The sequence below is a fragment of the Heterocephalus glaber genome, unplaced genomic scaffold, assembly GCF_053883595.1.
Source record: "Heterocephalus glaber isolate CG9 unplaced genomic scaffold, H.glaber_assembly_v1.0 deba00001460, whole genome shotgun sequence".
Taxonomy (NCBI): domain Eukaryota; kingdom Metazoa; phylum Chordata; class Mammalia; order Rodentia; family Bathyergidae; genus Heterocephalus; species Heterocephalus glaber.
The window spans coordinates 550,297-833,854 of NW_028258307.1; the positions used below are offsets into that span (position 1 = coordinate 550,297).

General features: G+C 49.8%; 7 protein-coding genes, 2 long non-coding RNA genes and 3 pseudogenes across 14 annotated transcripts; 3 read left to right on the forward strand and 9 right to left on the reverse strand.

Moving 5' to 3' along the window:
* Nucleotides 1-15,172: 15,172 nt before the first annotated feature.
* Nucleotides 15,173-17,506, reverse strand: LOC101710560 (cysteine protease ATG4A pseudogene; annotated as a pseudogene).
* Nucleotides 17,507-17,661: 155 nt separating this feature from the next.
* Defb135 (defensin beta 135) lies at nucleotides 17,662-34,360 on the reverse strand. Its single transcript, XM_087216738.1, has 2 exons — nucleotides 30,826-34,360; nucleotides 17,662-29,187 (listed from the first exon to the last, which is right to left on the reverse strand). Exons 1-2 carry the CDS (start codon nucleotides 30,881-30,883, stop codon nucleotides 29,021-29,023), a joined length of 225 nt encoding a protein of 74 aa, XP_087072864.1. The 5' UTR covers nucleotides 30,884-34,360; the 3' UTR covers nucleotides 17,662-29,020.
* A 16,671-nt stretch (nucleotides 34,361-51,031) lies between these two features.
* Nucleotides 51,032-53,749, reverse strand: LOC101709727 (large ribosomal subunit protein uL4 pseudogene; annotated as a pseudogene).
* Nucleotides 53,750-54,944: 1,195 nt separating this feature from the next.
* On the forward strand, nucleotides 54,945-55,525 carry Defb136 (defensin beta 136). The gene is made up of 2 exons (XM_004848484.1): nucleotides 54,945-54,999; nucleotides 55,353-55,525. The coding sequence occupies exons 1-2, from the start codon at nucleotides 54,945-54,947 to the stop codon at nucleotides 55,523-55,525; spliced, it is 228 nt and encodes a 75-aa protein (XP_004848541.1).
* Nucleotides 55,526-69,981: 14,456 nt separating this feature from the next.
* On the reverse strand, nucleotides 69,982-88,271 carry LOC147826859 (transgelin-2 pseudogene; annotated as a pseudogene). The gene has a single exon (XR_015453339.1). The product of XR_015453339.1 is annotated as a transgelin-2 pseudogene (transcript).
* A 22,735-nt stretch (nucleotides 88,272-111,006) lies between these two features.
* Ctsb (cathepsin B) lies at nucleotides 111,007-129,395 on the forward strand. 2 transcript variants are annotated; one of them, XM_087216737.1, is made up of 10 exons: nucleotides 111,007-117,935; nucleotides 121,556-121,703; nucleotides 122,211-122,296; nucleotides 122,787-122,901; nucleotides 123,860-123,978; nucleotides 125,686-125,771; nucleotides 125,947-126,093; nucleotides 126,369-126,485; nucleotides 127,952-128,080; nucleotides 128,581-129,395. In XM_087216737.1, the coding sequence occupies exons 2-10, from the start codon at nucleotides 121,578-121,580 to the stop codon at nucleotides 128,676-128,678; spliced, it is 1,023 nt and encodes a 340-aa protein (XP_087072863.1). In that variant the 5' UTR covers nucleotides 111,007-117,935; nucleotides 121,556-121,577; the 3' UTR covers nucleotides 128,679-129,395. The 2 variants fall into 2 exon arrangements, with proteins under 2 accessions (XP_087072863.1, XP_004848516.2); XM_004848459.4 differs by having other exon boundaries at nucleotides 111,007-111,064.
* Nucleotides 129,396-131,845: 2,450 nt separating this feature from the next.
* On the reverse strand, nucleotides 131,846-155,420 carry Fdft1 (farnesyl-diphosphate farnesyltransferase 1). 3 transcript variants are annotated; one of them, XM_004848461.3, is made up of 8 exons: nucleotides 155,159-155,389; nucleotides 148,481-148,578; nucleotides 147,610-147,793; nucleotides 144,386-144,514; nucleotides 140,663-140,854; nucleotides 138,178-138,354; nucleotides 136,669-136,821; nucleotides 131,846-132,373 (listed from the first exon to the last, which is right to left on the reverse strand). In XM_004848461.3, the coding sequence occupies exons 1-8, from the start codon at nucleotides 155,255-155,257 to the stop codon at nucleotides 132,152-132,154; spliced, it is 1,254 nt and encodes a 417-aa protein (XP_004848518.1). In that variant the 5' UTR covers nucleotides 155,258-155,389; the 3' UTR covers nucleotides 131,846-132,151. The 3 variants fall into 3 exon arrangements, with proteins under 3 accessions (XP_004848518.1, XP_012928861.1, XP_004848517.1); XM_013073407.3 differs by lacking the exon at nucleotides 136,669-136,821 and having other exon boundaries at nucleotides 155,159-155,420; XM_004848460.4 differs by lacking the exon at nucleotides 155,159-155,389 and having other exon boundaries at nucleotides 148,481-148,908.
* A 248-nt stretch (nucleotides 155,421-155,668) lies between these two features.
* On the forward strand, nucleotides 155,669-166,424 carry LOC147826860 (uncharacterized). Its single transcript, XR_015453340.1, has 2 exons — nucleotides 155,669-156,273; nucleotides 156,526-166,424. It is a non-coding gene; the product is annotated as an uncharacterized LOC147826860 (long non-coding RNA).
* Neil2 (nei like DNA glycosylase 2) lies at nucleotides 161,451-171,364 on the reverse strand. Its single transcript, XM_004848458.3, has 5 exons — nucleotides 170,965-171,364; nucleotides 169,841-169,980; nucleotides 167,865-168,223; nucleotides 164,614-164,810; nucleotides 161,451-162,537 (listed from the first exon to the last, which is right to left on the reverse strand). The coding sequence occupies exons 2-5, from the start codon at nucleotides 169,976-169,978 to the stop codon at nucleotides 162,227-162,229; spliced, it is 1,005 nt and encodes a 334-aa protein (XP_004848515.2). The 5' UTR covers nucleotides 169,979-169,980; nucleotides 170,965-171,364; the 3' UTR covers nucleotides 161,451-162,226.
* Nucleotides 171,365-176,139: 4,775 nt separating this feature from the next.
* On the reverse strand, nucleotides 176,140-216,577 carry Gata4 (GATA binding protein 4). 2 transcript variants are annotated; one of them, XM_013073460.3, is made up of 6 exons: nucleotides 215,965-216,577; nucleotides 184,248-184,414; nucleotides 183,662-183,787; nucleotides 179,682-179,769; nucleotides 178,342-178,490; nucleotides 176,140-177,558 (listed from the first exon to the last, which is right to left on the reverse strand). In XM_013073460.3, exons 1-6 carry the CDS (start codon nucleotides 216,575-216,577, stop codon nucleotides 177,376-177,378), a joined length of 1,326 nt encoding a protein of 441 aa, XP_012928914.2. In that variant the 3' UTR covers nucleotides 176,140-177,375. The 2 variants fall into 2 exon arrangements, with proteins under 2 accessions (XP_012928914.2, XP_012928913.2); XM_013073459.3 differs by having other exon boundaries at nucleotides 184,248-184,417.
* A 70-nt stretch (nucleotides 216,578-216,647) lies between these two features.
* LOC106009706 (uncharacterized) lies at nucleotides 216,648-226,371 on the reverse strand. The gene is made up of 7 exons (XM_021261117.2): nucleotides 226,331-226,371; nucleotides 226,065-226,140; nucleotides 225,957-225,961; nucleotides 221,721-221,903; nucleotides 220,966-221,080; nucleotides 220,245-220,490; nucleotides 216,648-216,947 (listed from the first exon to the last, which is right to left on the reverse strand). The coding sequence occupies exons 1-7, from the start codon at nucleotides 226,369-226,371 to the stop codon at nucleotides 216,648-216,650; spliced, it is 966 nt and encodes a 321-aa protein (XP_021116776.2).
* A 49,319-nt stretch (nucleotides 226,372-275,690) lies between these two features.
* Nucleotides 275,691-279,329, reverse strand: LOC147826861 (uncharacterized). The gene is made up of 2 exons (XR_015453341.1): nucleotides 278,891-279,329; nucleotides 275,691-276,030 (listed from the first exon to the last, which is right to left on the reverse strand). It is a non-coding gene; the product is annotated as an uncharacterized LOC147826861 (long non-coding RNA).
* Between the last annotated feature and the right edge of the window lie 4,229 nt (nucleotides 279,330-283,558).

Below are 283,558 nucleotides of genomic sequence, written 5' to 3' on the forward strand. Positions count from 1 at the left end.
AGGCTGTACTGTTCAGAGCTGGGGAAGAAATTGCCTGATCATTTATTCTCAAATCTTCCTTTCAAGTGGAAGATTGCCAGACAGTGAAATGCCACTGTGCATGGAGGCAAGGGGTCTGAAACTGAGTTGTAAGCCTCTAGATCTGCTGCTAACTGGAATTATGGGCACAGGCAGGCAGCCTGTTTTTCTTTCTTTTTCTTAAATATTCTTTTATTAATACATAATTGCAGTGCATGCATTTTACGATCATCTTAGGGAGTTGGTCCATGTATATGACACAGCTTGGTGTTTTTTAATCCCTCCATTCCCTCCTCTAATTCTCCTTTCCCTCTTTTCATTCTTCTTGATATTGTTCATCTTAGTTCATATTTATGGCACCTAATGTCCACTTTCAGTGAGGTTATTAGGACATTGTACCCAGCATATCTTCACTCTACTTATTTCCATCCCCACCCTCACCCTTCCCCCCGGTCCCCTGGATCCCTTCTTGTTTGCAAGAGAGCCATTCTCTTGGTTTGACCTATCCTTCCTTTATTTTTCTCTTAGTTTGTACTTTGCCTTATATTAGAGATATCATATGGTATTTAAGGCTGTCTGATTTATTTCACCCAACATTACATTTTCTAGATGTATCCATTTTCTACAAATGTCTTAAATTTATCCTTTAGAGCCAGCTAGTACTCCATTATACATAGATACCACCCCTTCTTTATCCAATCTTCGGTTGATTGATATAGAGGCTGTTACCAGGATTTAGCTACTATGAGTTGTGCTGCTATACACATTGGTAAGTAGGTACACTGTAGTCTGATGTCTAAAGTGCTTTGGGGTAGATATGTAGAAGAGGGATAACTGGGTTATAAGGAATTTCTAATTTTAGTGTTTTGAGAAATCTCCATTCTGATCTCCATAATGGTTGTACTAGTTTACATTCCAACAAACTAAGAGGGCTCCTTTTTCACCACAGCCATATTTTATTTTTTGATTTCTTGATGACTGTCATTCATTATGGAGTAAAATGAAATCTGACCATCATTTTAATTTGCATCTCCGTAATGGCCAGATATGTTGAACATTTTATCATATATTTGCTCGCAATTTGTACTTCTTCCTCTGTGAATTTGTTCATTTCACTTGCCCATTTCTTGACTGGGTCTTTAATTTTAGATGGTCAACTTTTTTTGGTGTTCTTTATATATTTTAGATATTAGTTCTCTGTCGGAGGAGTAGCTGGCAAAAGTATTCCCCATTCTGTAGGTTGTCTCTTCACTGTACTTATTTATTCTTTTGCTGTACAGAGGTTTTTAGGTGATATAATCTCATGTGTTGATCCTTGCTATTATTTCTTGTGCAATTGAGGTTCTGTTTAGAAAACCCTTTCCTACACCTATGTCTTCAAGTATTTTAGCTATTTTATCTTCCAGTAAATTAATGTTTTTGATTCTGCCTATTCAGGAGCAGGGGACATCTTTCCATTTTCTGAGGTCCTCCTCAATCTCCTTTGGTTAGGTTAATTCCTAGGTATAGTAAGGCCCTGACTTATGAACATTTGAGTTGTGAACTTTCACATATATGAGTGGACCTGCATTGCAAACATTTGTAGATGTGAACAAATTGTGGAAGTAGCTCATGTGTCTGCTGTGTATAGTTATGGTATTATTTTTGTGTTTTTTATGCTTTAAATTGTATATCTGTGTCAAAGGTGTATGAGACGCATGTTGAACTTATGAATGAATCTAACTTATGAACATTCTCCTGGAACAGAACTTGTTTGTAAATAAGGGACTTACTGTATTTCTTTTTTTTTTAAGGTACCATGAATGATATTGTTTTCATGATTTTCTTCTCATCGAGTTCATTATTGATGTACACAATGCTAATGATTTTTGTATATTGATCTTATATCTTGCTATATTGCTGAAGTTGGTTATTAATTCTAATAATTTTTTCTAATTATCAAATATAAAATGGTTAATACCTAAGAAGTAACAAGAGTGACGTAGGACAAGAATGATCATGAGTATTTTTGGTATGTTTTTGAAAGTTCTCAAAAGTTCAAATATATTTGGTCCAATCTTGAGTAGTTTAAAATGAAAACAAGGAGCCAGTTTTTCATGCTTTGTGTTTACTATCCTTTTGCTTTCTCTTAACAGGGCACAGGCCTTTTACGAAAACCTGTGACTCAGGTTTGATTGAATTTACTTGCTGAATGATCTTTTCAAACGTGTCTATTCATTTCAATGGCCAACTTTTGATTGGGCCTTTTAATTTGGTGGCCTAATTTTTTGAGTTTTTATATTTTAGATATTAGTCCAATAAGTAGCTAGCAAAAGGCCCTCCTATTCTGTAAGTGGTCTCTTTATTCTGTTTGTTGTTTCCTTTGTTGTGCAGAAGCTTTAAAATTTGTTATAGTAAAAATGATTGGTTTTTAGTATTATATCTTCTGCAGCTGGAGTTGTGTCCACATGGTCTTTGTTCATTCTTATGTCCTTAAGAATTTTAATAACTTCTTCCAGCAGATCAATACCTCTGTTCTCATATCTAGGTCTGTGCTGCTTTTTGATTTGATTTTAGTACAGGTGAGAGATGTGGTTGTAGATTCATGCCTGTGCACCTGGAGAAGCAGATGTCTGGGGAACATTTGGTAAAGAGGCAATATTTTCTGGTGCATATATTTTTGCCGTTTTGTCAAAAATCAGATGGCTCAAGGTCCTTGGGTTGTTTCTTAATCATCTATTCTATTTAGTTCATCAATATGTCTTTTTCTGTACCAGAACTATGCTGATTTTTCTGTAGTTTTCTGGTATAATTTGAACTCTAGGATTGTGATGCCTACTGCTTGCTCTTGTTGCCCAGGATTTTGGATTTTTTTTTCTAGTTCTGTGCAATATACTATTGATAACTGAATTGGAATTTCATTACATTTATTTATCACATTTAGCATATTGGCCAATTTGACCATATTGGTTTGCCAGTCTTAATGTCTTCTTCAATCCCTTTTTTCAGGTCACTATATTTTTTGTTATAGAAGTCCATTACATTTTTATTAGGTTTCTTCCTAGGTGTCTATTTTTTGAAGCTATTTTGAATGAGATTGTTTTCCTAATTTCTTCCTCTGCAGATTCACTGTTGGTGTACAGATGTGGTATTGAGTTTTGTTAATTGCTCATGTATCCTGCCACTTTGCTGATTTCATTTGTTCTAGGCATCTTTGGTGGATGTTTTTGTGTCTTCTACGTAAGGCATCTTTCATCTGGGAGTAAGAATGACTTCTTCCTTTCCTATTTGAATGGATTTTATTTCTTTCTCTTGCCTTAGGGCTCTGGTTAAAATTTGAGAATTCTGTTGAACAAGGTTGGTAAGAGTATCTCATCCCTGATGTCAGAAGGGATTCTTTCAGTTTTCTCACATTTCATGAGTTGGCAGTGCATTTGTCATAAATGGCTTCATAGGCTTGAGATAAGGACCCTCTATACCTTTTTTTTTTGTCAGAACCAGGGATCAAACTCAGGACCTTGCACTTGACAGGCAGGTGCAGCACCACTGAGCCACATCCGTAGCCCTCTCTATACCTATTTTTATCAAGGTTTTCATCATGAGTATATGTTGAGGTTTGTCAAATCCTTTTTTATCTACTAAAATGATCATGTGATTTTTATCATTACTTCTGTTAGATAAGGATATTTTACACCTATTTCTATCAAGATTTTCATCATGTTTGTTTGTTGAAGTTTGGCAAAGGTTTTATTTCATCTATTAAGCCAATCATTTGATTCTTATCCTTACTTTTATTTGTGTGATATTTTACATTTACTGAATTACATATGTTAGACCATTGTACATTCCTGGGATGAAATCACGTTGCCCATGCTGTAAGATTATTTTAATGACTTATTGTGTTCTATTTGCAATTATATTGTTGAAGGGTTTTTTTTTGGTTTTGGAATTAGTATACACTTTATTAACACAAGAAACTAACATCTGTGGTTCTTCCTTAAGCTTTTTGTTCAACTTAAAAATCTTGCTCTACTTGCGAATGTAACACAGTTTTGCAGTCACCTATGAGGATGCTTTGATTAATGTTTGGCCTCACTTAGTCCTTAATTCTTTTTCAACATCTTAAACAGTATTTAGAAATGTAATATATTGTTTTATGTTTAAATGTTTTAGTGCTCTAATTAACAAACAAATCCTTCACCAGTACTTAAGTAATTCTTGTAAATCTAATAAGTTTAGAGATAAATACAGTAAATCTTAAATTCTCCTAAGTGCTCTAATATTGTTTATAAGCTTTGTGCGACTTCAGTTTAAAATTGCAAGTCTAGATCAACGACCTAGTTTAAATTAGAATAACAGGTTGACCTATTGGAGATTCTAATACATCAAATTCTCTTCAGCATTATGCATTCCTTAAAAATGAACAAATTTTCTTTTCATAAATACGTCAGTACAGAGCTGACTGACTTCGTGGTCTCTTTTAAAATCTCCACAGATAAGATACATTTCCCCACTCCAAACTCCCATTGTGTCATTACCGAGAATTTCAGCGCTGCCCTCCAAGTGCATTTTTTTGGTATTTTGAGACAGGGTCTCGCTATGTATTCCAAATTGGCCTTGAACTCTTGGTGATCCACCTGCCTCAGCCTCCTGAGTGCTGGGATTACAGGCGTGCATCACCGCGCCCAGCCCATGTCAATTCTTAGTCTCTTTCTCGGATCTACCTCATTCATTTTTGAAGGCAGCATAGTTGTTCACTATATGGCTATGCCATAATCTTTTTTTTTTTAAGAACTACAATCCTTTAGGAATAGTAATTTATCTATTTTTTTCTCCCCATTAAGTTTATTGGTACATTTTCGGTATAAAATACAGTTACATTCATCATTGGGATCTTGTACCATTACATGAGTCTCTTGGTTCTTTTTTTTTTTTCCCCTTCCCTTGCCCTCCCTTCACCCCCCTCCACCCTTCCCTATTTGCAAAGACCTTGTTTCCATTTTTTTCCTCTTCTCATATTTTTTCCTTTCCCTTTTTTCCCTTCCCCTACCCCTCCCAATTCCCTTCCTGCTCTTTTAGACCTTTTCTTCCTGTTACACAGTATCAGTTATACATTTTTCAATTACAATATTAAGATCTAGGAGATATTACCACAGCTTTTACAGAATTTAAAAGGATATAGAAAGCATATTACAAAAATCTTTTTTGAAATAAATTTGACAACTTCTAAGAAGTACCTTGGAAGACAAATTAATAAAACTGACTCTGGAGGAAATATAAAAGTTGAATAGCTCCTATTAAAGAAAGTATATTCCTAGCTTGAAAACCTACCTATATGACAACAGCAGGCTCATAAACATTTTAACTGATAAATTATATCAAACAATTAAAGCAGAAAAAAGAAGGAAGACTTCTCCCCTCATTTTAGGAACTCAACCTTGTGCTAATCCTAAAACTGGATAAAGATAATAGAAGAAAAAAGTATGAACATAGATAGAAATTTGTTTAACAAAACAAACTATTAGAAGTCAGATCTGGCAGGATGTAGAAAGTGGTTTTATTATAGGGATGGCATTGTTGGTTCAGCACTGGAAGATCCACCCCCAAAAGTCATCATTTTAACAGAGGAAAGGAAAAAGCCATATGATCCAGTCACTAGTTAGAGAAAAAGTATTGGACTAAATTCTCCAGCTGTTCATGGTAAAAGCTATCAGGATCCTCGAAGTAGAACAGAAACTTCTCAACAGATTAAAGACATGTACTCCATACTTCCATCGAGAATGCCTTATATAAATGGAGAAGATACAATGCTTTCTCCTTAAAGTGGGGAACAGGGGCAGATATGCTTACTCTTTATCTGTCCATTAAACTTTGAAACCTAGTCCTCACCAAAAGAGTCTGGCAATAAAATGACACAACTAGGATAGGATTGGCAAGGCAGAAGCAAAATCTTTATATGTAGATGAAATGATCATCTACAGAGAAAATACTACGAAATCTCTAGGAGCCCCAAGAACTTGTACTTGAATTTATCAGGATTAGAAAACACAAAGTATATATAAAAATTCAGGTCTGTGTATACATGCTATAAATGAAGAATTGGATATTTAAATTTAAAAGTTATGTAGGAGTACAAAGGACCTAGAAAAGTTAAAAACAAAAACAAAAACAGTGTTGGAAGATGTTTAGTACCTAATTGTAAGACTTCTTCTAAAGCTACAGTAATCAAGGCAGTGTTGGTGTGAGGAAAGACATATAGATCATTGGAATAAAACAGAGAATCTAGAAATAGAACCACACATATATGGTCCACTGAGTTTTGAAAGATTATTTAACATTAGCATTTTATAGAATATAAACTCAATTCAAGAGCCGAGGAAGAGATAGTGTCTTCAGCAAATGGCACTAGAACACCTGGTATCTGTATATAAAAAATTAACCTCAATCCTTTTTTCCATACATGAAAATAACTTGAAGGGATCTATGAACCTAAATAAGAAAGCCTAAAAGTGTAAAACTTTAAGAAGAAATTATAAGGGAAAATATTTATGAATTCAGGGTAGGCAAGAACTACCTAGGATACAAAAAAACATGATGTATAAAAGAAAAAAATTGATAAATGAGATTCCATCAAAATTTAGAACTTTAAATGACATCATTAAAATGAAAAGTAGTCCTTAAACAGACCACATTTACAATGCATATAAGCTATGACCAGAATATATAAAGAATTCTTAGAGCTCATTAATAGACAACCCAGTTAAAATGTAGACATAAGAAGATGATAAATAGCCAACATAGCACAAGGAATGGTATGCAATTCTAGAATCAGAAAGATACTAATCAGTACAATAAAAAGATTGAATTATGCACTCATTAGGGAGATGAAATCAAAAGTTTTAAAAGCCTTGTCATGACTTTTTCTTTTTGTTGGATTCTCCCCCTTTGCGTTTAATTTGTCACACCCAATGGATTCATTCTGCTGGGTTTCCTGGGGTTGTGATCCTCATTGTCTTTTCCTAGGGTATTGTCTAAAATTGTTTGGAGTGCCAGTTTGGTATTCATGAAGTATCTGAGGTGCTCTTTATCATGAAAGTATCTTATTTTTCCATCCATTTTGAAAGATAGTTTTGCAGGTTACATCAATCTGGGTTGGAGGCTGTTTTCCTTTAGGGCTTGAAATACATCACTCCGAGCTCTTCTTGCCTTGAGGGTTTGCATTGACAAGTCTGGTGTGATTCTGATGGGCTTTCCTTTGTATGTGATCTGTTTCTTTTCTCTGACTGCTTGTAGAATTTTATTCTTCTGTTGGATTTCTGGAATCCTAACTATTATATACCTATGTGTAGATTTTTTTTGATTAAGGCTAGTTGGAGTCCTATATGCCTCACTTATCTGTATGTCAAGTTCTTTTCCCCTCCTTGGGAAGTTTTCTGCCATCACTTCTGTGAACAGTTTTTTTATGTCATCTGCACTCTCTCCTCTTTCTTCATTGACTCCAATCAGTCTTATGTTATTCTTCTTTGCATCATCGAGCAGCTGCTGGATTGATTTCTCGTGTTCTCTTACAATTTTAAAGCAATTTTTCTTTTCCTCCTCACTAATTGCAATCTTATCTTCTATATGTGAAATTCTATCCTCACATTGGTTCATTCTGCTGCGCAGACTTTCGATGGAGTTTTTAATCTCTTGGAAATCTGTTTGTATCTGTTTAATGGATTCCATTTGTTTCCTATGTTGGGATTCCATCATGTTCTTCAGATCCTCTATTTTTTTTTATCTGTGTCCTCTCTATATTTATTAATCATGTCTTGCACCATGAGCAAAATCTTTGCTGTTATCTGAGTAATTATTTCTGATTTCATTTTTCCTAGATCCTCTTTTGTTGCCAGTTCAGAGAGTCTAGGTGGTGGAGTATCAGATTGTTCCATCTCGTTTCCCTTTGGGGTTGCTGTAGGTGATCTGGAACTCTGTTTTTGAGGTTTGTTTATATGTTTTCTCATTTCCACGGGGCGGGGGGGGAAGTGCTTCTGACACCCACATGGCTCACCTTCTCTGTCCTAGGAGCTTGGGATAGCAGTAGGGGAGCTTCCTTCCGGGTTCTGGGACCGGCTCAGCTTCTCTGCCCTAGGAGCCTGGGATGGAGGCAGGGAGCTTCCTTCCCGGTGCTGGGACCGGCTCACCTTCTTGGCCCTAGAAGCCTGGGATGGAGGCAGGGGAGCTTCCTTCCCGGTGCTGGGACCAGCTGAGCTTCTCTGCCCTAGGAGCCTGGGAAGGAGGCGGGGAGCTTCCTTCCAGGTTCTGCCATAATCTTTTTAAAATAATTCTTGATATTAATGGGAATTTGTGTCTCCCCCGTGTATTTTCACCTATCTTTGTTTAACGTTAGCGCGTTTCTCTAGGCAAAGCTGTTCAGGGAGAGAGCTGCCCACCGGGCATGCGCATTTACACTCGTCCTCACTGTGCGCGAAGGCTGTGCCCGGTCACCTTTCCCAGGTTTGCATCCTTTGTGTGCCTCAGAGTGCCGGGCAGAGAATCCGAGCAGTGGGAGCGGCCCTGCAGCCCATCTGCCCCACTGCCCTGAGCACGGCCCCCTGTGAGTCACAGAAAGGGGCCTTGCCGTGCACCAGTGGCCAGTTCTCAGGCAGCCCGCGCACTCCAAGCTCCCCGGAGAGCACGGTTTCCAGGAGAGTCAGGTCACCCCTGAGACTCTGGCCTAAAGTCACCTGAGGAGTTCACAGTGGTGCATGCTTTCGAGAAACTCTCCCCTCTCCGGGCCTCGCTTATCTTTGCTAGTAACAGCTAATGAGTTTCAAGCACTTCAGATGCACCAGATTCTGCTGAATTCTTTCATTACCTTGTCTCACATAATCCACGCAGCCATGCTGGCGAGGAGATACTGACACATGTGGTCTGCTCCCCTGAATTATTAAATGACCTGGCTAGAGTCTCCCAGCCGGTTGCCTTTCTTATTCTAGAAACGCTCTAACATGCTGCTTTGAACCCTGGCCCCTTGTTGAGGAATTTTGCATGTGTGTTCTTTTTTTCTTTTTTTTTTTTTTTTTTTTTGCTTAAATTCTTTTATTGGTACATTTCAGGTATACAATATGTTTACATTTATCATTGGGTGCTTGTACCTGTACATGATGGATCTTGGTTCTTATTTTTTCCCCATTATCTGTGCACCCTTCATCCCTAAACCCTCCCCTATTTACATAGACTTCATTTCCATTTTTTTTCTTTTCTCATAATTTTTCCTTTCCATTCTTTCCTTTCCCCATCTCCTCCCACCACCATTACCACTTTGGACCTTTTCCTCTTTCAAAGTATCAATTATTAGTTATTAATCCTTTTAATCCTTATCTACACTCTCAGTTTCTCACACTAGAGAAACTATTCAGTATTTACACATGTGTGTCCTATTTATTTTACTTAAGAGTATGGCCTCAGTATTGCATGTGTGTTCTTTAAAGAGACTATCCTGTTTTCTTTTTTTGTTAAGTCTTTGTGTAGTTTTGGTATCACGGTAGTTCTAGCTTCAAGAAATGACTTTGGCCATGTTTGTTCCATTTCAGTTTCATGTCAGAATTTGAAAAGGGTGTGTTTATTTCTTCCTGGATACTCTGGCAAAATTCTGTGATGAAGTCATTGGATCCTGATCTTATTTGGTGGAGGGTGTTGTTGTTGTTGTTGTTGTTGTTACTCTATTATGTTGCCTGATATTGATCTATTCAGGGTTCTTGTATCCTGTTCTACTTTGGTAATTCATATGTGTTTAATAATTTATCTATTCTATATTCTCTATTTTATTGAAATGTACATATTTGAAATAGTTTCTTATAAAATTTTGGATTTTAGTGGTTCCCATTGTGATTTTGCCTTTTTCATTTGTAATTGCATTGTTATGAGTCCTTTATTTGCTTCTTTTCATAAGTTTGGCTAAAATTTGTAAGGGATAGAAAGCCCACAGGTTTCTGAGGCAGGTTCCACAGGCAACCAGTGAGATGCTCTTCTCTCAAAGCGGTGAACACTTCACTTTGGAGTTCTCTGGAAAGTGCATCCTCTGCTTGACCTCCCTTTAGATGAAGAAAAACACAGAGTAAACCTAACTTTGGGCACATTCCTGGGATAACCCCTGATACCACAGAGGCTGGCCCCAGTCAGGACTCTCTTGTGGGGATAAACTGTTCCTTTTGATTGGGCACCCAGACAACTATAGCTCCAGCCTTAATACAAAGTTGGAGGGCAAACAGGAAGGGCCATAATGCAGGGAAATTAGATTCAATCAGCCTGGTGCTCATTTAGGAAGCCTCTGGAGGGCTTCCTGTGTTCCAGGAAACCTTCTGTGTTCTGAGGTTATAGCAGAGAAGCATACATCTATGGAATACATAGGATTTTAAATAAAATTATGCCATGGATTTGGACCAGGAATCTGTGTCAGGTCTGCCAATCCAAAAGAGAAACAAACAAAAGAGCCCCCCAAAATAACCCCTAAACAAAACAAAAAACAAGGTTTAATTACAAACCTCAACAAAACCTTCATGCAGATGAAATTGTGATTGACGGTGAGAACTGTGGCTGATTAATTCATTAGTAAATTAATGTGAAATTAAATAATGTGAAAGTCATTAACTAGTTTCACTGTAGAAGTTGGCAGGTTGATTGACAAAGACTTAGCAAATTAAGTTGTTTTTTATGCTTTACTTTTGTTCTATAGGTGCAGTAGGAAGACATCCTTGGTTGGCAGTCTCAGAGACAGATTTTGTAATAGAAGATGCCCAATTACCATAAATGCATTCTAAGGGACAGTGAGATAACCCATGTGCTTGGCACCTGCCCAGTCCTTACTTCTAAACAGGCTGAACTGGGGAACCAGGCCTGCATGAATGAGTGCCTATTTGGGCACAGGGCAGGGGTCAAATTATTAAACAACAGATCACTTTCATCTGAGAAATTTTAGTGAGGACAGAAGGCAAGCTCAGGTCTTAAGAAAATTAAAAGAGCCTGTCAGGATCCAGGACCTATGCAACCAATACCAGCTTTGTGCTTTATGATCCAGCAGTCTGTTCATCACTGCGGCAGACACCCCTAGATAGGCAAAGGGCAGACTGGCCCTCATTAGTGAACTGGATTTTCCAGTGACAGTGACACAAAGGCCCCCAGAACACATGTCCTTCCATTCTCATAAAGTCTGAATTGGTGAAGGCTGGGGAAGCAACTCCTCCACAAGCAACCTGATGTACACGTTGCCCAGATAATGTAGTGGGCAGAGGATGAGGGAAAGGGCCTTCCACATCCCAGGTTTGAGTTTTGAAGGAGAAGAAGCTCCACCAAGAGCTAGGAGGGGGCCTGCAGGGACCCCAGGTCTGGGTTGGGGGTACCCAACAAGTATAGGCAGCCCAGGAGGGAAGAGGATCTTCCAATGCTGAACCAACACTGCCAACCCTATAACAAAACCACTTTCTACATCCTGCCAGATCTGACTTCTAATAGTTTGTTTTGTTAAACAAATTTCTATCTATGTTCATACTTTTTTCTTCTATTATCTTTATCCACTTTTAGAATTAGCACAATGCTTATTTCCTAAAATGAGGGGAGAATTGTTCCATCTTTCTTCTGCTTTAAATGTTTGATATAATTCATCAGTTAAAATGTATATGAGCCTGTTGTTGTCATATGGGTAGGTTTTCAAGCTAGGACTATACTTTCTTTAATAGGAGCTATTCAACTTTTATATTTCCTCCAGAGTCAGTTTCATTAATTTGTCTTCCAAGTTACTTCTTAGAAGTTGTCAAATTTATTTCAAAACAGATTTTTGTAATATGCTTTCTCTATCCTTTTAAATTCTGTAAAATCTGTGTAATAGGAAGAAAAGGTCTAAAGGAGTAGGGGAAGTGGGAGGGGTAGGAGAAAGGAAAGAAGAGAAAAGAAAAAATATAAGAAAAGGGAAAAAATGGAAACAAAGTCTTTGCAAATAGGGAAGGGTGGAGGAGGTGAAAGGAGGGCAGGGGAAGGGGAAAAAATAAGAACCAAGATACATCGTGTAAAGGTACAAGATCCCAATGCTGAAGGTAACTGTATTTTATACCTAAAATGGACCAATAAACTTGACGGGAGGAAAAATCTGATAGATGCAATAGTGTGGCAAACAAGCCACACAGGACAGACGAGATATAGGGCCCGCATCACCTCTTTTGCCTTCCTCCACAGAGGACGTTGCAGCCTGGCAGCAGATATCGCCAGCCCATGGGGACAAGCGACCAGGAAGCCGCTCCCTCCCAGATGGGCCGCCATGGCTAACTGGGACCTCCAGCACCAACAAGGTTAGAGGCCTCAGCATGGGTGGAGCAGGTAGTGAGCAGAACAGCATGACCCGTCCTGCCTTGTGACTAGCGAAGTGAGAGATGTTGACACACAAGATTTAAGCAGCCTGGGGCAGCAGCGGGACAGTGAGTGAGAAGTCAGTACACGTACACACACACACACACACACACACACACACACACGCAGAGTCACCAACAGCACTCCACCCACCCCATAATGAGGCCAATGGAGGCTGTGCAAGGACAGGGAGGATCCAACCGTACACGGGACTGGCAGCAGCCTAGAGCTGTCCCAGCCGAGGGTACCACAGCAACTGGGAGAGCAACGCAAAGACAAACAGGGTAAGGACACAAGGGCAAGTGGCGAGGGACACAGAGAGAGCTGCTGGTCCCTCTATGAAGCCTGGTCCCAGCCCCCACACCCAGAGGCCAAGATCAACCCATTCCCAGCTCTCATCCTGCTGCGGACTCGGAGCAGTCACCTAGTGCAGGGTGGGCTCTGATTCCGACACTGCCGCAGAACTGTGGACACCAGAGGCATTTTATTGTTTTCCTTTGTTTTGTCTTGTTTTCCTTTTCTGTCTGGTTTTTTTTTTTCGTTGTGATCATTTAGGTTTTCACTTTTGTTTTATCCGTCTTGCGTCTCTATTTCAACTGTCTTTCCTGATTTTTTTTTATATTTTCATGAAACTGAGCATACTCTCTAGTCTCTCTAGTTCACTTCATACTCCTTTGCTTCCTCCTTCACGCTTTCTCTCCTCCCGTGCTCTCCAGTTTGTCAAATTCATCCTTTACCCTTCAACCTTGCTTCTACTGTATTTCTCTTCATTTATCTCTCTGCTTTGTCCCCTTTCCCCCTTAAATTCCGCACACACGTGCAAGGTAAAATCACTCTACCAAGGGGAAACTCACTGCATACAAGTTCCTAGTTGATGTTGGATTTTGCTATATAACTGTAGATCATGCTCCTATGGTTAAAGGTATCAAATTAATAGTTACCACAGTTTGTCAGTTTCTTGGCTGTGCTTGATGCTATTGTTGCTAATGATACTACTTTAACCAGGATCTCACACCTGTTTTAAACCTCTTTTTTTTTGGTACCAGGGGATCATGGGGATTGAACTCGGGTCTTTCCATTTGTGAGGCAGGCAACAGAACCACTGAGCTAAATCCCCAGCCCTGTCACACCTGTTTTAATAAGTTGCTCTCCCTCATATGACAACGCTGTGATTTTCTGGGGTCAAAATCATCACCATAGTCCAGTACCAAAGGCCTGGGTGCTAAGCCAAATAGCAACTTCTCATCCATGAAGAAGTACAAACAGCAAATAAATATATTTTAAAATGTTCACCTCTGGTCCTTCGAGAGATGCAAATGAAAACAATGCTGAGATTCCATCTCTATCCAGAAAGAATGGCTGCTATCATGAAATCAACCAATAACAAATGCTGGTGGGGCTGTGGGGAAAGAGGAACCCTACTCCACTGCTGGTGGGAGTGTAGACTGGTGCAACCACTGTGGAAATCAGTGTGGAGATTCCTCAGAAAACCAGCACTATCCATTTCACCCAGCTATTCCCATTCTTCATATATTCCTGAAAGAATTAAAGAATTAAAAGCATCATACCACCACAATATATGCACATCCACATTCATAGCAGCAGTTTGTAATAGCTAAATCTTGGAAACAGCCCAAATGCCCATCAACTGATAAATGGGTGAGGATGATATATAGATATATGGATATATATAAAATGGCATACTACTCAGCTATAAAGAAGGATAAACTGGAGACATTTCTAGGTAAATGGATGCACCTTGAGACCATAATCTTAAGTGAAATAAATTGAAAACACATGTGTAAATACAACACAGTTTCTCTGGTGTGAGAAACCAAAATTGTAAATAAGGACCAAAATGTATACTAGATATTTGAATTAGGAAGACAATGCTCAAATGGGAGGGAGAACTAGGGAATGGGGAGGGAGAAAGGAAGGAAGGGGAAAGAAAAAAAGACAAAAGAAGGGAAAATGGAAACAAAGCTTTTGTAAATAAGGAGGGGAAGGGGCTGAAGGGAGGACAGGGGAATGGAAAAAAAGAGAAATTAAGATGTATCATGCACAGGTACAAATTCCCTATGATGAATGTCATCATTGCATGTATCTAAAATGTACTAATAACCTTAATTTAAAAGCTAAATGTCAAAAAATAAATATCAAGTAAAACAGTTGGGTTGTTGTTGTGAGACTTCGATAAATGCCCAGGCCTCAGCTGTCAGCTCCGTTACACAGAAAGAGGGGCCCTGTGGCAACATGTTTCCCAACCCTTCTGTGGGCTCCATCCTTTCTGATGTAGAAAGGCAGAGAAATGACCTAGCAGCTTATGTGGTGATTCGTTCATTTCATCCTACTTTCTCCTATCATTTTCACCCTACTTCTCTTTTTGCTTATTTGTGCTAGGTGGATAATGTTACTTTTCATTTTTTAATCTCCTCTTATTTAAAAATAATCTTTACTAAGATTCTCCTTTCAACGAAGGACACATGGGGCCAAAGGTTTTCCTCACTCTACATAGTTCAGCATATTTGCAACTCCAGTCATCACATGCCTGGGAAACAGCCAGAAATTGATTTCTGAATAGTAGAGAATACCATGAAACAACTTCAGAGCACATAATAGTAAAAGAATAAGCACAGAACAAGGCCAAAAATACAAAAATGATTACGTATATTGTGGAAAATTCATAAAATAGAATATTGATGTGGTAATTAAAATTACCATTTTTAGAATATTCTAAAATGACATGGGAAAATATTTGGAATAAAGTAGTTTAACCCATAAAATGAAAGGTACAGATAAATTATGAAAGGGACATTTGATGACCAATAAATAAACCGAAATGAATGATTTTAAGTGGTAGAGTAACATATTATATTTATTATTATTTTGACAATCTTCCACATTTTTCCTTGTGAATAAGAAGCCATGCACTCATAGATACATGAAAAAAATCACAAAATCTCGATTCATGATCAAAGGTGGTAAAAATCCCAGAGCAGTTTGGTTCAGTGAGTGGAACAGTAGGCAGTACTAGCACATGCCTCTGATTGCCCTTTCAGTAGCCAGGTGTTGGTGAGAACTGTACCCTGGTGCTGCTGTCCCAGCAACAAGAAAAGAGGAAGACGCTGAACCCAGGCTCACAGCCAGTCCTCCCCAGAGCCTTCACCCCAGTTCAGTGCATTATGTTACTTCCATAGTCTCAATCCTCAGGGAGGACCTGCCTAAGTATGGTGACTTCATGTTCCAGTCCTTGAAACTCGAAAGCGGAAGAAACACACAGAAGACACTGTGGTAGGAATGGAGCCTCCTTCCTGGTGTGAGAACGCTGCTTAACCTGGAATGAGACTATCTAGAAAGTCATAACAATCCGGTAAATGCAGGAATTTGAGTGCACTTTCTTCGGTTTCTAAAGTTGTATACTCATTTGTGCCTTCTTTAAGCATTCCCTAGGCCTAGGCCATCAAAACTACAGTACTCTGCTATCCCACTATGTTCATTTCCTTAGAGTCAAAGATGGGCCACTCTGTCAGAAATATGCTTATGTTGCATTGCCATTTTTTTATTTTCCATTTACCTTTTTAGCTGCTTTATAAGTTCCCTAAGATTCTCTCTTCTTTATTTTTTTCTCCCTGATTTACTTTATTATTTGAGCAAGAGAACAGATTGCTTCTTAGTATTTAGCCCCAAAGAAGTCACACCTGAAAGGGTGAAGAACGATGTAACCATCTCTCATCTGCCAGTGCGTGAAACAAATGGGAGCTGCCGTCTGTCTTCCAAATGTCCTCATTTCAGCTGCTGAAGGTTTACTGTAGCTATGTAAGATAAGTCAGGGAGCAATGGGTTCCTCCTAATCTTTCTGCTCTTAAGAGTTTGTGGCTGTTCTATTTCTTCCTTGGGAAGGGTTGTTGTCAGTCCTTTCTTTGTCTTTTGCTTTTTGTTAAGACATGGTGATTGACTCCATTATGATTGTTATCAGGTTTGTATGCTGTTGGCATATCAGGCACTTGCTGACTAGAAAAGTTTTGCGTAACAAGTTCATGTTTCTGCATTGCCATATGGAAGACAGAGGTCCAAATTGAGTTCCCACTATACTACACACTCAGAATCTCAAAATCTTCGTCCAGGTCCAAGTCCTCCAGTTGTTCAGTAGAGCCAATGAATTCTGCCCCAGTGGTTGTCACCTCTGGCTTGGTTGGAGGTACAGAAGGAGGCCAGTGTGGTGGATGTTTCTGAACTAATTCAAACATCTTTAAATTCTCCTTCAGAATTTGCTTCTGAACAAGGCTACACCAGTTATCAGTCTTTTTCTTCTTTGCAGAAAAATCCCAATGCTACAGAAGGATCCAAGTTCGGGATGTTCATCTGCTGTGGGGACTGCAGGCAATGGAAAGTCTGGTCATCAACAGTTCCATTCTCTTCAGTGTCAACAAAGGTCTGGGTTGTGTGAGGATCCAAGAAGATGAGCTCATCACCTAAGAATCCTATGACATAATGGGTGTTATTTGGTTTTCCTCCTGATGCCCCTAAAGACTGTGGGATCTTAAAACACTCTTTGAATGCATCAACATACACAGGATCGATTTGGTGTATGCCCAAGCAAAGGGGCACAATGAGGAGCAGGGGTTTCTAGGCTGGGCAGAAGGCAGAGGTGCCTTTACTCTGGTTCAAAGTGATAAAAGAACCAGGGGCTTTCGTCAGCTGTGTCAGCATGAAAGGGAAGGACTCGGCACATTTTCTTGATATCCTCAATGACCACTGTGTTATCCATTGAAACATAAACAGCCAAGGAATTCCATTCATCAAATAAAGCAAGTTTTTTTAATACCTGTGCAACTGTATTTGGTCCAAACCATTCGCCAACTGATTTCCCCTCTCCTACACCCATTTGTGCCATTTGATGGATAGAATAGCAACAGTCTTTTCTATCTAAGAATCACTGTAGGATCCGTTGGTATTCTTTGGGTTGTTCTTTTTGTTTCTCCCAGTTTCAGTCCCTTCCCAAGTGTCTACAGATAAAGGCTTGAGCCAGCATCATCTGTCCACAACGCAGTATACATCCCCAGCCCGCGTCTGATGAAGGGCCAGTTCCCCCAATTGGTGAAAATTTCCTTCTGTATGTAAACCAGAGATGAGCACTTATATCAGACAACAGCTTAGATTTTTCTCTTTTAAGGAAATCTGCTTCCCCAGGATCCATACCAGTTCATCTGTATCTGGAAATTCTTCTAGGTAGTCAGCAAAAATAGTAATCTGGTTTTCATACTTGGATAAAACTGACTCCATTCTCCAGCTGTCATCATAGGCCCTCTTCTTTATTTTTTTAATTAAGTTTATTAGTACATTTTAAACATATAATGATCATATTCATCATAGGGAATTTGTACCTATACATGATATATCTTGATTCTTCTTTTTTTTCCATTCTCCTACCATCCTTTAAATCCCTTTTCCCTCCTTGTTTACAAAATCTTTGTTTCCATTTTTTCCATCTTTTTTCATTTTTTTCCCTTGCTTCATTTCCCCTTCCACCCTCCCGAGTTCCCCTTCCCATTTGAACATTTTCTTCCTATTTCACAATGCCTATTATCAATTTTGGTCCTTATTTATACTTTTGTTTTCTCACACCAGAGAAACAATGTGATATTTACACATTGTATGGTCTCAAGGTACATTCATTTACCTAGAAATGTCTCCAGTTTATCCTTCTTTATGGCTGAGTAGTATGCCACTGTATAAAAAAACACATCTTCTTTATCTATGCATCAGTTGATGGGCATTTGGGCTGTTTCCAAGGTTTAGCTATTACAAGCTCTGCTGCTATAAACATGGGTTTGCGTATATTGTGGGGGTATGATATTTTTAATTCTTTTGGGAAGATACAAAGAAGGTGAATACCTGGGTCAAATGGAACCCCTACTGCTAGTTTTCTGAAGAATCTCCACACTATTTTCCACAGTGGTCACACCAGTCTGCATTCCCACCAACAGTGGAGAAGGGTTCCTTTTCTCCCACAGCCCTGCTACCGTTTGTTATTGGTTGACTTCTTGATAATTGCCATTCTTTCTGGAGTGTGGTAGAATCTCAGTATTGCTTTAATTTACATGTCTTGAATGACCAGTCATGCTGAATGTTTTTTCATGTATTTATTTGCTGTTTGTACATCTTCATCTGAGAATTGTCTATTCATTTCAGATGCCACTTTTTGAATTGAGTGTTTAAATCGGGGGAATTTGAGTTTTTTTTAGTTTTTTATGTGTTCTAGATATTAGTCCTTTGTCTAAGGAACAGCTGGCCAAAGCTTTTTCCCATTCTGTGGGTTATCTCTTCATGCTGTTGATGATTTCTTTTGCTATGCAAAAGCTTTTTAATACAAAGAGATCCCAGTTGTTGATTCTTTGTAATGATTCCCATCCAATTAGGGTTTTGTTCATAAAGTCTTTGCCTACACCCATGTCTTCAAGTGTTCTACCATTCTCTCTTCCAGCAGATTTAGTGTTTCTGTTTTAATATCTAGATCTTTGATGCATTTCAATTTTAGTTTAGTCCCCAGTGAGAGACATGGATCCAGTTTTAGTCTTTGGTGTGTGGAAAGCCAGTTTTTCCAGCACCATTTATTAAAAAAGCTATCTTTCTTCCAGTGAAGGTGTTTGGCCCCTTTGTCAAAGATAAGGTAGCTGAGTGTGTTTGGAGTTGTTCCTCCATCTTCTAATCTGTTCCACTGATCCTTGGGTCCATTATGGGTTATTTTGCAAGTACCATGCTGTTTTGATCACACTAAGTTTGTAATAATTTAAAGTCAAGTATTGTGATGCCTCCTGCCTTGCCTTTGTTGCCTAGAATTGTTTTTGCTATTCTAGGTCTCTTCTGGTTCCAAATAAATTTTAGGATTATCTTCTCTAATTCTGTGAGGAATGCTATTGGTATTTTGATCAGGATGGCATTAAATCTGTACAACAGTTTTGAAGCATGGCTATTTTTACTATGTTGGTTCTTCCTATTCAGAGCAAGGGATATCTTTGATTTACTTTTTCAGAGTACTGTGATTTTCAATGTAAAGATCTTTTACTTCATATGTTAGATTGATTCCTAAGTTGTGTTTTTTTGTGGATGCTATTGTGAAAGGTGTGGTGTCCCTAATTTCTAATTCGGTGAGTTTGTTATTCATGTACAGGAATGCTGTTTATTTTTGAGTGTTGACTTTGTATCCAGCTGTGCTACTGAATGCTGTTATTAAATCTAGAAGTCGTTTAGTGGAGTTTTGGGGATGTTCTGTACACAATCATGTTATCTGGAAATAGTTTAACTTCTTCCTTTCCTATCTTTTTTCTTTTATTTATTTTTCTTCTCTAATTGCTCTATTTCCAGAACTATATTGAGTAGGAGTGGTGACAGTGGACATCCTTGTCTTGCTTCTGATATTAGAGTGAAAACTTTCAGTTCTTGACCATTTAGTGTTATGTTGACTGTTGGTTTGTCATAGATGACTTTTTATCAGATTGAGATAAAGACTATTCCAATTTTCTGTAGGGTTTTTATCATAAATGGGTGTTGGACTTTGTCAAATGCTTTTTCTGCATCTATTGAAATGATCATGTGATTTTTGTCTTTGGCTCTGTTAATATGGTGTATTGAATTTATTGCTTCCTGTGTGTTGAACCATCCTTGCATCCCTGATGAATCCTACTTGGTTATGATTATAATCTTCTTGATGATTTGCTCCATTCTGTTTGCCAGTATCTTATTGAGGATTTTTATATCCATGTTCATTAAGGAGATTGGCCTGTAGTTTTCTTTTTTGGTTGGATTCTTCTCTGCTTTGGGTATCAAGGTAATGCTTGCTTCCAGGAATGACTTTGGGAATATTGCTTCCATTTCAATTTCATCAATGAGTTGAGGACTAGTGCCATTAGATCTTCTCTAAATTTCTTATAGAGTTTAGCAGTGAATCCATCAGGACCTACATTTTTCTCTGTTGTTAAGTTTTTAATTACATCTTCGATTTCATTGACTGATATTGGGTTATTCAGAATTTTTATTTCTTCTTGATTCAGCTTTGATAATTCAGCCACTTTTTTTTTCTGGTACTGGAGATTGAGCTCAGGACCTTGTGCTTGCAAGGCAGGCATGGTGCCACTGAGCTAAATCCCTGGCCCAGCTTTGGTAATTCATATGTATGTAGGAATCTGTCCATTCCTTCTGTGTTTTTCATCTTGTTAGAATAAAGATTCTCAAAGTAGATATTGAAGTTCTTCTGGATTTCTGCAAGATCCATTGTGATTTCACCATTTCCATTCCTAAATGCATGGATTTGAGATTGTTGTTTTTGTTGTTGTTGTTCTTGTTGTTGTTGTTGTTGTCAAGAAAGAGTCTTGCTTTGTAGTTCAAGTGGACTCTGAACTCACTATTTAGCTCAGGCTGACCTCAAACTCGAAGCGATCCCCCTGCCTCAGCCTTCTGAGTGCTGGGATTACGGGCATGCACCACCATGCCCAGCTTATGGATTTGAGTTTTTTCTTTCCTTTTTTTGATAAAGTTGGCTAAGGTTTTATCAATTTTATTTAGCCTTTCATTGAACCAGCTCTTTGATTCATTCTTTGTATTGTTCTCTTAGTCTCAATTACATTACTTTCTGCTCTGTTCTTTATAATTTCCTCCCTCATATAAGCTTTGGGCTTGACTTGCTATTTTTCTAGTAGTTTGAGGTGCAACATTAGGTTGTTTGTAAGTAGACCTTAAGAATGCACCAATGGTGCTTTAGAGAAAGAATAGGAAAGATGTTTCTACTCATTCCATAAAGCTAGCATCAACTTCACAGCAAACCCTGAAGCACAGTATGGAAAGGAAATTTCAGTCCCACTTTACTCATAAACGCACATGGAAATTTTTCATTTAAAAAAAAACAGCAAGGAGCCGAGTGAGGCCAAGCAGTTGCAGCCTAACTGGAACCTGCTTCCTCCAGCTTGCTCCACCAACTTGCAAACAAGACAGGCTTGCAACCAAGACAGGGTGAGGAGGACTCCCCTGGGCATGCCCAACAGCCCCAGCTTGGCCATGCAGGCACCTCCAACAACAGGCCCCACCCCACCCCCTCCTCTGGCTTTCTGGCTGTGCAGCTGCTTGGTTCCACACTATAGAGGCACAGGGGGACATAAAAGCCATTGTCCTGAGCTGTAGAAGTGAACAACAGAGAGAGGGCCTCTCTCAGGCTCCCTGATGAAAACAAGCCCACTGGAAAAGTGAAGAGAATCTCTGCAATAAAGGCGCACCAGACCACCGTGCTTGGTAAGTTGGAGGGATCATCAGTTCCAATCGGAACCTGGACTTTCTTCAGGGGAAAGGCAGCTGAAAACTGCAATAGAACCTTGCAGAGTGCAACCCTGCAGGAGGACAGGGAGCTCAACTTGGGACTTGCAGCCAGAAATCTGCCTGAATCTCACGGGTCTGGGACTAGCTTACTGAGACTCATTGACTTATAGCTACACACTGCTGCCCATGTTGTCTATTGTGACAGCAGAGACATACCCTGAAGGAGGCCCTTCATTTTTAAAGGTGATAGATTAATAACTACCACAAATTGTTATTCTCTAATGATGTATTTGATGCTATGATGTTGCTGATTGTATCACTTGGGCTAAGGTGTTGTGATTGATCTAATCAGTTGTCCTTCCTGGTATAATAAAAATGAAATAGCTTCAGAGCCATTAGAGACTCAAAACCAAAAGACCAACTATATCTGGAAGACACCTCTGAGAAGCAATCATTCCATAAGGGTTCTAAATGCATCAACAAAGATACTTACAATAAGCAACTTCAAAATATTGATCCAAGAACAAAACCAAGGACAGCACCAAAAACAAAAATGAGAAGACATTTAAGCAAGGCACAAACCCAGTCTTCCACCCCCCCAAAAGGCAAATTCTGGGGAAAATGAGATGGAAAAGTCTGATAATCAACTACCTGGACACCCTGAACTGATAGCACAGGAAGTAACAAAACAGATGTATGAGGCTCTAGAAAAATTCAAAGCAGAAATAATCTCCCAGATAACTACAGAGATGGTGAGCAGAGTGAAAGACATGATTAGAGGCTAAAGAACAGAAACTGCTCAGAATCATGCTGGAAGCCACGAATGCCCAGCATAAGAAAGAAATGGAAACTATAATTACTCAACATGAGAAGGAAATGGAATCCATGAAACAGATTCAAACAGATATTCAGGATATTAAAAACTCCACTGAAAGCATGCAGAGCAGATTAAGAGAATCTGAAGATAGAATATCAGATATAGAAGACAGGATTGCGGTGAAGGACCATGAAAACAGAGATCTCTTAAAAATAGTAAGGGACCATGAGAAATCAATTCAGCAGCTGCTAGATGATCCAAAGAAGAATAACATAAGACTGATAGGAGTCCACGAAAAAACAGGAGAAAGTACAATTGACATAAAAAAAAAAACTGTTCAAAGAAGTAATAGTAGAAAACTTCCCAGACAGAGGTGGAGAATTGGACATACAGATGAGTGAGGCATATAGAACTCCACCTAGCCATGATCAAAAAAATCTACACCTAGACATATAATACTCAGGATCCTGGAAACCCAACAGAAGAACAAAATCCTACAAGCAGTTAGAGAAAAGAAACAAATCACCTATAAAGGAAAGCCCATCAGAATCACAGCAGACTTCTCAACACAAACCCTCAACTCAAGGAGAGCCTGGAGTCAAGTATTTCGAGCCCTAAAAGAAAATAACTTCCAACCTGGACTGTTGTATCCTGCAAAATTATCTTTCAAAATTTATTGGGAAATTAGATATTTCCATGACAAAGAACACCTGAGAAATTTCATGAACACCAAACCAGCACTCCAAACAATTCTAAGCAATATCCTAGAAAAAGGCAAGAAGGTCACAACTCCATGAGGCTCACCAGAGGGAAGCCACCAGGCAAGGTAAGAAACTAAAGATAAAGGGGGAAAAAAGACATAAGAGCCAACAACAGTAAAACATCATGACAAAAGGGTGGGGGATTTAGCTCAGTGGTTTCAAATCCTGCTGCACAAGCACAAGGACCTCAGTTTGATCCCTGGTACCAAAAAAAAAAAAAAAAAAAAAAGACCAGAATCTCCTAAACTGTGAGCCAAAATAAAAAAAAACTTTGGGCCAGGGATTTAGCTCAGTGGTTTCGCCACCTGCTATGCAAGAGCAAGGACCCAAGTTCAATATCCGACACCAAAAAAAAAAAAAAAAAAAAAAAAAATCATGACAAGGATGAGTCAATATCTGTCAGTTATAACTATCAATGTTAATGGCCTCAATTCACCAATCAAAAGAAGTAGACAGATAGAATGGATTAAGAAGCAAAATCCAGGCAGTGAAGCTCAGCCAGCCCCAGCACCCGGAAGGAAGCTCCCCGCCTCCGTCCCAGGCTCCTAGGGCAGTGAAGCTCAGCCCATTCCAGCACCTGAAAGGAAGCTCCCCCACCGCCATCCCAAGCTCCTAGGACAGAGAAGCTGAGCCAGTCTCAGAACCCGGAAGGAAGCTCCCCCGCTGCCATCCCAAGCTCCTAGGGCAGAGAAGCTGAGCCTCGTGGGTGCCAGAAGCACCCCACCCCCAGGGAAATGAGAACACATATAAACAAGCCTCAAAAACAGACTTCTGGATCACCTACAGCAACCCCAAAGGGAAACGAGATGGAACACTCTGATACTCAACCACCTGGACTCTCTGAACTGGTAACGAAAGAGGATCTGGGAAAAATGAAATCAGAAATAATTACTCAGATAACAGCAAAGATTTTGCTCATGGTGCAAGACATGATTAATAAATCTAGAGAGGACACAGATAAAAAAAATAGAGGATCTGAGGAACATGATGGAATCCCAACATAGGAAACAAATGGAATCCATTAAACAGATACAAACAGATTTCCAAGAGATTAAAAACTCCATCGAAAGTCTGCGCAGCAGAATGAACCAATATGAGGATAGAATTTCACATATAGAAGATAAGATTGCAATTAGTGAGGAGGAAAAGAAAAATTGCTTTAAAATTGTAAGGGAACATGAGAAATCAATCCAGAAGCTGCTAGATGATGCAAAGAAGAATAACATAAGACTGACTGGAGTCAATGAAGAAAGAAGAGAGAGTGCAGATGACATAAAAAAAACTGTTCACAGAAGTGATGGCAGAAAACTTCCCAAGCAGGGGAAAAGAACTTGACATACAGATAAGTGAGGCATATAGGACTCCAACTAGCCTTAATCAAAAAACATCTACACATAGGCATATAATAGTTAGGATTCCAGAAATCCAACAGAAGAATAAAATTCTACAAGCAGTCAGAGAAAAGAAACAAATCACATACAAAGGAAAGCCCATCAGAATCACACCAGACTTGTCAATGCAAACCATCAAGGCAAGAAGAGCTTGGAGTGACATATTCCAAGCCCTAAAAGAAAACAGCCTCCAACCCAGATTGATGTACCCTGCAAAACTATCTTTCAAATGGATGGAGAAATAAGATACTTTCATGATAAAGAGCACCTTAGGAACTTCATGAATACCAAACCGGCACTCCAAAAATTTTAGACAATACCCTAGGAAAAGACAATGAGGATCACAACCCCAGGAAACCCAGCAGAATGAATCCATTGGGTGTGACAAATTAAACACAAAGGGGGAGAATCCAACATAAAGAAAAAGTCATGACAAGGCTTTTAAAACTTTTGATTTCATCTCCCTAATGAGTGCATAATTCAATCTTTTTATTGTACTGATTAGTATCTTTCTGATTCTAGAATTGCACACCATTCCTTGTGCTATGTTGGCTATTTATCATCTTCTTATGTCTACATTTTAACTGGGTTGTCTATTAATGAGCTCTAAGAATTCTTTATATATTCTGGTCATAGGTTATATCCATTGGAAATATGGTCTGTTTAAGGACTACTTTTCATTTTAATGATGTCATTTAAAGTTCTAAATTTTGATGCAATCTCATTTATCAATTTTTTTCTTTTATACATCAGGTTTTTTGTATCCTAGGTAATTCTTGCCTACCCTGAATTCATAAATATTTTCCCTTATAAAAAAATAGATACAGTAATAAAAAAATTATGATCAAAAAATAAAAACCAGAATCTGATGGATTCACCACTGAATTTTACCAGTGTTAGGGAAGAAATAAGGTCAATAATCCTCCAACTCTCCATGATATTGGAAGGGAAGAATACTACCAAACCCGTTACTTCAAGATAGCATGACCATGATTCTAAAACTGGAAAAGGGCTCAACCAAAAAGAAAACTAGAGCCAATTTTCTTAATGAACTTAGACATAAAAACTCCTCAGCAAGATGCTTGCAAATAGAATGAAACAAATCATTAAAAAGATCACACAGCATGACCAATAGGTTTCATCCCAAGGATGCAAGAATGGCTCAATATATGCAATCCAACAAATATATCCCACCATATGAACAGAGGCAAGGACAGAAATCATTTAATCATCTAAATAGATGGAGAAAAGGCTTTGACAAAGTTCAACATCCATTTATGATAAAAAAAAATATTCTGAATAAAAACCATTGGTGACAAACCCATAACAACATCATATTAAATAGGACAAACATAAAGCATTATCTCAAGAAAATCACCAAAAGGGGCCGGGGATTTAGCTCAGTGGTTCCGCTGCCTGCCTTGCAAATGGAAGGTCCCGAGTTTGATCCCTGGTACCGAAAAAAAATCACCAAAGGACATAGGTCCTCATTCTCACAATTCCTGTTCAATATAGTACTGGAAACTTTAGCCAGAACAATCAAGCAAGTGAAAAAAATAAAAGGGATTCAAACACTAAATGAAGAAGTCAAACTGTTCTTATTTGCAGATGACATGATCTTTTACCAGGAAAGACCCCAAAAATTCCAACAGAAGACTCATAGAACTAATAAATTCAGCAAAATGGCAGGATACAAAATCAACACACAACAATCAATAGTGTTCCTGTACACCAACAATATACACACTAAGGAAGAAATCGGTAAAACAATTTCACATATAATAGTTTTTAAAACTTAAATAGATAGAAAATAACTTAGCCAAGGAAGTGAAATGCCTCTATACTAAAAGTGATGCTGCTCATAAAAAAAGAGACTGAATAAGACATTAAAAAATGGAAAAAAAATCCCCTGTTCTTGGATAGGTAGAACCTATATTGTCAAAATGGGCATATTACTGAAATGATATATACATTTGATGCAATTTCAATTGAAGTATTAACAGCATTTTTTCACAAAACTAGAATAAACAATTCTAAAATTTGTATGGAACCAGAAGAGACCCAGAACACTCAATGCAATCCTAACAACAAAAGCAAAGCAAGAAGCACCATGAAACTGACAAAAAAAAAAGGAATGTTGGCCAACAGGATAGAATCGAGGATCAAGAAATAACCTCAAACACCTTCAGAATTTTTACAAAGGGGCCAGCCAGTAACTTGTATTAGAGGAAAAATAACCTCTATAACAAATGATGCAGGGAAAACTGGCTATCCACATGCAGAAGAATGAGTCTAGCTCCATACCTTTCATCTTGTACTAAAATCAAATCAAAATAAATCAAAGACCTGGATATAAAAACAGAAACCCTGAATCTTCTCAAAGAAAAATTGGTGAAACTCTTGAAAACAAAGGCATGGGCAAGAAATTCTTGAACTGAAACCCAGTTGCACAAGATATAATACCAAGAGTAAACAAAAGGACTACATCAAGTTTAAAAGCTTCTGCACAGCAATGAAAACAACCAAGAGTGAAGAGACAACCTACAGAATGGGGAAAAAAATGGCAGCTACTCCTTGCACAGAGGACTAACATCTGGAATATATAAAGACCTCAAAAAATCAAACTGCTCCCAAAAATAAAGACCCACTCAAAAAATAGACAACTGGAATGAATAGACACTTCTCAGAAGAAGAAGTACAAATGGTGAATAAACACATGAAAAAATGTTCAACATTACTGGGCATCAGAGAAATGCAAATTAAAACACCACTCAGTTTCCACCTTACTCCAAAACGAGTGGCTGCCATCAATGAATCAAATAATAACAAACACTAGTGAAGCTGTAGGGGGAAAGGAATTCTACATTGTTGGCAGGAATGTGAACTAGTATATCTGCTATTGAAATCAGAATGGAGATTCCTCAAAAAAATAAAACTAGAAATTTTATTCAACCCAGCTATTTCCCTTCTAGGTATCTTCCTGAAAGATTCAAAGATATCATATTACACTGATACATGTCCACCCACATTTATAGCAGCACAATTCCTCATATATAAATGTTAGAAGCTGCCTATACATCCATCAACAGATGAATGGATAAAGAAGGTGTGGTATTTATACGTGATGGAGTACTACTCTACCATAAAGAAAAATTTGAGTCATTTGTAGGGAGATGGATGCACCTTGATACTATAATATTAACAGAAATAAATCAGACATGTGGCTTAATATCACATAACTTCTCTTATATGAGAAACTCAAAGTATAAATAATTTAAAGAGCTGAAGAAAAGACCAACAATAGGAAATAGGGACATAGATCTTTTGTAAGTGAAAAGGAAATCTATATTTGGAGGGAAGGGGAGAAAGAAGAGGGGAAATGAGTTAAAAAGAATTAAATTATGTATATATATACCTACTCCCCACAACATTATAGTCTTATGTACTACAAACATGTACTAATAAAAAAATTTTAAGACAGTTTTATTTGAATGCAGAATAGATTTGTAAATTGCAATACACAAATTCAGTTTATGATTTGGAGCCTCTAAAGATTGGTTTTATTTGTGTAGGAGAAGTTTTGTGGCTTTGTTTTATTCTAAATGCTGTAGATCGTAATGGTTACTCTATATGTGGACTTTTCTATAGCCTATTTAGAAGACAGACAGTATCTACCTACCAAAACTGAGTATATGCATAGCCTGTGACCTGGAAATTCCACTCCTGGTATCTGCCCTCAGATGCCAGTATATCTGCCACACACACACAAAAAAAAAAAAAAAAATGTATGGGAATGTAGACCAACAGAGCTATTTGTGAGGGCCAAAACGTGGAAATTATAAATATCTTCATCTATAAATGAAGTCAAAGATATATTTGCATTGTAATAGTATGTACAACTGAGAGTGGTAAATTACACTCAATATAAAGTTGAATTGATATAAAGTTGAAAACAGGTGCTAAGACTTTGCTTTTAGATGTGCAGCCAGAGAATATCCTTTCTGGGACAGTGACTGGTAGTGCCTGGAGTGTTATTGTGTTCTTTTCTTGACCAAGGTGTTTGTTACACAGGTGTGTGAAATATATAAAATCCTCAAGATGTTTACTCAATATTTGTACTTTTTTCTACCTATACCCTATACTTCAAAAAATATTCTTAAGATACTTTTGATAATTAACAAATTAATAAAAAGAAAAAAATGGAAAATGAGTTTAATTAAGAAAGTATTTCTGTAGCAAAGACAATAAAGAGAACACAGTGGACACAGAAACACTGAAAGACTGAAAGCATCATTTTAATGGGATGATACTCCTGAAAGGGTCTGAGGTCCCAGAGGAAATCAGCAGGAGTTTTCAGATACTCACAACTACCCAACCAGGATAGGCATCTCTTCTTCGGTTATGCAGCACACATCTGCGTTATCACAGACAATATGATCTATTTCATTTTTTCCACACTTTTTCCTACAAACGTCTTTCATTAGCCAGCATTTGTCAAAGGCTTCTTTTATGTAAGGATTCATTCCACTTCTAATTGTCAACAGAAACAAAGGTTAATTCACAGTGAGTGTCCCATAATGTCACAGTGCCAAGGATAAATCAAACCTGGGGCTACATTTTATAACTTTTTAAAGATGAGCTCAACATAATCACAGATATCCCCCAAAAAATATCTAAAATGCCTTATGACTAGATGCCCCCTTTATAGTTGTTCCTACCTTATTTTCCCCGCCCCCTACTGTTAGCTCCCCCAGACCACCATTGCTGATCAGTTATATGCAGAGAGCAAATCTGAGCAGGCTGCACTTGGGACTGCTTGCTATGGAAAGCATGCAGAGGTTGCAGGAGTCTGAGGAGTCTGAGGGCTTCCCCTAGCAGGAGATGTCACAGAGAGTGCATTTTGGATGTCCAAGGAAGTTTGTCCATGTAAAGAAAGAAAGATCACTGCATTCAAATTTCAGAAGGCCATTGTTCTAGCCCTGTATTCCTCTAATATGCTGTATGATTTTTTTCTAAATGCCTCCCTATCTGTCATGGCTTAATCATAGGGTGCTCATGAGCATCCTAACAGATAATGACTATGAAATTTGTTTGAAATATCTGGAATGCATATTTAAATCTCTTGTTGGTAATTTTCTGAGACGTTAAAACCTAGGTGCCTCTGGAAACCAGAGGTAATGGAGAGGGGAGAAGGCAGTTTGTGAGGTTGAGGGTGGCCCTGAGTCACCTCCTCTTTTATGCTAACCGTTATCACTCTCCACCACCTGCCCCCATGGGACCACAGACTGACTCTTTGTTTCAATTGAGTGATCAATCTGTGAAAATCACCAAAGTGATGTGACCCAAGGCCGATGGCAAATAAACTTGCAACTGTGCTTTCACTAGCTCTGGGACCTCTGTAGAAACAGAGGAACCCAGTGCAGTCACAATCCGAAGTACCCAGAGGCCCTGCTCCCCAGAACAGCAGCAACAGTCTCAACATGATCCTCCCCTGTGCCTGCTTTACTCCATACTTGGTCATTAAATGATACCTTTTGAATATGAAGGTTTGAGGCATGAGGTAGGAGCTTTCTGCAGTACCTAGAAACCACAAATTTGAGAACCTTCACTTTAGTGATGTACGTGGTCTCTCCCCACTATCATCAAGTTACTTGCTTCTGTCCAGAGAACAGAAATCCTGACTCTTCAAACTGATGTGAAGTAAGATTCCACTGTGTTATGTTCATATTTTAACAATCAGCTCTGTCTGCAGATTTGCCTTGGCTTCTGAATGAGTGAATATTTTCATGGACAGCTGACTTGGAAACCTAAGTTCCAAGCGTTCTCAAGGAACAGGCCCCCCAACACCCCCAAGTCCTACCTTTCCTCTAAGGCTTTATCTGCGTGCTCTCCCCCATTTCTGCAAACACCAGTCCAAACTTGCCTGCAAACTTCACAGAATTTTAAGACCCAAACCAAGAAATAGCTTCTTATCTGAAGAGAACCGCCTCCTGGGATATGTTCTTAGCATCTTCTTTCCATTCCCAGGAACCACCAAGAGCATCCCTCTCCGTTCATGTTGTTCTATTCAGCTTCCTTCGTCTCAGTCTTTCTTTTGTTGCACTTTTATAGAACTTCACAGCCCTGTCCCTTTGCTATTCCTAACTCCACAGGGAAGAGAACCCATTTTTACCTGGTGGAACATAGGACAGCAAGAAAAGGACCATGAAGACCAAACGTAGACTCCTCATGGCCAAATCAATCAGCAAACATGCATCTGAGATGCAAGGGAGAGTTACTCTATATGTAGCTTTTGAGAAATGGGGAGGTGCATGGCTAGTGAACCTTTCAGAACAAGCACATCGCCTTGCTCCACTGAGCAGTCCAATAAATGAACGGTCTGGTTTTGAACATAACGTCTTGCCATTAAACACACTTGCTGGGTGTCACTTGCATGCTAGCAACCAATTTGCATTGTATAGACAGCCCTTTTCTAGGCCCAGTGGGATGTTGGGTAGATGTCTTTGCATCTTCTTTGAGCACTCATACAGCCATTGAACAGATGCCTATCACAGTAGATTACCAAAGGCACTTCATGTAGCTGACATAGTATTTATGATAGTTGTTTTTATCTAACATGCAAAAAAAGTCAGGCAGGTATTTTTCTTTCTATTTTAAAAGCAAGGCATGTGAGTCTGAGGTGAAACAAATGACTTTACTAAGTTCACATTAACCCTAAATAGCAGCATCACAACTTACTCACAGGTTTCCCTGACTCCTACATACACAAGAGTGTGCTCTTTAGACTCACGGTGCTGGGGTTATGGGGACTTGTCCATGCTCTCTGGGGAGCTCTTATTTCCCTAAAGAGATTGTGGCTACACTAGAATGGAGCAAGGATTGCACTCAGTCCATGGTCTCCTACCAGGCACTGGCATGTGCTACATAGCTAACTGGAATTTCCAGAAGCCCAATTCCACTGTAAACAACATACCCCCTCCTTGTGTCTTCTCCCGAGAACACCTTTCCACCTCTGTGACTCAGTGGAATGCTGTGTTCTTCACTAGAGACACAGACTCTTGGCCGCCTAGGTGATTGAACACTTTTTGTGACACCTGGGACAAGCAAGCAGCATTCACACTCTCCTAACAGGCCTGTGCCACTTCCAGAACAACACCTGACATGATCCTGATGCCTCCTTTCCTTCATGCCACCTACAGCACATTGGTCATCACACCTTATCAGTTCTGCCTCCCACACCCAGTTCTTACCCATTTGTCTCTCTCCATCTCCGCTACTGCGACTGAATCCCAGGCATCACCATCGGTCACTAAACTAAGTAAATGGCCTCCTCAGTTGTCTCACACACCATGTTTAGATGTTTGCCATTCATCCTCCACTCAGCAACCAAAAGGACCTTTATAACATTGAAATTGGATCACTCATTTTGCCCTATGCAAAGCCTTCCCATCACTCCTTTTTGAGTTAAAGTACAAACTGTTTAATGTGAATGCTGGCCTTGTCCCTTGTCTCTTCTCCCAACCAAATTCCTCTAATTCACTATTCTTCTCAGTGTATTACAAACTACTGACCTTTACTATTCTCAACTATGTATTGTCTCACTTATTCAAGATAGAAGTTCCAAATCAAGATAACAGGAGGACAGCTATCACAGAAAGATCTATTCCTGCCCTCTCTCCTACCTTCAGGTAGCCTCAGGCTTTCCTTGACTTGTGGTCAGTGTTCTTACATCATCTTCACAGTATCTTCCTTCTGTACATGTCTATGTTTGTGTATCGTTTCGCTCTTCTGATAAGGATATGGTCATATTGGGCTAGGGCCCATACTAATGACTTCATTTAACTTAATCATCGATGAAGACACTATTTTCAAATAAGGTCATATTTATAGTAGAGGAGGATAGGACTTCAACATCTTTTAGTGGATGAAATTCAACCCAAAATATCAATCTTTAATCTTCCTGAGTGATATCAATGACTCAAAGGACATCACATCAATCGATTATTTTCCTAGAACACTAATTATTCTGGTTTTTTTCCATCGTATCTACCCAGAAGAAAAGCAATCTATGGGACTGCTTCTACTCCTGGGCTTTTGAAAGTCACTGGCAAACGTCACAGAAGCCTCCAAAGAGGTTGATTTTAGAAAATAAGCCATTCCTTCCTCTTACATGTTCTAGTCAACCTCAGATGCCATTTGTCCCATCTCCAGCCAAGTTCAGCCCACTCTCACCATATGTCATGGCTTCCTATCTCACAAAGAAAATTTGGGTCAGAAGCTACAAATTCACTTAACTTTTTACACCATTTGCCCTCTACTCACCCAACCAACAATCACACTCACAGAAGGATATATGTTAATTCTCATCTTCAAACCTTATCCCTACATCCATGCTCAAAGCATTTTCCTACCCATCTTGTCAGTTCCACAGCTTTGTCAGCAATCCCTTCTTTAAAAAAATAAATAAAAGCAGGCCGGGGATTTAGCTCAGTGGTTCTGCCACCTGCCTTGCAAGTACAAGGTCCCAAGTTTGATCCCCAGTACCAAAAATAAAAAAATAAATGGTTTTCATAGTAAAATATATGCAAAAAACCCACAAATGGACCAATAAAAGAAGTTAAGAAAAAAAAGAATTAAAGACATCATACTACATTGCAGCATGCATACTCATGTTTAGAGAAGCATAATTCGTAATAGCTAAATTTTGGAAGCAACCTATATGTCCATCAGCAGATGAATGGAAAAGAAAATATGATGTTTACACACAATGAAGTATTACTCTTACTCTGCCATAAAGAAAGATAAACTTGAGTCATTTGTAGGAAAATCGATTCACCTTGAGACCGTGATGCAAAGTGAAATAAATCAGACACACAAACTTAAATATCACAAAGTTTCTCTTATATGAGAAGCCAAAAGTATAAATAAAGATCAAAATAAGACGCCGAATCACCCCACTGCAGACAGGCAGGTCTGTCCATGCCCTACCTAGGTCCTGAGTCGCACAGAACACGCCGAATCAGCCCGCTGCAGACAGGCACGTCTGTGCACGCCCTACCAAGGTCCTGAGTCGCGCAGAAGACGCTTAATCACCCCACCGCAGGCAGGCAGGTCTGCCCATGCCCTACCGAGGTGCTGAGTCGCACAGAACACGCCGAATCAGCCCTCTGCAGACAGACAGGTCTGTGCACGCCCTACCGAGGTCCTGAGTCACCCGGAAGACATCGAATCACCCCGCTGCAGACAGGCAGCCACCTGATTCCACACTACAAAGACGCAGAGGACACCAGCCCACCAGACCAAGGTACTGAGTCCCACTGTTCCCGGCCCAGAGGTTGGGGCTTCTGAGCCGTCGTCCCACTGCTCCTGGTCCAGAGGAAGGGGCTTCCGGGCCACCATCCCTCCTGCTGCTCCCAGCCCACAGGAAAGGGCTTTTGGGCCACCTTCTGTCCCGCTGCTCCTGGCCCAGAGGAAGGGGCTTCCGGGTCACCATCCCTCCCACCGCTCCCGGACCAGAGAGAGGGGCTTCTGAGCCACCATCTCACTGCTCCTGGTCCAGAGGAAGGGGTTTCCCAGCCACCATCCGTCCGGCTGCTCTCAGCCCACAGGAAAGGGCTTTTGGGTCACCATCCCTACCGCTGCTCCCAGCCCCTGTCCCACCTCACCCAGCTCAGAGGAGGTAATCTGTGCAGGCACTAACAGCCCCCCGCCCCAGTCAAAATGAGAAAACATGTAAATAAGTCTCAAAACCAGACTTCCAGATCACCTACAGCAACCCCAAAGGGAAATGAGATGGAACACTCTGATACTCAACCACCTGGACCCACTGAACTGGTAACAAAAGGGGATCTGGAAAAAATGAAATCAGAAATAATTTCTCAGATAACAGGAGAAATTGTGCCCCTAGTGCAAGACATGATTAATAAATCTAGAGAGGAGCTGAGGAACATGATAGAATCCCAACATAAGAAACAAATGGAATCCATAAAACAGATGCAAATAGATTTCCAGGGCATGAAAAACTCCATTGAAAGTCTACACAGCAGAATGAGCCAATGTGAGGACAGAATTTCAGATATAGAAGATAAGATTGCAATTAGCGACCAGGAAAAGAAAAATTGCTTCAAAATTATAAGGGAACATGAGAAATCAATCCAGCAGCTGCTAGTTGATGCAAAAAAGAATAACATAAGACAGATTGGGCTCAATGAAGAAACAGGAGAGAGAGTGCAGATGACATAAAAAAATCTCTTCACAGAAATAATGGCAGAAAACTGCCCAAGCAGGCGAAAAGAGCTTGACATACAGATAAGTGAGGCATATAGGACTCCAAATAGCCTTGATCAAAAAAAATCTACACATAGGCATATAATTGTTAAGATTCCAGAAACACAACAGAAGAACAAAGTTCTCCAAGCAGTCAGAGAAAAGAAACAAATCACATACAAAGGAAAGCCCATCAGAATCACAGCAGACTTCTCAATACAAACCATCAAGGCAAGAAGAGCTTGGAGTGACATATTCCAAGCCCTAAAAGAAAACAGCCTCCAACCCAGATTGATGTACCCTGCAAAACTGTCTTTCAAAATGGATGGAGAAATAAGATACTTTCATGACAAAGAGCACCTTAGGAACTTCGTGAATACCAAACCAGCACTCCAAAGAATTTTACACAATAGCCTAGGAACAGACATTGAGGATCACAACCCCAGAAAGCAAAGCAGAATGAACCCATCTGGCATGACAAGAAATTAAATGTAAAGGGGGAGAATCCAACAAAAAGAAAAAGTCATGGCAATGACAAGTCAATACGTTTCAGTTATAACCATCAACGTTAATGGTCTCAATTCACCAATCAAAAGAAAGAGACTGGCAGAATGGGTCAAGAAGCAAAATCCAACAATATGCTGCATACAAGAAACACACTTAATTCAAAAGAAAACTCATAGACTGAGAGTTAAAGAGTGGAAAACAATACTCCATGAAACAGGGACACAAAGAAAAGCAGGAGTAACTATCCTCTTTGCAGATCAAGTAGATTTCAAACCAACACTGATTAAGAGAGACGAAGAAGGACACTACATCCTTGTCAAGGGAAGAATCCAAGAGGAAGAGATGACAATCATAAATATCTATGCACCAAACACTACTGCACCCAACTATATAAAACAAATACTAACGGACATGAAAAGTCATATATGCACTAATACAATTGTAGTGGGGGACCTCAACACCCTACTGTCACAAATAGATAGATCAACTAGACTAAAAATAAGTAATGAAATACTAGAACTCAATCGAACTCTTGAACAAATGAACTTAACAGAGGTTTACAGAGTCTTCCAACCCACAAAATCAGAATACACATTCTTCTCAGCTGCACATGGGTCATTCTCCAAAATAGACCACATACTCACACATAGAACATGTTTAAGTAAATGCAAAGGAATTGAAGTTATCCCCTGTATATTATCAGACCATAGTGCGATGAAATTGGAGATCCATAGCAAAAGAAACTCAAAAAATATCATAAACACATGGAAATTGAACAACACACTTCTGAATAACCAATGGGTCACAGAGGAAATGAAAGAAGAAATCAGACAGTTCCTTCAATTAAATGACAATGACAATGCAACATATCGGAATCTATGGGACACAATGAAAGCAGTCTTATGAGGGAAATTCACAGCAGTGAATATGCATATTAGGAAAACAGAACGAGCCCAATTAAACAAGCTGATGATGAACCTCAAGCTTCTAGAAAAAGAAGAGCAGGACAACCCCAAAGCTCATACAAGGGAGGAAATTATAAAGATCAGAGGAGAAATCAATGCAATGGAGACTAAGAGAATGATACAAACAATCAATGAAGCCAAGAGTTGGTTCTTTGAAAGAATCAACAAAATTGACAAACCTTTAGCCAACCTTGTCAGAAAAAGGAAAGAAAAGGCCCAAATCCATGCAATTAGGAATGAAAAGGGTGAAATGACCACAGACCCAGCAGAAATCCAGAGGATCATCAATACCTACTTCCACAACCTATACGCCAATAAGATGGACAACACAGAAGAAATGGACAGATTCCTAGATACATGTGAATTACCAAAGTTGAACGAAGAACATCTAAAAATTCTGAACAACCCAATATCAACCAATGAAATTGAAAATGTAATTAAAAACGTATCAACTAAGAAAAGCCCGGGCCCTGATGGCTTCACTGCTGAATTCTACAAGACATTTAGAGAGGAACTGCTGCCACTACTGTTTAAACTCTTCAGTGAAATTGAAAGGGAAGCAATACTCCCAATTCATTCCTTGATCCCCAAAGCAGAGAAAGACCCAACTGAAAAAGAGAACTATAGGCCAATCTCACTAATGAACATAGATGCAAAAATCCTTAATAAGATAATGGCAAACAGAATGCAGAAGATCATCAAGAAGATCATACACCCTGATCAAGTGGGATTCATCCCAGGGATGCAGGGATGGTTCAATATATGAAAATCAATCAATGTAATACACTATATCAATAGAGCCAAGGACAAAAACCATATGATTATCTCCATAGATGCAGAAAAAGCAGTTGAGAAAATCCAACATCCATTTATGATAAAAACCCTACAAAAAATTGGAATAGATGGTCTCTACCTCAAACTGATAGAAACCATCTACGAAAACCCAACAGCCAATATCATACTAAATGGTCAAAAACTGATATCCTTCACACTAAAATCAGAAACAAGACAAGGATGTCCACTATCACCACCCTTGTTCAATATAGTTCTGGAAACATTAGCCACAGCAATTAGACAAGAGAAAGAAATAAAAGGAATAAAGATAGGTAATGAAGAAGTCAAATTGTCATTATTTGCAGATGACATGATACTCTATATAGAAGACCCCAAGAACTCCACCAAAAGTCTTCTAGACTTAATAACCAAATTCAGTCAAGTAGCTGGTTACAAGGTTAACACACAAAAATCAATTGCTTTCCTCTGCACGAATGACAGACTCATTGAGAGTGAAATAGGGCAAATAACTCCTTTCACAATAGCATCCAAAAAACTGAAATACCTAGAATCATCCTAACGAAAGAAATCAAAGACCTCTTCTCTGAAAACTATGGCACTCTGAAAAGAGAGATTGAAGGTGATATCAGAAAATGGACAGACATCCCCTGCTCCTGGGTAGGAAGGATCAATATAGTGAAAATGGCCATACTTCCAAAACTGCTATATAGATTTAATGCAATTCCAATTGAGATCCCAGCAGCATACTTCATAGACCTCGAGAAAACAATCCAAAAATTCATTTGGAGCAAGAAGAGACCCAGAATAGCAAAAGCAATTCTAGGTAACAGAGACATAGCGGGCGGCATCACAATCCCCAATGTGCAACTCTCCTACAATCTACTGTGATAAAAACAGCATGGTACTGGCAAAGAAACAGACCTGAGGACCAGTGGAACAGATTAGAAGATGCAGAAACAATGCGAGACACACTCAGCCATCTCATCTTCGAGAACAGAGCCAAACACCCTCACCGGAGGAAAGATAGCCTCTTTAATAAATGGTGCTGGAAAAATTGGGCTTCAACTTGCCAAAGATTAAAACTAGACCTATATGTCTCACCATGCACTAAACTAAAATCAAAATGGATTAAAGATCTAAATATTAAAATAGAAACTCTGAACAAGTTGGAACAGAGGTTAGGTAGAACCCTTGAAGACATCGGTGTAGGAAAAGATTTTATGAACAAAACCTCAGTTGCCCGTGAACTAGCACAAACAATCAACAAGTGGGATCTCTTCTTATTAAAAGCTTCTGCACAACAAGAGAAACCACCAGCAGTGTGAAGAGACAACCCACAATGTGGGAAAAAATCTTCACCTGCTCTTCCTCAGACAAAGGTCTACCATCTCGAATCTATAAAGAACTTAAAAAGATCAGACCTCCCAAATTTAAAGACCCAATCCAAAAATGGGCATCTGAAATGAACAGACATTTCTCAGACAAAGAAGTAGAAATAGCAAATAAATACATGAAAAAATGTTCAACATCACTGGTCATTCAAGAGATGCAAAGGAAAACAACACTGAGATTCCTCTTCCCTCCAGAAAGAATGGCTGCTATCATGAAATCAACCAATAACAAATGCTGGCGGGGCTGTGGGGAAAGAGGAACCCTGCTCCACTGCTGGTGGGAGTGTAGACTGGTGCAAGCACTGTGGAAATCAGTATGGAGATACCTCAAAGAACTAGGACTGGAAGTCCCATTTGACCCCGCTATTCCACTTTTTTTTTTTTTTTTGGTGCCAAGGATCGAACTTGGGACCTTGGGCTTGTGAGGCAGTTGCCAGAACCACTGAGCTAAATCCCCGGGCCTTGACCCCGCTATTCCACTGCCGGGGATCTTCCCCAAAGAATTAAAAGAATCATACCACAGTGATATATGTGCGCCCATGTTCATAGAAGCACAGTTTGTAATAGCTAAAATTTGGAAACAGCCCAAATGCCCATCAACTGGAGACTGGATAAAGAAAATGTGGTTTGTTTATAAAGTGGAGTACTACTCAGCCATAAAAAATGAGAAATTAGAGACATTTATAGCTAAGTGGATGCATATTGAGGCGATACTCTTAAGTGAAATAAATAGGACACACATGTGTAAATACCAAATAGTTTCTCTGGTGTGAGAAACTGAAAGTGTAAATAAGGACTAAATGTATAATAGGTAATGTGAAATAGGAAGAAAAGGGGCAAAGCGGAAGGAAGTGGGAGGGCTAGGGGAAAGGATAGAAGGGAATGGGATTAATATGAGAAAATGGAAAAATAGGAACAAAATCTTTGTAAATAGGGAGGACTGGAGGGGTTGAAGGGAGGGCTGGGCAAGGGTGAAAAATAAGAACCAAGAGAGACTATGTAAAGGTGCAAATTTTCAATGGCGAATGTCATTATATTGTATACTAAAATGTACCAATAATTAGAATGAGTAATTGATAATGTAAAATAGGAAGAAAAGGTCCAAAGGGGTAGGGGTAGTGGGAGGGGCAGGGGAAAGGAAAGAAGGGAAAGGAAAAATGCTGAGAAATGGAAAAAATGGAAATAAAGTCTTTGTAAATAGGGAAGGGTGGAGGGGGTGAAGGGAGGGCTAGGCTTGGGGAAAAAATAAGAACCAAGATGCATTATGTAAAGGTACAATTCCCAATGAGAAATGTAATTGTGTTGTATACCTACAATGTACCAATAAAAGAATTTAATACAAAAATTTAAAAAATAAAAACAAAGATCAAAATAAAAGATAGATAATAGGAAGTAGAGAAATAGATATTTCCCACAGAAAGGGGATAAAGAGGAGAGTGGGAGAGAGTAGGGAGAAAGAAGAAATTAAAATGTGTTGTGTACATGTACCAACTCCATGCAAGGAACGTAAATATTATGTACTGCAAACATGTACTAATAAATGTTGTGAAAGATCACAATCTGGACACTAGGATGCTCACCACTGGGCTGGTCCTTGTTTCCCTTTGCAAGGACAGAACCAGAAGACACATAAGTATTTGAATTTGAACTATTACAATGAAGTGAGCTCACTAAAGGGATTTGCTACCACATTAGGCAAAGTTCTTCCCTTTTTAGAGGCTAAATTTGCAAATTGACTACTGTCTCACTCACTTTCTCATCACTCGAACAAAATATCCAACACCCCCCGGTTAAAGGATAAAAGGTTTATTTTGGCTCATGTGTTTTAGAGGTTTCAGTCCCTGGTTGGTGGGCTCTAACATAGAAGTGGCATGGTGGAAGGGCCTGACATGAAGGAAAGTTGTTTACATTATGGCATTGCGGAAGCAGAAAGAGAAGGGAAGAGCCAGGGAGGGAAATGCAGCCTTCCGGGTTAGGCCTCCAGTGACACTCCTCTTCTGACCAGACCCCACCTCCAATGTGCAAGCTATCAATATTGCCCCCGTGATCCAATCACCTTCCAAACACCCTGTCTATTCACACATGAGGATTTGAGAGGACATCCTTGATCTGAACCAAAACTCTTGGCCCTGGTCCCAAAAAAACCTCATGAGCATCTCTTTAAGCAAAATGCATTTAGTCCATCTCTTAAAGTTGCCAAGTTTTTAACAGTTTCAGCATTGCTGAAAAATCCATGTCTAGAGTCTCCTCTGAGACTCTAGGAAAACTCTTAACTGTAAACCCCTGTAAAAATCAAAAGAATGTTAAATACTGCTAACATACCATGGCACAGGGTAAACATTCCCATTCCAAAATGAAAGAATGGGGGGGAAAGGGAGTGAGACCAAAGCAAGACCAAAACCCAGCCGGGCAAACATCAAATCTTGTAGTTCCATGTCCAGTACCCAGGGCAAGTTGTGGCAATGACATGTGGACTCCAAAGGACTTGGGTCGTCCTCCCTCTGCCACATTTCCAGTTGCAGCCCTCATTTCCTCTCTCTTGAGGTGGACTGCATGTAGCTTTCCTCAGACAATCCACATTCCTTGCTTCTCCAACTTCCTAGGGTCTCCAGGACACTTTCAGCTTCACACACCACGCTCTCAGGGATACACTGTCTGCCCTCTCAGCGCTTCCTCTGAAATCTGGGTAGGAGCCTCTATGACCCCTTAACTCTCACATTCTGCTTGTATACCTGTAAAATCAACACCATTTGGATGATGCCAGGGACTGCCACCAACTTGAGCAATAACCAGGCCCTCCTGGATGACAGCTGCAAAGGGTTCTGAGTGCTGGATCACTGAGCACAGTGAAACAAATTGCAAGGAACCAGTTCTCTAGGTGCTGCTCTCAAGTAGGCCACTGTGGGATTCTCTTCTCAAAGCAAAGTCTTTCACTGTTGCATCCTTGAACCTGTAAAGGGTGAGGTTTTGCTGATTCCTTGAGGCATCTTTCCTATTATCCTGATGTAAAGTACTTGGCTTTATTTTTTAATGCTAATCTTTTCAGCAACCAAGTTCTTTGTGGCCAAAACTACAGGTCCCAACTTTATAAGCCCTACTTACATAGGCAATAATTTTACAAGTGCTTCCTTTCTGGCCACCAGCAAAATTTTTCCAATTATGCAGCTCTGCTTTTTGGTCCTGCTTCTCATGGTAGATACAGCTAAAAGCCACGGGCCATATCCATGCCACAGGCTCAACATTGGAGTGCCTTGAAATTTCCTCTTCAAGTCTAATTACTTGGACACATTTACTCTCGGTCTTCTGCAAAGTCTCAGAACATGAGCAAAACAGGGGCACCATTTCTGCCAGAGCATAACACACGTGGCTGAGAGGGCAACTGCCCATGGAGCCTGTGTTCCCCACGGACGCTTCTTGAGCCTGGCCTTTGATGTCTGCATTTCCCTCCGCATTCTGATCTTCTAAGTTCCAACTAGAGGCTCCTATCAAGCTTGGCTTTCAGCGTTCTAGAGCCTCTTTAGAAAGTATCCCCCAATCTTTCCAAACTCCTCCCACAAACCAGTTCCAAAGGCTTCTGAACCACATGGTCGAGTATATTCACTACAACCATCCCACTTCTCTGGTACCAAAATCTGTCTTAGTCCTTTTCTCATCACTAGGACAAAATACCCAACACCCACAACTTAAAGAGTAAAAGTTTGAGCAACCTTCCTTGAGGCGGGAGTCACGTGTCATCCGGGTCCTACTGTCTACCTGCTCGGGGAGTCTGTCCCGCGACATCCCCAGCAAACTTTCCTCCATTGACTACCTTAGCCTCTCTCTACTGAATTGCTCTCTGAATTCCCAAAATATAATCACACCGAACAGCAAGGTCATACTGCTCACCCAGTAACTCCCACTCCGGATCGGCTTCTCTGAAAGTGACTCTGTCAACCACGGCCCAGCAAGTGCACTCTCCTCAAGACAAAATTTGGATCCGGAGCTTCTCTCCGCGGGTCGGCCAAGCAGCCTGAGGCTTCTCGGCTGTGTTCCGGTTCCTGTCTACGGCACGGTGAGGTCCCGGGAGCGGCTTGGAGCCCTGTCTTCATCCGTTGCTCCGCTTAGCAGTCCGGGTGCCTGCAAGGCCCAATTCCATCCCTGCCCGCCTTACGGCTCTCCTGTTACCTGGTCCCTCACTACAGAAGCACAGGGGATTATACTGCACATAGTTAAATGTGATAGATTAATAACTACCACAAATTGTCATTTTCTAAGCTGTGCTTGATGCTATGGTATTGCTGATTGTAACATTTGGCCTAACATGTTGTGATTGATCTAATCAGTTTTCCTTCCTGGTATAAGGAAAATAAAATAGCCTCAGAGTCATTAGAGCCTCAAAACCTAAACACAAGCCATATCTGGAAGACACTTCTGAAAAGCAATCATTCCACAAGGGTTTTAAACACAAGCAACAAAGATACCTGCACTAAGAAATTTTGAAATATCAACCCAGGAATTAAACCAAGGACAGTACCAAAAACAAAAATGAGAAGACATTTAAGCAAGGCACAAACGCAGGCTTCCACACCACAAAAAGGAAATTCTGGGGGAAATGTGGTGGAAAAGTCGGATAATTAAAGAGTAAAAGTTTTATCTCAGCTCATGTTTCTAGAGGGTTCAGTCCATGATTGGCAGGCTTGATCATAGAAATGGCAAGACAAAAGAGCCTGCCATGGAGGAATGCAGCTCACATTAGAGTGGCTAGGAAGCAGAGAGAGAAGGGAGGAGTCATGCCCCTCTTCTGAAAAGACCTCGCCTCCCAACAGGTCAGCTATATTACCCCCATCACTCAGTCTCCTTCCAAAGGCCTGGCCTGTGACTGCAGAGGCCTTTGGGGAGCACTTTTGATATAAACCATAATGACCACCCTACTCTTCCCAATATGCAGGGTCACTACTTGGAAGTCCTCTTGTTCTTAAACCAGTAAAACACTCTTGGCTTCTCTCCACATTCCTTCCACAAACGGGCTGCTACCCTGCAGGTCTTGTGATTGTTGGTGTTTTGTTCCTGCCTGCTTGTAGTTGGCTTCTGTGGACACATCTAGTCAAGTATTACCGAAGTTTTACCCATCCCTTCACATACTCTCTTCCCACTTTGCCAAACCATTAATATCTAGTTGTTATTAGGCTGGGGATTTAGCTCAGAGGTGCCGCCAGCTGCCTCACAACTGCAAGGTCCTGAGTTCGATTCCCCGTACCAAAAGAAAAAAAAACAAAACAAAAAAATATCTAGTTGTTATATACATCTTGGGGGGGCATTTTGAAAATTGCTTAGAGAGTAGATTTAAGTATTCTTACCAGGTAAATTGATAACAAGTATATAAAGTAATACATATATCAGTTATGTCAATATAGCCATTTATCAATATATTCATGTTTCTCAACCACATATTATACATATATATAGTACATATACACACATTTGTATTATAAATTTTAAAAATTCATTTGTTAAATTGTATAAAACATTAGCATTCCCCAACAATCTTGAGTTTGCCAGTTTTACTAAACTTTTCAAAGAATTAACTTCTCATTTCATTTGATTGTTCTCTATTGTTTCTCTTTTCTACTCCATTGAGTTAGTTATACTGTTACATTTGTAATTTCCTTCTCTCATAATTGCCCCTCTTTTTCCACTTTCATAAGATGGAAAGTCATTGAACTTTCTCCTTAAGCACCTAAAGTTATAAATTTCCCTCTAAGTTTTAGCTGCCTCCCAGAAATTTTAAAACTGTGTCTAAGTATATTCTTATGTCTTTTCCTTTCTTTTTTTTTTGGTACTGGGGATAGAACTCGGGACCTTGTGCTTCAAGGCAGGTGGCGTATATTCTTATTTCTTATGAGGGTTTTTATCTATTGAATGTGGGCTTGTAAGTATATTATTTAATTTCCAAATGTTTGCAGATTTTTAAGATGTCTTCTGTTGCTATTTTTAACTTAATGTTGTGGTGGTCAGTGAGCCTACTCTGTATTATTTCAAACCTTTGAAATTTAGTGCGACTTGTTTGTATATGGTGTATCATGGTAAATGTTCTATTTGAATTTGAATATGTTTTCTGTAATAATTGAGTAAAAGATTCTACAAATATCAATTAGGGCATGTTCATTGACAGCATTCAACTTTTCTGTATCTACTGATTTTTGTCTACTTATTCAATAAGTAGCTAAAAGAGAAATGCCAAAAACTCCACATATAATTTAGGATTTCTTTGTCTTGCGGTACTGGGGTTTTTTCCATGAGACAGCATCTTGCTAACTTGGTAAGTGTCCCAGGCTGGGCTTGAATCTGTGATCCTGCTATCACAGAGCGATAGCCTTACAGAGTGCTAGGATTACAAGTATGGGCCACCATACCCAGCTATAATGTCTGTTAATATTTGATAATGTAATGACTTTATATTAATTTATTCTTCTAACTTTATTGTTTCCCTTTACATGTAGTTATATGGTGATATTTTCTGCTTATCCTACGAAGGTCTGTTTTGTCTAATACTATATTAGTCAAAACAAATGACTCCTGCTTCATTATACCATAAAGATTACATGACACATTTTTCCATCATTTTAATTATAACATCTCAGGGCTTATAGTAAAAGTGTATCTTTAGAAAATAATGTCTAGAGTTTTTAACTACTGAGAAAATTTCTGCTTTTTAATTGAAGCATTTATCCACTATATGTGAGAAAATTGTTGACATGCATATGCATTTAAGTCTATCATTTTACTCCTTTTTTTATTTGTCCTGTCTTTTTTATTGCTCTTTTTCTCCTTTTCTGTGCTTTTTATATTAAGCAAATATTATTATTTATTTTTTATTTAATTTTTATCTATTTATTATTTAATTTTATTTCTTTATTGCCTTTTTAGATTTACATCTTTCTAGGTTTTTGCTTTTGATTTTTGGTTTTATGATTAGTTTTGTGATTACATTATACTATGTATTTTTAAGCTATTAGTCTTTCTTAGATTAATATCATACCATTCTGTGTAAAATGTAACAACAGTATATAGGAATGGTATAAACAGTCTGAAAGTAAGAACAATATATGGGATATAATAGTATCCCATATATTCCTCCTTCATCCTTTGTGCTATGATTGTCCTATTTTTTATTTCTTCATTTTATAAGCCCCAACACATTGATATTCTTTGTTTTGTATAATTTATTTTAATGAAGCTAAGTAAAAAAGAAAAATTGTTTGTGATTTACCTACATTATTACCATTTCTGGAATTCTTTGACTTGTTCAAAGATTCAGCTTTCGTTTGGTATCCTTACTTTTAGCTAAGTAAACTTCCTTTAAAATTTCTTATACAAATTCTCTGATTTCATTTACCAGAAAATGTCATTATTTTGTCTTCAACTTTGAAGCATAATATCCCTTCATGTAGAATCTCAGACTGACAGGGATCTGTTTGGGTAATTTAAAGATATTTTTCAAATATTTCCTTTCACTTACACTATGTTAAAAGTATGAGTATAGTTTCTGGTAGTTTTTTGTTTGGTTTGGTTTGGTTTGGTTTTGGTTTGGTGTGCTTTGTTTCGTGATACTGTGGTTTGAAGTCAGGACTTCCTGCTTGCCAAACAAGCACTAAGGCTCACTGAGCTACATTCACAGCAGCCCCTCCCCCCTTGAGTCTCAGGCTGACTCAATTTGTAATCCTCAAATGACTCAATTGTCCAGGCTGGACTCAATTTGTAATCCTCAACCTTCCATGTAGTTGGGATTACAGGCATGTGCCACCATGCCCAGCTAAATATTAACCAATAATGCTTACTGTTGTTCACAAAATGTTGTTATCTATCACTGGATGATTTTGAAATTTCCTTTTTGTATTTGATTTTCAGCAACTTGGCTCATGTGTCTAAGAATACAGGGCAGGTATTCTGCTTGCAACAACTTAAACAGGTTTGAGATCCCTGGATGGATCTGTTGTCTGATAGTTTAAATCAAATTTGGAAAAGTTTTGGCCGGTATTGAATTCCTCAGTCGATTGATTTGATGCTTGTAATCTGAAGATGTCAATCCATAGCTGTTTGGAGGCTCTTCATCAAAACCAAATATCACAGAGCTAGAGGATGACAAGGTCTAAAAGAATGTGATCACACACTTGCTGATCCTAAGCAAGCTCAGGAGATAGCACTGGGAGATAAAGCTATCCAGGCAGAATTGCTGAAAATCAAAAAAAAGATAAAGGCACAGAAAAATAAGAGAAAGTGGTCCAGTATTTGCAAAACTGTTTGCTTAATAAGAATTAATGTTACTTGACTATTATGCATTGATTATATAAGGCAATAAGACAGCATAAGAGTTACTGTCTGTGTATGACTCCTAATGCTTTCCTTTAACACTTCAGTTCCTCACTGATTATAGTTTAGAAATACTGAGTGTCCCTCTTAACAAGAAGTATTACCCAAAAAAGGGAGGCTGAGTATTTTTCACATGGCAGATTCACATCCAGAGCTGCCCTTCTCCACAGCCCCTCATCGTTCCCAGGAATCCATAAAGATGAAGATGTCCTTGTTGCTACAACTGGACTAGGAAAGTCATAGAGGGGTAAGAAAATTGTGCTCTGCAGAATACCTAGCAGAAGCTAAGGAAGAATGAAAAAGTCCAGAGGACTTCTGGGCACTGGGCCAGGAGTCACAGAGCATTTGATCTTGAAAGCAGGTTCTGAGGGCTTTCTTCCCTGCACAGGGCCAGGAATCTGTTCCAGGCTGATCACTCCTCACAGAATGTTCTCAGACCTCAAGCGTAGTCAAATATTACCACAGGTGACAAACTGACTCACCTGGTTACACAGCCCCTTCCCGGCAGCGTGCTTCCTGATCAGTTGGGACATCCAGATCTCACTGGCCTCTCTGAACTTCCCAGGTACAGAGAGGCTCTTTTTATCTTTGTGCCTAAGTAGGTGTTCTGTGTAAACAGCTGGATTCTACTTCTTGGGTTTGTACTTGGGTTTGGTCAGAAGTTCTTCCTCAGTATCTGTAGCGTCTCAGAGACTGAAACGTCATCGTCCCAACCTTCATTCTAAATCCTACCCTAATATACACATGTGAGAGGAACATATTTAATGAGTGAAAAGCTTGGAAAAAGCCTCAGAAGAACCAGGATTTACATCCAGCTTCACCATACCCAGAGGCTAGATAGTGCTCAGGCCTTTATTCCTCTGGGTTGAAGTGCTCAGGTGGTTAGGAAGCAGGAATCAGAACAGGGAGTGAATTTTATTTTCACTCTCTAGCTTCCCTGGGTTTTCTCATGAGTTCTGTAGTAAAGAATGAAGCCAACCTGCAGCTCCAGTGATCCACCAGCTTGAGGACAGGGGTACCCCACCTCCTAGAAACCTTAGGCTCCAGTATCTCCACATCAGACACAAGAAGCTGCCAACCTGCATGACTCTACTGCTTTGCCAAGTGCATTCCAGCTAAGGGGCTGGGTCTAAGTCAAGTGGGGCCATGCAGATGTATCCCGGACCTTCCTCACACCTGACACCTTCCAGATTCTCGAGGAATGGACTGGGGGTGGGATTGTACAAAGGGGAGTCGGGGGCGAATGCAGTGAATCTTTTTTAACTGATACATAAAAACAAAAATTGTACACATTAATGGGGTACATGTGATGTTTTAATAATGTATACTTTGTGTCTAAATCATGTTAAATATTTTCTCTAACATTTTTTCTTAATGATAAAAAATTTGGGGCTGGGGATTTAGCTCAGTGGTTTCGTTGCCTGCTGAGCAAGTGCAAGGACATGAGTTTGATCCCCGGTACCAAAAAAAAAAAAAAAGATAAAAACTTTCAAATCTCTTCTTCTAGCTTTTTGAAAGGTACAGTACATTATTGTCATCAGTAGTCTGGGCTACTGGGCAGCAGCACATCAGGACATCTTGCTCCTACCCAACCATAACGTAGTACCCATTGGTCAACATTTTCCCCACCCGTACTCTCCCTGGCCTCTGGTAACCACCATTCCACTCTCAACTTCTATGACATCGAAGTTTTTAGATTCCACGTATGAATGAAATCATGAGGAACTTGTCTTTCAGTGCTCTCCAGTTCCATCCATGTGGCCGTAAGTGACAGGACTGCATTCCTTTTATCACTGAATAATGTTTTTCTGTGTGTATGCACCACACTTGCTTCATCCAATCATCAGTCAATGGACATAGGTTACCTCTATTTCTCGGCTGTTGTGAATAGTGCTGCATGAACATGGGAGTGGAGATATTGGTTTAACACACTGGCTTTGTTTCCTTTGGGCTCAGCCATCCAGGAATGGGGTTGCTGAATCATAAGGTAGTTCTATTTTTAATTTTTTGAGGCACCTTCATACGGTCTTCTGTCGTGGCTGGACTTTATATCCCATCAACAGTGTGCAAGGATGTGCTTTCCCACGTCTTTACCAGCACTTGCTATCTGTAGTCTGTTTACAATAGCCATCCTTATGGGATGAGGCAAAGTCTAATTGTGATTCTGGGTTTTGGTGGTTAGCGGTGTTTGACATCCTCTCATATTCTTATCAGACACTTGTATGTCTTCTTTTGAGAAATGTCTACTTTGGTCTATGCCTGCTTGTTAATCGGGTTGTTTGTTGTTTTCTGGTTGAGTTTTTGGAGCTCCTTATATATATTCTGGATCTCAAATTCTTGTCAGATGTGTAGTTAGCAAATATTTTCTCCCACTCTGTATGTTGTCTCTTCACTCTGATAATTATTTCTCTTTCTGTGCAAAAGCTTTTTTGTTTTATAAAATCTCATTTATGTGTTTTTGCTTTTGTGTTCTATGCTTTTGGAGTCATCCAAAAATCTTTATCTATTCCAGGGTCCCAAAGCTGTCCCTATTTTCTTCTAGTCGTTTAACAATTTATACATATATATATATTTATATCTTTAGTCCATTTGAGTTGATTTGTGTAACTGGTAGGAGACAGGAATCCAGCTTCATTCTTCTCCAGGTGAATATCCAATTGTTCCACCACCGTTTATTGAAAAGACTGCTCTTTCTCCAATACATGAGCACCTTTGTTGAAAATCCATTGTCTCTAGATGGATTGGTTTACTTCAGGCTCTCTTTTCTGTTCCTTTGGCCCATGTGTCTCTTCATGCCAATACCATGTTGTTTTAATTATGATCACTTTTAACTATATTTTCATAATGCCTCCTGCTTTGTACTTTTTTCTCAGAATGACAGCTATTTAGGAATCTTTTTGGTTCCACATAAATTTGAGGTTGTTTTTTCTATTTCTGTGAAGAATGTCATTGGTATTCAACAAGGATTACATTGAATCTGGATATCGCCTTGGGTGAGATGGACATTTTAGCAATAGTGTTGGTAAAGGCAGTCCCTTGGCCGCCAAGGCTGCTGCTAAGCTGGGTCACAGCTGAGTCTCTCAGCCACAGCCTTGGAGACTGTGCTGCAGCTGGCAATGATGAAGGCTGAAACAGGAGCCCACACCCCTAGAGTTCAGGTCTCTGCCCAGTACCAGAGTACCTGTGACCACTGACCTGGCAATAGCTGTGCTGCCCAAAGTTGTGGAGTGAATGGTAGGGACAGTTCCCCAGCCACCAAGTCTGACATTCAGCTGTGTCACATCTGAGTCTCAAAGCTGCAAAGATCTGCGTAGCCTGGGGGACAAGGGTGAGCCTCAGGCCACTCCAGGGCTGGCAGTGATGCAGGCTGAAACCTGAGTTGGTCTCACTGGAGCACAAGTCTCTGCCTGATGCTGACGCTGGTCTGCAGCCTCCAGCTTAAGCTCTGACCAGCATATGGGGCTTTCAGGTACTGTAGGTGCTGGGTCTCATCCTGGCACTGGGCCCCAAGACAAAGCCCTGCCCTAGCATCCATACCCTGTTCCCCAGCAAATGGAGTCTTGCTCCCCACCTGGTATTGTAGGGATGGTGGTGGCAGGCAGCCACCGGCCCAGCACACTTCTGACTCTCCAGTCCACAGGCAGTGGGGTCTGTGGGGCTCTCCCCAGTGACAGCTTCACTGCAGCAACCCTGGTGCTGGCTCTCCAGGCTACCTACGGTTGAGACTGAATTCTCCTTCCCTCCCCCAAGGAGGGGGACTACCCCAGCTCCTTCCTGCCTTCTTTTTATTATACCAAAGCAGGCACTGTGACCTCACCTGCTTCTCTTAGCTCTTGACAAGGTGGCTTGGTGCCTGAATGACCATTCAGCTCAGTGTGCCTGTGGGGGAACAAAAGCTGTAGGGTCTCACTCAGCCACCACCTGCTCCACTTCCTCCAAATAAATATTAAGAGCTAGATGAGACCCATTATTACGTATATGTTGTATCATCTGTTTGCAATACATGATAATCACATTCATCTTGGTGAGCTGGTGCATCTACAATCACATCCTTATCATCTTTACTTCCCCTTCCCACCCCTTCCTCCAACATTGCTGTGGGTATATAAATCAGTAAAGCCACTTGTAAGCAATATGGCATTCAGACTAGCTGAAGTTATGTTTGCCGTGTTACAGAAATTTCACTGCAAGATGCATGGATGATGAGTACAGCAATGTGCATGCAGCACTCTGAGGCCTCCAGGATAAAACCCCAACTACTTGTCAGCAGTAATAAACATCTGAGGCAGTCGATGCACTGCAAGGACGATTTTACATTACATTAGCAAACGCTACACACTAAAGTCAGATAAATCTTAAAAACAGTAAAGAATGAAGGAAGCAAGCCTCAACACATTTACACTGCCATTTTTAAGCAGGTAAGAAACAAGAAAATGACACTGCATTGTGTGGCAATGCACATTGCCAAAGGAAAATTGCAGAGTGAAGGTGTGGTGGGGGGACTCACAGCCAGCTGTGCTCCTGTGCTCCTTTTTTTGACTGCCTCTTTGACCAGGTCTTTATTCAAAATAAGCTGTCCAATTTTATGTCACTTGTATGGGATAGAGATTTTGATTTTAGGAGTTTATGCAGCAGGCTGCTTTTCTTCAGCAGGTTTCTTTTCAGCTGCTGGTTTCTTAGTAGCTGCTGGCTTCTTGGCAGCTGCAGGCTTTTTCCCTAAAGGCTTCTTCAAGGGCTTCTTGGTACCAGCAACCTTTTTTCCTTTCTTCTCTTCCATGGGCTTCTTGCCTTCAACCTTCTCTTCCAATTTGGCTGCCCGTGCTGCTGCTTTATCCAGATGGATTTTGTGATTACTGGCCTGGTATTCCAGTGCATGGTCTTTGCATATGGGTTCAGCTTCAACATGATCCTCAGGTTCTTCAGAGGATTCTTCTTCAGGACTCTATGATGAATCTTCTTGCGTGGTGCCCAGAGGGCTCTTTAGATCTCTGGACTCCCGGATTCTGCTCAGGTCTGTATTGGTCATTTTGTGCATAGGCAGGTTGTAGTTACTCTTGAGGGAAGCAGCTTTACGCCAAGTGCCATACAACTCATCTAACTTCCAGAAAGCACTTTCAGTCCAAATGCAGAAGTGCCCCACATGCTCACCAGGAGCAAGTTTCAAAATATTCAGTTTGCTTACATCAAGCAGAGTAATGCCAGGGATATTTCTGACGGCCTTGATGATACCATTGTCTTCATTATAGATGATGCAAGGTCCCCTGCACTGGATGCGATGGCGGTTTCTCATCTTGCCCTTGCCAGCTCTCATTCACTGAGAGGCATAGACCTTTTTGATATCATTCCAGGCCTTTGGTTTCTTCAGAAGCAAAACGGCCTCCTTAGTCTTCTTGTAACCTTCAACTTTATCTTCTACAACCAAAGGAAGTTCAGGAACTTCCTCAATTCGATGACCTTTTGACATGACCAGTGCTGGCAAAGCTGAGGCAGCCAGGGCAGAGCAGATGGCATATTGTTTCTGAGTTGTGTTCACTCTGTGGTGCCAACGTCGCCAGGTTTTGGTTGGTGCAAACATGCGGCCTCCTCGACACATATTTCCAAAAGCACCCTGGCCAGAACGGTGGGTCCCACCTCCTCAAACCCTTGGAATTCGAGCCACAGCTCTGCCCGTCCCCCAAGACTCAGCATTGGTCTGGTGACCTGCCAATTTGCTGACAGCATAGGGCTGCCTGTTGTTTTTATGCAAGTTGGTGTGAACAAAGTGCCTTCTGCCGCTGGAAGGGTCCTGTGATCTTGATCCCAGGGACATTTGTGCCCTGTTTGCTCTACGTGAAGTCACCATGCCAGGGATGAGATCTGCTTGCTTTATTAAACTCCACCTTTTATCAAGGATTTATTTTAAAAGTTTAAAAGCAAAAGCCATGGGAAAATAAATGTGCACATGAAGGAGAACAGACGATGAAATCCCTGCACTCAGGAGCTGTTCAGCTGGGGCATGGTGAAGGGGGTGTGGGATTCGGGCTTCTCCTCCAACATGGCCACTCACGCCTCTGTGCAAGGCACGACCTGGGTGCTTTCTCTCGGAGGCAGACAGAAAGGAGGGTGAGAAATCACGGGCCCTGATGGTAAAGGGAGAAACCAACAGAGCAACGCTAAAGGGAAGAAAATGACAGCTTGTCCCATGACCTCAGGCGGGAGGCAGGAATACTCAGCCCAGGCGGAGCAGCATCTGCTAAGGCAAGGACAGTGGGTATAAAGGCAAGGCCCCGTCCTGGCTGCCTCCAGGGCTCCACTTTGGTTCTGCTTTTCCAGAATTCATCTAGCAGGGGGCTCAGATGCATTTGGAAAACACTAGGTTCAGGCTCCTCCTAGTCCCCAACATAGTTGAACAACTTAAGATACAGAAAAGCCAGGCACAGTGGTGCACCTGTATAATCCTTGCTACTGGGGAAGCTGAGGCAGGAGGATGACAAGTTCAAAGACAGCCTAGGTAACTCAGTGACACCCAGTTCAAAAATGAAATAAAAAGAGCTGGGGATGCAGCTCAGTGGTAGAATGCCCTTGAGTTCAGTCCTCAGTATGGGAGAGAGAGAGAGACCAACTTCTGAACCAAGTGTCAAGAGGCCCAGCACGGCTCACAGAGCACTCTCCTTGGCTGTCCCCTCCCCTTCTCCTCTCTGGGCCTTGATTTCTCCATCTCTGAAAGAGCAAACTGAGTCTAGGCCCGTGGGCGGTAGCCGGGGCCACACCTGAGCTCCGCAGCACTGCAGATGCAGCACAGGTGTCCGGGTGCCTCCGTGGAAAGGACACTTGCCTGTGACCCCTGGCTGCTCCAACTGCACAGCCCCCTCTCCCTCCCCAGCCCCGTCCAGTCCCCATGCTCTCAGCTCTGCAGGCACTGCTGGACTCAGAAGCAAATTCTCGGGAATGTGGTGTCTGCCTGTTTGGAGGGCATCTGTGAAGGAGAAAGGGCCACCGCCACAGCGATGCAATTTAATAACAATAGAATGACGACTGCCTGAGGTAGAGCAGCATGAGGCGCCAGGGCTATATCAGCTCTATCTCGTTTCATCCTCCAAAACTTCCTCTTACAGTGCACTATTTAAAAAGAGGAACCTGGCTAGATAAATGTCTCAGGCTACACTCTAGTGCCTTGTTCAAGACTCCAGCTCCTACACTCCTGGCCCACATGGGTACAACCCTGGCTCCAGGGGCACTAGACAGTCAAAGCGAGTGTCTTCTTCCTGTGGGCTGCTGCCACTGCCCTGAGGGGAACAGGCCCAATGACCCTTCCCAGGAGCTGGAAATACCATCCAGTGCTGCCCCAGACGTGGAGCACGGCACATGGCCATCAAGTGTTTCAACCCATCAGCTCCAGTGAGAGCCTCTCCCAGGCCCCTCAAAGTCCCCAAATCCCAGCCAGCATTTCACACCAGCATCTGGAAAATGCAGCTGGTCCAGCTACTTCTCTGCGGAGGTTTTTGCAAAATCTCCCTTTCTCCTGGTGAATAAAGACGGCACAGGAGGAGGAAGTGTCCCTTCTCCATCTTCTGAGCACCTGCCCACTGTTGCTTGGGTGCAACTGATGCCTTCTCGGGACCCTACAGGAAGTTGACAGCTGCATCCTGTCTAGTCTTGAACTAAGCCTGTGCTTTACGATAGCATTTCCCTGGGGTCCTGGGCCCTCAGCGGCACTCCAGAGGAAAGGGCAAGCTGGACACTGTCCCTGCACTTTCAAGAAGTGCGAGGGACCACGTTCCAGCCTGGGCCTGAGGAGCCTGGCCCTCAGTCCAGCTGCTGATGGGCAACGCCACCCTTGCTGAGTGCCTTCCTAGCAAGTGGTCTGCAGAAAAGCAGGCCGTGCGAATGGCACAGGGGCTCTTCTTCCTGCAGAAGCTGTGTCCTCCCTGTCTGTCCTCATAAGAAGAGGAGGCAAGTGTTCAGCTCCACCCACCTAGCTGTATAAAGGAGCCTCCAGGACAGACCCAGGAAGGGCCAGCTGTGTGCTGCCCACAGCCATGAGCCTGCGTCTTTCTGGTCTACTCCTCTTCCTGGTGGTCGCATTACCTTCAGGTGAGCCAGCAGGGGTGAGAGTGTAAGGGAGGGGGTCTCGCAGGTGCCGAGGTGGGCAAGAGCCCAGGTTAGAGGTTGGGGTGGGATGCGGCCGCCTGGCCTGCACCCACTCCCCTGCTGGGCATCCACTCCATCCTGAAGACCTAATCGGTCTCGTGAGAGGGGGGAAGCAGTTGCCCTGTTCAGCCACCCAAATTCCTGTTTCACCCTCAAATTCGTGTGGGTAGCCTGGGACTCAGCCTCTCTAGGAAATGTGGTAGGAAGCGTGAAGGACTCCAGAAAGAATCACAGAGTGAGACAAGCCCAGATGTGCCGGCCTCGGGAGACGACTTCTCTCCTTTTTCTCCCCGCAGGGAGTGGCTTGTATGGGAACCAAGGCGTGAAAGTTCGCACCTGCACGAAGCTCGAGGGCGTGTGCTTCTTCGGCTTTAAACCAGGATGGACCTGGGTCGCGTACTGTCACAACATAATGTCCTGTTGCACACAGAATAAAATATTTCTACCTCCCCAGAGCAAACAACCATGACCTACACCTCATGAGGCCCATTAAAGGAATCTGAGAACGGCTAGCAGGACTGAGCTCTGAGTCCGGGGGACGGGAAGTGTGGGACAGGACTGGGCCCGGCCCGAAGAGTGTTGGAAAGGAGGCGCTGCAGCAGAAACGCATCTCCCGTTCTTTTTTCTGCCTCTCCATCTCCAAACACTACCAACTTTCAAATTCAGATTCAGCTGATGACTGCAAGTCCGAAGGCCCAAGGGCACGACACATCCTGGGCACAAAAGCAACAGCTCCGCGGTGCCAGCTCTCTTCGAAGTAGTTCCGGGTCACATCACTTCATCCTCCCAGCTCCGACTATCCCTTGTTTTTTCACACTCACAATTTTATGATTTTTGTGTACTTTTTATATTAATAAGTTTCCAGTACATAGTAATTACGTTTGTTACGGGGAGTTTGTACGCATACATACCACATCTTAACTCCTTTTTGTCCCCTTCCCTCCATCCCTCCTGCTCCCTCCAACGCTTAATCCCCCACCCGTTTGAGAAAGCTCTATTTCCATTTTTTTGATTCTCTTTTTTTAATCCTTTTTCCCTTCCTTCCCTCCCCCTTCCATCTCCTATTGCTCTTCCCACTTGAAAAGGATCTGCCTACTTCCTATGTTCTATCCTGTATTTTCCTTTTTATTTATATTTTGGGTTTCTCATACAGGGAGGAATCTTTTCCAAGGCAATCTTTTACCAGTAGTGAAAGTGGAAAAGAGGGGAAGCGGGGGGGGGGGGGGGGGGGAATTATCTATCTCCTCCCTATTATCGCTTTTATTTGACTCCTTATTTATACTTTGCTCATATAAGAGAAATCATGCGATATTTAAGCTTGTGTGTCTGATTCATTTCACTTAACATTAGGGTCTCAGGGTGCATCCATTTCCCTACAAATGACTCCCATTGATTCTTCTTTATGGCACAGTAGTACTCCAAAGGTGTATAAATGCCACCTTTTCTTTATCCGTTCATGTGATGGTTAATTGTGCTGTCAACCTAACTTGGGCAAGCACCACGTAGCAGATCAGTGACGCTTTGGGCGTGTCTGTGGATGACTGACAGGCAAGCCACAAACTGAGGCGGGAAGGCCCGCCCAGGATGTGGGTGGCACCAACCAATGGGCTTGCAGCCTGGGTGAAATTTAAAAAAAAAAAAAAAAAAAAAAGAGAAGGAAGGAGGACACCTCCAGTTCTCTCCATTGCCTCCCGAAGGTTGTCTCCAGTTCCTTCAGTCTTCCAGGGGGCCCCTCGGACCCTCGGCCTTCCAACAGGAACCCGCACCGGCCTGGGCCGTGAGCTCCGGCCTCCGACCCTGCCTGGCCCTGTGGTCACCGCAAGTGGGTGTCGCCACGCATGGTGGACTTGCTCAGCAAATCCCTTATATAATCCTATATATTTTATTCCAGATCTGTTCCTCTCATGAACCCTAACTGACACAGAGCCTAAGGGAGAAGTTCTGTTGACAAGACCAGCCACCCCTACCCCTGGCGCTCAGAGCACCCCCTCGCCTGGCCTGGGCAGGGGCGCCGCCCATCCGCACAAAGGCACCACTTTGACTCGGAGACCGGGCGGATGTGGCCGGGCCTGCAGTTCAGGAGGACCTGAAGTTCATGCCTGGCCCACTGGGAAGCGGTGGGCAGCAGCAGGGCAGGGGCTGAAGCCCCTGCCGTCCTCCTACTCATCTGTGTGGCCCAGCCACCCAGGCAGAAGCCCCTGCGGCTTAGGTGGTTTTTCCAGCCCTGGACCAAGAGGCCCTGGCCCGGAGACACGGGAAGGACCGGATCCCACTTGCTGAGACAGTGTTCTTTCTATGTGTGGGTTTGGATTCAGGGGCACAGGCAGTTTTTTCCCAAATTACTAAAACCCCAGCTCATCTCCCAGAGCTCACACGTCTGCTTCGTGGCACAGGAGCAGCTGCGTCTCAGAGCCCGTGGGAATCACAGCTCCTTGGGCGCCTGCAGGATGGACCCGAGCGCTGCGTGTTCACAGATGAGCGCCCCAGACCTGAGCTGCCCCCAACTCAGCCAGGCCCGGGGCCCTGGTGAGACACACAGCCCAGCCCTGATCCTGATATCCAAGATTCCTTTGCAGGAATCTTCCCAGGTTTTGGTTTTGGTTTTATTTTAAGGCAGAGGCTCACTGTGTAGCCCAGACTGGCTTCCAACTCGTGATCCTCCTGCTTTGGCCTCCCAAGTGCCGGGATTACAGATGTGTATCACTACATTGGGCTGGGATCTTCCAATTTTGACCTCTAAAATTAGAGCCGGCTGCTCAAGTAATGGCCAGTCTATCAAGTGACCTGTGACCCTAAGATTTCTCATAGCCTAAAATGCAGAAAAACTAACATTCAGAGCAGGTTAGACACTTTCCCTCCAGGCACTCAAACAAGGGGCAGGCCACCCCTTTGCTGCTTTTGGTCTGTAAAACGAAGCCCCTGCAAGTGTAGAGACTAAACTAAAGCTTCCAGGGATGGGGTCGGTTTGGGAAAACATGAATAAGGAATTCAGAAGAAACTGCACCCGCACACACACACATACACACACACCCATCCCAGGGCATACTTCCTCCCTCAGCCGGAAGGAGTGTGAGCTGTGCAGATGTGAGCCCTGGGAGGCCTTGGAGCCCGGGTTACTTCCCATAAAGAAAGGAATGAACCACAGATGACAGACAGCTACAACGCAGGTATGGGCATCACATCATCTCTCTGTACCCCGCTCCCCCCCATTCCTTCCTAGAAAAGACCCTTGCCCACCCACAAATGGTGAAATGGTGATTTGAGGCTTAATAGAGGCCTCCATCTCCTCAGAGCCAGCTTTGAATAAATCCTTTTTCCTTTTTACCCGAATATCTGGCTCCCTTTGATTTGATCAGCAGTGAGCAAAAGAACCTAAACATATGCGCCTAAGTGGCCAGTAACACTTTCAACGCAGTGTTCATGACATTCATCTACAGTGCCTTGTACAGCACTACTCTGTGTGTGTGTGTGTGTGTGTGTGTGTGTGTGTGCACTGACACACGTGGGAGGGGGTACCAGGGACTGAACCCAGGGCCCTCACTGCTTCCACTTCTGATTAAAAATTGAGCTTACTGGGCCAGGAATTTAGCTCAGCGGTTCCAGTGCCTGCCTCACAAGCGCAAGGCCCCAAGTTCAATCCCTGGTACAAAAAAAAAAAAAAAAAATGAGCTTACTGTGTACATTCTTGTATATATATATATATATATATATTTTTTTTTTTTTTTTTAACCACAAAAACAAATGCTGAGTTTCCAAATTGGTGGGAGAAATTTCACTCCCACCAGCGACAAAGGCGAGCCCCGTTGTCCTGGCTTTCAGCACTGTCACTATATTGAGCCTGCATATGTGTGGCGACATCTCATTGTCATTTCAGATTCACTTCCCTAACAACCACCATGTCGTGCATTCACTGCCCACCTGGGTCTGCAGCTGTGACATGCCTGCTCACCTATCTCGCCAGTTTGTATGGGGTCCTTGTCCTTTTGTCATTGATTTGTAGGAATTTTACATTGGCATTTACAGCACATTTACAGAAATGGAGTGAACTCTGTCCAGGGCCCATGTCCATGGCCCTGGTGGGCGGCTAAGCCAAAGCCTGTGGGGAAGTCAAGGAAGGGGTCCAGCTCAAACCCCAGGTCCCCGGCCTTCCCAGCCCGCCGTTTTCCCTCCTCCCCAGCAGGCCCTGATGTTTGCACTTGACACACAGGGAATAAGAGAGCAGATGGGGAAAAGAGTACCACAAGATGGGTTCAGTTGTCAATTTCTTTTTATTTTATGAAAAAGTAAAACATTTTCATAACCAGATAATATGAGAATAACAGTAGTTACTACACTGTGTATCATTATCGTCAAGGTAGCTACTGCATACAAAACAAACCAAAAAGATCCTTACAAAAACTCTGTCCCAGTCCCCGAGGGAGAAAAGCTTATAACACTGATCTCACTTGATTATTACGCAAACAAGAGAATAACTGTGACCTGCCATAAAGACCAGACTAAATATACAGTGAAGGTGACAAAAATCATCCCAGATAATGGCCAAAACAGCTGCTATCTGTGGGGAAGTCCGGCTGTTCTGGGTGCCCCACGCCAAGGGCCAAGCGTTTTCTGGTTCGGGGCTGGGGGTTATGACTCTTTCCTGCCACCAGGTGGCAGACGTTGCCCGCCGGGTCCTGGGGGACAGGCAAGGCGCCATCAGCCTCTTTTCTGAAATCTTGCTTCCTTCCTGAGCTCCCGAAGCTGAACTCAACAACAGCAAAGTGAAGCTCCCGTTCTGTAGGACAAGCTCTAGAAATCTGCTGTATATAACTAACACTACCGACTGCACACTTAGAAGTTAGGGTGGAAAATCTTGTGTTTTTTCCACCACTTTTTTTTTAAATGTCAACTCTCGAGCCTTTCTTTACCCAAATCCCAACCCAAGCTATCACTCACCACCTCCACATGCCTCCTCCAGAGTCCTTCTATCAGAAATAATAATAATAATAATAATAATAATAATAATACATTTTAAAGCAAAGTAGGCTAATAAGGGCCATGCTTCGCTGTATCACGATTTCCCCGAAAGACCGACTGCTGTCCAGAATGGTACGCCGCCTGCGTTTACTGAGTGTGACGTACACACACACACACCCCTGGACACCCACTCTGAGGCCGCTGGAAATCAGGGCTGCAGGTGGGACAGTCAAGGCCTAGCAAGGGGTCAGGAGGGCCAAACCCCTCATTCCTGTCCCCACCACCAGGGGGCTCAGTCAGCTTCTTCCGGGCTTGGGCGGGGAGGGAAACTGTCCCCCGCCTTGAGGTCTTTCCCAGGCCGAGTGCGCAGGAAGCAACTTTGAGCAAAATATTCAAAAGTGATGCAGAGACATGGAGAAGTGCAAACTTGGATATAAACCTGACATCAGACAGGGAGCCAGAATTGGCATTCCACACTCCTGTCGCCCTCCCCGCGGGTCTCCCTCTGGGTGCCCCAAGGCTCCGCAGTCCCGGGTGGGGATCTGGGGAGGTGCCTGGCTCCTGTTTGGGCTTGCTGTTGGGAGGAGACAGGTCGCGGAGGGCGAGGCCTGGGAAGGGTGCCTCCCCCCAGCTTGCTTCTCCCTCTGCTTCCCCCACACTGAGGTGAGCGGCTTCTCCTCTGCCGGGACGCCCTGCCTTGGAGCCCCTGGATTGTGGACTGAAACCTCTGAAACATGTGAGCCGAGATAAACCTCTCCCCCTGAAGTAGTGGGTGTCGGGTATTTTGTCCCAGCGTCGAGGGGAGTGGCCGAGACACACACAAGGCCCCGCCAGGGAAGCCCTGAGGGCTTTGTCCGTGTCCAGCCTTGGCCAGTCCCTTCACGGGCAGGCGCTGAGTTGCCTTTAAACTGCACAGCGCGGCCTTCAGCAGCCTGGTTCCCCCGAGAGCGTCTCCCTTCCCACCCCTCCCGGCCCAGGTGCTGGGGGCCCCGGGGCTGCCCTCGGGGTGCTGGTGAGGAAAGCGCAGGTCCAGACTGTCTCTTCCTTCCTCCTCAGAGGTCTTAGCGCCTTCTGTAAATGCTGCCCTAGGAAGAGCCAGACTTCCGGGTTAAAAGGGACTGCTCTCCCGTCACTATAATCAGTGCTTTTGTAAAGTCTGATGTCCAAAGGGATTTCCAGAAGCACCGCGATTTAACAGTGCCACTGAGAAATGAGAAGGCCAGGTGGCCAATACCGCCCCAAGGGCACTCGGCTTCACTCGTCACCAGGGAAACACAACCAACCCTCAGAGCGAGGCCCGTGCGCTCCGCCAAAGTGAAAGCCAGAGGTCGGCAGTGTCAGGCGTGCGGTGAGGACTCGAGGCCACCGGGATCCTCGCGTGGGTGGAGGAAATGCGAACGAGTAAACACACGCGAAAACTGGCGGCTCTGCTGAAGTTAAATCTCCGCTTACCCTGGGGCCCCCCTCGGGCAAGAATCCAGCAGCAAGCCACGCGTGCGCCCCTGGACCATGGTCCCCGACAGCCCAGCAGCAGCTGAGCAGATGAAACTGGCACTGCCCGACAGCCCTACACACAACACGGCACAGAGGGCGACTCCGGCCAGGCAGGAGGGGGAGACAGCCGGACACTAACAGCAGTGCTGCGCCAGGCCACGCACGTGGACTTGGGAACCCACGGAACAAGACGCGCAAAGGGGGCCTCTCCGCCCCGGGGTGCGTTTGTAAAAGTGTATCAGTCCGCACGGAAAGGTGGAACAGTCCAGCGGCCCAGGGAGCCTGGATCTGAACCCAAGCTCAGCTGGGCGCTGACAGAAAGCACACTGAGTCCCCGGGGCCCTCAAAACCCGGGACTAGCAGCAGGCGTGCTGCGGGGCCGGGCGGGACGCACCCTTTCGGCTGTGGAAGCACAGGGCGCAGGGAGAGAGCCCACCCCGGGAGTCTGACGGAATCGCCCGGTCCCACAGGAGCGAGACCTGCAGACTCCCGACCGACCGACAGGCGGCGGGCGTCAGCAGAACTATTTTCTCTCCGGTTTCCTGACAGTGCACAGGCCCCGCCGGCCTCTCCCTGCCCCCGGGGCCAGCCCACATGCCCCCCAGCATCGGGCACCTTTCAGACGAGACCCAGCCTGTCCCCCCTGTGGCGCCAGCCTGGGGACAGCAGACAGAGCACGGCCCTGTGGCCCGCCTGCACCCACCAGGCCTTCCTTCCCTGGCACCAAAACAGATGACTTCATGGTGGGACGGGCTCCTATCTCCGGCCAGGCCCGGGAGCGCAGGAGGGAGCCAAGGAGGAGCGGCCAGGGCCCACCAGGCTCTGGTTACTTTGGCACAGGCCGGGGTTCTGGGGAGCGTCAGCCGCAGCCTCCAAGTCCAGGCAGCCATAGCGAGCCCTGGGGTCCCGGGGCGCACGGTCAGCTCCGCCCCTGCACGCGGCCACCTCCCCGCTGGGGCCACAGCAGCTGCAGGTCAGTTTCAATCCAGCGCAGGGCAGAATGTCTCCCTCACAAATTTGTTTCAGTGTCCGCCCTCTAGGCTCTGTCCACATCCCACAGGGAGCATGAGGACCCCCAACCTCGCAGGCAACAGCCCCAGGGAAGTGAGTGTCCTGCTTCATTGTGTCCCCACGCTGGTGACTTTGCCGCTGCTTTGTGTTTCCACTCTGGTCCGACACTTTGGGGACGCTGCCCAGCCAGGGTGGGCTCGTGCTGCCTGCCACCTCCACAAGGACCCTAAGTGTGTGACTCTCTGCAAAGCGAGTTACTAGCCTTTCTAGACCTCAGTCCTATGGCCTGCAGAATGGGGCAGGACTGCCCAGTCTGACAGCGCTGTTCTGACAGTCAGTTAATGAACTGCTACTTTGTGCCCAGCATGAATGAAGCTGGAAAATGTGAGTTACTTGTATCACCTGCCCCACCTGGCGGAGGGGTCCCCTGTGACAGGGTGCAGTGTGACTGTCCCACCCCTTGGGCATATGAACGGGCTCTGCGGGTCCTGCGTGCTGGGCCACAGCATTCATGGGGCCTCTCTGCCATCACTGGGGACAGGATATGCCCTAACACCTGTGTCCGGCACTGGACCCCCCTCCTCCCTCCACAAATGGCTAGATGAGAAGGGGGCTTTGTGCGGTGCCAGGAGAGAGCTGCATTGTTCCCCTTCTGCAGCCAGCAGGGTTGATGCCGGTGGCCGGGGGCTGTGCTATCCCAGAGGATCCATCCCCACTCCCCAGCAGTCCACTTCCCATGCCTCTGGGGGCAGCAGACCAGGTCGCCTGGTCCAGTGACTCCTTCCATCTCTTCTCCCCCACATGCCTCCAGGTCGACCCTGCACGGCGCCCTCTCTCGGGGGCGGGGGGGCGGGGAGCAGGGCAGGTGGTCAGGGCCTAACTGTGGCAGCAGAAGAGTTGTGGACGCTGATTCTCATCAGATTCCAGGGTCTCGCCCATCTTCGCAATTCCTCAGCGCTGCCAGCGCCTTCATCACATCCCGCTGCAGCTCTTGTTTCCTCCCCACTGCACCCAGGGGTCAGAGGGCTGCTCTCCAGGTCCCCAGTTTGTGCATGGGGACACTGAGAAAGGAGAGACAACAACCAAGCAAGGAACACGGCTGGCTCCAGAAAGGCATCTGACCGCTGGCGCTGGCTCAGTTCTGCAGAGCAGCCCCGCTGTCCAGCCGGCTGGTCGGAGAGACAAAAATCACGCTCTCTGGGAGACCGCCCACCAGCGAACCACCAGGGCAGCACTCCAAGCCCCAAGAGCCGTGTCTGGGTGACAGCCACACAGAGCCCCCTATGGGGGCCACTGGATGGCGGCCACGGGCACCACAAAGCTCTGCCTCCCTTTCACACAGCTAGGCTCAAAGGAGGTCACGGGTGGGGTGACCTCCACAGAAGTGGACAAGGCCCCCAGGTTTCAGCAGACTCTCCTGGACTCCAGCCTCCCACCCCATCCCTGGGACCAGGAGGGGGCTGTGCCACGGCCTCAGGTCAGGATGGAACAGCCCGCCAGCTGGAGAAGAGGAGCCGGGCACTGCTGGCCCAGCGCCACCTTCCCACGCCTCCAGCGGACCCAAGGGAAGGCCTGGCCGGAAGTGGACCTCAGGAAGCATCTGGAGCGGCTGACCAGGTCATGAGCATCACACGTGGCAGAGAGGAACACAGAGGAGAGGCGGAGAGTAGAATGGCAATGCCAGGAAAGGACAGAAGCTGTGCCGCACGTGAGGTCCCTGAACACTCGAAGGAGGCTCAGCAGAAAGCAGTGGGGCGGAGGAGCACAGGTGTGGGGAGAGGAAAGTCTTGTTTTCAGGGGCAGCCCACACAGGTGCCTTGGCAGGAAGGGAGGAAGGACCCTCGCAGACCTGCTGTGCATCCCGCCACCTGGCGTAATGCTCGGGCCCCCAAGCTTTTGCTGGTGACTCAGCTCCAGGTCTCCGGGGCCCCAGTCTGGAGGGTTCAGCCCTCCTCTAGGTCCCGCTTACCCCTCCTGTACCCCATCAGCACAGCCCTGCTCCCTGAGGTCCAGGGAGGGGCCGCAGAGGCTGTCAGCCTGGGTAGCACTGTCCAGGCCCTGAGGCCACTTATCTGGGCCGCCCACACAGGAAACCAGACAGCCCGCAGCACTTTTCCCACTAATCTCCTTATCTGCCCTGGAAAGAAGGCTGTGTGTGTAACGTGTGGGCGCAGTGCTCCAAAGGCCGGGCTGTCCTGGGAGTGTTTTTCATTCCCTGACTTCTGACCGTGCAGACCTACATTTGTGTCATTTGGTAGCTGGAACAGGACACCCACAGGAGGCATGAGTTACGGCCCGTGTGAGTCGGAAGAAGTCGAAGGCGAGAAGCAGGGCAAGAGGCGGAGGCGCTAACAGACAAACAGTAACCAGAGGGGAAGCCAAAGTCCAGAAGGGATGAAGAAACGGGGCCACGTAATGACCCGGTCCTTTTGCAGAGCATCTCTTAATGCCAAAGACAAAGGGCCGCCTGAGCCTTCTTGTCGCCAGTCAGCCTGCCTTCCCTGTCCACCCACGAGAAGTTCTCCTGGGGACACGAAGAGCTGCAGGAGGACGCTCACTATGGAATCCCTTCCAGCAGCAAAAACTGTAGATAGCCAAAGTGTTACCTGACAAAGCAGTGTCTAAATCCATCACACTGTGGCACATCAGTGCTCCAGAAGCCAGCCTCAGCCAGAAAGAATGAGAAACGTCTTCACACCAGACTGGAAAGATCCCCAAATATGTGTAGTTTTTTAAACTCCATAGTGTGTATGGGTTATTCCACATAAGCAACAAAACAGGTATGTTATTGATATAAGGCACCAAGTGATCCAAATAAGCAAAATAATCCAAACAAGGGAAATATTATAACTCCCAACCTGCTAGGTATCGGACACTAGAGTTCATGTTCTCTAAAATGGAAGAATGAATTCTAGGAACACTGGAGGTTAAGCGTAGGAAAAATTTATAAAGAGAAACACGGCTTCTGTCTAAGAGAGACAGGAGGGGGCCTGGAAAGTGGGGTGCCCATCCATCCCGCTTCTCAAAGGTGCTTTATGGGGCAAAGCCATGAGGTGACGTGGGAAAAAGTGGACAAAACTATAAGACCCAATGGAAAATCACAAGGTGGGCCTGAGGTGGGACAACCATGATCTACCAGTAAGATCAGGACTACCGTCACCCAGGTGACATTGATGAAATGGAGATCAAACAGGCAAGCTAGTCGCATAGCAAGCTACAGGGATTTCCCAGAAGGAAGGGGTAGCTAGGGATGGCTGGGTCCCCAGTTACGGTGAGGAGGTCTATTTAGAATATCAGTCACTGCTCCTCATGCCCAGGGGAAGCATGTGGGTGCAGGAGTTTCTCTCTTTTTAATGTTGACCTTCAGAGAAGGTGCCTCAGCTGTTTTCATGCTGAGGGCACAGCCCTGTCTACCTGCCTTGTCATTTCTAGCTAACTCAGCCGCCTGCAATATTAGGGCTTATGTCTAGATGTCCTCCCAAAGCCTCATGCCTTCTCAGAGGTGGCTGAGTGTGTGATTAATTCATGGTGGGGCTGGGCCCAAGGGCACTAGGATTAAGGGTGTGAGTGATACCCACCCTAAGTAGTCTGAATAAGATAAAAGGGGGCAGAACACCGATGTAAAGGTTCCTTTATGCTTTTGCTGCATCTGCCACCATGAGCTGTTTCTCCTCTGTGACGCCCCTCTGCCAGGTGCCACCCTGCCTTGGAGCCAGCTGGTTATGCACTGAAACCTCCACCCACTGTGAGATAAATAAACCTTTCCTCCTTTAACTTTGAGTGTTGGGTATTTTGTCTCAGCGACAAGAGAAAAGTAACTAAGACACGGTAAAAACAGAGAAGGGCCTGGGAGGTACACACCAAAATGATGGTGGTGCCCAAAGAGAGAGCTGTAATTAAAAATGAGAAATTATATTTTGATTCATGTACCTGAGCTAAACTGCTCTATGATGGAACCAAGTTTCTGTATTACTTTGGAATTAAAATACTTGTTTAAAGAAATCAACAACATTAAAATCCATTCAGTAAACAGAGCATGACATTGCAAACCTATACACCCAGCAATCGGGAGGCTGAGGCAGGAGGATCTAGAGTATAAGGCCAACAGAGGCTGCATGCCACGACCCTATCTCAAAAAAATTTTTGTTAATGCCGGGGATTTAGCTCAGTGGTTTTGCTGCCTGCTGCACAAGCGCAAGGACCCGAGTTCGATCCTGGTACCAAAAAAAAAAAAAAAATTTGTTAAGCTACTCACTACAGACTTGGTGATGTAAACACAAGATGCTTCTTCCATCAGAAACCTGTGATGCAGCCTGACTCATCCTCGTGGTGAGGTGGCAGAGTAGGGATGGGCAGAGGAAGCTGGGGAGGATGCCACACAAATGACCCTGCCCACGTGGAGTGCAGGGGAGAGCAGGGGTTTATCTTACCCACGTGTTGCTCTGGAAAGTAGATGCCACTGCAGAGTGGCTAAAGGTTTTCCCAGAGAATGAAATCCAGAAAAAGGTTTCATTTGAGCCAATCTTTGCTTTCCTCTCTGTCACTTTCCTCATTGCTGAGACACAATAGCCGACACTCACAACTTAAAGGAGGAGAGGTTTAATTTGGCTCACGGTTTCGGGAGTTTCAGTCCATGGTCAGCAGGCTCCAAGGCAGGAACAGGATGGCAGGGGACAGAGCAGAAGAAAGCTGCTTAGGGCAGGGTAAGCAGGAAGCAGAGAGAGGAAGGAGGAGCCGGAAGGGAGAGCATTTCCTGGCCACACCCCCAAGGACCCCCTCCTCCAACCAGGCCCCACTTCCCGGGCACCTTGAGCTCTGGACCTACGTGGAAAAATCCACCGATGAACACAGTGGCCCCATGATCCAGCCACCTTCCAAAAGCCCCACTTCCTAACACATGATGCTTTGGGGGACACCCAGACCTAAATCCTAAGCCTGTAGGGGAAGGGGTCTGTAAACAGGAAATCGAATAGGGACCTCATTAGGTCTTCTGGCTAATCCTAACTAGAAGGACTTAAAACTTTAAGAATTACCCTGGGAATAATTTCAAGGAGGGAGTTAGAGAAAGAGAAAAACGAGATAAGAAAGACACGAGACAGCCCAGGTAGCATTAGGGATGAACCAGAGAGAGGGAGCTGAGGCAGAGCCCACAGAGAGCCAAGTGCATGAGGGGTGGGCCAGCCCCACCTCCAGCTGGATGCAGGGAAACCAAAGGGGACGGGGAGAAAGCTGACTAACTTTCAGGAAAGCTCTAATTCAGTGTGCACTCAAGCTATATACTCACTGTAGGCTCATATATCACCCATTCTAGGGTCACGACGCATCATGTAATTAGAGTACAGTACACATCCACACGCCCCTGACTAACTCTGAGTAACCATGAATAAGGCACCCCTCACCAACGCCCTGCCTACCCCAAAGATAAGGCCCTGCAGAGTAGGCCAGGGCCAAGTAAACAGGCACACAGAAGCTGCACGTAGGCCACCGGAAGAGATGACATAGGCGGAGGTACCCGGAAGCCAGTGGAGTTAGGGCAAGTGGGGGGGGGGGGGGGAACGGGTCCTTGACCCTCTATAAAAGCAGCCAGGATCAAAAGGCCCACAGGTCCTCCGTCTACCCCTACCCTGGTTCTTACTCTATCTACTCCTCCTTTCCAACGAAGCCTTCCTTTCTAAGCTTGGCTCCTTTCACCCTTCCTGGGACTGAGTTTGCGAATCCCGGTGAGCTGCTCGCCCGAGCAGAGCAGCAGTGCTCGGCCCCGGATGCCACACACCTTTATCGCGTCAGCTGAGAAACTCGGCCGGGAAGCGCAGCACCACGCAGGCAGTCACAATGCGCTCCTGCACGCCTGCCGTCGCTCCTCTCTCTTTGGACAGCGGGGGAGAAGGAAATCCGCCTGCAGGCAGCTGTGACGCCTTCACTCTGCCACCCAGGACGACTCTGGCAAGGGTCCCGAGGGAGCAGCCCCCAGGCAGGCGCCACGGACCAGACCCGAGTTCACCAGGGCACAGGGTGACCAGGGGCCAGAGCACAAGATCGAGACCAAAACACTCCCGTTCTCCCGCCCCTCCCACTCCCACACCGCCAGGGCGCCCAGGACAGGCAGCGCTGTGCAGACACCGGCCTGCAGCCCTCAGCTCAAGAGCGCCCTCCCGGAAATGACCCCGGCTTTGCTCCTCCCGCGCAAGGACACGCAGCCTCACAGCTCCCTCAACAGGTGTGAACAGGCGAACGGCCTTCATCTGCGCTTGTCTTCAGTCCACCCTTCCCAACACTGCACCACCTACCTGAGGGCAAAGTTCCGATTCAGAGACGAGGGAGGAGCAAGCACAAAGGACTTGGATGTGACACACGAGTGCCAGCTCCGCACGGTGAGTTAAGTACCACAGACGCGTACTAATAAAAACACATTTAAAAAGAAAATAAAAGTCCAGTTGGCCGAACTTTTCCTTTAGTGCTTTATTCCATTGTCTCTGGCTTTGTAGCTGTTAAAAGTCTGTTGTCAGGCCTGGCAGGGAGGTGCACACCTACACTCCCACCACTCTTAACCCTGACCCTTCTGCCTCGGCTTCCCGAGAGGCACTGATGCCATGTCCGGTATCACGATTCTTCTCTGCCCATTCCTGACTCTTTGGTTGCTGTTCAGTTATTCAGGTTAATTCCAGAAAGCGTATTAATGATAATAAAAGCAGCCAACAAGTATGAAGATTTTATTTCTTGCAGTACTACGGACTGAACCCAAGGAGTGCTGAAGCACATCTCCAGCCCTTTTTTATTTTATTTTCATAGACTTTCATTAAGTTGCCCAGGCTGGCCTCAAATTTGTGACCCTCCTGCCTCAGCCTCCCATGCCTGAAATTACAGGCATGCACCAAGCTAAAAATTCTTGCTATAAACAGCCCCGCTGCCATCAGGGCCAAAAACCTGGACCACAAATTTTCCATTTTTGTTTGTATACATAACCATATAACATACGATAAACACAAAACTTGAGCAACATGATAAATGCGCGGTATAATAAATATAAACTTTATAATACAACCATTACTACTACTATTACAGACTATTTCAAACAGAGCAAAGTACAGAAAACAGACCCCAGGAGGACCACCTGCAAAATCTAACGGATGCTCCCTGTCTGCCGCTGGCCTCCATCTCGATAGGAAGCAAATCACTGCAGGCACCGCCAACTCTCGCCCAGCCCCGTCCTTCCGCAGAGGCAGCTTCCACCTGCAGGCTGTGTCCGGTCGCGGGCAGACCGCGGGCCGCCTCTCCCGCGCGTGTTTCTAAGCCGCACGGGGCACTGCGCGCTCACACCTTGCACAACTGGACGCACGGGACCGAGAACCGCAGGTCGGCGGCGCTGCAATACCCGCACGCCCCGGCAGGCGGCACCCAAGCCCGCAGCGAGGGGGTCCCAGGTCCGCGGCGAGGCGCGGTGCCGCCACCCCCCCCCGCCCCCCGACCTGCCCGCCCCGGGCCTGGGCCGCGGGAGCCCCCTACCCTACCGCGCTGGTGGGCTAGCCGGCCGCAGGAGGGGCGCCGAGGTCGCCTTCTCCGGAGCCCGCTGTCTCGGCGGCCCGGGCCTGGCGGGACCCGGCCGCCAGCTCACGCGAGCGCGGGAAGCCGCTCCCGTGACGGGCTGGGCCGGAGAGGAATGGAGCGGGAAGCAGGCCTGGGAGGCTGAGTGCCTCGGGTCCGCCCAGTCTTAAATACTAAGAGGAGCGGCTGGCGCTGTTAAGGTTCAGATCAAAAATGTACCCCCAACGCTCCTGGTTTAGAGACCTGCAAGGCGATCAGGTGCTGTGGGTTCCAGCCCCAAGACTGACCCGCGCAGAGTCCAAGGCTGGGGCTCTTAGGGGGCCTGGCCGCGACCCCGAAGGGTGAATGCTTGTGCCGGCCCCACCTGTCCGCCACCGAACCGCTGAGAACTTTTCACTTAACTCAGAAGTTGCTTTCCCTCGGGAAATGTGGACGGAATCATAATGGTCCCTCACTCCACTGTCTACCTCAGAGGAGAATTTAAAGACAGAAAACTGACTGCAGTTTTGAAATGACAGGTCTGTGACTTCTACCGAGATGTTTAAAACTAAAACTGTTGCTGGGAAGCGTGGCGCAGGCCTGGAATCCCAGCACTCTGGGAGCCTGAGGTAAGAGGATTGCAAGTTCCAACCCAGCCTCAATGGTGACTGATGAAAAAATTTTAAAACGGTCGGGGATATAGCTCAGTGCAAAGGTCCTGGGTTCAATCCCCAGTACTGCACAATTTTCTTTAAAAATTGAGCCTAACTCTTCAATTTACCCAGATACTATAAACCCAGTTGTTTATCATGCTACTTGATGAACATCTATATTCCCTCTGCCCCTATGGCTGTGTGACAGACTACCCAAACCCAGAGGCTACAAATAACATTACTCACTCTCTCAAGGGTCTGCGGGTTGGGAATCCAGCAGCGCCCAGCTGTGACCCTCTGCTCGGGGTCTCCCTCAGGCTGCAACCCAGCTGCCACCCGGGGCCGGGCTCATCCAAAGACCCAGCTGGGGAAGGAGCCACCTCCAGGCTCACTAACGTGGGGCGTGCAGGGCTCTTCCTTAGGGGGCTCCAGGATGAGGCCTCAGCTCCCAGCCACCCTGGGTCTTTGCCACGGGGTCCCCCAGACTGGTCTCATCAAAGCCAGCAAGAATCTGCCAGCCGGCCAGGTTGTCAAACTCTTCTGGACTCTCATCACAGGACTGACACCCTCACGTGTTGAGGTCTTCAGCTCCTCATGAGCACCCCTCGAGTGAGGGGGTTCACAGGTTTCGAAAACCAGAAGCTGAAGGTCTTCAGGTGGTGCCTTATCCACACCAGGGTCGTGTGAGAGTCCTGGCCAGGTACACACAGCTGAGTGGTCTTGAACAGACTCGGCTTTGCTGGACTTCGCTCTTCTATCTGTAACCTGGAATCATCAGCATCCTCTGAGAGCCTGTGCACCAATACAGGCTGGCCGGTCCTCAGACACTGAAGTACTTCCCCACACAGTTGCTAAAACCCGTGTTTCCCAGCCTCCTGGCTGTCCCTTGGCCACTCATGCTCCTGATCAGTCCCTTGGGATCCCCTTGAGCTCTGCACATCCTGCCGGCTGAGGAATAAAGTCGAGCACAGCAGTGGGCCCTGGGCACCTGCTCCCGGGCCTTGCGTGGCTCATCCTGAAAGTACAGTGCTTTTAAAGTCATCCTGGTCAGTCGCATTGTGTGTCAAGAGAGCACTCAATGTGCAAGATGCAGCCTCGGCCTGAAGATTTTTGAGGAAGAAAATAACAAGCCTGAGTTCGTGGCTCTGAGTCTCCTCCCCAAGTGGGCTGTTATAGAGCCCTGAAGCAGGTGGCCCCAATGGCTCATCCCAGCCCTCAGCACCCCAGCGACATGAGGGACTGCAGGGCTCTTGCTTCTCGAGACCTTGCAGGAAAACTGCCGGGATTTTCACTTGCATCTGGAGGACAACCTCTGCATCTGCCTCTGCCTCAGGAAGCCCTAGGTCCAACACTGGGTTCACATCAAGTCCACCAGAAACTAACCCTGTGGCTTTCACAGGCTTCTGATCTCTCTGCACAAAGCTCTTCATCTTAGTGCAAGGACTCCGAGTATGGGCCTGGTGGGAAACTCACCTCTGCCCGCCCTGCTCTGCCCTGGAGTGAGTGGTGGCTGACCCTCAGCCCCGTGTCCTCATGGACGCTGCCTCTTAGGGCTTCTGTGAAGATCACCTGAGAACTCAGCAGCTGCCACATGCATTCAATAAATGGAGATCATTATCATTAAGTCAGCAACCCTAACACAGTGGTTGGCACCTCACAGGCAGCCAATCATGGTTATTAATCATCCTGCAGCTTACTCACCTGCAAAGTAGGAAAGTGTACCTGCCCCAATATGGAGGAGAAAACACTCAGTGAAACGCCACCAAGTTAGGCCGTTGTATTAAATGTCTCCTTGTACATCTTTTTATCCCTCTCCTGAGGGATGTGAAGGCTAGGATGATGAGGGCAGTTACAAAACTGCAGGGCCATCAGGACCAGGGTACAGGGGTACGGCTTGTGTCCCGATGTCCCCCCCAAAGCCTCATTCGGTCATAGGTGGGACTTTGTCAAAGGTGGCTGGATCTAGGGAGTGTGACGCTGGGATTGATTCTTGGTGCAATGCTAGGACCAAGGGTGCTAGGATTAAAGGAGTGAGTGCTGCCCGCTCTAAGTAGCCTGGAGAAGACAAAAGGGACAGAAGGAGCTGTGGTCGTCCCTTGTTACTTTGCTGCCTTCTGCCCACCATGAACTGTTTCTCTGCTGCCAACCACCCTGCCTTGGAGCCAGGCAATGATGGACTGAAACCTCTACAAACTGTGAGCTAAATAAACCTTTCCTCCTTTAACTTCGGGTGTATTAACTTCAGGGTATTTTGTCCCAGCAAGGAGAAAAGTAACTAAGACAGCCGGTGATGGGGACAGGACAGGACAGGACCCGGTGCCAGGTCCTTGCAGTGCCCAGCCAGCTGTCCCGCTGACCCCTCCCACAGAGCCCTTTTAAGAACTGATCTTTTTTTTTTTTTCCAAAACGACCATGATTATTTATTTAAATCAGCAAACTCATATTCCTCAAGCCCCAGATCACAGTGGGAAGCCCTCCTTCTTCTGTTCCCTCAACCCCATCCCTGAGCCAGTGAGGGGAATGGAAAATGAGAAACCAGGAGGGCCTCTGCCCGGGAAGGCTGCCCCAGATGTGTGGTGAGCACAGCGCAGCAGCTGTGGCTGGAGCGGCAGTCGCCACAGGCCCCGCCCTATAAATTAAATCCCTGCAGCCACAGCTTCGGGGCAGGCATACTGGTGGAAGGAAGGCCAGTCCAATCCCAGGCCGGAAGGCAGCATCCCTGACTCTGAGCCGAGGACCGCTGAGAGCACAGAGCTCAAGGGTCAGGAGAGGCCAGAGAAAGAGGACAGGAATGGTGGGGAGCGGAAGGCTAAGACCTCCCAAATTTTGGTCCCAGGGGAAAAGTTGGTCCAGTTTTGATGGGTGCAGGGGAGGAATGTATTAGTAAGCACAGGGGGAGAGGCTCCATCAGGCACCCCCACAGGTGACAGGAAAGACTGGGTCTCCGCCCTGGCAGAGGGGAGCTTGAGAGCTCCAGGGGCTCTCAGGGAATGTCACTGCTAAAACGTATACACATATATTAACCATTCATGGGAGGGCGGCAGGGCGGGGCAGGATCAGAGGATCTGGCGTGGCATCCCATAGCCAGTCATGCCTGCCTGAGATGCCCCTCGGTTGGTGCCCATCTGTAACCCGATCACATTCTTGCCCCTTGCAGCTGGTTGTCTGAGAAGTCCCGAGGGTTCTCCTTGGATTTCTTAGGAAACCAGTTGGGATCCCCAGAGAAGAGCCCGTCATCCTGGGCCACAGCCAGCCCACACAGGTTCATCAGTGTCCACTGTACACAGTCCATGTTCTTTCCTTCCCAGAAATCCACACTTTGAAAGATGTCAGTGGTGTTGATGCCGTAGCGCTCAGCTGCCTGCAGGAACTGAGAGATCTGCTCTATCTGCTTGAAGGCCATGGTGGAAGCCTGGATCTTCTTCACTGGGGTCTGCCCCTCAGGGTACAGCCCATCGATGAGCTCACACAGCACCGTGCCATCTTTGAGCCAGTTCTGGAAGTTCTCACGCCCAGGCTGGGGCTGGCCCACATCCTCTCGGCACTGCGTGGTGATCCACTGGATCAGGATCTGCTCCAGGTCAGCGTCATACTGTTTCTCAATCTTCTGTTGTACCTCCGGGCTCAGGCCATATGCAGGTCCCCTGTTGGCCATTCTGAACGCCTGTGGTATCTGTGGAGAGCGTCAGGGCAGGCTGGATACTGCGCTTGCACCACAGGGGCTGCAGCTGGCGTGTTGCCAAGAACTGATCTTTAAAAGAGACCTTGAAAAGCTGGAGACCATGGCTTCAGAGCTGCAGGAAGCCAGGAGAGCTCTCCACCCAAATCTCAAAGTACCCACCTGCAGGGAGGGGAGTGGCTTGTTTGCGCCACAGAAGCCAGGCCCATTTGGGAGGGACCAAGGGACTCTCACCACAGATGGCAAATTAGAAATTCTCGATCTCAGGGCATTTTAAAAACAAGGGTCAAGTGCACTCCAGCTCCGCAGCTCCTCGCCCACCACAGCAGCAGGCGCGACACCCTCCTGGCTCCTAGGGTTGTCTGCAAAATGCCGCCAAACCCACCTTCTACCCCCATTTCACCCCAACAAGCATCCCCTCCGCCATCGGACAGCTCCTGGGACACACTGAGTTGTCAAGAGCGTATTTTTCACCTCACTGCCCTGCTAACCGCCTTCCTCCTACTGTGTGTCCACCCTGTGCTGAGCTCGGGGACAGGGCCACTGCCACCAAGGGAAGGAAAGCAGCTCCGGGGCCAGGAGTGACCAGCGCATCAACAGGGCCACGGCACGGTAGGAGCAGGGACTGGACAGGCTTTCCGGGTCCTGCAGGGTGCTCTGGGACTGAGTCCTAAAGATGCACGGGTAACGGTGCGGTGGCACACGCCTGTGGTCCCAGTGACCGAGAAGTGCTACACAGTAAGACGGGCCCTGGCTTTGCCTCCATGTTTTTTCCCACAGGATGTTTTGGAAATGTAAGTTTGTGCTGCTCGGCTCCCACCCAATGTACTAAATGGTTTGTGACTGTTTGAACTGTGTGACCTTTCAGGAATGTTCTGCAACTCCGCCCCCTGCTTCAGTGAGCATGCTCACAAGGCAGGTGTTTCAGGAATGTTCTGTAACTCCACCCCTTTGCTTCAATGAGCATGCTCACCTACCCTGTAGATCCCTATATAAGGAGGCTCTCATGGGGCGGGCTCACCAGTGTGAGAAAGGCTTTTCTCCACCTCTTCAACTGATCCTCAAGTCTTCAAATTACCAGAGCTGTGTTCCAGAACCGCCACCTTGAGCTGTAAAGCTCAGCTATGCCTCAGGGCTGTGGCACTTGGCCGCAACAGGGAGCTGTAACACTTGGCTATAGAACAGAGCTGCTCTGTTCTGCCATAACACCAGCACTCCAGAAGCTAAGACAAGCGGATCACTGTGAGTTCGAAGCCAGCCTGGGATGCATAATGAGACCCTGTCTCAAAAACAAACAAACAAGATGCACAGGTAAAGCCCAGCCCACAGAGGGTAGATCTAGAGCTGCCTGCAGGTCAGAGGAAGCTCGTGACCTTCCAGGCTTCTCAGGGCTCTCTGCTGAAGGCCTTGTCCTCTTATCTCTGAAAACCCAACTCGCGTCCTGGCGGAGCCCTCTCGGGGCAGCCTCTGGCCTCTGGGTCTTTCCTTCCTCAGGCCAGGCTTGCTCCCATCCTTCCATGTCTCCACGACGCCAAGCCCCTCTCGGCTGGGTGTCTGCAGCCACATCCGGTCCCAAGGAGCTCCCGGGCCAGGGCGCCAGCTGCCTCGTGGGCCCTGGGGAAGTGGGGGTGCTGCGGACAGGGAGCTGAAAACAGGAAGGTGGCAGTGATAAGGGAGAGGTCCCGGGGAACTGGGGTCTATTTTTACAAACAGCAAGGTTGGGGAAATCCTGGCCTGAAGAACGCAGTCCCTGGTCAGGAGGCGGCAGAGCTGGCCCCGAGCTCCCTCCAGCACGGGGCCAGGAGGAAGCCCTTCCACGTGCTGCTGTGAGCAGCCCCTTGAGGAGGCCATTTTCATGTCAGATGCCACCTTCTCTATGACGCGGTCCCCAACCCTCGCTCAAACCTCCAGCGGCCCTGCGCCACACTCAGAATCCCTGTCCCTCTCTTCCCAGGCTTCTGTAGAGCATGGAGGAAGAGAAAATCTGATGACCCCTAAAACAAGACGTGCCCATGTTCTCCTCCCACCCCCTTTCCATCCTGTGCCTCAGACACATGTGGAACATTGTCTGTGCCCAGCCAAGGCACCGGTGGGCCCCGCTGGCTCTCTGTCCCGCTCTGCAGGGGCTCAGTGCCAGCGGACAGGAGGTTTGAGGCCCTGGGCAACCGAAACAGGGTCAGGAAGGGGCTCAGCCTCTGGCCCAGCTGACTCCCCACAAGCGTGGGGGCCCACATTCTGGCTGGCCTGGGCTGCACTGAAGAAAGAAGAATCGTCTCGGGCTGTGTATGAAATAATATAAATAAATAATGTACTTAACATATGTAAGTAACACAACTTCCTTTTTATATTTTTATTAGAACATTAAAAGTAGGGCAACATAAGCATAAAACTAGAGGAATATTTGATCTTGTTTTCAGTTAACACTCACACCTGGGTGGGCACCCTTAATCCTAGCACAGCACCCTGAATCCCAGGATCGCCTCCTTAATCCCAGCAGCACACGCTCTACATCCAGCCACCTCTGAAAACCCCTGCCTATGACTGCCTGAGGCCTTGGGGGAACACCCAGACAGCCATAACACAGCAGAAGCAAAACCTTCTTACATTATAAAATGGTCAACATACATGATCCCATGTAAAATGCACGTGTCTTTGCACAGAAATAAATTTAAATTTAGAGGGATATTTGATTCAAATTAATGGTGGTCTGGGTGGGGGGTGAAAGTCGGCAGTAGAGAGCTTGCTTAGTGTGCACAAAGCCCTGGATTCAATATCCCCACATTGCCAGAACAAGTTAATAGTACTCACAGAGCCGCCCGGGACACACACCTGTAACCCCAGCTCTCAGGAGGCTGAGGCAGGAGGATCGATGTGAGTTCCAGGCCAGCTTGTGCTACATAGAGAATTCAAGCTGAGCCTGAACTACGTAGTGAGACCCTGTCTCCAAAAAACAAAAAGAAAGTAGTGATCAGGATAGTGAGATAATGGGTAATTGTTACTTTTTCTATAAGCTGTTTGTATGGAAGAATACATGCATTATCATTTCAATTAGGGAACATTAAGGTAATCAGTGGGTCACCCCCAGGATTCCTGGTGGGAAGCACAGGGCAAGATCAGCAGGGGAGAGGGAGGAAGGGGAGCGGGAGTAGTCATGGCTGGAAGCGAAGTGGAGGCCAGACCGTGAGCCGCGAGCCGCAGGGGGAGATTTCCCCGTCCAATCCACAGCTCGAGGCTCTGCAGCAGGGCTTGGAGCAAGGGGGCGCTATCTCAGAGTGAAAGCCGCTGTGCACCCCATTTCTCAGATGACAAGATGCTCACGTTTGGAACAGCTGAGTCTGTTCCCCAAGTCTCTTGACTACCTGCCCGGGCAGGCAGCGGCTGGAGAGGGCAGAGGGAGGCGGAGCTGAGGGTGCAGGTGTCGGGAGTGGATGCGAACCAGGTGCTCTCCCTGTGATGTGCTGTGAGGACAGCAGTGTCCCAAGGCGACCTCAGGGCAGGGATTTCCGGCCCTTTCCGCAAAACCCACTCCCACAGGAGCAGAAATAAAGAAACGCCTGTGTTCCGCGTGAGTCCCCGCCGGTCCCGCCCGGACGGCTTCCCCCGGCAGACGCCCTGCCCGTTCGCGGGCCGCCGCTTGGTGGCGCTGCGGGCGCTGCGGCGGCAGAGTCTGGGTCGACGCGGCCCGCGGGACTCCACGCGAGGCCGGACGGGGTCACCGGAGCCCCGGGCCCGAGTCCGGGAAATCACGGGCTGCTCTCCGTGTTTTGCAAACCGAACCGTGGATATCTGAGCTTAGTTAATCTGAGTGGGCAAAGGGCAGGGCCAGCTGTCGGCGCGGGACTGAGGCAGAAGACGGGCGGATGGACACGAGGGCCACTCAGAGCGCGGGCACAGAGGGACCGGGACCCCGGGCAGTGGGCGGCCGGGCCTGCTCGGCCTCTGGGAACCGCGTGACTGTCGAGGACACGGGCTGCAGGGTGACTGCAGGTGACAGTGACCTGCTCTGGGCCGCAGGGAGCAGCTCTGCTGACCCTGTAAAGAATGAGTGTTCGAGAAGCCAGGAATATTAGCCTGATTCACTTTGTCGTTACTGCTGTGCTGTTTTTATTCTTTATCAGTATGTGTTGGTGACGCGTACCAAATGCATTCATTGTGGGGCGGTGTGCTGTACACACCACATCTTAATCCCTCCTACCTCCTCCTCCCACCCCTCCCTCTGTTCCCTCCATCCCTAGATCCCCTTTCTGTCTGCAGAAGGTCTGCCTTCCTGTTTCCTATCACCTATCTTTTATTTTGCTCTTTAAATTATTTATACTTTAAGTTTCTCATATAAGAGAAACCGTATGGTATCTAAGCTTGTATTTCACTTAGCATTGTGGACTCAGGGTGCATCCATTTTCCTACAAATGACTCAGTTATCCTTCTTTATGGCTGAGTACTACTCCATTGTATACATGTGCTACATTTTCTTTATCCTTTCATAGCTTCCAAGACTGAGCTATTATGAGTTGTGCTGCTATAAACATGAGTATGCACACATCACTGGAATATGATATTTTTAACTCTGTTGGAAAGATCCCTACAAAGGGAGTACCCGGGTCAAAAGAAGTTTCTAGTTTTAGTTTTTTGAGGAATCTTGTATTGATTTTCATAGTGGTTATACTAGTTTACATTCCCACCAACAACATAGGAGGGTTTCTTTTCCCACCACCTCACCAGCATTTGTTGTTTTTTGAGTTCTTGAGGACAGATGTTTTCCTACAGAAGGATAGACTCTCAGTGTTGTTTTGATTTGCATTTTCTCTAATGGCCAGAGATGTTAAATGTTTTTTTCTTGTTCTTATTAGTTGTTTGTACTTCTGAGACATGTCTATTCATTTCAGTTCCCCATTTTTTGATTTGGTCTTTTATTTGGGGGGGGGCTCTAATTTTTTTGAGTTCTTTATATATTCCAGATATTAGTCCTCTGTCCAAGGAGTAGCTGGCAAATTTTTTTCCCATTCTATGGGTTATCTCTTCAATCTGTTCGTCATTTTCTTCGCCTATGTCTTCAAGTGTTTTATCTGTTTTATCTTCAAATGGATTCAGTGTTTCTGCTTTAATATTAGACTTTCAATCCATTTTTATTTTATTTTAGTGCAGGGTGAGAGATATGGGTCTAGATTCATTCTTCTGTATGTGGATAACCAGTTTCACCAGCACCATTTGTTAAAGAGGTCATCTTTCATATATGTGTGTGTAGGGATTGAACTTGAATTCAGGACCTTGCGTTTGGGAGGCAGGTGAGATGCCACTGAGCTAAATGCCAGGCCCTCCTATATATATATTTTTTTGGCTCCTTTGTCAAAGATCAGATGGCTGAAGGTATCTGGGATTGTTTCTGTATCTTCAGTTGTTACATTAATCTACAAGTCTGTTTTTGTGCTGGTATGCTGTTTTAATCCCTGTAGCTTTGTAATATAATTTGAAATCAGGGATTGTGATGCTTTCTGCTTTGTTCTTGTTGCCTAAGATTCCTTTGGCTATTCTGGATCTCTCTGGTTCCATGTAAATTTTAGGACTGTTTTTTCTTGTTATGTGAAGAATGCTTCTTGCATTTTGATTGGGATTACATTGAATCTATGTACCATTTTCAGTAATGTGGCCATTTTGACAATATTGGTTTTGTCTATCCACAATGGGACATCGTTCCATTTTCAGATGTCTGCTTTAATCTCCTTTTTCAGAATGCTGCAGTTTTCATTATAGAGGTCGTTCACTTCCTTGATTAATTCCTAAGTATTCAAATTTTTTGAAGCTATCATGAATAGAATTGTTTTCCCAATTTCTCTCTAGTGGGTTCATTGTTGGTATACAGAAACATTGGTGATTCTTGTGTGTTTATTTTGTATCCCATTAACCTGGTTTTCTTTTTTTGGTACTAGTAATTGAGCTAAGGGGTTCATGTTTGCCAGGCAGACGCTGTGCCACTGAGCTACATCCCTGGCCCTACCTGATTTAAACATTGCACAATGTGCGAATGTATCAAAACATCACATTACCCCACTAGTGTGGCCAACTTTCAAGTTTTTATATATCAGCTAAGAAATATTTTTTTAAAAACAGGCACTGGCCAAGCCTCTCCCAGCTGAGAGGGAAAAACCACAGCAGGCAAGGAAACACTTCCAAATTTGCAGAGCTCGCTCTCTCTTCCCTATCTGTGCAGAGCTCTTCACTTCATCGCCTTGTCTTTGGCAGAGTCCTCTCGGCTGGTGCCTCCCTGGGGCCAAAGAGCAGAGACCTTCAACCCCATGTTCCTGTCACACTGTCCCCAGGCAGAGTCCCAAGACCAGGCTCACGTACCGTGCTGCTACCACATAGCCAAGGTCCCAGGGGCTTCCAAGCTAAGAGCCTGAAGGCCGCTCAGCCTGGCACCACTGGGGCACCGGGGCCAGCGAGTGGACAGGACACCGAACACAGTGCCCTCCCCTCAGCGCGGCTCCTCTCAGGGTTGTGCTGCTGAGCTCTCGGCTCGCTCTCTCCTCCCTCACCTCCTGCTGCCGGGGGCTCCCTGCACCCACCCCAGGCCCTCACAGCCACTTTCACCACCTCTGACACCTGATTTCCAGCCCGATGAGGGCAGTCAGTTCCAGGGATCAGAAGGAACACTGGACTGGGACCCCTGTCCTTGCAGATCGCATCCCGTTTAGAGCACTGTGGCATGCAGCAGTTCCCTCACTCGGGAGACCGACAGTCCCTCTCCAGCGTTGTCAAATGCTTGAACAAACAGCTCACAAAGTAAGATACGTGAATGAGAAATCAGTGCAAGCAGAGATGCTCAACATCATTAATCACTAGGGAAATTGGGATGGGAAAGCTTTATTAGCTTGGGACCCACCCAGCCTGAGAAAAGCACACTTCTGGGTAAGTCCAGGTGGCTCCTGGAATCGAAACCTTAGCACTGTATCTGGCCCCTGGCCCCTTCTCTCTGGCTCTGTCTCCCTGCTCTGCTTCCCAGCCACCATGAACTGAGCAGCTCTGTGATGCCACTTCCTCCCCGCAGGATGTCCCTGCCTCAGAGCCAGCTGCCCGTGGATTGAACCCTCCGAACAACCATGAGCCAAATAAACCACTCCTCCCGTAAACTGTGAGCGTCGGGTTTTGTGTCTCGGTGATGAAAAGCTGACTAATACAGAGATGAAAACTAAAACCACAATGAGAAACCCTCATACACTCACTCTAGCAATGACATTTAAAACCCGGACCACACCAAGTGTCACTGGGGATGTAGAACTACAAGGACTTTCATACACCGCTGGTGGAAAGGTTAACTGGTACAACCACTTCAAGACCAGTTTGATGGCCAGGTGTGATGGTGCAGGCCTCTAGTCCCAGTGCTCTGGAGGCTGAGGCAGGAGGATTGCTGTGAGTTCGGGGCCAGTCTGAACTACGTAGTGAAACCCTGTCTCAAAAGAAACAAGTTTGATGGTTTCTTTAATAGTTAAGCATTCACCTACATATTCACCTACATGGTTTCACTTTTAGGCGACATTCTCTATAGTAGCCAAGAAATAGAGCCCCAAAATGACTGGAAAAGCCAATTGCAGTCCATCTCTCCACTGAAAAAGTACTCAGTGACTTAAAAAAGGAAGGAAATTGATAGAAGCAACTATGTGGATGAATCTCCAAATAAGCCACACAAAACACAATACATGCTATAGGATCCCATTTCTATAAAATTCTAGAAAATGCGAACCAATCTATAGTGAGAAAAAGATCAATGTTTCCCTGGAGAGAGAGGCAAGAGGGAAGGAGTCCAAAGGGTATGAGGAAATTCTGGCTGTGTCAAGGCATTTTCACTGCCTCCGTGATAACGGCTTCTCAGTGCATGTACATAGGTCAGAACTGAACAAAGCAAGCCAGGCACCATGGCACATGACTGTGAGCTCAGCTCTCTGGGAGGCTGAGACAGGAGGAAAGCAAACTCAACCCCAGCTTAGGTGACTCAGTGACTTAAAGAGATCCCGTCTCAAAATAAAAGGGACTAGGATGTAGCTCAGTGCAAAGACCCTGGGTTCAATCCCCAGTACTATTTTTTTAAATGTCTGCTAGGATCTGGTGTTGATAATTGTCTTAGTCACTTTGCTCATAGCTGAGACAAAATACCTGACACCCACAAGTTAAAGGAGGAAAGGTTTATTTAGCTCATAGTTTGTAGAGGTTTCAGTCCATAGTCATCTGGCTGCAAGGCAGGGTGGCACAGCAGAGGGACATCGAAGAGGAGAAACTGTCCATGGCAGGCAGAAGGCAGTGAAGCAGTGAGCAGCCAGCAGCGAGACTACCTTCCCTCTCTCCCTTTATTTCCATCCAGGCTACCCACATTTTGGGTGGTGCCACCCACACGCTGGGTGGGGCTTCCCATTATCCACACCCAGAATCTGCTAAACCAATCAGTGCACTAATTTAGTATCACACACCCTTCATCCACATTCATACACCCTGGATCCAGCCAGCTCCGGAAAACCCCACCTCTGAGCACATGAGGCTTTGGGGGTCATCTAGATACACTAAAAGCCATCACAGTGACTATGAAGGGATTGACCTCACCAACCTGAGAGGGGCAGAAGCTGATGTGGGCACAGGGGAGGGCACCTCCTCAACACCCAGCAAAGCAGGGCCTCCGCCTTAGGACCCCGCAAGGGCTTCTGCTTCTAATTCTTCTCCTGCCCAGGAGAAACCCTTTTGAGAGCCTGGGAGCTGCAAAGCTATTTACTGCAGCACTGTAAGAAGAGGAGGCGAATGGAGGAAGAAATAGCCTCACTGTCCCTCAGGAGATCAACTCAGAGCACTTAAAATGAATGAACTAAACTGGACAGGGTGTGCACGCCTATAATCCCAGAATTAGGAAGGCTGAGTCAGGAAGATCACAAGTTTGAGCTCCGCCTGGGCAACTCAGTGACTTAGGGAGACCCTGTCTCAAAATAAAAAGGGCTGAGGATGGAAGTGTAGCTCAGAGCAAAGGCCCTGGGTTCAATCCCCAGTATCCCTCACCATACACACACACATGTACCACACACACATACAAAAGAAAGTGAAATGAGGAAATGGAATTTTTAAAAAAGGAACTTATTAAAGAGTACACTTCAAATATTTGCAGTTTATTGTGTGTCTATTTTGCCTTTAAAAAAGTTGTTATTTTTGAAAATTTTTTGTTTTGTTTTGTTTTTTGGTACTGGGGATCAAACTCAGGACCTTAGGCTTGTGAGGCAGGTGCTTTTTTAAATTTTTGAAAAAGAACAAACTAGTGATACATGTAACAACATGGTTTAGAGTTAAAAAATCATTACAGTGAACACAAGAAGACAGAAAAAAAGAAAATATATTGAAGCCAGGTGAGGTGGTGCACACCTATTACAGGAGCTACTTGGGAGGCTGAGGGAGGCGGGTTGAAAGTCAGAGACCAGCCTGAGCAACTTAGTGAGACTGTGTCCAAAAATAAAAAATAAAAATGGCTTGGGATGTAGCTCAGTGGAAGAGTGCTTGCCTAGCAGGCATAAACCCCTGGGTTCAATCCCTAAAACCACAAAAGCAAAGAAAGGAAAGGGAGAAAGGAAGGGGGGGGGAGAAGGAGAGAGGGAGAGAGAGAGAGAGAACTGTATGGTTTCATTGCTATGAAATTCTTGACAATGAAAACAAGTAGTAACCACATCAGTGGCTGCCAGCAGACAAGCACGCGATTGGGGTGGATGACAAAGGGGCACAAAGACTGGGGGGAGGGGGTTGTGGAAGCATCTGTGGTCTCTGTGATGTGATAGTTTCGGGTTTTGTTTGTGTCAAACTCACCAACTTTAGCCTGTGTATATTAGGGTTGTGTTAAATTGTACAGATACAGCCATAGACAGAGACCTCCATGTTGGGAGCAATGTTACATAGTTCTAGGGAAAAGTTATTTGGTTGGCCTGGTTCTCTTGCCTACAGCCCAGCTACAGAATGACTCCGGTTTGGCCTCCGCTCACAGCTGAGACTTCGGTGATCCAGTGGTGCTGTGATTCTCCAGGGCAAGAAACATCCTGGGAGAACAAACATCTGCTCAGTTCTTCATTGTTCTTGGACCGTTAACATCTTGTTTACCCAAGATGTACTGAACTCTCTGCAAGCCTTTTGTTACACCTTGTTTATCCCAATGTGAACTACTGAACTCTCTGTAAGTCATTTGTTGCATTTGTTTCTCCAGATGTACTGAATTCTCTGCAAATCATTTGTTACGAGGTAATGAATAAAAGGTGTGGTGGGCTGGGGGCTTTGGTCTTTGCTGCCCAGAGAGAGCAGCACTGATCAGACCCAAAGCTCAGCTTCTTCTCAGTCTCATTTGTCTACCTTTTCTGTAATTCGCCGTGTGCTGCCATGGCTCGCAGGAGACCAGAACTCACTGCAGAAGTTCTGGTAACATCCCCTTCCCCTGTTCTCTACACCTCCACGTCTGGGGACGCAGCTCAGTGATACAGCGCCTGCACAGCATGCTCGAAGCCCTAGGTTCCATGCCCAACACCACAAAAAAAACACATATTTTAAAATTTATTTTAAATATTTACATCAGAGCATCAAAAAATTAGGACTACAGTTCCTTTGAAGCACACTGAACCAATAAAAATCAATAAATTCATAATGATACTCAAAGAAGAGAAATTCAAGGCAATAAGAAAAAGCTCATGTGTTGCTAGTTGAGGGGATGGGAAAACAAACCTCTCCTTTAAAAATTAGTGACCTGCCAGGCATGGTGGTACACGCCTGTAATCCCAGCACTTGGGAAGCTGAGGCAGGAGGATCGCCGTGAATTGCAGGCCAGCCTGGGCTACATAGTCAGTTCAAGGCCAGCCTGAATTATAGAACGAGACCCTGTCTCAAAAGACCAAAAATAAAAAATTTTAAAAATAAAAATCAGTGACTTACCACGCAAGCGCAAGGACCCAAGTTCGATCCCCGGTACTAAAAAAAAAAATTAAAAATTAAAAAATCAGTGACTTAAAGACAAAGAATTCAAATTTACAGTATTCTGCCTTTCCAACAACTGCATGTCAATAAACACAAAGGGATTAATAAAGAGAGAGATTGCTATTTTCCCATCCTCAGTAAACGGACTGAGTCTACCGAGGATCACCTCTCAATGCATCATTCTCAGTGGATTGGGAATGGAGAGCTGCAGGTTCCTACAGTGCCAAGGGGGCTCGCAGAGGTCACTTCCTGGGCAAAAGCAGAAGGACAGCCACGCAGAGGGACCTCGCGGTGTCACCCCCAGACCAGCAGTGCTCCTGTGGAGGAGCAGCCGCACTGTAAGAGCCTCTTAGTGGGTGGGAAAACTAGCTGGGTTGTGCTTTATACCTAGGTGTCCTCCAAAGCCTCCTGGGCTCAAAGGCGGGGCTTACGGAAGGGGAGAGGCTCATGGGGCTCAAAGCTGTTAGGAGGTGGGGTCTGATTGGAGGCGGGGTCACTGGGGCATGGCCTGGGGGGGTTTCTGTCCCTTCCCGGCTCCTCCCTTCTCGCTCTGCTTCCTGTCCGCCACACTGTGAGCCACTGTCCTCAACCAGGCCCTCGCCGTGCCTTCCTGATTGGGACAACTTCCAGCCATGGGAGGACTGAAACTTCTTTTTCCTTTTGAAGCAAAGCATTTATTTGGTACATCTTCGATATACGTAGTGAAAACACTCATCACAGGGAATCTGTACCTGTACATGGTATATCTTGCTTGTTTTCCCCATCCCCCCTTGACCCCTCTTCCCTTCCTTATTCACAAAAGCTTTGTTTCCATGTTTTTCCTTCTAGTATCTTTTTTCTTGTCCCTTTTTTCCTTTCCCCTCTTCCCACCCTTGTTCCCTTTCCCATTTGAACACTTTCTTCCCATTTCCCAAAGTCTATTATACATTTTGGTCCTTGTTTCTACTTTCAGTTTTTCACACCAGAGAAACCATGCAATATTTAAACATATGTGACTAGCACTGAAACTTCTAAACCACAAGCTGAAATAAACCTCACCTCTGCTCCTTTAAGCCATGGGTGTCAGGTTTCATGTCCCAGCCACCAGGAAAGTAACTGGGACAAGCCACACCCTATGATGTATTCTTGCTGAGTTAACTTAGAGCTCTGAAGCCTTTAGCTTTAACTTTCAATTATAGGGATTTGGGGGGATGAAGAAACAGGCTTACCCCCACAACAAGAAAGCAGTTACAGAGTGGGCACTCTGCAGAAAAATGGGCCCAGGATGGTGCCGAAGGCTTGCTTTAGAGTCAAGGAACATAGAAGACCTAACAACCAGGTGCAATGTGTGGTTCTGTAGAAAGCTCTGATGGACATCATTTGGAGGGCTGCTTCGACTGGGTATTGGGTAATACTAAGGAATTTTTAAGGAATTCCTAATACTTAGGAATTTTGGCTACATTAGAAAATAGTTTCTGGGCCAGGGATTTAGCTCAGTGGCACCTCACCTGCCTCGTAAGCTCAAGGTCCTGAGTTCAATCCCCAGTACCAAAAATAAAATAAAATAAAATAGTTTTTAACATATAATGAACGCTAAAACTTGTAATTCACCAAATATCCCAAAGCCCCTACCCGTGTTTATGTGAATCCTTTCCAATGTTCACATGATTGGTGGCAAAAAGTCTGTAAGTCTAATTTTTATTATAAAATCAGAGAGCCATAGCTCAGTGGCGAGTGCTTGCCTAGCATCCATGAGGTCCCGGGTTTGATCCCACCACTGCGGCAAAAATGAATCGAACTTTATCAGGGGGACCAAAAGGCTCGGTGCTGTCGGACTCTAGAACATGGATAACACTACGGCAACACTGTCTCTGTACTAAGTGCTTTGCAGCCACCAACACTGACATCCCGCGGTGCGAGCCGCCGTGGCAGGATTATACTGTGTCCAAGGTGGCCCGCAGTGACGCTGCCTCTGGTGTCCCTGCCACAACCCCTGTGTGTGACCAGCAGGGTGTTGCCGAAAAGCTGTGTGCGGCTTCAGAGCCCTGGTCAGAAAGGGGAGTCTACAGCCAGAAAGACCCTGAATGCACCCGATCTCATCCCATCTCCCAAGGTCAGGAGGTCACTTATGGACTCTGGCTTGGGCTTCTCTGGGGGCTCCAGCTCCCATGTGTGGGTACACTCGATCACCCTAGTAGTCTGCGGCTCCTGCCCACAGCAGAACCTCCCTGCCAGTGCGTGTGTGAGCCACCACGGAGCAGGTCCCCCCCACCCCGCCTCACTCAGCCCCAAGGGAAGCCCAGCTGCAGTGCACCAGAAACCCAGAGCCAGGCCAGGTGGGCAGCACAGCTCAGACTACAGCTTTCTGGGGAAGAGCATTCCTCAGCAAAAGACAGTGACAGAGAGGCGACACAAGAGCTCTAGACACCAGGGCTGAGTTTCAGTTCCTGCTCCTCCACCGACTGCTGTGGCATTTTCTTTCTGGTAACCTCAGTTACTTTATCTTTAAAGAAAAATGTGGGGCCAGGGATTTAGCTCAGTGGTTCCGCTGCCTGCCTGGAAAGCACAAGATCCCGAGTTGAATCCCCGGTACCAAAACACATGTGTTAGGCACCTGCACCCTCTTCCCATGATGATTGTGATTGTTATGTACTACAAACACACACTAATAAAAACAAACTAAAGTTAAAATGGCATGAGGATATCACCTACTCACAAGCATCAAAGGTCTATAAAGCCCCTGGCACAGCGTGGGGCCCACTTAACAAAGGCTGGGTGCAGGATAAACACCGTGCTCCTCTGTAACCACACTCTGCCCAGCCCAGCCTCCCAAACACAGATCTCCCCCCGTGGAAAATGGATCAGAAATGCCTGCAGGGCTGAGGGCCAAAGCAATTCCTATCTTTAGAAGCTTTGCAGACGCTGAAGGACTAGCAAGCGCTGTCCCGTGATGGAGGGCCTGCCTGTCATGACGTCCTCCGAGGGAGGCTGAAATCGGGTTCTGCCAGTGTTCTGCTTTGACAACCACAGGCCCAAGAGGAGAGGCTGAGAGGCTGCTCCCCATGGCAGTCCTCAGGCCGCACAGCATCCACAGGGAGAGCTGAGCCATCAGGAGCTCAAACTCCAAAGCAGATAAGGGCATGTGACTGCCCGGGCGGTCAGGAGACCCAGAGAGGAAGCAAAAATGCAAACACCAGGGTCCTTCCTCATGACTTCGGAAGAAACGCGTGGAGTCCTGGGCCGAGAAGCTAGTGTCCCGGGCCGGACTCGCAAGGACGCTGTCCAAGGTCACGGGTCAGCGGCTCCCCGCCCCACCTCCCCTCTGCAAGCAGCCCCGTAGGGCACAGCTGGACAGGCAGGGCCCCAGCAGCTGGGTGCAGAAACAGGAAGACAACGACCCAACTTTGTCAGGTGATCCCCGAAAGTCGCCTTCCCGCCATCCCCGACAGTCCTGGCTTCGATACCCTAAATCCTCACGCCGAGCCACCTCCCACTCCTTCACGAATGCGCATGTGCAACCTCCCCGCAGAGCAGACGCTATGCCCTTTGCCTGGCAGACAAACTCCCGGCCCAGCACGCTGCTTTCTCCCACTGCAGGGCCATGACACGCACGTGATGTCCCCATCGCGGGAAACTTGCTTCTCTGGCTACTCCTCCATGCTCCTTATCTCCCTGCAGACCGAGGCTTGGGTACTGGGTACTGCTTTGTGCGTGTTTTGCCTCTTTCCACGCTTGTCTCCTCCGCTATCCTGCAGCCTCTTGTTCCGACCCCACTCCCATGGAGGTGCGGAGCGCGTGGTAGGGTTCAGCAAGTTTCTCGACTCAATGAACATGGAACGAGCACTTGGCTGAGGAATTGAAATCCTGAGCTGGCATTTTCTCTGCCTTGCACCTTTCACAGACAAGGGTCGGTGGTGAAGCTCAGGCTCACACTTTCCAAAGAAACTTCCGGAGGACCGCGGGAGGGAGTGCGCACTCGGCCCGATGTGTTATTTCTTCTTCAGCTTACTCATATCACTGCGCAGTGATCGCTGCTTGAAGGCACCAAAGGAGCTTGTACCATGAAGTAAACATTCAGTTACTGCCATAGGTCACTGTGGCTTGGGTCCTTTCCTGAGGAAAGCAGATGACGGAGAAAGGAACTAAGCCAAAACTTTACTCTTTATGTTCCAGTACATTTCCTTTTTAATAGGTACCCGAAAATCTTGCTTTGCTGCAAAAAGCCACAAAATATGCTGTGGAAAAATACTTATGATTCATAAAATACTTCTATTTCTGTGCATTGTGGTTAATGAAAATATTTGGATACTTTGCTTTTCAGTGTAATGTTTTGTGATAGCATCTTCATAAATTAAGCTGTGAGGACACGTTTGCCTGATGTTTTAGATGGATAAAAAGTTGCACTGGCACTAACTCTATCAGGCTGACAGCTCTGTACACAGTGGATAACTCTGTCACTAGATCTGACTCTTTTTACACATCTGTAATCACAGTTTTATTTTTGTTTTTATATATCAGTATTTGTATGTATGACCAAGAGATTTTTTTCCTTGGAATCTCAAAATCCAACAGGTCTAAAATATTCTTAAATTAATTTTATTGGTACATTTTAGGTATACAATATAATGACATTCATCACTGGATATTTGTACCTTTACATAATCTCCATTGGTTCTTATGTTTTCCCCATTCCCTGCCCTCCCTTCAACCAGGTCTAAAATATTAATATAGGTAAATCATTATTTTCTGAAATGCCTCATTACCATAAAATGCTGCATAGCTAACAAATGAAAAATTCTTGTATGAAAATTTTGTTTTAAAAATTTAAAAACAGGGAGCTTGGAGCGTAGCTCAGTGGTAGAGCACATGCTTAGGATCCCTGGTTTCATACTCGGCACTGAAAAAAAAGAATAGGGTGTCTTACTAGACTTTCAGTGTAGACAGTAAATAAAGGCACACACAGAGTCAGCAAGCCCAGCTGGAAGGGTAACTCGAAATGACAGCACCTGGATGGCATCTCATGCCATGAGCCGAGGGTCACCAATGCACAAGTCCTGGAGTGAGCTCTCCAAGGTTAAAGGTCAGACACAGGAGGAATGGGGGGGGTGAGAAGCAGCTGAGGGGGTGCTGGGGGATGGGGTAGAGGGGCCAGGAGCTACACAGCCCATGCTGGGCCCTGATTGATATTTCTGAACCTGTGTTTCCTGAACTGCAATTCCTAAGACCTCAAAAAAGTCCTTTTTCTGAAATGAACAGACATTTCTCAGACAAAGAAGTAAAAGCATCAAATAAACATATGAAAAAATGTTCAACATCACTGGTCATTCAAGAGATTCAAATGAAAACAACACTGAGATTCCACCTCACCCCAGAAAGAATGGCTGCTATCATGAAATCAACCAATAACAAATGCTGGCGGGGCTGTGGGGAAAGAGGAACCCTGCTCCACTGCTGGTGGGAGTGTAGACTGGTGCAAGCACTGTGGAAATCAGTATGGAGATACCTCAAAGAACTAGGACTGGAAGTCCCATTTGACCCAGCTGTTCCCCTGCTGGGTATCTTCTCCCCCAAAATTAAAAGAATCATACCACAGTGATATATGTGCACCCATTTTTTGTTTGTTTGTTTGTTTATTTTTTGGTACCGGGGATCAAACTTGGGTCCTTGCCTTTGTGGGGCAGGCAGCAGAACCACTGAGCTAAATCCCCAGCCCTAAAACTTTATTTTGGCTCACAGTTTTTTTGTTTTTTGGTTTTTTGGTACTGGGGATCGAACTCCAGACCTTGCTTGGACTTGTGAGGCAGGCAGCAGAACCACTGAACTAAATCCCCAGTCCCATTGTGCACCCATGTTTATAAGGGCACAGTTTGTAATAGCGAAAGCTTGGAAATAACCCAAGTTCCCATCAACTGGAGACTGGATAAAGAAGGTGTGGTTTTTTTATAAAATGGACTACTACTCAGCCATAAAGAACCAGAAACTAGAGACATTTATAGCTAAGTGGATGCATATTGAGGCCATCCTCTTAAGTGAAATAAATAGGACACACATGTGTAAATACCAAATAGTTTCTCTGGTGTGAGAAACTGAAAGTGTAATTGAGGATGCACACAGATGAAATTGCCTAATAACATATTTCTCGGATTGTGTTTCCATTGTGTGTCATATGACTGTATCGAAATTTAAATTAGGGAGAAGCTTGGCTTATGTGGAGTCTGCTAGCTAACTGGAGTTTTTTTCCAGACCACTATTTATTCAATGTTGGTTTTGGGGACCTTTCTGAAACAAATCACATCCTCTGGTGTCTTGTTGGTACTTGAGATGTTTTTTTAAGTTATATGGAAAAATGTTTAAATGCTTTTCAGTTTTGTTTTGGTTGAGTTCTACTGTATTTGAATATTACTGTAGGTTTTTTTCCCTTGCATTGTTCTTCTTTGAATGGTTTTAATTTCTGTATGTGTGTGTTTGATAATAGTTATTTTTTTTTAAAAAAAGTCTTTTTGCCTTTATATCCTCTTCTTTCTTCTTGTCAGTTTTTATTTCTTATAGTACGTGCTCACAGTGTGTAATGATTGCATTCCCTGTGCAGAGCTGTGATGTGCCTAACACATATTAATTCTTTTTATATCCCCTTTCCCTCACCTCTCCCCCTTTCTCTCCAAGATGGGAAGAGGATCAAGAGATCTTCTCTTCCTTTCCCTCCCTTCTCTTCTCCTCTTCCCTCCCTCCCCCTGCTTCCCTTCCCTTCCCTTGCAGTGCTGGGGACCAAACCCAGCCCCCCCCCCCCCCCGTGCACGCTGGGCAAAGGCCCCATCACAAAGCAACTTCCCCAGCTTGTACAGCTTCCAAGATTGACTTGATGGACAGAGGCTTGGGGAGGAGGCTTAGGAGAACCATTGTAAGGAAGTCAGGCCACACAATTGCTCTAGGGCCTCCAGGGCCTACTGGAAATTACCAGTAGGGATGTGCTGCAATTCCTCAGCAGTCCCCGGGATTTCCCTCCAGCCCTGGGTCACAGGTGATGGGTGACTCCCATCTCTTGCTTTCTGCACAAAGCAAATCCAGTGAAAACTTCAAATTGTCATGCACTCATTCATTTACTCATTCAATTAACGGATGTTCATAGATGGGGAGTGTAGCTCAGTGGCGGCTTAACCCAGGCTTAGCATGGAAGAAGCCCTGGGTTTAAACCTCTGCACTGACAAACAAAAACCAAAAAACCCAAAGACCAGATATTTCTTGAGAACTTCCTGTAAAAGGTACTATGAAAGTTGATGCACACATCTGTAAATACCAAATTGTCTCTCTGGTGTGAGAAACTGAAAGTGTAAATGAGAACCAAAATCTATAATAGATAATGTGAAATAGGAAGAAAATGTTCAAAGGGGAAGGAGAACTATGGAGGGGGGCAGGGGAAAGGAAAGAAGGGAAAGAAAAAAATGAAAAAAGGAAAATACAGAAACAAAGCTTTTGTAAATAGGAAGGGGTAGAGAGGTTGAAGGGAGGGAAAGGGAATGAGAAAAATAAGAACCAAGATATACCATGTACAGGTACAAAGCCCTAAGGATGAATGTGATCAGAATGTATACCCAAAATGTACCAATAAGCTTAGTGAATTTTAAAAAAAGCCACAGGCAAGCAGATGCAATCATGTCTATATCAGAGTGAGATACTGACAAATTATGGGGCAATAAAATAGTTTGCTAACCTGCACAGGAAATGAAGCTTCTATAATTCCAGCACTTGAGAGACAAGAGGAATACTGTGAGTTCAAGAGCTACACACTGAGCTCAAGGCCAGCCTGAACTACGCGTGGGACCCTGTCTCAAAAAAACCAGAACAAAAAAAGAAATAAAACAAATGAAGCTTTTAGTGACATACACAAGCAAAATGACAACATACACAAATTCCAAATTTCAGGAAAGAATCCACGAAAAGGGTGGAATTTCTAGCCCCACAAGTTACTAAATGGGATCGGAAGTTAGCTAATTCCATCTTCCACTGAAAATAAGGAAATCCTGGGCCAGCCGCAGCTCCCGTATTGTCTGGCTCAGAAGCGCCCTCGGGGGACACAGGACCCCCCCAGAGGCCACCACAGCTGGCTGCCCTCCTTCCGGGGCAGAAAGAGCCAAACGGGGCTCAGGGCCCTTGTGGAGGACAGATCGCATGACAGTCCCCATGACCCTCTCCCGGTGTTCACAGGGCAAAGGAGGGGGTGTCACCTGCTGGCTCCTTTCACGAAGCAAGTTTCCGTGCTGCTGGGGCCACAGTGCGGGCAGCGGGGTGACTTCTGTCCCGAGCTACCTAGGAACTGAGGTCCTGGGCCCAGCTGCTCCTGAGGAACTGGATCCTGCAGCAGCCACACAAGCAAGCCAGGAAGAGTATTCTCCCTGGGTTGAGCTGTGGGATCAGACTTCTGCCTTGGGCGCCGCCTTCAGTGAGGTCTTGGGGGGACCATGAAGCAGGGGGCCCGTGCTGACCTCATCCAGACCACTGACCCCTGACCCACAGGAACTGAGGTCGTAGGTGTGCGTTGTTTCAGGATGCTATGTTGAGGCTAATTTGTGGCTCCGCGGTAGATAAACCATTGAGGTCCGGGGAAAGGTGTCTGAGACATACAGTGAAGATTCTCTTGGGCCCAATCAGCGCTGGCCCCAGTGGACAACTTGAGTGAAACAGAAGTACTGTACACAGGAAAAACAAAACAAGGAAACGAAGAGCGCTGTGGATGGAGCTCGGTGGTAGACTGCTTGCCTAGCACGCATGAAGCCCTGGGTTCGTCCCCAGCACCAACAACACAAAGAGTCAGCACACAGCTGCTGCGCAGCTGATGATCACAGGCTGTCAGGAAAAGAGCAGCGGTCGAGTTGAGCATCACTGGGCAGGAGGTTGGGGCAGTGGGGAGGTGACCCCGACTCCCTCTACTCAAGAACAGAGATGTCTGGTGTGAGACCAGGGTACACCCAAGAAATGCCCCCTCATGCCCCTCCCCTTATAAAATTGATGTTTTTGTAACTGCTTGTTCTGCTTCTGTAAACTTGCTTCAAGGCTTCTCAGAAAGAGACAGTGCCTGGTGCCTCCCTTTACTGTAAATTGCCCCAACCTGATAAGACAGCAAGACAGCTGAGTTGTGAAAAATACTTTTGCAACTAGTCAAAAACATGTTAATCTACCCTTGAACTTCTCTTTTTAAAATAACACCTATAAAAGCTATGCTGCTATGACACCCTATATAAACTGTGCTGTTCCTGGACTCAGGGCTTCACTTCGCTTAAGGAGTGGAGTCCACGCATGTGAATAAACTCCTTTCAGTTTAACTTTGTCGTTGGTCCCAGTGTTTGGTGATTTATCGGCTCGCTTGGCACAACAACTGGACACTGCAGGGATGAGGGACCAATTGGCACCTGGAGGCTTCCTGAGGTGGGTGCAGACTCCACTCTGGGCCCCAGGGAGGGCACAGAAGATGGGAAGGACCTGGAGGCACAGAAGGTACTCAGCCCCCCAAGCTGACTGTAATGCTGCACAGCAAGCTCTGTCTCTGTAGGGACAAAGACGCCCGAGTGCACCCAGGAATCAGTCACCTGGCGGGCAGGGAGGAGCCCAGCAGAGAGCACTTGTCTGGCACTCGTGAGCTCCTGGGTGTAATCCTCAGCACTGCAGTAAAGAGGAAGAAGAAAGGGAAGGAGGGAAGTCAACACACGCAAATCAGTAAATGCGATAATACACCACATGCACAGAAACACGGCAGAAATCACAGCCTCTCACTTGACGCAGAAAAAGCCTTGGCAAACTCCAACACTCACTCATGATAAAAAGAAAAGGACCTGAGGAAAACAGATATCGAGGATCTTGTCTCAATCTGATAAATGCCAAGGGCCAACACTGCATTAAATGGCCTGGAGCTGAACGCTTGCCCTCTAAAATTAGGAACAAGGATGTCCGCTATCACCACTCCTGCTCAACAGTCCTCAAAACATTAGCAAGAGCAATCAGGCAAGAAAAAGAAATAAAAGGGATACGGTATCGGAAAGGAAGGAGTCACAGTGTCATTATTTGTAGATGTCATGATGCGCTGCGTAGAAGATCCAAAGAATCCACCAAAAGTCTCCTATAATTAACAACCAAATTCAGTAGTGTAGCAGGATACAAAGTCAGCACGCAAAAGTCAACAGTGTTCCTGTACCCCAATAATAAAGTCCCCAAGGAAGAAATTAGGGAAGCAATGCCTTTCACAATAGCATCAAGAAAAGTTAAATACTTAGGAATTAACCTAACTGATGAAGCGAGACCTCTACAGCCAAAATTACGGCACTACAAAAAAGATTGACGAGGACCTCAGAAAATGGAAAGGTGTCCCCTGCTCCTGGGTAGGCAGAACCAACGTTGCTTCCAAAACTGAAGTACAGACTTAATCCAATTCCAACCAAAATACCAGTAGCACTCCTCACAGAACCAGAGAAAACAATCCTAAAATTCGTGTGGAACCAGAAGAGACCCAGGAGAGCAAAAGCAACCCTGGGCAAGAAGAGTAAAGCAGGAGGCATCACAATCCCAGACCTCGACTCATACTACAGATGACACTTTAGTGATACACACAGCATGGTATTGACATGGGGGAACAGATGCAACTGTCAAACCTGCTAGATATCTGAAACTCGAGCTCCTGTTCTCTACAATTGAAGAATGAATTCTAGGAACAACGGAGGTTAAGAGTAGGAAAAATTTATTGAGAGACAGCTTCGGTCTAACAGAGACAACTGCCCAGGGACCCTGTTTCCCAGGGGGTTTTTTGTTTTTTAATTTTTTTTTTTTTGGTACCAGGGATCAAACGCAGGTCCTTCTGCTTATGAGGCAGGCGGCAGAACCACTGAGCTAAATCCCTGGCACCCAGGGGATTTATATGCAGCAAAGCCATGAGGTGAGGCAGGTACAAAGTGGGACAAAACTATAGTCAACTAGTAAGATTACAAGTACAGTTGCTTAGGTAATATTGGTCCAATGAGAATTCACAAGGTGGACATGAGGTGGGACAAAACTATGATCAACCAATAAGATTACAAGTATAGTTGCTTAGGTAATATTGATTAAATGGGGATCCAATAGGGAAGCAAGTCACATAGCAAGCGTACAACAACTGAACAAGAATTTTTGAGGGATGCGTCAGGGATCTTCCCTGGAAGGGGTGTGTAAGATCTTGGTCCCCCACCCAGGTGATTGATGGCTACTTGGAATATTAGTCACTGCTATTCATCCCTAGGGGAAGCACCGGGGTGCAGTAGCTTCTCTCCTTTTACAATGCTGGCCTTCAGTGAATGTGTCTTCACTGTCCTCCATGGTGGTTCCTCAAGGGCCAGCCCTGTCTAACTGCCTACAAGATATCTAATTAACTGACTTATCCACAATAGCATTGGGGGAAAAACCTCAGACGTATGGATCAATGGAATAGAACACAGAGTGCAGAAACAACCCCAGGTACATTCAGCTACCTGATCTTTGACAAAGGGGCCAAAAACTCACACTGGAGGAAAGATGGCCTCTTTAGCCAATGGAGCTGGGGAAACAGGCTGTCCACGTGCAGAAGACCGAGTCTAGACCTGTATCTTTCACCACGTACTAAACCAAAATCAAAATGGATCAAAAGTCTAAGTATTAAAACAGAAACACTTGGGCCGGGGATTTAGCTCAGTGGTTTGGGCGCCTGCCTCCCAAGCGCAAGGTCCCAAGTTCGATCCCCGGTACCAAAAAAAAAAAAAAAGAATAAAAAAAACACCCAGAAACACTTAATCTACTGAAAGATAAAACAGATAAAACCCTTGAAGATGTAGACAGGTCTTTCTGAACAGAAACCCAGCGGCACAAGAAATAACACTAAGAATCAACAAATGGATCACATCAAATTAAAAAGCTCTGCACAGCAAAGAAAACAACCGATGGAGTGGAGAGACAGCCTACAGAATGGGAAAAGTTGTGCCAGCTATTCCTCAAACAGGAGACTAATATCTAGAATACATAAGAACTCAAAAAAAATTATACCCCCTAAAAGCAAAAGACCCAATTGAAAAAAGGGCAACTGAAATGAATAGACACTTCTCAGAAGAAGTAAAAGTAACCAATAATTACATGGAAAAATATTCGACCCACTAGCTAGTAAAGAAAGGCAAATTAAAACAACACTGAGATTCTATCTCAAAAGAATGGTCATCATCCAGAAATCAGATAACAACACACAAAGGGGGGCGGGACCCTTCTGCATTGTTGATGAGAGAGTGAGCTGGTGCAGCCACTGTGGAAATCAGCATGGAGATTCCTCAAAAATACTGAAACTAGAAATTCATCTGACCCAGCTACTCCACTTGTAGTTTCTTCCCAAAAGATACATATAACAGTGTATCCCATTATGGTGATCCGTGCATACCCATGTTTATAGCAGCACATTCACAATTACTAAATCTTGAAATAGGCCTATAAGTCCATCAACAACTGAATGGATAAAGAAAGTGTGTATTTATAGACCATAGAGTACTACTCTGTCATAAAGAACGATAAACTTGAGTCATTTGTAGGAAAGTGGATGCACCTGGAGAGCATAATGTTACATGAAATAAATCAGACCCACGAGCTTAAATATGGCATGGTTTCTCTTAGGTGAGAAATCCAAAGTATAAATAAAGAGCAACATAAAAGATAGAAAATAAGGAGACAGATCATTTGCAAAAGGGCAGGCGACGAAGAGATGGAAGGAAAGGGGACAGACGGGAGGGGAAGAGGATTTAAAAGAATTAAACGCCCCACGAGGACTGATCACCACACACAGCAAATATGGGCTGATAAAGATCAACAGCGAAGGGGCCAGGGATTTAGCTCAGTGGTACCACGCCTGCCTCGCAAGTGCAAGATCCTGAGTTAGATCTCTGGTACTGAAAATAATAACAACAACAACAATAATAATAATAATAATAATAATAAGTGGCGAAGGAGGGAGAGGAAGACGGAGAGAAGCGGAGGCCGAGAGCAGCCCAGGGAACCCAGTGGGCCCCTTCAGGGACAGAGGGGAGGCCAGTGCCCGCAGCTGCAGGACGCACCCTGGCTGTCCCCAGGAGTGTCCTCACTCTGTGACAGTCCACCAGGGACGTAGGGCAGAGAGTGCCCTGCAGCCAGGAGGGCGGAAGCAGCAGGCAGCTGTGCCTGACTCAGCCTGGTGTGTGCTTGTCCTCTGTTTTCACCTTAGCTAATATTTAAAAAGCAGACAGAGTCAGCTACAAATAGAGATTTCCACCTCGTCCCCAGGGCAGGGACAGCGCGGTGCTCCTGCGCTTATTTGCTGGTCGGCTGGAGTCCCCAGGGCTGGATGCTCCCGGGCCTGACCTCACTCCGGCTAGCTGCACCCTCCTCGTCTCTCTGCCTGCTCCTCACACCAGTCACAGCCCCTGAGCCTCTTGGCTTTTCTTACAGAAATATCTCTAGACACTCTCAAAAACAGAAGATGGAGCCAGGCTTGGTGGCACACACCTCCCAAGGAGGCTGAGCCAGGAGGATCACAAGTTGGAGGTCAGCCCGAGCAATTTTTTTTTTTTTTTTGGTACCGGGGATCAAACTCGGGTCCTTGCGCTTGTGCAGCACGCAGTGAAACCACTGAGCTGAATCCCCGGCCCTTCATCCCGAGCAATTTAAGGAGATAGTGTCTCAAAAAAAAAAAGGGCTGGGCATAATGGTGCACATCTGTAATCTCGGTATTCAAGAGGCTGAGGCAGGAGGATCACTTGAATTCAAGGCCAACCCGGGCTGCACAATGAGTTCAAGGCCAGCCTGAACTACATGGTGAAACTCTGTCTCAAAAAAACACCAAAACTAATAATAATTTGTAGACCTCTTCTGCAGGGAGCAGCTCTCTCCTCTCTCTGCCCAGAAGTTTCTGGGACAGGGAAACAAACCTAGTGCGATATCTTAGGACTACACAACAGTCACACTCGAGCCCCACCCGCCTACCAGAGAACACCAACCCTGTGACATGACAGGTGTGCCAGGGCGTCTCGAGGGACTGGCAGGGGCTCCCCTGAGAAGTCCACTCTGACAGGAGGGAGCTGGGGACAGCAGGAGGGAAAAAGGAGGCCCTCTGAGCATCAGGGTGCACACTGAGCCCCATGTGGAGGTGCAGGCCTGTAATCCCAGCCCTCCGGGAGGCTGAGGCAGGAAGACCACAATTTCAAGCCGAGCCTGGGCAACTTACATGGTGAGACCCATCTCACAATTAATAATAATGATGACAAATGGTCTGGGGATACAGCCCAATGCAAAGGCCCTAGGTTCAATACCCAGTACCGGGGTAGGGAGGGAGATCTTGCAGCTGCAGGGCCAGGATCAGGTTGGAGAGGGGACAAAGATGCACAGGGCCCTGTCTCTCCCTGCCGATGCTCCTCGGAGTAGCAGCACTTACGTCAACTACCTGCGAGGCAAGTGATGCCCAGGACCAACCCCAGCTGGCCAGGAAGATGGAACTCCCTTCCCATGAGGTCGCCTGCCCTCATGAGCAAGGGCCAGGAGAGCACAGTTCAAAAGCTTGGCCCCCAAAAAGGCCTGTGAAGCTCTTCCAATAAGAGCACCATCCTAGTGAGGTGTGGTGGTGCACATCTGCAGTCTCCACACTCTGGGAGGCTGAAGCAGGAGGATCAGAAGCTTGAGCCCAGCCTGGACAATTTAGGAATTTAACAAGATCCTCTCTCAAAATAGAAAACAGGGCTGGGGGTCAAGCTCAGTGTGGAGGAGCTGGGTTCAAACCCTAGCACAAGAATAAGAAATAGAATTTTTTTTTTTAAAGACCAACTGGGGCTGGGGATTTAGCTCAGTGGTTTCGCTGCCTGCTGCGCAAGCACAAGGACCCAAGTTCGATCCCCAGTACCAAAAAAAAAATAAAAGAAGATCAACTAGGGCCCAGGGATTTAGCTCAGTGGTTCCACTGCCTGTCCCACAAGTGCAAGAACCCGAGTTCGATTCCTGATACACACACACAAAAAAAAAGATCAACAAGATTAGAGCAGTATAACAAACGGATGGCTGTTTTGAAATCCGCCTTTCAAAATTCCAAAGTCCTTTTCACTTTGCACCCAGAGGAAAGCATCTGCTTCTAGGATCTCGGGGAAAGACATCCGTTCTGGGCTCACAGAGACTGGGCTGCCCTGGAAAAAGCCAGGGGGTGGATCTTGCAGTCTTCTCTGAAGCTCAAATCACAGGTCAGGCTTTTAGAAGCTCATAAAATATTTAGGACAAGAGCTTTGCTCCGTCAGACTTGCCACAGCCGGCCAAGAACACACTAAGAACTGATGTTATTTATTCTTCATTGCAACCCAGGACAGAGGGGCGCAGGAGAGTCCAGTGCCAGCGAAATCGACTCCACCACCAGCCTGAAGGCCGGATGTTGGAAAGCAGACCCTGCCCTTCCCAACCTGAGCCCCTGGCTTCCCAGGAAGCGGCCCAGGTCTTGATGGGGGCCCTGCTGCCCTCCCCCACCTGCTTGTGCTCATAATGGTCCAGGTGTGTGCTGGAGGCAGAGCTCTACGAGGACGGGAACCCTCGTGAGCAGCCCAATGATCCACATTCTGGGCACACACCCAAAACACCAGCAGTGGCCTGATCTGGCACCAGCATAGGACGTGGCAGCCTCACAGGGCGGGCAGACAGTGACATCAGAACCTGGGGAAGGGGTGGGGCCGAGGACAAGACTGGTCCCTTTAAGGAAATGCAGGGCTGAACGGCCTAGGGAGGAGCAAGGGCGCCCACACCTGCTGCCGAGGGCCAGGTCTGCATGAGACAATTCTGCTGCGCTGCTGCCTTTCACCCACACTGTGGACAGGCGTTGGGGCTGGAGTCCTCAGGAGCTGAGACCCACCAGTCTCTGTGTCCCCACATCCTGCATGGCATGGCACATCAGCAACCCACAGCCGTGCTGGCGGCGCCTTCAACTCTAAAACTGTCTGACTCTTTCGGACTGTGACAAATTAATAATGGAGAAAGCTGCCTTCTCACTGAGGGGCTCTGCTCATCGGGAAACGTGGTGTTGTGACCTGCAGAAGGGACTTACATCCGTGCACTGCAGACTGACATTTCTGACATTTCTGTTCGTGATGGACCCACAAGCCACGTGGTCCCATGAGATTATGGGGGAGGAACAGGGAGGAGCAGGAGCCAGTGAAAATCTTAAACTAAATGAGGCTGGGCCTGGTGGCACTCTGTAATCCCGGCACTCAGGGGGGCCCGAAGAAGGAGGATCCCCCAAGGGTGGGGCCAGCCTGGGATACACAGTGAGTTCAAGGCCAGGCTGAACTGCATAACGAGACCCTGTCAAAAAAAATTAAACTAAACTGAATGTTATCTTTTGTTGTTGTTTTTTGAGACAGGGTCTCCCTATATAGTTCAGGCTGGCCTTGAACTTGTGGCAATCCTCCTGCTTCAGCCTCCTGAGTGTTGGGATTACATCATTTTTGTTGTTGTTGTTGTTGTTGTTGTTATTGTTAATACGAGTGAATGAACGTCCTATGGAACACTCTGGGACCCAGCCAGTACTGGCCAATGAAGGGCGGCTACTCCCAGAGCAGACACTTCTTCCCAATCCCAGGGAGAGGCCAGGCCACACTCACTCAAGGGCCTGGCTTGTTTGACCACCCACCTAGCGTCAGGAGGCCCTGGAGCCCGAGGGGAGGGGAACCCATGAGTCTGAGGGCTGGAGTCACCTGCAGTTCAAGTCCTAGAGCCAGAGAGCACCAGGTGGAACCGAAGGAAGCCATGGCCGATGGGGACATCCTGTGCCCTCCCTGGAGCTGTGACCTTGAAGCTGTCCTATACCCAATGAGTTACACAAGGCTGAGCTCAGTCAGGTCCTCATGGGCACCAGAGTGGGGGCCCTGCCCTGACAACGGTCACCATGACGATGGCCAGGACCTGAAGGTTGACAGGGCCCAGAAGCCCTCACTGACGTTATTTCAACCTTTAAAGCACCGTTCCACAAGGTGACTGCTGTCCCCATGCCACACAGGATGTGACCAAGGCCCGGAGACGCTGAGCAACTTCCACAGAACGTGGCCTCTGGAAGGCGCGGACCCTGGGTCCGGCCCCTGGGCCACCCAGCCCTGTCCTCTGTCCTCTGCTGCCCACCCCTCTCGGAGAGGATGCAGCAGTCCCCAGGCTGCTCTGGAGACCCCGGAAGCCTCGGAGCCCCTCCAGAGCAGCTCCGCTGCAGGGATGCACACTAGGCAGCGCCTCATTAGGCCCAGTGCCTGCCAGGAACACAACCAGGGTGACACAGCCAGCTCGGGCCTGCCAGGTCACCCCAGCCCCAGGCTCGCTCTCCATGCCTGGCCCACACCCCGCAGGCAGCCTGGGGCCAGGGAGTCTCGGGTGTTGGCACTGTGACTTTGGCCGGGTCAACTGGGGCCCAGGTGACACAGCCAATGATCCCTATCAGGTAAACACCTGAAGTGTGTTGGCATCAGCTTGGGGTGGGGTCCGGCGCGGGTGAGTCTCAAAGCACAGGCAGCAAGGATGAGGCTGGGGCTTCAGGGCCACCGCACCTGCTCCCCGCCCTGGGGTCTGCCTGCCTCTGGGTTACTGCCCCGGGCCAGACAGCTGCAGCCCCTCCTACAGGTTGAGTCTGACAGCTCTGAAGACAGCTCCAGCACTGCATGGTCAGAGTCCAGGACCCAGATTCCAGCTCCAACACGAGTGGCGGCACCAAGCCCCAAACCCAAAGTACAATCCACACCTTTATCCTCCCACACACCGTTCAGTCAGGGCGTACTCAGTCCTGCTTCAAGCCACATGCTGGAATACCTGCATGTGGTCCTTTCCCTTCTTCCAGTACCGGGGATTGAACCCAGGACCTTCGTACTGAGATACACTCTCGCCCTTATTTATTTATTTTTTTTAAATTTTGGGACAGGGACTTCCTAAATCACTGTTGCTCAGGCTGGGCTTGAACTTGTGGCAATCCTCCTGTCTCAGCCTCCCAGAGTGCTGGGATTACAGGCATGCACCACAATGGGAAGCAGAAGATCCTTGAAAGAGTAAGAAAGCTCTTGATGGCCCGATTTGCCTGACCAGAAGGTCTGCAGCCCAGGGATAAATGCCACTGTGCCCAGCTGGGCTGATGGATATGCATCTATCCCCCCGCCCAGGTCACAAGTTCCAATCCAGCCCAGTACTGTGCCTGGAACACGGCAGGCAAGACAAACACACACACTGCAAGCCTGGGGAAGGTGTTACCATTAGCACGGACACAGACTCAGAGTCCCAGAGGGGAGCACATGTGACAGCATCTTAACCAGGTGGTATGAATGTAGCACGGGGTCTCCTAGGATTATAGGCTTCAGGGACATACACCGGGTCACAGTGCCGCAAGGAGCGGCTCTAAGCATTCTTGGGGGTCAGGGAGCATCATGTTGGATCTCAGGTGTGCATGCCCCAGCGTCAGCCCTGCCCAGCCATCTCTGAGTTGAGCAAGGCTGGAACTTCCAAGAGGAACTTTCCCAGAGAAGTAAAAATAGAAAAGCAAGCTCTGTGACCCCAGGGTTTTTTGTTTGTTTGTTTTTTCGGAGAGACAAGGTCTTCCAATGTATGCAGTTCAGGCTGGGCTCAAACTTGGGGCAATCCTCCTGCCTTAGCTTCCTGAGTGCTAGCACTACAGGGATGTACCACCAGACCTGGCTCCAGAATGCCGACCGGTGCAGGACCTCGCTGCAGCCTGGTCAGACCAGGCCGGGGCAGAGGAGGCCTCACGAGATGAAAGTCCACAGGCAGGGAAGGAAAGGGGTGTGGCCACTGAAGGGGAGCTGGGGGAGATGGCCAAGAAACGCAGAGGTGGGGACTGAGTGGAACCCAAAGAGCATTGCCAGGGTCGGGGTGTAGCACAAGAGTCAGGCCTGAATTCCATGTCCAGCTCCAGGGAAAAAAATTCAAAACGGAGGAGCTTTGCGTGATGAACACCCCACCCCCCACCCCCCGCCGCAGACCCCGAGGCTCCAGAGTCTGCTGAACTCACCAGGGTCCAGGTGTGCGTGGGAGTCCACAGGGGGTTGTTCTCAGCTGGATCAAAGCACGCCCAAGAGACGAAGGAGGAGCGGCGGTGACCTGCGGACCCTGCAGCCTCCTGTCCCGGGCGCCTCCCCTTCACCTGGAGGCCTGCAGACTCTGAGGGCCTCGGCTGGAAGCACCAGAGGGCGGGCGGTGCACGCTGCAATCCCAGAATTCAGGGGCCGAGCCCCTGCATGGTCTGGCCAGCAACTCACACTGCCGCAGGCTGGGCACCCTGCGCCCACACCTGGCCTTTTTGCAGGAGACCCTGAGGGGCACTGCCGGCAGGGCACTTCCGGTTGGCGGGAAGGCAGGAAGCCCGGGCTGGGAGGAAAGATGCTCCTGGGCCCGGGAGCCAGCTCCTGTCGTGCGATCTGCCAGCTCCCACGTGGTGCCGATGACTGGTCCCCGAGTCCCCACACACTCGCAGCCGAGCTGGCTAAGGGCAGAAAAATGCCGCACAGGTGCAGTCCGGGTGCAGGGCAATCGGTGGAAGTCGTGTTGCCCACGCGGAGCCCTAGACAAACAAACAGGGAGAGCGCTGCTGGCAAACGCTGGCAGCCAGATGACTTCATGTCTCAACGTGGGCTTCTCATGCCCAAGCAGAATGCATGAGTAACAAACATGCTGCAAAGACCAGGGAATTTATTTTCCTGCGTGCTGGGGATAAAGGCCAGGGCCTTGATATTTCTAAGCAATTGCTCTGCCACTGGGCCACACACCCAGCCCGCTAAGTTGGGTTTTGGGGGGTGTGTGTTACTGGCTATTGAACCCTGGGCCTTCACACTGAGCAACATCACAATTAATTAGTGCTAGGTCATTAAATTGCCCAAGCTGGGCTCTAACTTTCAATCTTCCTGCTTTAGCCTCCCAGAGTGCTGAGGATTATAGGCTTATGCCACCACGCCCGGCCAAGATCAATACTTTGGTTTTTGTTTGCTTTTTTTTTTAGACAGAGGACCTCACTGTGTAGTTCAGGCTGGCCTGAAATTCAGGTTGACCCTCCTGGTTCAGCCTCCCGAGTGCTGGGATTACAGATGTTGCCACCACGCCCAGCCCAAGATCAACACATTTTTGAGAATTATTTATTAGCCATCCGCAGCACGCCTGTCAGGGTTTCTAAACTTCACAAGCTCTCAGGCTGTTCTCCGTAGCACGTATCACTGGTACCGAGGTGAGTTCGAGCAGCCACGGTGCCCTGAAGTGGTGACAGTTTACCCTTTTCCTCCCCAACCCTGCTGGCCAGGCCGGGAAACCCCTCTCCCACTTGCACTGTGGGTTGGGCCAAAATATCTGAGAGCTTGGAGTAGGAGGCCCCCGTTCTCAGGTTTCCAGGCCCCAAGCTGATGCCGGCACAGCGCTGTCTTTCGGGGAGAGCACAGTCACCGGAGCTGTCCCCACGGGACAGAAGCAGCAGCTGGGCCAGTCCGAGCCCCACGGAGGACCCAGCTCTGCCACCGACCGCCCTCGCTGGTCCCCAGCGGGGGGGGGGGGGGGGGGGGCAGAGGTGCAGGGGCGGTGCCGATGACGTCAGCAAGATGGGAAGCGCGCCTGGCCCAGTCCGGCTGCCCTGTGGCGCGTGACTGGCGCATGACGTTGGTAGTGCCCCAGCCTCCCTTCCTCTCTCTCCGGCGGCTGCCAGTTCTGCGGAGTAAGGAAATGGGGAGAGTGACCCTTCTTAAACACGGCTCTCAGGACCTCCAGGCCACAGGTTCCGAGAGCAGATTCAGCCAACCACGGAACGAAAATATTTTCGAAAATTATACCCATCCTGAACATGTACAGTCCTGTGTGAGAGTGTGTGTGTGTGTGGCACTAGGTGTTGAACCCAGGGTCTTTGTCCTGAGCTACATCCCTAGCTCTTTTTTAAAATGACCTTTTTATTTTGAGACAGAGTCTTGCTAAGAGTCCTTCTTACCCGGGCTGCTGAGCCTCTCTTGACTACAGGCAGTCGGTAGGTCCCGCCCTCTGGGGCAGCTGACAGCATAAAGTCTGCTCTAGACTCAGGTGGCAGGCAGGCAGCTACACAGCGCTCCATGTAAGACCGATAAAGATGTTTGCTTACAGGATAAAAACCTGAGCGAACAGTGGCTCCACTTACAGACCGAGAAATACCGCAGAGACGTTTTTAAATGACCAGAGGAAAGATCATTCGCTGTTGCAGTTGTCTTTGAGGAAATTTCCTTTCATTACTGATGGATCTCACATTCGATGTGGCAGAGTTCAACTCCCAGCACCGGGCGGCACCTGTCACAGGATTGAGTCTTGTTGACATCCGTGGAGGGAACGCCGGCCTTTGCCCGCTTTTCCCGGCTCCCTGCTTGATCGGGACACATCCAGTCAGGAATGTCCCGTTTCCTCTCTGGGTCTCCAAGGTCCGAAGCACTGCACCGTGACCCCTCCCGAGTCAAATCCGGAGCCCCAGCACTGGGAGTGTGTGGAGACTGTGAGGGGCCGCTAAAGAGGCACCTCAGACAAACCGGGAGCTTTCGGGGTGACACTCGGGGTCTTTGCTCTGTCCTTGAGCAGCCGTCACACGTCCCCCTGGGAGCTCCTCCCTGGGCCCTGCACAGAGGCTCGCCGTGTGGGAGGACCCCCACCTGGAGTCCCGGGAAGCAGGTCCTCGGCCCCTCTGCCTCTGCCCAGCTCAGCTCCCCATGGTGCGACGCACGCCTGACCTTCCAAACTCGGGTGTGATTTACAGAAGAGAAATCGGAGACGATTTTCAGCCCTGGGAACGGGAGCTACTTCTCTTCCTCCCTTCCCTGGCAGTATTTTGATTCGCATGGTTTCCGGCGAAGGGATTTGGAAAGCCCAGCTCTGGTCACACCAGTGAATCCCAGGTGCAGCCGAGCGCAGAGAGGCTGCCTGGCTGTTTGGAGTCAAGTCCCCGTCACAGCCGTCAGCAGCCACGGGGGTAATGGAGGTGCCACCTGTCACCCACGCGTCCTCCAGAAACAGAGCGGAGCCCCAAGCCTTCCTGGGTGGCCCTGTCTCACTGTTTTTCTTGCTAAGTCACCCTGGCCTACTCAGCTCCCGTCTGCTTCAGGGCGCCCCGGGAGGGACTCCCAGCCTTGGCTGCCGTCCAGGTCACCCAGGCTGACTGTCCAGGCCAGGCAGCCTCAGCTGGCACAAACGGGCACCACCAGCCTCTCCCCTCGGCAGGTGCGGGCCCGCTGCAGCCCTGCTGCAGCCTCCGGAGACCCTTGCAAAATGAAGCCTGAACCCCTCAGATGTGGTCACGTGTCACTGCCCAACAGCAGGCCCTGAGAACACCCAAAGGGGCCCCTGAGGAGGCCCGAGTCCTTTTGCTTTTCCCTCAGTCCATGTTTGCAGTCCCCATGGGGGTCGGTGCAGGTACACAGCACCTCTTAATTCTTCTTATGTCCCCTCCCGTTTTTAAAAACTCTTCAGTCTAAATGTCAAAGGTTGTGAAGTTGGGGAATACAGGGTTGGACGGCTCATTGGAAAGCCCAGCGTGAGGATCTACTCCTGCCACAGCGCAGGTGGAGAGCAGTGGAGACCGGGCTGAAGGAAGTCGGACCAAGGGACCAGGATGCTGTCCGGGTGGATAAAGCGGCCATGGCGGGGCCTCAGGCTGCAGGCTTCCGCTCAGCCCCAGTGACCAAAGGGCTCACAGGACTGCGAGGCCCTGCCTTGGGTCCTGCAGGCTAAAGAGAGGACCCCCAGATCCGGAGTCACTCCTCAAAGGCCACACCTGGGAAGAGGACTGACCAGGCATCTGTCAGCCCTGCAGAGCCTGTGGGTACCAAGACCCTCAGTCGGAAGCTGCCCCACCAGGGTCTCCTCCGGGGGACAGAGACGGTCACCAAGAGGGCTGAGGAAATGAGATTAATAGGACTTGCCGGTGAAGAACAACTCAGGTATTTCTTCAGACAAGAGACCTCCAAATTGACAGAAAACAAAAAGAACGGTTCCTATTTTCCAGGACTTCCCAATCAACTTTTTCATAACATCAGTACTGAAATCTAACTGACATGCCACAAATTTTTTTTTTTTGGTACCGGGGATCAAACTCAGGTCCTTGCGCTTGGACAGCAGGTGGTGAAAACACTGAGATAAATCCCTGGCCCTTTGCCACGCTTTTTACCCATGTAGAATGTGCAACTCCAGCCTGGCGTGGTGGCGCACACCTGTCATCCCAGCACTCAGAAAGCTGAGGCAGGAGGATTGCCACAAGTTCAAGGCCAGCCTGGGCTATATACTGAGACCCCATCTCAAAAAGCAGACAAAAAACACAATAAATAAATTGTACAATTCTTCCCGGGTATAATGAAACTTTCACGAACCCTTCTTTTGAGGGGAAACATACTTTCAGGACTAAACATAATAATCGACTTACGTGACACAAAATAAAAGTACAATTCAAGAATCTTGTGTATTCCCAGCAACATGCAGCCACCCCTGCATCCAGCTGAGAGCAATCTTACTACCACATGCCTTTTAGTATCACTTCCCAAATTGCCACCTCCCCTCCACTGAGGCAATCACTACTGTACTTTATATCCCTAGACTGGCTTCTTCTGGACATTTCCCATGGGCCCTTTTTCCTTTCTTTTAGCATAATATGTACAAGGTTTACCCATGCTGCAGCACGCAGCAATACCTCATCCCTTTTTACAGCTGAGTAATAGTCCATTTTGTGATTATATGACATTTTGTTTATCCACTCATTAGCTGACGAACAGATGCCTTCCACCTTTGAGCTATAGTGAATAATGCTGCTATGGTCACTTGGTGCGAGTTTATGTTTTTATTTCCACACGGTGTATACCTTGGCCTCCTTCCTGCATGTGCAGCAGGCAGCCCGTTTTACACACATAGGTCAAGGCCCCTCTCTAACGCTGTGGGGTTCAAACCCTGGGGAAGAGAAGGAGGGAAGGAAGGAGGGAAGGAAGGAGGGAGGGAGGAAGGGAGAAAGAAAGGAAGGAAGGAAACAGAGCGAACCATGAAGGGAGGGAGAGGAGAATAAAGAAAAAAGGGTGGCAGCAGGGAAAAGATTGCACGGCATTACCTTCCCCCCAAAGCTTCCAGGACGCCCAGCACGCCCAGGAAGCGCCAACCTCTGCTCTGTAGAATTTACTTAGGATTCTGTGTGTTTGATTTCTCCCTCTCCACCAACACAGTGTGGTGAAGCAAGCAGAGCATCTCTCTCATCCTGCTGTCACCACGACAGCGCCTTGCCACGGGTCCACGTGTCCTCCTGCCTGTGCCACCTTGGGACCCCTTAAGGGGCGACAGGGATCCAACACCTCGTGGAAGGCGACGCGTGGACGCAGTGACGTTTCGGGCCAGGCTGGGATAAACAGGCTGGGGCCCCTGAGCTAGAGCTTCCTTCTCTGCTATCCTGCGCCCCAGCTCTCCCCACCCACTGGGGCTCAGCTTGGCCTCTGGCATCTCCTCCTCCTTCTCCTACCCCAGGTGGGCACCTGTGCCCAGAGCTCTCTGATGTCTCCACAGGCTCAGGGACTGTGTGACTGCTGGTGGCCAGGCACCTGCTGCAGAAACCCAGCCCCGGGTGTGGTGGCCCACGGGTGTGACCCCAAAACTCGGGGGTGCTGAGGCAGGAGGATCATCGGGAGTTCGAGGCCAGCCTGGGGTTCATAGTGAGACCAAGTCTCAAAAAGCAAAGCAACAGGGGCCGAGGATTTAGCTCAGTGGTTTCGGCGCCTGCCTTGCAAGCACAAGGTCCTGAGTTTGATCCCCGGTACCGAAAAAGAAAAAAAAAAAACAACAAAGCAACAAAAGAAGAGAGAGAGACACACACACACACAGACTGTTTCGGTAGGGTGCCCAGGACCATCCCATCTGGCTTAGCGAACCATTTCTTATTGTCACAAAAACTCAAATAAAATACCAGACTTTTCTTGGAATTGAACTTGAGGAGTGCGGAGCTAAATCTTCAGCCTTTTCATTATTTTGAAACAGGGTCTGACTAAATTGCCCAGGCAGGGCCCCATCTTGCTACCCTCCTGTCTCAGCCTTCCAGTAGCTGGAACTGTTGTGAGCCACTCACCGCGCTTGACTTTTTTTTTTTTTTTTTTAAGGAATTTCTTCATGGCTGGCTCCTAAGCAGAGAGTAGAGGAAGGTTAAGAATGACACATCGACGGCCGGGCCGGGAATTTAGCTCAGTGGCTTCGCCGCCTGCGGTGCAAGCGCAAAGACCTGAGTTCAATCCCCCCCCACCACCACACCTAGGTTTTAGGGCTGACTCGCAGCGGTTCGGGCTTCCATGACCGCCTCGGGCAACAGAAATTCCGGAGCCTACAGCTCGCCTGAGGGGACAGAGGGGGCCGGGCAGATCCCGGCCCAGGACCTGCCTTCCTTCCCTGGGGTGCTCTGCCCGCAGAGGCTCCAGCGGCCTGGAAAGGAGCGGGTCCGGGGAAGGTCTCCTCGCCCTCCGCAGCCCGATCGCAAGGTCCGGCGCCCGGGCGGGGTCTCGGGGACTAGGGCAGCGCTGGGCGCCCGGGCCGCGGGGTCGCACAGGTCAAGTGCTGGGAGGAAATGCGAGCGGGTCACGTGGCAGGACGGGGGTGGGACACGCAGGTCACGTGTCGGTGGGCGGGGACACGCTGATAAATAGGGGCGGGCAGGGAGCTGGGCTTGGCTCGGTTCTGCTCTGTGGGGCCCGGTTCTGCTTGCTCGCGGCTCCGGCGCTGCTCGGTGAGTGCGAAAGGAGGAAGGGGCCGTGCGGGAGCGGGGTTTCCGGGCGGGGAGTCGCGGCAGCGGGGATCGAGGACTGGGGACCCAGGGCGGAGAGCGGGGACCTCGGGCCAGGCGGTCGCAGCTTCCCGGGCGCCGGGGCTGTCCCGGGAGCCTGCGAGGAGGAAGCTCCGAGTCCCCGGTGCGGGCTCAGGGCTGGTGGCATCGATCGCTTCTGTGTTCCGGCCTTTTCTCCTGCTCGATTTTGCTTTTTTCTCATCCTGAAGTTTCCCCGGGCGACTCTGCCGGCGACCCCAACCCATTCCTGGGACCCCAGGACCCGGGTCCTCCTGGAAGCAGAACGGGCAGGTGGCTGGGTGGGCGTGCAGGAGGAGTCGGAGCCGCAAACCGGAAGGGCAGCCGGCAGGGAGGACGGGGACCTGCGGGGGCCGGGAGCCCAGGCCTCGGCTCTCCCGCGGGCAGAGACCCGGAGCGGCGGGGCCAGCACGGGTGGGGGTGGGGACACCAGGTCCGGGACTTGATTGGACCTCGGCTTCCTAGGTCTGGGTGTGCCTTCTCCCGGCAGCGGCGGGCCCGGAGGGGAGGAGGAGGCTGGCCCAAGGCCCCGTGCAGCCCCCAAACCAGAAACCCATACGTGCGGGAAAGGGAGGTTGTGCCCTGGGAAAACTGGTCCCGGGTGCCTAGGCCAGAAGAGAACGGAGCAGTCAGATTGATGGTGTATGCCTGTTATCCCCGCACTTGGGAGGCTGAGGCTGGAAGATCCCCTGGATTTCGAGGCCAACCTGGACTGCATAGGGAGACCCTGTCTCAAAAAACCAAAAGAAGGGGGAAAAAACAGGACTGAACCTTACATTGATTTTAGTGAATGAAGAGGCCTTCAGGGGTGCTGGAAAATGAAGACTTTCTCCATTTATTTTTTAAAGACTGGGTGTCCCCATGTAGTTCAGGCTGGCCTTGAACTCCCTGCACTCCTTCTGCCTCAGCCTCCCGAGTGCCGGGTGGGCTTCCTTTCTCCTGTTCCTCCGTGGAGAATGGCTTCCCATAACTCTGGTCGTGGAGACCTAGAGCCCTGAGCTTTCTAGAAAGGGTCAAGCCCAGAGACAGTGGAAGGCACCTGGGGGAAAGTGGCTTCCACTGGTCCGCGATCTTTGCCCCAGAGCTGGGGTTCTGCCCTGGGGAAAGGTCCAGACCCCCACTTCTGGGTACTTGGTGACACTGACTCGACCCGCCCAGCCCTGGCTCCCTCCTCCCCTTGATGTTGGTTCCAGACGCTGCTTCCAGTCTGGTCAGGCTGAGCTCCTGCTCTGCTGACTGGACTGAGGCTTTCTGTAGAATGGGCGGAAACTGGAGGGGAGGAGCCACCAGTCGGTGCCTGTGATCTTGTGAGCAGTGGAAAGTATTACATTGGTGAGGGAGGAGGAATTTTCATTTTCACAGCTTTTTTCTTTGATGGTTAATCTTTTGTGTGTGATGGGGCCCGAGACCTTGCACACACCTGGCGAGCACTTGAGATGGGCCTTTTGAAGGATCAGATCAGGCCATCCTCTCCTGCCCCTGGTGTGGCGAAGGTGAGGCTGCCAGTCAGGTGCATCTTGGGGAGGTGTGTGGGTCCCGACACCAGGGCCCCCCCCCCCCCAGTTTCCCCTGTCAGCCCACATGCTGCCTGAGATAGGCCGTGTGGCTCTTTATATTCGGCCCCAGTTAGAATGCAGTGTGGAGGGCTGCAGGGATCAAAGCCCAGCATGTGTTTTTTTGTTTTTGTGTTCGGTGCTGGGGATGAACTCAGGGCCTTGTGCATGCTAGGCCTGTGCTCTGCCACTGAGTCCGCCCCAGCCCAGCTTGAACCAGTCCTCTCACTCTGATCTCCCAGCCTTGGCCCCTTTGCAGACCTGAGCCCTGGCTGGGTCCTCTCCTGGCAGGTGTCGGGGTTTCATCTCGGCCTCAGCTCTTCTGTACCTGTTCCCCAGCTTTCACAGGGACTTTGAATCACCCTGTAATTCTCCTGTACTCATTTTGTAATAATACTCTGTATTGATCTATGAGCAGTGCTGTTTAAAGGTATTAATCTCCATTAATTTTTTTTTAACCTCCATTAATTTTTGAGACAGGGTCTTGATAAGTTGCTAAATTGCCAGAGCTGGACTTGAACTTGCGGTCTTCCTGACTCAGCCTCCCAGAGTACTGGGATTATAGGCATGTACCAGCACACCCAGCTTTGTTGTTTTTTGAGATGGGGTCTCCCTACAGTGTCTGGGCCGGCCTTGAACTTGCTGTGTAGCTCAGGCTGACCTTATTTGGGATCCTCTTGCCTCAGCCTCCGAAATTCTGGGATTATAGGCGTGCACACCCTGTCCAACCTAGTTCATTCATTTTAAGTGCTCTGTGTTGATCTCCCGAGAGACAATGAAGTGAGGCTATTTCTTCCTCCACCTGCCTCCTCTTCTTACATTGCTGCAGTAAATAGCTTTGCAGCTCCCAGGCTCTTGCAAGGGTTTCTCCTGGGCAGGAGGAGGAGAAGCAGAAGCAGAAGCCCTTGCGGGGTCCTAAGGTCCTGCTTTGCTGGGTGCTGAGGAGGTGCCCTCCCCTGTGCCTGCATCGGCTTCTGCCCCCCTCAGGTTGGTGAGGTCTATCCCTTCGTAGTTACCAATGCCAGATCTTAGCAGATGTTTTTGTGGTATTGTGGTTTGAACCCAGGGCCTTCACACTGAGCTACATGCCTGGCCCTTTTAAAATTTTGAGCCAGGATCTGACTGAGTTGCCCTGGCGGGGCTTGAACTTGCTCTTCTGCCTCCACCTCCCCAGCAGCTGGGAATACAGACATTGCCTGGCTAGCAGGTGTTAATTGCTGCCAATCTGATGGGTCTGAAATGGTTCTCCTGTTTTAGATTCCATGACTAAAAATTCAAGTTTAATTCTTTGCCCTGGGAGAGCATTGGTCAGGGAAGCTTTTCCTGTTGTTGGTCACTGATTTCATGTGGTTTTTTTTTTGTGGTACTGGGGGTTGAACTTGGGACATTTCGCTTGTGAGGCAGTATGTGGTGTTTTGTTAGGTGTTTTGTTTGGACTGGGGAGTCTCCCCATGTAGCCCCAGCTGACCTTGACCTTGAACTCGGGCTGACCTTGACCTCAGGCTGACCTTGACCTTGAACTCACTGTGATGTCCTGCCTCCCAGGTGCTCAGATAGAGGTGTGTTCCACCACACCCAGGTTCTGCATTTGGTGCTTTACTGTATTTGTACTCAGCTAGAACTCACTGAGCTCTTTCAGTATTTAGGCATCTGAACTTCTCTGCAGTTAGATCGTGTTTTCTAATTTTGTTTCATTTTGTTTTGGGGATACTGAGGACAGACCCCAGGACCTTATGCATGCTAGGCAAGCACTGTACCACTGAGCTACAGACTTTTAAATTTTATTTTGATTCAGGGTCTCACTAAGTTGACCAGGCTGACCTGGTAGTCCTTCTGCCTCAGCCTCCTGAATAGCTAGGATTCCAGATGCCCCCACACCCAGCCATACTTTCTGATTTTTAAATATCAGGAGGCGGCTGAGGTTTAGTGAGGAAGCCTGGCTCTTGCACTGTCCAGTGAAAAAGCTGAGTCACTTGGATTGTGCAGCACAGTGAGAGTTGCCTAGAAGTGAGTTGTGCTGCCCTTTCAGCCAGAAGTGATGTACAGTTACCCTGCAGCTTGGGTACCCATGTTCAGGGCCTGCCCAGGGGATTTGCTCAAGCCTCAGTTTCCCCCGCCTGTAAAACAAGCCCCGTACAAGGCTGAAGGTCGTTATGCGACACTGATTTTTCTGCACGTGTGCACTTGACTGCTATCGGATTTGAGCAGGCCGGTAGCTCCGAAGGTTGCTAAAGGTAACCGGAGCCAGCCAGCATGGGGAGAGGTGACTGCGCTGATAACCCTGATAGCCATAACCATGGAGGTGGTGGAGAGGCCAGGGAGGGTCAGCTGCTGTGTGACCCTGTGACCTGCTGGCTGGGACTTGGACAGGATGTCTCATGCTCCAGTCACTGAGGAGTCAGGGAGCTTCCAGGCTTGCGCAAGGCCGGGAGGCAGAGGGTTCTGCCAGCCAAGCTACGTCAGCACGCGAGTCCTTGTACCAGCAGTGTGACGGCCACAGTCTTTTGCCCAATCTAGGGTACTTTTGAAAATCAAAGTCATGACCCTAAGGCAGTGAGTGTTGACTGCCTAGCACACAGGAGGTGTACAACGTGTGATTGGAAGATGAGGTGTGTTTAAATTTTTTTAATTCATTACAGTGAGATGCACATTGCTGTGAATCCCCTCAAAATCCTCCTTTCTGATACACTCATCTCATTCTCCTTGCCACTTTCTGCAGCAGCTCTGGAGTCCTCTTGCCTGCCTGAGTGTCCTTAGCTGCCCTGTCTGGCTGCCTCGATGTCCTGAATCCATCCAAAATTTTTACTTCTTGTGGTCAGTTTGACTTAGGGAAGAGCCAGAAGTCACAAAGCCCCAGACCCTGGGATTTGCCGGATGAGGACACAGCTGCATGTTTTTAGAAGCCCCTTCCGTTGGATGGCACTTGACAGCAGCGCTCACTGTGTTTTGATCACAAAGACTCAAAAGGGCACTTCAGAAAGTGGCAAGGACGATAGGACGAGTGTGTTCAAAGCAAGGGGGAAGATTTTGAAGGGGACTTGGGCAAAGTGTCTTTACTGTAATAAATGTTTTAATGTAAACATTCACCATATTCTTTTGCCCCTTGTGTATCCAGCTACCAGTGGTGGAGAGGGCTTCTCTCAAAGAGCAGCACTTTCCAAAAGACCGTACCTCCCCACTTCTTCCTCCCTGGTGAGGGAGAGTCTGTTTCTGGGGCCCAGGAGAGGAGAAGGGGCCGTGCTGTGGAGGCCAGGTCTTTCTGTGGCCTGCCTTTTGTCTGCCAGGCCCCAAGCCAGCCAGGGAGTGCAGTCCGCCCTGCAGTGGAATTAGAGAGCTGCCTGTTCCTACAAGCTGGAAAGGCCCAGAATACTAATCTCATTGACTTCTCAGGGGATCTCTAAAAGCTTCGTGATATTCCCACTTCAGAAACAGACACAGGAAATGGCATCGCCCTGTCAGCATCTCCGTCAGTACCAGAGCCAGGGAGAGAAGCTGGTGAGCAGAACTTTCCAGAATGTTAACTGCCCACAAGGTCTGCTTTCCCACCAACAATAAAAACCATTTTCAACTGCTGAGGGCCTTTGTGGTGTCCACAGTTCCAAGCCCAGGGTAGTAATTTTCTTCTGTGTGCAGGGTGTGGGGTGCTGGGGCTGATCTTAATAAGCAGTGTCCATGCATGGGCACGTCGGGCGTGGGAAAGGAGTGGCCGGGCCTGCTGCACCTGGACGTGGGCAGCGGGCGGGGCACCTGTGAGTGGCCCGAGGGCTCAGGTGGGTGACACCGAGTCAGTCTTCTGGGTCCTTTGAAGATGCCAGGGCTGGGTCACAGTGCTCCTGGCTCCCTTTGCTGGGTCATGCAGAAGTTGCCACATAAAGCCTGGCTTCTGGGACCAAGAAGCTGCTGCTTGTTCCAAAGGCGAAAGAGGAGGCAGGGGGGCCAAGCCCTTGGTGCTTGTGTACGGGGTTGTTGTTGGAGGGAGAGAGCCCAGCCCTCCCCCATGCAGGTCTTCATATTTAAGCCTTTTTATTTCTAACCATTTTAGATTCGCTGTCTTGTTTCTCGAGTACTGTAAAGGACCAGAAGCTGTCAGCTTGTGTTCTAGTGGGAAAAACAAAAACATGCAGAACCAAGAATCTGCTAAACACTGTTCCATTAGGAGCAGACACAAAGCAAGACAGACAGCTCCAGCCCGAGCTTGGGGCTTGAGGCGCCCCTCACCATCCCCAGGACAGGTGGCCTGAGTGGAAGTCTCAGCAGGTGTACTGCAGTGTTATAGCCACTTTAATGACAGGGACAGCAAGCTGAGTTTTCATGGAACAGGGAGAGCTCATAAGTTCCCTGGCTGGGTCCCGAGTCATCACCATCCTGCTACTTTCTCACCTTCCCCAAGCCAGACCACTCAGCCTGGTGTCCACAGCTCCGGGGACAGAGGGGAGGATGTTGGACCAGAGACTGCTGTGGACATGGGTTCACTTACCCATTTGCCAGCGGATGGCAGCTGGCCCGGTGGGGAATTTAGGTGTCTGTGTCCCCTTTGCCTAGGTCCTTTTGGATTAGAGTCCAGTCTGCCTGGGGCTCTCGCAGCGTAACAAACCGGCTTGCTCAAGCTTGTTGGCTGCAACCCTGTTCTCTAGGATGAAAGGACAATGACACAAGCCTTGCTTCCATGTTCATTCCTCCTGCCAGAGTCCCCAGGGCCATATTGTGCTGGAACAGCCTCAGTGGTCAGGGTTCACCTGGACAGGCCCTGTCCCTGCTCAGGGCTGTGAACCAAGGCATGCTGTGGGGGTCTGGAAAGTGAGGGACCAGGAGAGCCAGGGACCAGCTGGGAAGGGCTTGGGGTGTCAGCAGGACCCGGGTGTCCCAGGCAGCCGCTGACCTGGCCCAGAAGCATCCTAGCTGCCCCTAACCATCCACACCTGGAAGAGGAGGCTGGTGGTGAAATAAGGACTTTCTGCTCATCTTCTATAATTAGAAAAATCACAGATTGGCAAATAAAGGGAAGTGTTTGCCTAACCCAGGGGAAGAGAAAGTGGGGAGCTGTTGGGAAGGAGCAGAGCCCGTGACTGTCTCGCTGACAGTGCAGCTGGACCCATCCACCCCTCACAGGTGTGAAATTGCCCCCGCCCACCCCTGCAGGAGCAGTGTTTGGCTCTTCTTCACAGTGGAGGTGTGGCTTGAGCTGCACTCACCAGGCCTGGCTTGGAGGAGAGGAAGGAGGAGGAGGAAGTGGACCTGCTCAGGTGGGCGGCACAGCAGCACCTGTGACCCCGGGCCCCGTGCCAAGGCCTTCTGCTGTCCACGGTTTCCTCCGCCTTGCACCTGAGTCTCAGTGCTCGTTCACCCGGTTTCACCCGAGGTGATCAGCTGAGGCTTAGTGGAGTCAACGCCCCAGAGGCAGGGGCGAGGTCCGCAGGCAGGTGGCTGGGGCTGACCGACCTGCCCAGAGCTGGGGACCATCCGGGAGACAGGGCCCTTGTTCTCTGCCACCACAGACGCCAAAGAAATGGTTTAAAATTCAGGTTGCCGTGGAAACCTTCCTATTCTCTCAGCTTATGATTTAACATCACAACAGATGCCAAGCCCTCGGGGCGCCCAGGGACACCCCTGTTCTCCCACACGGGAGGGTCAGAGCCCCAGGCTGATGGTGCAGCAGCCTGGATCCCAGCGGGCCCCATTCATCCACACCCCTGCCAGCAGTACAAGTCAGGCTTCTCAAAAGAAGACAGCCAACTTGTGCTCTCCCAGCAGCACGCTCACCTGACAGCCTTGAGGCCGCACGGGTGGCTGACGAGGGTCACATGGGGTGCGATCTCCCCATGAGTGGGTGGAAGTGGGGTTCTGAGTGTTGGCAGAAAGGTGAGGGAGGAAGCCTCATTGGTGTCAGGGGAAGTAACTGGAATGAATGCATTTGGGGACCATTTTTGTGGTCTTTTATCAGTTTGGGGCCTCAGGACCTTTGATGGTAGTGCTTGCTATTCATCCCAAAAGAAATGAGGGTTGGAAATACAAGAACACATTCTCTTAAGAGACAGGGGGTGGGATTCTGTAGGGAACAGGGAAAGGGGATGTTACTAGAAGCTCTGCAGTGAGTCCTAGTCCCCTGCAAGCCACGGCAGGACAGGTGAATTAATTAATACATAGACAGTAAAGATAGAAAAAATGAGACTTAGAGAAGAAGCTGAGTTCTGGGCCTGATCAGTGCTGCTCTGGGTGGCAAAGACGAAAGCCCTGAGCTTGTACATCAGGAGAAACAAATCTAACAGATGACTCAGGGCAGAGAGTTCAGTACATCGGAGAGTAGCAAATGTGAAAGGAGACTCAAAGGGCAGCAGCGAAAATCCTGGAACAGTGAGAAACTATTGCAATGAAGATGTTGTTCCTCCCAGGATGTCTTCAGCTGGTGTAATCTTGCCCTGGACCATTGAGGTTTCAGCTGTGGCGGGAGGGTCAGGCTGCCCACCCGTGAGCCTTTTCGGCTGCCATCTGGATCTGCATCTGCATCTGCAGCCACCACACTTGTAATCTTGCCTGATACCTGCTGGCAGTGAGGGCGCTACTCACCATGCTTGCCTTGTCTGATAGACCCAGACCTGCCCGTCACCGTCACCCAATCATCGGAAGCACTTTTCCCCGCTCAGCAGGAGGACTTGGGCGCTGGCGTTAGACATTTCCTTCGTTTGCAGCCTTAGACCAGTGTAAAGAATACTCTCATACCTATGTCTTTGCATTCTAGGGCTAGCACAGCTGCAGGATAAATTTCTAAGTGGCGAGGTCCTGAGTCAGTAGTGCAGATGTCAAAGTGGATAGATAGGCATCGCCAGTACCTCCCGCCACAGGATCCGTTTCCCCACACCCTAACCCCTAACCCACATGCTAACCCTAGCACCAGACTGTTCGGCCCTCAGCGTACTGATACACAGTAGATACATGGAACATCTTGATTTTACTACAGTTGAATTCAAACAGTTTTACATCTGCATTGGCTGTTTACTTTTTCAGCAGTCACTGAACCTATTTTTCTGTTATGCTTTTTCTAGTCTGATGAGTTGTTTTCACTTGCATGGAACCTACAGCCTTATGCTAAGCATGTTCTCTACCTCTACCACTGAACCACACCCCAAGTTACCAAGTTAGAATGTTTTAGGGGGTACTGGGGATTGAACTCAGGGAGTGCCGGGCTACATCCCTAGCCTTTTTTTAGTTTTTAGCAAACATTTATTGAGGGACAAGCACAACATACTCGACACTAGGCTAGTCATTTATATTTTATCCGTCTTTGTTTTGTCTTTGCAGTATTGGGGATTAAATACAGGGCTTGCAGTGAGATATAGGCCTCGTTTTGTTTTGTTTTGTTACCAGGGATGGAACTCGGGACCTTGTGCTTTTCAGGCAGGCGCTGGAACCACTGAGCCAAATCCCCGGCCCTTGTTTTTGAGACAGAGTCTCACTAAGTTTCCCAGGCTGGGTTTTTACTCATGGGATCCTCCTGCCTCAGCCTCTGAGTGCTGGGATTACAGGCGTGGGCCACCATGCCTGGCCTCCCTTGTGTTATAATACACAGTGCCATCCAGGGCCCCTTGTCATCAGGGCTCTTTCCCTGGACAGTCTGTCCTCACACATTTGTTCCTCCAGGTGGATTAGTGCTTAAAATTTTTCTCCTGTGTCAGATGGAATCCCATAGCATATTCTCTCTCTCTCTTTCTCTCTCTCTCCCTTCCTCCCTCCCTCTCTCTCTCTCTCTCTCTCTCTCTCTCTCTCTCTCTCTCTCTCTCTCTCTCTCTGTCGTGCCGCCCACTGACTCAGGGGCCCCTGGTGCCCAGGCTCCCTAGGAAGCCCTTCTCACTCTTGTTAGCTGCTTGCCCAAGAGGATGACTCACAGGCAAGCCGGGAATTGCTGGTCTTATGACTTGCGGTCCAGGGTCACAGGGCTGGATTGATGTGAGGGCTTCCTCTTCCGGGAGCCAGAAACAGCCCTTGGCAGACTGGGAAAACCAGAGGACCTCGGGAGCTGTCCAGCTCAGCCCGTCTGCTGGACTTGCACACACCCCGTGTTTCGTGTCAGGGTGTCAGGCAAGAGGCTAATGAACTTTTTTTTTTGTCTTGTTTTGTTTTCGTTTTTTTGAGACAAAGGCTCACTCCATAGTCCAGGTAGCCTCAAACTGGCAGCAATCCTCCTGCCTCAGCCTCCCAAGTGCTGGGATCACAGGCATGTGCCACCATGCCTGGCTGTGAGCATTCTTACTTTTTTTTTTTCTAGCCCACTGCTTCTCCCTTAGGACACTGTCACACGGGTAACTCTGCTCCCTTCATCACTAACTTCAACAAATTCCTGTAGTTTGAAAATAGTGGAGAGGAGGGCTGACGATGTAGCTCAGCAGCCACAGTGCCTGCCTGGCAAGTTCGAGGCCCTGAGTTCCATCCCCGTTATAAAAAAACAATGGAGAGGGGCTCCAGACTCGGCTTGGTCACAAGACAGTCCCTGGCTGTCTCTGGCCTGGCTCGGGCATCAGGTGTGGAGGGGAACAGTGGGGTGATCAAGAAATACAGTGATTGCACAGGAAAAGGTGCGTGGCCCTGAGCTACATTTGGGGAACTCCCATAATTCCCCCCCTCCCCGGTGTGTGATGCCTCTTTCACTGTCATAAGCTTCTAATTTAAATATCCACTGCCCCAGGCATGCGCCCACCTGATGCAGGAGGACTGGTGCGAGTTTGAGTCCAGCCAGTTCTGCTACATAGTGCGGTCAAGGCCAGTTTAGACTCGGCAAGACCTTGTCTCAAAAGCACCGCGGGGACACGGTGTCCGCACCTCCCCGTGGGGTGCCGTCCTGATGCCTCCTGTGCTGTGCCATCCCTGGCAGGTGTCCACGGCCCAGCTTCAGGATGTGGCGGTCCTCGGCTCCTCTGTGCTTCCTGCTGGCGCTGACCGGCGCCTATAACGCACCATGGTTCCACCCACTGTCAGACGAGCTGGTCAACTACATCAACAAGCAGAACACGACGTGGCAGGTGGGCGGTCCGTGTGTCCTCTCCCCAGCCTGTGCCGCCAGCTCCCCGGACACAGGGTCTGTTCCGGAGGGTGACGCTGGGGACCACAGCGCTTCCTCCCTGTCCCGTTCACTGTGTGCGCGTGCGCGGAGCATGTGTGAGTGCGCATGCACAGGAGTGGAGGCGGATGTGGGCTTAGAAGTGTCCACGGCCACGGGCAGCCAGCTGTGGAAGGTGTGGGTGTGTGTGCGTGCGTGTCCCGGTTTCTGCTCAGCCCTGAGCCAGGTGCTGCAGGGACTGAGAAGCGAGGAAGGAGCTGTGTCCAGGGCCCGGAGGGTCTCTTAGCAGACACAGGCAGATCTGCGGGCATGAACCCGCGCTGTGTCCCTGGTTCACTGTTGTCTCTGAGCTGGGCGAGACCCCGGTCTGCCCTGAGATGGGCCTTTCGTGGGGCCGCGAGCGCACCCAGCTGCAGCCCAGGAAGCACTGGGTCAGTGGGTGACCATCGTGGGTGCGGCTCTGTTCCAGGCTGGACACAACTTCCACAACGTGCACTTGAGCTACGTGAAGAGGCTGTGCGGCACCTACCTGGGTGGGCCCAGGCTGCCACAGAGGTGAGAGCCCATGCTGGCCCCTGCATACTGTGCCACGAGCAGCAGGAGCAATGGGGACCTCGGGGCAGGGAGGGACAGTCCAGGCCCCCAGCTGCAGAGACCACCTCAGGTACACACAGGTCTGCCTTGTGCTGGCGTTTTCCACCTGCTTCTTCACAGGGTGTCAGGGCTGCGATGAGGCCCCCAGGCATGGCACACGAGGCCTGCATGGACTAAGAAAAGCCCCAGGAGCTGTGACAGTAGTAGAACGAATCCCTGACCCCTTTGGACCCCACATCAGCTTGTTCAGTTCACCTCTTATGTAAAATAAGAATCAAAAAACATGAAGTAAATATTAAAAAGTTCATTTAAGAAGCGACTGGGGCAGCTGTGGAGGTGGGCAGGACAGCAGGAGGACCTCTGACCTGGTGCACACGGGGTCAGTCCAGAAGGAAGCAGGCGAGGTGCTGGGCTGCAGGGTGGGAGTCCAGCGAGACCTTCCTTTGTCCAGGATTAAATTTGCCGAGATCGTGGACCTGCCCGAAAGCTTCGATGCCCGGCAACAGTGGCCCAACTGCCCGACCATCAAAGAGATCAGAGACCAGGGCTCCTGTGGCTCATGCTGGGTAAGATCCAGGCACCTGAGGGCTGAGGGGAGAGGAGCGGGTCTGGGAGTGATGGGGGGGGGGGGTGACAAGGGGAGTGGCCATCGGCATGAGAATGATCCCTGCAGCCAGGAGGCAGCACAAGGGTTAGGTTCCTATGGTGAGGGTCGAGTGGAGGGTCTGCAGGCTGCGAGTCCTACATGCCCGGGCTGTGCAACTGTTTCTGGTCAGTAAACGGTGCTACTCTGCTTGTATATTAATTTTTATTTTCAAATTGTGCTAAAATACACACCACAGGAAATAGAACCATCTTAACTTTTTTCTTTTGAAGTGCTACTGGGGATTGAATCCATGGGGGCTCTACCACTGAGCTACAGCCTCAGCCCATGTTTTACAATTATTTTTGGGCAACAGACTCAGAAGTTGCCCAGGCTGGCCACTGGAATCCCCTTGGCCCAGCCTCCCCAGTAGCTTGGTTACCGGCTGTCTTGACCATTGTTTAGTGTGTGCACACAGATAGCGGCAGTAACATGGTTGCAGGGTTGTGCTGCCACCACCGCCCCCGTCCACGGATCCCCTCCCCTCCCCCATGCTGAGGATGAGCCCAAGGCCTTGGGGTGCTCTGCCACGGTGGCACCCCTAGGCTCCACAGAACCCCTTTTGTCCTGTATCTGAACTAACTCACCGCCCCTGGCAGCCGCTATTTTGCTTCCTTTCTCTCTAGATTTGATGGCTCTGCATGCCTCATAGGCATGGAACCCTCATCATGTCTGGCTTCTGGCTGAGCCGTGTTATGTTTGAGAAGTGAACCAAGCTCTCGGGAAAGGTTCTGGTCATTCCTTTAAAGCAAAATGTGAGCCCAGAAGCCTGACTGTCCCTGAGAGGGACCCGCTGCCGGAGGTTCTGCAGCCTCACAGGCGATGGCCAGGGAGGCACAGTCCGGGTGGGGTGGCCTTTGCAGTGAGCCTTGTCCCCACAGGCGTTCGGGGCCGTGGGGGCCATGTCCGACCGGGTCTGCATCCACACCAACGGGCACGTCAACGTGGAGGTGTCTGCGGAGGACCTGCTCAGCTGCTGCGGCCTCGAGTGTGGGGATGGGTGAGTCCCGGGCCCTTCCTGGGGAGGGAAGGATGCCTGCGGTGTCTGGGAGAGAGTCCTCGTGTGGCTGCTTCTGATCCTGATAAAGCATGGGCTCAGAAAAGGTGGGTACATTTCTGAGCTCCAGTCGGGTTTCCGGGGGTTTCCTTTTCGGGACAGAGGTTGAGCCCAGGTCTCACTTACGTATTCCAGGCTGCCTTGAACTCACTGGATACCCCCGCTGGCCTCCACTGTGTGGCGATCCTCTGCCTTCAGCCTCCCGAGTGCTGGGATTCTAGTCATGGGCCACCGTGCCTGGCTTCCCAGTCAAGTTTTTGTCCTTTTTCCTTTTCCTTCTTGAGGAAATGTCCTCTCTTTGCACTCATTTCTTTATCTATAGTTGGGCCCCAGGTGGGTCACACTGAATTAAATCCTTAAATCAGGAGCCAGGTGTGGTGGCACATGCCTGTAATACCAGCACTTGAAGGCTCAGGTAGGAGAATTGCTGCAAGTTCGAGGCCAGCTTGAGCTACACAGTGAGTTCAAAACCAACCTGAACCATCTGTTGAGACCCTGTCTCAAAACGAAAGCAGAAAACTAACTCAAGAGCTGACCATTGCCAGGGAGGTCTGAGCAGTGTGCTCGACTCCTGCTGTAGATTGGGAAACCTGAGAGTTAACAAAAATGTGCCCTGGCCACACCCAAAGCAGTGAAATCAGCCACTGGAGCTTTTCCTAAGTATGGTGGTCCCTTCCCATCCACTGGGTACCTGCTGGGCTTAGAAGCTGCTCTGCTCTGGGGTGTGATTGACAGGCCACGCCTACTCGACAGCTCACCATGCCCTAACCAGTCCCTCTGGGGCCCTTCTAAGTCAATTAAGGGTTGCTGGGACACAAGCACAGCAGCACCTCACCTACAGTACATCCACAGCTTCGATGGTGATTCTGCAACTCCAGGCAGATAGTGCACAGAATGTGGATACTCTGCACAAAGGGGTGGTCTGCATTCCCTACAGAAGGGAGGAGAATGCGTGAGATTTTATTCCCCTGTTCAGAACAGAATGAAAAAAAAAATTATTTTTTGGAAGGAGGTAGAGTTTTATTGGAATTAAGGAGAAGAATAGTTCCTGGATTTCCAGGATGGGTCCCAAGTGGGTGGCCAGTGAGGCTCTTTGTCAAGTATATTTTATACAGCAAAATCACAGCGTGGGTACTACGTGGCTCAAACCACAATCGGCTTACAGGATTACAGGTTCAGCCACTTAGCTAATATTGACCCAATAGGGAAGTGAGTCTGGTAGCAAGGGTATGTGGAAAGAACACAGCCATGCTAGCTGGGCCACTGGACCAGGTGGTGCTATTACAGTATAATACAAAGCAGCATGAAATTTAAAACTCAGGAATTATGCCTGCAATTTTCCATGCAGTGTTTTTGGATGCAGTTGATGGCAAAAGCAAGAGGGGGCTGCTGTACCTTGGGGTTGTGATTTGCTGTGGGCTGAGAAATGCTGTTGCAGAAGCAAGAGTGCATCGACATGAACACAGTCCGGTATCCCCTGAGGGTCTTTCTGGGCAGGGACGAGAGCTGGGCCCAGCCCCCTGGAAGTGCATATCGGGTTCTGGTGTTACTTGCTGAGCACTGTGCAGCCCAGGGTGACCTTGAACTTGCACAGGCTGGGAGGAGCTGGGACTTCTCTCCCTTTGCGTTTGACGGAAGGTTCTTTTTCAGCTGTAACGGCGGCTATCCCTCTGCAGCTTGGAAATACTGGACAAAGAAAGGCCTGGTTTCCGGTGGCCTATATGACTCCCATGTGGGTGAGTGTGCACCTGCTGCCCTGGATTCCCGAGCAGGGAGCTGTGGCAGCTTCTTTCTCCTTAGCGAGGGAGGGTTGCAGGCAGAGGGCAGTTAAAGCTGGAGACAGACTCGGTGGCGGCCTCTGGGTCGGGCGGGATGGCACCGCCAGTGAGCGCTCAGCCCGCTCTGCTCCAGGCTGCAGACCCTACTCCATCCCTCCCTGCGAGCATCATGTGAACGGCACCCGGCCCCAGTGCACGGGGGAGGGCGGCGACACCCCCAAGTGCAGCAAGACCTGCGAGCCTGGCTACTCCCCGTCCTACAAGGAAGACAAGCACTTCGGTATGGTGGGCCGGGCCGGGTGGCACAGGGCCATTCAAGCAGGATCCGGGGACACTGGGAAGGGGGAGGGCATGCAATTCAGCCTTCCCGCAAGTTGGCTGTTGCACCCCAAATCCAGCTTTGACCCCTTCAGTTGCAAGGGACGCAGCCCCTCATTTTGTAAGCAGCAGCTTGTGCTCAGGTCCTGAGGTCCCCTCAGCCTCTTCCAGGGCCTTCTGTCCCTTGGCCCTGCCTGGGGTCAAATGCCCTCACCGCCCTGCCTGGGCTGTCCCCAGGGTACGATTCCTACAGTGTCTCCAGTAATGATAAGGAGATCATGGCGGAGATCTACAAAAATGGCCCAGTGGAGGGCGCCTTCACCGTGTTCTCAGACTTCCTGATGTACAAAACAGGTGTGTGCTAGGGCCACTGAGGCTCGGGTGCCGGGCCGGCTGCGCTCCTTGCATTGCTGTTTCCCGTTTCTCCTCTGCCCTCTAACCGTGGCCTTGTTCCTCCGGTGGGAGGAGCCTGCTCTGCCCACGCCTGTGTCCTGTGTCCACATCCACCGTGGAACAGTGCAGGCCTAGTGGCTCATTTCATTCAGCTTTGGCTTTGTCTGCAAAGGCTAGAGTCACACCTCACTCCCGGTGCTGAATGAGGAGAACCTTGCTGTGGATCTTAGTGATAGGAAGGAACGGTCCCCCTCCCTGTGCCACAGAGCTTCTTAGAAACCCCTTCTTCTCACTTCCATTCTGCTTGAATGTCACTGTCGCTGCTCATAACCCATAGAAAAGGATGGGACAAGGGAAGATGACCGAGCAAGGAAAACAGTCAGGACAGCAGTTCTGTTTGTCTTTCTCTGTGGTGAGACTGAAACCAGGGCCCCGCGCATGCTAGGCCAGCTCTCTGCCCTGGAGCCGCAGCCCGGCCCCATGACGGTGGCTCTTTGAGCTCCCGGCCTGTGGTACTGAAGGTGCATTTCTGGTTCAGCCGAGTCACCCATTGGAAGGCCTGGGCGACCAGCTCCCTGAGCACATGGCCAGCATCCACCCAGTCAGCCAGCACCGCCGGCCCTCTGCTCTGCCCTCTGCATCAGTCCCCAGAGCGGTGGTTTAAAACTAAGCCATGCAGTCCTTTGACAGATGAACTCTTGCATGGACTCTCAGATGGAAACATCATCAGCCCTTTAGCATTGCCTTTGTTACATACGCATGTGCTCGACCTGCTGTTTTCAAAGCCAACCAACAGTGGTATTTTTTTGTGGGGCTCTGTTTTTGTACTATATACATTTTGAGTGTGTTGGGCTTTCAAAAATAGGGCCAGGGATTTTAGCTCAGTGGTTTCGTCGCCTGTTGTGCAAGCACAAGGACCCGAGTTCGATCCCTAGTACCAAAAAAAAAAAAATAGTACCAGGGATTATTTAGCTCAGTGGTTCCACTGCTGACCTCACAATCACAAGGACCTGAGTTCAATCCCCAGTACCAAAGAAAAATAAATTTAGAGGGCTGGGGATTTGTCTCTGGCGCTGCACCTGCCTTGCAAGCACAAGGTCCTCAGTTTGATCCCTGGTACCTAAAAAATAAATAAATAAATAAATAAATTCAGAGGGTTGGGGCTGTAGCTCAGTGGCAGAGAGCTTGCTGAGCATAGGCCCTGGATTTTGTCCCCAGCAGCGCGCACACAGATTGTCCCCCAGTGTCGTGGGAACCCTGGAGCCGCCGGTCGGAGCAGTGATATTCTAGTCTTTTTATTTCCACTTCGCAGTGCTAGGGAAGAACCAGCACCTGTGGCAGGCAGGCAGTCTACCACGAGGTCACAGCCGGGGTGCCGTGGGAGCCAGGAGCCTGGGCTTGGTCTGAACCGGCTTTCCTTCCCTCAGGAGTGTACAAGCACTTGGCTGGAGAGATGCTGGGAGGCCATGCCATCCGCATTCTGGGCTGGGGAAAGGAGAATGGCGTCCCCTACTGGCTGGTGGGCAACTCCTGGAACGTTGACTGGGGCGACAGTGGTGAGTGGCATCCTCCGCCCTGCTGAGCCTACGGAGCCCTGAGCCAGAGCGGGGAGGCTGACTGGGCCTCCCTGCCCCGCCTATGGCACGGCCCCCACCTCAGACCCGAGGCTTGGCCATAACCTAAGTGCTCAGGCATAGTGAGCTGGGGTTTGCCAGAGCCACAGGGACGGTTTGGTGTGGCCAGGACTCGGCTTTGCATCGCTGAGCATAGCACAGTTCCCAGGGCACCTGGGGCAGTGTTGGGAAGGGCCATGGGGCTCGTGGAGGAGCCCACGATGCTCAGACCCAGCTGTGGACTCAGACAGGAAGTCCACGGGCCTGGTGCAGCTGGGCTTGGTGACTTACTCAGCTCCTGGGATCAACACCCAAGACGTGGGCCGGGGATTTAGCTCAGTGGTTTCACTGCCTGCTGCGCAAGCGCAAGGACCCAAGTTCGATCCCCAGTACAAAAAAAAAACAAACCCAAGACGTACTTTCACCTTCCTTTTCTTTGCCAGGCTTCTTTAAAATCGTCAGAGGAGAGGATCATTGTGGAATCGAGTCTGAAATCGTGGCTGGAATCCCGCGCACTGACCAGTACTGGGGGAGGTTCTAATCTGCCACGACCTGGCCGGCCTGGGGTTGGGATTCACATGAGACACAGAAGGTGTCAGACAGGGCCTGAAGGCCTGGCCGGCTGCTCACACCTTCCCACACAGCTGTCTTCGGAGGAGACCTCTCCACCCGGGCTCCCGGCCTGTCTGGGGACGAAGGCCAGCGCGTCCTCCCCTGTGGCCTCAGTGCCTGCTGCCTGCCCCTGCTCTGGCTGCGGCCCTTCCCACCCCACCCGAGCTTCTCCAGCAGCGACAGACACAGGTGCTTTGGCGCAGTTTTCTAGAGGACCAAGCATGAGGTTCCTAACAGGACGAAGCCCCTCGGCGTGACTGGTGCCGACGGGGGTGGCAGCAGCTCTGGAGACGCCCCCTTCCCCCAGGCTGCCGCCTCCGTGCTCCATCGTGTCGCAAGCCCTCGCTGATTGGTCTTGGCCGTGGCTGATCCTTTAGTAGAAGTTACTTTCTGTGCGCCTCAGCTGATCACGTGAATGAACGAGTTTAATAGCTGGAGAAGCGGCACTAGTTTCACGGGTCCTCTCCTAATTACAGGGCCTAAACTGAGTCACGTGGGCATGACTTGCCAGCTGACCTGCTGACCTCAACTACCACGGTGAAACTAGTTTGGGAGAAACCAGCTTTTACTGTTTTTTTTTAAAAAAATCAGTGCTTCCCCCTGTCGATTTAACAAGGAACAACTGCCAATAAAAGGTCTCCTCTCAGCTGGTCTGGCCTGGTGGCATCTGGGGTCTGAACACGTCCACGGCCCAGCCCTGTGTCTCCATGTGGCCTCAGCCTCGCGCTGACTGCTCCCCCGCCAGGCCAGCGAGCTCTCCAGCCGTGGCCTCCAGCTCTGCTCTGGGTTTCCCTGGCTGTGACCCAGCCCTTCTTTATTTTGAGACAGGGTCTTGCTGAGTTGCCCAGGCCGGCCTGGAACTTGTGATCCTCCTACCTCAGCCCCCCAGTAGCCAGGACTGGAGGTGTGCACTACCACATGTGGCTTCTTTTTGACTCTGCCAACACCTGAGTGCCCAGAGACCCTTGCTCCAAATGGTCCACAGGCCAACAGCATGGTGTCACCTGGCACCATGTTAGGGAAGGGCGGGCAGGGTTAGAATGAATGCTACACTGAGGTGACATTTCAACAGAAAAGATGCCGGTCATTCCCAGGTGCACTGAAGTTTGAGGAACGAGCCAGGTGTGGTAGCACATGCCTAAAATCCCAGCACTTGAGAGGCTGCAGTTGGAAGGTTGCAAATTTGAGTCCAGCATGGGCTGCGTAGTGAGTGTATTTAAAAAAGAAAAAATTTAAGGGACAACACCTTTGAGGAGTGGTTCCCCAGGCTGGTGGTGTCTGGTCCTGGCAGGTGGGCAACTTCGATACACGTTGAGATTTGAGTACCCTGGGTCTAAAGCTCAAGTTTCCAACACTTCCCAAGTAACCACCCCTCTTCCACACCAGCCCAAGCCCTCAGGAAATGGCTCAGTCTAGCAGGAATGGGTTTTCACTCAAGGGGGAGAGGTGCAGTTTCCCTGATCTGCAGGAGCCCCAGCTGGTGTAACTTTACAGCCCTGGACTCCGCCCCTCCACACCCTCTTCTGAGCCCGATGCAGGCAGACCAGGCAGGGGTGCTCCTGACTGATAACCTTCAGAGCAGGCAGCAGGGAAGGGTTGTTGGACGTAGCGGGTAAAAATACAGAAAACCCAGTGAAGTCTGAAGCTCAGGTAAACAAGCTTTTCATTTGGAGTATGGTTATTCTAAAAAGATAAAGGTTCCTTTGAAACTCAAGTTTAACTGGTGTTAAGGCTGTGTCTATACGTCCCCCTAAAGCCTCATGCAGTAGGTGGGGCTTTGCAGAGGTGGCTGGGTCTGGAGTGTGCCCCTGGGATAGATTCATGGTGGGGTGCTAGGATTACAGGTGTGAGTGTTACTTGCCCTAAGTGCGTGTCATCTGGATGAACATACGGGACAGAAACCGGGCTGCTGTTGTCCACTGGTGCTTTGCTGGTTTGCTGTCTTCTGCCTGCCTTGGAGCCAACCAGCTGTGGACTGCAATCGCTACAAAGTGAACTACGATAAACCCTCCTCTTTGGGTGTCAGGTACGATGTCTCAGAAAAGCACCTAAGACAACTGGGCATCCTGTTTCATTTGGCAAAGCTAGTAGAGAAGATACTCAGAGGGGATGGAAGTTTTCTAAGAGCTGCTGCAAGGAATGACAGCCAAGATCTTTACACATATTGAAGTTCGAATCACGTAGCCATGCAGCAGGAAGGGACCCAAGAGATCCGTAAGCCACAGGGTGACATCCCCAGGCCACACAGGTCGGTCCTGGGAGGCTTTGGTGTATCCTCTTCCATGAGCTTTAGGAGAATTAAATCCAAGGCAACACACCCATTCTGTAACCCCTCCTCTGAAATTGCAAATGAATTTCTGCCATTTAAAGAACTGGAAGGGAAAACACGGGTGAGCCTGGCTCACAGCTGAGCAGCTCCCTGCAAGCTCACCTCACCTGTCCCAGGCTGGACCTCTGGTGAACCAACGAACGGAGCCAGTTGTCCCCAGGGCCACAGTAAGAAAGTCCGTTTCCCTATCTGTGAATCCAGCGAGTGCTGAAAGGTTATCCATGGTGCACTTCAGCACTGCGCCCGCTGTGGTGGCACGGCCACGGTTCGAGTGCCCTCAGTTCTTGTCAATTGGTCCCCAGGGTGGCTCTAAGAGGCCGGCCTGGCAGGTAACTAGGCGGAGGCTGGGAAGGGATGAACACTAGCCCCAGGCTGCCTTGTCAGGAGGATCCCAAGTTCCAGCCCAGCCTGGGCAACTTAGCAATTTAGTAAGACCCTGTCTCAAAATGAAAAAAAAAAAGGGCTGGGAAATGTAGCTCAGCATGAAGGCCCTGGGTACAGGGAAAAAGCCTTTGCCGTTGTGATGGTCCCACTGCTGAAATGGGCCAGAGACGGCGCCGTGCATCTCTGAAAGCCACGCTCCCTCTGACGACGCCAGGATGCCCGCTTTATTCCCACCAGCGTGCGTTCTCAGGAAACATGGAGACGGAACCTACAGCCACCAACACGTGTCTCTGCCACACTAAACCCAATGAAAGGAAAGGACGAGTAAACAGAACGGGACAGGAAAATGCACTCCCTTTTCCGGTGAAATATTCAAAGCTTGCTTCAAATTAAACACATTTAATTATCATTCCAGCAGGATCCTGCAGGACCAGACCAGGTGCCCACGCGCAACCCCACATGAAGCCCTGACACCAGGGAGGAGGGGCCAGAGACCCAGGCACAGGCGCTGAGGGCAGGGTATCCTCTGCTTTCATCCCCACATTCTTTGCAAATGCATTTCATTTTCTAAAGGTCCATGGTTTTAATCTCTTGGAGAGATTAAAGTAGGAAGAAAAAAAAAGCCAGTCCCCATCCTTGGATCAAAAGTTCATCCGGTCCAGGTGAACCTCGGCTTCTGGGTGTCCTGATCAGTGCTCCCCGGTCTGCACATAGTCCTCTGTGACCTGGGACAGTGCGCTCAGGTACTGCCAGCTCAGGGCGGCCAAGATCATGATGAAGGATAGGTAGATGGGGGAGTAGTGGCTCCGGGAGAGCAGCTGGCAGTTGGGGAGATTCTGCGTCCTGATCGTGGAGATGATCTGCCTCGTTTTATGGGAGGATGGGTCTGAACTGGGGATCCTGTGGTAAATCTGTCAACAGGAGAGGACAAAACGTAAGTGCCACATGTTCAGGACCCAGTGTCTAGAAACACTTCCCTGGTTACCCCTTACTTTATGCCCAGCTCACCAGCAACGAAACTGAGGCTCAGAACCCGTGGAAGTGACCTGCCTGAAGCCACTCCACAGGGATGTCCACCCAGGCCACCCAGTCCCAAAGCACACTGGCCTCCAGGTCCCCAAACCCTCTGGCCAGGCCGCAGCAGTGTTCAGGTGGAGGACACCGACCTGCATTTGTCTGGAAGCTCAAGTTCACAGGAGACTCGAGAACCTTTATCCAAGGATGGCACCGGCCACCCTTTCTTTCCTATTCTAAGCCCTCTGAGAACTCGGTGGGCTTTAGAGACTGAAAGGGCAGCCAGCGTGAGTCCAATAGGCTGACTAGAGTGACAAGGAGAAAGAAAGGGAGGCGATCCTGGAAAAGCCAGGCCAGTGTGGTGGCAGCCAGGCGCAGGCAGACCTGGAGGGCCCCCCGCCTCTGCTTGAGCCCCAGGTCCAGTTGCCTGCTCCCAAGGTGAGCACAGAGCTCTCACACCTGTCCCTGAAGACCCACATGGCCCCTCCCTCTCACCCAGGGCACCCTGAGCTCCTCCATGTGGGACCGAGGTGCCCCAGCTGGGCCACCCCCGCCAGGCCACTGGGCTGACATCTGCACACCCACCTGTCCCTCCCGCCTTTTGCCGTAACCCTGGAGTCCACCCAGCTCTCGCTCAGCCCCAAACCAGGCACACGGCAGGCCTCCGGGAATGTGGGATCCAAGTGACCAGCCAGCTAAGAGGCTGTGGCGAGGAGGACACACGCCGGGTCTGGGCACCAGGCGGGGTGAGGAGCAGGCTGCTCTATTTTTACTGTTTGGAGACAGAGACGAAGTATCTCAGAATGGTCTCAAACTCAAGACCCTCGTGCCTCAGCCTCAGCAGCTAGGATTACAGGCATGTGCCTTCTTGCCCAGCTTCAAAGCAGGCCTTTTTCAAAGAAGTTTTTATCCCAAGCTTTTATTACACAGTGGATAGTCTTGCCACCCTTCTCCCAACACACACAACTAAAATAAAAAACACAAGTTGCTTAGCATGAATATACTATCATTTAAAAAATCCCCAATTGAAGTTGGATGGTGCACGTCTGCCAGAGGCCCATGTATGCAGTCTTGCGCTCGGGGCGGGCCACCCTCTGGGAGCTGGGGCCTGGGGGCGTCCCCGAGGTGCCCTGGGAAGGACTGTGGGACCTGGCTCAGAACGGGCTCCTCAGCCACACGTGCCTGACGGACACGGGGACTGCTGCACGCAGGGACGGGATGTGATGTCTACATGGACGGCACTGTCACTCAGGCCCGGCCCTGAGCTGGGACGCAGTGGAGGAAGAAGCCACAGCACGGGGCGGGTACGGGGGACACAGAGCAGCCGTAGTGAGAAAGCCTGAAGCTCAAGCCAGACCTCGAGGCCACAGCAGCAACTGAGAGAAGGACGAGGAGCAGCCAGAGAGACCCCAGGACAGGCAGGGGCCAGAGCCTAATGGGAAACAGTGTCACAGAAGCACAGGAAAGGGCTCTGAGGAGAGAAAGAGCCACCCGGTCCAACGACACGGGTCAAAAGCGATCTCAACAGCAAAAGAGCCATCGGCTTCGCAACTGCATCACTAAATAAATCACTTCAGAGCGCACCCTCTAAGGGCCCTGCACACCCAGGTGCCAGTCTGTACCGGCAAAGAGCACCCCGAGTGGCCACGCCCCACTGCCAGGGACCCGAGGGCCAGAGCACAGCAGCCTGGCCAAGGAACACACTCCAGCAGGGAGGGCACGGAGGTTTGCCAGCACACTCGCTTCTACCCCAGAGTAGTGCCGAGCTGCTCCTGGTTCGTTCAGGTGTGCGGTGTGTGCCAGTGTCCTCCTCCCCATGCGGGCCCTGGGTGCACGAGGTCCCCAGAAGCCACTTCTGGCTCCGGCTCCCCTACTGCAGCCAGCAGAGCTCGGGACCCCACAGGAGGACAGGCCTCCCCTACTGCCGGGCAGCGAGGAGTAGGTTCAGAGCCAGCATCTGGACAGCAGCAGGGGCCGCCTGCCTGTGTACTTGCTGCACAAGCCTCTCGTTAACAGTGCACGTGCAGAATGTCCTTAGCTGGCTATTAAAACCGCTATCTGGGCCGGGGATTTAGCTCAGTGGTGCCGAACCTGCCTTGCAACTGAAAGGTCCTGAGTTAGATTCCCCAGTACCAAAAAAAAAAAACACCAAACTATTATCAGATGCTGGGGACTTATAAATCCTCAGAGATTTTTCTGTACCAAATCAACTCAAGAATTCACATTTTCTTGAAAAGACCTTGAGTTTCACTACAGTAACTTTCCTTATTTTTAAAGCTACACTTCCTGTCATTTTCACTTTGTGAAGCAGTCTCACCAAGTCGCCCAGGCTGGCCTTGAGCTCGCAATCCCCCTGTGTCAGCCTCTCAAACAGCTAAGATTATTATAGCCATGAACCACTGCACCTAAAGAAATAACTGATGCCCTAGACCAGAGACCAGCAGGTTTTCTCTTAAACGGCTAAAAATTATTTTTAGTTTTGGGGGGCATCCTCTGATGCAGCTACTCAACTTTGCCCTTAGACTGCAAAAGCAAACATGGAAGAAAAGTAAATGCTACGGTTGAATTCCAACACAAAATTTGTTTAACAAAACAGGCGGTTCAGCTGGAGCCCACCTTTGCCCCTGACCAAATTATAAACAACAGACTTGCCCATAAATTTTAAAAAACATTTTACTGTTTTTTGAGACAAGATTTTGCTATGTAGCTCAGCCTGGCCTTGAAATAGTGGCGATCTTTCTGCCTCAGCCTCCTGGGTACTAGGATTGTAGACATGTACCACCAAGGCCAGCTAAAAAATGGGTTTCTGAAAGTCAGTGATCAGAATAAAAATGCAAAACCAAAACCACCTCTGAACTACAAAGTACATGTTTCTAATTTACATAAAATGAAAATATCGCGCCTGCAATGGCACAATCCTGACGCAAAAGGGTAAATGAACCCCTGGAATTGTAGTTAACAGCTCAGGCTCTGAGTGGAACAGACCTGTCCAGATTACGGCTATACCACCAGGTGGAGGCCTCGGTTTCCTTGACACAGGTAAGCACCCACCTATTCTGTTGCTATGCCAGGCACACAGTAAGCGCACAGGAAGTGCCAGGCACGTGGAGAGCCAGTCACTGGCAGCAATGTTGTGGCCAACAAATGGCTGGATACTTTCACTACTGTAGTTACTACAGGAACTGCAGCGGGCTTTGTTGCTGTTTTTTAAGATTTGGTTTGCTCTTCAACCCTCTGTAGGTAGAAATAGTAATGTCTAAAACTTGTCAGGTAGAAGGCAAGGAGGAAGTGCCATGTCTGACAGAAATCAGAGAGAATCATGGTTCTGTAGAATTCTATTCAGGTGAAAACGCTGTTACAAACCACATCCCTGCAAGTACACAGGGAGGTGGAGGGAGTCACAAACCCCAGCAGCGCCGACCTCGGCGGGGGCACTTTTGTGTTTCCATAATCTCCGCAGCCTCCCATCTTGAGAAGATCCGGCCTTTGGACCTGGGCGGCACCACCCAGGCTTTACCCGGGTGCCCCGGGGGAAGGGGAAAAGACAAGTCACGTCCACTGGGAACCATCGCTGCCGCGACCAGGGGCAGTAGCACTAAGAAAGCTAGGCACATCTGAGACCCTCCCCAGTGGGTGATCTGACTTGAGCCTGGCATTGCCGACAGCTTTGGCATTTGAAATGAGGTTCGCAGAAGAAAACAGAAGGGACTGGAACTTGGGGTCCTCCTTTGCCTAAATCTCCTATATGGTTTCTCGATGGGGACCTGAGAGTGACGGAATCCACTCCAGGACTCGCTGGGTGAGCTACACAGGCTACATAGGCTAAGCCGAGCAGCAGCTCCCACCCAAAGCATGGGATTCTGGGGGCTGGGGAGGTGGCCCAGGGGTGGAGCGCTTGCCTAGAATGCACAAGGTCTTGGGTTCTAGCCCCAATATAATTTTAAAAAAATATTTTCCAGGAGGCTCCACCCTGTAGCCTCGCTTCACTCACCCTCCGGCCAGGGCCTCTGCAGCTCTGAGCTCAGCTCCCAGGCACACATTTTCCCCGAAAGGACACCAGCTCCTGTTTTCTTAGGCCCAGCACTGTGAGTTGTTAGGCTCCCCTGATGCCCAAGCGTGGTGTGATAAATAGTGACACTGTCTCGATCACACAAACAGCCACAAACAGCCCAGGGAGTTACACAAAACCCACCTCCTCCATATACTGGGATATGATTGCTTTGACAGCCGGCATGTTGGTGGCGTCCATCATTAGGGTCACTGCCTGGCCCTTGCGTATCTTCACCACCCCTTTGAACACCTGTTGATTATTGTAACAGGCAGCCAAGGTGGCAATGGCCATGACCTACAGAAGACAAGGGAGGGGGAAACCAATTCACTGCAGTTCATGAAGAAAACCCTAATGAACAGCACTGCGAGCCATCATGGAAAGGTAAGAATCCTTCCTAGAAAGTATAATGCCTGAGAGCTGAGACCTAACTTACACAGCTGTCTATACCCACAAAGGCAGCACCAAGGTCTTTACCTTTCCTGTTCCTCCCTTTCTCAGTGACCCACACAGCCAAGGTTCTGTGCAGGGTTACAGTGTTCCGTTGTTCAGCTACAAGTTTTCTTGTTTTTAAATAAAATGCTACAACAATGGGTTATTAGATTTGAAAAATATATTTCAAAATTATATCTGGAAGGAATTTTCAATTCTAGGTTTTTTCTCTTTGTCTATAATAAACACAATCATTATCTATTTAAAAATAATATGAGTGGGCCAGGGATTTAGCTCAGTGACACTGTGCCTGCCTTGCAAACACAAGGTCCTGAGTTCGAGCCCCAGTACTGCAAAAAAAAAAATAATAATAATATGAAAGGAAAATAACAGACGGGAGGATAATTTCTTGTGCTTAGAGGCAAGTTATGGAGTAGAATGGGCCTTCAATCAGACAGATTTTAGTTCCAACTGTCGTTCAAAGCTAGTCACTAGATCAAGATGAGACCAAGTTTCCAGATCAGTTAAATCCTACGGCTGTCTGCACTTATTTGAGTTACTAACTGGAACAACTGATAAAGACAAGTAGCAGGTGTCACCTCCTAGAACACTGAGGGGCTAGGTCTATAGGATCAGGTTTTTTGGTACCAGGGATCGAACGCAGGACCTTGTGCTTATGAGGCAGGCAGCGGAACCACTGAGCTAAATCCCCGGCCCCAGGATCAGGTTATGTTATTCTGAGTACAAGAAAAGGACAGGAAAATTTAGGTGTTTAATGAAGACATTTTCATGCTCACAGCTTCCGGGCTGGACCCCGCTCAGCGATAGGCAGCGCTTGCCTAGGTGCACAAGGTCCTGGCTCCTCCTCAACACCGAGCTGAGCGAGTGAATGAATGAATGACAGTAACAGCGTCACCCAAGCTTGGCCATCACTCACCATAAGTCTAGGCTGAGGTCCTGGATTTAGCTGTGATCATAGGGATCTGGCTAATCTAGAGCACGAACTGGTGGGAAAGAGTAGATGGAGGAGGGCTGTGGAAAGGGGCAGACTGAACCTGAGGCTGAGCTGAGTAGATGCTGGGAGGCAAAGGCAGGGTTGGGAACTGCTGCCCACGCCCAGCAAAGAAATACCCAGGTCGTGCAGTTAAGGAGCCAACACTGACTGCATCCAGCCCATGCCCTCTGGCCCCCAGAGCCCGAGGAGCCCTTAGCCTTCCGTACCTGTGGGATTGCACAGAAGTTGAACACGCTCTGGTTCCGGAGCCGGGACAGGTAGGTGATTACGTCGGGGATGTGGTGCAGCGTGTTGGTTATCAGCTCGTTGAGGCACTGCACGGCCACGTCCATGTTCTCCGGCTGAGCAAAGTCCCCCAGCTTCTTGACGTACCTGCCCCAGACCTGGCCGGACGCCAGGGTGAGAGGACAGTCAGCATCACACACAGACAATTCACAGGTGACGTTAAGACATCTTTCTGGGCATGTGGCTCAGTGGTGGTGCTTCTTAGCATGCAACAGAGCCTCTGGGTTTGATCTCCAGCATCGAAACAGGAACTCTGTCTACTGCGCTCGTCTCCTTGCTGCGACCAGACCCATTTCATCTAAGATCCAGGCAATACCCACTTAGGACCACGACGCAAGGGCGCATCACAAGACACCCTGGGGAGGCAACCCTCACCAACCAGCAGCACAGCGTGCACTCAACACCTCCGCAACCTCAGACCAAAGAGCCCCTGGACAGTCAGGAGACCCGACACAAACCCAGCCCTAAAATCAGCACTCTCAAGATGGCCAGGCCTCAAAGTAACAATTAACACTGCGGTGTCCATGCTGATAAGCAAGCTGCTAAACAAGCACATTTGGGGAAAACAAGAGTCCACACCCCAAGAGCATCGCCTCCCTGTATCTTAGTAACTTTTAATAAAGTAACATCCCTGGGCCTGGGATTTAGCTCAGTGCTGCCGCCACCTGCCCCACAAGTGCAAGGACCCGAGTTCGATCCCCAGTACCAAAAAAACAAAAAGTACTATGCTAGATAACTGATAATCGGAAAAAGAAAGGGTCATTCTAAAGTAACATCCCTGATTCCAACAGTATGATAGGTTTGATATTTTAAAAACTGAACCCAGGGCCTCTGCACTGCATTATACCCTAGGCCCCTTTTTAAGATGTTTTGAGACGGGCTTTTTCTAGGTTGCACAGGCTGGACTCGAACTTATGACCCTGCTCTGCAGGAACTAGCCTCATTTCCCGAATTCTGGGCTTTGCTGACTGCACCCGTGATGCCGTTGAACACACTCATTATTCCTGTGAGCGTGCGGGTCGGCAAGAACTCGTCACTGGATCCGTGTGCTGTTCCCTATACCAGGGCTCCTCAGAAAAGCCAGACAGGCTTCCTTCCGCCACTGCCGGGAGTGGATGAGCAGCACCCCTGCCAGCAGCGCCCGTTCCCCGCAGGCCTCACTAGCAGGCTCTCAGTCCGCAGGCACTTTCTGTGTTTCCGAGCCATCTGGATCGATGCTGACCGGGCACCCTGTGCTGAAGACCTGCCGTGTGTCTCAGCCGCCCCACCCGCGTTAATTGTAAGTGCACTTCCCCCACACGTGTCAGGGTGGTGGGCTGCTGCTCACTCACACCCACGGCTCCCGTGGCATCCACAAGGCATGTGGGGTGGGCTCAGTGCCTGCACCCTGCACCAGGAACGTCCCCTGGGCGGCTGCAGGGTGGGCTCGGCCCCCTGGGAAGGGCTGACCGCAAGCGCAGGTGTTTGAGGGTCACTGCCTGTCTTGTGGTCTCCTCTCACCTCCCTGCCCACTTCTCGAGGAGGAGGAGGGTCTTTTCTTAGCTTTCAAAAGTTCTTTTTATATTAGGAATATGAACCCTTTCGCTGGAGTACAACGCGCAAATACTTTCTCCCACTTTGTCACTTGTCTTTTTTTAACTTTAAAAGCACTTGATTTTAGGAAACCATATTATAGCAAACAAGAGGTAAATGCTACAGTAAATGTGGGAAATCGTCACAAAGTTTTCTAACTTTTCTTTTGAATAAAATAAATGTCGAAGGCCTCCCTTTCACTGTCCATGTTTTAATTAAATCAAAGATCAACTCTTAAACCAGGCCTGGTGGTACACACCTATAATCCCAGGACTTAGGAGGCTGAGGCAGGAGGATCACCACAAGTCTGAGGACAGCCTGAGCTACACAGTGAGTCCCTGCTTCAAAAAAGCAAAAAACCCTTCCTGTCCCTTAGCATGGACATCTCTAGTTGTGCAGTTTTAGGTCTAGCATTATTCCTCTCTTCTGTGTATGTGTTGCTGAGGACTCACCCAGGCCTCACACATGCCAGGCAAGCCCTGTACCCTGCGCTGCGTCCCCAGCCCCTTTGCCCCCCAGCCACAGAATTTGTCTTGGGGGCCCAGTCCGCATGCGCCGGGCAGACCTAGTCCAGGACAGCCAAGCGGGAACAGATTCAGCGAGCAGCCTAAGAGCCGAGCCCTCCACGAGAAGCCCGGGGTCAGACTGGTGCACACAGGCAGCGTCTGCACGGGGAGGCGGCCAGGCTGAGGCGAAGGGGTTGAATCCCCAGCCTCTTCCAAAGGCCCCTAGTGCAGTCTAGGGTCTGACTGGAGTCTCTCACTCGCAGCTGCGGGCTCCATGATCTGTTTGCAGAGTCTAAAACCACTTTCCCTCAACACCCGCATCTCTTACCTCCTGAGGCCAGAACTCTCTGCCTTCTTGCTGGTCTTCCAGATAATCGCGGATGATGTTCGTTTTCTGCAGAAACAGGCCCATGGAGTTGGCCCGCTCGGTGTCTTCACCAACCACGGGGTCTTCAAACTCCGAGGCCGAGAACAGCCGAGAAAGGCCAATTCCCACCAGCCCGGCGACATAGTGGCAGTACTGTAAAGGATTATTTGAAAAGTATTTTAATAATGACATTTTCACGGAAATGGAAATGGTGGAAATAATTAGCTACACAAAAGGGCAGTTTTTCCAGCCCAAACACCCATCGATCAATGAATGGATAAAGAAGGTGTGGAGTTTTATACAATGGAGTACTACTCTGCCATAAAGAAGGATAAACTGGAGACATTTCTAGGTAAATGGATGCAGCCTGAGACCATTCTCTTAAGTGAAATAAATCAGACACATGTTTAAATATTGCACTGTTTCTCTGGTATAAGAAACCGAAAGGGTAAATAAGGACCAAAATGTATAACAGATACTGGGAAATAGGTAGAAAATGTTTAAATGAGAAGAACAAGGGAGGGGGAGGGGGAAGGAAAGAAGGGAAAAAAAATAGAAGGAAAAAAACAAAAACAAAATTTTGTAAATAAGAGGAAGAGGAGTTGAGGAGGGATCAAGATATGTCATGTACAGATACAAATTCCCTATGATGAATGTGACCATCATGTATATGTAAAATGTACCAAAAATTAGTTTTTGTAAAAAGGGCAGTTTCCAAACAATGTGCAAGATCTCATCTGACTGAAAACACAACTACTGGAGCATGAAGCTTTCAGAGCAGCAACCTGTGGCTGAGGGAAACACGGTGCCTAAGAAGGAAGCAGAGCCATGTCGAGGCACCAGGTTCCGAACTCTGCTCGTTCAGTCCCAGACACCTGGTGAGGCACCTACCACTATCAGCTCCAGTTCACAGATGAGGAAACTGAGGGACAAAGCAGTCAACGTACTTGCCCAAGATCACTCATTTGAGAAGTATGGGACCGGGGATTCAAAAGCAGATGCTCCAGCCTAAGAGTCAGGCTTTGATGAACTTCGCTAAAGCTTCTTCTCTCAGAAGAGATTTTGGTAAATGCAACTCTCAACCAAGAATGTAATTCATAACTGGCAAAGGATTTTTTTTCCCTGATAGCAGTCTGTCCAGTTATGCTCCCTGAAAAGGATATTCCAAGACAGCGGTAGGGAACCTATGGCACGTACATTATTTTTCTTTTAAGACAAAAGATGTTAATGTATGAGTTGTTCTTTCTAAACTAAAACCTTAACATTCAGGTTTAATTGGAATGTTGGCACTTTGTGATAAGTAAGTGGGTTTTGAACTGCAGTCTGGCCATTTGTCTCTAAACGGTTCGCCACTACTGTTCCTAAACAACTTACTACAGCATCTTACATGAAATGAACGTGTTAGGCAATTCAGTAAGAGTAACACGGTACACATTCGGGGCCGGTCACCAGGAGGGGTCAAAGGCACAGAGACGGAGCAGTCTCCGACCAAAGGTGACACAAGGCCAGACACCAACAAGGGCCACAATGAGATGGCAAGAAAGGGCACTCGTCAAGTGTTCTGAGAGAGGGAGAACCTAAAACGGGGAAGACTGGCTAGAATTAGGTAGAGAGAAGAGAGCTGTGGATGCCTACATGAAATCTACAAACACTTACTAGAAACTGCACAGCACTGCTATAACTGCAGGGCAAGAAAAAATATATTTCAGGATGAGAGTTCTTTGGGAAGAAGCATGTCTAGAACATCTTCCTCTAAAGTTGATGGGGAAAAAAAGTCTTAAAATCTTGTATTTTATCTGATTGGAACTTCTATTCAGCCTATAATGAAGTTTTCTGAATAGGTGTAACCAGCAAAAACAGGAGGCACTGTCAGATAACCAGTCTTGAAATTCAGAAACTGATATTCCAGCACCAACCACGTGCTTGCTAATGTGGGCAGCAGTTCCCAAGGTGCATCCATCAAGTGTTTTCTTCTTTTGAGGCTTGTTTCTCATTTGGTTTTTGAGACAGGATCTCACCATGTAGCCCTGGCTGGCCTCCAACAACAATCCTCCTGCCTCAGCCTCCCTGTTGTTTTTCAGTCCTGCACATTAAACTCAGGGCCTTGCACATGTTAGGCAACAGTCTACCACATCCCTGGCCCATTCTATCAAGTTCTAAGGCTTGGAAGATGAATGGGCCAAACCCCGAAACCCACTGACTCAAGAAGGTATAGCAGAATCTCTCTGGAGGTCTAACCTAAGCCCAGTCAGAGGTACCAGACAGGCAAACGCTAGGTGCTGGCAATGGCTCAGCTACCAGAGGCGGTGAGAAAGTCTCACAAACACTGTTCCTATGCAAAGGGCAGCCAGACACTCCTACCCTGTACTTCTTATGTTTGGTCCCCACGGTCCCCATCTACACAAGCACTCGGCCCCGCCCCGCACTGCCAGCTACGTGTCCTATACAGCATAGTCAGGAACAAACCACACCTGCTGCATCACCTGCTCTCACAGCCCTTTCCAGCCACCCTGTCCCGAGGACGACGGAGCTCCCCCATCTCGGGTGGGGAGCCCCTCACAGCTCAGCCCCTCCGCCTGCATCTGTTCCCGCTATGGCCTGAGTGTGTCCCCTGAAAGGCCCTGCCAGAAGCCAGCCGCAGCACAATGCGTCGGCGGGTGGGCTCTACGCGGACTGTAAGAGGGCGTGGGTCCAGTTCATCTCCTGCTCTCCCACCGTCACCAGTGTTGCACCTGTGGGGCACAGCAGGAAGGCCCTGGCCCCTGGAACCTTGCCGGCCTCCAAAACTGTGCGAAACGCACTTCTTCTCATTGTAAATTCCCCAGTCTCTGGTACTCTGTTACCCAGCACAACACAGACTAGGACAACAGAAATCGCACAAATGGAGAGGGAACGAGTAAAGACACTCAGAGCCATCCCCAAGGGTCTCCTTCCTTCTTTCTTTCCCTTTTCTTCCCCTCATTCATTCTTTCATTTATCTTTTTTTTTTTTACTATCGTGCTGGGTTTGAACCCAGGCCCTCATGCGTGCCAGCCTCATGCTCTAGCACTGAGCTACACTGCCAGCCCCCGGTGTCTCTTTCCCCTCGCAGAGGATGAGAAAGCAAGCGAGGTGGTAGGGAGGTGCTCACCCCTCAGCACAACCTGCGCAGCCAGAATTAGTTCCTCTGGGCTCTCGTGAGCTCTTCCTTGATTCTAAGCAAACAGACACGAAGAACCACGGAACGGAAATGAGGTAGGCACTAAAGCAGGTACAGACACACACTCAGTCACAGAGAAGAAAACAGAAAACATAACTATTTCCATATTACACACAATAATTTAGTCATTTATGGAAAATTTCATAGCAAATCAGAGACAACATTATAAGCTCAATTCTCTACCTCTGAGACTAGGTGAATGTATTTGAACTCTGTTTAACAGCAAGCTCTCCCGCGCCTGTCTTGCAAGCCTGAGGTCCTGAATTCAATCCCCGGTACCAAGAAAAAGAACTAAAATTTCACTGACAGAGCTTTAAACTTCAAGCCGCTACTGTGTGTTTGGGAAGAAATGTCCCAGCTGATCCAATGAGTCCTACAACCAGAGAACCGGAACTGGAGGACAGTGTCCTGGCGCTGTGGTTCCGGAGAGGACTGCGGCTCTGTCTAGAGCACCACACACAGAGCCCACCTTACGGGACACTCACCTTGTCCCACTCCTGCTTGGAGGTCACGTGCTTATCCAGAAACTCTGCCATCCCACTTCCCATTTTCTGACAAATGTCAGCGATCACAATTCGGTATTTCTCAGCCAAACTTCGGAATTCCAGGGAGATCTGAAATGGAGACCGTGAAAAACACAAACAGGAAATTGAGTCCTTGCATGGTACCAGGCAGAAACTCGTGCCCTTGCAGAGCTCGACTTTTGAGACTAGCCATCCACTTCCCGTTTTCAGTTCCCCTATTCACGCCACAGAGCTACCCTTCCTCCCTGTTCCAAGGCCACACACTCTTCACGTTTCTTAAATGATTTAAGGCCTGTTGCCCAATTTTTTCTTCTTTACAAGTCTGAACTCTGATGTAGACAAGCAGTATTGATGGTTTAAAAAATTCAACACAACTGCATAAACATCTTAATTCAAAGAAGTGTTTAAAGGCTGTCAAAGCCCAATATAAAAACACCATGAAACTTATTTTCAAAATGCTACAAAAGGTTAACAGGGCTGCTTTACAATACTGCCAACAGCGAACAGGTGCTGCTGAAGATCACATGTGTGAGATTTTCTTGGTCTGGGTTTACAGAAACATGAGAAAAACTTCTTCAGGAAAGTAGGCCCTGAGTTTATCAAGGGTGTGCAGGGCACCAGCTGGTTGAGGAGCACGAGGGCGACTCGGAGGACTGAGACAGTGCGAGTTCTCTGAGGATCACCAAGTGTTAAACCCAGACCATAAAGCCAATCTGTTCCTTCCAGGACAGCTGCCCCACATTAAAGCCAAAACGGGATTCCTCTGGCAGAAAAACAAACCGGCCACGCTGCCCAGGGTCATCTGAACCGGGGCGCTCCCTAGGACTCTGCTCCCCTCACAGCTCCTCGGCCAGACCATTCTATTTATAAGAGGATGGGCTGTTGAGGGGCAGAAGGGGCTTGGACCCCAAACAGACACCCAACATAAACACCTCCACCTGGGACCTGGGCCTGTTCCCTTCAGCAACACCTGGCATGTGTTACACAACTGTGCAGTTGAAAACACGGAATGAAAAATACCCAGGAAAAAGGGACAATGAAGGGCTCTGTTTTCCCAGAGACCCAAGGGACAGCGGGAGCCGCTGCGACTCCAGCCTGGCCCAGTCACTTCCTTCTCTGGGCACAGCGAGTGGCCGTGAGCCAGGCTAGTCACTCTCTCCACCCTCGGGACGCTCATCATGAACCGGAACCCCTGAAACCATGAGCCAAAATAAATCTTTCCTCTTTTCAGTTGTTTTGCACAGGGATTTGGTCACAGCAACAAAAAGCTAATATACCTTCCTATCTCAAGCTTTTACTCCCTTTTATAATTGCTCTGCTTTCGGAAAATATCAACTTAAAATTCAAATGTGAAACTTTCCAGGGCAAAGCATTTTCCATTGCAGTGGTGTGTACAAAGGACTCTAGGTATTATAAACATACTGGAATGGGGTCTGAAAATTTACTACAGCTGTGCATGGTGGTGCATGCCTGTAATCCCAGCCCTCAGGAGGCTGAGGCAGAAGGACTGCTGTGAGTTCAAGACCAACCTGGGCTATACACTGAGTTCAAGGCCAGCCTAAACGTCACAGACTCTATCTCAAAAAAAAAAAAAAACAATTACTAGCTATCTGCCCCAAATTATTTTAGCATTCGTATTTTCATAATCTTGCTTTTTGTTGAGTCATAGGTTTTTATGATACCTAAGACATGTATCTCATGGTCAGATTAACTGTTATAAATCTACTCAAGTCAAAAGTAGTTGGGTGAAGATTTTTTTGTGTACTTAATTTTTATTTTTATCCAACACGTTTGCCACACATAATGATTATATTCCTTGTGCGTTTTTCGGTTTGGTTGGTTGATTTGGCTTTTGGAGGCTAGATCTAGATAGAATAACATTTTTTGTATGATTTTCTTGTTTGTTTGTTTTGTTTTTGGTACCGGGGATCGAACTCGGGCCCTTGTGCTTTCGAGGCAGGCGCTGGAACCACTGAGCTAAATCCCCGGCCCAGAATAACATTTTTGAAGGGAAACTTCAATTACAAACGGTGTGGCTGTTTGCAGCACTTCACCTGACTGTCGAGTGTCCCGGGGCCACCAGCACCCTGGTCAGACCTTCCCCAGCCAGAGCTGTCATTCCTCCCTCAGTCCCAGCCACTCTGCCTTTTGATCTGCATTATACTACAGTATATTTCGGGCTCTGGCATTAAAGATATGATCTTAGCAATCTGAAACAGCCACTGCCCCTTCCTCAACCTTCTTCCGTAACACCCGAACTCTCCGGTCTATCCAGCTCCCTCCTCATTCAGATATATAGATTGCATTTGTTTCAAGAGCAAAAGCCGCACAAGGACTATTCTTGTGCCAAAACTTAAGAGTTTCTTTGGGCAATTAGGGAACACATGACTTTACTAAATCAATCCTTTACTTGTAAGATATGGAAGGGTCACTTATTTGTGTGATAAGACACATCAATTCTAGAAAGTTACATGTATGGCATAAACCTGAGGAACCTTTGATAGCTGAAGGCTTTAATTATCACCTACTTCACTCCAACAGAATTGCCCTGCAAGCCAATACTTGCAGAATACCTAGACTGTACCGGGCATTATTCTAAATACTTAATATACATGGGATTGTTCAATCCTCACCACTCTAACTTTGCAAACCAGGACAGTGAGGCACAGAACAAGGAAAAGTGAAAGGATCACACGGCTCTAAGTGGCAGAGGATCACCCTGCTTCCCGGTCCTCACCCAGCCGCTAAAGGATCACTCCCTAACTCACAGTCCCTACCAGGCACAAGCCAGTAGGTGCATGATCCAGTCCACAGCTGTGCGAGCCAGTCTGCGAGTCCACCTTTCCCAACACTGCAGTGTGAACGCACCATCCCATGGGGACAGACTGCAGACTTCCAAACAACACGCTGGAAGGAGAGTAGCTATTGATCTTCTAAGAGCCTTACTACTCTTTTAAACCTCACAACACTGTGTGCCAGCCAATACTGTGTCCCTAGGTTACAGACAAAGAAACTGAGGCACAGAGTGGCTAACCAACAGGCACGAGTTTGTAAGTTGGGATTCCAACCCAGATGTGCAGCTCCAGTCTGACCGCCAATGACCCTTCTCCACAGCTGTCTGGGTCAACTGACCGCTACGCTACCATCTACACCCAAGCACACACACAGGGAGCACAAGTCACTACCGTGGGGAAGTCCTCCAGCACTTGTCGGTGCTTCTCCTTGCTCTCCATGTACCGCCAGTCCGGCTCATAAAGGAAGGTGTGGAAGCTACGCAGCAGGGGGACCTTCTTTTCCACACTGATGGTCATGTCATCTTCCAGTGTGTCCAGAGCTCGGAGGACCAGGTAAAACACGCACACGGCATGGCTGCAAAAAGGAAAAACTGTTATGGTTGGAACAAGCAACCAAAAGTCTTATTTTTAGATGACATCTAATTTGTCCCAGGCCATTTTCTGAAGCTGCCTACACCCTTACCTCTACAGGACTACGAAGGAGAGCCAAGCCTTGCACCCCTGACAAAGCTAACATCAGTTTTCCTCTCTTAAATGAGATCATGGAATTATGTCGTTTATAAAACACAAAATTAAAAACCAAGCAGGTGGATGCCACTACTGTACCCAGGGCTACCTCTAACTACTGAAGAATAACTGCGTGGATCAACAGGCAAATGTTTGGAATGAACTAAAATTGTGCAAGTAGAAAAAGAAGTCAAAAGGCACAAGGATTTCTCCTGGCATGGAGAAAGATATGAAAATTCACACCATCTGCAAGGCCAGCTTGAAAGAACTAACCAAGACGCTGGAAACCAAAAGCAGCCCAAGGGAAGCCACGGAGAACGCCTGACCTACAGAGGCAAGCTCAGCTGCCAGGACTAAAAAAAAAGTTAGTAAACATCACCACCCCCTCTGCTCCTGCGAAAGGCCCGCCCACAGGGACAATAGTAATGGCCAGGAGCCTGGAAGGGACAGGAAAGTAAACACAGGGGTGGCGGACGGGCACGCACCCCACCCCGCCGCGCCATTTCCCTCGCCCAGGCGGGGCCCTGCCACTCACCGAATGTCCCCGTCCAGCGCCTGGATGACCGCTGCAAAACTGCGGCTGGTCTGATTCAGATACTTGTAGCAAGTTTTCAAGCTGCTGCTGAGCGAGTCCTGCGGGCAAAGACACACGGCGGTGGGAGACGCGGAGGAGCAGGCGTGGGAGTGGGGCTGGGGCAGGCGGCCCGGCGGGCTCCGCAGCCGAGACCAGTCTTTGCAGGGCCAGGTGGCCGAGGCCGAGGGGCAGCCCCGCGGGGGGCCGCCTGCGCCCGGGGCCCTGGGGGCCGCGACCGGGCTCAGCACCAAGGTGCGCTTGAAGAGGGACATGGCCTTGGCGCTGCCGGCAGCCGCGGCCATGGGAACTGCGGACCCACAGGCGTCCCTCCTCCGCAGATGCCAGCAGGGCCGGGAGGCGCCCGCCGCGGGGCCCGAGGGGCACTCCCTGCACCCGACCGCGAACCGAGCCCTACAGGCCCGGGCCGCCCGGCCCCGCCCCGCGGTGAGGCCCCGCCCCGGGCCATGCTCGGAACCCTCCCCGAGTCAAGGGCCTTCTCCCCTGAACCCACAGGCTGTGGAAGAGACCCGTCCACTACAGGGAAGCCTGCTGTCCCTCCCTGTGACGAACGCTCTTCCCAGCTAGGCCTGACTGGTTTTTACAGGTTTCCTGCGTCGCCCGATTTTAGCCAGAACCCCGCATTCTGAGCATTTGATCTTTCAGGCCGCTTCAGCAAGAATCCTGTGATTTCCCTCCCTCTGGCCCGGGTCCCCTTTGTTCCGGAGCCCCCCTTCCCCTAAGCTTCCCTTTTTCCATCCACCCAGGCGCGCCCCTAAACTCCCCTCTTCCCCGCCCAGGCCTACGCGGGTCTCCTCTTGTGCAGCGGTTTCTCTGAATAACGCCGGTGTTTACCACCGGCAACGGCTCCCAGCCCCGCGGTGTCCCCCACGCCTCTAGTACCCCAGGGAAGCTGGCTCTTCCTTACTCTTCCCTGGAAACCCAGCGAGGACGGCGACGGGCTGGGCAGGGGCGTTTGCGGGGGACAACATCAGAAAGGAGCGCGCCTTGCGCCCCTGCGCTCCCGTATAAACCCTTTTTTGAGCAGTTTGAGGTTCACAGGGAACTGAGGAGAGCGCGGTTCCCATATCACCCTCCCCACAGCACACAGAGAAATGGGAAGCATCTGAAATACCTGACAACAGGGAAGTGGTTGTAGATACGGCCTGTCTACTAGTAGGCAATCCCAGAAAGTTAGTGGACCGTGGGCCCCAGGTGAACTGTGTTCTGCTCTATTTGCTAGATTTCCTAACATGGATACACATATTATTTTGCCTAAGGAGTAAAGGTTTATTTTTTTAAATCACATAATCCCAAGAATTTAATTTGATTTCCATTTCCAATAATAAAAATTATTTGTAAAAACTAATATTTACTCGTCATCTTATGTTCGGCCAGGGATTTAGCTCAGTGCCACCTCACCTGCCTCAAACGCGAAAGGTCCTGAGTTTGATTCCCGGTACCAAATATATACCTACACACACACATATATATACATATATACACACATATACATATATACATATATATATATATATATACGCGTCTGGCACACAAAAATACCCGGTAAGAGGCTTGATGAGTAAGTGCATGTATTCATAGACTACTTTAAAACAATTCACCAACTCCTTCCCTCTGAAAACGTAGAGGCAAGACTTCACAGGAAAGAAAAGAAATCCACAACAGCTGTTGTGCAGTTGCAGGCCAGCTCTTGACAAAAGTGTTACTGGGAACAGCTGCTACTTCAGTGCCAGTGTCTCCACCTTCCACCCTCAGCTCCAACTGACAGTGTGGGGGTTTCGGTGATACTGGGGACTGAACCCAGAGAAAACTGTGCTACATCCTCCTGCCTCAGCCTTCACATATCTGGAATCCAAGTGTGCCCCATCACACCCAGTCTAACCAGGTATTGCAAGTGTAATACACACAGAATTTTTAATCCTCAGTAAAGGTATTATAGGCCACAGTCTACCAGAAACCTTTTGGCTAGACATGTAGCAAAATTCAGAATATTTAGGGTTAAGAGAACGGACGAGAAAATGCATTTAGAGTCCGATCAGTGTGCGGTGCAGTCCATAATCGATTACTGTATTTACATTTCTTAAGCAAAACATTTGCATATTTATATAGAGTGGGATAAAGGAAGTCTCAGTTTCTATTAAAATCAGAGTTTGCTGCCAAATGACTTCAAGTCTTTCTTAAAAAACTACTGGCTTCCAGACTGAAGCTGGAAAACTGGTTGAGGGAAGTTACTGAAGATGTGGGTAACTCACTTTTACTGGGCCAGGTGTTAAGACTTAAGCAGACTTAAGATACCTTAGTCTCAACAACAGGGTTGAGGGTTGATAAAAGACAGACCTTCCTGATTATAAAAGGCTGCTTATTCCCTCCTGTTGCCTCTGAGTGCTGTCACATAACTTCAGGTGCCACAATGTCCTTGATTTACTGATAATGCTCCGAAAACTCAGTGTAAATCACACTTACTGAACCCTTCATTTCTACAGCCAAATTCTTCTGTGACAGAAATAATCAGCTCTCAGTATCTGATAAGCATACATTTTCCACTCCGTTTTGTTACTTGAGAAACTAAGACAAGTATTACATGAAGGGAAATTTATTTTCCTACTTGTCTCCTCTAAACAGTGGTACACTCAACTATGTTTCAAAATGCCTCACAGGTTTTTGAAGGAATCAGAAAAACTGCAACTAACAAAACTAACACCATTGTACCACAATGATCATTAAATCCTAGCGCTAGAAAAAAGAGCCCAAGTCTCACCTTTATAAAAACAGAGTATGCTGTGAAGTCTTTCTCTCCCTACCCCACAGGTAACCAGTGCTACCATTTTCTCCAACACCCTCATTTTATAGATGAAAAAGACAAAGAAGGAGTCTCTTGCCCTAAATCACAACCCTACGACGTAATCCTCCTCTGACTTCAGGTATTGGGATCTCTTGCCTGCTGTTATTTTTTTTCTGCCATTATTCTTTATAGTACTTGTCTTGACCTGAAATGCTTCATATTTGTCTTATTTGCTTCTGTCTTCAGCTAGAATATAAGTCTCACAAAAGCTAGGTCTCCATGCAACTGGTGATGAAATATTTGTGAAGGAAGGGAGGGAAGGAGGGAAGGGAGGGCAGTCTCACAGAGGCAGGGGAGGAAGAACGGGATGTTCCAGAGCACCTCTGTGCCAGGGTTGCATCACCAGCTGGGATGTGACCCGTGCCACCCGAGATCTTCCAGCTGAGCAGCCTGCAGTGGAGGCACGCTGCTCAGACAGCACTGCCTCCGACTCTGTGGGCCCCAGGGAAAGCCACTGCCTGACCCCGTGCAACACTTTCCTAATCTGTAAAGGGTGATGATGTGCTCTGGCTTTCAGGCTGCTGTTGGGCGAGACTGGTGAGTACAGTAAGTCACAAAAATGGCCACGCATGTGGGGCCCTTCCCAGCAGAAGGGAAAGTCTCCTACTCCCTCACGTCTGGGCTCCCCTGTGACTTTTGGGGGACAAAAGGACAGCAGTAGATGTGATTCAGGTTTGAAGAGTGTGTGAGCACTGGGGTCTGCTGTCTTTGGTGTCTGTGTGGAGGGTCCCAGACCAGAGCACACGCAACTCACCCAGAGAACTGTGAACTAAACACCAGCCATTACTTTAAGTCTCTAAGTTGAGCTTTTCAAAGTAATGTAAAATTGACCACTTCACCACATTCAGCAGTTCAGTAGTAGTGTTAAGCATACTCATGTGGCTCAAACGAACTCTAGAATTAAGTCACCAAGTTCTGGGGTGGTTGGTAATACAGGCTGGCACACTGAAATAACAGACTTTAAGAACTTAGCCTGTTCCTGGCAAATACTAATATGTTATGGACACCATCATTACGCATCGGTCACTCCAGCTCCCAGGATAAAATCCTCCTGCTTGCCTGCTGCCAAACGGTGTTCCAAAACCACTGTTTTCATCAATCACATCACCCTCTGCTTGTTGTGCATGTGTGTCTGTGTGTGTGTGTGTATGTGTGGTGTGGAGGACTGAACCCAGGGATGCTCTATCCCAGGCCTTTTTATTTTGAGACCAGGTCTCCCTAACTTGCCCAGGCTGGCCTCCAGCCTTTGATATTCCTACCTCAGCCTCCTGAGTAGCTGGGATTATAGGTGTGTGCCACTGTGCAAAGTGACGACTTCCCCAGGCATCCAAATCTCACCTTTTTTTTTGAGGTACCAGGAATTGAACTCAGGTACTTGCACTTGGGAGGCAGGTGACAGAACCACTGAGCTAAATCTCCAGGACCCCAGTCATCCAAATCTAAAGCTGTTGCAAGGTCCTATGCCTCACAACCCACTTTTCCCTTCATTTCTAAAATCCTTCCCTTCTGAAACACTTCCGCTAACGTGGATTCCGTCACAATCCTGGCTCGGCCGTGTCTGTATGCTGCCCTGCACTAGACGGTAAGTGTGTTTGGAGCAGGCTCTTCCCACCGCAACAGTGTGTGCTCCCTTCTAGCTGGATCCGAACAATCTGCAGCTCGCACTGCACCTCTGCAAGGGTCAAAAGTCACCCCCCACACCTGAAGCAATTCGCTAACTTCTCTGTTTCCCTGTCCATAAAATAGGGAAAACAGCTCCTTCTTCGAAGGGTTGCTAAATGTTTAGATAGACAGCAGGGGTTTAAAAATCTCCCTGGCACACAATTAGAGGTCAATAAACATTAGCCAATTATTGTTACAACACCTTCTAGCCAAAAGATAAACAGGTTTCAAAAGTCTGCAGCACCAGGATGGAAGGACATCGAGCTGGACTGACCATGAGTCCAGGTCCACATGGACCTGTAGGGCTGCAGAGGGCCTGGGCCGAGGGCAAGGGCTCAGCTGCACGTGGATGTTTAACTTCTTTTTTTTAAATTTTATTTTTATTTATTTATTTAATTTTGGGGGGGGGTACCGGGAATCGAACTCAGGACCTCGCGCTTGCAAGGCAGGTGCCGGAACCACTGAGCTAAATCCCCGGCCCGGATGTTTAACTTCTTAAGGAAACAAAACTGACATGCATATGACAAAACTGAATGAGTATTTAATCTCAGAGACACATCAAGTGGCTTGTCACATTATTTTCAGTATTTTTCTATTTGTTTGAAATATCTTGTAATTAAAAATACATTTTTGAAGTTAACAGAATCTTAAGAGTATGTTAGCAATAACAGCATCTGTGAGAAAGAAATTGAAAGTTCTGAGGTGAGCAGATTACACCAGAAGTATTGTGAGATTATGGACCCCAGACTTTAAAGAGAGACCAGAGAAACCAGGTGTGGTGGTGCACACCTTTAATCCCAGCACTCAGGAGGTTGAGGCAGGAAGACTGCCTGGGCTACACAGTGAGTTCAAGGCCAAACTTGAACTCCGTACCAAAACCCTGTCTCAAAAAAAGAAACAAGGGCTGGGGATTTAGCTCAGTGGTTCTGCCGCTTGCTTTGCAAGCGCAAGGTCCAGAGTTCAATCCCTGGTACCAAAAAACCAAAAAAACCTCGAGACACCACATCAGTAAGAGATCTGGAAAACAGTAACATGATGAATAACTAAAGACCACGTAACACTTGACTTTTCATCAGGATTCCTACAGAGCTGGACAGTTCTCTTCCAAAATACTTCAAGTATACTTTTGAAACCTGCTTCTCTCAGGCACTTTTACTCATAAATTCATAGTCACATGTATTAAATTAACAAGCTCTTTGAGGCACTGAAGATACATCACATCAAAAAAAAGTTTCTTGTTTTCAAATAGATTAACATCCTGAATGCTATACAGACTCTGAAATCTGGGGACACAATAACAATACAAAAATACCCACAATCTATGAACACGGGCCTGCCACAAAGGGAAACTGTTACCGGAACCATTCGCGGGAGGTTCACAGTAGTAAGAACACTTTTATATCACACCGCTGCCCTCCACCCAATAGCGTCGCTGGCAAGGGAACAGGTGTCCGCTACCAACAGAGGTGGCGCTGTCACGAACAGGACCTTGAAAGGTGGGAAGGCTGCTGAGTTAGGAGAAAAGAGGAAACACATTTTTTTCTGGTGAAAATCATAGGGTTTTAATAAAGAAAAGTAACTAAGAATACATTTAAAGTACATTATCTGACTGCCGCATTTCAATGGGGAGGGGGTTTGCATGTAATGCACTGATCGGACCAAAGGCGTCCGTCTATTGCTGCAAAAATTGATGCTTTCTTTGCCGGAATGCACATCTTCAGAAGCGCTCGTTTCATGAAGGCTACAAGTACCAGGCGGATGAAAAGTAAACCAAGCCACGCGCCGGCCTGGAGCAGCGCCAGGCCCCGGGGCAAGCCTGAGGTGCCATCGCCGCGCGCAGGGAGGCGGGGGCGCCCCGAACAGGTGCGGGAAACGGGGGGATTTCACTCTGGAAAGGCCCCGGATGACACCGGCCCCGAGGACCGACCCGGCGCGCCCGGGCTGGGAGGCTGCGCAGGCAGCACAGACGCCGGCGCCGCAAAGAAGGGGAAGCCGCGCGGGGTCGGGCAGACACCATGGCAGACCGGAGACGGGGGCCGTCGGGGGGCCGCAGTCCCCGGCGTGAGCGCCCGGCCGCGCAGCCTCCCGCCGCCGGGATGCAGAGATGCTCGGCCTACCTGGTCCATCCTGGGCATCACTTTCCACCGGCCCCCGATCCGGAAGCGCAGCAGATTGTAGAACTCCTCGGGATGGCCCAGGCACTTCACGAACTCCATCCTGCCGGGCGGCGGCTGCGGCGGCGGCGGCGGCCTCGGTGCTCGCTCCCGGATCTCCGGCAGCTATCGGGGAAGCCCGCCGGGAGGAGACGCCGGGGAGATGGGCCAGTGGGCGGGGCGAGCGGGAGGGCGGGCTCGGCTCGGCGGCGCCCCGCCCACTTTCCGCCCTCCCCAACGGCCTGCCGGCGCTCTCGCCTTTACCTCTGGCTCGCGCCGTGGACTGACAGGCGTTGATTGGCCAGAACCGCTCGCACCAGGAAGACGCCGGCCAATCGGCAGCGAGAGTGTCTGGCGTGATGACCACACCCTAGAAACTCATTGGAGGGCTAGAAAGAGGTTGGCAAGCTGGATTGGTGGTCTCCTGGGGGCCTTTGTGTCTGGGCTTGAGGGGGGGGGGGGCGGGCCGCGAGAACGCGAGAGCGCGAGTGGGCGGGGCACGGGCGGGAGAGGGCGAGAGCGGTACTTCCTGGCCCGGTGCTGTCCGGTCCGGCCTGCCTGCGTAGCTTCCCAGAGCCGCCGGGCCAGAAGCCGGCTCCGGTCTACCCCGTAAACCCTGCCCGGCCTCGTCGCCTCCGAGCCCCCGCCCGGCAGCCCCGAGTGCCGCCCCAGTTCCCTAACTCCGCGGGTGATAACAGCGCCCAAGTAAGCGCGGCCATCCTCCGTTCGCGGCGGCGTCTCCGGGTCTTCGCCTCGGACCCGCCGTCCCCGACGGGGCCCGAGTTCGGGCCGCTCGCTTTCCTGGGGCTGGGACTGAGTTGCTGCTCTCGCGCCCCAGGAAAAGGTGGCCGCGCCTCACCCGAAGGGCAGCGGCCCATCTTACAGGTACGGGCCGTTTTTGAAATGAGTACTCTCTGAACTCTTTGATCCCGTATGTTTGGATCAGGTTCCTGCGCTTTTTTTTAAAGTCAATTCATGACTTGGTCTTGAGGAACTTGGGGTCTGGAAGAAAAGAAGCCGAAAATAGCCGAAGGGATCAATATGTATCACTTCCGGTCACTTCACCTGTGTCCCTGAAGGTATAGTCTTTCTTTCTAAAAGTACAGTTTTAAGATACGATTTTTGTTGTCTTTTTTTTTTTTTTTTTAATCTATTTCTTCTCTCCTACTTCACATTCTTTAAAAAAATAACTCTTCGGGTCCGGAGGTTTAGCTCAGTGGTTCCACCGCCTGCCCTGCAAGGGAAAGGTCCCGAGTTCTATCCTCGGTACCAAAAAACAAAACAACATAAAAAACCTCCTCCTTGACCTCGTTCTCATTCCCTTGCTGCAGACTCCCTGAAAAGCAGGCCACCCCAGCACCTCCCTTGCCCGGTTGGACCAGCTCTGCCACACTCTGCGCAAGGCCTCCCCTGAGCACGAGAATGTCAGCTGCTGCCAAATCCCACGGGCCTCTCAGCCCATCTCCATCGCAGCACCATTCACTAAGGTTCCACTGTGCCTCCTCTTTTCTCCAGGTACACGACCATCCTTGTTCCCCTCATCTGGCTCCCATCACTGCCGTGAGGTCAGCTGTCACCTGTGGTTCTGAGCCCAGCCTGTACCTGTGGGACCCAGGCCCACTTCCTGATTCCCTTGTCCCCACAGCTCAAGGGCCTTGCAGCACGTGAAGCTCAAAGTGCCTAAGGCCAGCACTGATCACTGAGCTCTTGCTCTTGTCCCTTCTGATTTCCCCCCTGTGCCTGGGGGGACCACCTCTGGCCTCATGTGCTGGGCTCGGCCCAGTTCAGCTCTTGCTTGCTCACCTCCAGACCCCACATCCAGGCAGTGACGTTGAGGGAGTGGAGACTCTCTGTTATGTTCCAGATCTAAAATGTCCCCAGAAGTCTCACAAATACAGAAATGATTGGATAGTGGATGCGCTATACTCATCAGTGGTTTCATCCAAGGATGAGTTCCTGGCTGAATATGCTGTTAGGGAGGGAGGGCCTGTTTGGAGGCAGGGCACTTCGGAAATGGTCTGGAAGGGTATATTCTTGTCCTGTTTCCTGGCTGCCATGGATTGAGCAGCTCTCCTCTGCCATGCTGTTTCTGCCTTGGAGCCAGCTGACCATGGACTGAATCCTCTGAAACGCGAGCCAAAGTGAATCTGTCCTCCTGGGAGTTCCAGGCATCAGTGGCTGATAGCCTTGCTGTGATGCTCTTTCCATTCCACTGCTGTGCTGGGTCCCATCATTTCTTGGCCTCTGTTTTCCTTCCAAAGCATTACACACAGGCTGCTGCTCTACCCTCACTCTCCTGGGCCTGGCTGACCCGCTGCAAGCCTTGCCTCAGCTTGTGCCTGCCGTTCTCTTGCAAAGGTCAGAAAGATGCATTTGAATAGCAGCATGTTTTTACACATTACATATTTTATGTGTATGTGTGTGTGAACACTGGTAGAAACACATAATCTGTACAAGCTATTATTCAATATTTTCATATCATCTGGTCCAGAAGTGGGACTTTGCAAACTGATGTAAGTCTAAAAAAAAAAATAGGGGAGGAGATGACATCTGAGAAGTTGAAGATTTTCATAAAACTCCTCTATAGCCTGTCATGGGCTGAATGTGTCTCCCTAAAATCCATACAGGGAAGCCCTGTATTTGGAAGCAGGGCCTTTGAAGAGAGGAAGTTAAATGAAGTCGGGAGGGGTTTGCCCCATCCAACAGGAACGCTGTGCCTATGAGAAGACACCAGAGTGTGCGTGTTCAGAGGTGTTGATGTGAGGACCAGCTGAGGAGAAACCACACCTGCAACTCCTTTGTTACTGTCTTCTGAGAGTGGATTTTTATCTAGGGTTTGTTAAAAAAACCCTATATCAGGGCTGGGGATTTAGCTCAGTGGTTCTGCCATCTGACTCGTCAAGTGCAAGGACCCAAGTTCGATTCCAGGTACCAAAAAAAAAAAATGTTAAAAAAAAAAGCCCTACATCAGAAGAATTAAGAGATAAAAGTTCAGAAGGAAAAACAAATGACTTTATTGGAAAAAGGGAGAGAAATGAGATAGATAGCTACCTTGTCAGGTAAGGTAGGAGTCTGGAGCCAGAACCCAGGGTCTTCGTTCTTAGCCTCTTCTATTACATGGCAGGAAAGGGACTCTCCTCCCTGGGAGTTGCTGTAAGTTGATTGGCTATTTTGGGCTCTGAGACCCCTGATTTGACCATTTCCCATCCGTCTACATTTTTGGACGAGCGCTTCTGTGGTTCCTTTGTGCTGTCAGGGCCTTATCTTGTGAGATTTACAGCAGAGCCCCACATTCAAGGACAGGTTAGCAAAAAGAGATACATGTACATTTTAGTGTATTAATATGGTGAGAAAATAACAAAATACGTATGTACTTATGTGTGGATGTGTGTCTAGGTCTTAGTGTATATTTTATATACTGAGTTTTTTAAAGAATCAAGCCCCCTCCCCACTTGTTTCTTTGTGTGTTTAATTGGAGGTAGAGGGAGGAGGGAATGGAGCCAGGGCTCAGAGGAGTGAGCACTGCTTACCCGCCCTCACTTTGTTTTCTTAGCTACTCTCTCTAGCAGAGGTTTAACTCTTTATTTGCTGGAAACCTCACTGAGGCCCTTTCACTTTTCCTACCTGCCCCCAACTCTCCCTACACCTTGATCTTGGGCCTCCAGTTTCCAGACTGAGAGACCAAATGTCTGTGTTTAAGTTGCCCAGTGCATTTAAATTTTCTCATGGTAACCCTGCCTTAAACATAGCCTAAGACCGAAGGAACTGGCGTGGGCGTGTGTGTGCGTGTGTGTGTGTGCGCGCGTGATGCATACTAGAAAGTACTGAGGTACACCCCCAGCCTGAACTGGCACTTGTGTGTGTGGGCGCACATGGTTACAGGGATTGAAGCCAAGACTTCACACTTACACCCCAGCCCTTTTTTATTTTTTATTCCTCGCTAAATTGCGCAGACTGTGTTCAACCTTGTGCTTGGCCACCTCAGGCTCCCAGGGTGCTGGGATTACAGGCGTGTGCCACCACACCCCGCCTGAACTGGCACTTTTTCTAAGGTACCACAGTTTAAAATGTGTAAAGATATGAGGAAATCTGTAAGGGTTTCTGATATGAGGAAGAGAAAGGGATTTAGATCAAGTAGGGACAGTTGTTGGTTCTAGTCACAGACAAGGCTGAAAAGAAGAGAGGCCTTGGCCCACGGGGACCAGAGAGGTGAGAAGTTTGCGGCCCATGGATCAAGATGGCATGACCACCCTGTGCTCGAGGCACGATAGAGGACAGAGGTTTTGTAGTAGAACTGGGCTTAGGAAACACCAGGCAGATCAAAGAACAAGCTCGCTTTGCCGTGAGGATCTCTTGGTACCTTTATGAGCTCCATGAAGCTCCTGGCAGGTGAGTGAGCAAACGGCACTTCTCAGACTTATTCTATCCTGCGCTCCCTCCGTGAGGCGCAGTGCTCATGATGCTGTCTTGCATCACATTGCTGGCGCTGACGGAACACAGGGAACTTGGCTACCTTGAAGGAATTCTGCAACATGTGGCAGACAGACGGGAGCCAGGACTCAGTAATGCTTGTGCAGCTGTGCTGCCCCAGGGAGAGGCTATGCCATAATGGCTGAGAAGTGTGACCCTGCCACACTAGTATGTTAAAACCGTAGCCCACTGTGTGATGGCATTTGGAGACAGAGGCTTTGGAAGGTGATGAGGTAAAAATGGTGTTATATGATGAGCCCACCATGAGATTATTGTCTTTACAAGAAAGCCAGCTGTCACATCATATTTTTTTTTTGGTACCAGGAATCGAACTCAGGACCTTGTGCTTGCGAAGCAGGTGGCAGCACCACTGAGCTAAGTCCCCAGGCAAAAAGCCAGCTGTTGTGACATCCCTCTGGGAGGCTGAGGCAGGACGATCTCTAGTTTAAACCTAACCTGGGCAACTTAGACCCTGTCTCAAAAAAGACAAAGGCTAGGGATGTAGCTCAGTGTGAAGGCTGGTTCAATCGAACAAGAAGAAAGACATCAGTGCCCTCCCCTCCCCCATGTGCAGTCCCAGTGAGCAGGTGCCCTGGGCAAGCCTGGAAGCGGGCCTCTTCAGATAACTGCCTTGGGGCTCAGGGACATCCATTTTCCAGAGCTGTGAGAATTAAGTGCACAGTGCCCCAGTCCGTGGTGCCTTGTGGGTTTTTTGGTACCTGGGATCAAACTTGGGTCCTTGTACTTTCAAGGCTGGTGGTGGAACCACTGAGCTAAATCCCGGTCCCTGTGGTGCCTTGTTACGGCAGCCCGAGCTCAGGCAGTAGCTCTGGACCTCATCAACTGATCTTGGCTCGACCCCCAGCCTCGCCAGGCTTCAGTTCCCTCATGATCTGAATCAGGTCAGCAAGAGAGAGCCTGTCACCACTGGTGACTTTGCAGGTTTCATGCAAGAACATGTGTGGGGGCACGCAAGGGCGAGCACTCAGCACAGTGGGCCCCAATGCAGGAGCACTCTGCCTCATGTTACACACAGAAGCAGTTTACCCTAAAGTGGCTTTCCCCACTGTGTTGTGCTGTTTGTGAGACAGGATCTTGCTATGTAGTTCAGGTAGACTCATCAGGCCAACTGTTGCGATTGAGATCTTAACGACACGGCCCCCAGAGCCTCAGATGGTAAAAAGATAGGAAGGACTTGGGAAGATGACTGGATGATAGAGACGCTAGACTCACCCACTGATGAGCTCATAGCTAAATGTGCTCCTAGGGCCTGATGAAAGGTGGGTCGCTGGGAGCATGACCTGGAAGGGTGTATTCCTGTCCCCAGCTCCACCCTTCTGCTTCCTAGCTGCAATGGGTGATCAGCTTACTTCCACCATGCCATTCTACCTTGAAGGAAACCAACCATGGACTGAGCCCACTAAAACTGTGAGCCAAAATAAACCTCTCCTTTAAGTTGTAGGCATCAGGTATTTTGTTCCAGTGATGAGAAAGTGACTGATACACCAACCCAGCAAGCCCAATGAGGCCACTTTCATGATCTCAGTCATTTGCAATTTAAGATCCTCTCCTGGGGCCGAGGATTTAGCTCAGTGGTTTCGCTGCCTGGTGCACAAGCACAAGGACCTGAGTTTGATCCCCGGCACCAAAAAAAAAAAAAAAAGTGGACTAGGGGTGTAGCTCAGTGGGAGAGGGCTTGCTTAGCCTGAGGCCCTGGGTTTGATCCCCAGTCACACACACACACACACCCACCCACCCCTTTCTGGCTACATGAAGACAACACAGAAAATGACAAAGAGCTTTATTTCAGGTCACTGTTCTGGTTTCATCTAGCTATTGCTAATAACCTAATGAAGTGTTTGTATCTTGATTCCTGAACTGTTCAACATGTCAACAGTCAGAAACACAGCAGCTAAAGGAGTAAGCAAGTAGCTTTTCTTTAAAGGCCAGAGGGCACACCAGGAGGGCAGCCTACCTGTCTGCTTTGGAGTCTCCCTAGTCCCAAGGGAAGAAGCCAGGCAGGAGGCTGACCCAGCACCCTCATCTGCAGCTTTGTCTTCCCTGGATCTCTCCAGGGGAGTGAGGAAAGAAAATTTTGTTTTCCTATTCTTCAAAATGGAAGGCCTTCAAATCAACCGAAGTTTGCAAAACAAAAGACTTGAAAAGCAACACTGGGAGCACAACTGTCTCCCACAGGTGTTTGTTTCCACAGCTCACTGTCATTTCCCTTGACCGACTGTCAAGATTTCTTTCATCTTTCACAATGTTAGAATGAGGAAGAATTGGGCCAGGGATTTAGCTCAGTGGTGCCGCCGCCTGCCTTGCAAGCACAAGGCCCTGAGTTTGATCGATCCCCGGTACCAAAAAAAACCCGAAAAATTAGTGGAACTAGAACAGGGAAAAATCTACCCCTGTGGAATCTAAGCCTCACACATCACTCCAGTGAGAACAATACCACCACCAGCACCTCCTGGCCCGCACTCTACCCACTCCCAGTCCCTGTCCACACCCTAGGGATTGCAGTCCCCAGGGGCCAAGACCATGAAACAGGGCCCTGAAGACTTATGACTGGAGCTGCTGGGGCTCCTCAGGGGGCAGCCGGGGCTGGCACTGTGGGCACCACCAGGTGAGCCTCTGGAGGCCACCAGGGGGCCCAAAGGCCTCCTTTAGGACCTGATGCCCCGCTGGACACTGCTCCTTCTGGTAGACCTGTGTGCGCCGCTGCTGGCCCTGGAACTTGCCCCGAAGCCAGTCTGTACTGAACTCTACCACGTGCTCCACAAGGGTCTCCAGACATGAGGCACTCAGAAACGAGCCGAGAGACAGGGGGTGGATCCGGGCTTTGTACAAGGCTTCATTCTTGATGATGTTCCCTGAAACAAAGCCGAGAGAGGATGAGAAAGGAAAACCCACACTCGGCATGATGAAACCACAAAAAGTCAACAGCAAACTGGGGCTGTCGAGCCAGCAGCAGGATACCAGGGAGGCTCCAGCTCGGTCACACACTGGGGCTCCTGGGCAGGGCAGCAGGGTCCGAGCCCATTCTCTGTAAGGTGGCCCTGAAGGGCGCTGTGAGGATGAAATGAACGACCACCCACACGTGGCTCAGGTCATGGCAAAGAGAACGTGCAGGATTCTGGTGCCCGACTTCCCGGACTGGAACCCCGACTGGGCCCCAATCCTATCACACAGCCCTGGCCAGTCCCTCAGCTTCTTCAGGCTCCAGCAACCTCAGCTGTAAGGCAGGGATCACTTTGGTTTCTGTGAGTAGTAAGCGGGAATTCACCAAAACATGCTGCGCAGTGGTGGTAGAGAGAACTCAATATGTACTAACTGCTATGTAAAGCCAGGCTCGCTGCCTGGAACACACAGTTTAGCCTACACCTGCCGCACTTCCGTGGGACAGCCTGGATCCCTTCCTCGGACTCCATGCTCTCCAAAACGTCCCTGCAGTGCTCTGTAACCTTTCCCGGCACTTTCACAGTCTACCCTGGCTGCAGAGGACTGGAAGGCCTGCTGTGATTGCCCAGGGACCTCCCGCAGGACAGCAGGCGAGGGGCCGGAGGGCGAGCATTCGCATCGTTGCTGGGGACAGATGAATGAAATGACTGCTCTTTGCAAGAATCCCACGAACCCACTCCCCGTTACAAAATTTCTCTGCAAAATCCAAAGGCAGGCTGCCTGGACTCAGTGGGGCAGCAGTTCTGCACAGATTCTTCCTCTGAATTAAGGGGGGCTAACAAGCGCCCATCCTGCGAACGGCGGAGAGGCCCTGGGAGCCGGACACGCCAGTTGCGACTGACGCTGGCTGCTCTGCCAATGTCACTGTGCTCTCAGCACCCACTGCTCAGAAGCCTCTCACTCCTCCAGCACAGGGACTCGGTGGTTCTCAGGTGAAAACGCACAGCCCACGCTGGAGGGCCAGGCCTCGCAGTACCAGGCCCTCAGGGGCAGCTACGCCTGCAGCAAATCAGTCTTGCACATGGAGGGGATTTTGTCCTTACTGGCTTACCCTACTGCTTCAGCTACCAATTAGGATGCACATATTGCTATGTTGCAGTAAAAACAATGGCTTTTTCTCAGTTCTGGGGATTGAACTCAGAGCCTCTGCAATGAGCTATGCATCCTCAGCCCTTCTTTATTATTTTGAGACAGGGTCTCACTAAGTCACTTAGTTGCCCAGGTTAGGCTTGAGCTTGCAATCCTCCTGCCTCAGCCTACCAAACTGAAGGGATTCCAGGTGTGTACCACCATGCCCAGTTTCACACCTGGCTGCACCCAGAGCTTTTAGAAGCCTAAGGTAGGCCTGGTGCCTGTCTGTGTGTTCACAGCAGCATCCATTAACAAAGCTGCACCTCTGTCAGTGAGTGGCAGGACTCCACTTCTCGGGAGACTCTGGCTCTGAACCTCCTATGTGCCAGGCACTGCAGCAGGCGGCTAAGAATACCAGCGTGTGTCATCCACCATGTCGCCTACCCCATGGACAGGGGTCCTGCTCGAGGGCAGCTGTCAGGTTTCCAATGGAAGTGGTAGGAAATCTGAAGCTGAGAGTAAGTTAGAAAGTGCCTAACTTAACTCAGTTTAAAAGCAAAGGAAGTAGTTGGGCATGGTGGTGCACACCTATAATCCCAGCTCCTCAGGAGGCTGAGGCAGGAGGATCACAAATGAAAGGCCAGCCTGGGCAACTCAGTGAGACCCTGCCTCCAAAATAAAATGTTGGGGATATACCTTAGTATTCCCTGGGCTCAATCCCCCATACCACTAAATAAGTAAATAGATAAATTTTTTTTAAAAGGGAAGCCAAAGGGACTAGGTGGCAACCTCAAGACCAGCTGCACACGGGGCAGGGGCAGGGGCAGGGGCAGGGGCAGGTCCTCAGGTCGAGATTCCCAGACAAGTGAGTTTACCATCAGCAGCTCTGCTGGGCTCATGCCTCCCACTGCTCCTACCTAACCCTGAGAAGTATCGCTGGTCCAGCAGCGTGTAGCACACAGGCTGCGGCCGACCCAGAGCCTCCAAAGCCTGTCCTCGGTGGAACTCTTCAGATAAGATGTCACGGCAGGGTTCAATCGCTGGGGCAAGGCTCCAAGACATCTGACAGCTATAAAAGGCCAGGAATCCACCGCCACCAAAGTGCAGGACCAGCCTGGGGAGGAAGGAGAGATTATAGAGATGTACAGCTGTCACCAGGCAGAGCACACGCACATACAGCTGGCCAGGTCCTGGGGACACACAGCTCCCATTCACACCCAGGTTGTGCCAGGTCCAGCTCCAGCAGTGCCTCTCTGATCACCCTGAGAAGGAAGTTAAGGTCCCCAAGAGAAGAGGGATGGGCTTTGTCAGAATCAAAAACACCTCAGGGCTAAGTAGAGCAACCAAAGGAAAGCACACAGTACTTATGTGACTCACTCCTCTCCCGGACTGCAGCACTGCATGTTTATAGACGAACACTGGGCAAGCAAAGAAGTCCAATGTTCAGGGTGCGAGGCTATGTGAACGAACAGAGATGTGGGGCCGCTGGTGCGGAACAGAAACCGTGTGAAGGACACAGCACCTGGGCGGGGCTAGGATAACTCGGAAGACACGCACGCCTACGCCCCAGCCAGCGACGCCAAGGACAGCAGAAAGCTTAACAGTGATGGGGGAATAATGGCTTACTTGGCGAGCGCCGCTAACCTGACAGGACCGCCTCCACATCTGGAGGAGAAGCCAGGGCCCTGGGCCCACAGAGCCCGGGGGCCGGCGGGACTTCGGCAGACTCAGCAACGGGGTGGACATGACGGACGGAAGAGAGGCAGCGAGCGGAGAGTTAACAGACTCGCCGGAGAGGTGCGAGAGTGGGCCAAGGAGCCTGAATTTGATGGCATTAAGAAATGCCATTTAGGGCCAGGGATTTAGTTCAGTGGTTTCACTGCCTGCTGCGCAAGTGCCAAGGACCCAAGTTCGATCCCCGGTACCAAAAAAAAAGTGCCATTTGACCCCTCCATTTCCCTTCTAGGCCTCTTCCAGAAGGAGTGAAAGACATCACATTACAATGATACTAATTTAAATATTTGATGGTTATTCAATAGTAGATAATATACAAGCTTAAAGATAATTACCAGCAGAATGAAGGTGAAAAACAAGGCATCCAAATTAGCAGGGGTAGGAAAAAGAAGAAATTTAATAAATCCAACTGAAGTAAGAAAAAGAAAGTACAATAGGGAACAAAACCCCAATGCCAGTGGCTACATTTCAGAACAGAGAGTCTACATTTGAGTCAAAGAGAAACAAAGGCCAGCAAATTCTCGGTTTTTACCTAAAATAAAGGAAAACTTAAGTGTAAAAACATGCTGCAGAGCGGGGATTTTAGCTCAGTGGTTGCACTACCTGCCTCGCAAGCACAAGGTCCTGAGTTCCATTCCCGGTATCAAAAAAAAAAAATGCTGCAAACTAAGCATAAACACTCATCCCTACCAGGACCTGCAGGACACGGAAACAGCAGGAGAGGCCTACCGGGCGGGTTCACACAGGACAGAAGAGCTTGGGACCATGGGGAGGAGCTCACCAACCCACCACACTCTGGGGGCCGCCACAGCTCCTCTTCCGGAGACTGACACAGTAAGTAAACGAAAAGCAAGCAAAGAGAGAACTGCTCTGTTCCTGCCGTTCACGGAATGTTCTGGTCTTAATGATCACACAGTCTTCACTGAGGTAAAATATGACCAGAGGCCAACGCTGTGTTTGGCTGCAAATCCTAATAAACACCAAACGGAGAAAATGTACAGGCTGTGGTCTCTGACTAGAGCCCAGGAACAGTTTTAAAACTAACAAAAAAATACCGTAAATGCCAGAACACTTGGATGGTAGGCAATGACTCCATGCAGAAAAAGGACATTAAGCTAGTAGTGTTATTTATACTGAAAGACCAGAGCAGATATACTCAGGGGAGCCTCATACAGAAACAAGAGGGGCCGCAAACTCTAAAATGGGGAAAATGAGAAATGAAACATAGTGTAACAAGAAGAGATTTAAAAATCAGGGAATGATGCCGTGGGCAGGACAGCTCCTCCAGCTGGTGACCATCCAGAACTCAGAGAGGGCTTCCTGGGGACTCTGAGAAGGCCACTGCATCACGAGGACATGCGTTTAACCCTAGAGCTTGCACACTGAGCTACATCCCTAGCCTCTTTTTTAAGAAATATTTTTTGAGACAGGGTCTCGATAAATTGCTAAATTGCCCAGGCTGGGCTTGAATTTATAGTCTTCCTGTCTCAGCCTCTCAGAGTGCTGGGATTACAGGAATGCACCGCCATGCCTAGATAGAACATCTAAAATTGACTGTCCCTCCTCCTCTGGCTATTTGCTTGGGTGAGTATAAAGCTTAGAACTGCAGTCATCTCTTGCTGCTGATCGAAGGACAAAACTGAAGTGTGGGAGAGCACAAAGCCAGGAGTCCCAGGATAGGAAGCCAGAGCCTGGGAGACCCCAACCCAAAGCCACCTTGTCCAACCTTCAGGGAGGTGAGCCCTCGGCCCCTGGGGTCTGCACAGCCAGGCATCGCGGGCCCTACACCCTCCTTAAGAAATGGAGCTCCAAACGCTTCCTCCAGAAAGAAAGAAGACACTACTTAGGAAACAGAGAAGTCATGTGACTCTGGGGTCCAAGGGGCCTATTTAGTAAAAGGAAAAATTCATGAGTGACCAAGAAAAAGCTCTGACCATTGACTATGAGAAAATTAAAAATCTCAAAGTGCCAAACACAGAGGTTATCAGACTTAATGTCCAAAAGCTTCAACGCACTGATTAAAAGTCCCGAGTGGCCCAGTGCTGGTGAGAACTCAGGTGAGCCAGTGCTTTGAGCTTCAGAATATTCTCTCTGGGAATTAATCCCAAGGAAATAACCCTCAATACAGAGCTTTATGCACAAAGACTGTGTTCTCAACACCCATGGATTAAAAAGTAGGCAAAGTCTCTGTCCTTAAAATCAGAGTGCACAAGACATGAAATGCGGTTCAAGGTTCTCTACCTCACAGTGCCACCTGGGATGGACTCACCCCTCTCTGCGCTCCGCTGAGAGTTTCCACTCCGTCTCAGGTGTAGCTAGTCTGCCTATTATGGGTGAGCAGCTCAGCAGGCCAGACACCCCAGTGCGACCCCCAGCTCAGTGCCACACCCGCTCACAGTGGGGCGTCACAAGACCCCAGCTGCCGCTGCTCTACCTGGGCATGGGATCCCTCCAGTCTCCTCTCTTGTTGGGTTTCTTCGCTCTGGAGAAATCGTTCACCCAGACGCTGCCAAACAAACCAAAGTGGACCTGCAGCCACCTGGGGGCCCCTGCTGTAAGGCTGTCCCCCACCAGCCCATCAGGACCACCAGGGCCCCTGGGAAGCAGCCCTGCGGACAGGGAGGATCCGTCACAGGTATTCTGTGCATTGGGCTCTGGCGCTGGGCCCACGGTTGCTTCTCTGCGAGCTCGTTTCTGCAGAGGTTCTGGTTGGGGGCTGCTGCCAGGGGCCCCGACTTCTTCATCTGTATCCACATCTGCATCAAATCTAAGGAACAATTTCTTTCCATGCACCTAGGGGAAAACGAACACAAGGGTAAGCCAGCCAGACCCACATGGGCTGAGGGCTGTGCAGATAGGCACCCGAATGCCCCTCCACGTGGCCCAGAGGGTCCCCAGACTGAGGGTTTGGGACTGGCCTTCGCTCATCTGCTCCAGTGGGACTTGGTACACAGCTGTGCAGTGACTAGAAGCAACTGGAGGAACTCAATTAGAGGAGACCTGCGCCAGACAGATGCCCACCCTCGAGAACCTGGGCAGCTGTTCCCAGTGTTTTCAGAGATCAGCCAAGAAATAACTGTGAGCTGCCATTCACTTATTCAACTCATACTACATTTTCTATGCTAACAGGAACAGCAAGAGCGCAAAATGACTTCAGCTAAAGACAACACATTTCAAGATCCAGCTGCCCGCCCATCCCTCCAGAAAACCGGGCTTGACAGCAACAATAGGCACACGGGAATTCACAATCAAACACAACCTCTGTGCAGTGACACTCTGAGTGCCAGCTCTGACAGGTGCACTGACACACACTGGGGGTCCAGTAACAGGGCCCTAGACCTGCCTCTGCAGGTCCTACCCTGGAGGGTGGGAGATCAGGGCCCCTAACTTGAGTTCCCTAGGCCTCAGTTTCCAAACGTCCCAACTATGGTCAAGTCTGAGACCTCGCTCAGTCTTAACAGAGAATGGCTTTATACCTACGGAGCGGAGCAGAGGGGATGCAGGGCAGGTGGAAGAGGACTGGCATCAGCTGAGTGCTGACCATGAGTCCAGCATGATCTACTTCCCACAGAGCTTTCCGCAGGCAGGTAGCTTACTGTACAAAGACTCTACAGCTAAGCAACTGCACACAGCGAAGCAGCAGCCAAGTGCACCGAGTCAGTCTGCAGACATTCACCCCAAGCCTCCCGCATTCTGGGTGCTATGAGAAGCACTGGCAACACAAGCTAGCCGAGGACGTGGCCACTTGAAGGACAAAGTCAGTAGTGAGGATGCATGGAGGGACCGAGGGGCATCCGGGAAGCACAGGATAAGCCAGCTGGGTGGCTCCTCAGAGGAAGGGGTGAGAATCCAGAGATGGATTAGGAACTGCCACAGAAAACTGAGGGGCAGGGGTGAGGAGACAAAGGCAGACCCTGCCCACGGTGGGAGCAGCATGTGGCCACCATAGCCAAGGAGTACCTGGGCTGCCAGTGGCTGGGACAATGGAAGTCAGACCTGGGCTGGGCACAGAGGCTAGAAAAGCAGGCAGGCTCAGGCCAGAGAGCCCCGAGAGCCCCTGGAAGGATGAAGATGCCTGGCTTTGAACTCAGATCCACGGTGCTCTTTCCTGGCTTCCCCACTGGCCTGAGATCAAACGTGGATTTTGGCCCAAGGTGCCCATGAGGCACAGCTGGGGTAATCAGGATCCCTGCAGACTCTGAATGGGGTCCCTGGCTCACGATCTCCACCGTGATGCTCACTTCCGGCTGGGAAACATCAGACTGAAGGACCAGGAGCTGCATGGAGTCCCAGCGTGGCTGTCCTGGGCTCAGGGAAAGGACAGCATGAGACGTCTTGGGACAGATTCCAGGGGCGATACAGATGTGCTGAGTGGCAGGGCAGCCCATCGCCAGGGCGTGCTGAACTCACCTGTGTGTCCTGAAGCCACAGAGACTGCAGGCTGGCAGGACACAGCTTTTTACTGCTGCCCCCTGTCCTGACCACCTGCTGGCCCATGAAGGCAGAGACCAGATGGTGAAACTTCCTCACAGACGGCCCTTCTGGCATCCCTGTGGAGAAACCGGCAAAGGAGGCTACTACTTACCCCTTTCTGATGGTGCCAAGCTCCAAGCAGCCATTTTTTGCACCAACTTTAAGAGTACATATGGCCACTCCGGGTGTGGTGACATATACCTGTAATCTCAGTTACGCAAAGGCTGAGGCAGGAGGATCAAGAGTTTAGCAAGACCCTGTCTCAAAATAAAAAGGGCTGGGGATGTAGCTCACTGGTGGGGCAACCCTGGGTCTCAGCCCTCCCACCACATTAAAAGAGAAAAGTATATATGGCCACAGAGAGCGGCAGTGGCAGCAGCTACTACAGGTGTGGGCCAGCCTCAAGAGAATGCATCCTGTCCAGCCCTGCCGCCTTCATCCATGCTGCAAACACCTACTGAGCACCAACAGTGTACCAGGTGTCACAAGGCCATTGCCCGCCTTGGCAACCTCCTTGGGAGGTGGCCCTTGTTAGGTCTGGCCTGGACTGTGGACTCCTCCAGGCTTTCTCTTTTTGGTACCGAGGATCGAACTCGGGACCTTGCGCTTGAGAGGCAGGCGAAGAAACCACTGAGCTAAATCCCCAGCCCCTCCTCCAGGTTTTCTGACCTCCCTCCTCGAAGCACTTACTGTACCCCTCGGGCCTGAATCCCCAGGACCACCCCTTGGGTGGGGGAGACGTGCGTGAGACTGCAGAGCTCAGAACCTGCCCAGTGCAGACCCCAGCCAGGCCGGTTCCGGGTAGGAAGGGCAGGTCCAGCTTATCCACAATTATCCCCGACCACGCGGACACAGCGGGCCCCTTTCAGTGCCTCGCTGGGCGAACCGCGCCCCTTTCCGCCCTGCCCCGTCACCCAGGCGCACTGAGAGCCCCGTGTGAGGAGCTCTGGGTGGGCTGCACCCCCACTTCTCGGGGCGGGCCTCCCTGCCTCACCCAGGACACCACTGAACCGCCGGCTTCCTCAGCAGCCAAGACTGAGTCCCGGTGAGGAGGGACCCACCTGGCAGGCGGGAGCTATGTTACTCCGGTGGCCGAACAACACGTTGCACAACGCTGGCGGCCCGCCACGCTCCGCAGGGCACGAATCTCGGCTGCTGCCCAGTTTCCTTCGGGCACAACCCGGCGAGGTCGCCAAGCCTGGGACCTGAGCCCAGCCGCGTGCTCCCCCGGGCGGGTCACTCGGCTGGGGGCGCCTGCAGGGACCGCGCCTCCGATTCTGCCTGGTGCGGGCGCAGGGGCAGGGCGAAGGAATCGTGGTAAACTGAGAAAAACATCCCCGCCCGGGGTGCGTACGTCCCGAGACGCTCACTTGCCCTTGATTGGCCTCTGCGGACGTAAACAGTCGGACCACGCGGCGAACGTGCGCGGCGCCTCTGCTGGGCGAGACCACGGGACCCTTGGGCGGGGGCGGTGCCTCGCGGAGCTCCGCCCCCGCGTGGCGGAGGCAGGGCTGGCGGGCGGGGGCGGAGCCGGCTCCTCCTCCCGCCCCGGGGCCGGGCTTGGAGGGGCGCTGGAGGAGGGCGGGCGAGATACTCAGCTGGGGACCCAAGGATCCTCCGGTTTTTGCTACTTTTTGAAGCAGCCCCGAAGTCCTCTTTCGTGTCTTTTAGTTGTGCTGTCCTGGCTGCCCCCATGTCCTGCATCCTTTCAGAACGTTGACCTCTCATGGTCATTTTGACTTTGGGGAAGAGCCAGAGGTCCCGGCTTCCAAACCTGGTGAGCAAGGTGGATGAAGACGCACTTCATGTTTTTTATTTGACAGAAATTGCCATAAACATTTCAATCAATTCAGGACATCGAGGAAGCCACAAAAAGACATGGAAAAGGACTTCCAGAACTGCTTCACAGTGGCAAGAACGATGAGATAAGAGTGTTTAAAGCAAGGGGGAGGATTTTGAGGGTAATTCATGGCACTGTGTTTTTTACTGTAACATTTATTTAACATTCACCATAACTTTTGATGACACCCAGGTCATGCAGGTGGCTCTAGCTTGTAGATTTCCGCTCCTTTGGAGAGGCAGGGGTAAGGTGTGGAAGCCCAGACTCTGGGGTCGGATATAGTTTGCATCTGACTCTGCAAATACTGGTCCTATGACCTTCAACAAGTGACTTACAAGCCGCGAGCTGTAGCTTCACGTGAGAAATGCGATTGTAAGGACGCGTGAATGTTTTCTGTGGCTAGAGAAAGCTATAGCAGTATCCAGTAGGCAGTGGTGCTCAATAAACGGCAGGTGCCTTTCATTGGCAACATTTGGGGCCGGTCTCGGAGAGCAGTTTGAAAACGCGGCTCGTCCTGGAGCTGGAGAGGGCGAGGAGAGCGCGGGCGCCCCCACATGGCGGGCGCGCCGACTACGTCCGCCTTCTAGTGAGGGCGGGCGGAGCGTGGGTTGGGCAAGTGCGCTGTGGTGGGATGAGAACATCTGGACCCTCAGATGATCGCGAAGACCCTCACCCTGATCTGCAGAGGAGTCAGGCGTGTTATCCTAACCTGGGCTTCTTTTTTCTTAGCAGGTTCAGTTTTCCTTGTCATTCGACTCTCTCAGGGCAACTGCAGGAGAGCTTAATGATCCTAGGTCCCCAGGTGCCTAGCAGAGTGACAGCGGTGTGCACAGCTCAAGCCGCACGAGCGCCCCCCCCCCCCGGAGCCGAGAGCAGCTCCGCGTGGTTTCATTGCTTGACTTCTGAGCCAAACAGGAAGGTTTGTTCTGGGCCATACTTGTCCCACCGAGCACCGGGGCACCCTAGGGTGGGGATTCTTAGCCAGGGGAATGTGAGAAGCTTCCAGAGTTCACGAAGCCCCTAACGTGATGCACGGTGTGTGAGATCTCGGGCTATGCGTCCCAGCCTGTGGAAAGTGGCACCGCTTTCGCGTGTTGGCAGAGAAGTCTCTTAATAAATAGGACATTGACCCAGACTGCAGTGATGAGCTTGGAACACTGAACACAGAGCCCTGCAGCCAGCCTCAGGCCATTCCGCTTGGTAACCTGCGGCGGCCCAAACTTGACAGTGCATCCAGGAAAGGAGAGAGGCTGCCAAGGTCACAGCGTGGATTTCGGAAAACAGCTGGGCCAAGGCACAACGCTGTGCTCCTCAGCGTCCCTGCAAAGCTGTCTTTGGTGCTGTTCCTTTTCAGGGCCGATGGGCCTTCTCCTCATTAGTGGTGCATTTCTCTTCTGGTAGAAGGCATTTAGAATCAAGGCTGGTGACAGATAGGGGTCAAGTGATGTCATTCTCTCTGTGTCCACAAACTGTGTGTGACTAAGAAACAAGCCTGGTTCTAAGGCAGTTCCGAGCAGGCCCTGGACAACACTGGACGGTGTGGAGGGTGGGCTCCAACATGTGTCCTCTGACGGCCGCCACTGGGGAGGGTCTGTTTCCAAGTAGCTGCTCGGAGGGACACTGCCTGTTGGTTGTGCGACCTCTGAAGCATCCCTTGGCCTCACTGCCCCATCACACTACAGCTGCTCCCATGTGGACAGCAGCAGTCCCAAGGCTCTGGAGGGAGCCCCTCGAGTCTCTGAGCCCGAGGTGGTCAGAGGGAGTGGCAGCCACCTTCCTTCGAATGGCGACTTCCTAGGTCCAATCCAGTGAGCCTGGACAGTGTTTCTCTGCCCTCTCTTGACCATCCTCAGTGTGGCAGGTACCTAATGGAGATGACACCACATAACGGGGACACAAAGACAAGCTCACGTTACTCCCCTAGACTGCTTAGGCTCCAGGGGACTTCACAGAGCCCCAGTGCAAGAGATGGCTGACACATGGGGATGCCACATGGTGGGCCGTGGCCAGACGTGGAGTGGAAGATACTTTCAGTGTTCCCACTTTGGGGCACTTTTTTTTGTTTTGTTTGTTTTTGTTTTTTGGGTACCCGGGATGGAACTCAGGACCTTGTGCTTGCAAGGCAGGTGGTGGCACCACTGAGCTGGATCCCTGGCCCTTTGGGGCGCTCTCCCCTCCCCCTCCCCCTGGGATTTTAGGAAGCTATAGCAGAGACTGTTGTGGACCCAGAATCTGCCGCAGGTGTGCACAGAGCAGGGATCCACAGAGGAACCCACCGGCCATTCTGAAGTGGTTAAAAGGCCACTGAGCATCCACCTCCCTAGTAACCATGATCTCCGGCAAATGCCTTTGCCTTGGGTGGGAGCTCAGCTTAGTGATGACCCTCTGGTATTTGTTAGCAAAGAGGAACTGTTAGTTTTTGGTTTTTGTTCTTCTAAAAGTTGAGAGCCAGGTGTGGTGGTGCATGTCTTTAATACCAACCCTCTGAGACGCTGACGGAGAAGGGTCAAAAGTTCAGGCTCAGCCTTGCCCACCTAGCAAATAATGAGAACCTGTCTCAAAAAAAAAAGAAAGTGGGCCGGGGATTTAGCTCAGTGGTTCTGCCACCTGCCATGCAAGCTCAAGGTCCCAAGTTAGATCCCCGGTACCAAAAAAAGAAGACAAATGGGTTGGGGGGATGCAGCCTTTCATGCAAAGCAAGGGTGTGACCTGAAGAGCCATTCCGAATGGCACGAGACGAGTATTCCAAAGTCCCTCCTGCAGGGCTGTCCCCCACCCTTGGTACACAGGCCAGCGTTCGGGGGTCTCCAGTGTCCCCCGAGGGCCCGTGTGTTATCCCCAGGGTGGTGGCCAGGAGGCGGTGCAGCCTCTGCAGGGTCCTCCAGTCACTGTGGGGGGCTCTTCCCTTCAGCTTCCTGGCCATGAGGTGAGCACTTGGCTCTGACACCACTCTGCACCAGGCCCTTCCGGCACCCTCACCAGGTGCCCACAGGGGTGAGTCCACTGGATCTCAGACTGGACCTCCAAAACCGTGAGCCAAAATAACCCTTTTCTTGCTGTAAGTGAATTATATCAGGCACTTTGTTACAGTGATGGAAAGCTGACTGAGGCACTGGGTGTGCCGAGTTCTGGGGGCTCTGAGTTCAGTGAATCTAAACTTATACCGAAAGCACACACCCAGGGGAATCGTCTCCTGCCTATCCCTCTTAATGGCTTTCAAGTCAGGAGGAATTCTCTGCAACTGTGAAACGATCAAACCTCAGTGTCAGCAGGCTGTGTCGCAGCCTGAGGTGACTGTAGGTGCCCAGGGGGTTCACGCAGACCCACACCCACGGGCTGCTTGGTTACCTGCTTCTAGGTCATCTGGTCTAACACTGCTGTCCTGTGCTCCTCACTCCTTCCCCCGGTGCACCCTGGCATCCTGAATGCAGGTGTTTGGTAACAACCCTCATCGGAGTAACAGCCTTCTTCCGGGATGGCTTTGATCCGGAGAAGAACCAGCCAGGGAGCATGGGGCTGAGTCCCCCACTGCGCTGAGGTGCCCATGGTAGCTACATGAGGGTGGAGATCTCCTGGTATCGCGTGGAGTTTTGGTCTGAAAGCTATTGTGAAAGGGAAGTGGCACAAATGTTTTAAAGCAAGGACTTCATCAGACGCCATATGGCTCGGAAGCCATGTGCTTCTTCTCACAGCCAAGACAAGTCCCATAGCTTCCGGTTGGAATCTGTCACTTGATACTCTAGTGATCTACCACGCATCCTTCTACAGAAGCTCAGTTTAATGTTTAAAGGCTTTTCTGACTTCACATAGAAGAAAGTTGAAAGTGGCTGTTTTGAAACATTAAATGAGCCAAATGAGCGGCAGGACCGTTCTCAGGGAGACATCTGCTCCCCATCCCAGCACAGGAAACTGCGGCAGAGGGTGGCCGCAGGACCATCGCTCCTGATACAGGAGACAAAGCCTTGGCCTCATCTCACTGGAGTGAGCACCATGTGCCTCTTCAGGAGTCTGTGTGGGTTGGACCACAAAGGACAGGCAGAGGGGACAGGAGCTCTCGGGGCTACCTGCACGACACACCTTAAAGCAGCATGCAGAGAGCATCCGCCTTGAAGGTAAATGGAACCTCTGAGTCCAGAGGGGAGCCCAAACAATGGCCCCCGCACAGGGCGGCATCTGCAGTCTCCTAACAAGGTGAGGACGAAGGAGCTCAGTCAGAGGTGGGTGCAGCCTTGGCCCAGAGAGTGAAGCCCAGAGGCTACCTCCTTGGTCTCCCACTGGCAGTGGGGCTGGGAAACGCATGCTTGCCAGGCGCCACCACCTGCAGAGGCACCTGTGCATGGGACAGGAAAAAGACATCCTTGGGCCTCCCAGGAGAGACCTGAGGGAGGAGAAGGGACAGAGGGATACAGATAAATTTATTAGTTAAATACTGATTTTACAGCCATTTCACCTTAAGACAATGTTAACAGGTTTGTGGGTTAGGGAGGAATGGGAGGGAGGCCTTTAGGGAGAAAACAGTGTAAATGATGATTAAAACAGAATCTTGCTTCAAAGGTATTCTCTGCTACGGCGAGTTACGCTCCAGGGTGGGGCCGGGCATTTGGGGAAGGGCACGGTGATGCCACAGTCAGCTACAGCTCTGTGGGTGGCAGGGACCAGGAGGAAGTCTTCTTGAGCCTGGCACAGGGGGTGTGAAGGCCACTTCCAGGGTGGGTGCAAGCCACACGTTCCCTCGGCCTCTTTCTTTCCATGAGTTTTGCTTTATTTGCTTGCATTGAATTTATCTTGCAAATGCGCTAGCTCTTGGCCTCCAGGACAGAAGATTTCTTCTGGGAGAAGGATCCAGGCCCATGGTCCTGGCAGGCTCGGAGGCAGGCAGGCAGGAAGGGGTCCTCGGAGCAGGACAGTGCCCCGTGGGTGCCCCTCCAGAGGGACATCAAGGCACAGATGAGCAGTCGCTGAAGTTGCTTTAGCAGGAGAACGCTTTGCTTTTCCCCAGAACCCTCCACGTGTGACGGGTGGACAGAGGAGGTGGGGACAGACCTGAGGTGCTGCTGGGGTACACTGCTGAGCTCTTGTTTGTGCGGGGATTTTCATGTCAGAGGCCCTGGGGTGAAGAGCAGGAGGGAGGGGAAGGCCCTGCCAAGTAGCACCTGGATGGTGCCAGCCCACGCGGTGGCTGACAGCCCAGGAAGTGCTCAGTATCATCAGCGTGGCACCCAGTGTTGTGGAGTTGGGCCTGGTGCTGAAGGGTGCAGGGATGTGCGTGCCCCCAGGGAGTGTTGGGAAGGGCAGGGCAGTCACATCCCGTGCACAGCAGGCAGAGCCCAGTGCTGCGGACACAGTGGAGAAACCACTCCCGGGCCCAGCGGAGGGAGGCAGGGCCGGAGGATGTCCTGTCCTGCTCAGGGCGGAAGTGAGAAAGAGGTGGGCTCCTCCTCTGCTGGGTCAGGGCGAGGTCTCTGTCCTGTTCCCTCCTGGGAAGGCCTGGGAGGAGGTCCAGCGTCCACCTCCCCCAGCTGTCACTGACTTCAAGTTCTTCCCAGCTGTTCTGGAGTCATTCCCAGGTAGCAGGGTGACCCCGGGGGACCCCCAGGTCCCAGGTCCGTGCAGGAACTTCAGGAGGGGAGGATTACGCAGTGATTATGTCCCCGTGACTGTCAGCCAAGACCAGGCTGTTCCAAGAGTCCTGCTTGGAGCTGGCCTGCGGTGACTGGCTGACGGGAGATGTGTAGCCTTGCGGGGACAGCTTCAGGGCCGAGAGGACCGGGTGGATGGAGGGCCCATGGCCAGACACGGCGCTGACCGCGAATGTCTGAAAGGCAGAGAGCAGGATGAGGCCGGGATGCCTGGGGACTCCCCACCATGCAGATGTCCTCAGAGGCTCTGACCCCAGGCCAGGGCACGAGCGCTTCAGTCTCCCCAATCCCCAGGGCTGTGACCCGCTGGGTCTGTGAATATTGTGGCTCGGATGGTCACACGAGACACTATCTACAGTCTCCTCACCAGCTCTGTGAAGAAGGAACCATTCCCACTGCTCGGGTGGGGAGAGCCTGGCATTCCTGTGTCTAAGGGACCAGGTGCTCCCAGGTTTGCTTGACAATAAAAGGCTCATTAGGACACGGCTGCCCTTGATTTCCCATGGAAAGCGATCAGGGCTTTGTCCAATGAAGAGACACTGTGACACCCTGACCCCCAAAGAGGGAGAGGAGTGGAGACAGCACCCTACCATCTTCAAGAGGGGCCCAGGGCACTTCCGGGGCTCCTCAGAACTGGCACCCTCATCAGCAAGCCTGCACTCTGCATCCCCAAGCCTGTGCCTATGCCAGCAGGGTCCTCCTCCCTCTCTCCAAGGCCAAGCCGCCCTGCTGTGGACAGCCCCGTGCCCACCTGTGGTGCAGGGTGTGGCAGTGCTGTCACCTCCCCTCTGCCAGGGTGCCAGCCCCTGGGCTCCTCTCCTGGTCCCAAAGGCCTCGTGGCACAGAGAAGCTGCTAAATTGTGTGTCCCCAGTGTCCCGGTCAGACACACTGAGGGCAGCTCAGCGGCGGGGCCTGAAGCCGCCTGCCCCTCGGCCCTTCCCCGCACCCTGGGGCGCACCTGGGACATGGAGCTGCTGTGGCCATAGTGAGAGGGCAGCCCGGGCTCTGTCTTGATGGGGCGCATCTCCTCACTGCTGCTGCTGGCGGCATTGCTGGAGCTGCTGGAAGCGCTGCTGGTGGGAGGAAGACTCTCGCTGCCCGAAGGACCTGGAACAAGGCAGGGTCAGGACAGGGGCACAGGACGGTGTCACTTGGGACAGCGGGGCCAGGCCCTGTGAAGGGCTCCCTTTCCATCCGGCAGGAGAAGGGCAGGCTCCTCATCAGTGCAGCCAACAGTTCTTAACACTGGGTGGAAGTGCCAGAATTCCAAGGGGCTGTTACACGTGACGGGCTCACGGCCCCCCAGTCCCAGCTCCCTTGAGCCAACATGCTTGAGGATTCAAAACACTCTGGATTTCAAAAAGTGCAAATACCGTATATTGTAAGACCTGTGGCGGCATCTGAGACAACTATCGACAAAATCGATACATTGATGTATCCATAGCAAAAGATGCACGGTCACACTACTTGGAAAGCAGAGGTTATAAATGGCCTGGAGCTGCTGCCAAAGCTGGGTTCCTGGATTTGGGGTGTTGGGGAGGACACTGTGCACCTGAACAAACGGCTGCTTTGCCTGTGACTGCTCTGGGAAGGACTGTGGGTACCCTGGAAGCGGCCGCACTGATGGGAAGTGGGGAAGCAGGAAGAAAGGGGAGGACTGCTGGGGTGAGGAAGAAACCCTAGTAATAAATGTCCTGCCAGAGAAAGTAAGCCATTGTCGGGTCTAGAAGAGTACAGCTTTGATCATGTCCTGGTCCTGGAAATGGGCAATTTATCTGACACTCTCCTGACTTAGATTAGAAGATAACCCCCCCCCCGCCCCCACATCAGCCAAATGATTTTCTCAAATCACTCCTGTCCTCGGGCCTCAGTTTGCTCATTAGAAAGATGGGGCTAATAAGCTGTTGCCCAAGGATATGATCCAGTATTTAGAAAGATTTCCAAGTACAAAGCACTACTTGGCTACAGATCAATCTGTTGGGAATGTGATTAACAGGACCCTGTCCTTCAAAGAGAACTGAAAGGAGGGAGTTCTTGGGGCCACAGCACCAAATCGTGCTCCAACCATGCTCCCCTCTCCTTCAGGCCCATGACTGGTGCAGCCGGATCGCTGCAACAGACAGTAGTTAACACAGTTTGAGCTGAGTCTGCGCAAAAGCTCCTGCTATTCCCCCAAGATGTTACTTTCTCATGGAGTTTTCACTCTGTCCCCAGGAGCCGAGGACGGATGAAGGTATGGTCCTCACCCCTGCGGGGGCCTGACTTGTTCATCTGCTCACAAACAGCTCTTCCCCTCACCTGCTGGTGTCTTCGCTTTATTCAGGTTCTTGGGCTTCCGTTTCCGTGTCTGAATCCCCTCTTTCCGCATAGCAAGAGGCCTGGGAACCTAGAGGGTCACAAGTCAGCAGATATTGTATATTCCACTAGAGTTTGAAACAGGCACACACACACTGCACAACCCTCTGCAAACCTAGGGGCTAGATGGGGTGCAAAGCCTGCGGAGAAAGAAATCACTACTTTAAAAATGTCCCAAGGACCAGAGTATCACACAGCGGCCCAGCACTTGCCTAGCATGCAGGGGCTGCTGGGGTCAGTGCCCAGCGCAGCGGGGAAAATGATGAGGCACCTATGTTACACGGTAGGTGCTTTACCAGACCCTGGTGAAGCAGAGAAGTAAAGAACTGACGACACCCTTCCTTCCTGCTCGAAGTTGTTTGGTGGGAAAGACAGACAGGTAGAAATGACCAGGCTCTGCTGGGTGGGATAGGATATCAGAGAGGAAGCAGTAAACTCCATCCTGGGATGGGGAGGAGACAACAGAAGGCTGCCAAGGAAGGCTTCCTGGAGGAGGCTGCTGCAGACAAGGGCCTGGCATTTTAGGCTGCAGGAACAGCATGGGCGGGAGCCTCCACCGGCCACATGCGGACACTGTACAGACGGAAAGGTGCAGTAATGATTTTGCTGGGAAACAGACATAAGCTGGGGCGGTGCCAGTCGGTGGAGATGCAAAGGCTGCTCTAACAGCTCTGCCTACAGGAGTCTGGGAGGAGCCAATGGGGGACCTGGGTGAGAGGCGAGCATGGGTGATGCCGGAGAGACTGCCCTGTGGGGACACTGTTCTCACTGAACTGCCCGGACTGCGGACACTCGCGCCCCTGAGCCGTCACAGATGGTCCACAGGCAGTGGGGCTGGCGGAGGCCCCCATCCAGGGTGTCCCCAGGGTGGCAGTGCCAGGAGGCTCAGCCTCAAAAGGGACCATGGCCCCCAGTCTCTGGTTCCTGGTAATGGTGTGAGCTCTCTCCGACCCAGTCAGAAGCCAAACCAGCAGGGTCGCCTGATCTTCACCTTGAACTTCCAGAACTGCAAGCTAAATAAACCGTTCCCTTTATCACATTCCTTGCTGCAGATGTTTCATTTCAGTCGCGTGAAGCTAACACAATGAAGATGCAGTATCTCTCTGAGACCCAGCCTTTCATCTTTTTTATATAGGCACAGAAGTGGTATTGCTGGATCATATGGTAATTCTACTTCAGACTTTTTGAGGACATAGTCTTTTTTAAACATGCAAAATATTGCCCTGGAAGTTTCTTTTGCTATTCCCCCTTTTAAAGAACCCAGTTCTTTAGAACAACCATTTTCTTCCTAAATGTTTTTTCCTCTATTTTCGTTACTATAATGAAACAACGAACATCCTTATATACACTTCTTTGTAGAAATAAGTGTATTTGGGCCGGGGATTTAGCTCAGTGGTTCCGCCGCCTGCCCCGCAAACATAAGGACCCAAGTTTGATCCCCGGTACCAAAAAAAAAAAAAAAAAAGAAGTGTGTTTTTTATGCATATTCATAACTCTTTTAACCATTTGATCATTATAAGAAATCATAAAATATGCATGAGATTAAGTTAATGATTCCTACCACCCCACTACCATTAATCCTATCGCCATGAGGCAAGTGGATTTAACAGTCTGTTATGTCTTTTACATTTTAAAAATTTCTCGAATGCATGTACACATACATTCCTACACATGGAGGTGAGCATGTATTCACCCCTTCTCTGTCCCCCCATCTGTACCAATTTGTGCCTTTAATGCACCCCAAGCCTCAGAAGCAGAGGGTCCAGCTATACATATTATTCTGCAATTTGCCTTTTCATTTTCCAGGTTAACAAATATGGTACATATAACATATAAGTTACTATTTTAAAATTTCTGCCCAATATATTTTTTTTGCTGCCCAATATTCCACATTATGGGGTCTGCCATAATTTATTTGACCATCTCCTACGGGGTTTAAGATTGTTTCTGGGTTATGCCATGACAAACACTGCAGCAAGGAACGGTTGAAATTTCATTGTGTACTGGTGACTAAAAGCTAATTTCTCTTTACTAATCAAAAGGTAAGCGTGCTTTTAACCTTAACACACATGGCTAGGTTAATTCCCTGAAAGAATACATGTAGTAATTAACATACAAATCAATAGTACGGAAGAGGATCCATTGTCCAAAATCCATACCAGTACTCGATTTTATTACTTGTTTTGATTTTTGTCAAATAAATGGAAAACAGGGACTGTTGTGATTGTTTTCTCTTGCATCTCCCCGGTTCTCAGGCGCGGCCCGCCATGCTTGTTTCATGGCTGGGAGGCTTCTGTGAGCTGTGTCTTTTGCCTATTTGGTGAGGCTGGGAGGAGATCAATGCTATTTTCTTAGGTCCCAGGGTCTTTCTGTTTTTTGGTTTGCTTGCTTGCTTTTAGTTTAATTTACATTTGAACAATTAAGATATGATATGGTCCATCTAAAAGGTATAAGGGACGACAGAGTAAAAAAAGGTCCCTCTAGTCCTTACTCCCAAACTTTTTTTTTCTGGCAGTATTGGGACCCAACACAGGGCCTCAGGCATGTGCGGCAAGTTCTTTCGCATGGAAGGCACCCTCAACCACCCCATTTCTTCTGCTAAAGGCACTCGTGCTACCAGTCTCTTACGTAGCCCTCCAGAGGTATTCTAGTGCGGATGAGCAACAGCATGGGAGCTATGTTCTTCCTCTTTGTTTATAAAAATGGTGTCAAGCTATGCATAGTGGTCTATACTCTGCCCTTTAAAAACAGCTCCGTAGGACTGGGGATGGGCTCTATGGTGCCTTGCGCCTGCCTTGCAAGCACAAGGTCCTGAGTTCAATCCTTGGTTCTGCAAAAAAACAAAACAAAAAACCCCAGCTCTATAATGGAGATTGTTCCAAGTCATAACTTAGAGAGCTTTACAGAAGCTCTTTGTATTAAGGAAAGACTGACCCCTTTTCTGGTAGGTGTATATATGGATTTTTACTTTCTTTAGGTGCCATTTTCCATACACTATCATTAAATACAGTATTATCTAATTTTTCTTATATGGCTTAGGAATTTTAAAATTTCCCTAAGAGGTTCTTCTCCCATGTCTAAGGTTATATAAATACTTCCTCTTACATTTTTATAGTTTTATGGTCTTGTATTTTTATTGTGTTTATTTTACTGTCTACTATTTTCATTGTGGTATTTTACTGTCTGGCATTTTCAATGTGGTATATTATTGTCTAACATTTTCATTTTATTTGAAAGACTTTTATGGCTAAGGTCTTTGAATCACCTAAATTGACTTTTGTTTAAGGTAGCTGTGGAAGTCATGGTTTGCTTGTTTTCCAGATGAACAGCCAATTCTGTCAATGCATTTTGTTTTGTTTTCTTTTGTTTCTTGAGACAGGGTCTCCCTATATAGTTCAGGCCAGCCTCAAACTCACTATGTAGCCCAGGCTGGTCTCGAACTCTCAGCAATCCTCTTGCCCCCACCTTCGAGTGCTGGGGTCACAGGTGTGAGCCACCGTGCCCAGCAATGCGTTTATTCTTTTTTTTTTTCTTTTTCTTTTCTTTTTTTGGTACTGGGGATGGAACTCAGGCCCTTATGCTTTCGAGGCAGGCGTGGTGCCACTGAGCTAAGTCCCCAGCCCCGCAATGCATTTATTCTTAAACTGTCATTTTATCCATCGAATGAAAATGTCACCTTGGTTATACCTCATGCTCCAATATACTTAACATATGTGTATTCTCCTCATCTGTAAAGTGGGAATTCAAATGTGAGCTAGACCGGCAAAGTCCCTAAGATTCCCTTGAAATCTAAGTGTCTTTGTTAAGAACGGGAAAAAAGCCTTCTGAAGTAAGGAAGACAAGGGGGAATTCAGCGAGGCTGGGGCGACCCAGCGAAGGAGCTCGACCCCAGGAGGCCGGGGCGGGCGGGGCGTGTCACTCACCCCGTGCAGCTTCATGTAGAGGCCGCAGGCGTTGCACACCGGCTCGCCCTCGGCGTTGCGGCGCCACAGCGTGGTCGTGGTGGTCTGGCAGTTGGCACAGGACAGGCCCACTCGGCGGGAGGCGGACTGCAATACAGGAAGTGACCCTTCCATGCCCGCGGGGAGGGCCCCTGGCGGCCGGCCGTGACGGCCCCGTGTGGCCTCGCACCCAGAGCCAGCACCAGCTGCTCAGTCTTCCTGGGCCGTGGGATTTATGAACTGAGCAGTTAAAACGAGACGGCTGGCCTTCCTCAGGGCCCGAGGGAGGGAGGAGGCTTTCAGGACACCGCGGCCTGTGAACCAGGAAGTCGGGCTCCCCACGGAGCCTGGGTCCGACCGGCCCGGACGTCCCGTCTGCGAGCTCACCGTTGCTTCCTTCCGCACTGGCCCGGCTGGACTGCATGGCCCGCACATCCTTAGAGCTCAGGTCACGCTCCCGCCCCACCCAGGGGCCCCTCAGCCCACGGGAGTGTTCGGATCCCACCCCGGAGACCCCCTCGCCGCGAGCAGGGAGCGCGTGGCACCCGGGCCGCCGGGCTCCGCTTACCAGCCGGCGCTGCGGCTTGATGAGGGGCCGGTTGATGCCGTTCATCTTGTGGTAGAGGCCGCAGGCGTTGCACAGGTAGTGCCCCGTCCCGTCCCGCCTCCACAGCGGGGTGGACATGGCGCCGCAGTTGACACACTCCCTGCCTTCCGAGAAGTCGTCAAACATGTCTGCTGGCGGGGAAGAGGAGAGGACCGAGGATTACTGCCGCCGCTTCGGCTGCCCAGGGCCGTGGCCAGAGGACGTCGACGCCGCCAGACGCGCAGGCTCCCGAGAGGAAAGGCAGAGCCGCCCGCTGCTGGGCTGGGAGGGGCAGCTGGTTTCAGTCTGGACTCTTGGAGCCCCAGCCCCGAGGCCGCCCTGAGCAGACAGCCTTCGTGTGTTACATGTTTGCCGAGCTGCGGTCAAACTGCGATGTTTCTTTTTTATTTAAAGAAAAATAAAACAAACTTCATAACAAAATAATAAGAGAATGACAACAGTTAATACACCGTGTATCGTTATCTTCAAAGTAGTTACGCAGAGTGTAAGACATCAACCACAAAGATTCTCTTACAAAGAAGAAACAAAAGATAATGCTGCAAACCCCCCCCCGCCTTTTTTTAATTTTTTGAGACAGGGTCTCACTATGTAGTTCAGGCTCTTGGACTCAGGGTGATCCTCCTGCTTCAGCCTCCCAAGTGCTGGGACTACAGGCGTGTGCCACCACACCCAGCTTGGTTCCAGACTTTCTTTTCAATAAACTAAGAGAAAGTAGCAGTACAAATCAGCGCATGTATTAAAATATTTTTAAACAACGGAACAGGTAATTGGGGGAACCATCTGGACTTCTCCCCAGTCAAAAAATGGGCAACCGAAATGAACAGGCCTTTCTCAGAAGAAGTACAAATGGCCAACAAATACATACACAAAACAATGTTCAACTCACTGGCCCTTAGAGAAATCCAATCCAACTGTATAATTGTGAGCCTGTCTTTTTGTCCTTAATACCAAAGTGTTTTCCTACATTAGAAAAAATGTTTCCTGCAACACTAGGGATTGAACCTAGGACCTTGCACATGCTAGGTCCCGTGTCGCACCCACACTGAGCTTGTGACGTCACATTCTCAGCCCCTGGGCTATCTGTTACCTACTGTCATTCAATAATCTTTATCCAGTTCCGATTTTTGCTTTGAAAATACTGTTCATTTTGTACGTAAATCTGTATGTTTCTGGTTATTGGTAGAAGCAGGATTTCTAGGTCAAAGGGGCTAGATTACTTATTATTAATGTGTTCGTTTATTTGTGGAACTGGGGATTGAAGCAGGGCCTCACGTATGTTAGGCAAGCACTCCACCACTGAGCTACAATTGCACTCTTCCTAGTCAGGGTCTTGCCAATTGTTCAGGCTGGCCTCAAACACGTGATCCTCCTGCTTCAGCCTGGAGTGAAGGGCATGTGTCACTACACCCAGCGATTTATGTCCTTGACAATTTCAGAGTGCCTTGCAAAAAATGTTTAATTCCCTCATTTTCTCTACTTTCCTATATCTGCATGATCTGCTGTATCGTCGACATTTTCCCTGGCTCACTGGGACAGAGAGATACACATTATAAGCAGTGGCACGCTGGTGTTGTTCAGCTGCAAGCATTTGCCTTCCACGCTGCAGAACGCCGCCAGTGCCTGTCCTCCCTCCCTCACTACCCCTTCCCTTCCACGTGGGCAGTGTTCCGGAAGGCAGATTCCTCGAGTGCCTTTCTCACTGCCCGGGCCACTCATTCTCCTGATCTACACAAAGCCTGACTTGGAACTCCCCAAAGTCTCCGACTCCAAGCTCCCTCAATTTTCTGTCCCTAATTAAACACAGCCACCTCTGTCCACAGACTGCTCTTGCTCTTCACCGGAAGCAAGGGTCGCTTGTCTCCAGCGAGTTGGAGCTCATCCTGGGGCAGGGTTTTAAAGCACTATCCTCCTCCGATCCCTAGCCAGGGCTCAGCTGCAGTTTTACTAGTTCAGAGGCCCCGCTCCCAGCTCCCAGCTCTAAGGGAATGTGGGCCAGAGGAGGATGGGGGGCCTCCCCCCAACTCTGAGTACACAAACAGTCACTTGCACCTGCAAACAGGTAGCTGGGTGTCCGCAGCAGGTAAACAGTGTGCAGGTGTGAGAGGCTGTTTGCTCAGGCCAGGCGGCCAAGCACAGCCGTCACACGTCACACGAAAGGCTATTTTTATTCCTGGGTCACACTGAGGCCCCCCGCCAAGGTCACTTGCCCTCAGCAGTGACTGCTGTCCAGGGCTTCTCCCACCTGCACCTCCATGACAAGCACGATGTCCCTCCACAGCCCTTGCCTCTGGCCTGTAGGCCCCGCTCCTCTGCTCCAGGCCCTCCTACAGGGACCTAGAAAGGCCAGGAGTTCGTGGGACTTAGACGGCGCCTCCCTCACCAGGAGAGTGGCAACGTCGGCATTTGGTTTGCCATGAGCACTAGATGGCACTACAGCCCCAGAATTGAACTGAGACACGGCATTCTGGCTTGAATTATGCTTGGGGATGGAAGACTATTTTTTGATTGTCTTTCCAGTTTAACCCTAGTCCAACCCTTTTGTTCTGTTTTTCTTTATTACAAAAACCCCCATATTCAGAAAGATGCAGAAAATAAAACAAATTCTTATTCGACCATTATCCAGCTTCCAACAGTTTGTGGCCGATCTTGTCTCTTCTCTGTCTCTGCCCACTTCCCATCCTGTCCTGTGTTACGGAAGAAAACGGCAGACTTTCGGACCACCACCATGACCATCTCCGTCTACTGCTCACTCTCCTCCTTTTGGAGACAAGCCCGCCAGCTTCCTTCCTAGTTCTGGTCTGTTTCAACTCTATGGTCCAAAACCTCATAGGGAGTCCCTCTTTTTCACAGGAAGATTCCCCTTTCCCTCCACACTTAGTGCTTCACAGGTGGGGACAGAAGCCTAGGATGTGTCCCCTCTGCTGGTCACCCTCTTCTGTTGCCTCCAGAGCCCAACACCAGGGTTTGCCTCTAAAAGCAGGTTACACACAAGCACCTATTTTGCCGTCCAGCTAGAGTCACTGGAGGTTGGCAAGCACACATTTGTTACCCACAAACACTGTATTTACAGAACAAGAGCTACGTAGGCAGGCCAAAAGGTCATGGGAGCTAGGTCGGCGTCTCGCTCTTGGAATGCGAAGGCTTCCCTGGGCCAGGTAAACCTGCACAGCAAGGAGTAACAGTACTGCCCAGCCCCTTTCGGAACACAAACTCAGCTGAGCTGGGGCCCGGAGGAGGCGGATGCTGCGGGGTAGGATCGGAAGTGTGGAAGTCCAACCCAGATGGAAGCCCAACCAGAGAGAAGGGCCAGGCGTTAAACAGCAGCCAAAGGAAGCTGACAGATGGGCGCAAAGGCCAGGCTTCCCCGAGGGACCCAGGCCCACACATCTCCCCACGACCACTTCCACGTCCAGCTCCGGTGCTGCAGACATTTCCATTTCTTCTGCCATAAAATCTTGCTATCCAACAAATTCAATGAAATGTTACACAAAAAATTTAAGTGATTATTACAAAGGCAATGTAACCAGAGGAAATGCTTATCCTATAATGATAAATTGAGAACCATATCACAGAAAAGTCATCTACGCTGTGAAGGCAGCCAAGGCTACCAGAAAGAAGCAACTTCTTTGACCAGCTAAATTGTATGGACTTTTCTTCTTAAGAAACAGCACCCCATAATGGAGTAATTGCCCGTTTTTAAACATTTGATAAAAACAAGAAATCTAGTCACCTCAAAGCAACTGCCCATCCACAATAGGGAAAGGGAAAACTTTACCCTCTTACATCTGAGGCAGATGTACTATATCATCCTGAGCTAAACGTGGAGATAATAAAGTGCAGACCCTGCTGCCTAGCTGGGCCTAGTGGCGCACACCTATGATCCCAGCTACTTGGGAGGCTAAGGCGGAAGGATTTCAAATTTGAGGCCAACCTGGGCAACACAATGAGGCCCTGTCCTAAGATGAAGCCCCACTGTTTAGAGGAAGGGGTGACAGGCTCTGAGCCCCAAACCAGCACTAACGTCTGCTGTGACCCTTGGTGACAACCACTTCCTTCTCCTCCACAGGAAAGGAGGTGGGCAGAGTGTCCCAGATCACATGAAGGCACAGCCAGGCTCTGACTGGTGACAGCCCACCACCCAGTGCTGGATGTGGGGGGTTGTCCACCTGGTGGGGCAGCAGTGGAGCCCACCCGGGAAGTAGGTGGGCATCACCCCACACTGGGAGGAAAGACTCCTAATAATAGTTGTAAAACACTCTGCAAATGAGAGGGAAAACTTACAACAATGGCCATAGAGTGCTTCACAAACACCGAGCGAGATAAAGATGATGGATTATTGTTAGGAGGCAGGGGCGGGAGGCAGATGGAGAGCAGGGACAAACCTTGGTGCCTGATTATTGGGGAGGGCCAAGGGCAGATAAAAGCGCTAGGAGATTCGGGAATCTGACCTTTTCACAAGCCATGGGGGCCATCCTCAGGATCCTACGCGACTCCCACAGTTGACCGATTGGAGGCTGCAGGCCAGAGCCAACCCAAGCAAGGCTCCAAGGGGCTCCCCATGGGAAGCATTAATCAGTGATTATTTTAGCAATCAAAAGCACAGAATGAAATGTGTCCTAATCCTAAGAATGTGGATCGAGCTCCTACTGCTATGCCATGCCCTCCTTTAGATTATTCTTTTAGGGCCGAGGGTGTAGCTCAGTGGTAGAATGTTTGCCTAGCGTGTGGGAGGCCCTGGGCTCCATCCCCAGCAACACACACACATACATACACACACACACACACACGCACACAGAAAAGAAAAAAAATAATTTTTGAGAGGGCACAAGTCCAGCTTTCTGAAGTAGGATGGACATTCCCAGGAATCACGGAAGATTGCTCCACCCAGGTGCTGGGAAGGAAACCGAGGCCAGGAGTTGGAAGATCTCAGCCTTGCCTTGCCTGCTGAGGAATGACGCAATCCCAGGCCTGGCTCGACCTCTCCTCGACCTCCTCCATCCATCTTGGGGACCCACCCACCTCACCAGGCAAGGCTGGGAGAAGGATATGTGGGGGGGAAGCAGGGGGAAGGGGGATGCTAGGGGCCAGGGCCAGAGCTGGCATTGCTTTCCGGGCACTGCCCAGAGCGGGATTTGTCTGCTGACTGCTGGAGAGCAAGCTTGGTTGGTGGACAGCTGGGTGCCAGCCTGCTGCACAGGTGTCAAAATCCCAGTCCTGCCCTGCTATGGCCGTGGCCCTCTGGCCCTCTGCCTGCTGGGCAGAGCCAGGTCTGGGGCCCACACTGGAGGACAGTGACCACACCTGCACGTGGAGGTGACATGGTCTCTGATGGGGCCACTACTGCTCTGCCTCCTGCCCTGCAGTGGCCACATGGGCTCCTGTGATGAGGGCTGGACACACAGGTAGTTAGAAAATGGAAGCAAAGTCTCCACTCCACAGTGCACAGGCCTAGCTGGGGACCCACAACTGAAAACAATTTCATGAAAGGTGACAAACCTCGGAGGTCAGCGCTAAGGCCTGGCTTCTGCTGTCCGAGCTCTCTCTGTCATCTACTTGGGAGGGAAGGCATACGCAGCAATAGTCGCCCATGCCCAGGGCAGCTATTCAGGGCTAGAGAGATCGGAGGGGTGACCAGGATCCAAGAGAGGATCCAGGGAAAGCCAGACCCCACCTAGGCCAGGCAGCGAGAAGCTCTTTCTCCGGAACCGAGGGGCTTGGGGAACAAAGTCCCCAGCCTCACCCAAGTGTCCTTTGCTGAACCACAGCCGCACGTCGCATCCAAAGTTCACCAGAGATTGGGCCTGGATTCCCTGACAGGCCCCGATCCAGCCCTCCGGCGGCGCCTGGGCCTGAGGCCCCAGGTGCAAACAAACCGGAGCCTCTCTGGCAGCCCTGAGCCAGGGCTTCTGGGCTTCGTCAGGCTCCAGGCTCTGCCGTGACAGCAGCTGTGCAGGGAGGGCTTGGTGCTCAGCACGGGATGAAAGCACCTATTTTGGAAGCTCCGGGGCTGCCGAGCTGAAGTGGTTGCCCGGCACAGCCCGGCTGCAGTCGTGGGGCCTCTGCCCTGGCTGCCAATGGGTAGCATTCACTCGGGAGCTGGCCGGGAGTCACACAGTGGGCCTCAGGTCCCAGAGCAGGCTACAAACAAGCACGGCCGCTCTGGGAGGAAGGAAGAAAGCCCAGAGAGCGAGAAGGAAGGAAAGGAGAGAGACAGGAGGAGGGAGAGAGAGGCAAACCGAGGAGGAAGAGGCTGCAAAGCAAAGGGCTGGGAAATATTTGTGGCACATTGTGAGAGTCAACACCCCATACACCAGAAGGCCTTGCAGACTGCAGGGAGAAAGGCGAGCTGTGAGACTCCACCAGGCCAGCAGCCCTGTCGCCGAGGAGCCGAGAGAGGCCTGCTTCTGGCCCTACCTGGTCTGTGTCACAGCAGGGTCAGCAGGCATGTGTGTCTTGGGCGGGGTTGAGCCAGGAGAGGGGAGGTGAGAGAGCAATGTTTGTGTGCTGAAGAACACAGGTCGTAGCCAGCCGTGGTGGTACACTCCTGGAAGCCCAGCACTCTAGGAGACTGAGGCAGGAGAATCAATCCCACGTTTGAGCCCAGCCTGGGCAGTTCAGTGACTTAGTGAAGCCATGTCTCAAAATAAAAACACAAAAAAGGGGTTAGGGATGTAGCTCAGTGGGAATGCCCTGATTCAACCCCCAGGAAAACAACAGGCCTTGCCCAGAGCGAGGAGCTATTGAGATTGAACCCAGGCTGGCCAGCTGGTCTCCTAAGCACAGGCCACAGTGCAGCTTCAGCTTAGGGATGTCTGACTGTACTGCCAGCCCACCTCTTTCCCAGTGGCAACAGCAAGCAGTAGTTCAGAATGTATCCCAGCAGGAAATGTGAGCAGCAAAGGTCGGAAGGAGTCGAGGACCAATGCACACTGTCTTCCCACTCATCTGATCTCAGAAACTTCTCCAGGCACATCTGCCAGCCTTCATCACTGTCCAGATGAGATCTTGAGGCCCTTCAGAGTGATCATACCTAACAGTTTCCCTGTAGAATGGTGGACACAGGCCAGCTGCATGCTCCTGGGGAAACATCATGGAGCTTCAGAGCTCACAGTGTCCCCTTGTGATGCCTCTGTCCGAACCTCTGGTGCTCTGAGAGCTAAGTGTGTGCAGGACACAGGCTGCAGGGTTGCTGTGAGAAGTACGATGCTGTCCAAGCATATGGCTTCCTTTGCCACAGTGGGACATTCCCAGACGAGATGTTTGCAGGAAGCCAGGAGCAAGGTACCCAGAATCACACCAAAAGCCAGGCTCTAGTTGGTGCTGACAACTCCCTGGGCTTCAGGAGCACAGCCAGAGGCTCAACCACAGCCATGGGAGCCCAGTAAGATCAGCAAGTGCCCAAAGGTGTTGTCCAGCGTGGTGGTGCATGCCTGCAATCCCAGCACTCGGGAGGCTGAAGCAGGAGGACTGCAGTAAGTGTGAGGCCAGCGTGGGTTACACAGTCAGTTCAAGGCCAGCCTGAACTGCAGAGTGAGACCCTGTCTCAACAAAACAAAAAAGGCTGCCCACTCTTCCCAGGACCACAGCCACCTGCCAGCTCCTCCCCAAGTGTGAGCTCATCTCAGGGAAGGTGGCGCAGCTCCTGGTGGGCAGTGAGTGACACACGGTCCCCAGACCCGGAAGTGGCATTTGGGCAATTCCACGACCACTCACAAGAGGAAACTAAAGTCCAGAGAAGGTGACTCAGCTATGTTCCTTGGAGGTCAGTGACCGGTCCACCCTCCTCCAAGCCACCTGTGTTACTCTGCACATGACACACGCTCAACGCACAGGGACCTGGGTCTCACGAGGCAGCAGAAATGCCAGAGACACAGGGCAAAGATGAGGGCCCCACCTGTGCCCGAGATGTCCTATTCCTGGGCACACCTCGCAACTCAGGGGGAGAGCCATCCTGGCACGGCCAGAGGTTTGCACATATATACAAATGTACAGTGTGCACACAGGTGTGTAGTTGTGTATCTATAATGTGCGTGTTTGTGCCACTGATGGATGGAAAAGCACACCACCCTGCACTAAGAGCCAGCCCACTCTTGCTGGCAATAAAAACACTGCTAGCTGCTCTAATAATTCAATGGATCAATTTTTTTAAAGGGGGAAATGTATATTTTTAAGATCTTTCAGCAGAATTTTGGAAACAATCCTAATGTTCAATGATAGGGGAATGAATAAGAAAAAGAAGCTGCAGTAAAGGGATACAGGAGTCTAAGTTGGTCTTTTAAAAGGACGAGTCACTGGACCATGTTCTTGAGATTTACTCCCGTTTCACGGTTGGTTTAAATTGATTAAATAATCAGTTAACCAAACATGCCTCTCTTGGCTAGGACTCGGGGGATCGGGGATGTCTGTCTGCTTTACTTTCTTCAGTTCCTTGGGATCCTGTCTTGCAAATCAGGCCCAAGACCCAACCAACACAGTACTTTCTCAGGTTCAAGAGGCCAGCGCGGCACTGACTTCCCTGCTCCCCATCGCGGTCACAGTCGGAGCAGTCGTGGCATGAACACGAGGGCTCGCCAGAGCGGCATCCCAGCACAGCACAGACAAAGTCCAGTGCCAGCCCTGGCTCTTGAGTCACTGCCCCGTGCCGATGGCCCCGGCCAGGCCTCCTCCCCACCTGCCTCCACCATCGCACAGTGCCCTGGGCGTGGGGATGCAGGGACAAAAGCGCCAGCACCATAGGGGAGCGAGCACGGTGCAGCCACAGGGACGGCAGCTGCAGTATCTCAGAAGGGGAATGCAGGCCACGTGGTACAGCGCTTCCACTTCTGGGGGCTCATTCTACACGCTTGTGTGAAATGGCTTCTGAGCCAGGGCTTCGCTGAGGCACTCTGCAGCAGCAGAAGGCTGGAGAAAGGCTATTTGGTATGGAGCTGGTTAAACCTGTTCGGGGTTACAGAGCCAGGAGGGATGGAGATCTCCAGGTACTACTGGGGCCTTCCCAGCGCATGCTGTGAAAGACCCAAAGCAAAGCACAGAACAGTGGTTTGTATCTCTTACAAAAAGAAGGGGAAGCCTGTCTGTGGACCTGTCTGAGGATGGACAAGGAACTGATAACATGGAGAGCCACCAGGAGGACTTGGGGCTCAAGGACACTTGTCATCTTATGCACGCATGGCACAATGTGAATTTATTTCCTATGAGCAACAAGTAATTATTTGACACATTTAGTAAATATACCTCAGACTAGCAGCAGCATCATTTCCTGTGGTAATTTTTAATTTAGTCAGTCAGGTTCCATCTTCTGATCTTTCCAAAGATCTTTTCTGTCTCCCAGCCTACCTTCTCATAGAAACATCATATTCCCCAAGCGGCAAAGTGGAACCCATTTCCAACTGAGTCGTCCGCTCTGCTGTGCTCCTAAAGCTGCCTACCAGCTGCCACCTCTCCCCACAGGCCTGTCCTGCCCGGGGCCCCACACTGCTGCACACACAGCCCCCAGCCGCTGCTTCTTTCCTCCTCATTTTTTTTTTTTTTACAGCACTGGGAGTTGAACCCAGGACCTTCTCACTGAGCTACATCTTCCTCCCCTTGTTAACTTCAAGAGAGGGTCTAAGTATGATGCTAAGTGGCCCAGGATGGGCTTGGGCTTGCACTTGTGGTCTTCTTGCTGCAGGCTCTTGGGGGGCTGGGATAACAGGGTGCAGCATGGCAGCAGCTTCTGCTTGCCTTCTGACGCTCAGTCTCATACACACACAGAGTCCTGGCTCCTTTTATTAGGAAGCCTGAGGGAGAGAGCTCTGCCAGCTTTGCCGCATCTGGCGTGCCTCGAGCTGGCAGGATGGACAGGAACCCTGGACAAATTGTGGGTCAGCTCCCTGGGGGACGAGACAATGAGTCTGCAGGGAAAGGCCTTTCCTTCCAGGCTGTCAGAGGAAACAACTTCCCCTTCACCTCGGGGATGGCAGCAGCCAGCAGCCAGCAGCCAGCAGCCAGCAGCCAGAGGGAGATTTATGGAGATATAATGCGACCTCTTTATTGCCCTGCACGCTGGGGTTGGATTTCAGGGGAGATTTACGCCTCGCAGGAGGGGAGGGGAGCAAGGGGTCTGTCTGCCCCTCTTGGGGTTTCTGGGGGATTACTTAATTGAACAGAGGTTAAACTCCACCCGCCAGCACTTTACATCTTCTCTCCTCCTAATCCACCCGCACCCTGCACGCTTTTGCCTGAAACACACAGTCCATGGCAGTTGCAGGGCCGTTTAGCAATGGGGGTGGCTAATAGAAAACAAAACAGAAAAACAGAAATTCTGTGGGGCCAGGGGACAGCCGCTCTGCGGCAATGCACTGGGCGCCGCAGCTGGTCCGTCCAGGCTGGTGACCACCTGGTGAACAGAGGTGACCAAGGCCCTTCCAGGTTTGAAATTGTACAGGGCAATAACAGGTCAACGCTAAATCTGACATTGCTCTCACATCAGTGACTTCTCCGCCACTTTTGTTTTCTTGAGACAAGGTCTTGCTATGTAGTTGAGGCTGGCCTTGATCTGTCACTTATCTTTGTTTTTAAACCACAGCAACCTTTCTTAAAATCTTATTTGAGGAAGCCCAACACAAAAAGAGGCGTGCAGGTGATTGACTGAAAGGAGGTTCAGCAGCTTACACCCCGAGGACCATCCTCCCACCCGAGAGGGTGCCAGACTCTACTGCTGGGGGGTGGGGGCTTGGCGGCAATGTTAGACACCTCTGCTTCCACCCGGGCCTGATCTCTGGCCTGCTCTATACTGCTCAGGATGTCTGAGAAAGAGGTCTGGCTTCCTACTTTCGGAATTCTCCCACTGGCACTACATTACAGCTCTGATTATTTATATATTTTTGAGTTTTCTTCCCTGAATTTATATAAAAATTATATAATTTAGCTGGACATGGTGGCACATGCCTGTTATCCTAGCATTTGGCAGGCTGAGGCAGGAGGATCGCTGCAAGTTTGAGGCCAACTTGGGCTACACAGTGAGTTCAAGGCCAGCCTGAGCAATTTAGTAGTATCTTAGCTCAAAACACATCAAAAAATTGTATAACTGACAATTGCTATAAAAATTCAAACAGGGCCAGGGATTTAGCTCAGTGGTACCACCACTTGCCTTGAAAGCGCAAGGTCCCGAGTTTGACCCCCAGTACCAACCACCCTCCCATTCAAACAGAACAGAAGAATATCACACAAAAACAAAGTCTCCACCATCACAATTATCTCATCCCTAAAAGTAATGGTGGCTAAGAGTTTTTTTCCAGGCATCTACTTCATTAATCATTTTTTGGAAATTTATAAATTGCAGAAAAGTAGAAAGCATAATGTAACGATTCCTTTTATTCTCCTTTGTCATCTCCTGTCCAGCAACTATTTAGAATTTCAGGTATAAACTTCCAATGCATTTTTATGTTTTCACACACACATGTACATTATACCTCTGAACAAAATAACTATTATCTTCTTTTTAACTTGACAAGAATGGCTTCACTCTGTATATTAGATTTACAAACTTACTTTTAAAAGAAAAAGCTGTTTTTATTACTGTTTTGGTCAACACTCTTAAACCTACCACCTAGTTTTGTCAAATCTTTTTACTTTTTTTTTTTTTTTTTTTTTTAGTACTGGGGATCGAACTCGGATCCTTGTGCTTGAACAGCAGGCAGTGAAACAACTGAGCTAAATCCCCGGCCCTTGTCAAATCTTAATATTTTACCATATCTGCTTCAGAATTCTTTTTCCCACTGCCAGGGACCAAGCACAGCCCCACCCCACCAACATGTGCTCTACCCCAGCCTCTGTTTCTGATGGCTTTAAAGAAATAAAACATTGTGGATACAGTCAACTCCCAATGTAACCTGGCATTCCAATCTCTTTTTTTGGCTACTATTATTTCTGAGTTTTAATTATGTAAGGACATGTGGACCTATTTTATTTCTATTGATCTACAGTTCGGCGTTGTATTAACCCAGCATATTTTATTTATTCACTTCCTTATTGCCACAGACCGAATGTTCGTGTCCATCCTCCTCCTCAATTCATGTCAAAATCCTAAGCCCCATTATGATGGCATTTAGAGGTGGGTGCTTAGGTGGTAACGGGGTCCAGAGGGTGCAGCACTCATGAATGGAACTGGCACCCTTGTCAGAAGAGAAAAAAGAGCTGTCTTTTCACATAATGAGAGGCTACAGCAAGAAGGCGCTCCACACACCAGGAAGAGGCCCTCACCCGACACGCCCCTGCCAGTGCCTTCATCTTAGACCTCCAGGATCTCAATACCAGGAGAGATAAATATGTACTGTTTAAGCCACTCAGTGCTCTATTATAGCAGCCAAACTAAGCCAAGCACATGTATATTCTGGTCATTTACAGTTTTTGTGAAAACAGCAATGTTTCAGTAGGCCTGCATATATATCTGGTTATACACATGGGAAAAGATTCTCCAGTAGACTCCTCACAGCCATGTTCAAAAGCATACGCATAAAACATGCGTGGTTTGGGTGCAGCTTAACAATACATCAGTCAGCGGCTGCAACCTCAGGAGATCTCAGCAGTGTATTCAGGATTTAACTTTTGGCAGCTCGCATTATGCGTCCATAGACAGCTGGCTGTAATTTGATGAAATGTGTGTTTCACACTGGGATTCAGGTTGAAGTGTCTAGGTGAGAGATGCCAGCCTCCTGGCAGAAGGCAGAAAGTGATGGCAGGACCACAGAATGGCTCCTAAGGCCTCTGTTTGGCGGCATGGGGACTCTAAACCACACATGACTGACCAAAGCAGGTCCCAGGGCCACACCTGTGTCACTGAGGTGGGGCGTCCAATCCTTCCCCAGACCTGGAAGAGGACCATGCCACACAGGCTCTCCTCTGCAGTTCAACTTCTTCAAGGAAGCACAGCTATCCGGACATTTTTCCACATCAGCAAGGATCTGCTTCACTCTCTTAAGAGGATTTATTAGCTTCACGTTGGAAAGGTACGTAACATTTACATCCTGATCCATAATTCCCAGCACTGTTTAGCTGTACTTGACATGTGAAAGGATCCGAGGCTAATGTCAGTCTTTTTATTCCACAGCTTCCCTGCTCCTAATGCCTTGGCCGAGTTCCAGCAAGTAATTTGTCACTGCTGCCCGTGACCAGGCTGTAACGAACATCGTTGCATTAGTTTCTGTGCCAGCACCTCTTCCATTTGTTTTGATTTCTGATAAGGCAAGTTCCCTATTCTTAAGTCTTCTTTTTAAAAATTATCTTGGCTATCCTTGTACAATAACTCTTCCATATACATTCTGCAATCCACTTGACAAGTTGCATTTAAGAAATCCTGTTGGGATGTTTCCTGCGACTGCATTAAATTTACAGATTTGTTTGGGGGAATTTGGAATAAAGAATACTGTGACGCTTTCCAAGAATACAGTATTTTTTCCATTTTGTGTGTTTTTAATGCATTTCAGTCCAGTGTTAACAGCTTTCTTCAGAGATCTGACATATTTCTTTACTGAAGAAATGTCTTTTCTTTTTTTTTTTGGTACCAGGGATCGAACTCAGGACCTTGCGCTTGCAAGGCAGGTGCCGGAACCACTGAGCTAAATCCCCAGCAGAAATGTCTTTTCTTTCATTTTCAACAATGAAAACGTTGCTGCTTCATATCCAACCTTGTGTACTTTATGAAGATTTTGTCCCAGTTGGAGACCAGAGAAGTGCGCACCAGCTTCCAAAGCCCTTCCCTCCATGTGGCCTGGATTTCTACTCCCTTTGGCAGTGTTTGCTAGCTGGAGATACGAGGTGTCTCCTGGACATGAAATTTTTACTCTATCAGAGGTTCTTCAGGGAAGAAGGGGAGAAGGAATACCTTTCCTCTGCTGTCTTTCCCAGCCAGTCTCTACCTGGTTTGCAGACCAAGTACGCAACCTCCCCAGCTATGGCCACCTGCAGCACCCTCCTCGTCACCCAGGGCCTCAGTGGGGTTCAGCAGGTAGGCTTCCAATGGCCGCCTGCAAATTGGGCTTCTGCCCCTTGGGAGCCCAGGGATCCAGCCAAGGTCGGAGGCCTGGAGCACACTGTAGTCTGGATCGCAAAGCTGAAGAGTCCGAAGGGTCTGCATTTAAAGACCAAAGAGTCTGTGCTAGAAGCCTGAAAGAACTGCAGACTAAGATACAAAGACAAAGGCGAAGGCAAAGACTGGTGCTCCTCACAAGAGGCCAAAAGGCAGACTGCCTGCTTCCTTCCCTTTTTATTTCACCCAGGCTGCAAGCCCATTGGTCGGTGCCGCCCACATCCGGGCTGGGTCTGTCCGCCTCCGACAGCGGCCTACATGTCAATCATCCAGAGACACACCCACAACTGTGCTCCAGTAATCCGCGGGCTGTTTCTCATCTGTTGACGTCACAATTAACCATCACAATCACTTAGGTCTTCTGGTGGTATCTCACTCTTCTCTCCCCAACTATATTTTGGTGCTCACCCAAATTCTAAGCAGATTTGACACGTTTTATCGCATCCACTTCCTTTCTCCTTTATTTGGCTCTAGCCTCAGCAAGCTTTAGCCCGGAGAACATTTACAAATCAGCTAAAGGGGACGGACTGGGGGCCGCACAGAGCCCCACCCGCCTCGACCCCTCCGCCTGTGCCCTTGGGCTGGCCGGTGCTTGGGGGGCTCTCAGGTCCCCTTACCAACAACTTCCCCCCACTTTTCCTAGGAAAGGTGTGAAGCAGCCAAAGAAAAGAGATTCTTCTTTTTCAAATGTAAGATTTTTATTCCAATTTGATTCACATGCCAAAGGAAATTATGAAGCATGTTCACTTCCTTATAAAAGATGTGACTTACAAGTTTAAAGTGAATTATAAAACAAAAAATGTGCAGATCAGAGTTGGGCTAGTCGCTTCGAGTGACCAGCTATTAAATCGCTATTTTCCACCTCCACACCAAGAATAACCTACCTGGTAATCAGCCAGGATGTAACAGCAGGGCGGCTGAGACTCCGTGAGACAGAACAACTGACGAGCCCAGAAACAATCTTTCCCTCCCTCCTTCCTGCCACTACTGGGAATGGAACCCAGGGCCTTCCCGGCGACCTACGTCCCCAGCACCACCCCCTTTACATTTTGAGGCAGGGTCTCACTATGTTGCCAAGTTACCCAGGCTGAGTTCAAACTTTGGATCCTCCTGCCTCAGCCTTCCAGAGTGCTGGGATTACAGGCCTGTGCCTCTGTGCCTGGCTCACAAAAGCACGGTTATATAAGGAATTGCGGAGGGAGAGTTCTCCTGAGTGTTACCCCTTTGGGAAGGAAAAGAGAACGAGATGCTAAGGAGAGAGGTTTTCACAGTTTGCTCCCACTGGCTAAGGTCTCGGATTGTCTCTTTTTCGGCGTTGTTCTTTTTAATCTCTAATGGTGGTGACACGTACTTAACAGCTGCCTTGTGACAACTGTAGGCGTACAGTCCAGTGGCGTCCGTGCATTCACACCACAGTGTGGCCCATCTCCAGACCCAGGTCATCCTGCACAGCTGAAACTCTGCACCATTAGGTCCCAAGCCCCCAGCCCCAGCCCTGACAGCTCCCACTCTCTGACTTCTCTCCACACCTCACAGCGGGGGCTCACATAATGCTTGCTCTTTTCCGACTGGTTTATTTCACATAATATAATGTCCACAGAGCTTATCCATGTTGTAGCATGTGTCCCGATGTCCTTTGTAAGGGGTGAATCATATTCCACTGAACAAATGAACACACTCCATCTGTTTATTCATTCATCAATGGACACTTGGTTGCTTCCACCTCTCCTTCCTTTCAATCAATAATGTATTGATCTTTATAAAAACTAAACATGAGGAATGAATGTAGCAGCAAAATAAACCAGTCAAATCCTGACCACAGGGGCTGCTGTCTGCTGACCCAGCCGAGGTGACCCTGGGTGGGCACTCGCTCAGGAAGTCAGGCTGGCCGCATCCCCCAGCCTCAGCCCCTCTGTGCCCTTGGGCAGGCTGTCACCTGGGTTTCCTCACCTGCCAGTGGACACCGCACCTCCTGCCCCCAGGACAGACACTGGGAGTAAATAAAGCAGTGCCAGGCGGGGCGGGGGCACTGGAAGCTCTGTGTTTGCGAGGGCTCAATGCTACCACCGATGTCACAACTGTCCCTGGACTGCTCATCCTGGTCCAGGCCTGGGGCCCTGGCTCTGTCCTCCTCCCCACTTCCAGTTCCTCTGCCCACCTGCTCCCTCGGGCCCTGTGTGGGGCCAGGCAAGCCCCTGCCCTGGCAGAAACAGCTCGGACCATGGCTGGCTTTCTCCTTACCCTCACACCCAGTCCTGGCTGTGCAGTCATTAAGATGCCCACAGGCTTTACCTCCCTGCCCCATCACAGGCTTGGAATGGCCACAGACCCAAGGTGGTGGCCCCAGGACGGCCTGCACCCTGCTGCAGTACAAACGGCGCATAGGAAGTCAGGAGTGGGAAGCTGATGCGGGGTAACTTTGAAGACAACCAAACACATGTCAGACAAGTAAGTGGCTCCTCTTCTCTCACATCCCTCTCCAAATCTGCTCAGAATCCAGCAGCCATCACAGGTTAGGTGCCTTTCCGGGCAGAAATTCACAAGGCAGTAGTCCTGCCTCCAACTTGGCAGCAAATAAATTTATGCTATCTACCTATTTAGTTTTTCTTGAGACAGAAGCTCACAGTGTAGTCCACGCTGGCCTTAAACTCACTATGTAGCCCAGGGCAATCTTCCTGCCTCAGCCTCCCGAGTGCTGGGATGCCAGGTGTGTGCCACCGTTCTGGCTTCAGGAAACCAATGTCATACCACGATAATGCTAACCATCAGCACCACTTGGTTCAGACCCCAGGAAAGACTCCTCAGAAATAATCCGAGGTGGAAGGGGTTGGCTCACATGCTGTCCACAGCTGAAACACCCCGTCCTCTTCCTTCCAGTTCAACCCAAGTACTGTCTGCGTTTTTCCTTATTGTTCAAACCTCCCCAGTGGCAGAGAGCTTGTCCCAGCTCCTCTGGAAGGGTCTTTAAAGTAGTCTCCAGCTTGACAAAAGTCATCCATCAGGCATCTGTGATCCCAGTCAGCTTCTGTGTACATCAATGAACCGCTATGAAGAGGGAATTACAGGGCCAGGGATGTAGCTCAGTGGCACTTCACCTGCCTGGCAAGTGCAAGGTCCTGAGTTCGATTCTGAGTACCAGAAAAAAAAAGAAGAGGGAATTACAGAGAAAGACCATGGGACCCTGCCCCAAATGTGGGCTAATTCAAGAGGAAGAGGCCTGATTCTACCTGACACAAAACCTCAGTTCAACAGTCTCCTGTGCCTCCCAACCCTTTATTAGTGGAACCAAAAAAATCCTACTTGGAATAATACCTCCTCTAATAACAGTAGGTAATGTTTTTAAATGTGTGCATAAGCCTGTAATCCCAGCACTCAGGAGGCTGAGGCAGGAAGAATGTCCCACGTTTAGGCCAGCCTGGACTATACATAGTGAGTTCGAGGTCAGCCTGAATGACATAGTGAGATGCTGTCTCAATCAATCAATGAATGAGTGAATAACTACATTTATAGATACTGCAAGCCAAATACTCTACTATGATTTATGAGCACAATTACAATAACCTGGTGAAGTACATCCTATTTCATTTTTTTCAGTACTGAACTCGAACCCAGGGCCTTGAGCCTCTAGACAAGTACTCTACCACTCAGATACAACCCCTGCCCTCTATTCATTTTTGTGGGTGTGTAAAGTGGGATAAAGCCAGAAATTTAAACTAGGTATCTTTCCCCAGACCAGCTCCCTTGGTGCTCCGATTCTACTGCCTCTCCCTTTCAGCTGCCGAATCATAAAGAGGTGGAGATCAAAAGGAGGAATAGAAGGCGAGGTCCTGAAAAGGAAGACCAAGCTCTGGTGGGCCGGCCTTCAGCACACGGCTGCTCAGGGTCCGTGAGGCTGGGGCCCGTCCTCTTCTCCCTGCTCCCCCCAGGGCCCCTAGCTCTGTCCAGGGAAATGGTCCCCATTATTAATGCCATCCCCAAGAGGTGTTTACACAGGGCAGGAAACTTAATATCAACATTCCCCGCAGGAAAGTGTCTTGTCACTTCTGCGAAGCACTTCAGGCAGGGGAACCATCCCATCTAGTAGAGTCAACAGGCACTTACGGCTTTTAAAAGAGCAGGCGGGGTCTGTGTCTCCAGCCCGGCTGCTAGGAGGAGTCGAGAGGCAGTGACCGGTGGACAGATTGGAGAGACTCAGCACAGGGTCACGCTGCTCGCTGCTCGCTGCTTGGGGTGGGAAGGGAAAGGACCTACAGACCCGGCTCCAGGCCGGAACACCCAGGATGGGAGGCTTTGGGGGATGCTTTGCAAGCCGAAGAGGGCATCGCCAGGGCCACAGGGTACTGTGGGGTCAGGAAAACAGTCAGGAGGCTTCTGCCAGGTCAAATGCACAGGGCACATGAGGGCACACTGCCCTGTCCTCTGCAGTGCCAGAGCCCTGAGGCCTTCAGTTTCCCTTCTCAGCTCCTCCGGCAGCAGACGCATTGCTAGTGCCACAGCCCCTGCCTGTGGTTGCAGCCTGCTCTACAGAGTTCCTCCTCCACTCTGGGGCTTTCTCCTTCCCCAAGGCCTCAGGCAGAGGCCACCGGACACCCCGACACTTCCACCCGGGTCTCAGATCCACCTGTTCCCAGCTGCACAGGAGCGCTCCATGCTCCCCTTGACCATCCCTACCTCCAGGCCCGGCTGCCTCTGCCCATTCCTACAGCTGCCCCAGCCCTCTGCCTTTCTGGGCTCCCTGTCCCTGATGTCTGATCAGCCCATCTCTTGTGCCCCTTTGCAAAAATGGATCCTCTCTCTGATGATGTTGCAGTAGGGCCACACATGGAAGTAGGACCACAGGGCCCGCCTGCTTTAGAATGAATTCCAGACTGGATCTTTCCAGCAAATGCATGTTCATCTGGAATTTATCAGGTATTACCAACCCTAAATGATTCCTGCCCTAGAAACACTTCCAGGCTAGGGGAATTATGATCCCAATAACAGGAAAGTGCTGGGCGGAGCACAACCGAGGCAGGAGGATTGCCATGAGTTCCGGGGGGGGCCGGTATGGGCCACACAGTGAGCTGAGGGCCAGCCTAGTTTACATAGTGAGACCCTGCCTAAGAAAGAAAGGAAACAGGTACTAGGTGGTCCCGTACTTCCTGTGAGTGAGGGCTGTGGTGTCCACACCCGAAACCACCATGGCAGCGACCTCCAGAAAAGCACAACTGACCTCCGGAGTCCACTGCCAGCCTGGAAGCTCCGCTGCTCCGAGCTTCCCGGGAGACCAAGCCTTGCCCAAGCCCAAGCCCAAGCCCAATCCCAAGCCCAAGGGGCTCCCAGAAGCCGAGCAGAAGCGATTCTTCCTCCCGTGGCAACAATGAAGAGTGGGTGCCAGGCCTCACACACGCAGTGGCCTCACTGGCAGGGTCATTCGCACCATTAGCCCAGAGGCTGCCAGAGCATGGGCGAGAGCTGAATGGGGGGGGGCGACGGACACCTTCCTGTGACCACCGCCAAGGACAGCGCGGCATCAGAGGAGATCGAGGAAACGTGGTGCCAGCTGTGGGCAAGGACCCTCGGGAAAGCCCAGCCCAGTCCACGGAACGTGGCACGGTCACTGTAGAAAACAGCATGTTTTTTCAAAACCACACAATTACCCAGCAATGCCACTGTGGGTAGATACAAAAGAAGTGGAAGCAGAGACTCTAACAGATATTTATACACCCATGTGAAGACAGCAGCTTTATTCACAAGAGTCAAAGAAGCAACCCAAGAGCCCAAGGAGGGATGAACAGACAAACTAGGGCTGGGGATTTAGCTTAGTGGTTCTGCCGCCTGCCTTGCAAGCGCAAGGACCTGAGTTCGATCCCCAGTACCACAAAAAAAAAGAACAGACAAACTAGACACGGTCTCTACACACAAGGGCATATTTATTACTCAGCCTTGAAGAAGAAGGAAATGCTCCCTTGTGGGACAAAATGGAGGCATGTGGAGGGCAGTGTGCTAAGGGAAATTAGCTAGTCCCTAAAGGACAGGGGCTGTGTGGTTCTGAGTACACAAGATATCTACAGCAGTTCTATTCAGAGGCAGAGAGCAGAAGAGGGGCTGCCGAGCTCTGGAGAGAGGGGATATGGAGATCTACTGCTGAATGGGTAAAACTTTCAGTGAAGAAGTTGTGGAGATGGATGGTAGCGAAGGTTCCACAATGATGTGGCTGCTCGTAAAAGCACCGAACTCAGGAATACAATGGCAATTTAAAAAGTAGACATACTTTACCTTGATTGTAAAAATGCATGATGTGAAAGAAAAGCACTTTGTTCCCAAATCTGCACTGGACCAGTGTTAGAAACACATAATGTATTTATCCTATCTCTGGGTGGGAGGGGAAAGTATCCCTAACAGGGTCAATGACCAACCCACTCACAGCAAGTACAGCTAGAGTCTCTCCAAAGACCACTCCACACAGGAAGGAGCCAGGGTTTTCTGGGGAAATGGCCAACCTCAGGTTTGGGAGGAAAACGCACATACGAAAAGCTTGGAACATCTTGTAGCATGCGAAGCGGGGAATTATTAATCTAAGATTTTGTCAAAGAAACTCAGGGGCCAATTTGAACAGCTTCCCACTGTCAAACATAGCCAATGGGGACATGTGGATAAAAGCACATCACAGATGCTGAAACCCAGATCTTCCTGGTCCAAAGACATTTCCCTGTGGAAATTTTGGGAAGGTGCTAGAGAATAGTTCAAGTAAAGTGAAAGGAGGAGGCATTTACTCTGCTTCTCCTCTCCAAACTGTAAACCTCACTGCACCCAAATATTCTGTAAGATGGAAGTGTGTATGCTGTCACGAAGATTTCCAGCCAATAAATGAAGGACCGATTTTATGAACCGCACCACTGCATCCACTCATGAAATACGGAGCCAGGTCCTGGCTGTCAAAGGTACCATGACCTGCATCGGATTCAGCTTTTTCCATCTGATTTCGTTTTTCTAATCACAGATGTATGTGAAAAGCAGGGACAAAGGACATGTTGAGTGTCCCGAAGAGAATGCAGTGCCCAAAACACAGTCCTCGCTTCTTCAGCAAGCGTTGTAAGAAAGAGAAAAGGAGGTGAGAGGGGGGCCTAGAGATGGAAAAAAACTTAAGAGACATAAAGAGAGGCCACACCCGAGCCTGACTTAGATTCTGATTTGAACGCATTGGTAAAACCAGAAAAGCAGGGACATGTGAACTCTGACTGGGTAGTTAATGATACTAAAGAGTGACAATTTGTCTCAGGGTGATAATATGGCTGCATTTTTAAAGTCCTTTTGGGAAAACAATACAGAAGTGTGTGCAGATACAAAATGATACTCTGAAATAGCGAGGTAGAGGAACATCGAGGTAGTGGGATATCAAGGAAGTAGCTGGTTACAAACTGGCATTTTCTGAAGCTGGGGATGGATCTTCTGGGCTCTACTTTTGCACCTTGGACTTTTCTCTATTAAAAAATTGGCTTAAAAGGCAAAAATCAGGGCTGCAGTCAGAGGTTAGCAGCGGAGTGCTTGCCTAGGATGCACAAAGCCCTGAGTTTGATCTCCAGCACGGCAAAACAAACAGACAGACAAATAAGTACATAAATGGAGAGAACTGAGCCTAAAATGAAAGGAAGAGAGAGGAGTTAGGGCCAGGGCAGGCTCCGTGGGGGAGGACTGGCCAGCAGGTGCAATCTCAGGCTTTGAGAGACAGGGAGGGGAGAGATTCAAAGAAAGAGAGAAGGCCAGGTTAATCATGGCTTTCAGCTTCACCTGCAGCCTCCTGGGTGGCAGGTAGTCTGGTGAACCCACCCACAGGGCCTGGCAGGCACGGCTGCATAAGCAGTACATTATTTCCCCTGTGATTATCTAGATTGATAATCCATGCAGGCTGGAGGGCTCTCACACCATCTCCTGTCTTTAGGGAGAGGACCAGCTCAGGGCCAGCACAAGGCCCTGCCTCCCGGGCCCAACTGACCACACCCTCTTCCATCCCAGGCTGGGGATCCAGGTTGGGCCCTGAAATTAGCCTCGAGTTTCATCCCCTCCTCTTCTCCTGAACACCAGGCTGCCTGTGCCAGGCCTGCAGCTCATGAGTGTGCCCTGCCCAAAGCACACGTGCCAACTCCCCAAACGTGTCTGCAGCAGGAGCCGCCATCTGGTTCTGACTCTTGGGAGACTGCGCTTACTTTTCTTCTTTCCTACAGGACTCCAAGCTGCTCAGACTCGGAGAGCACTTTGCTCTTGTGTGCAGCTCACAGGAGTGGCGGAAGACTTCCTGGATTATTAAGCAATGAAGCAAAGCAGTTTGGTACTGGAGTTTGCAACCAGCTCTGCTGCTGCTTCCTAGACCCTCTGACACTTCATGGGTTTATCACCAACCAAAGGAACGAAACCCACGCCCTCCTGGGGTCACAACCGTGGTTTCCTAAAGTTGACTTTTACATTTTAGTGGCTAAATATTTTATTATGTATAAGAAACAAAATCAGTCCATGAAACTCAAGATTTCCTAGACACTGTGCTTAACACAGAGTGGAAACACATTAATGTGGCCATGGAAACCTGCTTACCTAGGGGCGTGAGCCAGAGTTTGCCACCCAGGAAGGTTCAAGGTCAAACATCAACAAGGCGGCTGTGGTCTGGCCCATGGCACTGGCAGCCTGACACATCCTCGCCAGAAGCCAAACTGCAAGTATCTCCAAAGAACTCTGGAGCAGCCCTTGCGGCCCTTTTCATACCTGGCCTAACTTCTTCACCTTACAAGTGCGGATAGGGAGGAAAAGAGAGGCCATTCGCAGCCCAAGGTCAGACTCGGCAAGGAGAAGGCACGGGACAGATCCCAGGGTGTGCCAGGGTCAGACCTGGGAGCTTCTGCATCCCTGGCACAGGCTGACAGCTACAGCTCAGCCTACCAGCCAGTGGAGCCTCACAAAGCAACACATCCTGCAGAGGTGACCTCACGCCAAGGGGCGCCGATTTAAGGCATCAACGCACTGAAGGTGCAGCTCAGCGGTACTGCACATGCCTACCATGCTCAAGGATCCCCAGCGCCAAAAAACAAAAAACCCACAACTTCTAAGCTCTAGCTGTAAATTCACTATCAATTATGTACTGTAGAACTGAAAACACATCTCTTTACACACAACTCTTTCATTTGATTGGCTACTATTGACAGCTTGTTGGATGAATTTCCCATTTTTGCTTTATTTAGGGGGTCAGTCTTTGGGAACCAGTCTGCCTCACTAATCTTATAGAAACTGTCTTCAGCATGGAATGACTTTAAGCAGTAACTTTTATGACTATTTAAAAATATAGATAGGCCCAGGATTTAGCTCAGTGGTGCCGCCACCTGCCTCGAAAGTGCAAGGTCCTGAGTTCGATCCCCAGTAACAAAAAAAAAAAATGTAATAAAAATATAGATATACACATGCCTGTATAAGTAGGGTAACAAAAAGGTCGAGGATTAATGCCTAGTAGTGGTTATCTAGAGATGGTGAGATTACTAATTATTTGCACATTGGTTTATCTGAGCTTTTCATTTTGCCATATTAAACACTGACTTTACTAAAAGGATAATTAAAGTTTTACTCATACTATTTTTTATTTTTTAAAAACTGCTTGTTTTCCTGAGGCCATCTTTGCCTGGAAAACACTTTCTTTTTCAAATAAGAATACTTTCCTATTAACTGTGTACTCCATGAGAGCCACATTCTTCATTTAGGGTCAAGTTAAGTTCTTGCCGTATGCTAGGGAAAGGCTTTATTTGTTGTTTGTTTTTCCCCGCCCACTCAATTTTGAGGGGCAACTTGTATTATTGCCTCTCTTTACCTGGTTTGATTTACGATCTTGGAAGTCAGGTCATTCTTTCCTAGGTCAAAGAAAGAAAGAAAAAAAAGGTCTCCCTCACCTAATACCTGATAAAATATCTGAAAAGGTCACTGCAGACCTTGACAGAGACACATACAATTTCAACCCAATCTGATAAAACAGCACCTAGAAAACTTTTATCAGAAGAAAATGTAACTTGCCATTTCCCAGCTCAACTGATGAACTTTTCTATCTGCAATGACAGACATCATAAGATAGGAAAGGCCATAGATAAGAAACCAAATTGAGTGCCCTGAATCAGATCCGATTGTCTGCCCCGGCTCAGACTCCCACACCTGCTGGAATGGGTCAATGAGCACCTCTTGGCATGGACCCCGAGGGGTTTGAAAACATTGCAAAAGTGGTGAACTTTGAGACTTCAGCGTTTATTCTGCGATTATAATTAACCTGCTCACCAGTTGCTATTGATCAGTTCTAAATGGAGGTGATAAAGTTTGACCGAATTTGTGGAAGTAGAAATGGAGATTTAAACTGGAAGAAAGGGAAAAAAGAACGCTTAGAGAGCTAATTTAAGGCCTGAATTCAACTTCAAGAAGCAAAACTGGCTCTGGATCCCAAAGTCCATGGCTTAATAATCCTGCAAAATTCACACCAACACAGTTGGGTGGTAACTTCTTGATTTTTCATTCCCCAAAATAAAGTACATCTGCAGCCATTCAGTTTGGAAAGACAGTTCCAAACACCACGTGGCAAGGCTTTTCCATGACTGCAAATACAGGATGGCTCACCGGCATGGTTCTACTGTGTCTTTGGAGGAGAAAGATATTTTAAAACATCAAGTCAATCACTGGGCTCCTGTAAAATGTTGAAGGCCAGAAAACCAAATTCCCTTCATTCAGATAAGGAGCTTGACTATCCTGGCCCAATTCTGATTACAGAGCAGTAATAGATAAAACCCCAGGCCACCTGCCAGAAACAGGAACACTTCCACTGATAGGCCGCTAGGCTCAGCTTTGACCAGGTCATGGGGGCTCTTCTGCCTGCACTGTTTTTGTTGTTGTTTTTGTTTTTATTTTAACTCCCATTTGGATCCATGCCACATACGCATCTATACCACAATCATAATTACTGTGCTTTTCCCTCCTCCTTTCTTTGAAATCTTCAGAGCAAAGCAAAGACAGGGAAGGAGGTTACAGACTGCTCTCAGGAAAGTGGTGTCTGAGGGAGCCACAGGTGTTTTTCTCTTAAGCAGCAGGCTCTGGAGTTCAGGGACTCCTCTGGTGTGCAGGGTCTGAATTCTGGGGACCTCTCTGTAAATCTATGCACCCAGAAGGAGAGGCTGAAAAGGAAGTGTGTGCAAGACTGGGATTCCTTCCATGGCAGACTAAGGGCGGGCTCGGCAGGACAGGGATGAGACGGTTTCTCAGGGAGACCCTGCACGGGGAAGAGGGCTGGTGGGAGAGGCCAGTGGTGGGGAACCTGAGCGTGCACGGACTCCTCCCACCACCACAGACCCGGATGGGGTCAGTGCCCCATCTTAAACTGGCAAATGCAAAGTGTGTATCTGTGAGTCTGTGTGCAGGGGAGTCCAATCCGAGGCTGGATCCCACAGGTAGGTAGAAATGTTGCCTGCTCCCTGTGAGCAGATTCATCTTTCTGAGCACTGGTTTCCTGCCAGCAAAATGGAGATCTTCATATCCACTTGTCCAGGAAAGACTTACAAGTCCTGGTCACCTAGTGATTTCCTCATTGGTCCCTGACAAAGGACCACACGCACTACTCACAGTGGAATTCTGTGCAAGATACAGGCTGCTCTCCTTGAAAAGGTGTTGCTAGGATCTGAGCATCACTGTGCCAATACTATACATTTATTTCATATAAATTAAAACAGATTTGAGGTTATTCCTAATAGAACCCCACTCATATAATCTTTCCTGTCTTTTTTTAGAAGGTGCAAAAGAGTAGCTCTCTAGATAGCCAATAAAATGCCTGAGCAATCCAGCCACAAATATGTTACATGAAGCCCTGTCTGTCTATCAAAGGTCAATCACATCCCTTCAAGTTCTTAAAGCAGCGTGTGTCCCACCCCACCCTCTCCTCCAACAAGCACTGCTGTCTTCTTCTCATGCAAACAGAAGCAGCAGCATTTGGAATGGCTTTGACCCTAAATGCAGGTCGCTCACAACCAAGTGGGTGAGTGGTTGTGGCCAGGAGGGAGCTTGGGAACCTCATCAGTGTGGGGCAGGGGCCTCTGACAATTGCTGACTTACTGGTGCCAGCATGGAGAGTAGAAGGGTTTACTCCTTCAATAAAGTAACCAGAGTTGGTTAAGCAAAATCAAAAGCCCAATTAAGCAAGGAAAGATGGTATCAATCTGCCTGGCAGGATCTTCTAGCAGCTTCAGAGTAAGAAAAAAACCCCAAGGAATTTGTAAAAGAATACGTAAAAACTGAATTCAATAAACAAGTATGTTCTAAAGCACTTTCCTTTTGCATCCATAAACACTAAATATAGAATGTTTTAAAAAGCAGAGACTTTCAGAAAGGTGATTTTTACATCATGCATGTCTGTTTTTAAGAGCTTAATTGACTTAATACATTTTTTAAAAATGGGTAATAACAAGGGCCGGGGATTTAGATCAGTGGTGCCCCTGCTTGCCTCAAAAGCGCAAGGTCCCGAGTTCGATTCCCAGCACCAAAAAAAAAAAAGGGCATCTAAAAATGGGTAATAACATTCATTCACATCCTTCAAGATCCACGTGCACATCCATGTTTATAGCAGCACTATTCACACCAGCAAGAAGTGGAAGCAAATCTATTGTCCATCCCCAATGAAAACAAAATGTGGCCTACATTGGAGTATTAATCCACTGCAAAAAGGAAGGCAATGAGCATGCTACGGCATGGATGAATCTCAAAGACGTTCTGCTAAGTCAAACCAGACAGAAAAGGACAAATACTGTGAGAGTCCACTTGTATGGAGTACCTGGAGTAGTCACATTCATAAAGACAGAAAGTAGAGTAAATGCCGCTGAGGACTGGGGAGGACTGGGGGGTGTTTCTTAGTGGGCACAGAGCTTGGCAAGATGAAAAAGTTCTAAGCTAAGCCATACAGCAATGGGAATACTTAACACTTAAGACGATAAAAATGTCCGAACCAGACCTAACTGCAACTTCCCCACATTTTAAATTCGTGTTATTATTTAATAGGTTAATTAATAATGAGGCATAAGAAATGACCACAAACATGGTTAAGAGTCTTTAAGTTCCAAGTCACAGATTATCTCTGGGATAATATTTCCAGATATCCAGGGATAATCTGTGTATTTTCAGGTGAATGTAATCTAACACACACACACACACACACACACACACACACACACACACACACGCGCACGAGCCCGCGCAGAGTACAATGTATTGAAAGGATCCCATAGCAGCCCTCATCACTTTTATGCCCATGTGCTGTCTTGTGGTTTGTACGGACCACATGTGTACAAGCAGACCCCTAATGATGTGCATTTAAGGTTATAAATTTCCAGTTTCAGTTACAGCACAATGATGCACGTAACGTGCCACACAGTTGTAGAATGAATTCCTCAAGTGAAACTTTCTCTACCCAGGCTGTCTGCTTTGCCACTGGCCTGATTTACCAAGGACTGCCCATAACAGTTGCACCAATTTATGCTCCCACCCACATGTATCACAGTCCCATCTCCCCACACCTCAGAGTATGTTTGTTTTCTCAGTGCGTGTAAGGAAGAAAACATGGGGACCCATACAGAAGAAAGTGTTATCTAAAACTGTCTCCTGTCCATCACTCCACCTGAGCACTTAGAAAGTGCCTAGCAAATATGGTCTGACCTTCTGATGGGACACAATTGGGCCAATGGCAGGTTTCTCTAGAGGTGGTGACACACCCAGGCCACCCCAATACACACTTTCCTCATTTACTTGCCTCTCCCCTTGGTTCCAAAGACCAGTCCCAACTCTGATTGACCTGCTCAGGGTGGTAACCGGAAAGTTAAACAAAGCTGGTTTTCCTGAAGATTGACAAATTGTTCTTTAGCCAAACAGGCTACTTCAGAGTTGGCCTCACAGAGTCCCCTTGTAAAGGTGCTGGTTCACAAAGCAAGCGGTGTCATCGATAAGCAGTCCCCAAAGATCCCAAACACACTTAGAACACTGTGAATGCTCCACATCACACCTAATGGGGCAAAACTTTTAAAGAAATCGTGTCAGTAATGCTGAATACACATACATTTGATGATGTTTTCATCAAGCCCCCCAATAATTCAAAAGTATTAGGTCCTTAGAGAGTATAATTGCTTGTTTCTCCATGCCACAAAGAAATGGTTACTTCTTAGTAAATGTATTTCTTAGCCTTTCCAGTAATATCTACCACAATGTTCTACCCTTCAAGGCATATTTACATATATTTTCCATTTCAGTCTCCTTTTCAGCCCTAAGTATATACAAAAAGTAATTGGCACAAAAAGCAACTGGACTTTGGTGTAATGTACACACAATAAAAAGCTCCCTGATAAAAGTCCATTTGCATGGGTCTTGCCAAAATGCAAAAAAGCCCCACCACCAGCGGCCATGGAGCCTCCCAGTGGCACATCTAGCACCCAGCTTACCAGGAGGACAAGTTGTCATCCACCCTGCACCCCAAGCCACTGCAGTTCAGGGTGATGCTGCTGCCTCCCCACCACAACACAAGACTTTCAAAGCCCTACTTCTTCCTCCTTCCCTTCCCATGGGACCCCCCCCCACACAAGGCTTCCACATGCACTCCTCCCTCCAGCCCCAGTCCGCCTCTTAAAGTCCTCAAGCCCCATTCTGTGTGGTTTGACCAGGGCAGAATCCTGGGGCAATAACCTCCTAGATCTCTACTTAAATATTTGCTAAGTGCCCAGCATGTGCCAGGCACTTGAATATGAGTAAGACTCTGCACCTGCCCTCGGTAAGGTCACAGAATTCCATTAATGTTGTAATTAATGATTTCAACAATTGTTTCAGGGTCATGGCTTATATTGAACTTGGAATAAATCAAAGTTCACATACATTACGATCAAGGCAGAATAATTCCTTCCACCCTAAGTGCAGGGCTTTCCAGATGCCCCTGTTGGCTTATATCATTTTGATTTTTGTCTTATTCTATTAACAGAACTCTGGAGCTTATAAGGTTGTAAGTTAATGCTTCATAAAAAATAAAAATTTTCTTTTATTTTTTATCATTAAAATTGAGAACATTTTGAATCAAGGCTGAATCAGTGTGGTTTTAGCTATAGTAATAAACACATTATTTAAGTAAAAGAAAGGTTGTGTCTTTATGGTCCTACACACAGTGTTAGTAAGTGAGGATGGCCAGCTGGCTGACTTTCTTTCTTTCAACTGTATTTTTTTTCCTGGAAAACTCCTACTCACCTTTCTAGAACAATGAGGACGGCATCGCTTAGGTAAAGACTTCCAGAGTCTCAGACTGAGGGAAGAATCCTTTTTGCTTCTTCTTTCTCTCAGCACCCTACCTCATACCAAAATGATGGCTAATTTGCCCATTTTCATATCTGTTCAGGGTGTCCTCTGCCTGTTGGGGACTGTCCTAGGTTTAGCACTAAAAACCTCAAGTCCTAGGAAGCCCTCAGTCCCAAGAAAACCAGAGAAATTGGTCATTCTACATGACAGTGTTCAATAAAACAATCACCATTTACAAAGGGCCGCAGTCAAATGCTGTATATCACAAGTATTACCTTATCTAATTTAGGCAACACTCAAAGTTGTCACGCTGATCCCGTATACAGAAAGAGATGAGACTGAGAGAGGCAAGTTCCTTGCCCAGGTCCCATGGGACACGGGTACCTGTGTGCACACGGGCCCTCTCAGGGCAGGGTGGGGACTAACTCCTCCCAGAGCTCTTCGATAATTTCCCAGGATGGTTCTCTCATCCTCCCATCACCCGATGGTCCAGTGCTCTGGGATGGCTCACTAAAGCCTCCCGGCATTTGCCAGGGCCCACGTGAATGGAAGGACCCGTATACTAGCAGGGCCCTGGGTTCCATCCCTGGCACTGGGGCGAATTCACACGTGTGGCTTTTGGCTGAAGTTGCTCTTACCTAAGAGCCTGGGCAGAGCTGCGGGTTTGAACACCAACACGCTCAACAGCCACACAGCCCCTCGCAGAGAGGACAGGGCCCCTCTCCTGGCCTGACCATTTCAAACACTTGGCCAGGGACAGAAGAAAAACTAGGAACTTCAAGGACTGCCTGGAGGCCAGAGCCGAGGGACAGCATGGGGGACAGTTCTGGGAGGTCATGGTCCTCAGCTTCTGGGTTGACACTGTAATCTCGGAAACTTCACTTCTTTCCTCACCCACCTGCAGAGTCTAAATGCTCGTTGTGCCCACGCAGCACCCCGTGGCTGGTGGCTGCGTGTCTACACTGCTGCAGCTGTCACTCCCGGAGGGACAGCTTTCCTGGCCTTTGGATGTGGCTCTTGCCCCTGCTACTTAACCAAGCCAGATTCTCATTCCAGGACTGTGGAGATTACCACGAACCCCCACTCCCTCCTGCTCTCACTCAAGTTAACACAAATGGAACTCTGGGCCATTTTTCCCGGTTTTAAATCCTAAGCCCCAGAGAGCTCTAGGTGAAGAGAACCTGAGCCAGGAAGCAGGCAAAGGCCGTGCGGCCCTGAGCAGCCATCGTGAGGACGCCAACACGCACTGGGGCGTCCTCCTCCTCCTCCCCTCCTCCTCCCCCTCCTCCCCCCCCTCCTCTCAGGGGTGCCGTCTGGGCTCCCCGGAGAGGGAGGGGCGCTAGGAGCCACCACCGGCGCCACTTCCACGTTAATCAGTTTACCTGGGATGTGTATTTGACTGCACCCCCCCGGAGACCTTCCCTGGCCACCCAGGGCCAGAGAATCATTTAAAAGCTATTGAAAGTCGAGACTTTTCTCGGAGCCAGCCCAACGCAGGAATCAGGGAGGGACAGACTTTACTATTCAAAGTGAGAACAAAAGCAAAAGGATTTAGCACTTAGTAGGTAGTCAATAAATGTTAACTTTGTTTCCAAAGTCTGAGCTTCCCTTCCCCCAGAGCCAAACCCAATGGTCTCTCAGGTCCTGAAACCCCACAAGACCCGGTGTCCTTCGAATGTGGAACCCGTGGTCGCCACGTCCCTTCCTGTCCCAGCGCGGCCACCTGTACCCGCGGGAGTGGACGCTGACCCGACCTCCCGCCTGCTCTGGATGGTAAGCGACACTGGGCCCACCGCGAGGGCACCTTCTCACGCGGCAAAGCAAGGAAGAGGCAGCAAAGCCAACTGGTGCATTACAGAGAAGCCCCCCCCCCCCGCCAGGCTTCCTGTGTTCCCAGACAGGACCAGGGGTGTCCACCTGGCCCGGGCTCGGGAGACCGCACCGTCCCCCCCCCCCCCAGGACAGGCCCGGTGAGGCTCCAGTTGGACCCATCTCCGGCGGCCTCCTTTGCTCGTCCCTCCTGTGTGTCCGGTGTGAAATCCCCCACAGGAAAATCATCTGCCACTCGGAGGGGTCCTCCAACCGGGCCGCCAAATGGCCCAGCTCTCAGGCCCCAGCCCGTGTCACTCGGTCCTCCCCAGGCCCCCGAGGGGGAGCTGCCCTTTGCAGGAGGCCCAATGGGGGCGCCGCCTCCCTCCACATTGCCCTCCCGGCAGCCACCTCCTCCCTGGCCCCGGCTTCAGGCAGCGAGTACCCCTCTGCCCCGCAGAGCGCGGGTGGACGTCAGACGCCCCGCGCTGGACTCACCTAGGTTGGGGTGTCGCGCGGCGGGGTTGGCCCGGCCAGGCAGGCTGTGCAGCACCGGGCCGTCGAAGGGGCCGGCGGAGGCGGCGGCGGCCGCGGCCCAGGACGCGCCCACGTCGGCCATGTAGGCGGGGTAGGGGCCGGAGTAGGAGCCGGCGAAGCCCGCGCGCCCGTATTGCTCGCGGGCGCCCAGCCCCGAGCCCGCCGCCCCGCCGCCACTGCTGTAGGCTGCGGCTTCGCGCGCGGCGGCTGCGGCTGCGGCGGCCGCCAGGGAGCCCGAGGTGCCCGGGAAGGAGAAGCGCGGGGACACGGGCGGTGGCGTGTAGGCGGACCCCTCGGCGCCCGCCTGGCCCCAGCCCGGGCTGCCCTGCTGGGCGCCGGGCGCCGGGCCTGCTGCGGCCCCCGAGCCGCTGCCCGAGCCGGCCCCCGCTGCGGCGCCCGCGCCCCCGCCCTGGAGGTAGGACAGGCCGAGCACCGCGGAGGGCACGCGCGGCGTGGGCACGTAGACCGGCGAGGACGCGGCGCCCGCGCCGGGCATGAAGGCGCCCGGGCCGCCCGCCTCGTAGGCCCCGGGCGGGGGCCCGTGGTTGGCAGCCATGGCCAGGCTCTGGTACATGGTCCTCGCTGGCGGCCGGAGGGCGGCTGGCGGGACGCGGAGGTCAGAGTCAGCCGGAAAGCCAGGCGGCTCAGGGATTCATGCGTCTGAAATCCAGCGTCCAGCAAAAGGCGAGGCTGCCCCTCACTCGGGAGAGTGCCAGAGTTTCCGCCGGTCCCAGGGTGCAGCAAGGCGACTCCTCCCGGGCTGGGGCTCGGGAGCTCGGGAGCTCGAGGCGGACGGGCAGCAGCAGGACGGGGCGCCCACTCGTGGCGCGCGTGGCTGCCCGCGGCCTCCTGGACACCGCGTGGCGGGAGGCTGAAGTTCGGGCTCCAATGCCAAAGGCCAGGCGGCTCCTTCCTCTCGCTGCAGCCGCGGTCCTAGAGGGAGACTGACAGAAACGGAGAGAGAAGTTACTCCAGCGCTTTCCGGGCCCACGCTCCCCACGCTGGGACGCTGCGGCCGGCGTGCGAACGAAACCGCCGCTTTGGGCTCAGCTTCGAGGCTGCGCGATTTCTCGGGAAGCCGCGGCGTTTTGCCCAAGGCTGCCCGCGGTAGGCATCGGGATGACGCCATGGCACTTGGGCCTGCACTTATTGCTTATGATCTATGTAATAGGTCGATTTTTCTATTGCTTATCCAAGAAGGACTTTAATTTTACCTTATTATTCAAGCATACTTTTGCGACAGTATTTTCTAAATCCAAGAGTTTCGGTTTCCAGAGAACGCCTGGGACCCAAGAAATCTGCCTCATTTTTTTTCTCCACTCTCCTCTCCCCAAGCATTCTTGGCCAAGAAGTAACTTTGGATGGGGGCAGGGGTGACAAACTTTATGAAAACCAGCAACCTAAGAAAGTTTTGTTTGTAATCTATTTTTAAAAAGCCGAGGTAGAGTCTAAATGTTTATGAATCAGCAACACTGTCTGCTAAATCTCCTAAAAAGGAGCGAGAGACCCCTTCTCCATACTCTGTACCATGTGGGCATCAAATGAGACAAGCTACATGTTTCTCACAAATAGTTATATTTTAGACATTTTACAGATTGCATATGGGGCCAGAAAGGAAGGAGGACTACATAGAACTCACTCTACAGAGCTCAACGGGCCATTCTAATTCAGCGGCAGGTTTTTCTGGGCGGAGTTGCAGGTCCACGACACGCACAGTCGGCGCGCACAATCAGCACGGGTGTACTGCTCAGGGAAAGGACAGTTCCACGGCTTGACCGTGGGGGTTCTAGCAGCCTGAATCTTTCTGAAAAACAAGCCCTCTACTTTGTAACATACCTGCCTGGTGCCCCAGGTCCTTTTCTTTACAAACCCACTGAGTAAGGTTGTCCTTCCTCATTTTACAAAAGAGGGAACTGAAGCCTTGGAAAGTTTTTAAACTTGTATAAGATCAAAGCACAATCAGAGGGTGGGGGTGGTATCTGGAGGGCGCTGAGAATTTGAAGCTGTCCACTACCCCACGCCTTTTCTCAAGAAGAGGCACCTGCTCCTGACTGGTTTCTTTTTTATTGGAACAGAACTGCAAGGATAAACGCAGGCTCTTCCACGTACTGAATAATACCTCTAGACCAACCATTTCACCTCTCTGTCTCAGTTTTCTCACCTTCGATGTACAAATATTAAAGGTACCTGTGTCATAGTCACCATGAGAATTATGAGTGAGGATTATAAATTAATACATGAACGCATTCACAGCAAGGCATTACAAGACAGTTGTAACAGACACAAAGAAAGTTCAAATAACAGTTGGCTGTCATTACAGATTTCTAATGTACCATAAGAAAACACCTGAGGCCTGGGATGTACTACAGTCAACGATCACCTTTCCTGTTGTAAAAGTTCTGGAAATGGAATCCTTACTGTATGCACACTGTATAATGCCTTTTTGCATTTCTGCACTATCCCTAGTAATAATAATTGAATTAATTCTATTGTATACTCCTATGGTAATTATTTATTATTTGCTTTCAAAATATACAAGAAATTGTTGGTTCGGTGAGCAACTTTGGTTAGAGAACAAACACAAAAAAATTTGACCTGAGGTCACCAACTTCTTCCTTTGAAAATAAAGGCAAACAAAATATTACCTCCTATAATCTTTGAGTTTCAATAAATATGTTGGCCTACCTTAATAAAATATCCAGTATTTAATTTTAAATGAAGAAGTTGATCTATTTCATTGTATCTTTCACAATACTTAACTCTTGCAGTTTTTTTTTTTAAAAAGATTACGTTGTAAATTTTCTTTTCTCCCATAACTGCAGGAAAGGAAGGAGATTTAGAATTTTATAACTCCGAGTATACATACAGGTGCTAAAGTTTTAAAATGTAAATGCTACAAATGTTACAAACCTAACTCTTGGCACTTAGTACATTCCCTGCTCTTTCAAATGGCTGATACATTACCTCCAAATTGGATTACTGGAACAATAGAAGGTGGAGAAAATAACCCCTCACCTTTCGGAAAGTGCAAGAAACTACGCCCCTGCGAGGTTTCTAGCTTGCTTCAGTAATCAGCCGAGGTCCCGCCTGCAGCGGAGGAAACCTGACAGAGCCTGCACCCGCATTTCCTTCTCCTGATCACTCACTCCAGTGTACCCCGAGTTCAAAGGCCCAAAGGGATACTTTCTGCTCGCACGATTCCGCCAACAGCCCTTTTCCCATCTACTGCTAAGAGTGGGAGAGCTGAAAGCGCCGGAAGGCTCGCGTCACTTCACGACGATTCCTTCTCTTCATCGCCCTTGGCCTGCCGCGCGAGAAACCTGTCACCCGCGAACTCACAGCCCAGCCAGCGACGAGGAAGCACGGACGAAGTCGGCTGGGGATCCCCCGGCCACCCCCTTGAAACTTCTCCTTCTCTGAATGCCGAAACCTGCCCCGGGGTGCCCTTCTTTTCCAAAAGCACAAGAAACGATCCCGAGGTGCTCGCCCAACTCTGCGGGAGGGGAGCGCAGGCCGGGCCGCCCGAGGCCTCTGCCCACCTCCTCCTAGCCGGAGCCCTCTGGCCCCGGCCTGAGGCAGCTCGCCTCCCAGGCATCCCTCGCCCTCACCCTCAGGCCCAGGCCGAACCATGCAGCGTCCTGGGTCAGGAGCAAGCCGTGGCCGCCCGAGCTCCGGCCTCCGCCTGTCCCACCTGCAAGCAGGCCGGTGGGCGAGGTCGGGAGCCTGGCGCGGTGGGTTCGGCTCCCCGGACCCGGCTGGAGAGCAGGCTGGCCGGGAGGGAGCACGGGACGGCTTCGCCCGGTCGGAACCTCGGCCCGCTCCCGCCCCAGCGGCCCCGCGGCCCCGCAGCCCCGCCCCGCCGCCGGCCCCGGTCCGCTCGCGGCCTGTGCCAGGTCAGCCAGGTTGGTTTCGCAGGGCCGCCGCCGTCACCCAGGCCCCGGCGAGGGCTGGCGCCTGGGCGCCTTGGGCGGATTCAGTGTTCAAGTTCACGCGAAAGGACTGCGAATGCCTTCGAATGCCTTCGAAGCCCCCTCTGCGCTGGGCCCCCAGGCCTCCTCCGCTGGAAAGTAGCCGCTTTGCAAAAGCACAAGCGTAGCGGTCTTTGGGCAGTTCGGGAAGAGCAGCGCGCCCGATGTCTCCTTCCACTCCGTGACCACCTCCCCGAGGCGATCGCGCGCGGACCGAGGCGCTCCGAGTGCCGCCCCGGCAGACAGAGCCTGAAGACGGGGGAAAAGCCCTACCTGCGGGCGCGAGCTTCCTGGAGACCGGGCTGGCGTGCTCCCTCGGGCGCTCCGGGAGCTGCGGGGCGGCGGAGCCTCTGGCGGCCACAGTGCCGAGCGCCGCGAGTCCCCGGCAGGGGGCCGGCCCGGGCCCTGCGCGCGGCCCGCGAACGCTGATTGGTCCAGAGGCGTCACGTGCCGGTCGGGGGCGGGGCGCGGCCGGCACCTCCGCGGGGCTCCTGACAGCGAGCTTTGCAGAAAGCGCCCCTAGCAGGCAAAGTCCGGGCGCGAGAAGTCCTCGCCAAACGCCAAGGTGCCGCGGCCCAGCCTGAGGGCGACCCCGCTGGCTGGTCTGCGCGGGGCCCTCTTTATTCCGGGGCTTCCCTCCTGCCTTTCCAACCCCCAATATCTTGGGCCCCGGCGGTGGGCGAGGGGCGGGGCTCGGGAGCGGAAGGTGACCTTTCTCGTGCGGTCCTGGCCGCCGCGGGGTCTCAGGTCGCCCCGGGGTCTCAGGTCGCCCCGGGTTCCAGGCTGCTGCTGGTCTCCAGGCCGGACTCCTGGGGATCCTCCCAGCCCCGGACTCCACGGAGACTCAGGAAACCCCAAATTCCGGACTGGACCCCGAAGTCAGAGAGCGAAGGGCGAAGCCTCCCTTTTGCCTTCCCAGCAGCCCGGGAGACAGCGAGGCGCCGAGAACCCCAGCACCAGCCCTCGATTTTATGTATTTATGCAAAACTCTTGCGAGGCTTCCCCGCGACGCCCCCGTCTCCCAGGCCTCCGCCCGCGGATCCTCGCTGTTTTCCCCGCAGTCCGCGGCCCCGATCTGCACGGCTCGGAGGGGCCGGGGCGCCCCCCGGCTGGGGGCGGGGCGGGTGTCAGACCGGAGCTAGCGCCGGCGTTGGCGCCGCGGGCCCAGGCGCAGCGGGGCTGTGCGCCGCGAGTCCCTCAGACAGGTCTAAAGGTTAATAGAGCAATCGCAGGGCCCTATTACCGCGTAAAAATAACCCATCGATTACCGCAGCCTTCAGTCCCAGATAACAAGTCGCCGGGTGGCTCTCACGCTTTCAGTTACAAGGTTTTTTGTTTTTTTTTAAGAGGCCGCTTTTCCCTCCCCACCCCAGGTTTCTCAAACCAGATTAAAGGGAGTCGAGGAGGGTGGGTTACCACCCTGAAAGAAACCCGCCCGAGCCCATGGGAGGCCGGGATGCCATCGCTTCCACGGTGGGAAATGGGTCGTGGGCTCCCTGGCCGCGGGAGGGACCCCGGCACTGAGGACCAGGTTGGGACGCAGGCTGCCTGGAAGGAAACACCCCCCCCCCCCCGCACCGTGGGATCGTGGCCAGCTCCCGGGATTCTCAGGAAAATCCCAGAGGAAGGACTGAGCGCGACTGCGCGGGGAATTCTCTGCCCCGAAGCAGGGGTGTGGAGTCCAGAGCAGCCCGAGAAAGGAGAGGAAACTGAGGCCTCCGGGGCGCGGGGCTGCTGCAGTGGACGCACCGACGCTGGCCCCGGGACACTCCCGCAAGCTGGGTCCTCAGACCCCCAGCCAGCGCCCGTGTGGAGCTGGGCACCGGACCCGAGGCCTGGTAATTTAGGGGGAGGCCGTCCTGGGGGCCCTGCGGCCACGCCGAGCAGAGAACGTGGTCCGCCTGCAGCGTTTGCGTGAGGCCCTCGTCCACGCTGGGAAGGGCAGGAGTGGTGCGAAGCCAAAGGCCTGTGGAAGGGGCCTTGGAGGGCTCTGTCGCATTGAAGTTTGGGCCTGGGCGAAGGAGGCCTGCTCCAGCCTTCTCCGCAGGGACTTGGGGCTGCAGATACCCGAGGTCCCAGCTCTGCCTTCCTGGAGCGTCCTTTAGAGGGCGAAAAGAGCCCAACCTGGGGACAAGGCAGCTATGTTCTGAGGAACAAGCCAGGGACTTGGGCCTTCCTGCCAGGCGAAGAGGAAAGTCCTCCCCGAGGCCAAGGACACCGGCTGCCCCACGCAGGAGCCTCCCTGTAGTGCGGGTGGCCCGCAGCAAGCAACACCATCCCCAGGGTCCCTGAGCGGCAGTCTCCTCCGCGCACGCGCACGAGTGGGGGGCGGTAACAGGCTTTCTCTGCGCGGCTGTTGTGGGACCCCTGTTGTGTGGCTTGTGATTCCTGGATTCCCGGGGCCAGGGCCCCACGTCAGGCCCCGGCTGAGGTCCTTTACCCTCGCTGTCCGTTTACAGTCTTCTCGTGGGCTGGAAGCTGAGAGCCCACGGCCCAGGAAGATTCCTGCCTCTGAGCGCTCCCAAGGCCTCAGCTCAAGGACAGATGGGGGTGGCTGGCCAAGTCTGCTCTTTGGGGGTGTTTTGGTTTCCCTCCCCGCCTCCCTCCCTCAGTCTTGGCCTCCCTGCTTCACTAGTCCCCTTCCTCCCTTGGGGGAGGCCGAGCCGGCGCGACCCCAGAGCGTTGCCAGGAGCGGAGAGCATTTCAAGGCCTCGCAGGCTGGCGGGGCTGGAGGAGTTCTGGGCTGCCGGGTTCCCAGGCTTCGCCCTCGCCCCGGAGGCCGCTGGGGGTGGGGTGGGTGTCAGAGGTTCAGACTCGTGACTATTTTAAGGAGGGCGTCCCTGGGCTGGCCTGGGGAAGGTGGCCCAGGCCCTCTGGCGTCCTCTTTCCGCTTTCCTTTCCCATAGCCTTCGGGGAGAACTTAGCACCGTGGGCATCATCAAAGTATTTTTTTCTTTGACTTCTTTTTATTGAGTGCTGCGGTCTACCCAGGACCAGCAGTGACACTTGACCATGAATTATTCAGATGTTCTTTAAAACTCTAGAAAGATCCTCCCAAGGACTCAAGAATACATCAAGCTTCCCTGTTCATGAAGGCTCCGGATGCATGAGCCGGTCTGTACCCAAGCAGAGACAAACTTGTAGGCTAAAACTTTAAATTCCTCAGAAAAAATAAATTAAAAAACAACGAATGCCGAGCGACCTGGTGAGACCATCAAGGGTCTCTCGGTGTCGGGGTTCCAGCGCGTTCAGGGCAGGATGAAGACGCGGCTGCTGCACACCTGCTGCAATGTTGGGGGCCACAGTCTCAGGTTGGGGTGGGGCGGAGGCCCTGGCACCCAGCAGGAACAAACCTCCGTCCGCTAATCCAGAAAAAAATAAAAACCCCTGCCTCCCCCAACCAAGATCTCCAGGCTTTTGATGGGAAACAAGAAAATCTGAGAGAAAGACTCAGAGGGAGCTACGGAAGTTAAGCCTAGCCCCGGGAAACGAGTTCCTCCTGGGTGTAGACACGCCTTTGCCGAGCTGTGCAGAGTGACCCGCACCAAACGAACACGGCTGCATCCCAGCCCCTCGGTCCTCAGTCCCCGGCTGGGCCCACGCGCGAGGGGTGTGGGTCCCCTCTACTACAGCCAGTGGCACCGTCAAGACCCCTGCACACGCCCTGGAGTTGGGGACAGCCAAGCACCAGGGACCAAGGTGCCAGCCACGCCAGACCCTGCTAATGCAGAAATGGAGAACGAATCAAGCTGCAAAGCCAGGTAGACCTACCTTTCTTTTTCTTTGGGTGACCCCTTCCTGGACACTTGGAATTCTTGAGGGCAGGGCAGGAGACAAGGGGCTCTAGTCTCCTCCTAGCAGGAACCAAACTCCAAACTCCGTACCCTGGGTTTGGTCTTTCAGCCTCTTGCCAATAGACGCAAGGTGGGAGGAAACAGCACTTGTTAATGGTCTTGCTGTACAAAGGCTGCCTGGTGTTGCTCAGCCTTCAGAAATGCTGCTGACTTCCAGCCTGTGGACCCAGTGGGTGGCACATCCCCTCGTGTTTTACAGTCCCTTCCAGATTTCAAGTCACTTTCAAATTCCATTTTTCTCTAACAAACAGCATTGCCAGGCCAGAAGGAGGGCTAGAAAGTGTTGCCATCCTCATCTTTCGACCCAGAAAGCCCGGAGAGAGGTTAAGGCAGGAGCCCCTTGTGGCAGAGCTGGTGAGAGAAGGTCTCAAATCCAGATTCATGAGTTGTAGTTCTTTTTCCATTTTACTTTGTTCTGCCTTCAACTAGGAAATACTTTCTGTAACCATCATTTTACTTTTTTAAAAATCTCTGGATTTCCTTTAGTGACCACATTTGAATTTCAAAATTAAAATCTATTTAAAATAAAACGGTTTGTGTCTCATAAGCTACAAGAAAAGCAAAACACAGTTGTCTCAGAGCACAGGTTCGGGAAGGGTACAATGGGGAGTGTGCTCTCCGGGACAGGGCGGGAAGCCCAGAACTGAAACCCGAGGCACCAGCGGGACTCCACTGCGGGCAGGTCTGATTCCCAGCTCTGCAGGCAGGCGGGCGCTGTGGCCACTGCTGCCACTGTGTTTGGCTTCCTGCCCTCACGGTGACTCCTCTCCCGTCCTGGTCCGAGGTCTTGGGGAACAGCTGCAGAGGAAGCCACCAGCACCCACTGGCCCCAGCGTGCAAGCTCTGTAGGGACCAACGCTGCCCTCTCTTCGGACCTCAATTCTCTCATTTGTGGGTCTTCCCCAAACTTTTTTTTTATGGAACCCAGGGCCTTTGCACTGAGATACACTCCAGACTTTATTTTCATTTTCATTTTTAATTTAGAGAGAGGGTCCCTTTAGGTCACTAAGTTGGCCCTGCCTTGGATGAATTTGTGATCCTCTTGCCTCAGCCTCCAAGAGTCAGACTTTGAAAGCTGCAATCCCACTGGCACTGAGCCCAGAGCCGGAGCATGGTTAATATTCTCAGACTACACAAAATGCTCAGTTGCTTCATTTATAGGTAATTTGTGCTTTGGAGTTATAGATTCGTTTATTTATGGCTGATTGTCCACATGCCTACCCTCACACACACACACACACACACACACACACACACACACACACACACACACTCCGGAGGTAGATGTTCAGTTAGGGTTTGTTGAATGCTTGAAGTTACTAATAGCATCCCTGGAGGCACTGGGGCATGGGAATGAAAGGCTCCCCCAGAAGGGCTCAGAAGGGGCTGCCTCACTGCCAATCCCTGCAGTAGATGCTAGGGTGCAGGAGGGGCAGAGTGGTCCAGTGCCCGAGGTCCGCAGGAAAAGAGATCTCTGGGCACTGCTAGGATTTTGGAAGTCAAGTATAGCTCAGAGAACACAGCTAGGCACAGAGGAAGCAGCCTTTGGCAGGGGAGGCAGAGGGGCCTGAGATACTGGTGACAGAGGGTGGTAGCTGTGCCTTCTGACACCAAGACAGGACTGCACCAGGCACAGCACGGTGAAGAACAGGGTGACAGAAACAAGAGGGAGGGAAGCACAGCACAGGAGAAGGCTCCAGAGGTGGGGCAAGAAAGCTGCAGAGAGGTGAGGATCATTCTGAATTTCTCCAGCACTCCCCAGCCAGGAATGTTCCTGGTGTGGATTCTCAGCATGGAACTGAAGACAGAAATTCTCTGTCCTCAAGGAAATTTTCTGTCCCAAAAAGGAAGTCCGATAATAAGTCAAATATATAGAATGTTAAATGGTAAAAAGTGCTGTAGCGGGGGGGGGGGGGGGAATGGACAGCCAGACCAGAGAAAACGAGAGACAGAAAGAGAGACAGAGAGGTACCGCCAGGGAAAGATGAGGCTCTAGGAGGTAAGAGATTTAGCGATGGGAACCACAGACAGAAAAAGCAAAGGGAAAGTGTCCAAGTGTCCCTCCAGGTGAGGCGAGAGGATGGGGAACCAGCCGGGGACAGGGTCACCTGGAGTCCAGGGCTCTCCTCACCTGGGCTGGGGAGGGCAGAGGTAAGCGGTGGGGAGGGCACTGCTGCCCACCCCTCCCCAGACTGGCGCCCCCAGAGCCAGCCTCTTTTGCTTCCACACAGGCCCGCACCCTTTGCTGGGAGAAGGAGCGCTGGGTGCCCTGGAGCTGGGGAAGCCACACAGGCAGGCGCCGAGAGCTGGCACAGCTGCAGCCCAGTGACAGACAGGAAAGTGTCAAGCAAGGCGAAGCCCAAGTGTGAAAACTGCGCCTCGCCTGCTTGCCTGCCTTGCTAGCCCAGGTCCCAGGACACCGACACCGAGGCTGGAGGTCCTGCTGTGCTGGCCAGTGAGGACAGGTCCAGGGCCCCATGGCCTCAGGTGACCGTCCTGGCCCACGAGGCTGCAGCAGGTGCCCAGCGGGGGCTGCGTTTCCTCATCCTGGCTCCAGTTTGGAGCAAGTCTTGCTGGGAACAAATTGGTTTCTTGCAACCACAGGAGGAGGAAAGTGGTCACAGAGCTTGGCTAGCTGACCCCCCTTTTCTGTCCAAAGGATATTTACTGTATTCTGAGAATTTTCTCCCGGGGTGCTGAGATGGAACTCGAGGCCTTGCGCACGCCAGACAGGTGCTCCGCCACGGAGCCAGTGGCATCTCCAGCCCTACGTGCTGCATTCCAACTTCACAACTGGGAGAACTGAGAGCCTTGCACCCCTTTCCCGACAGTGGCCTCCCTTTAAAGTCTGCATCTTCCTGGCTCTGCCCCTTCTCAACACTGGTGCTAAGGACCAGCAAGTTGCCCAAGGACAGGACCTAAAGAGAGACCAATGTGGAAGAGAGGGTCCGAATTCGAGGAGTACCTGGAACCTAGAACAGGGATGGGGCAGGGTGTCACTTGGGAAGGTGCCCTACAGAGTTTCCAGATCTGCCCAATTCCAGCTTTGTACACCCTTCTGGCAGGGGTGGGGTGGGGCTCTGAACAGGGGAATAAGGGACTTCTCAGCCTTCTCTCTACCTGTTGCCGCCTGAAGCTAGCACTTCTTAGCCTTATCAGCCAGGAGTGATTAATTTCTCAAGGGTGACCAATTTCTCAGGAATCATGTGACTGGATTGTCTTCACTCCACTTCAAAAGCTCTGGATTCAGCCTCTTCACACACACACACACACACACACACTTTCATGCACCACTGCCTGTGCCTGCGAGGGACCCACTCTGTTCTGCACCCAGCGGATGCACCATTTGCAATGTGGCCGGATAAGGAGAGGGTGTTAGTTAGCAGCTGTGTTTGACTCCACAAGAGGATATTACTGGTGTCTTCAAAACCTACAGCTTTGCTCATCACTGCCCCAAAGTGGAGCCCAAACAGATGAAAGAGATGGCGAAATGCCCGAAATACTGCTCAGAGACAGGAGAACGAACTACATACACACAGGCAAGGACATGGAGGGCAACCCCAAGCGGGTGGCCAAGCAGAAGATTCCAAAGAACCCACTTCCAGGACCGAAAGGCGGCTAAACCAGAGGCAGGGACCGGGCGGGGGATGGGGCGGGCACAGGGGAGGGAAATTGGGGGATGTACAGGAACTCTGATATCTTGATTGCGGTGATTTGTGTGTTTCTCAAACCCCACAAAACTACACAGAAAGGAGTGAATCGACTATTATATAAATTACACCCCAATAAATCTGACTTCATAAAAAGCAGGAGGGCAGGAGAAGATTCTTCACCCTGGCACGTTTGACTCCTGTTTCAGAAGAGTGATTTAGCCGGCGTTCTCTTCAAAGGACCCAGGCTGCAAAGCTGGTCCTCCTGGGCTCATCCCAGGCTCCACACCTGTCCCTAGCTCAGGTGACACTAATGCACAGCAATGCCCGCCCGCTGCTTACAGACTCCTGTTTCAGCCCCTGGCAGGCTTGGGCAGGGGGACATGGGAGTGGTCAGACACCCAGGGATTGCTGACCACAGCCACCTGGACAGGGGAACAAGGGACCCAGGAGGCAGAGGCGGGGGAGTCTGTTCTGCTGGTCCCGAGGCTCAGCCTTGAGGGAGGAAATGTTTGTCTTGAGAGGAGTGAAAGACTCATTTAAGATCACAGGCAACACTGTGATGGCTCAGATTTGTAAGTCATTTTCACGGTGCTCAAGGGCAGTTCGTGATGTTCACAAGGTCGGGCGCCTTACAGGTAAAGGGACAGAGATGGGGGCCAGAAGACAGATCATTGTACCCGGATTTCAATGTTATCCCCACATGGAGGCTACAGGAGGCCCCCAAAGCCACTGCCTGCCGGCCTGGGCCACGGGATGGCTGTGTGTGTGTGTGTGTGTGTGTGTGTGTGTGTACTGCGGATGTAACCCAGGGCCTTTGCACTAACTACATCTCAGCCCCTTTCGTTTTGAGGCAGGGTCTTGCTAGGTCACTAAGTTGTTCAGCCTGGGCTCCAATTTGTGATCCTCCTCCCTCCACTTCCCAGAGTGCTGGGAATTCAGGAGCAATTTCATCTTGGGGGGGGGGATCCTCCCAGAATTGGTAGGGTTTCTAACTCCAGTCAGACCTCCATGGTGATGGAAAGAAAACCCATGTGAAGGTTGACAAACACACGCATCCACCAGCAATTTCAATTTCATCCTTTACACCCGAATTAAAAGACCAATAACAACAACAAAGAAAACCAATAACACTACTAAGAAAACATCACCGAAACAAAAATAAACCACTGCCCCACAAAACACTGTGTTTCCTGTTAGAAGAAGAAGAAAGAGCAGTTTGGCCCCGAGATTTCCCGGACGCCCATCCCAACCCCTGGAGAGCTCGCTAATGAAGCAGCCGAAGAGCAAAAGGTGAGACGGGAAGAGGAGGTGAACAGAGGCCCGCGCCGGCTGGGGCGCAGGAGGGTCCCAGCCACCCCAAGAAGGCCTGGGTAAATCTGGCGGACGCCGAGCGAGCGCAGCAGTCCCTTCTCAGGGGTGGGCTGGACTCCAGCTCTGTGCCCTTTCAGCCCCAACAAGAGGCCTGCGAAGGTGACCGTTCCAGTCCCCCCGCCCCCGCCCCAGTCCACAGGAATTCACCATTCTACCTCCAGCGGTGGAGAACGGCGCGGAAGAGTGCAGGAAACGGCACCTCGGAAACCAAGGGCCAGCCTCGGGCCTGGACGCCGAAGGGAGCCGGAGCCGGCGCACTGGCTCAGGTCTGTGATCTCGTCTCTCCGGGAGGCTGAGGCAGGAGGATGAAAGTTTGAGCCTGAGCAAGTGAGTGGATTATTGAGACCCTGTTCCAAAATAAAAATGGTGCGTTTTTGTTTTTGTTTTTTTGGGTTTCAGATGTAGCAAAGGCCCCAGGTTCACCGAAAACAAAAGACACTGAAAGGAAACCACTCTTACTGTCTTGGGGAAACGGGTGGGAGGAGCAGGAACTCCAAAATGAATCCCAGGAGCGCAATTTTTGGTTATGTGGATGCCCCCTCCTTTCACCTTCTCCTTCCAGACCTCAATGCCCCGGCCCCAGGGCGCCCCCGCCCGCCCCAGACGTCCCCGCGCGGACCCCTGCTGTCTGTCGCCCACCGCAGGCACGGGCGGAGTGCGCACCGCGTGACCTGGGGGGACGTGCGTGGGCTGGGCGCCAGGTCGCGGACTCGGCTCCAGTGCACCTTCTCCCCACAGGCTGCGAGGCCGCGGGAGTACTGCGCCCCGCGTCCCGACCAGCAGTTTCTCCTCGGTGAGAGGTGCTGGGAGCCAGGTCCCGTCTAAGATCCACGAACCCAACTTTAAAAGACACTGGGAGAAAAGTGCGGCGCAGTCCGGTATTTGTGAGGGATGGAGAAACGCTGCCTGTGCGCCCCGCGGGTCTGGGGTGTCCGTGGGCCCGGGCACCCGAGCGGGCGGGTCCCGGGACGGCCGGCGGGGGCGGCAGACTTGCCCCGCCCCAGCAGGATCCCGGGCCCGGAAAGGCGCTGCACCTCGGGCAGACGAGGACCGGGCCCGAGGGTCCCGACCCACGCGGGCCCGGGCCACCCAGGCGCGGAGGACCCAGGACCGCAGCGGCTGTCCGTGAGGGATCATTCGGCTCTTCGTAAAGTGACAGACAGGATCAGGATTGGCAGATAATAAAACCAAGCTTATCTACAGGTGCAGACGGCGGAGTCCTGCGTGGCATTCCCCGTTTGTTCATTTCCCACGTTCTCACTGAGCAAGCATCATTTTCATCACAGCGAAGATGCTTCAGCGGCCCTGCTGGAGAAGCTCTGAGGAGGCCCCGCCTCCCTCTACGTTGCTTTTGCCTTTTCGCCTCGAGTTCTCCACCGTGGCCCTCTGGGCAGGAGAAAGGCTCCCGCTGTTACCTGGGGTCTGACAGGCTGGGAACGCGCTGCCCCAGCTCCCTCCCACATTACCTGCCCTTTCCGAAAAAGTCCCCAAGGCCACCTTCTCTGTGGGTGGCACTAAGGTGCAGGTCGGAACAGATCACCTGGAAAACATTTTCACTGAGTGAGAATTGAAGGAGAAATGCAACACGGAAAAAGAAAACAAAACAAAACATGGAGCATTTAGGAAGTGGAGAGTTCTGCTTTGCTTTCCACTCTAAGGGCTAGCTCTGGACAGTCAAGGCCCTTATTCAGCCTTTAATGTGACCCAAGACATGGAGCACAGGAGGTCTTTTCTCCGGGGTGCAGAAGAAGGAGGGCAAGGCCATGACTGGGACCCAAACCCCTGGAGTGCTGCTCGGGTGAGGAGCACAGGGACAGAGCCCACAGCAAGGCCAATGGGGGCCCATAGACCTGGGCGTCAGGCTGCAAGTCTACTCCTGTCACAGCCTCAAAATGACAAAGTGAGTGCTGCCACCCAAGCAGGCCACCTCTCCTCCAAGCCTTAGAGTTCTGTCTGTAAAACAGGGACCGGACTAAACCTCTCCTGAGTCCCTTCCTACAATATTTTGTGACTTTAAGCTCAAATGCATTTCACCGAATTGGGCCAACCTGCGAAGCCAATAGTTCTGCACCAGAGGGCTCCTTCCAGGTCCCACTCGATGGAAGGGCAGCAACATGGGCCTCTGAGCCTGAATGCAGTCTCACCTACAGACGGTGAGTGTGTGCCGCACCATTTAATCATGTCAGATGAAAGGCCTGGACTGTGGATGACAACCTCGATCCCTTCACTAGGCAAGCATTTACTGAGTAACAGTGAACACTGCATATCACTGTGTGCCAGGCATGGGGTCAAGTGTGTTGCGGGAATTGTCTCATTTAGATACACAATCACTGTTTCTCCCATTTTACAGGTGGAGAAGCTAAGGTATGAGTTTGAAGTAACTTGTCCAGTGACAGAGCCAAGATTTAACATCGAGGGGCCGGGGATTTAGCTCAGTAGCACTGCACCTGCTTTGCAAGCACAAGGCCCCGCATTCGATCCCCTGACCACAAAAAACCAAACCAAAACAAAATAAAAACAAAGATTTAACACTGAATTCCAGAACTGAAGAGAAAAAGCACTGGTTCTACAAGAGACAGAGAGGCAAAGAACAGTTTTCTTTGGGGAGGAGGGGGTGGACGGTAGAGTACTTGACTGGCACAAGTGAGACCCTGGGTTCCATCCTGAGCTCCACACAAACTAACAACTAAGAATTTTCTCTTACATCTGCCTAACAGAAAACAAAGCCCGTATATCCCCTTCCGGAACCAATCCCTCTCCCTCCTCTGGCTCCACAGCCTTTACCGCAGTTCAGTTTGATCTCTTCACTTGTCTGACTGTTTTCATACCTTTCTCCCACAAATTTCTGTCTCCTCGAGGGCAGAAGTCCTAGTCTGACATCTTTGTATTTTCCATAGCTTTTAGCACGTAGTAGACATTTGGAAAGTACCTGAGTTAATTCAGAAAACTGGAGCTTGCAGCCTGTTCTTATACAGCTCACTGGGCTGGAACACACCTGCTGCGGCCCCTTCCCCCATGTGTGAGCAGAGGGCCAGAGATATCCATGATGCCTCATCAGCACCTCAGCCCGAGTCCCCTGCTGCTGGGGTGACCACGGCCCCAGGACCTTTGGCCCACTTATTAGTCGTGCACAGCCACTTTGTGATACTGATGTGCAGTGCTGCAGTTGCAAGGAGCCAGGAGGATACTGGTCCAATCTGCTCATATTCTAAAGGAGGCCACTAGCACCCAGAAAGGGATACAGACTTATCCAGAGTCAGAGCCACTGAATGTGCAGTCCAGGATGAGGCATCCTGAGGTCCTGGTCAGAGCCTGCTCTCCATTTTAACGTGGGGGTGTAGGAGCTGCTATCTCCCTCCATAAATCTGAATCCCAAGGCCAAACTTTCCTCACCACAGTGCAATCACTAGGGTGAGAGGATTAGTGATAAGACAGCCCTGCCTCTGGGGCAGAGCCTGGGAGCCTGGGGACCTGGTGTGGCTCCCACCTTTAGCAGAGAGACCCTGGCCCAGCCGGGAGCGGGGATAAGTAGGGGCCCAAGGATGGGGTGCAGGGTCAGGAGTGACAGGCATTCAAAACACAGCCATCCCATGCTGCCTTTGGGGAGAAGGCAAGCCCGCACAGGGACTAGGCCCATACTGCATTTCTAGATTACCTTCCCAGCTCTCTTGTGGATGCCTAGGTCTTCCCACCTTCAAAGTGAAGGTAGCACAGTGGAGAAAGGTGTAGAGGACATGGGTCCGGGCTCGACTCTGGTTCCCGCTCTCCTCTCGTTGTTGGTTAGGGTAAGCCTGTGTCCTGAATTGCTGGAGACAGGCCTCACTGGTGGCCCCTGTGTAACTGTCAGTGAATGTGTGTCCGTGTGTGATTCGCCTTAATCATCTGGTCGACCTTACAGAAGCCCCTTGAGCCCCTTGAGCTCACCCAGTCTGTCTTCCTGTCCAGCAAGCCAAAGTTCTGGGTGTCTATCTTCTGTGTTCTCCCCACACTGGACAGTGCATCCAGTTTAGGGGTACAGGGCCCAGAGTTGAGGGGCCATGAAGGCCACTAAGGGCCAGCCCCAAACCTGGGCCGCTCCCAACCTCCTCAGCTTCTTTCTGGGGCAGCTGAAAGCAAAGTCACTTATTGGATTTGTAGTTGCTCCTGCTATTCACATTGAACTTTGGGCCTAAGGTCTGCCATTGGCAAACTAGAATTAAAAATAAAATAAACGGCCCTTTTGAACAGCACATGAGAATTTATTAGCATTGACCTCCCAAATCAGCAGACCATTAGTTGAGTTTATGCATTTTCAGCACATGTTACAAATATTCTAACCGCTATTGCAGCCTCTGGGTCCCTGTCCATCTCTGCAGCCTTTGTTTGAGCTTCCTGGGATCTTTGGACGAGGTCCTTCACTGGCCATCAATTCACTGGTTTTCTGCCTGTGACATTTCTCAAGCCAAGCCCATTCTCCTGACAGAGAGATGGGGACGGCGTCTGGGCAGGCTGCCTCCTCAGGGTGCTCCGGATTGGCACCCCAGCCGCCCCAGGCAGTCTTGCTCCCCACTTTCCCTGGCACCTGCCGCCTCTGGGCATTCTATTCTGCAGAATGCTATCCCAAAGGCCGGGGCGTTGAGATCGACATTGACTTGTGTGCCAGCCCTGTTCCCGCATTTTATTTTATTACCCCATTAAACCTAAAAGGTTCCTGATAGCTGGAGTTGTATTGCATAATACAATTTCTAAAAACCCCTGCAGTGCTGTGCACACACAGTAGGTATACAGAAGAATAAATTACTGGCTGAAAACATCTGAACCCAAACATAAAATTCTGAATAAGAAATGTGAAATGCAAATATTTTTCCTAAGTGTTTTCCTTTTTCACATCTCAGAGACCACAGGCAGAAGCTCATTATAAAAATGCATGAGTTTGTAAACCAGTTCATTTTCATCGTGTTGATCTCACATGAGTGGGGATTCTTGACCTGCTATTTGCTTCACTGTATAACGTGCACCCTGGAGAGGTGGAATGCTACATGAGAGAGGAATAATTCCTTATTGCTACTTATCTGCCCAGTCTATGAACTAGTGTCAGCATTTACTCAGTCGGGTTTAAAGCTGTGCCTGGTATACTTATTAACCGGCTTAAAATAAGCCATAAAAATGGGCTTGGTAGGCAGTTCTTTTAACTAATTTTTGAAAATGGCATCGGTCATTTCCCACTAGCTCGTGGAGTGACCTTTGGCAAATCATTTAACCTCTCTGAGCCACACTTTCAAAAATGAAGTGGGAAGGGGAGTTGACCAGCTGCAGCAGCCCTGTCACTCTGTCGCTCTTCAATGCCCTGAGTTTTGGATGAGTAAATGGGAGAACCCTGATCACACCTATTAGAGCAATTATAAAGCAGTTCATAAGTTCACGCATCCTTGGCAAGTCCCCGGAGGGTGGGGATGCAGCGCTTGGTAGTTAGGGCAGGACATCGGAGTTTAATTCTGTTACTTATTAGTGGAGTGACCTTTGGCAGTGCAACATTTCTGAGCCTCAGTTTTCTCCTCTGTAGACAGTCATGATCCTCTAGTAATACCTGCACTGATAGCCAGAGGGTCCCCATGGGGATCAATGTGATACACAGTGGAAGCACTTTGCTACATCCTACATCGGAAGTGGTACCTACCCACTGTTCCAGTTCAGGGATGTGAGGACTGAGCTTGTTTGGCTATGCAGTTCCGAGCAGGCTCAAGAGGAAGAATGTTTGACTTCCCTGACTCTGTTTTCATTACAAGTGGAAATTATTTAAAAGTTATACAAAGACTGAGAGCCTAGGATGCTCCTCTGGGTTTCTGGGTGTTTAGTACAAGTTTGGGCCAAGGTGACACTGCTGGCAATGCTAAGGGATGCAGTGATGAGAAAAGTAGTGGCTGACACACTGAGCCACAGACCGAGGACCGGCAGCTGGAAGACAGAGAAGCCTTTCTGGGGTAGGGGGATTGGGAGACACGCGACCCTCCTCACCTCTTATACCTCTGGTTTTGAGGTGCACACTTCCTGTAGCAGTGGCACAGATGGTCTGCTCAGGGTTTAGGCTTGATTCCCTTCAGAGATGGGGCCAGAAAAACTGGTTGTTGCTGAGGCCTTGGCTGTAGAAAATTCAGGGAGCAAAAGGGAACTTGGCCCTGTGAAAATTGTTTTATCTGCAATAACCTAACATTCTGCAGTGTGCAACAATCTGTAGCTATTCCTTTACCAACAACCACCCAACCAGCCAACAGGCTGAGCCAAAGTTTAAGAAAAGTATAGGACTTGGAGAGAGAAGATGAAAATGGTATTTACATGCCTTACTATATTCAGAATACAATCTATTTGTTAATGAAACTGGCCCTTATCTCTACTTGTATCTTCATTCACTGGATGGGATGTACAAGATCTTTTGAAGATTACATCAGTTTATGATGTTTCTTTTGAAAACAGGGTCTCGCTATGCAGTTCAGGCAGGCCTTGAACTCACTATGCAGCCCAGGCTGGCCTGGAACTTGCCGAGATCCTATTGTGTCAGCCTCCCTAGTGCTGGGATTAAGGTGTTCACCACCATGCCCAGCTCTATGATGGGGTTTTGTTCGCATTTCTTTGTTACCACTGTTCCCAGCTCTGTCCTGTCTCTCCCTAACTCAAAAATTTAAAAAGAGGCTTTGGATGTATTTCAGTGCCGAGGCCCAGGGCTGAGTCCCCAGCACAGGGTTGGGCGGGGAAAGACTCCCACTTACTGACAGTTGTCTTGCAATTCCTCTGGTCTCTAGTCACAGCTGGGCAGTAACTCTCTGGCCTTCAGGAAGGTCTTCCTTTCTGAACACCCACACCGGCTTGTTGGCTGCCCTTGTTGGCTGCCTCTGTGGGTCTGACTCCCCTCTCCTCTCTTTCCTCCTCTCCCGGGCCAGTGCAGTAATCAGCCTGCCGTGCAGCTGGACACGCACCTGGGCCGGCATCCCTGCGTCCTCTGGTCAGCGGAGGGGTTGTGAGCCAAGGAATAGTTACAAGAACTAGGACTCTTGTTTTTTTAGTTTCAGAAACACTCAAGGTTGCAGGGGAGGTTGGAGAGAACTGGGTTGCTGGAAAACACACGGTGCAGAGGAGGGGAGGCTCCTTTGTCGAAAATCCCTCCATTCACGTTCGGAATTTCTCCAGCAGGAAGCAGGGTTGGAGTTGGACGCCACTGAGTTTGGGGACTCTCAATCTGAATTCCCTTAACCAGATAAGGAAAACACAAGGGCCAGAGAAATCCTAGGAAGCCCGACCCATCTTGGATCTGCTCAGTATTCCCCATCCCTTTCAAAATATCTCTGTTTTCTAATTTCAAATAACAGGAGCTCCTTGCAGTTCATTCGGAAATACATAACAATGAAGACAAAAACATAACAATGAAAACAAAATCCAGTCTTCATCACACTCCCCCAAAGAACCATGATGAAAATTCTCTCCTCTCTCTCTACAGGATTTTCACAACGTGGTGTCTTTTGCAATTTACTTTTTATTTTTTAAAAAATAATGAGGGGTTGGGGGTGTAGCTCAATGGTACAGTGTGTAGTTTAGTGTGCACAGGCCCTGGGTTCAATCCTCAGCACCTAAAGGCTAAAAAATAGAAGTAACAATATTTTATGAAACTTCATTCTGTCATTAAGTTGGGAGGGGTGATTTGGGAGTGGGTCTCCCCATGTGGACCAGGCAGTCTGGGCTGGCCTGGAATGGGCCCAAACTGACCTTGAACTTGTGAACTTCCTGGCTCAGTCTCCTGAGCACTAGGACTACAGATGCGCATTACTACACCCAGCTCTCATTAAATGTCTTAAAAAACATAATTTAATGACCATGTCATGAATTTAGCATAGTCTATGAGTAAACTGCAATTGTCGGAGTTTAGGCTAGTTCCTATTCCTCGCTGCAAGAATCAATGTGTCATTGTCGAGTTGTACGTTTTGGTAAGCAAAGCATCTTGTAAATCTCTGATTATTTTCTTAGATTTCTGTTACTAGAAAAAGTGGATCAAAGAATCAGACACGTTTAGGGTTTGGGGTACACACTGCCAAACTGCCTTCCTGAACGCTGGGCCCACGGCTCCTGACAACACCAGCCAACGTCCAGTGTGGGGCGAGGTACCTCAAATATATTTATTAACTTGCCAGATAAATTTCTGCCTCTTATTAGACATACTATAGCTAATTTCTGAAGAGTTTTAAAGTTATAGGTTAAGAAACAAAACAAAAAGCCCAAAACTAGGAGGACATTCACGTCCAGATGAGCCCAGTTACCGTGGAGGTTCTGTCATGTTAAGGTTTATGAGGATTTTAAAAATTAAGACACCAAAGCACACTTAAGTAATCAGCCCAAGATAACACAGTCAGTAAAGGGCAGAGCCTGGTCCCGAGGCGCATTATTCTAACACTGGAGTCCAGACTTCCGCTGAGCGGGGAAAATGTGTGCCCAATCTCTCATCAGACCTAAAAAGCTTCCAGAGCATTCTCTGGGATACGCTCATTGTCCAGAGACTGCTTTTGGTAACCTCAGATTACAAGGAGCAATTTTATCTTTGAAAAAGGTAGTATGAAAACTATGGAGACACATTTCTAGAATATGCTAAAACAGAAGTGAACTAACTTGTCCAAGCTCATTCAGTGTCTTCTGGCTGTGTTGGGGCTGGACCCAGGGTCTGACTCCTTGCTGCCTCCGACCTGGTAGCACACGGTCCCCCTGGGCAATGGAGGGCATCTCTCCATTGGCAGGCAAAACACAGCTGGGTTGGGGGCTGGAGGTCAGCCAGCTAGACGTGAGGAGGTGGTGGCCCGGGAGCCCTTGCTCTTGGAGCTTAAAGCCAAGCTGGACACCCGGAGGCCACAGTCGGCGTAAGGGGGCTTAGCACTGGGTGTTAGTGGGCTGGTGGGCACCTTCCCGGGGGAAGACCTTCCAGCCCACTGGGCCACTTTCCAGTCAGAAGCCCAAGAAGGAAGGAGCCGGGAGTTCTTGACTAGGGAGAGGACAGAGGCAGGGGCCCGGCGGGCTGGCCGGTGGGGAGGGGATTCTGCACTGAATGGAAGGCTGGACCAGATAACCTCTGGAGCCCTTCCCACTCCCCAGTCTCTGATTTGTATGTCTAGGGGTAGAGGAGAGAGCAGTCCTGGGGCTGAAAGAGTTGATTTAGGGTCCCGCCCCAGTCACCGTATAGCCCTCATCTTGGGCAAATAATTTCACCTGTCAGTACAAGGCACAATGCCTGACGCAAAGAAAGCTTTGTAAATGTTTGCTAAATGAATGAATGAGCAAAAGAATGGGTGGATGGATTTAGGTCTCCCAAATCTGAAGGAATACTGGTGACCACTGGACTCTCACAGGGCCCTTTGCATTTGAATGGGGCAACGGAAAGCATATTGAACTTCTTAAGAGAAAAGTGATTCCTCCAACCCAAAGAGATTCTTACACCTTCCTTCACTGACAGTGGGTAGAATTCCACGTTACTGGGGCTGGACGCAGACTTCAGAGTGGCAAGTTGGGATTTCATTAGCATTTCATTAATTCCCAGGCCGCCGCACCCCAGCGGCCGGTCCCTCCTCCTCCCCCGCCCCGTAGATGCCTAGGTCTAATGGATTGTTCTTGCTGCTGTCCAGATTAGATAGCGGCCCTCCGTTACCAAGGCTGCAGCAAAACCCAGCGGCCACCAGGAGGGGAGCTTTCCGAGCAGCCCCCGGGGAGGGCTGGGATCTCAGGGCGCCCTGACCGGTCGGCGGGGCTCTCAGAGAGCCTGAGAGGGGGCTTCCTCGACCTCGGACCCTTCCCAACCCTCCCGAGGCGCAGGTCTCCCCACTCCCGCAGACTTGATGAGGCAGGCACCCCGAGAGGTGGGCAGCGCTAGGACAGTAACTCTCTGATCTGCTTGTCAAGCTCCAGAGGCCAAGGGTGCTGGGAGGCGCTCCCTCCCTAACATCCGACCCTTGCTTTGCTACCTCCCAGGCGTCGTTCAGAACTTGCTTAATTTTTGCTGTTCTTGACTTATGGTAGATGAATTAGAGCCCATTTTCTGAATTAGAGCCCTCCCTTCTGAATTCCCCATCGTCAAATTTTTACCTTTTAATAATCTTGTTTTTTAAGGGCCGGGGATTTAGCTCAGTGGTTTCACCGCCTGCTGCGCAAGTGCAAGGACCCCAGTTCGATCCCCGTACCAAAAAAAAAAAAATCTTGTTTTTTAAAGGGAAAGTTTTATTAGCATTTTAAAGGGTTCTTTTTAAATTTTCCTTAGGGACTAATTTTTTGCCTCCAGTCGTTTTCTGAAAGCAAAAGTCCTCTGCGATTTTATCAACAGCATTACATAAAAATTCTTCTGTATGCTCTAACAACAAATTTTATATAAAACAAATAATAAGCACTTCAAAGTATTATCTATGTGGAAAGACTAATTGTCTTATCATTAAGATAGAACTACTGTGATCTAATAGAAAGCAAATAAAATCTTAGCTGGTGAACAAGGAAAAGTTATTTATAGCATATCAATTTCCTGTTAAGTCTTTGGAAAGTCATAATATATAGTGTGGCAGGATAAATCATCTGGCTCAGTTTTATATGTTTCTACATTTAAAATCTCACGATTTTTTGTTTTGTTTTGTTTTCTTGAGACAGGGTCTTGCTATGTAATTCAGGCTGGCCTCGAATTCATAGGACTCCTCCTGCCTCAGCCTCACAAGTGCTGGGATTACAGCCCTGCACCACCATACCCGGCCCCCACGATTCTGAATCAGTCTTAATAGGCATTCATCTATCCCTTGGAAAATTATCATGTGATATTTATTTAGAGGTGGAAAGGTAAAAATTTCCTAAGGGCAAACAAAATAATTACTATGTAGTTTACTATTCAGAAATTAAAATAATCCACCCATTGGAAGGCTTTTGATTCATTGAATAAAACAACCTTACTGAATAATTTGTGTATGTGAGTATTATACCCGAATTAATAAAACGAATTTATTACGAAGGCCAAGAGCCCCGGGTTGGAATGGGAAATGGCAAAGCCAGGGAGGAAGTGGAACATCCTACATTCAGTAACCTGCCAAGTACAGGAGCAAATAGGGTCACAGGTAGGAAAGAACATGTTAGATGAATCCAGAACGAGGGAAGGGGGAGGATTTTGATTAATCGAGAGAGAGAGAGAGAGAGAGAGAGAGAGAGAGAGAGAGAGAGAGAGAGAGAGAGAGAGAGAGGAGAGAACAAGGGAAGTTGACAAGAAAATGCTAAACGAATGAGGACGGTCCGTGGAGAAACCCTTCTCAGAGCCGGCCCGGCGCGGTGCTGCATTGGCCTGGCTGCCGAGGCGGTAGAAGAGTCCGCGGGAGTTTTCCTGAGACCGAGTTCTGTGAGATGCGCGACTTGGGGATTCAGGTCGAGCACGGACTAAAGGACGGCACCTTCCCCGGCAGCCCGGCGCCCCTGAACTCGCGCGGGCCGAGCCGGCCGGGCGGAAAAGCCTCGCCCGGCTCAGTTTCGGGGCCACCGATCTGCTCCTTCGAGGCTGGGGTGCCAGGCACCCCTCGGGGTCCCCCAAATCCCGGCTGAGCAGAGAGAAGAGGGGACGGAGTCCGCCTGGGTGCAGCCCGCTGGCCTCCGGTGCGGGGCGGGGTCGGAGGGGCGGTTCGGCCTGCCGGGGGCACAGCGGCGTCTCCGGTCCTTGCTGGGGGCCTTCAACCCGAAGCGCAGGCAGCCACGCTCCGCCAGGGTCCCGCGAGCGCGCAGCCCGCTCGCCTCCTCGTGGCGGGGGGCGCCGAGTCCCCGAGTCCCCGAGGTGAGGGTGGGGCCCGAGCACAGGACCCCGGGCCGGTTCCGAGCGGGGCCGGGCGGGGCCCAGGACCACGGACCGGCGCCCGCCTGTGCGGGGCCTGGGCTTCCGGGCTCCCTGGTTGCGCACCGGGAGCTCGGAGCCGCCCAGGTCCCGGGGCCGCGACCCCGGAGACCGGGCGCGACGTCCCCGCGAGGTGACCCCGGCCCACGTGGCGCCAGCGCTGCTGACGCGCATTCCGGCCTTCGGCCAGGGCCTCGCCCGCCCGGCCCGCGCCACCACCTCGTGGCCGGCTGCCGCTCGGCTTCCACGACAGATCGCCGAGGTCGGACACGGGCGGCGGCGTCTCCAGGCCCTGTCCCGGCGGCTGGGAGCGCGGTGCCGGCGGGGACACGGCGCGCACGACCCGGGCCGATCACTTCTCCTCGCCACACGGGAACTAGGGAAACGAGTCTGCAACCACCAGGCGCCACGCGAAAGGGACCCGCACTGGTGGCTAACTCAGTCCTCCTCCTAATTTTTCTCACTTGGGAACGGCTCCCGTCTCGGTCGGAGCGCGGAGGCTTCGCGTGCGCCCCTTCGTCGGGGTCCCTACCTCCCCGTTCCCTCCACCCACCCCCCTACCCTTCTGCGGACTCCACGGCTCGGTGGGGCATTTTGGAGGCTGCGCCCCACTTCCTGGGTGGCCCGGTGGGGACCCCCCAGGCCGCGCCCCGCCTCCGGGCCGGGCTCGGAGCCCCCTCCTCCTTTCCTTTCATGTCGCCGACAGCTTCCTCGCAACCTTGCCGGGCTGACGCCGCCGCGTTTATTGACCTTAGATGGCTCGGGGGCTTTATCAGAGCCAAGGGGCGCCCCGCGGAGTCTGCACCTCCCTGAAGCGCGGCGGGAGCCCCTTTTAAGCTTTTCTGGAAAGTTCCTCTTCCTTTCCCATCCCGGACTGGATCCGGGGACCTACCGAAAGGACATCTGAATGCCCACGACAGGGAACAGCCCCGACCGGGCCTAAACAAAGGGACGCAGACAGTTGCCTGCAGCGCGTTTATCTAGATAATTCAGGTGAAAGTGCCCCCCCAATTATTCGGATAATTGCCTCGAATCTCCACCTCCAGTTGTGTTTACACAATCGGAGATTGATGGCTTGGATTTCTTTCGGGGTGCTGCCCCCAGCCCCGAGCCCCCTCCTCTGTTCTGAAACATCCCTGCACTTCACACGCTCGAACTGCAATTTTCCTTTCTGTAAATCACTCCGCAAATATAACCAGGCATTAGAAAGCCATTGAAAATAGGTATTTTATTGGGCTGGAGGAACCGAACAGGGATAAAGAGCCCCTCAGTAACATTTCCTCAGTACCAAGCACAGAAAATTGCCCATGAGACTTTCCGCCTTCCAAGATCTCTTTCGGAGACAAACTTTTAGACGAAAAAGGGGGCACTGGTGGGTGGCAAAGTCTCTGGTTAAAATGAACTTTGCAAACAAACAAGTTCATCGCGTGTGACTTCTGAGGATCTTTTACTCAAGGCGGGACATCAAAATAAGACCAGCAGAAACAGAACATTTACAATTATGACTATTTATAAAAAAAAGCCAATCCAACTTTGAGATCCTAAATCATAGCCTTCTAACAGCCTTCCACAGTAGGTTTTCTTTCCATGCAGACGGACATTTTCCTGATTTCCACCAGCTAAAACCCTTTGAATTTCCTTTAATTTTGGAGAATATAAGGAGCGAGAATATCAGCCCTGGGGGAAAAATGAACCAGGATCAGGAATCCAGGGAGCCCAGAAAGAAGTGGGAGTTTAGAGTAAGAGTTAGAATCCACCCAGCTGGAAGTCCCGGGCTGGGCTGCTGGAGAAGGAAAGAGACTCACAGGGAACCATTTTTCTTTCTCTGCCAGGCAGAGCTAATATTTGTAACCACAGCACTGAGACAGAGACTTTACCCCCAATCCCACCCAATGCCACAGGAGCCACTGCTGGGTCCTCCAGGGGCTACAGAGTTTAAAATGTCATTGTTCGTTTTCAACCTCTGAGTGCGGGCAGGCTGGCTGGGAGGCTGCAGACTCCAGGAGCTGGAGCTGCCTGGCAGTGTTTCCCAACAGTGAGGAGCTGAGCCTCCTCATTCTCTGCCCAGGCCACCCCAAAACTGCCCTTGGCCCTACCTTGGTGCCTCCTTTTCTTTTGGACTCAATCCTTTCCTCTGCTACAAATACAATTCAAAGTTCAGTTGTTGCTCACGCTTGGCTTTAGAGGAAGGAGAGGTGGAACTGGACTCATCTGCAAAAGTGTATTCAGCCAAAAGCATATTCAACCCAAAGCATAGGCAGCCGAGTTCTTCCAAACACGAAGTGGGCTACAGTACATCTAGGAGACCCACCTCCACCCCTGCCCGCCGTCGCATGCCTGGCTCCAGAATAAATGAAAATTAAACTTCACACTGTGCCTGGCTGGCCCTTGCTTGGCCGGCCCTTGCTTGGCCAGCGAATAGGTAAGGAAAAGTCTCAGATCCGATAAGAGCTTTTCACTAACTAATGAAGGCCATGAAAACACAGGCCACCGAGCCAGCTGTGATGGGGCTGGGAGGGTTCACAGGAGCTTTCCAGTGGGGTTCTTGAGAACTTAGGTCCCTGTGGCCACACCGCCCTGAATGCCCGAGCTCGTTTTAAGAGGACCCTAGAAAAGCAGTGCAACTTGGGTTTGGTCAAATCTGCTTGGTTTCTGGTGTGGTGCATATTTTTTCAGCTAGCTTTTCCTTAACAGACCAACCGTCCCATCCATTTCTGACTGCTGCAGTGGGCCGCTGAACAAGGAACGGAAGAAACTAAAATACTAAGCAATGCCAGAAAGAGAAAGAGAGAAAGGAAGCAGAGAGGAAGTGGCTGAAGCCGTGCCCCTGTGGCTCGGCAGTGAGCAAGCTTGCCCTCTTGCCCCTCTGCCAAGGCCCAGGCCTCCCATGGGTCCTCTTTGCTGGCCTGGCACTGGTGAGGCCTTTCCCTCCCCTCCTTCCCCTTCATCTCTCTCCTCATACCCCAGATCCTGGAGTTTCCTGGGGCCTTCCATTCCCTGTCTCCCATGGCTCTTCCTAACCTCCCTGGCAGCCGGGCCACCTGGAGGGCCAGGAGGGGACTCACCCACAATGACAGCAGTGTCCCTGTACACCTCAGGCCGAGCCTGGCGGAGCAAAGCCTGGCGGAGCAAACTCTCAGGGGCAGTCCGGCTGTGGGCCTGCCGTTCTTGGCTGTCCTTAGCCCGTGGGAGGGAGACACTGTGAGCCCTGTCTTCCAGCTCCCTCCCAGCAACCAGCTTCCCTCCAGAATTAGATAACAGGAAAAATAGATAAGGGAAGTGGTTCATTAATTCGGCAAGCCCTGTGCTTGGGTTTTTCTTTTTGGTATGTGAAGAAGGGGAAGGAAGCCCTGCTAGGGAATGAAGCCCTGGCCAGGCATTCTAAAAAAGTCAGAGTTCAGGAGGTTCCTGAGGGAGCTGCCTCTCTAGGTCTCAGGCTCAGGAGGACCTCAGGGGCCAGGAATCAGCACTCACAGGGACAAGTGCTCGATCCACACCGGTCCTGCCTTCCACCAGCTGGGAGGGCTGCTTTGCAGTATTTGCTCATGTTGTACAGTTGGGTAGATATAGCAGCAGCAAGAAATAATAGGTTTTGTACAGCACCATTCATTAGCATTCCAGGGTTCCTTCCAACAGGGGCAGGTAGACAGATTATACATTATCACCCCGAGTCAGGCAACTGAGCCGAGAAAAGTTAGGAACATGCCACACAGGTCAAGGTGCACAGCAAGGAAGAGGCAGAGGCACACTGGGTTTCAGACCATTGAGCTCTAGTCCAGTCATAAAGAAGCCCATGGAGTCTTACAATACGAAGGGACCTGAGAATTCCAAACTCCACACAAAGCAAGAATCCCCTGCTGGATGACTGCACTGTTTGAATGCTTCTGAGATGGGGAGCTCATTCTCTACACGCCAGGGATGTGCAGCCCTGCTGGCCCCCAGATGAGCCAGAATAGTAGGCCCGGGTACACTGAAAGGCACCAGGGTGAAAGCTGCAGTGTGATTTGAGGAAGCAGGCAAACAGATCTCTCTTGACAGGCTGGCTGCTAGGAGTCCCCTCCTCTCGTGCCTGGGTTTGTTTAGGGTAGGTTCCTTATGCAGTCAGGGCAAGAAGAATAAACACAATGCTTTTCTCCTTTGATGTATTTACCAGCTCCTAGCCTTCCAGCAATCTCTTTGAGGAAAGGAGAGACCAGTTATTACCTCCAAATCCTGAGCAGGAACCCAGAAGAGGAAAGGCAAGGGAACTCCTAGACACCAAAAAGCAGATGTGCTGGGGAAGCAATGAGAGAGGTGAAGAAGACCTGGAAGAAAAAGAGAAAATATAAGAAGAACATGCCAACTCTCCCTTCCGAGAGTATTCAGTTATGGAGATCTCCCTCGTGATGGATAAGGTGTCCACTTTGCTCTGCCACAGGAAGGTTTTCTGGACAACTTGCGCAGCGCCAGCTCCTTCACATTTCTGAAGACTGAGCCCCCAGGATGAGGATAGGGTGCAGATGCAGATGCTGGGTGGCTGGGTGACATCTCTGTCCAACACCCTGCCATTGTCACCAGGGGAGCTTCTTGCCGACGTGGAGGTTCCTTTTATGGAGTTGTTGTCATTGCAAAATGTGCAAAGCACAGACTTTACCATATTAACCATTTAAAGACATACAGTTCAGTGGCATTAGACACTGTACATTCACGCTGTGCAACCATCTTTGCCGTCCACCTGCAGGATTCCTCTCATCCTCCTACCTGAAACTCTGTGCCCATTAAACACTAATTCTTCTCTCCTCTTCTCTTCCTGGTGCCTGGCAAGCACTGTACCCCACCACAACCAATGGAACCCAGCACCCCCTGCATGTAGCTTAACCCTCTAGTTGCATTCCAACCCCACCTCTGTCTCAGTTTCTGTGTCTATAAATTTGATGCTCTAGGTACCTCTTATTGGAATCATACAGAATTTGCCCTTCTGAGCCCGGTTTAAGAGAGATGATAATAAAAGGGATGTGGCTCAGTGGTGCCATGCCTGCCTGGTAAGCACAAGGTCCTCAGTTTGATCTCCAGCACCGGAAAAAAAAGAGAGATATAAAGATATATTGCCAGTAATCCCCTCCAAAATACTTGTCCTTGCTTCAAATATACATAATGCCCGGATGTGGTGGTACATACCTGTAATCCCAGCACTTGGGAGGCTGGGGCAGGAGGATCGTCAGGAGTTCAAGACCAGCCTGAACTGCATAGTGAGACCCTGTCTCCACAAAACAAAACAAAATAAAAACCCCCAATACACACAATGGATATGTGTGTGCAAGGGATGGGCTAACCAATCATTCTTGCCACTTTCTGAAGCAGTTCTGGAAGTCCTCTTTCGTGTCGTTAGTTGCACTATTGTGGCTCCTTAATGTGCTGAGTTGAATAAAAACATTTCCCTTTCATGGTGATTTTGACTTTGGAGAAGAACCAGAAGTCGCATAGTGCTAGGTCCTATGAATACGGCAGATGAGGACACACAGTGTCATGCTTTTTGTGCCTGCCTTTTCATTGGATGACACTCAGAAGTGGTGTTCACTGTATTTTTATCACAGCTTATAAAGACACTCATGAAAGAGGACTTACAGAGCTGCTTCAGAACATGGCCAGAGCAATGGGATATATGTGTTTGGAGTGAGGGGGAGCATTTTGAGGGAGATTAATGGCAGTGTGTCTTTTACTGTAATACATTTAAAAAAATTAAACATTCATCTTATACTTTGATCACCCTTTGTATTTCACTTAGCACACATCCTCATTGTCCATCCGTGTTGTAGTACAGGTCAGAATTCCCTTTCTTTTTAGCTGAATGATATCCATGCATGTGTAGTCCACGTTTGTTTATCCATTCACTTGTGAATAGGCATGGGGGTTGCTGTCCCCTTTTGACTGTGGGAATAATGCCGCTGTGAACATGGGTGTATAGATACCGGTTCCGGCTCTGGCTTTCAATTCTTTTGGCCATACCCCTGGAGCGGCAGTTGCTGCATCATATGGTAATTCTAGATATGATCATTTGGGTCACTGCTATGTTTTCTACACCTTGTCTCCAACTTGCTATGAAGCAAGTACTGAAAGCAGCGGCCTCCACTTATCCTATTGGAGTCATATTGAGGGCAGATTGTAAAAGACAACAGTTTTGCTGTAGGGAAAGATCAGAACATGAAGGTTCCTTGAGAATTTCACTGGAGCAGATCAGAAGGGACTTTGGAATCCTAGGGCAGTAGCAAGAGGACCTACTCTTGACTCACAGTCCTGATGTCTCCTTGCCTCAGGTCTCTACATGTGACCACACGAATCTGGAGTCCTCAAGGCATATGGAGCTCCAAGATCCAGGAAAAAACACAACTCATAGAGAACACACTTTTGTGTTCCAAAGTTAAAAACAATGGTTTTCTAGCATTAATGGCATTTGGTGCATTTCCAATTCTCTCTACATTTACGAGTTATTTTGTGAGGTAGAAAGGAGCCTGTTTTTGTCCCTTAAGATCCAAACTTTCCAGAGGTGTTGTCTGTTTGGGACCCTGAAACTCCACGAATTTCAGGCCTAGCTTGGGCCCTGCTGATCCAGCTGGCCACTGGGGCACTTGGGAGGGTGGAGCTCAAAGGTCCTCACGGGTGATCCAGGGTGTTGGGGGGTTCTGTGATGGGGCACTGAGGGCACAGGGTGAGGAAGGCTGCTGGTGACTCTGTGCCTGTGTACAGGAAAGGCCGGTTGTCTCCTGTGCTTCTTGCTTGTCCGGCTGGCTCTGAGGGTCAACCCAGGGTGAGGATGGTGGTGATGTAGTTATGGTCACACCAGCCAGAGCTCTGACAGTCACTCGAAATCCACACCTGCAAAAGGGCCAAAGAGAATTTCCGAGGAAACGGTTTAAGGCCTTCTCTTCCTGTTTTTTAAATGCTCCCACTGTTCTACATGTGAGTCCTTTGCCAGATACATGGCTTGCAAGTATTCTCTCCGCATCTGTACATTGTCTTTATTTTCTTGTTGTTAGTCCTGGAAATTGAACCCAGGACCTTATGCTGCAAGGGCTGTACTACTGAGCCACATCTCTGTAGGGTCTCACTAAGTTGTCCAGGCTGGTCAGAACTGACAATCCTCCTGCCTCAGCTTTCCAAGTAGCTGGGATTACAAGTGTGTGTCACCATGGCCAGTGTCTTTTCCTCTTAAGAGTCTCTTTCACAGAACAGAATTTTTAAAGTTTTATGAAGCTCAGTTTGTTGATTTTTTTCTATTATGGTTTTACTTTTATTTTCATGTCTAAGCAGTCTTTGCCAAACTCTAGGTTGTGAAGATTTTCTGCTAAAAGTTTTATACCTCTGCACTTTATATTTAAACCTACTATCCATTTTGAGTTAGTTTCATATGAAGTGTAAATTTAGATCAAAGTTTATCTATTTAGCCTATGCATGTCCTATTGCTCCAGCACTATTTGTCCAACAGACAAATTGAATGGCTTTTGCAATTGAATGGTTATTTGCATGTGGGTCTCTTTTCTAGGTTTGCTATTCCATTCCTTTGATCTATGTATCTATCTCTATACTATTGCTACACAGCCTTGATTACTATAGTGATAGAATCTAACTTTATTATGCTTTTCCAAAATTGTTTTAGCTATTATAGTTCTTTTGCCTTTCTATATAAATTTTAGAATAATCTTGATTGTATCTTCAAAAATTTCTTGCTGGAATTTTTGCATGAATTGCACTGAACCTAAATATGAATTCTGGGGAGAATTGACATTGTCATGTCAAATTTTCCCATCCACGAACACAGTATGTCCTTGCATTTAATTAAATCCTCTTTGCAGTCTTTCACTAGAGTTTTATACTTTCCTACATGCAAGTTTTATACATGTTTTGATTTATACTTAAGAATCTAAGTTTTAAGAAATTATATGTAATATTGTAATTTTAATTTCGTTTTCTACATATTCATTACTAGGATATAAAAACATAATTTAGTTTTGCCTATTGATCTGTTTCCTGCAATCTTACGGATCTCATTTATTAGATCTAGGAGTGTTTTTGTAGATCCTTTGGGGTTTTCTAGGTAGTCATGTTATCTTTTATTTATTCCTTTTTAAAATCTGCATTCTTGTATTGGTATTATTTTTAACTTGTTTTGTTGTTCTATCTGGGCCTTCTAGTTCTCTATTGAATAGAACTAAATGAGAATGGAAATCCATATTTTCTCAGTTTGGGGGAGAGCATTCAGCCTTTCACCATTAAATATAATTTTAACTGTGATTTTTTTGTGAATGTCCTTTGTTAAGTTGAGAAAGTTGCCTCTATTCCCACTTTCAGAATTTTTATATGAGTGGTTATTAAATATTTTCACACTTTTTTCTGTACCAACTGATAGGACCATATGATTTATCTTCCTTAGCCTGTTAATGTGGTGGATCACATCAATTGATTTTTCAATGTGGAACATGTTCTGCAAGCCTGGAAATAACTCCTGCTGTCCATGATATATTATTCTGCGTATTTATTGCAGCATTCGATTTGCTAATATTTTGTTAAGGATTTGCATCTATGTAAGTAAGGGATATAGGGCTGTAGTGCTCTATTTGTGTATTAGTCTGGTGTTAGTTCTTCTGTAAACATTTGGTGGAATTCTCCATTAACATTATTTAGCCGTGGAAATTTCTTTCTGTGGAGTTTTAATTTCAAGTTCAATTTTCTTAAGAGTTGTAGGGCTGCGGATTGGCTTCTGTGATCTACAAAGGCTCCACTGGTAACTCTCAATCTCAATAACAAGGTTGTGAAGATGAGAAAAGAAGTGAAGAGAATACAAGTTTTGGTCACCAGAAAACTTGTCAGGAGTGTTGGCAGGCTTAAGTCAAAAAAAGGGTACTGAAGATGCACTGTTAAAAAATCAAAGATGGGGGCCGGGGATTTAGCTCAGTGGTTTCGCTGCCTGCTGGCAAGCGCAAGAACCCGAGTTCAATCCCCAGTACCAAAACCAAAACAAAAACAAAAACAAAAAAACTCTAAATTCTTTTTACGCTTCCTTCCTTTCCTCCCCCCGCCCCCGCCTCAGTGTTGTTTTCCTATCCCTGCTCACCCCCACAGAGGTGCTCAGCATCTGTCTCTTCTCCAAGTATCTGAGTGTTGCTAATTTCAACCTTTTCCTTTTGATTGCCCAACCTAGAAGTAATACCTGCCCCTGTAGTTTCTACCTTCATGATACCACAGTGCTATCTTGCTGCTTTTTTAGACTTTAATACCTACTTAACAATTCTGTTTATTAAATTATCTTGTGAGAATGACTGATGTATTTATGTCGCCTGACAGTCCCTGGCTTGTATACAAACTCTGAGTTCAATATGGTGGCTGGTTGTAAAATATGTACCTTAAAAAATTAGCTTTCCTACCAATAATAACTAGTCAAAAAACATGACCCAATTTTGCTCCGACTGGATGCCCTGGACAGGGAGGACACTGCAAGTGTTTAGGGATGAAGGAGCAGGTTGTGTGTTCATGGGGGTGGTTTGTGAGTGGGAGGAAGGTTCCTATGCAGGGTTGCACAACTTCAGGAAAGCATTCTGTTCCAAAGTTTTGGATGAGACATTCTCAGAACCCAGGGCTGAAAGGAAGTGAATATGTGGCAGAGCCGGAGGTTGAGCTGGATCAGGAAGGACGGGGGCCTCCTAGGAACGAGATCCACACCCACAATGCCCTCTCCACCCACTACCCCGTAACTCTGGTTTTATTATTTGTTCTGTCAAGTCACTCACGTGTCCTGACTCAGGGATGTCTCAGAGCCTCCCTTCATTGAAGTGACCTGTAACTAAACCAGAGGTGGCTGAGCCCAGGAGGCCAACAACCTGAGAGGCTGGGCACAGGAGCCAGGCTGAGTCAGTGTCTCCTGGGAGCAAAGTCTCCCTGCACAGGGAGCGTGAACCCTGCTCTCGCCTCTCAGGGCACGTTTCCTGGTGGCTCCGTGGGAAGCGTGTCCACCCCGCTTCAGTGGCCACGGTCATGGTCACAGCACAGTCTGTTCCTGTTTGCTGAGGAGTGATACCTGCGAAAGTCTACCGCCACCCTGCTTAAGTTAACATGCACACAGGAACAACCCTGAGGGCCACGTTTGTACCATCGGAAGGCCTGGATAGACCGCAGATTTAAAGCTCATGACCCTGGGAGGATGGGGTGGGGTGAGGAGTAAGAGTTGGGGTGGTTTTATTTCTCACATTTTATACACCTTTTTTTTCTTTTCTGAGGCAGGGTCTCACTGTGTAGTTCAGGGACCTTGAACTCACTATGTAACCCAGGCTGGCCTGGGACTCTCAGTGATCCTCCTGCCTCAGCTCACCAACTGCTGGGATAACAAGCAAACCCACCACTACAGTTTCTATACCTCTGTATTGCTTACAAAAAAAAGTTTACGAAGAGAATGTACTATTTGTTAACAGACCATTAACCAAGCAATAACAGAAACTTTTAAATTCAACTCTCTGCCAGACAACCATTTTCATTCATTGTGAAACCCAAACGCCTCCTTACCCTTTGGGGGGTGCCACCCCATGACCCCCGAGGGTACCTGAAGCTACAGAGAGCACTGAACACTACACAGACCGGGGCCCTTTCCATACTTACCTCCGATAAAGTTTAAGTTCCTATCAGGGATCAACAGTAATAACGAATAATACAGCGGAGCGCTTCCGACAGGCACTGGGACAGGGGCCCCGAACGCGGCTCTCAGTACCCACTGTGTGCTCACCCTGCCCTCGCTCGCGCTGCTGCTGCTGCGCGGTGACACTGGGCTGTGCGGGAGACGCGGGCCGCCACGTCCGCTCGCTGGCTCGCACTGAGCCCCGGAGCTGAGCCCAGGGCAGCCCCCCAGCACACACAGGCCTCGCGCCCTTGGAGGATGCATTCGGATGGCGTAGGAGTCATCGTGCGGCTCAAAAAGGCTGGGAATTTAAAATCGAGGGGCTGTTGAGTCCTGCATTTCCCTCTTAACCTGAGCGCAGCCTGCCACAGGTCACCGGAAGTGCAGCGGGCAGTGGCCCGGGTGGTGAGCGCGCTGAGGCCACGGCGCATGCGCTGTTGTGTATTCCGCGCTGCGGCCTAGGGCCCAGTCATGGCTGTGTCTCTGAGTGGCTGAAAAAGCCTTTCCGTCTGGCTTTTCAGGCTGGAAGGGCAGACTCTCCTCCCCTGGCTCTGACCTAACCAGAGGGGGAAGGGAAGGGGTGGTTGGTTTATCTTGGGCAAGCTCCTTTTTCTTTTTTTTTTTTCCTTTGGGCCTCATTTTTTTTCCAATCTGGAAAATGAGGATCTCCCTTGGGTCCCTTCCAGTTATCATCTGCTACCTTCACGAAGCACATCATAAATAAGGATCATGTGGACATAATTCTTTGTAAATCTTTATTTAATCCACCAGCCTTCCTGTCTTAAGATCACTTGCCGTAGCGCAGGTCATTTATCCTCATGACAGATGCGTGGCGGTGCGTATCATTTTCCCGCTCCTCGATGGAGAAACTGAGTCCAGAGGTGTGGGATGATTTGGCACAGTTTTGGCTTCTTATCAAGACAGCCCTGGGTTTCAGCCTCCCCGCGTTGGGGCTGATGGATAGCAGACGAGCGCTGGCTGGAGGAGACACCAGCAGGCAGCTCCGGTCTGATCAGGAAATAGATCCATCACTTTCCACTGCCCCAGACTGGGGCTCCAGGACACGTTCGTGAGCGGACCTTTGGAGCCCACACACACCAGCGTGCACACGCAGCACGACAATGTGGTCACACCTCAGGCTCAGATAAAGCCCAAGGGAGCCTGCAAAAGGATCTGTAGATAAAAAGTCCGGTATCTGGGCAGGTAACACCCAATTACAACAGAGTAGTGTTGACTTACACTTTTCCTTATCAGGGGAATCAGGTATTCGTGTAAATCAGAAAAAGGCTTGATGGATGCCAGTTCATTGGTGTCTCCAGCCAACGGACAGGTTTGGTTAAACAAAATATATATTCTCCTTATCTCTAGTGGCGACTATCGCTGCAACTCCCGTCTCCCCTCTCCTCCTCTGAGCTCTATAAAGACGAGGGCCTTATCTGAGTTTGTAAGAGCCTCATGTCTCTCAGAGGCTGTGCTAAAATCACTCTGACAACCGCAGCTCAGGCCCGGCCCAAGTCATTTTGGCAGACAGATGATCCTCCCTTATCTGCAATTGTCTTGGCAATAAATGTCCTTTTCTGAAGATGCCTGTTTAGATGACCCTAGGGGAAGCACAGGTACTCTCAGCAGGAGGTGGCCCAGAGGTCTGGAGTTCCACGGACTGAGCAGCTTGGGGGCCACTGCCAAGCTGGCTGCAAACCTGTGCCAGGCAGGGAAGGCCAGGACCCATCACGCAAGACGGGGTGTTCCGGAGAGCAGAAGTCTTGGGCTGGATCGAAGAAATAAGCATGGGCAGTCTTGAAAAGGTGAAGGAGGTCACAGGAGGCTGGATGAGATGGGAGGAAGTGGCCGTTGGTGCTGCTTCTTTAGGCAGAGGATGGCTCTCCGGGGACTGCTGCAGCCTGGCCGCTCAGGGACCGGAAAGGTGGCGTCCAAGACTGGGCCAATGACCGTGGCCGTGCCCCTCCCTCTTGGGCTCTGGAGCAGGGCTCGGGGACAGCACATGCCTGCTCTGCCCTGCTGTTCGGCCTTTTCTCTAGGTGCTCTTGCTTCCGCAGCACAAGCAGAGAGCAGGTCAGTGTGACAGCCCTGGGGCGGCCTCCCCGAGCTCAGTGTCCTGTGAGAACTCCGAGATCTTGCCAGCTGCCCCCAGCTCGCTGACCCTGGGCAAGCTGCTCAGGCTGCAAGGCCTCTCCCCGGCTCTCCTGCCTTTCAGCCTAAACTGCCCTTTCTTAGTTTTTTTTAAAGTAGCATTTTTAGTGGAGTATAATTGATAAATAAAATCGTATGTATATTTAAGATGTACAACATCACTTTTTTGTTTGATTTGTTGGAGATAGGGTCTCAGTATGAAGCCCAGGCTGGCCTTGAACTCGTGGCAATCCTCCTGCCTCAGCCTCCAGAGTGCTGGGATTACAGGTGTGTGCCACCATGTCTGGCGACACCATATTTTAAGAGTGGGTGTGGTGGCTGCCCAGCACTTGAGAGGTTGAAGCAGGAGGATCACTAAATTTGAGTCCAGCCTGGGCTACATAGTGAGTCTTTGTCTCAGAAAACCATACACACACACAAAAATCAAGTTTTGAGTATGAATTTCTTTTTTTGGTACTGGGGCTCGAACTCAGGTCCTTGTGCTTGCAAGGCAGGCAGTGGAACCACTGAGCTAAATCCCCGGCCCAAGTTTTGAGGTACATATGTGTTGTGAAATGATTACCACAACAAAGCTAATTAACATATTCATCACTTTGCATACTTAGAACAATTTTTAATTTCCTCCACTGAGAAACATTGTATAATCCTTTCTTAGTTTTGATTTGCATTTCTTTAATGATGAGCGGTGTTGAGTATCTTTTCATGTGCTTATGTCCATCTATATTTTCTCTGGAACTGTCTACTCAAGTCTCTGGTATTTTTTTTTTTTTTGACTCCCTAAGAGATTTGTCTTTTTTTGGCTCAGTGTTGAGGGTTTGTGTTTGCCAGGCAAGCGCTCTACCACTAGCTACATGCCCAGTCCATGTGCGTTTTACAGTTGGGTACCCCATGGTGCCTGGGGCCATGGAAGGTCCTGTGTCACCTTGTAGAGGTTATTTTGGCAGCAGTGAGGTGGGTGGAGGCCACTGGTAACTCAGTGTCCCAGCCCTGGCTGGGGTGGCCAGGTCCTCAGGGAGGAGGTAGCCCTGGGATGGGAAGGAAATGCCTGCAGGAGACGTGTCTAGTAGAGGTGCTAAAGTCACAGGGTGGGAAATGTCTCCAATGTGGGGCTGGAGGTCAGGTCTCTTCCTGTCTTTTGAATGATCCCAAGAGGGAGAAGCAAGCCACGTGGGTCCTAAAGTGTGGAGTAGGTGCTCATCCTGGCCTGTGGGAGGTGCGGGTGGAGATGCCAGGTATGCTGTTGGTCAGTGCGCTGGTCCACTCACTGTCCATGGCCGTACTGGAATAACGAGAAGGAGAGAGCTTATTGTGGAGGAGCAAGGTTGAGGGTCACATCTGGTGGTGGCCTCTGCTGGCAGAGACCTGGGCGGTGGAGGGTGTGCAGGGAGAGGAAGGGAGAAGCAAGGAGAACGGGTTTCTACATCTCTGTCTGTTCTCTGCCCCTTCTTCCAAAGCCACCGGTGTGCAATGCCAGGGCTCCCCACGAGGACCTTACCTGATTCTCACCTCCTGGGCCCAGCTCTAAACCCTGTAGCATACATTTTCTCAGTGCCATTGGCTGGTGACTTGGATTAAACTCCTACACGACTTTGGGGACAACCAAATCCAAACGGTAGCGTGGGGCGGCAGGTCTGGAGGGCCCTTGAGGACCAGCAAGGAGGCTGCTCAGCCACACTCCTGGGGAGGGGGGTCCCCTAAGGAGGGTGTTTGGGGGCAGTGGTGACCAGGTGGTCTGTGGAGTCTGCCAGAGCCTCAGAGAGGGTGCTCTGGAAAGCGCCCTGAGTTTTCTCCCCCAAACAGTGCCTGGGGCCCCTGAGGGGTTTCCCTGGAAGCAGGAAAAAGAGTTTTGTGGAAGGAGTAGTTCTGGGTATGGGCCATGGGAGGGAGCAGGCTGGGGAAGGGATCTGGGGGAGCTCTGCACAGCTTGGAGGAGCAAGGCGCTGGCAATCAGGGATGGAAGGTAAGATGGGTCCTGGAGGTGACGTCTCACAGCAGGAAGTCGTGATGGAAGCAGCTGGGATGGGAGCTCCATGAGGCATTTTGGGTGCTTCTCCATATGTAGGGGAAAGCTGACATTTTCACTGCTGAACTCAGAAGATCAGACCCTCCTAACCTTTCCTCCAAAAAGGGAATGCCAAAGGCCAGTTGTTATTTCTTGCTTTCTAATCCTGGCGTTTTTATGGGGCTGTAAATGAGGACAGCAGGGAATTAATTAAAAAGGTGGAGCCAAGACAAACTGCAGAGCCCTTGCCCATGTGTCACCTGCAGTCTAAAGGTGCTCGTGTTGCAATCTGTACTGCTCTGCTCCCCAGAGGGAGGCACAGCTGCCTGGGACATCAGGATGGGGAGTGGCTGGGGGGTCCACCCTCAGGAGCAGCTGGGATAACGGTCTCCTGCTAGAGCAGCTCAGGGACAGACAGTAGGTGACACAGGTGGCCACAGGTGGGTGCAGGTCGCTGGAGTGGCAGGGGGGACCTTGCTGGCCTCTGTCTTGCAGAAGCAGAAGGACCAGCTTGTTGCACAGAGACGGGAGTGGGCAGAGCTGTAGAAAGAGGCCGGCCAGCACCCCTCTGTGCAGAAGCTGCAGGAGAGAGCACCAAGCTCCAGTTCAGGAGCCGCCCCGCTGCATGTGAGATGTGTTTCCAGGCAATGAAAAGGCCCATGCAGCCCTTTCCGGGAAGAATCCCCACAAGTAAGGCAGCAAACAGTAATCCGGGTCTTTGGGGATTTCAGCGAGGCCTGGAAGGGTAGAAATGGAGATAAGGTCCGTTCCCATAACAAGGCTTTGGTGGAAGAGTGGTCCGCGGGAGACGGGCGAGGGTGGGTTGGTGAGTGGTTATCTAGCCTGGAACAACTGGCATTAGAGCCTCCAGCAGAGGCGGTGACTCACCAGCCACGACACTCCATGCAAGGATTCTTAAAACCTGCAAATTCAAGCTCAGTGACACCATGCTAAGTGAAATGAGCCACTTGCAAAAAGACAAATATTGTGTCTTTCCACTTCTACCAGGGGTCCTGGAGTATCAGAAGGTGGAAGGGGGCTGCCCTGAGTTGGGAGGTGATGAAGATGAACACAGACTTTGAGTTGGAGAAGAGAGGAGTTCTGGAAAAGGACAGTGCCACAGAACCAAACGCTAACAGCAGTTGAAATGGCACATTTGTATGTTGTGCATATTTACCACACTATGAAATACGTTGACAAAATCCTTACATGCACGTTGCATGAATTTTCTGTGTAAGAGCTGGCTCTGACCTTGACTCACTGCTGGACAGTGGATGGGTGCCAAGAGGGAGCCAGGCACTCCACCCAGACCCGGCCACACTGACCGGATACCAACACCCTGCTTTCCAGTCCATCACTGTGGAGTGGAGGTCTGACCAGAGCCTGCTCCCCGCTGAGGAAGGAAGCCCAGCATCGAGCCTGGGAGGCAGAGGCCCCTGTGGGAAGCAACAGCACCCAGCCCCACTGAGGTCTTTTCCTCCCCGTCACAGCACGGAGGTGGTACACAGCAGGAGGCTACCCAGAGAGCAGCTGGCCCGGGGCTCTGCAGCCCAACATGCCTACAGCCTGTCCTTCACCTGCAAGCTGCTCACCTCTGAACATCTCGGCACTCTGGTTTGCAAAGTGGTCTCAGCACTACAGATCCTCAAGGATCCGAGAGTTCGGGAATATAAGGCATAGTCGTGCACCCATTAATGACAGATACGTTCTGAGGATGATGCCATCCAATGACTTGTGGGTGTGTGAACATCACAGAGTACATACAGGAATCTAGGAGGTGCAAGTCAGCCACTCGACGTGGCCTCTTGATGCCATGCAGACACAGGTGTCTGAGGCTGCTGCCAACCAACGTGGTGTGATGTTTCATCGGAGGCTTTTTGGGGAGGGTGCTGGGGATTGAATCCAGGACCTAGAGCATAGTAGGCAGTGTCCTGCCTAGGAGCTGTGTCTTCAGCCCCAGCAACTTTTTCCTTTGGTGGCTTTAACCCCAGGTGTGCTCCACCACCAAGCTCCTTTACCGTTTTATTTTGAGACAGCATCTTGCAAAATTGCCCAGGGTGGCCTTGAACTTGTGATTCCCCTGTGTTTCAGTTGCTGGGATTGCAGATGTGCACCATCGCACCTGATTGCAAAGATTTTTTCTTTTTAATAAGTAGGAGAGGGGCTGGGGATTTTAGCTCAGTGGTTCCGTTGCTTGCCTTGCAAGCACAAGGACCTGAGTTCGATCCCCAGTACCAAAAAAAAAAAAGTAGGAGTAAAACACTCTAAGATAATGACTAGAAAGTATAGCGAGTACATAATACATAAACAGCCATTTATTATCATGATCAAGTATCACATATCATGTATCAGAGCTGTATGTACTACACTTATACCACTGGTTGTGAGGTTTGTGTGTTTACACCAGCACTGCCACAAACACATGAAGAATGCATTGCATTACAGCGTTATGATGATCCTAGTGTCACGAGGGAAGGGGAATTTTCAGCTCTGTTATGATCTTGTGGGACCAGCACTACTCACAGATTGGCCATCGACTGACTCCCCTTACGCACATGGCACTGTAAATCGGAGCTGGTGCTGTCCAACAAGCGCTAATCCCACCCTGGCTCTTTTTAGTAGCATGATTAGGAAATGCACAGAGAAGCCTTTTCTTTCCCTTGGGATTTCTAAGAACAGAGCAGGTAGCCTGAGGGCCCGTTAGCCCTATAGCCCTTATTCCCACAGGAGTGGCCTTTTCATGAGGACACTTGCTGGAGACTGTCTCTCTCTCATTAACTTATGAATGTTGCTGTGGAAATTCCAGTCTTCCAATGAGCAGTATTTTTTTTAGCCAGTCACCTGCAGAGGTGAGATCTCTTAGCAGCCTGAAGCTCAGAGCCTGTCCTTGTGGCATGGATGTCAGGGTCAGTGGCCAACATGAGGGGCAGGGTGACCTCCAACCAGCTCTGAACCAGGAGCCAAACACGATGCAGCAGGAAGTAGGAAGTCATCTGGCTGTTTATCTTCTATGATGTGAAACATCTGGGCCGTGGAGCCATCCAGAATCTGGGAGTGCTGGCGGGAGAGGACACCAGGAGGCTGGATTTGTCCCCTTGTCATTGGCATCTGTAAGAGGGACTGGGATGGTAGGGGTGTCGGAGGAGCTGGGTTGGGTGCAGACAGATCCTCCTTGGCTGGCTAGGAGGGACCAGGGCCTCCTCGCTCAGGAGTGACAGGAACCAGGCCTTCTCTCAGGGCAGTGAGGAGCCATGCAGAGGGAGACCAGGCAGGTAGTGGGGCATGCAGTGGCTGAGGTGCACGCTGGTGGTGATCCCCTTCCTTCTGGAGAAGCAAACAGGGATTTGCAGCTTCACAGTGGGAAGAAGCCCTGGTTCTCTCGTCCATAAGACAGGGTGGTAAGCGTCTTCTTTCTTGTGCTCCTCTACTCCTTGGGGATGCGGCTTAATCCCCAGGTTCCAAAGCAGGAGACTTCTTAGGAGAATCCCCACAGGACTCCAGAGGAGCTCACAGGAACCCTCAGGACATAGAGAGGGTCCCGGGGGCATGGGTTCCCCATGCCACCTCCCCCACTGTGTGTCTGCACCCCCGTCTGCATGTCTGGCCGTGCTGTCCCTCTGCCTTCTGTCCGAAGCATTGAGGACCCCCACTCCTGTGCCCCTTCCTCCTGCAGCCAGCTGTGGTGAAGGCCTGGGTGAGGTGGCATGGAGGGGTTCACCTCCCAGGGCAGGACGGTAAGCACATTTCAGGGGGGTGCTGGCCACGGCTGTCCTGGGGTTGCTTGCACATTCCCTGGAGTACTTTTCCCAGGAGGTCTTTCTTCTTGGGGTCCCCAACAGCTACCACACTGCCACACTGCATGTCTCCCCACCCCTGACGGCTTCTGCTTTTCTCATTCCTACTCTCCTCCTCCTGGCAGGGTTGCCTAGAAACTCAAAATTCCAAGGCTGCTCTCCATTGGCTGCTGTGGCCTCCATAGGCCAGGAGTTGGGGTGGTGGCAGGAAGGACCCAGGGAGCTGTCTTCGAGAAGAAGACACTTTGAGAAGCGACAACATCTCTGGGCCCAGCACCAACAGGCCAAGGGGTGCAGCTGCACCAGGAGCTTGTGTCCTCCCGCTGTCCAGCTGCCTGCAGCAGGAGTTCAGGTTCAGTCAGCCCCAGGGGGACCCAGAGTTGGCCTTGAGGTCAGTGCCTCTGTGCTACGCTGGCTTAGCTCTGGTTATTCTGCTCCAACCAGTCCATGGCCACCTTCTGAGCAGTGCTGAACAGGGACTGAATTACCAGGCCCTGCCGGTCCTAGAGCTCTTCTCCTTTGGACACAGCCATGGTAACAACACCCCTGCTTGCAGCCGTGGGTTGCAGCTGTGTGCTGACATGGAACCAGCTGACTCCCGTCTCGGGGAGCTCTGTGGTACCCACAGCAGCAGCAGCAGCAGCTGCAATACTGATGGCAGCTATGTGGGCGGCAGCGAAGTGGGGGTAAACAGCAGTGACATTAATGGTAGCAATAGCTGAGTTTTATTGAACACTTACTGCATCCGAGGCTTTGTTCCAAGAACTCTCTGAGTGTTACCTCAGTGCTAGTGGTTGAGTGCAAGTTCCTGTAGGTTGGAGCTGGGGTGGGAACCTAACCGGGCCATGGCTAGTGCCGTCATGAGGAGGGCATTCCTCACATGCTTCAGGTTTCACGTCTTAGTTTTGGTACTGGGGATTGAACTTGGGTCCTTGTGATTTCGAGGCAGGCGGCGGAACCACTGAGCTAAATCCCTGGTCCAGGTTTCACATTTTTAAAGAAGATGTGTAAACGGCCAAAAAGCAAGGACACAGATGCTCAGTAATTACTAGGGACACACAAATCACAAGCAAGGTGCGGTGCACTTCACGACTAACAAGAACAGAACACAGACTCGAGTGCTGGCCAGGATGTGGCAAAGTAGCCATGGGCTTAGGTATATCTAAGAGAATTACAATCTGGGACTCCAAGAGACATTTGTACACACATGTTCAGAGCAGCTTCATCCACAACAGCCAAAGGGGAGCAGCAGCTCACATGTCCATCAACAGATGAGGGGGTAAACCATATGCACTATGTCCACATAATGGAATATTAGTCAGCCTTCAACAGGAAGGAAATTCTGATGTGCTACAACACGGGAGAGCACTGACGCCTTTATGCTAAGCATTTCCATAAAGAATACATCTGTCTCTACTTTGTTTTATTCCTGTGTACATCTTTGGCCCAGGGAGGGGGGTGGATTTGTCTGGTTTGAGCCCTGGATTTATTATGGGATTATGAACCACAAGAGGACAAACACTTATGATTTCACTTATATGAAACACCAGAGCCTGGGACACATCTCTTCCTCTCTTTGGGCCTCAGTTTCCCTGCACTGGAGGGTCCTGGAATGGGGGCAGTGCCCTGCTGTGGGCGTGGGACAGTGGGCCTGGGACTGTGTATGCACTGGGCATGCATCTGTCTACACGGCGACACTGTGGAGGCACCAGGTGCATTTACCACCCTTGGTGGTGGCTGCAGGGTGGAGCTTGTGGGGTGCTGGTGTCTGAGTCCAACCTAGGGTCTCTGAGCAGCCCAGTCTGGAGGTGGCCCCAGGGGCCCTTGCAGGTCGTGATGTCCAGCCAGCCTGGTGGCCGCTCCTCAGGATGGAGAGGTGGTCCCAGGGCAGGCTGGCCTGGGCCAGGGCCTGGGGCCCAGGCTGAGGAAGCTGCACTGTGCCAGAGAAGCTACCTGTAAGCTGTTTATTACCTGCCTGAATGGCTGGGCAAATATTGACCAGAGGCTCCGCTGTCCCATGAGCTACTTGTTGTTCCCCAGGTGCATCCCTGGCCCAGGGGGGTGGATTTACCTGGTTTGGGCTCCAGATGCAACATGGAGGGCGACCCTCTCCTGAGGACATGGTGCCAGGAGCCTGGACAGAGAGCTGGGCTCCTCAGAGGGCTCGTGGGCCAGCAGGAGAAGGCCCTGGTGGTGGGGCCGGGCTAAGCTCTGCCATGAGAAGGCCGGCAGGATTTTGAGCCACTCAGACCTTCCCTGGAATCTGTGAGCTGAGGGTCACAGCAGAGGTGCTGGGAGGACAGAACGACTCACCATGGGCAAAGCACACGGCCCACAGCAGTCACTCAGTAAGCAGGGATTTCTTTCTTCTGGCCCAGAGGCCCAGCTGGCTCCCTGATGTGTGGGGAGCTGCTTCTGTCTTCTTGCCTGTGAAGGTGGAGTCTGTTAATCAGCTTCCTCTTCCTGTCTCAGACTGAACTGCGTCCGACCCCCCTCAGACTTCAGTTCTGACACCCAGCACCTCAGAATGTGGTTGTGTCTGCAGGTGGAGCCTTTATGAAGGCGGTTAAGTTAAAATGAGCTCGCTAGGATGGGCCTTCATCCAACCCGACTGGGTTCCTTAAAAGAAGAGACAGGGACACAGCCAGGCATGGAGGGAGGCCCATGAGAGGCCCCAGGGAGAGGAGAGGCCGCAGGAGACCCCAGCCCCGTGACCCCTCGATCTTGGACTTCAGCCTCCAGAGCTGAGTGAGAACAAGTGCGTGTGCTTAAGCTGCTTGGGCTGTGCTATTTGTTACAGCAACCCTAGCTGACTAACCCCTCACCTCATCTGACCTGCTCCATGCTGGTGTGCAGGAGCCCCTGGACGCTGGGACCTCTGGTGGCCTCCACATCCTTGACCCCCCCGTCATACCAGTGTCCAAGCCCTCACCCCTCTCCCTTCACTGTCCTGCCCCCCACCCCGGCCCCAGCGGCTTCCCTGTGTCTCTCCTCTGTAGCCTCCTGTGGCACCAGCCACATTCCCCACAGCTGAGTTTATTGGGGATCGGGGACTTGCTGCGGTTCAGACCCAGGTGGCTCCAAAAGGACCCAGACTGAAGCAGCTCAAGTCGCTTTGTCCCAAGTTGCTTCGATGGCCCCTCTCCTAGGGTGAATCTCCCTGCCCTGTTTTCTCTCTCATAAAATGGGCTCTGATTTCATGGATGGATTCATAACTTCACAATGTTACTGGGAGGTGGTGGAAATGGGGTGGTGACCTAGGTGAGAGAGCCAGTCATGGGGGGCACCCCTGGGAGTGTATCCTTTTTCCTGTCCCTTCCTCTTGGGCTTCTCTTGCTCCCTCTGCTTCTTGGCTGTCACAGGGTGAGCAGTTTTCCTCCATCACGCCCTCCTGCCACAAGGCTCTGCTTCACCTCAGACTCAAAGTAACAGAGCCAGCTGACCATGGACTGGAACCTCTGAAGCCGTGAGCCCAAATAAACTTTCCCTCCTTCAAGTTGTTTTTCTCAGGTGTTTCATCACAGTCACAGAAAACTGACTAAAACAGGTAGATTAGCCATCCTTTCTGCTATGAAGCTAATTACTGGGGAAGGAAACTCATTTTACCAGCAAACTATCCAGGCAAACTATCCTCTTTAACCATATTGTTGTCTAGTATCATCTCCTCCTAAAAATCAAATTTCCTAGAAAAGATCGTGCCTTACTTAGGGGGTTGGAGGAGAAAAACACAAGATAGTCAATTAAATTTGAATGATAGAGAAACCGCGAATAACACACGAACATATGTGAGTTTCAATGTTGTACTAGACATGCTTTTACTATAGATTATTCATTGTTCATCTGAAATTCAAATTTAAATGGCATCCTGCATTTTTATATGCTAAATCTGGCTGTCCTACCTCCTCACCATTTAACCTCAGGTCATACGATTGTCAGACCCCTCCAGGGAGCCAGCTCAAGAGGGCCGAAGACTGCTTCTGAGGCAGTGGCCAGTCCGGTAGCCCTTCTGGGTCCTTCGATGTGGGTCGGTTCACCAGCCAGAGCCTCATCTGTCACAAAACAGCTTATAACACCAGGCTGCCCAGTTCTCACCGACCCTGTGGCTTTTCTGCGAGACTGCACGTCGGGCTTCTGCGCTGGCCTCTTTGCTCAAAATGTTTGGCAAAGAGGACCAAAAACTAGCTTCTGTGGAAATTATTTATTTAGTATTAATGGGGCAAATCTAGATCTTGGCGAGACTTTTCAAGTAAACAGGATCACTCCACAGAGAGCTGTTTGAAACCAGAGATTTCCTGTGACCCCAGAGTTTTAACAAGAGCCAGAGAAGTTTTATTTATAGAAGCCTGCTAATCCCCCCCCCATCCCATTTAACCCCAAATACAGCAAATCCCAGAATATCTGGAGATAGTGGTGGGTTGGATGGTTGCAGCTGATGGACCGAGGTTCTTGCAGCAGTGAGTCAGGGGCAGCGCCTGGGGTCATGCGATATTATGAAGAAGGTGCAGACACAATCAATAAAAGCATTAATCCCCAGCACAGTGTTTGTTGGACGACTTTGCAACTCACTCCCTGGTGCAGCAGTAGAAGGGAGCTCCCACGTGGAGTTGGAGAAGCTGGGCTTTTCCAGATTTTTTCTTAAACTATTATCCACTGTCTCTGTTGAAATCCCAAACACTGAGCCAGTGCCTTGGTGCACACCTGAAATCCTAGCACTCTGAGGCAGGATGGTGAGTTTGAGCCCACTCTGGGCAACTTAATGACTTAGTGAGACCCTGCCTTACAAGAAAAACTGAAAAGGGCTGGGGTGTAGGTTAGTGTGAAGGTCCTGAGTTCAAATTCAGTATTGCATCAATCAATCAATCAACTCAGAACACTGGCTCTTGCCTCTGTGGAAGCTGACACTGGGTGGAGCCCCCATGGGAGGGGCAGCGGTCCGGTTGTACTGGTTATAATGACTTTAGGAATGGCCCCCACTTGGGACCTTCCTGGCCTGGGCAGCGTGGGGACAAGATGAGCTTTCCTGAGGCAGAGAGAGGGAGGCCTGAGGGCTCCACGGGCAGAGGACCCTCAAAGTGCTACCCCATTTAGCATCTGGGGGGCATCCTGGGGCTCAGCCCTTGCTCTGATAGCTTTGGGCAAGTCACTCGCACAGCCCGGCCAAGACTTCTCCCATCCTTAAGCAGGGAACAATGTCCCCCATTTTGCCAGGTGGTTCTCAGGGTTTTCCAACCACGTAACATCGGTGGTTGTCATCACTACAGTCGCACATGGGATGGACATGTGGGCCGAGGCAGGTCGCCAGCCCTGGAACATGGACATGGGCTGTGTTGCCTCTGGTCGGTTTGGGCTCCTTTGGGAGCCTTCTGGGGACAGAATGCCACCCTTCTCGGGAAGGCTGGCACCGCCACTTCCACAGAGGGTCCCAGCCCCGACACTGGGAGCCTCTTTCTCCCAGTCCAATCCCTGGAGCGGCTTTCTTTTCAGTAATGACAGAGAGGGGAGGAAGGGGTGAAAGAGACAGGAAGAGACGAAAATGCCTTGTGCAACTTATTTGAGGTATCTTCCCAGGTGGTGTACGTATGTGTACTGGACTGCCCTCAGAGAGACATTTCTTACTGTGAGTTGTCCTGAAAAAAAATTAACAGGGCTGCGTGATGCAAAGGTAAATCTGATTTCCTCACGTGGGCAGCTCTGAGTCCAAATTCAGCCCAGGAAATGAGTGTAGGCTGTCACCGAGGCAAGGGACCCAGAATCTTTTATAGGTTGGAGCCATGTGACTGGGGTCAAGGACACCAGCAAGGTGGCCCAAGCACACCCGAGCCAGCTTGGCTTAGTGCTGCAGAGCCGTGGGCTGCTTTCCTGACCCTCAGTGCAGGGGCTGGGCTCCACCAGCTCCAAGCCTGGTTCTCTGGTCTCTGCCTCTTCTTCAAGAGCTGCAGGCTTCCTCAGTGTGGGAAGGAGCTGGGCCAGGCTGGTCTTCTCAGGGCCACTCCACCACTTCCTCTCCCCGCCTCTGCAGCTCTGGTGTCCCCAACATCCCTGGGGCTGTGTGGATGTGGGGCTCACACAGCATGGGAGCCCTTTCTTCTTCTTAAATGAGAAAGCCAATTGCATCTGCGTTCATGGGGTTGGCAGACTTGCTGAAGCTTTGGGGCTAATGGATGGGGAAGCCTTGGCGAATAACCTGCTGTCTCCTGGCCTGGCCTCCTCATTCCACCTCCTTGGCAAACCCTGCCTTGTCTGGAGTGCCAGGTCCCCAGCTCCCCAAGGCCCTCTGGGGTGATGACCGCACCTGTTCCAGGGCTTCTTTTCCCAGCCAAAAGTTGCTTCTTTTTTTTTTTTTGTACTGGGGATCAAACTCGGGACCTTGCACTTTCGAGGCAGGTGCGGTGCTACTGAGCTAAATCCCTGGCCCCCCTTCTTATATATCAATTTTCAAAATCATCTCAGGCTAAAAATAAATAAATAAATCTCGGCCTTTTGAGAGCATTGCAAAAACAGTACAAAGAATCCCACATCGCCAGTTCCCCGAACGTCTCTCTGGCACAGGCACAAGATGCTATGGACACCAAGCACTTGGCTCTCTAACCTGCAGGTGTCATTCCCTGCCTCTGGTCATCCCGCCAACATCGCCTCTGTGGTCTAGGAGCCAGTCCATGACCGGCTCGACCATTGTCTTTCTTTAGGGTGGCCTTGCCTTCATCTCTTTTAAATCAGATTCTAGGGGAGGAGGCAGCAAGTGTTCCTGTAAAGGGCCAGGGAGTAGGTGTTGTGCGCAAACAGCTCGGGAGTGGGAGGGACGCAGGCTGCACCCAGCTGCGGTGGCTGAGGGTGCCTGGCCCTTGTCTGGACCTGGGGCTGTGAGCTGGTTCTGGGGTGGAGGTGTGGAGGGGAGTGGGGTGTGGACCGGCTGGGTCTGGGCTCTCTGCTTTCTGACACCAGTTAAAGACCAGGCTGGGGCCTGACAGCTGTCCCCCACCTTCTCCCCCAATCAGAACACCTGGGGAACAGGCCTCACTTCAGATTTCTTCCCCTCCCAGAGCTGCTTTTGTGCCCAAAGTGAGACCCTGAGCGCCCCAGACAGGCAAAGTCAGCTGGGGACATGGGGTTGCGGGGTGCTGGGCCTCCCCGCCAATCAAAGCCTGCTTTGTTCCCAAAGAGTTAACCCGCATACCAGGCTTGCAATTAGCAGGGAGTAATGGGGTGTGATAGGCATCGACAGGAGCAGCGGCTGGAACTGATTTGGGCTCCAGTGAGAAAGCGTCTGCTGCTCCCTTCCTCAGTTCTGGTAACTCTGCGGGCTCAGCAGAGCAGAAATCCTAGGGGTGGGCTGGGGGAGGGAGCAGCCTGTCTCTGAATAATTTAAACAATGCAACACGCCAAGCTAAATGGAGCTTATCAAATGTTACACCTCTGAAAGCAGCAACCAGTAGGGCAGGATATTAACTGTGAAGTCCCTTCAGCTCCCAGGCCTGCGGCTCCTGCAGCTCACCGAGAAGATGGGAGAGAGAACAGACTCCTTTGAAAGCCAGGTCAAGACTGAGGCAGGAGGATCACAAGTCAGTAGCCAGCTGAGCAACTTAGTGACTTACTGAGATCCTGTTTCAAAATAAAAATTAAAAAGCTGGAGATGTAGCTCAGTTCAAAGGGCCTGGGCTCAATCTTCATTCCCACTAACTACCTATCCAGATAAACAAAGAAAGAAAAGTGGCTATCTGAGGACAGGGCAAAAACTTCATTTCCATTTTATTTCTTTATTTATTTTTGGTACCGGGGATCGAACCTGGGTCCTTCTGTTTGTGAGGCAGGTGGTGGAACCACTGAGATAAATCCCTGGCCCCTTCATTTCCATTTTATACCTTGCTTTCTGTGGCCTTTGCCCAGCTCTTTGGGAACCTGCAGTTATATTCCCATACACTGTTAACTGTTGGGGTGAATCACTTGAGAATCCTCACTTATAAATGTTAGAAACCCCTGATTCTGAGCTGGGTGTGGTGGCATGGTACAATCCCAGCATTTGGGAGGCCGAGGCAGGAGGATGGCTTCTAATCTGACACCAGCTTGGACTACATAGTGAGTTTGAGGCCAGGCTGAACTACATAGTGAGACCCTGTCAAAAAGAAAAAAAAAAGGAAAGGAAAGGAAACTCTTGACCTCAATTGGCCTGAGGCAGGGTATGGGCGAGGGTCAAAGAAATCTGGTAGACTTTCTCAAATCAGGGCTCCAGCCATGTCACCAGGACCGGCTTCCCCACCCCTCTTCTGTGTCCCTTCTGCTGAGGTGGCTTGGGGCGTAGGCTCCTGGAGCAGTGAAGTGGCAGGAGCTGTGCTGATCCCTGATCTCTGAGGTCCAAGCCTAGCAAGGAAGGGAAGCTGCTCTGACAGGCTGAGCAAGACTAATTTCTGGCTCCGCCACGATGGGGTGACAGGGCCAAGTTCACCCTCCCCGCCCTCAAGCAGGTGGAAACCTGGACCTGACTATGGACCATGGCTTAGTCAAGGGCAGCAGCCTCACAGGAGCCGGGAGTCTCCAGCCTGCAGTGTCCAGGGTCACCCGGGAAGTTGGCATCCCTGAGTGTGAGGAAAAAATGGCCTGGGAGTCCCAGGCACCCACAGCATCTGGCAGACACAGTGTAGAGTCCAGGCCCAGAGAGAGCTGCATGGTGCCCAGAGGGAGCTCGAGGCCTTCAGAATACCCCGCAGGGACCAGAGAGAGCCGAGAGCCTCAAGGAGCAGCTGGGGTGGAAACTGGAAAGAAGGCATATAACAACACTCAGAGCTTGAGCAAGTCAGGAGCACTTCCTGTTCCCACCCAGCAGAGTGGGATGACCTTGTAACACAGACAACATCAGGTAGAAAAGGCACAAAATCTTAGCCTTGGTAGCGGCAGTAAGTCTAATGAGGCTATGGTACGATCAAAAGACATGGTGAATGTTTAAACTAAAAAAAAATTATTACTATAAAAGACCCACTGCCATTAATCCCCCTCAAACATTGTTCTTGCCACTTTCTGAAGCAGTCCTGGAAGTCCACGCAATCAAAAGTACAGTGAACACTGCTGCTGAGTGCCATCCAAAGGAAAGATAGGCTCCTAAAAACATCACTGTGTGCCCTCATCCACCTTATTCACCAGATCTGACACCATGCAGCGACATTAGACTGTTCCCTAAAGTAAAAATGACTATGAAAGGCAAACATTTTGATCAATTCAGGACATCAAGTCAGCCACAACAGTTGTTATGGCTATGTCTGGATGTCCCCTGAAAGCCTCGTGCGGTCATAGGTGAGGCTTTGTCAGAGGTGGCTGGATCTAGAGTGTGTGATATTGGGATTGATTCATGGTGCAATGCTAGGATTAAGGATGCTGGAATTAAAGCTATGTGATTACAAAATCAGTCCACTGATTGGTTTGGCACCACCCCCAGCTGAGTAGCCCAGATAGAATATAAAAGAGGCAGAAAGAAGCAGCTACGGTCCCTTGCTTGTTCTCACCTGCCTCCATGCCATGGACTATTTCTCCTCTGCAAAGCCTGTCTTCCACACCACCCTGCCTTGGAGCCAGCCGACGATGGACTGAAACCTCTGCAAACTGTAAGCCAAATAACCCTTTCCTCCTTTAACTTTGGGTGTTGGGTATTTTGCCTCAGCAACGAGAGAAAAGTAACTAATATGAGCACAAAGTGAGGACGCTCATGAAAGAGGACTTCCAGAACTGCTTTAGAAAGTGGCAAGAATGATAGGATAAGTGTATCTTAAGAGAGGGGGAGTACGGTGAGTGGGATTCATGGGCATCTTTACTGTAATATAAATTTTTTATTTAAACATTCACTGTATGTTTTTTGTTTTTGTTTTTGTTACCGGAGATCGAACTCAGGACCTTGTGCTTTCGAGGCAGGCAGTGGCACCACTGAGCTAAATTCTCGGCCACACTGTATGTTTTGATCAGGCCTTATGGACAGCCTGTTCCCAACTAGTGACTCTCTTGCAAGCTGTGAGTCCCTAAATAACTTAACTCGTTCCCAGAATAAAAGCTCAAGAATATTTAAAGAACAGGTAAAAATATCCAGCACCAAACATAAATAAATAAATAAATAAATAAATAAATAAATAAATAAATAAATATTAAAAAAAATATCCAGCACCAAAGAAGGTAGAGTGCACAATGTAAGCCAATTGATAATTATCAGGGTTGGGGACGTAGCTCAGTGGTAGAGTGCTTGCCTAGCATGTGGAAGGCCCTGGGTTTCATTTCCAGTGCTGAAAAAAAAAACCACACAAGCAAGCAAACAAGCCAGCAAGCAAACAAACAAACAAGTACCAACCATGGGAAGAAGTGGGAAGATAGAACTCATGATAAAGAAAACTATCACTCACCAGAAACAGACCCAAAATGATAGACAACAGAATTAGTGGACAAGGACACTGAAACAGTGAGTGTATTTTCAACATGTTCAGGAAGATACAGAAAAGTTCACACATTTTAAATAGAGACACAGAAGGTATGGAAAGACCCATAGATAATTTTTAGAGATGGCGAAACCAGCAAATAATGCCTGCAAATAATGACCGGTTGGCGTGAATAGCAGTGTAGATAAGACAGAAGAACTGTATTAGTATACTTGAATAAATAGGGAATGTAGGGCCAGGGATTTAGCTCAGTGGTTCTGCCACCTGCCTCACAAGTGCAAGGTCCAGAGTTCGATCCCCGGTACCAAAAAAAAAAAAAGGGAATGTATTGGGGGATGGATATGATCAAAATATATTGCATACATTGAGTCCCCCAGGGAAATAGCACAGAAACTATCTAAAATGAAATACAGGAAAAAGAAAAAAACCTGAAAAACAAAACAATAAACAACCCCTAAGACCAAGGTCAAACAGAACATTGCTGAGCTGAGAGATAACTTCCTGTGGCCTAACATATGTATTGGGGTCGGGGAAGAAAGGAGGGCAGGTGGAGAGGGTCTGTTTTATTTTCCTGTGGTACCGGGGATTGAACACAGGGCCCACACACTGAGCTATGTCTGCAGTGCTTTTTATTTTTTATTCTTTGAAACAAGGTCTCACTAAGTTGCTAAGTCACTTAGGCTGGCCTCAAATTTGTAACCTTCCTGCCTCAGCCTTCCAGATTGCTGGGATTGCAGGTGTGTGGTGTCACACCTGGCTATAAGACTCTTCCTGGATGCTAAAGAATAGCAGATGACGCCTGTATGACCATTAGATGCATGAAGCTATTTGCATTAGGGTCACATTGATCCGATTTTTGTGGTTCCCTCTCCTGTCCCATCTGTAGGCTGTCGGCTTCAGTTCTCACTAGTGTCAGCATGCTCTTCTCTCAGAGGTCCCCTCTGTTGGATGTGGGCCAGGTACTGTCACACACACACACACACACACACGCTCTCCAGCACAATCCCCTTAAGTTTCATAGAGCGATGCTAACTGCACCATTGTCCTGAGGCCCCGAGGAAGGGAGGATGAGCTCAGAGCCGCAGCACCATTTGCAGACACTGTCCACATCCTCCCTCGGGGCTCGCTGTCTTTGCTGTCCCAGAGACCTGCTCCGACCTTCCCTCAGTTCTGGCTCTTGAATTTCTAGCCAGCGCGGATCCTGGTTCTGTTTGCTGAGATGTTGTTCACAGCATGGGCTTTAGGGCCACGTGGTCTTATGGTTGCCAGGTGCCTTCTTCCTTCTTGGCTGCTGTCCCTTCTCAGGTATGGGTCCCCCTTTTACTCTGGCTCCCCAGAAGGGTCAGACACCTAGGGTCCCCCTCTGTCATCCAAGCCTTTGCGACCTCGCTCACCCCTACGTGGCTATTTGTATGATGACAAAGTCATAAATGATTTGATTATGTGCAACATAGATACTGTGATGTGAATCTGTTTTTATTATCAGCAATAACTCAAGAGTTACCATTAATTTCATGAGATAATTGCTCACAGTGTCTCTAATTTGCACTTTCTCATGGTAGTATTTACCCTTTAAATTTACTGTCTTTTACAGTGAAGTATGTGAAAATGAATTACTGGCATCATAATACATATATTACCCCCTAGATATTTCTGAATGTATCTCTAAAAATGTAAGACCATTTTCTTACCTAGTCAAAATAATTTTATAATATTAAAACATTACTAACAATTTCTTGGTAATCTCTAATATCACTTTCATTCAACTTTTCCTGGATGTCCAAACTGTGATCATGCCTTGCCCACCTGTGACCTTCATCAGGGACGTCATTACGTCCCTAAAGTCTCTTTTTGCCTAGTGGCATTGATTTGCTGAAGACACAGGAGCCAAAAGCCTACTGGCTCATCCTCTTCTAGAGTTGTGTGGTTGCCTCCTCCATGGTGTCATTTAGCTTGTTGCTGTGTTCCCTGTTCATGGTGGGGGGTGGTTCCTGGAGGACATGGGGTCCAGATGCCTCCTGCCTTTCCCCATGGCCAGGCTGTTCCAACCCATGGCTCAGCACCTCCTTTGAGGGTATGAAGACTCCTTTGAGAAGTGTCCCCAGATAGCAGAGGGAGTCTGCCTGCATCCCAACCTGCTGAATCAGGGATCCTTCCTGTTTTCAGGAGATTTTCCCAGAGAAAGAAGAAGCATGCTTTTAGGTGAACTCGGTCATTCATACCTTGGTTCTGTCTCAGGCTGTACTCTGGCCTCCCCACTCCCTGGCCAACTCCCTTCCAAAGCATCCTGCAGGACACTTTGATTTCATTTGGCAAAAATGTATCCAGTTCCTATCTGTGCCAGGCATGGAACTGGGGACAGGGTCCCAAAGTCCCAACCTAGCCGGTTGAAGAGCAGGGAGGGTGTGGCTGCAATCAGATAACACTCAGTGAAGTGCAGTCATGATTTTATGTGGGGTGCGGGGTGCACTGGGGCATAGAGCAGGGGCTCCTGGCCCAGACTAGGTCAGAAAGCTACCTGGAGATGTCTTGAGATAAGCCTGAAGGGTGGATCTCATTGCACAGCCAAGGCAGGAGCAAGGGCATTCCAGGAAGGGGATCTGGCCAGGGTAAGGCACCTGGCAGGGCACAGCGAGATGCTCTCAGGACCTGCCCCCAGGGGATGACAAGTGTGTGGCAGGATCTAGAGGAGGAAGTTCGGAAGGCAAAGGCAGGGGCAGGAGGGATGATGGGGGCCAGGGGTGCTCCACTGACGGGACTTCACTTGGCGCCTGATGGGGACTCACTGGGAGATGTCAAGAGGCACGCGGCTCCATCCAGGCTGCATGCTGGGAAGCTCAGGCTTGTGGTGTGGGCCAGGCGGCTGCTGCAGGGCTGGGAGCTGGGCTCAGGCTGGGAGGGCCAATGTGGACGAGAGGGTGGAGATGGATGGGGTGTGGCCATAGGGCATGGGGCTGCGGGCAGGAGGGTCTGGCCTGGGTCTCTGCACGGGTGTCAGTGTCCACTAGCACAGGCAGGAGGACTTTAAGGAGGAGCTGTAGGTGGTGTCCGGGTGCCTGTGTTGTCTCCTGGCTGGGACAGTCTGGTCCCTGGGACCGCAGGAAGTGGATTGCCGTTGTAAGCAGGTGACAGCAGCCAGCGTCGTGAGAGTGAATGACGCCACCCCAGGGTCAGACAGAGAAGCACTCTGGGCCTTGGGGGCAGAGTGGGCAGGGAAGGGGGAGGAGAAACAAAGAGTGTGGTGGGTGGAGTCACAGAAGGAGGCTTAAGGGCAACAGGAGCTTCCTAGCATTAAGCAGCAGAGGTCCAGTGAGGCAAAGCATGAGGGAAGTGCCCGAAGTCTGGGCACTGTGCAGGCCCAGTAGAGCAGACTGGGAGGAGGGCTATGCGAGGGCTCTTCTCCCACGATGGGCACAGGACAGAGACAGGGCGGGGAGACGGGATCAGAGAGCTGGAGTCAAAGCACAGGGCCCAAGTGACAGCTGAGGTCACTGCCGCTCTGTTCCCACCCAGCCGCCTGTTGCCTGGGAGCTAAGCGGTGCTTGCAGAGAGAGCTCCCTGCTCCCCCAAACCCCCACCAGCCCTGAGCATGCAGCGGCCCTGCTGTTGTGGTGGCTCAGCCTGGGACCCCTCCCCACTGCCCTCTTCCCCCAAATCTTTTTTTTTTTGGTACTGGGGATCGACCTTGGGACCTTGCTCTTGCAAGGCAGGCTGCAGAACCACTGAGCTCAATCCCTGGTCCTCATCCCCCAAATCTTTCCTACCCTTCATGGCTCAACCCCACCACTTCCCTTGAGAAGGCCTCTTTGCCCTGGTTCTGGGTGCTCACACACGGGTCCATCTCCCCAACAGCACTTCTCTCCGCTCTTCCCAGCCACCCAGGCATCCGTTGTCTTGGAGAACAAGGGGACAGCTTGTGGCCCTGCCGTCAGCTGCAGGGTCCCCAACACACATAGCTTGGGCTTTGTGGCTGCCAACGTGAGTGAGGGGGGAGCTTGTAGAAGGGGCCTGAGAGAGCCTGTAGCCTGTGCAGCCAGAGGCCACGCTTGGGGAGACCCGGAGACTGGGGGGGGGTGGATTTTGTGTGTAAACTCTCCTGTGCCTGTCACATTTGCAATGGCTCCAATTTCCAAATGCCTGTCTCAAGAGTGAGCTCTCAGTTAGGACCACAGAACCAGTTGTAGCTGGTAGTTAGGGCAGGGAGGAACTTATTCTAGAGGGCAGGGCCTGAGTTCTAGGGTGACCTCGCAGGAAGGGGTTGGGAGCCCAAGGGCCCAGGCTGGTCGGGGCCTGCTGAGGCTGCCCCCAGACCCCCGGGGGCTCTGCTGCAGCTCAGCACAGGCACAGGAGCCCCCAGCCGGACCTCATGTCTGATGGAGCCCTCCTTCACCTGTGCCCTGCAGAAAGGGGGGCTCAGGAGAGCTTGTGCTGTGTTTCGCTTTGTTTTGTTTTTTTAATTCTACACTAGGAAAGCAGAGTTGCAATGGGGAAACTAGGAGAACACGGAAACAAAAGTCTCAGGGTTTGGACAGCCCCACGTGACTGTGACGTCAGTGCCTGTTGGCTCAGAAGGAGACCCAGGCTGGGCAGGGTGCGCTCATGGAGCCTCGCACCTGGCCCAGAAGCAGTTGGGACTCTGGACCGGCTGAAGGTGAAGCTCCACTCTTTCCAGTGGCCGCGGGAGTAAACCCTCACAGCAGGAAAGTGACGGTGACTTTGATAAAAACAAAAACAGCTGGGCGGGGTCACTCCTGTACTACCAGCGCTCTGGGAGGCGGAGCAGGAGGATCACAAGTCTGAGCCCACCTGGGCAATTTAGCAACTTAGTGAGTCCCTGTCTCAAAATAGAAAATGAAGGACTAGAGATGTAGCTCAGTGCAAAAGGCCCAATTGGAACAGACAAACAAACAACCAGGGAAACAGGAGGAGGTTCGGTGGAGCCTGAGGAAGGCTCCGTATGAAGATGTCCAAGAGGCTGTCAGGACTGCGGGAGGCCGCTTCCGAGGAGGAGCTGGACCGAGACTGGAGCTGTTTCGTTTTGCCCTGTGCTTTGGAGAGGCTCTCCTCAAGGCGCTCCTGCAGACAGTCTCCCAGTCAGCGCAAAGGGCTTCTCCAACCTTCCCAGCATGTGCACACACACACGTGCACAGGCGCAGGCTGGCGTGGCCTCAGCAGCAGAGCAGCGAGCCTGCCTCCAGGCGCCTTCTGACTGCCCTGGCCTGTGGTGTGCAACACTCTGATCAGAAGACGGCAGGCGGGAGCCGCCTGGTCCGTGGCTCAGCTGAGACTCCCGCAGCTTGTGTTTGGAGGGTGCCCAGGCCACACAGGCTGATAACGTGACCTTGCTGAGGTCATTGCTCCTCCCTGCTGCACCTGGGTTGCTTAGATGGCAAGACTGTCTTGCCGCTGAACTCCCTCTGTGCCCACGCCCTCTGGAAGTGCCAGCCTCAGGGGGTGCGGAAGCACCCCAGCTCTTTGGGGTCAAGGTGACAGAGCCCAGGCCTCCATGGGCCTGCAGGCTGACGGTCTCCACATGCACAGCAGGCCTCTCTGCAGAGTGAGTGGCCAGCGCTGGCCTCAGCATCTCCTAGGCCTGGCCTCCAGCCCTGACTGTCACCCACTGTGTGTGGGGCGGGGCGGGGTGGGGGCAAGGATCCAAAGCCGAGCACACCAGAGGCCTCAGCTGACCCTGGGCTCCATCATCTACACAACCCTTCCAGGACCACCTTCCACCAGGGGTGCTCAGCCCCTCAGGAGTGCAGGTGGCAGGGGATCTGCCTCCTCCGAGAGTGGCCATCAGGCAGTGACCCAGGCCTCTCTCCACAGTCTTTCGTGTCTTTGAAAGGCCAGGGCCAAGGGGTGGACACAGAGGCGGGGCTGGCTGTGGTAGCTGGGGACCTAGCAAAGGAGGCCAACAGGGAAACTACTGTGGGCCCCGGGAGAGGACAGGGATCACGTGCACAAGGATGAGCAGGAACTATCATTACAATGCACATCGTACATTAATTCCATTTAATAGATGGGCTTAGGGAAGAACAGACGAGCACGAAGAGAGTTCCAGAGTTTCAAAAAAGAAGAAGAAGAAAGAAAGGAAGAGCATGCAGGGTGACTCAGGGAAGGGCTAGGACCCTCAGTTGCACCAGACGGAGTGGACAGAAGGCCAGCAGGATGGGGCGCAGCCTGGAGGCCGGGGTGTGCGGGTCACAGTCAGCTGGGAGCTGTGCAGGGCATCTGGGCTTCGCTGTCATCCTGGGGGTGGGCGGCAGGAATGGGCGATGTTGTGAAGTTTCCAGCGGGGAAGTTCAGGACCCCAGGGGAGTTTCAGGGTGTCCCCCTGGCTGTGAGGTGAAGAAGGGGTCCCAGGGGCTGCTCAGTGGCTTGGCCAGATTGTCAGGCGGTGGCAGCCCCAGTGGGCCGATCTGTCCTCTGGACCCGTGGTCCCCATATCCACTGGGGCAGCACCCCGACACGGCAGGGAGCCCCTTCCTGTCGCTCGCTCGCTCTCATCAGCTGGGCTTCCGTTTTCAGCAAGGAAAGCCCAAGTATGGTGGCTGGGATGGACGGCTGTGCTAGGGAGAAATGTTCCGGAACTCTCTCTTCCCCCTTCCACACTGCCGATGTGGTAGCCTGAGTAAGAACCAGTCTGTCTCCTGAAGGCCAGGACCTTCTCCACACTGGCTAAGCACCCCTGGCTGGCACCTGGCAGTCAGTGTCACCCCTTCTAACAGGAACCCACATTTAGTAGTCACATTCATCTCTCTGAAGTCTGCTTTTCTTGGATTCATGTTTTTCTTTTTAGAATTGAGCACTAGGCTGGAAGCCAGATTTTGGGCCCTGGGTCAATTTGGGATTTAGCTTGATTCCAGCCACGGTAGGAAAGAACCAGTACTGGCCTTTCTCCTTCCATAAAGTTGGAAGGAAGGATTTTATATTGTAAAACTGTTTTCCCTAGAAGTGACTGCTGAGGCTATTTTTCTTTCCCTCTTGAGGAAAGGATGTGCTGCTAGTTGTGTGGGGTCCAGGGCAGATGGGTTGGCCTGGTGGCCCTGTCCACCTTCCGGAAGTCCCTGCTGGACCTCAGGCTGCCCTGGGCCTCTGAGTGACCCGTGTCCTGAGATGGCTTGGCCAGGCCTGCGGCAGTGGCTGGCTGGAGGTCTCTTTTGAGACACCGGAAAGAGTGTGTGTGTGTGTGTGTGTGTGTGTGTGTGTGAGTGTGTGAAGTGGGGTCAGGGTATGCAGGGTGGAGGAAAGGGGGCTGTTTGATTAATGGGTGTCCTGTGAGCCTGCACATTTGCCCAAGGCTGCATTCCTGGGCTTTCAAACCCGGAGCAGTTTGATAAGCTGAGACCAAAGTCCTCCTTCCTCCCTGCAAGGAGAGCAAACAGGGCCACTTGCTAATCCCAGCCCGGGCCCCTGGGCCTGTCTCCCAGCAACCAGCCTGCCAAGTGCCCTTTCACAGGCCAATCAATGCGGAGCAGCCCGGGACCTCTGGGAGGCCACAGCCAGCGCACCCGGAAGGCAGCCCGAGAGAAGCAGGGGCTTCTGAGCCCAAGCACCAGGCTGAAGGCCCTGCCTGCGGTGAGGCCTCTGTGGTGCAACTCTTCCTAGGGTGGATCCGGCTCAGGCAGCTCCCAGCAGGCCTCTCCTCCAGGGCCTCCCAGAATTCCCCGCCACCCCCAGCCCCAGGCCTCCAGCTCCAGGATGGCCCTCCTCCTTCAGAAGCTTTCCCTGGCCACTCCACCCCTGAGGGGCCCTCTCTTGGACCCTGCCTGTTCACATCTGTGCCACAGCACCTTCCCCAGCCTCCTCACATGTGCTGGTTTGATGTCACCAATTGGCTTGTAAGCGCCTTGCGTGTGGGGCACACCGGATGGTTTGGGAATGTGGGACCCGCGGGGCACGCTTGTAGGAAGAGGGCCTGATACGGGGCGACTCTGAGGCTGAAGAGGAAAATCTCAGTAAAATGGAGGGGAGGCTGTCCCAGAGAAAGGCAGCCTGGAGTTAGGACTGAGGGATGTTTATTTCTGGGATTCGCAGCAGCCTGTGGGTGTCTCCCAGCCTGGGGCGCCCTCTTTCTGCCTCCTCCCTGAGGATCTGTCTTCTCCTGGGGGGCTGAGGCGAGGAGCTGAAGGGGGCCTGCACCCTGTGCCCTCCTTGGGTAGAGATGGGGCCGGAAGCCCTCAGAGTGGCCTCTGAGGAGCTGTAAAGTAGCTCTGGATTGGCACTGCGCAGGGAGGAGCAGGGAGCAGAGAGGAGGAGGAGGAGGCGAGCCTGGAGGGAAGCTGAGGCTGGGGGGTGTGGCAGACTCACAGGCGCTTTTGTTCCTGCTAGCCTCCTGGTCAACCCTCACTGCACCCCCAAGAGGAGGCACCATTACGATCTTCTGTAGAGATGGGAAACCAGGCACAGAGAGCTGCAGCAACTGCCCAGACACATGGCCAGAAAGAAGTGGACTCGAACCTTGTTATGCTCTGTCACCTCCTGCCTTGGTTCTCAACAGCTTTTTGAATCCAGGCTTGGATCTCATGAAAACTTCTGGGACAGCCCAGACTTTGGTCCCATGAAGTACCAGAGGAGCTATGATCAAAACTACTGTAACAAGCTTTTGCTTATCTATCTATCTATCTATCTATCTATCTATCTATCTATCTATCATCTATCTATCTATGATCTGTGTATCTACCTATCCATCCACCCACCCATCCCCCACCCATCCATCTGCTCATTCATCCATCTATCTATCCATCCATCCATCCATCCATTCACCCATCCATCCACCTGCCCATCCATCCATCCATCCACCCACCCATCTATCCACCCATCCATCCATCTGCCTCCCCATCCATCCACCCGCCTACACACTCAGCCACCCACCCATCCATCTGCTCATCCATCCGTCCATCCTCTCTCTGAATCTAGCTAGTTTCCTCTCAGAAATCACCTACTGAGTCCTGCCATGTTCAAGGCACTGTGGCAGTCACTGCAGTGTCCCTGAGTCCTGCCCTTTGACACAGACAATGGGTGTGGCCGATGACTATGTGTCAAACAGTGCAGAGCAGAGAAGTCAGTGTGGGTAGTAAGAGTCCCCTCTGGAGAGAGCACAAATGCAGACTCCCTGGCCCTGTCCCCATGGAGAAGGAGCTTGGGAATCTATTCACACAACCACCCCCTGTGCCCTGGGGTGCACTCAGGTCATACCTTGGAAAAAAGGCATCAGGAAAGTGTTCAGACAGAGGGTCAGTGAGATCTGAGATAACAAGGGAAGACCCTCTGGTGTCCCTGGGGTGGGAGGCAGACTGGGCAAGTCCCTGGCATCTTCTGTGATGTCTAGGAGCCCACTGATGAGGTCAGATGAGCAAAGAAAGGTCATGGTTAACTTCTGCCCAATAATGATGATGATGATGATGATGACATAATATCACCACAGCAGAGCCAGAGAGGGCCCTGGATGCTTCACCTTCATAGAGTTGGGTCACCATTCACACTGACTCCCCAGGGTTGGCTGGTCCTTCCATGAAGAAGAGGAAGAGACCAGGAAAAAGGAAGAAAGCCCACATGTGACCTGGACTGGGGTGGGGGTGAGAATGGTCGAGAACTCCAGAGACGTTGGGCCCGAAGGAGGGCTGAGCAGTGTCACCTTCACCTCATTGACATCGCTCCTTCGTTCCTCCCAGCAGCCATGGCACAGAGGAGGAGGGAGAGCCGATCTTGTCGTGACTTCTCCCTACAGATGGGACAGCGAGTCACCTGGGGTAGACATTTGTCTTCTTCCTACAGAGGCACCTCCCCAGCCCTCGGCACAGCACCTAAGACTCACTCACCAGGCCTGGATGTGACACCCGAGGGACCCTGCCGCGTGGGCTCCAGGCCCTGGGCTCACAGATGGGCCCACGCCGCCTCACTCTCCATTTCTGGCTTTTCCGGCCTCTCAGCCTCCCTCTCCGCCTGTGTCTGCACCTCTCGAGAGCCGTTCCCGAGCTCTGCCCAAGCCTCCCCTCCACACGGCCCAGCCCAGCAGGACACCCTGCCTCGCCTCCCAGCCTGCCCTGGGGACCACTCCCCCCTTCCTTATTAGCGTGCATGAAAAGAGAAGGAATTCCTCTTGCCACTTATCCTTGGAACAGCCTGGGAGGAGTTGAAGGACACACTGCAGAGTGTGAAGAGAACACCGAGCTTGCCAAGAGGCCCAAGCGGCTATTTTAATCGTGTGGAACAGCCCCCAATTCATGGAAAATTTGCTACTCCAACACCTGTGCCACTAAAGGTGCCCGGCTCACCCTCCCCTGGGCTGCCCGGGTCACTCTCTCACTGCTGCCAGGGCTGGCTGCCAGCTCAGGTAATTATTCCCGCTACCTCCCTCCAGCCTTTCCAGCCAGCCCTGCCTTCCTGGGGAGCAGCTCCGCCTCAGCCCTCTGTGGTGTCTGGAATAAGCAGAGGCAATAGCAGGCTCCTCCCCCAGGCCCCATGAATGAATACACGAATTGTGACCTATACGATTTGATACTATATTATCTAGTCATAGAAAGACATGAAGCACTGATACATGCTGCAATATGGATGAACCTTGAAAACTCTCTGCCACTCACAAAGGGTCACTTATGATACGACCGCATTGATTTGAAAAGTGCAGAACAGGCAAATCCATCTGGATGGGAGGCCTGTTGACTGCCAGGTGCACAGGGAGGAGGCAACGGGAAGGGACTATGCAACGAGAATGGGTTTTTTAGGCTGATGAAAATGTCCTCATAGTTGTGCTTGGACATTACTCTGACTCTACTAAAGATATGTGAATATTTATCATAAAATGTTTTGCTTCGTGCTATGTAAATTTCACCTTAATTTGAAAAGGAAAAGAGTTAATTCACTCAAAGCCATTAAGACAGGAGAATACTTATACCTCCTACGTGCTACCTATAAAGAAATAACTATGACTGATAACTTTCCCCATGGTAGCCACTGTGAGAAAAAGCAACTTGTCCCCCCAAGCGCGCAACGTCGTAAAACACCTTTCCTGAGTAAACTAAAATTATGAGCTGCCTGACCCCAGAGGCCAGGCCCACTGGCCGAGGCTCTCCATCCTTAGAACTGTGTCCTTGCCTCCAAGCAGGGGCATCCCTGTTGATCCAGCTGTACCACACGCCCCTGTATGGAGATCAAGCCCTTAGGATGGAGCTCCAGGGCGGGCGCTGTGGAGGCCTCTGCTCCTACCTGGCTTCCACAGGCAGCAGTTTGCTGGGGTTGGGGATCATTCTAGTGGGCTGTCTGGGGGCTGGTGAGCAGTTCAGGGGTGAGCAGCTGAAGTGACTGGGAGGGGGGCCCCTGAGAATACAGCCTGGATTAAAGCTGGCCAGGGGACCATCACCACCTCCCCATGGGGCTAGGAAGCAGTAGAAATGCCTGTCACGATGGTGGCAGGAAGTAGATGACATGGGATAGAGCAGCTGGCTAGATTCTAATGGAAAGAACGAAAGGCCTGACACAGGCTAGGTGATCCAAGATGAGGCTCTGCATGGAAGGTTGGACCTGAAGCGAGATAGCATGAGGATGCCTGAAAGAACCTGCAAAAGTTGCTTCCATCTATCGACCCACCTTAGGTGGACAGGGGTAGTGTTTTCTCCCCCTGGCCACCATCCAATGGACCACCAACTTCACCAGGTTATTCTGCACTGGCCCCTCAGGTGACCTCTGGGGTCCATTGCTCTTGCAGCCTCCAAGAGTAGTTTGCCTGTGCCTGTGAGGACCAACTACACTCTACTGCAGATATTCATGTTCATAACTCATCTCTTCCTGACTCTCAGCCCCTGTTGGTGGGGACAAGTGTGACTCACCTTTGTTTCCCTACAAAGCCTAGGTGGTGCTTGATACATGAGATGTCCATCACATGGGGGACTTTCGGGGCCAGCAAGCTGTCAATGGGAGAAAGACACTCCAACTGCGTGTAGTTCAGGTGGGGCATTTCAGGGATGGCTTATGTGGTGGATTGACTAATGGTCAACTTGTAACGCCCAGCTGAACTGAATCAGCATGGTCTGGGCATGGAGGATTCACCTGAAGATTGTTACCTATAGCCATAAAAAGAGAACTGGAGGGGAAGATCTTGGCCTGTTGATTTGCTAGGAGAAGCTTGTTGCAATGGTTTTCTTGATGCAAACTAGGATGTTCTCATCAGAGGAGGAGCTCGGGGCCTCACTATTTTTGGGAATAGCTGCTGTTTTCATCAGGGGAGCTCTGATCTTCACCCTGCGCATCACTTCCTGGCTCCAATGTGGATCCCTCAGTTTGGTGGCAGAAATCCTTCATCTCACCAGCATAGATTTTCTGGCTTCCACCACTGGCCTTTGGGCTTTCCGGGTGCAGATCCTCAATACGCACAAGCATGAGACCTTGCCATGGGCTCTAGGCCACTGGCTGGACTCAAGGAGGACATTGCCTTGGACTCTAGGCCTTCAGTTGGACTTGTGTGGAACACTGCTGGGATCTAGACCCAGAGTTGAATCCTTTGGGCTTCTAGTATGTAGTTCATCTCTTGCACTCCTTTGCATTTAAATCTTTGGATGATTATCATGAATAGCCTTATAAGTTATGTGTCCTGTATTTAATGTATTCCCTCACCAAATCCTGCTGGCTACAACAGCTTGTGACTGAGACTGGTCGGATCTCAATTGTTTCTCATCCCCCACTGCTCCACGCTGATAGGTTCAGATATAGGAAGGTGACCTGAGCAGAGCCAATCAGAATCCTCTCACAAGATTCATGGAGACCTTGTTGTGAGACAAGTAAAGTTCAGATACAGTGGGAGAAACAAACATTCAGGGATGCCATCTTGCCTGGAGTCATTACGACCTAGATTGCCCAATTACAGGGCCAATGATTTCCCTCTCTTCTCATTGAGATTTGTTTGAATCGAACTTTTGGTCCTTATTCCCAAGAGTCTTGACTAATGTGGCAGCTGGGTCATTGGTTGGAGCACCCCTACTCTGAGTGTCTCTTCAGAGTAGAAGCACTCTCTGGCAGATTTTAGTGAGAACAGGAAAAATGGGGGTGAAGTAGTCCTTGTGCTCTGCTGTATTCTCAGAGGTTTACTTTAAAACTAGGGCACTTGGAGGAAGCCAAGAAATGTCTAGGAGTTTGGACTCTTCATAAACACAAGGCCTGGAAGACAGTGATGAAATTAGCTGTGAACACTGGGAGGGGGAACCACGTGGAGGAGGGGAGTGTGACGCAGGAAGATGCAGCCTCACCATGCTTCGGAAGTCAGTTCCGCCTGGCCACGGAGCCAGGTGGGAAATGGCCGAGATGGGTAGAAATGTCACTGGGTAGAGACTGGGCGAGACACCGGGGAGAGCACTTGTCTCTCTCACCCTCCACCCACTCATTTTGTGGGCCAGGCTCCATGCCAGCGGCCAGAGTTATGGTAGTGAATTGAACGACATTGTCACAGCCATCACAGAGCTCAAGCTTAGTAGAGAAGACAGAAATGAAAGACTTATGTAATTGTAGATGAGTTCACAGTGAGGAGCGGGGCACCTCACCCAGTCAGGAGGTTGGGGAGGTTTCACTGAAGATGTGATGTTTAAATTCATATAGATATGAAATGCTTGGATGTAGGAATGATGTCTTAATCTATTTTTTGTTGTTGTTAAAAAAAATGGGAGCAGTGGAGCACACGGTGTGTGGTCATTGTTAGACACTGGCTCATTTAGCAAATTGTAGCTACTGACATTGCCCATAGCTTCCGGAATAAGCAGAGAAGGGATGCTAATCCCTACCCATTCCTATGTCCATGACTTTGCCTCCTGTACTGTGTATGAAGGATTGAGGTGTCTGGAATGCAGATATACAGATGGTGAAAAGAGGGTGAACTCT

Coding starts and splice junctions, on each gene's coding strand:
- Defb136 (XM_004848484.1), top strand. CDS start 54,945: ATGAGCCTGCGTCTTTCTGGTCTACTCCTCTTCCTGGTGGTCGCATTA. Junction 55,000..55,352: donor GGTGGTCGCATTACCTTCAG/GTGAGCCAGCAG, acceptor TTCTCCCCGCAG/GGAGTGGCTTGTATGGGAAC.
- Neil2 (XM_004848458.3), bottom strand. CDS start 169,978: ATGCCAGAAGGGCCGTCTGTGAGGAAGTTTCACCATCTGGTCTCTGCC. Junction 168,224..169,840: donor TGTGGCTTCAGGACACACAG/GTGAGTTCAGCA, acceptor GTTTTCCCCTAG/GTGCATGGAAAGAAATTGTT. Junction 162,538..164,613: donor GCGATACTTCTCAGGGTTAG/GTAGGAGCAGTG, acceptor GCTTTGTTTCAG/GGAACATCATCAAGAATGAA.
- Ctsb (XM_087216737.1), top strand. CDS start 121,578: ATGTGGCGGTCCTCGGCTCCTCTGTGCTTCCTGCTGGCGCTGACCGGC. Junction 123,979..125,685: donor GGCCTCGAGTGTGGGGATGG/GTGAGTCCCGGG, acceptor GTTCTTTTTCAG/CTGTAACGGCGGCTATCCCT. Junction 126,094..126,368: donor CAAGGAAGACAAGCACTTCG/GTATGGTGGGCC, acceptor GGCTGTCCCCAG/GGTACGATTCCTACAGTGTC.
- Fdft1 (XM_004848460.4), bottom strand. CDS start 148,821: ATGGCCGCGGCTGCCGGCAGCGCCAAGGCCATGTCCCTCTTCAAGCGC. Junction 140,855..144,385: donor CCAAGCAGGAGTGGGACAAG/GTGAGTGTCCCG, acceptor AATCCTTTACAG/TACTGCCACTATGTCGCCGG. Junction 138,355..140,662: donor GAGAGTTCTGGCCTCAGGAG/GTAAGAGATGCG, acceptor GCGTCCGGCCAG/GTCTGGGGCAGGTACGTCAA.
- Gata4 (XM_013073459.3), bottom strand. CDS start 216,577: ATGTACCAGAGCCTGGCCATGGCTGCCAACCACGGGCCCCCGCCCGGG. Junction 183,788..184,247: donor TCAAGCCGCAGCGCCGGCTG/GTAAGCGGAGCC, acceptor CCTGTATTGCAG/TCCGCCTCCCGCCGAGTGGG. Junction 177,559..178,341: donor ACAGCAGCTCCATGTCCCAG/GTGCGCCCCAGG, acceptor TCTGCCTTTCAG/ACATTCGCGGTCAGCGCCGT.
- Defb135 (XM_087216738.1), bottom strand. CDS start 30,883: ATGAGGAGTCTACGTTTGGTCTTCATGGTCCTTTTCTTGCTGTCCTAT. Junction 29,188..30,825: donor GCTGTCCTATGTTCCACCAG/GTAAAAATGGGT, acceptor TTCTGTTGACAA/TTAGAAGTGGAATGAATCCT.
- LOC106009706 (XM_021261117.2), bottom strand. CDS start 226,371: ATGAGGAAACGCAGCCCCCGCTGGGCACCTGCTGCAGCCTC. Junction 226,141..226,330: donor TGGGCACCTGCTGCAGCCTC/GTGGGCCAGGAC, acceptor ACTGGGCTGCAG/CTGTGCCAGCTCTCGGCGCC. Junction 221,081..221,720: donor GTGTCCCGGGGCCAGCGTCG/GTGCGTCCACTG, acceptor CCCCGCCCCCAG/CCGGGGGGCGCCCCGGCCCC.